At 33.6% G+C, this 288,358-nt stretch overlaps 1 protein-coding gene and 1 pseudogene across 1 annotated transcript; both read left to right on the top strand.

Annotated features, from left to right (window-relative positions):
• The first annotated feature begins 2,508 nt into the window (after positions 1-2,508).
• Positions 2,509-185,923, top strand: LOC147825339 (uncharacterized). The gene is made up of 5 exons (XM_087185983.1): positions 2,509-2,512; positions 4,950-5,125; positions 13,492-13,608; positions 114,998-115,060; positions 183,377-185,923. Exons 1-4 carry the CDS (start codon positions 2,509-2,511, stop codon positions 115,052-115,054), a joined length of 354 nt encoding a protein of 117 aa, XP_087042109.1. The 3' UTR covers positions 115,055-115,060; positions 183,377-185,923.
• Positions 50,865-79,629, top strand: LOC147825340 (adenylosuccinate synthetase isozyme 2 pseudogene; annotated as a pseudogene).
• Positions 185,924-288,358: the final 102,435 nt, after the last annotated feature.

Raw genomic sequence — 288,358 nt, forward strand, 5'->3', positions numbered from 1 at the left:
TTTATCCTTTTAATAATTTTTATGGATATTTTTGGGCACACCAAGTATAAAAATGTTATTCTGTGACACCATCAACCAAAAAAAAAAGGGACTAAGTTTTAAAGGAACAGGATTTTATATGTAATTAAAGTTAAACTGGCATAAATTTACATAAACATGTCATAATTTTAGGATGTTAAATGTAATCCCCATTGTAACCACAAAGAAATTAGCTATAGAATATATGCAAAGAAATGAGAAGGAATGTAAATGTTTTGCTGCAAACAATCACAAAAATACAAAAGATATATTATAGGAAGTGAAAGACAAAATCTTTAAGGAATATAGAGAACAAAATAACAAAACGACAGTAGTCCTTCCACACAAGGAATACATTAAATGTAAATGAATTAAATTCTTAATCGAAAGACAGATTGGCAGAATATATTAAAAATAAAAACAAAATCCAAATATATGTAATCTACTAGAGATTCATTTGTGATCTGAAGACATAAATATAGTCATATACTGGATAACATTATTTTGGTCACTGATAGACTGCATGTACGGCAGTAGTCCCATAAGATGATATCACCTAGTGATACTGGAGCATCTTGATCTGTGTAAGTACATTCTATGATGTTCACATAATGACAAAATCACCAAACTACACGTATTTCAGAATTTTATCCTTATCAGTAAGCAATAAATGACTACAGACTGAAAGTGAAAGGATGCAAAAAGATATTCTATGCTCTAATAATAATCAAAAGAGAGCAGAGGAGGCTTATACTAATATCAGATGAGATAGATTTTGTATCAAAAAGTTTTATTTTATTTTTTTTATTTTTTGGTACTGGGCATCGAACTTGGCACCTTGTGCTTGTGAGGCAGATGGCAGAACCACTGAGCTAAATCCCGGGTCCATGCATCAAAAAGTTTTAAAAGATAAAAGATATATAATAAAAGTTCAATGTAAGATCTGACAATAAACATTGTTACCTAAGAATGATCAGCCCAGCTAGACAGCAAAAACTGTCAGAATTGAGGAGAGAAATAGCTCTATAACAATAGTTAGATACTTCAATACAGAACTCAATACAGAACTCTCAATAGTGGATAGTATAGCTAGGTAGAATAAGACAAAGGAGAATTTAATGTAACAAATTGGTCTAACAGTCACGTACTTAAGACTTTATCTAATATGACCAAAATACATACTCTTTTCAAGTGCATGTAGGGTATTTTCTAGGTTAGAAGATATGTTAGGCCACCAATTGTCTCAAAAGACTTAAAAAGTTAATATGAGGTAAAAGTACAAAATATTTTCTCTAATCACAACAAGATGAAGTTAGAAATTAACAGAAAAGAAATGGAAAAATTCACAAATATTTGGAAATGTAACAAACTCTTAAACCAATGGATCAAAGAAGAAGTCACCTAGAAAATTAGAAAAACATAAAGACAAATGAAAATGAAAATCCTTCATCAAAATAGGAAATGCAGTAGAATAAATATTTTAGAGGGAAACATATATACTTACATAAAAACCAAAAGAGATCTCAAATTAACACAATTTAAATACCAATACAATTTAAGAAACTAGAAGAAAACTAAATTTGCAATGCTAGCAGAAAACAGCAAATAATAAAGATTAGAGTACAGATCAACAACATAGAGAATGGAAATATAGTGGATTTAATGGAACCAAAAATTAATTCTTTGAATAGATCAATAGAATTGAGGTACTTAGAATAGTCAAAAATCTTAGAGACAGAAAATAGAATGGTGATTGCTACAGGCTGGAGGAAGGTGAGAAGGGAGTGTGTGAATACAGAGTTTCAGTTTTACAGAATGAAAGGAGTTCTAGTGATGGTTGGCGGTGATGTATGCACAATAATTATGACTGGATTTAACACCATGAACCTGCACACTTAAAAATTAAGATCATAAATTTTATATTAAATTTATTTTATCACAACTGGATAGAAAAGGATTTGCAGAAAAGAGGATTTACAATAGAATACATTTTAGTAAAAAAATTAAATTATCCAGAATTTCTAGTTTTTTCAAAAATTAAAATCATAAAGTGACCATTCTTTAACCTAACCTAAATGATTTGAATAGTTTCAATTATACCTCTTTAAAAATACATACAACAAATTCTCTAAGTAGGTATATGTATTGACAGGAGAGAATAAGAATCTATACCTTTGGATTGGAGAGTTCAGTGGTGGAGCCCTTGCCTAGAAAGCACGAAGCTCCGAGTTCCATCTCTAGCAGGGCAAGCAAGCAAGCAAGCAAGCTGTATCTTTAAGGTTGCCCTTATTGAGCTAGATTACTAGATTATTAGATTATCTACCAATCTTGGAACACACTCTTCTCAAAGTTCAAATTTGTCTTGACAATAATACTTGAGCTTTGATACAGTCTTTAGTGGCATTCCTGAAATTAGTTTCCAAAAACTATAAATCTGTTGATGCTATTTGGCTGTTGAACTATTCCTTCTTTCTATGTAGTGATTTAGCAATGGGTAATGCTGTAACAGTATTTGGAATATGGCACTGAATCCTCTTTTTAAATTAGAAAGAATCTTTTCCCAATATAATGTTTTACAAAATGTTTATTGAAAATTGTATTAGCATCCTAAGGTTAAATTCAATGATATAAAAGGGATTTGTAAATCATCAAATTGATATGATTTAATTATAATTGATATTCTATTTATATAACACATTGCAGTCTTTGCATTATTAATATTAATTAATGATGAGTATAACACTTTTCAAAGCAAACACCTGTGAAAATTCACTTTTAGATAAATTAAAAACATGCTAAAAAATCTGAGTCAAGCTTCAGATTAAAGAATGCCAAAGTCTAACTAAAAAGTAGATGCAAGGTGATTAAGGGAATCAGGTACTGTGTTATTGACTCAGTTTACAAATGAGTGGTGCTTTCTTCTCAGCCAAAAGCTGTTCAGGATTGGTAAACCTCTTATCTAATCTGACCGGATTTTCTTGATTCCTAGCTTTAGTTTGTGTTACCTATTCCTTTAAAATAAATGACAGGCATTCATTTTATTGCCAGAAGTTCAAAGGTTCCTCCAGAAAAGCTTCCTAATCTCTTTCTCTGGCCTTAGTTTGTTTTCTTGCTCCTTTTTAAGTTATAGGCTTCCCACCATTTTAAGGTTTTATCTCTTTGCTTCATACTAATAATGGCCAAATGATGATCTGTATGCCCCCGCCCCAAAGGTTTAGCAAAATGGAAATAAAAGGAATGGGATTCTTACCTTTTTTTTGTTTTGTTTTTGGTTCTGCAAAAATTATTCCACAAAAGGTGTAGAAAGAGGTACCTTTAGGCCTTTTATCATACAAGAGAGCTCTTAGAGAAATGCAAATCATTTCAAAAATCTGACTGAGGATTTGGGGCTTTTGTTTTTTCCCTCTTTTTATTTGAAAGGCTGAGTGGCTGCCATAGGCACTCATTTTTCTCTCTGAAAGAAAACTTCCCCGTAAGTCTTGGTTCTTACAATAATTACAGTATAGAATTGTTTCTGGTTTCTATTCCATTTTCTTTCACTTCAGTCTTATTTTGTTGGTCTAAAAAAAAATTCGTATCTGGCAACTTTCATTCTCATTAAAACTTCAGCAAAAAACCTTTAAAAAAGTTTTGCCTTACGTATAGGTCTAGCAAAAATTCCTTCCATTCTTTCATATTAATTAAAACCACCTTTACCTAGGCAGTTTCACTGTTTAAAAAAATACAATAACAGTAGATAAAATAAAGGGGAGAAAAAATGAAAGTGGAGGAAGTGGTAACTTGTTTTGGAATGGAATCTTCCCTGGAAGCTCATTGTGGGCGGATACTCAAATATTAAGTAACTAGTTTGGCTTTTATGTTTATGTTCTTTCCTCAAATCTTTATTCAGACTCCTTTATTCTAAAATTGACAGAAACACAAAACAGAACATTATACAGTTAATAAAACTAACCAGAATGCCTCCATCTGGTTAAGCGTTTCAGGAATTCAGCCTACTAATTTTTGCTACGGTTTGATGACTCAACTCCTAAAGATGCAGCACAACAAGGAAGAATTTCTTCATTTTGCAGAACTGCCAAATCTCATTCATTAGAGCAAAGGCTCATTTGGGGCTCAGTTTTAGACAGTTATCTGTTTACATATGTAAAATATCTCCGGGTCTGTAATGTGGCTCAGTGGCACTGGGCTTGCTTAGCAGGCCCAAGGTCCGGAGTTGGATCCCCGGTGCAGGAAAAAAAATCTCCCTCAGTAGATGGAGTTTATCATTAATTTCTAAATAGAGGGCTCTGCTCTATGGCTACTGGGACTGAACCTAGTTATAGTTGCCTTTCTCCCCTTCCACCTTCCTGTCTTTCCCCCCTCTCTCCTTTCCTCTTGCCCCTTCCCAGTGTCATTTTCTTCTCTTCTTCTTCCCTTTACTTCCTTAGTTCCCTTCCTTTCGTTAACTTGGCCTAATTTGTTACTTGAAGGTCCTATTTTTTGCTTTCCCATTGTAACATTTATCTAATTTACCTTCTTTGAAAAGAAAAAAATCCTTGCTTCACATTTTTTGCCTTCTTTCTTTTAAAACTGTTCATTGAGGCTTATCTTCACTATCTCCCTCCCCATTTAAAAGATAATAAATGTTCGGGAAAGAAAGGCACAGAATTCAAATAACTAGCCTGACGAGGCTAGCCTCAGTAATTTGGCCCCTGAAGCAACACATTAAAAAAAAACAACTTTTCTAAGTTTTATCAGATAGAAAGAATATTTGCAAAATGGATGCAAATTATAAATCAAATGCGTATTTTTGCATGGGACAGGATTCCAGTTTTGACCACTCTTTAAAATAAATTCCCTCCCCTGATTTTGATCCTCTTGGCACTTAACACGACTCCTCAAGGCCCCTCTTCCCACTTGGCTCAGCAAACGTGTCTTTTATTATGTCTCAGCCCAGCTCGGCGTAACTCTCCCCTCCAGGCGCCTGACGCTCAGGCGGAGGCGCCCGGGCTGCACTGGGAGAGAGAGCTCGCCCCGGGGCTCGCGCCCGCTTCCCCGCTTTACGGCTGCTGAAAACCCGGCGCGGCCCGCTCGGCCGCCGTACCGCAGACGCGCCCGCGCCGCTCAGGTAATCCAAGTCCTTCTCGTTTCAAAGTTTTGTCAAAGCCCGCAGGGCACTCCGAGGCGGGGCGGCCGCATCCGATCCCTCGGGGCTCTCCTCCCTCCCTTCCTTCCCACCCGGCCAGCGCTGCAGGGGTGTCGGCCTCAGCCCTGCGCAGGTCCCTGGCGCCCTTCGGGCGTGAAGTGCTGGGACCAAGGGTGCCTGGCGACGGCAGAGCGCGAGCGACCCCGCGGGTGGCGCGCGGGGTACCTCGCTTCGCAGCCCCTGGGCCCACGGGAGGCCCCCGGCCACCTCCGACGCTGGTCGTCTTCGGAGCGGAGCCCAGTAGCTGCCGGAGTGCCCGCTTCTGACACTTTGACACACACGTGCACTCCGCCCCGCCGGGCTGCCCGTGCGGGCCCCAGGCGGCCCGCAGGTAAACCGGAGCGGCGCTGCAGACCTGGGCTTGGGGACAGCTGGCCGGGCGTGACGCCCCCGCTTTGGAACGCAGCTCCGGAGGAAGCGCTGCCTGGCTCTAGCGCAAAGTTTATGAGAGGCTCTTGAAAGAGCAGTCTGTGATTAGAACTACGCTGGTTTTTACCCAGTGTCGGGCTTACTGCCGTATTTGCCCCGTGGAGTTTCTTTGTACCACTAATGGTTTCCTCTCTTTCTACCACGGTTTTTACTTTTATTTTTTCCCCTCACCTTTTTATGGGATATTTCATCTTTTAGCATCTTGTTTTTTTGTCCCTCCTTTTTATGGGATATTTCATCTTTTAGCATCTTGTTTTTTTGTCCCTCACTGTTAGAATAGCAAATACACCTAACGTATCTTTTATGGTTCTGACATCCTTAAGTCTCTTTGCTTGCTTACGGTTTGCAGCCTGAGGAATGTAGTCAACTGTGGACTAAGTTAATGGATTAAAGGTAGCCCTGCAGAACAGAGAAGAATTGTTTAAAACTGCCTCAGAAACATAGGTAACGATGTTTTCTGTTTCAGTTAAGTAATAGATTCCCGAAGTATTTACTCCATTGAACACAGTTCAGCAACAGTTCTTTGTCAGTTATGAGCTAGATACTATGTTAATTGGTGACAGATTAAAGAGATTTCATTCTTGTTCTTTGCATTCTCCATATCCAGAAGGGACCACATTGACCATTGGGATACTGGGGAGGATAGAGGAGGAAAGGATTTAAGAAAGGATTAAGTTTAAAATTAGTAATTCAGTAGGGTTTTCCACATTTCTTCTCCCACCACATCCTAAGAATTTTAATGGAACGGGAGTTCTTTTAGCAATACTTTAATCTTGAAACTATTCAAAAATTTTTCTCTTTTCAATCAGCACTAATTGCTGACCTCAAAATTTCTGGGAAATAGAATCATAACTGACTTGTCTTCATAAAGCTGATAGCACATGGAGAATACTATAGACTTGCTATAGAACCAAGAGTGAAAGGATATCATTTGTTAGTTGCTTACATAACACGTTAACAAATCGACACAGGCAATACTTAGAGCTCAATGACTCAGTAAATAGCCAGTGCTTACTATGTGTCAAGCATTGTTCTTGGCAGTGGACTGAAGCAGGGAACAAATCTCTGCCTTCCTGGAATATACATTAAAGTGAAGGGAGATAGAACTTAGAAAAAAAACCAGGAAAAATGTACAGTATAGTGATACAGTTATAAACACTATGAGAAAACATAAAGGAAAAAAATTGTGTTTAGCAATATAAAATATGATTGTCAGGGAAGTCCTCAAAGCAGCATTTCTATAGACTCAAAGCAGGTGAAGAAATGAGCCAGGTGATACACAGGGCAAGAGCTTTCTAGACACAGAATAGCAAATGTGGAGAGGCTGTTATATTGGTACATTAAAGGATTACCAAAGAAGTCTGTCTGGACTGGAATGGAGGAGGGAGCAGTAGGATATATGATCTTAAACATCATAGGGGCTAGATAGTACAATATAGTCTATTAAATTATTGTAGTGATAGGCATTACAATGTTTTGACTGTAGGAATGGTACCATCCATCATGTTTAACGCCATTATCTGGCCGCTGTGATGAGAGCAGACTAAAGGAAAACAAAGGCAACTGAAGATAGAGTTTCCATTAACTGAGTTGGAAAAGGTGGCAGAAGGAAGATGTGATGGTCGGATTAAGAATTTTAATTTGAATATATTAAGTGTTAGTTGCATTTAGATACTGAAGTGGAGATGTCAAGCAGGCAGTTAGTTGGAAGGTCAGACTGACAATATGCATTTATACATCATATTGCTAGTTTTTAAAGTAAGTAGATTGGATGAATTCATCAGAAGTGTTTGGATTTAGAAAATTAAAGAGGTCTAAGGATGAGTTTTAGGCACCCCAGCATTATAAGAAGGAACCAGCAAAGGAGTCTGAAAAAAAGGTTGCATGTAAAGTAAGGAAAAACAGAGAGTAGAACCTTAGAAGTCAAGGAAGTAATTTTAGAAATAGATGACTGATCATCTTTTTTAAAGATGAAGATTGAGAATGGATTTAGCAAAGAAAGTTATGAACTTGGTGATAGCAGTTTTAGTGGAATGATAGCAGTGGAATTTTGTTAGGAATGTGACCAAGTAGAAGGGATAATAGTATGCATAGCTTGATGATGATTTTTATTTAGAAAAGGAAGGAGAGAAATGTAGTACTAGTTGTAGAACCATATTATAGTGGTGTAATCTGGATCAGTGTCTCACAAAGTTGAAGATTGAATTTCAGAACAAAGGAGATAGGAGGAATGATTATTGAGAGGAGAGAAATAGCTCTGAATAGTTGAGAAGTGAACTGAAAGTCAATTGCCAAGGGGACTTTCTGTGTAGGAGTTTTGATACCAAAAAATACCTAGGGCTCAGACCATGATAAGTCAAATAAGGTCAACCTGTGGGACTAAATTAAGCTTAAACTAGAAATGGGCCTAAGAGTCAAGGCACATAACGAGTTTATGTCTGCAGGTTCCTCTTGGCTACCAACTTATCCAAGTGGTTTATTAAAAGAACAAAGTGAGAAGGAAAAAATGTTTTCCAGATAAGTAGTAGTGTTATGGGATTTTGGGGTGCTGTAATCTCCTTTTGGAGGTGGTTTTTAGGTTCTATCCTGAGCAAAGAATTGGTTAAGATAAGCACAAATGGTAGCAAAGCTTTATTAAGATAGGAAAAGAAACAGCCTCTGCATAGTGAGTTTGGGCCAAGTAAAAGTAGAAAAAGAAGTATATCCTACAGTGTAAGGGTGGGCCACCATGCAACAGAGAATGCAGTGGCAAAAACTCAATGTGGATCGTGCTTTTTGTATCACCCACTCCTCAGGCTGACATCAGATCTAGGTCATTATATCGGAAACTTGCTCAAATTCTCATGAGAAGTCCACATGCAGGATTTTGGGAACAGCTCTGTGTATGTGTCCTGGGATTTTGTAATTAACAGGTCATGCCTACTTCCCCAGATAGTTCTGCCTTTGTCATAGTGGTCATTTGTCACATTGCTTGTTACTTTGGTTGTTACATCCTTATACTTAATTGTTCACTTGGTTCTTACTAATTCTTGACCTCAGCCTCCTGGTTACCTGACCAGGACCTGGTCATCATGACTCTACATTGGGCCCAGTGCCTCTCTAGCTGCCTGCTAGCTTCTACCTAATGTGCCTGTCTATAATAATATGGTATAAAGAAAAGGTTAAAGATATGCAAAACAGTGGCATATTGCAGTGGGGGTGAACTTTTTGGAGCTGTCAATGATGCATACAGCCCACTGCAGCATGCGTGCCGTAGATTCACCACCACAGGCATATTGCATGCTGATGAGAAAGCCAATAGGTACGGAGAAATCGATGCTGCAGGAGAGAAGAGAGCAGTGTTTTTAAGTAAATCAGAGTGGATACATGTCTACAATAGGAGAAAGTATCTATTGCTAGGATTATGAGCTATTTACCCAGAGTAATAAGAGAAAAAGAAAAGGATGTGGACACATGCAAGTGGGTGATGTACATGGTATGTTTGGATCATTTTTCTCATGTGACAGACACAGATGGTTGTACTACATGAGAAATTTCTTGCAATTGTCTTCTTTTTTTTTTTTTTTTTTTCCTATTTGGTTAGAAGTATTTGATGAAGAATGCTTTGAGATTCTTAGAACTGCTTGAAACAAAGAACTCTATTTTGCCAAGGAATGAAGAGGGAATTTTTACCTTGTGTTCTGCTCAGGAAGTGATTTGGAAAGAAAGTTGAACTTACAAGAAGATAAAAGTTGACTAGGAGAAGAGAAAGGAATAAGGCAAGCTGAATGGTATGGTGAAATCTGGGAAAATCTGGGATGAGAAGGATAAGAATGTTGAGTCTACTTCCTGTGCAGTGAATAAGTACTGTATAGCAATTTTCTAAGAATATTACTATTGTTAAGGAAGAGACCCTCAGTTTTTAAACTACCAAGTGTGATGAAATGGAGAAAGGAATTGTTGCTTGTAGTAAGTCTAATTATTGACATATGTTATATCAGGGAAGAGATATTAGCTTGGATTCTATTTTAGATTGGATTTTGAAAATTATATAAAAATACTGAGTATTTTAAAGCTGATGGGTTAAAAAAACTTTTATTTATGGAAATTGTCAGACACTCAAAAATACAGAGAATAGTAGAATGAACCCTGTTGTACTCATTGCCCTTCACAATCCATCAGTTGTCTGCTGATCTTGTGTGTTGTAGAAGGGTAGATAAGGAACAGACAGATTGTTTGTGTTGTTTGTTGTTCCTGTCAGGATAGGAAGACTTAATGAAACTTCTCCTATATGGAGAAATGGACAGAATGTTAAGCTGAGTTGTAGATTTCTTGGTTCTAGTTCTATCAGTGGCTTGCTGGTTAACTTTGTTTATTTATTATTCACTTTTGTTCTTTGAAGATTGAGGTAGTTGTGTCAACTGCTATGGCCCACAGACCAAACAAACTGTGTCACCTGTCTTATAAAGTTTTATTAGAAACAATTCATATTCACTAGTTTATTGTTTGTCTTTGCATTTGCCGCAGAATAGAGTTGGATAATTCCAACAGAGACTTTGTGAACTTGGAAGCCTAAAATATTTACTTTGTTGCCCATTACAATATTTTACCAATCCTTTCTCCATGTGATGTGTGAGATTTCATTAACTCCATTGTATAAGCTAGTGTTTTAGCTGACTAAAAACTTAAAGTAGCTAATTTTTTTTTAGCATTTACCAAGACTTAGTATTCTTCATTTGCTTCATATGTAATAATTCATTTAATACTCACCAAAGCCCTATTAGTTTTTGACATTTTTTAAAAAAATGAAACTAAGATATAATGGGTGAACAATTTCCCCAAAGTTACATACTCAGTAATGGAGCTAGGCATTCTTGTTTTACTATCCATAGCCTTGATCATAATGCTACATTACCGTTGGGTATATAGAAAAATATTTATGAAAAAATTTTAGCAAATCAGAAAATGAACAGTAATTCAGAGAATGAGCAGTAATTTATATGCCAGTGATTTGCATTCAGATAAGGTCCATCCTGTATTGTGATTCGAAGATGCTGACTAATCCTAAATGTCATTATAGTTGAATAGTTGAAATCTAAATATGCCTTTACAGAAGAGTCTAGTAAATCATAATTTTCTCATGAAGTCAGTGGATGTTTGAAAGCAAGATGTTTTATTTAAAAATATTTAAATATGAGATAATAAAAATAGAAGCCCATTTTGTTTCTACTAACAATATTTGTCAACTTTCAGTTCTTCATATCTTTAATACAAGATATGACTTATAAGAGATTAGTAGTTAGGACGCTAGCATTGTAGTCCCAATTCTACCTCCATCTAGTTTTTGTATTTATGTTTTTCCTGGCTTTCAGTTGTTTAACTGAAAAGAGTGGAAGAAGCTCAAGATCTAACAGCTCAAAAATATTGTAATTGTGTGATTACATGGTAGTTTAAAAAATAGAATAGTTACGTGAGAGAAGTAGACTTTCAAAATAAAAATTTAATCTTTTCTCTCTTTACACATAAACATATAAAGACATTTATACAAATAATTATAAGCATATACCTTTGATATATTTATAAAATCAGTGTGATTTATTAGAATCTATAACTATATTTTGTGTATGGATAATTTTTTCCTTCTGAGCCAAAGGCTACAGTTGTATGGGAAGTCAGTCTACTCAAATTCCTTGACCCTTGTGATCTGGCAGGATGTCACTTGTCTTCTTTAGCAAAATTTGATTCATTACTCAGTTTGTCTGCCAGTTAAAAGCAAGCATTATGCCTGAAATCTGGGTTATCTGTTTTCCACTGTTGCATGGGGTATTGATGTCAGACAAAATTATAATTTAATTGTTTTGACATTTTGATCTGAGCATTTCAGATAAGAAAAGTGATTCATCTTGCATAGAAACCTAGTATTTTGAGCTCAGCATGATTTTTCCTTCTAACTGCTTGCTTATAAATATGGTATAATTTTTTAAAAAATTAGATTTTAATCATAATGGGAATTTATGCTGTCAGTATTAGCTACCAAAGTATGATTTGACGGAAATATATTACAGATATTTTAAGTTTTAGATGTGTAGTCATTAAAATCCTTAGAAACAGATCATTAAGATTATTTTTAAAAAGTTTTCATTAGTTATAATTTCATGTTTTGTGTGCTACAACTGGTTTGTTATAATCTTTGCATATAAAATTATTCATGAATGTCTTCAGTTTTAAAACTTTTGGGCCTGGATGTACCTATTGATGAATTTGTAACTTTGTATATGGTGTCTTATCTTTGTCCTGTGCATCATGTACAATTACCACTGGTGATAAAATAACCTCAATGTATTCCTAAATGTATTTTGGGCTGCTTTATCTTTTCGTGCTTAGAAATTGGACAAAAACAGGATTTAGCTCAGTGGTTTCGCCACCTGCTACGCAAAGGCAAGGACCCGAGTTTGATCCTCAGTACCAAAAACAAACAAACAAACAAAGAGATTTGGAGCCAGGGATTTAGCTCAGTGGTTTCACCGCCTGCTGCGCAAGTGCAAGGACCCGAGTTCGATCCTCGGTACCAAAAAAAGAAAGAAATTGGAGAAAAACAAAGAAAAAGCACGTTTAAACAAATTATGCTGTCTCTGTAGAGTATATGAGTGTGTGTGTATGTGTGTGTGTGTGTTTGTGTTGTGTGTGTTTTCCTTTCAGTTGAAGATACTACTTAGTGATTTGACAATTTCTTGGGCCATCTGGTTCTACAAAGAACTTGTATTCTAATCAGCTCTGGGAGAGTGGTTTCAGGTTTTTTAAAACATTGAAATAAATCCGAAAACAGTTTCTGCTAAGAATTTGAACTCTTAGAGCACTCAGGAAAAAGTAGACATCTCTGGGACACTAAAACACTTTATGAAATGCTGGTCATAGAAATCAACTTGAAATTTTTAATCACATTTAGATGATAAAAGCCTCTTTTATCCAACCTCCTCAAGTAAAGAAGAGATGTGATTGAAAAGATGAAGATTAAGACAAACTTAAGAAACCTTGTGGTCTTACATCCTTCACCTAAATTTAATTTTGATAGAATCTCAAATAACTAAGAACTGGGTATTTTCAAGCAAAATGAGTAATTATTCAGGAAATCTACTCTGGTATGTATATGTTTATGAAAATGCCTCAAAATTTAGTTGGCCTTTTTTTCCCCCTTTTTTTGAGACAAGGTCTCCTGAACTCACTATGTAGCCCAGCCTGGCCTCCAACTCATGGCAATCCTGCTAACCTCACGAGTGCTAGGATTACAGGTGTATACCACCATGCCCAGCCTGTTGGCTCTTTTTGAGATGAGAGAATGTGTAGTTTCCCATGAAATCTTTATTTACAGGCGTTACATGGTACTAGGAGAAACCTTTTTTAGTTACTCATAGCTTGAATTGTAGAATGCTAGACTTCGTCCATTTTCTAAGAATTCCCCCAGAAAGAGTGCAGAGGACCATAATATTGATTATGCCCAAAGAAGGCTGTAAAGAGTTAACCTCACAATTGGCTTGTTTTGAGAAGTGAGTCTGGCCAGAGCCTATGTGCCAAGGTCAGAGTAACTCGCACCCAAATTCCATTCCCACAACTAAAACCTTCTGATTAGAAGGACAGTGTTCTAATTACAACCATATATTTTGTCTGTTCTGTTCCTGATTTGAGCATGCTTTGTCTTGTCCTTTATGAGCCTTGTTTACATTAATTTCCATAGAAACTGAACTTAGCTTGCCTTTACCCCAGTTGCTTGCCAATAAAAAGTACCTGGGACTGGCCAGGGCCTTTGTCGGTTGCACCAGCATTTGTCCTCCTATCACCCTGCTTTTTCTCTCAGTTCTGACTCTTAGTGTATTTTTTCTCAGGCCTGTGTCGTGTACTGGGCAGTTAGGTGCTGGAACCTAACTGCAGGGGTCTCCAGCAAAGAGCCTAGTCTTCAGAGGATTAGAGGCTTCCTCAGAATGGAGCAGTCGGAATTATTTGTAAGTGACCACCTAGGAGCTAGAAAATAAGATGATGCTTTTCTGAATGCTCCAGGCCACTGTGATATAAATATGTCTGTGTCTTGGAGTGTTACTAAAACTTTTTTTTTTGAAAAAGTAGTTAAATAATTTATTTAGTAAATTATATGTTTAAAAACATAAGTGAATATGAATATGATATCCAATGCAAAATACATGGGTTTGAAAATAAAATTCAAAATAGTTTTTAACTTGCAGTAGGTCATCATAGATAGAGCTCAGGAAAGGATATGGTTAGCATAAATATGGGTAGTTTGGTTGTTATATTCATTGTTTCTAGCTTTATTAAGCTTATTATATACCACCAAATATTCAGATTACTACTGTTATCTGTCTGTTTACTTTGCTTTCCTGGTATATATCCATACTCCTGTGTGACATTTATAGGAGTCATTTCCTTCTTTACTCTGTTTTGCTCTGGCAAAAGGTAGGATTTCTGTGAAGTGTTCCATTCTTTCTCTGTACTTTTTAGTTTGAAAATTTACCGGAATTTTCTGAGATAGTATGAAGAAATACTGTGCACCCTTTACCCAGTTCCCCCTGCTGATTGTATATTACACAACTATAGTACAATATCAAAACCAGGAAGTTGGTATAAGTGTATAGTTCTGTTATTTTAATCTTTTGTAGATTCATGTAATCACCATCATAATCAGAAAACAGAAATATCCCATCACCACAGAGATCCTTTTACAACACCCTCCAAAGGAAATACTAGAAGAATCATGGGTGTTTAATTGAGCAAAGGAATTACTCACTTTCTTCTAATTTTTGAAGTTTTTATGGAAATGCTAGATCATTTTATATTTTGAGCCATGAAAGAGAAAGTTGAAATAGCCAGGGATGTAGCTCAGTGGCACTGTGTCTGCCTTGCAAGCCCAAGGTCCTGAGTTCAATCCCTGATATCGCAAAAAAAAAAAAAAAAAAAAAAAAAAAAGTTGAGATATGTTTATAATGCAGGATAACTGGAATAGTTATAACTGATGAAGTCATATGTGAAGGATGTTTTTGAATGCTCAGTTTTAATTTATTGTTAAGAATCTTTATTTTGGAAGATTAGGCATTCTTATACATGAAGAATGGAACCAGGTGAGAGTATGTGCTCTTGTCTATGTCTATGTCTATGACTAATCTTTATATATATACCAGAATTACCCAGACAAAAATTAAGAGAGAAGATGGGGAACATATAGAAAGAGGAGTCTTGTTGAAAACTTTTAAGAATCTATAGGGCCTTGTATGTTCCTATGGAACTGAAAGCTGGAGGAGTGTAAAACATTTCAGCATTATCAAAAGCACTATTAATGACATTGTAACACATTTAATTTTATAGCTATTAATGTCCACAACAGCTATGTTAGAATCACTCAGATTCTTATTTTATTTAGGTAGTGTTGATTAGGATAGTTATTCTATTACTGGTGTCTGAAAAGTCCTTCTTGATAGATGTTCTTAGAGATATTTTCAGGCAATCATGGCCGAGATTTTAGTCTCATGTATTATCATATGAACACTAAAAATATTGTTAAATTAAGGTTTACATGTATCTAAGTTTTAATAGCTTACAAGGTATTATTTTCAGCAGTTCACTTGAAAATTTATGGTATTTAATATTGAAATAGCTGTCTTCTGCCTGGTTTTCAGCTGTCCAGCAAAATAATTCTGTTTGGAGGTTTGGAGATACTATTGAAACTTTGACCTGTAATAGTAGCAGCTCAGGGGCGGAGAAGGGTGGAGAGTCCCCTCAGTCCTGGGACCAGACTTTCCCGTTGACATGGAGGGTTGTGGAAGAATCAGATAGAGATCGAAAGCATAAAAGCAAAGTTGTACTTTTATTCAGCAAGCATGCAAGAGTACAGCTGTCTTCTCTCAGCAAGACAGGCAGGGGGGCCCAAAACGGAGCCACCATTGAAGGGGGGCTCAAGGGGTTCATTTTATAGTGTCCGAGAGCCCACCCTGTCTCTGGGCTGAGGGGGCCCCTACTTGATTGGCTAATTGGTTGATATGGCTCCTTACTAGGGAAGGATCCTGGGGTCTTTCACACCTTTAGGGTTAAATTTCCTTTTTCTCGTTTTGATCTTAGCAAACCAAGCTTTGCAGGGTACACCATAAAGAGGAAGTGTGACTGCAGGCTGTCAGCCTGTTTTGCCACCTATCTAAAACTCCTTCGGAGGTGGGGGCATCCCTCATCTTTCCCTTCCTATTCGTCTCTATCCCTACACTATCAATTTTTTGAAGGTTAAAGGAGAAATATATATGATTAAGTGTATAGTTTTCTTCATTTGCTTTGCTAATGTTAGGTGGATGCATAGGTAAGGCAAGGCAGAGTTAGCCTATTCATCTTTTCAAATAGATTCAAAAATTTTGAAGAAAACGATAGAATTTTTTCTTCAAAATTCTTAGAGTGAAAAAATACATTTATTTTAATGATTATTAAATCTTGAAGTTTTTGAAGTAAAACCTCCCTGGAATTATGTATATAGAGAAAGGGTAACTTGTTACTTTTGCCATGGATAAAATGATATGCAGACATCTGTCCCTAAGCTCTGTATTAGCTTCAGTTTGGAATTTGCTGTGGATTCTGGTAGCAATGTTTAATTTACTTCTGAGATTAGAGACAGTGATATTGGTGAGATTCAAGTGAGTCACCATTACCACTTCTTCCCTTGAATGGTAAATGTTACTCTTGACTATATTGCTGCCTAGTATATATCTTTTAAAAAGCAGCTGTTCTTTTATTTGTTCAATATCAAATATAAAAATCTAATTGTGTGATTTTTCCTATCATTGTTAGCAAGAATTCGATTTTAAAGCAAGCAGAAAAGTGCATAATAGAAGCTTGATGTGTTTGTATTATAATCTAGACATTTTCTTAGTATGTATCCAATTTGAACTCCTCTAAGCATTTTTATGATAAAAAGACCATCACATTGTGTTTAGGACAAATAGTTACAAAACCTGTAAATTAGTGTTGCATGAAAAAGTCTTGCTAGTATAGTAGTCTGTATCTCTGACATTGCTGTATCTCATAATGCTTTCTTTTTTGAATTACATATTCTTGGAAATATAAAAAGAAACCTGTACCCATTTTTATGTACATAGCTTATGCTTCACTTTAATATGAAGATATAAAAAGCATTGAAACTAATAAAACATTCATTAATGCAGTACTAAGGATAGTGAAAGGGTTACAGAAAACAAGTTGACACATACCTATCAGTTTGGGGTCTATATTGTGGTATTCACTCTTAAGGATTTGTAAACCCTACTGGGATGTCTGCTTTGTCTTTGTCTTGCATCTCATCTCTTCCAGCCCACTTGTAATATGTATGGTAAGAATTTTAATTTATTAATTTACAGTCATATTACATAGTACATCATATAAAATTATTGTAAGATTAAAGTGGCCTATGGGAAACTATGTGATCCTGTATATATGCGTATCATTAACATTAGATCTGGTTTTATGTCTCAGTTTCTCATCAGTGTTCTATTTCTCTGTGATTCTTGACAACTTGGTTCACCTGTATTGCATCCTCTTTAAAATGTGAATTTTTTTTCCTACCTCAAAAGGTGGTTTTAAAGTTAAATTGCCATTCCCTGTCATCTAATACTTAGTAGATGTTATTTCTTATTAATTTCCTTGTGCCTTTTCACCATTTTCTCATTCTCTGGCATCATAGATAGGGAAAGGATCTTCAATAAGATGGATATGAGATAGGATGAAACCAGTTTTTGTTCCTATTTTTTGTCCAGCTCTAAAGGATGGACAAAGGGATGGGTAAGCTAGGATTGAAAAGTCTTTGTCCATGTTAGTGAGGATGTTTCCTTGTGGGTGAAAGATTAGGAAAACTTTAGAAGTTGTGTGATACCTAATTATCTACTACCGTCATGCCTCCATTTAATAATGTGTGGTTGCTGTTTCAGCACCTTCTGGATGAAGCCCTGTTTCATTACCTACTTCTGAGCCCTTCAAGTAAAGTTGGTTAGAGTCTGGCCTCTAGTAGACTCCAGCCTCATTTCTGGATCCTAAATATACTTTAATTTTTCCATCCCAACCACATATATAATCCTTTTATTCTCAAGCCTTTGGACACCTGATCTCTTTGCCTGGAATTCCTTTCTCCTTTCTTTAAATGATGAATGTCTGTGTAGCTAGCAGGACTCAGTTGGAGAAAATCTTCTTTGTTTGTGTTTCCCTTCCTCAGAGCTTGTCACACTCCCTCCACTACAGTCCTGTCTTCATAAATATTATACTATATATTCTTCATATATATTATATATATTATTAGGTAATATGCATATTCTATATATTTGCTTTCTTTAGTAGCACAACTTTCAGTTTTCCCCCATTTTGCATTTGCTGCATGGCAGAGATGGTGTCTTAATTTTTGCTTCTTTACTTATCTAGCACCTACTGGGTGCCCAGAGTGTTTATTAAATGAATTTATCTTCATGACAAAACATATCATGTTGTATAACATAGCAGCCCAAGCTAAAACTACTCCCTAACCTCTGCTCCTTTTGTAAAATATACTTCCAAAAGTATATTATATCCTCTTAATTATACTCTCTACTTAGCTTTGCTAGGCTCACAGAGATGCCTAGGCCAACATCAGATAGGACTGATGGCTGAAGATACAACTTTATCTCATCATTTCATCACTTTTTTTCTGCTTAAAGTTGGTGTACTTGAAGAAGGAGATGAATTAATGTTGAGGAAGTGAAAATTTCTTTTACCTGAAAGAATTTCTTTTATCCTACTCTACTTGGTAGAGCAAAGTTTTGATTCTTTATAAGCTTATGAGGGAAGATAGCACACATACTGTTATGTGAGGATGGAATGAGGATGTAGGGAGGAGAGGAGTAAGGAGGATCATGAATCCAAAGGTCATATAACGAGACATCTGTTTTTAGATAGGGCCTAGAAACTTGAAATAAGGAGGTAAAGAGAATTTGGAAAGGGACAAGAAGCTTGAGAGTATGAACACTGTTCAAGTGGTTTTATTAAACAGTTGGAAGTAAATAAACAGGATTGAGTGAGGGTCAATAACAGAATTGGAATTGAATTTAGTTACAAGTAGGTCATTTTTAGGTCCTGGATCATCATCTAATCCTCTCCTTTTCATTTAAAAAGATTATTAAATGATCTGCTCAGATTCACATAGATCCAACCATTTAAGAATGTTATTTTTTAGGACTGTGTTTGCCTCTTGGGATACTTAATAATATCAAGTTATAATGCATGGTAGGGTTGACATGAGAAAAGTAGAAAAATGGAAAGATTAAATCAGCTGGTTATGTTTTCCTCAAAGTAAACATTGGAATATGTGATCTGAAACTTGGTCTATGGACAGATACAGGAAAACAAGGAATTATTTTATTGGTTATAAATAACTGGAGACCATTTGGGTTAGAAGTCAATTCAGTTCAGTTAAATTTATAAATGGTGAGTAGCTACTCTTTGCTGGGAAATACAAAAAAAATTAAGATGAATTCTGATTTGGCTCTCATAGAGCTTATGGTATAGTTGGCGAGTCAGAAAAAACAATTACTAAAAAGAAATGAGATTAGGAAGATAAGATTTTTTAAAGTTTACAAAGTTATATTTTACTCTGAGCCTCTATTTTTTATAATAGACGAGATGATAGTTCGATATTCTTAGATATTGGTAACATGTTTTTAGGATTTGATTTTCAATAGTTTATGCCTCTACTGATTTGCAGTTTTTTCTTTATTTGTTCTATTGATATTGGACATAGGAATATGGAAAGTGAGGCTGGTAATTGTGAAGTGTCACATGTTTTAAACATCAGCCCTTTGTTATAGCAGCTTGTTGTTTCACATTTTTGGAAACCTACAACTATTATTTAAATGAGAACTAGTAAGTACAAGTGTCAGGATGTAAAAATCAACACAATCTTTGCATTTGATTAATTTCATTAGTTTCTAGATGTTCGGAATCTTACATTTTTACAGGTTAAAAGTAACTTATTTTTTTCTGTCAGTGTTAGGGATTATCCAACCCAAGACCCCACACACGCTAAGCATTTGCTGAGCTTGACTCCCAGCCTCTTATAAGTAACTTAAAGAGATCATCTAGTCCACTCCTTTTCATTTAAAAAGACTATTAAGTGATCTGCTGTTGATTCACAGAGATGCAACTCAAATAATGCCAACCTGGAAATAAAAATTGGTTTTCTGACTCGTAGTCCAGTCTCTGCCACTATCCAAATCCATGCATTGGTTAAAAAAATTAAAAATTAATTTTTAAAAATGACTTGTTATAAGTAATAGCCTTTAATTTTTTCCCAATAAAATGTACAGATGCACTTTAGTATTTCACATTAATCTGATAGAGCTACTAAACTAACTCAGGCTTTCTTTCTAAGTTAATATTTCTTCAAGCCTGTTATTTCTTGGATATATAAAGATGGTCAGAGTAGCAACCTAGCACTTTTCTGGGGCAAAGAAGAACTTGAAGGAGTGAAAGGATAAGTGGGGGAGGGAAAAGTAGATTGAAAGGAATGGATGGTTGTGGTGGATTGACTAATGGTCAACGTGTAACATCCAGCTGAACTGAATCAGCCTGGTCTGGGCTTGATATATCCACCTGAGGATTGTTGCCAGTGGCCATAGAGGGAGAACTGGAGGGGAAGATCTTGGCCTGTTGATTTGCTAGGAGAAGCTTGTTGTGGATGGTTTTCCTGATGCAAACTAGAATGCTTTCATCGGAGGAGGAGCTCGGGGCCTCGCTGTTGCTGGGAATGGCTGCTGTTTTCCTCAGGGGAGCTCTGATGTTCGCTGTGAGCATCACTTCCTGGCTTGAATGTGGATCCCTCAGCTTGGTGGCAGAAATCCTTCATCTCACCAGCGTAGGTTTTCTGGCTTCCACCACTGGCCTTTGGACCTTCCAGGTGCAGATCCTCAATACAGACAAGCATGAGACATTGCTTTGGGCTCTAGGCCGCTGGCTGGACTACAGGAGGACATTGCCTTGGACTCTAGGCCTTCAGCTGGACTTCTGTGGGAAACTGCTGGGATCTAGGCCCTCAGTTGAATCCATGGGGCTTCTAGTGTATGGATAATTTCTAGCACTCCTTTGCATTTGACTCTTTGGATAATTATCATAAAATAACCTTGTAAGTTATGTGTCCTGTATTTAATGTATTCCCTCGCCCAATCCTGCTGACTACAACAATGGTCCAGATGAGTGCTTCCCAAGGTTTTTAGGAAATTTTCTCTCCTTTATTATGTGATTATGCCTCTTCTCTTTCTTTTTTTAAAAAATAACATTATTGACAATACCTGGTAAGTCTCTGTTCCCTCCCTCCTCTCTCTACTTCTCCCCATCCCTCTTTTGCTTTGTTTTTAAGTGTGAGTCCTTTTAGTTCAAGATACTCATCTAGAACCACCAACACTGTTTAGAGATAAAGAGCACAGGTGGCACCTGTGAACGGAAGGGTGGGAGGAAATAAGGACTAGCTACCTGGCATGAGACATGCTGAGACCAGAATTTTTTTTTTTGTTTTGCTTAAATTCTTTTATTGGTACATTTTAGGTATACAATACATTTACATTTATCATTGGGTGCTTGTACCTGTGTATGATGTATCTTGGTTCTTAATTTTTCCCCATTACCTATGCGCCCTTCACCCCTCCGCCCTTCCCTATTTACATAGACTTCATTTCCATTTTTTTTTTCTTTTCTCATAATTTTTCCTTTCCTTTCTTTCCTTTCCCCATCTCCTCCCACTACCCCTACCCTTTTGGACCTTTTCCTGTTTCAAAGTATCAGTTATTTGTTATTAATCCTTTTAATCCTTATTTACACTTTCGTTTTCTCACACTAGAGAAACTATTTGGTATTCACACATGTGTGTCCTATTTATTTCACTTAAGATTATGGCCTCAGTATGCATCCATTTAGCTATAAATGACTCTAGTTTCTCATTTTTTATGGCTGAGTAGTACTCCATTTTATAAACCACATCTTCTTTATCCAGTTTCCAGTTGATGGGCACTTGGGCTGTTTCCAAGCTTTAGCTATTACAAACTGTGCCGGTATGAACATGGTGCACATATATCGTTGTGGTATGATTCTTTTAATTCTTTGGGGAAGATCCCCAGCAGGGGAATAGCTGGGTCAAATGGGACCTCCAGTCCTAGTTCTTTGAGGTATCTCCACACTGATTTCCATAGTGGTTGCAACAGTCTGCACACCCACCAACCATGGAGAAATGTTCCTTTCTCTCCACACCCCTGCCAGCATTTGTTATTGGTTGATTTCTTGACAGTAGCCACTTCTTATAGGGTGAGGTGGAATCTCAGTGCTATTTTCATCTGCATCTCTCGAATGACCAGTGATGTTGAACATTTTTTCATATGTTTCTTTGCTGCTTTTTCTTCTTTGTCTGAGAAATGTCTGTTCATTTCAGATGCCCATTTTTGAATTGGGTCTTTGAATTTGGGGGGTCTAATTTTTTTCAGTTCTTTATATATTCTAGATAGTAGTCCTTTGCCTGAAGTATAGCTGCTAAAAATTTTTTTCCCATATTGTACGTTGTCAGCTCTGTTGGTGGTTTCTCTTGCAGTGGAGAAGCTTTTTAATAAGATGAAATCCCAGTTGTTGCTTCTTTCTGCTAGTTCCTGTGCTATTGAGGTTTTGTTCATAAAGTCTTTTCCTATGCCAATGTCTTCAAGAGTTTTACCTAACTTATCTTCCAGCAAGTTTAGTGTTTCTGTCTTAATATTTAGATCTTTAATCCACTTTGATCTTAGTTTAGTGCATGGTGATAGGTATGGGTCTAGTTTTAATCTCTGGCAGGTTGAAATACAGTTTTTCCAACACCATTTCTTAAATAGGCTATCTTTCCTCCAATGAGGGTGGTTGGCTCCTTTGTCAAAGCTGAGGTGGCTGAGTATGTGAAACCAGAATATTTTAAAGTGGTGGCAATATTGGCTGTGAACCTAGTGGGGGAGTGGGGAAGGTGAAGACTGCATTTCAATGTCTGTGAGGTTTTCATGTGAAGATCATGAAAAGACAGTGGCTTGTAGGAATGCTTATTTGGAATTCTAGGAGTTTGCACTGGATTCACTTAGTAATCTTATAGGATCACTGAGTATTTTACTCTCAAAATGAAAATTACAAATGTTGATTTTTAGATTACTTTAAGAATCTGAAATATACTATATCATTCATTGTAAGCTTCAAAGCCTTTTTACTTGGATACAGTCTTTGAAATAGTATTCAAGCAAAGCTTTTGAAAGTAGAATTAGAGCTCCCAATAACAGAATGCAATCTTGCCTTTTTTTCATGTTTGCAAAACCACTTGCATGTTTTTTTATACATACTCTGTAATTATGAAGTGATACAAAAATACATAATTTTTTTAAAAGTTGTTTTAACAAGTTAATGGGATACTGGAAACATTACTTAGATTAAAAATAAAATCTGATTTATTGATGATTTCACTGCATAGGAACATAAATGTATATCGCTTAAAAAAATGAAAAAATTAAACCAAACTACAACCAGTCTTTCCTCCCTCAGTAAAACTTATAATTTCCAACAAATAAGAATCATATGGAATCAAACACATAGACCAAGAATAATTATTAAAATGTTTTTCTTTTCATATCATGCAGGCTTTAAGTGTTTTCCTCTTGAATAAGAATGCAAAAGAATTCTAAGATCAATTTTATATTTGGTTTGCTTTTCTGTTCTTACATAAAAAAGTATGAAAATGGGAACATTTACGATTTATTCTAACATTTAGAATATGGGAACATTTAGCATTTATTTGTTTTTGGTACCGGAGATCAAACTCAGGACCTTGCACTTGTGAGGCAGGCACCACTTTCAGCAAGGACTGGACTTTCTATCTCCTAGTGCATGCCAACTTCACCCCCAGTGACAACAATGAATATCCCTGCAGGGTTCTACATGTCACTTTGGAGGAACCCAAGATAGTTAAGTGGGATTGAAACAAATAACCAGCATCATGAAGATTTGAAGACCACCTCATTTGGACAATTCCAAATTGTTTCTTTGCTTTTTAATATTGATAAGCATGTATACTTTATGCACTCAGTAAGGAAATTATAATAACATTAATGTAGACATTATCTTTATAATTCTGCTTTGAGCACTGTCTTCAGATTTGTCTTTCCCTGGAATCTAGACTTTCAGGAAAAAAAAAAAAAACCCTGAATATTAACAATTGGATCCTAATTATCTTAAAAGAAACAATAAAACCTTTGATTGGAAACTTTATGTATTAAAAAAGACCCTAATTATTATGTTGTTATTTTTGTGATGCAGAGGATTGAACCTAGGGCCTCACAAATGCTGAACACATACTCTACCAATGAGCTGCACCCTTACCCCTATTTATTGTACTCTAGCTGAGGATGTAGGTCAGTGGTATAGCACTTGTATAGTATGTTCAGGGCTCTGGGTTTTAATCCTCAGTATCAAAAAACCCATAAAAATTCATGAAACAAACAGCATCTTTTCCCTATTCTGAGTATACTAAACATATATGTTAAGGATATTTAAGTATTTATTAAAATTCTCTTGCATAACATTCAGATAGTAGCTTTTAAGATCACCTTTTTCCTTGTGCACTGTGAATTGGCACCCTAAGTTTAAAATAGTTGCAAGTGCTGTACAAGACTATTTGTAAATATTCTCAACATATTATCTTTAAATATTCAATGTTATAAAAAAGGTAGGCACCACTGAACTAAAGATTACATTTCCTTTTACTTCTTTTGTCCTCCCAATTACATATTAGCTAATTCTTGGAATCCTCCCTCCCATTGTTTGTATTCTGAAAAACCCCTTGTTTTGTACTACTGGTATGACAGCTTCAGTTTGTTTGTAATGAATATTTTGCCGTTATACATAGGCAAAGTATATATGGCTCTTTTCATCAAGTTACCATGAATCTTAACAGGAGGTCCTTGTGCAGCTTGAGAGCCATAAATACACTTTGAGATAATACATGCAAAGTTCTAAATAGAATGTAGGCAGTGAAATAGTACTTATTCACAGTACAGTTAAATTTTCTCTCATATGAAGCATTTTCAGTTATATGCAAAATGAAACATTTTATGCCAGTATTAATAGTGATGGCTGTATGAATTAAGTATTGATTTTTTTATGAATAAATTTTTATTGATCTCAAGAGTATGACAGTTTCTCAGTAGTATATTATAAATGTCCTATTATCAGAGTCATATCTGAGTTTTATAATTCTTTTCAATAAAATTTATCATTTTGTAGGAAAAAATGGATAGTGCTTTAGACAAGACTTAAAAAATATTTGGTCTTCACCCCTTTTGCAGGGTATGTGTTTTATGATTGTTTTATTTATATTGGAATAAATACTATTCATGAAAAAGTAGATTACTATTCAAAATGACCTACAAATTTTTGAATAATGTCTCAACATTCTGTTTCCTAGACTATGGTAATTTATTTTAAAAATAAATGCAAATAAAATTTAATTGAAGGTTGAAATTAGTTCTGGAAACTCACAACATATGAGTATTAATTAAGTACACTAATAGAATGCTTTTCCAATAGCATTTGAATTTCTATATTGGTTCTGTTATATACTTAAAAGAACTTCTTTCTGTCCCTAACCCTATACCCAATGCCATGTATGGGTGTGTGTATTAATGCATTCATGCTTGAGTTTATTGTACCTCAAGTACATCAGATTACCTTAAAGCATAAGTACCTTATCAGTTATCTTTATACTGTGAATATTTCATATATCATTAAAATAATAATTTGAGGTGGAAATAATTGTTATTATGGTCACTCTCTAGTTGAACTATCTTAGGATTTGTCATATATTAAAGTATGATTTATTCTCCTGAAGATTTGCATTGCAGAAATATCTCTAATTTTAATAATGTATTCATTTAATGCCATTGTTTTATATAAAGTATAAGAAAAGTAGGAGGTTACTTAAGAATTGATTTATGTTTTTGAATATTTTTTTCTTAAATATTTCTTCTTAAATGTTATTTCTTATTTCCAAATAGGATTGGATGTTATCAAAGCATTTGTCCTTGGTTGTTATGAAGTCTTTCAGAAGAAACACAGAATGGCTTATTGAATACTTGAAAAATATAATGCAGCCACTATCTTTCAAATGGAAATCAATTCAGAACACATACAATTTGTTTTCACAAATCTGTTGAAATCAGAAGTAAAATTTCTTATAGTTTTTAAAGTTGAATAACAGCAATTCTCAAAACATTTAAGAAATAGAGAATATTATGGGTTTTTAAAAATTAAGCACAAAAATATGGAAGTACTATGATAGCTAATTAAAATTTGCTAAAATAGAAAAAATTTTAGTACTGTAGATATTTTTCTACATAATGTTGCTCCTCTGAAAATATAGAATTTCAATTGAAAATTGACAAGAATTAGAGAATTAACTCAGTGTGGTAGAGAGGTGTCAGTATATCTGTCTTTGAGTTACAAAATAATAGCTCTCATAGTCCTGTCTTCCAGTGAAAATAGAAGAAGGCCCAAGGATCATTTAGAACAAGTATTAGCACAAAACAAAGTTATCAAAAGATACACTATTACAGAATTAAGATAGGAAAGGTCTTTCTAAAATTAAGATCTTGTTTGTTTCTAAATTGATTCATTATAGAATATAGGTGCTAGTAGACTTTAGTTTTATAAAAATGATAACTCATTAGTCCCGTTTGCTTTACTGTCAGTGTTCTGTCATATCATTATAAAGCCATTTACAAACAGCCTATTTATCTTTGGGCTTTAATTGGCCTTGGGAACATGCAGATTTTAAAAGTAAAAGTCATTGCTCAGCTTTGGATAACTTGTGTGCAGTGAATCGCCATTTCTGGAAGAGTGCTACATAAACCATTGTATAGACTAGGAGATAGTTAAGAAAGCAGTTCTGTTGCTGGGTCTGCAGGGAGGGATTTGTAGATTTTGGCAGACCTTGCATAGAGTCAAGTGAAATCTGTATTAGAGCAGTTATCTCCTGTGAGGAAGAAGCCACAGGATGCTCCTGGTTCTCAACGGTCTCTGCTCAGTATGCTTTTGTGCATCCAAGTAGAAAGACTTTTGTTTGTTGGAAAACAGTAACAATGTTGAAACCCTGAAAGAAAAGGATAAAAGAATAATGACCAATATCGGCATGAGAAGGACTTTGTATTCAAGCTTGACAGGAAGCCTTAGAGTCAATTTGAAGAGTGGTTAAATAAACTAATAGGATTTATTTAAATTATCAGATTGAAAGGGGGAAGCCATTACTCTGAATGAAGGCTTATCTCAAGTACTTTTTGTGAGAGTCCTAAAAAAAAATGTAATGCTATACTTTATTATCTTTCTATGTTTTGTTTTATTCAGATTTAAGATTTTCTTTCTTAAGGCCCATTTAAAAGGAAGTGATTGAAAAATGAGTAAGAAGTAAACAAGGTAGAATCATATTTGGAAATTAGAAATCTGATTTCATGTATTATATATAAAGGAAATATATAATGAAGTATATTTTAAGGATATAAGGAATTCAGAAAATCTCATATTTTTGAAATACAATATTTCTTGGCTGTAGCCTTTATTATTTTCTTGAAATAGATTAGTTGTCTTTAGTTTTAAGGCTGATTCCACAAAATAATGTTTAAGTCCTTTTAAAGTGTTTTATATGTATAGAAATAATATATATGAGATTGTAGTATAGTATTCTAATCTTATTGTAACATGTATCTATGATAATTTTCTTAGTTTAAAAAGTAATACTTTTTATAGTACAACCATGCCCGAGTTAAACTCTGTAGTGATGATTTTACAGTTAGTTTTTTTTTATTCATTTTTTTGTGTAATATTGCCCCAGCTTTTTAAAAAAGTAGTATAATTTCTGGCACATAGTAACTTTGTAAGGGAGCTGGAGAAAAAGATTTATCATTAAGACATTTCCAATGATGTAAATAAGATAGAAAGTTATTCCTATTTCACATAACAATGATAGGGTAGTTCCATGGTAGTTTCTGTCTCAGTTATTTTAAATGAATAAAATTTTCGCAATTACTGTATGTTTTCATTTGGCAGAATTTGTCTAGTGTAATAGCTAGTTAGGATTATAATGCATTAAACTTAGAACAAAGAAATGAGTTAGACAAAACTGTAAAGAAATAGTAAATTACAGTAATATATGTAGACTTTTTATTGGGTTAAGAATTTGTCATTTTCAGGTAGATAGCATTTTATAGTTTTCTATTAGGATTCATTCTTCAAGTAAAAATGTTAAATAAAATAAAAGTATCAAAGTGTTAGGCAATATTGTTCTTTCTATAATAATTTAAAAAACTCATTTAGAGCAGAAATTAAGAAGCTAATAGGAATACTGTTACTTTTAAGCATTTTATCATTTTTTTTCCCAGGATTGGGGACTGATCTTAGGGCCTTTGCACTGAGCTACATCCCCTTTTCTCTTCTCATTTTGAAATAAGGTCTAATAGTAACTAAGTTGCCCAGACTGGACTGGAACTTGTGGTCTTTCTCCCTCAGCCTCCCAGAATGCTGAGATTATGGGCATGTGCCACCAAACCTAGATGTACTTTACTGTTTTTGTTGAGATATTTTATTTATAAGGGCCTAAAAACTTTAAGGCCTTACTTCAGAAAAAATGTTTTAATGACTAAAATATGATAGGAATTTTAAAGTATATGTAAAATAAGAACTCTTTATATTATCTTTTTATTTTGAAACATTTTGATGCACACTAAAACCTTTTTTTCTTAAAATATCCTTGGATTAAAGAGACTGGGTGTGTAGGACTCTACATTTACGGTTTAGCTTTCCTTAGGTTCAGTTATCTGTGGTCACTGTAGTCTGAAAATATTCAGTAGAAAATAAAGAAATAATTTATATATTTTAAATAATTTTATAGCAGTATATTATAACTTCTTTGTTAGTTACATTTCCATTGCTGGGACAAAATACTTGACACCAACAATTCAGAAGAGAAGAGGTTTATTAGACTTAGTGTTTCAGAAGGTTTAGTCCATGGTCATCTGTCTCCAAGGCAGAAATGGCATGGCAGAAGGGCCTTGAGGAAGGGCCTGGTGCAGTGCTCCACCCATGGAAATCAGGGAGGAGAGAGACAGAGACAGAGATAAGACATCATGGACAAAAATACATCACTGACAAGAACACATCCTTCCAGATCATGTCCCCAGAAATCCATCTCCTCCAATCAGACTCTACCGCCTAACAGCAAATTTAGCTATGAACTCATCAGTAGATTTATTTACTGATAAGTATAGCACCCCCATGATCACCTTCCAAAAGCCCCACCTCTGAACACATGAAATATTTGGGAGACATTTTAGATCTAATCCCTAGTGACTTCTATTTTATTATTACTTACTGTTGATCTGCTGTGCTTATTTTTATAAATTAAACTTTATGATTTCAGGCATCAAGAGTGTCTTGGCATGTATCTACCACAGATAAGGGGGACTATTGTGTATGTGTGATTATGTATATATTTTTTTTCTGGTGCTGGGGATTGAACCCAGGGCTTTGTGTATGCTGGGCAAGCCCTCTACCATCGAGCTACATCACCAGCCTCTTGTATTTGTATTTTTTAACATAAAGCTTTACATAATTTTGAAATAATAATTTTGACACAACTAAATGGAAAGTCATTTATACACATTGGCACATTTTAAAAATTAAATTTGTTAATGATCTCTTTTATAGGGAGAGGTTTTAATCATTTTTATATCCCTGAGTTTTAGCCCAGTATCTGTGCCATACAAAGTCATGTTCTATAATGTGTACTGAGTTTCAGTGTCTTTTCTCATAAAGACTTGTCACTGTTTAATTCAAAACAGTATTCCACATTTGTTATATAAACTATTAAAAGTTTAAATGAATTTGAATTTTTCCAAACAGAGTTGTTAATTATATTTGAATTGTTATGCTATTCTGCTGTGAGGAGTAATCTTTTGAATGAAAGTCAAGGTTCTGAACTAAAGTTGTTTTTTTTTCTCTAATGCTTTTACAATGCTATGTAACTTTCTGAGCATAGGAAATATGCATATCTTACATCAGTTTGCTTTAGTTTTTTAATAATTTCTCTTTATTTTTCCTTATTGTTTTTCTTATAGTCTTATATGCTAATGTCTAAATATACACACATTCTTAGTTTTTCTTTTTATATCACCATTGCCCACTCTTTAGTGTATGTATACATGTTTGTGTGTTTATGTTTGTGTTCACAGAGAGAAAATTGCTATAACAGAGTCTTAGTATTTACATTGACTTAAATAGGATAGGGGCTTATTTCTGATGCACACATGGTGATATAGCAGTCTAGTTTGTCAAAGTATTTAGTTTTACAAGATTACAAATATCAAGTCCTTACTGGTATGTAGTCTCCTGGGATGTTGTACTTGTCTCCAAGGTTAAATTTGGGTCATTGCTATAGTAGCATTCTAATTTGAGCAAAGGAAGGTAAGCAATTTCCTTTTGAGCAAGTCAAAAGTTTCACATTCAATTGGTTAGACTTTCTCACATGGTAGTAATGGCTGAAAAGGAAGCTGGGAGATGCTGTTTCTGTGTGGGTGTCCACTTATTTAGTAAAACTCTGTTATTATGAAGAAGGAAAATAGATTTTCAGTGAACTCTACTAGTTGCCCCAATGCGCTTAAATTGTATCATGCTGTTTTGTAGTTTTGTTTCATTTGTACTATGAGGCAGTTAAGGAAAGGATCAAGGGAAGGATGGAGTATTGTTTTTTAGAATATGCCTGCTGTGACCCAGCAGCATGATGTTTCAACCCTAAATAGTAGGACTCCCAGTGAGAAAATTAAATCTTAGGAAATAGCAGTTGTGCTTAAGGCCCAGGTGACTCCTTCCCATGTGTAACTTTCCCTTAATTATCAAACTTAACAGAATTTGAGTTTCAGGGGTTTTATTACAAGAGATTGGATTTAATATACAGGGCATTTATGTATACCCGTCAGTATTTGTTTATTTTTGCAGTGCTGAGGATTGAACCTAAGGCCTTGCAAATTTAGGCAAGAGTCTGCCACTGAGCTACAGTCCTAGAGCTGTACAGGTACTTCTCTATATCTGTCTTAAAATATGAGGCTTTTTGGGTTTAAAACATTGGAATTTTTCATTGGTGAAGCTGAAAAATTCAACGACTTTCATATATTGCTAGTGGGAATATAAAATGTCAGTTTTTTTATAGATCTATGTATTAACATTTATAAAAATTACCAACATATATGTCTTTTAACAGTATTTTTTTCAGATATTGTTACACTTAACATTAAATATTTATACAATTGTTACAATATTGTCTATAATAGCAGAGATTGGAAATAAACAAAATAATCATTGATTAAGGACTGATTAAATAAAGAGTGGTATTTCCATCAAACAAATTACTGTGTAACTGTATGAAATAATGATTATATTTAAATACTGAAATGTAATACTCTTAAGATTTATTCCTATGTGAAAAAATAGAGCAGAATATGTGATAAGATGCTCTCTGTCTAGAAAGAGAGAATACAACTATGTATATATATATATTTCTACATTCATAAAATATCCCCAACAGAATTATAAATTGATATAGTGACAGCAAAAATTTATTTAGTAATTGCATTGTAAATTTCCTCTTACAAATCCTAACTTTATCCTTGTAAAATAATGCATATTTTGTTACAGTAAAGAAGCTTTTTCTTTACTAAAGCAAAAATCATGACTTTTTTAGACAATCTGGTATTGGTTAGTTAGCCCTGTTTATGATGCAGAAGTTTTGTGTTTTGTGTTTTTGTGTTCTTGATAGTTGGTTATTCCTCACATGTGTAAACATTGTTACTAATAAGGACTTTATTAGTCTACAGAGATAGCAGGGTCTGTTCATTTAGCTACATTAGAAACATCTGTCTAGGGTAGGACAGCGATCTGAGAACTCTCTTACTGGCCTGGAGGTACATAGGATTCAAATTGCTTCTTTGGAGTGAGGGTCAAATTATCATAAGAAAAATTGACATGGAGAGGGTCCACTGTTCCTACTTGAGGCAGTGCGTACCATTGCTAAAAAGTGTTAGAATTCATTTCTTTATGGGGCCAAAATCTATCCGTACTTACCTTTCCTGACATCTACATTGGTTCTTAACTCTGTTCTACAACCATTTTTTAATATTTATTTATTTATTTATTTTTATTAAATTCTTTTATTGATACATTTTAGGTACACAACACAATTACATTTCTCATTGGGAATTGTACCTTTACATAATGCATCTTGGTTCTTACTTTTTTCCCCATTCGTAGTGCTCCCTTCACCCCCTCCACCCTTCCCTATTTACAAAGACTTTATTTCCATTTTTTCCATTTCTCAGCATTTTTCCTTTCCCTTCTTTCCTTTCCCCTGCCCCTCCCACTACCCCTACCCCTTTGGACCTTTTCTTCCTATTTTGCATTATCGATTATTCATTCTAATCATTGGTACATTTTAGGTATACAGTATAATGACATTCATCATTGAAAATTTGCACCTTTACATAGTCTCTCTTGGTTCTTATTTTTCACCCTTGCCCAGCCCTCCCTTCAACCCCTCCATTCCTCCCTATTTACAAAGATTTTGTTCCTCTTTTTCCATTTTCTCATATTAATCCCATTCCCTTCTATCCTTTCCCCTAGCCGTCCCACTTCCTTCCCCTTTGCACCTTTTCTTCCTATTTCACATTACCTATTATACATTTTAGTCCTTATTTACACTTTCAGATTCTCACACCAGAGAAGCTATTCAGTATTTATATATGTGTGTCCTATTTATTTCACTTAAGAGTATTGCCTCAATGTGCATCCACTTAGCTATAAATGTCTCTAATTTCTCATTTTTTATGGCTGAGTAGTACTCCATTTTATAAAAAAACCCACATTTTCTTTATCCAGTCTCCAGTTGATGGGCATTTGGGCTGTTTCCAAGTTTTAGCTATCACAAACTGTGCTGCTATGAACATGCGTGCACATATATCACTGTGGTATGATTCTTTTAATTCTTTGGGGAAGATCCCCAGCAGTGGAATAGCGGGGTCAAATGGGACTTCCAGTCCTAGTTCTTTGAGGTATCTCCATACTGATTTCCACAGTGTTACAACCATTATTTAAATAAAAGCCTTTCAGTTATTTGAGAAGAGATCTGACCAAAGTTCCTTTGTTCCTTTGCCTTTCCTTCACATGATATAGTTTCTAGACTTTATCATATTGCTTCTGCTCTGGACATTCATCATGGAAAATGTGGTTTGCAGAAGTGAGTACAAGTCCCTAAAGGCAAGATATGAATACACAAAAGAGTGGAATTCTCACCTGCCTTGGCTTGTATGGTGTGTGGCTCTCATGTTTTTTTCTTTTGGTACTGGGGATTGAACTCGGGTCCTTGCGCTTGCGCAACAGGAGGCGAAACCACACCCTAGCATATGTTTTAATTCTAAGATTATATTAGTTCTTTTGGCATCTGAGGCACACTATATTATGTCATTTTGACTTTAAGGACAAAGAAAGGAAATTCCAAATTGTACTCAGTTACAGGCTGTATGAATACTTCATTATACATCTTTACAGGCATTTACAGGTTGTCTCTTTGTAATGGGCTGTGAAGTCGACATAGGGAGTTGAACTAACTTTTAGAAAAAAATAGAATGATATAAAATGGAAAATCTTATATAGCATTGCACATGAAGCAAGTATTGGTCACTGAAAAATTTTAAAGTACTTTTATGTGTGTATGTGTGTAGTGGATCAATGGGTACATTGTATTTTTTAAAGTAATCACAGTGAAAAAAGTTCAATATGGATACACTCTCCTAATTTTTTCTTTTCTTTGACCCTCTATATCTTCCTCTTTTACTTCCTCTTTCCCTTCCTTTTCCTTCCTCCTATTTTCTTTCTTTCATGAAAATGCATTCCTATTTTGCATGCTTTTTGTGGTTCTCATTTAACTATGCATGTTTCTCTAGAGTCTAGAGGCATTTTAAATAAAGAGTATTCTGCTGTACAGATGTCTCATCATTTACTGATTCTGTAATTTGTTTGAATGCATCCATTTTATTGAACATTTGCCTTATTTCTAATTTGAGCTATTATAAATAAATTAGCTGAATTCTTTCATATATCCTTATTATTTTCTGATGAATCACTCCTAAAAATAGGATTGGTGAATCAAAGCATATTTTAAAATCTTTTCATAAAAACATTCTCAAGTACCTACTAGTTGTGTTCTTACTTGTACTGCCTACTAATTTGATGGTTTAAATATGACATGTTAATTGTCTTTAATTTGTATTTTCAAAATTAACTTTTATAAGACCTTACATTTATTTTATATTTCGATATGTAAATATGTGCTTTTAAAACCCTTGGGACCTTTTAAATTACTCTTTCTTCTAAAAGATATCACAACCCTAAGATTTATGCTATTTGTGAAATTATTATTTATAAACCTATTGTATCTTCTTGCAGTTAACTAAAAACAGTATTATAAAAACTTTGGGTCCAAATGTAGAAGAATCATGGGGCATGATGTTAGAATCATGAAGCATAATACTAGAATCATTCTTGTCACACTAATGATAATTTACTAATCAAAGTCTTGGGCATGTATAGCCAATTTTGAAATTATCTTATTGAAAAGTCATCCAATCTATTGTTTTCCTTTTTTTTCCATAAGAATTTAATGAAACTTTTTTTTCAAGTAGCTTATGTGAAGTGATTGTAGGAATAAGACCTCTGCAAGTAAGGAGGTCTAGGTTTGAATCTTAGCCCAGCAGTTGGCTAGCTTTACTTGGATAGGTTGCTTTAATCTCTTTTTGCTTCAGTTTACTAATTTTAAAATGGCAATAATAAGACAGGTGTGATGGTACATGACTGTTATCCCAGCTACATGAGAGGCTGAGGTGGGAGGATTCTAAGTTTGAAGTTAACCTGTGCAATTTGATGAGACACTGTCTCAAAAAATAAAAGGTCTGAGATGTACCTCAATGGTAGATTGCCCCTAGGTTCAATCTGCAGTACTACAATAACTAGTCAATGATAGGTTCCTTTATGGGGATTAAATGGGATGTAATACTTAACACTTGGCATAAAGTAAGATTTCAGTAGGTGTTAGCTATTACTGTTATTAACTTTGATGTGTCTGTAATTTTCCAGGTCAGTAATTCTAGTAAGTATGACGAGGCCATGACCTCATAATAAACTTATGATAGCTCTTGGTGACTAGGTACTTCCTTTTACAGAAGTTCAAAAAAAATCATTTAATTTTAAAAGAATGTTTGCTAAAGGTTTTCTAGGGATTACATAAGTCTCCATTCTCTATAGATTCCGTCCTACATACTTTTGAAAGTCGAAATTTGTTTTCCAATCTCTACCCCTTGACAGAATCAGTGATTATATCTGTACTTCATGAGAAAATTCTGGGTTAGAATTTTTCTGAGATTGAAGAGTTGGAATCATTCATGTAAGACAGGTATTCTCATTGTCTAAGGTTTCAGTAAGCTTTTAACCATGTTTATTATACCTTTTCCATTTGAAGATCCTGCTACTTGATAGAACTAAATAGGAACCGAATAGCTTCACTTTTTCTCATCTGTTTCTATTTATTCAGCGAAGTATTTATTGGACAGCTAAGTCCATTGCAGTACCCTGGGTGCTTAAAGAAATAAGACTTATCTCCAGGTAGCACCACTATATGTGTGTGTGTGTGTGTGTGTGTGTGTGAGAGAGAGAGAGAGAGAGAGAGAGAGAGAGAGAGAGACAGAGAGAGAGAGAGAGGGAGAGAGAGAAGGGGGATTGATGAGTACTGGCAAAAAGGGAAGGATCACAGCGTTTCATTTATAATATTTCTCTTGATTTTGCTTTAAAGTTTCAAGATCACATCATTTCTTTGTTTTACTATATTTGTTATCTTCTTAAACCTGAGGACAAAATCATTGTTTTGAAACTTATTTCCTAATAAGTACTGTTACCAGTAATTGTATTGTTCTTTTTTCTTATACATATTTTTTTCCCAACTGGATTTTAAATTTGAGGTTTAGAATGTTATGTTAGTGTTTTGCCAACCATGATATTTCACTCTGTGTCACTTGGTTAAGTTGCATCTCCTAGTGGAAATAATCCTCTATGTTTTTCATAGCCAGAAATTACTGTTTATGAAACATCTACAAAGCAGTTATTCCTTTTTGATATTTGTGTTTATTTTCTAATATCACTACCTTCAGTAGGAAGGGGATATGAAAATATTACCTAGGTTTAAATATCATTTGTCTACATAGGATGTTATAAGTTTCTTCCAGCAGAATCACATGGTTGTGATACAGTAGAAAGGGCAGTGCCTTGAATAAGAGAAACTTGTATTCAAGCTCTGACATCTCATCTAGTTAGCACTGTTATGTTTCAAGATAGAAGATTGTCAAGGTTTGAAAGCTTCTCTGACAATCTTAGATGATCTGCTCTAAGAAAATACTAAGCCAACTGTGTAAGGGTATAAGGGTATTTTCCATTCTAACTTTCATTGTCAGGAGAAACCCTCAAGTCTCTTCCTGTTCTAACAATAGGCATCACCTAACTTTCTGAACTAAATCTTTTCCATTCCATGAACTTTATTTTTTTGTCAGTGGAATTTGGTTTCAAAGTTGGAATGTGTAGATCCTTTCCTTTTCATGATGGCTTTACCTGCCAACAAGTTATTCTTATTGAAAAGACATATGTACCTAGACATATTTAAGAACCTTATAATTATGTTAATTGCACAATTGCCCAACCTAATAAAAAGAATATAAAATTTGGCAGGTTTTTTTTTCAGAGGGGGATGAAGAGGAGTAGGACAGCAGTTATAATAGTTTTATAATTCACTAGTTAGGTATTATTTAAAATTAAGAATGTTTTCCTGATACTTTCATACCTTGTGGCTAGTGTAAAAATAGCATCTCATCTTTTTATAACTCAGTGTATTGGAAATTATATAGTGTTCTTTAAATAATACCTAACTGAATTTAAGATATTTCTAGTGAAAATTTCCTCAGGCTATTACTTCAAAAATTTTAATTTACAAAGTCAAAGTGAAGATTTCCTTAAAAACACTGAATATAGTCATGAAGTTTTAAAGTTTTAAATTTGGGTTCACAAGTTTCCACTTACAAATGAAACCTCAAGTCATGTTGGCAATGAGACTATTTGAGTGAAGGATTAGTATGTAATAATAAGAAAGGAGAATTAAAATATTTTTTGCCAAAGCAGTTTTTATCCTTACTAAAATTGTGATCTAACCTAACTTTTAAAAAGAGTTGAAAATCTGTAGTATTTACATAGTAATTGGTGTGAGTAGAAATCTGATAAATCTACTTTTTTAGTTTTTTGTTTCTTGTAAAATTCTGCTGCTGCCATTTCTTTCCTTACTGGGAAGAGTCTTCCATCTTTAGTTTAAACCATCTCTCTTCTCATAGGATTCAAAGTGTTGCCACAATTCTCTGTTCACTTTAGCCAAAGGTTGTCTTTATTCCAGGCACTATGTTACCATATGATATGTGAAAATAAGCCAGACAGGTTGATTTGCTTTCAGGAATCTTCTGATGTACCATAGGAGAACATATGTATTTCCAATGATATTATATTTAAATCTCAGAGCAGGTAAAGCAGTTGAGAATTTTGTTACAAAACATTTGTTAAGGCTTAACACTTATCCCATTGTGTTGCTTGCAGCACACAGTGTTAACATAGGCAAACTCTATTGTTTTCAGTCTGATGTAGACATTTCTTTTAGAAAGACAACAAGCATCAATAAAGGGGACTTGGAGGAGGGAGAGTAGTGGGAGGAATGGGAAAGGGGATGAAAAAAAGAAACAAGTTGTATTATATATTATGCCCCGTACCCACTCCCTAAGATGAATGTAAACTGCACATAATGCAAACATGTATTAATAAAAAACCAAAATAGAAAAGAACATAATATATAAGAATATAAGGTATTATCAAAGAAACAACTTGGATTTGTGAGGAAAAAATATTTAATGATATTTAATAGGTGATGTGTGGAATTTTTCTTAGTATATAGGATAACATTTAAATTCTGGGTCAGCTTATCAGTTAAATAAATTCCAACTGGATAACATCAAATTTTCAAAAATCAAGCTGTTGATAAATTAGAAAAAGTAAAATTTTATAAATTATCAAATATCTGGATATTAAAGGAATTTCAAACTAAAAACATTGGAACAAGACATTTAGGAAAAGAGAGACATACTTGTTTAAAAACATTTCTCTACAAAAAATAAAGAATGAGCTATCTGTGGACACAAAGTGAAAAATACTGATTCTGTAGCATACGCTACATGTATTTCAGAGAAAATAGATTACTGAATGCATAAAATATATGACGACTATAAAAATTATTCTTATGTTTTACATAATTGTGAAATTAATCTTTTAGTTTCAAAGAAATGTATTTAAGGGGCTAATGTTAAAACATAAGAGTAATTTGTTTATTAAAAGATTGAGTTAATTTCTAATTAATGATCAAACTGTCACACATCATGTAAGAATCACGTACTCTCTAAATTTCCAACATAAATCAAGCACTCATTCATTCTGCCGACATTATTTGAAGATTTAATATGTACCAGACAGCATAGTAACTGCTAAAATGATAAATGTGAATAGTAAAAGATTTCCTCCATAAGGAATTAACTACCTAAGGATGAAATACTTCTTTCCTTTTCTCTTTATCAAGTTTAGTTTACAAAACCATCCAACACATTGAATGAATGAATCCCTAAAATGTTTGGGCTTTGTGGTAGTTATAGGAAGATTAAGAGAAAAACACGGGACTGTTATTAAGGTGGTTAGTCAAGGAGATAAGCAGAGGAAATTGTGGTTAAGAGATACAAGGATAAATGCCATTTTAGACAATGGCTATCTTTAGTTTTATGAGAGGAAAACATACTATTTTGTTGGAGAACCTTAAAAATTAACACTAAAATATTAATGCATTTTAGTTATTAAATTTTATCCTCTCAACACAATTAAAATGTTACTGTTCTTTTCATAAATAATATTTAATTAGTGGAATAATCAGGTATTGTGAGAATAACATCATTGCTTGTGAGAGACCCTATACTAGTTTGTTAAAATAAAACTGGATTTTACTAAATATTTGTCCATGTGATTTGATAGTAGTTACTCAAAAAGCTCAAAATAGTAGAAAAGTGAGCTGGGGATTTAGCTCAGTGGTTCCGCCACCAGCCTCTTAAGTGCAAGGTCCTGAGTTCAATCCCTGGTACCAAAAAACAAAAAAAGTAGAAAAGTCTTGTCTTTGGAATAAAGGACAGAGCTGTTACTGGTACCATAGAATGAAGTATGGAAAAGGAGCAACCTTTGTAAGTACTTTATAGAGATTAGTTACGATGTATTTCCTGTGTTTTACTATTACTTTATTTGATACTTGCTTTTTCTTTCTTCTGTGGTACTTTTGCTCTTCTTTTTTGGCCTTCCTTATTTTTGTTTAGTTTTCTGTCTTGTAGTTAATTTGATCTTTCCCTAATATTTCATTATAATATTCTAATCTTCTCATAGTTTGGTCCATTCATTGTTATACTTTAAAAAATATTTTCCTATGTATATAAATGCTCAGAAATTGCTACAATTCTTCAAACATGCTGTGTACTATGCAGACTTTGAAATGAATTATGTATCTTTTATATAAATGCTAATCTCAATATTTTAATAATAGTAAATAATTAAATTCTTGTAAGCAAATCAATCATTACCTGCTTTTCTATGTTGATATTTAACTGTTACATTATTTTTCCTCCTGATCACTGGATTCATGTTTATGCATTGTCTGAAATAATTTAGTGAATTATATTCAACTGAAGTTTGACTCAGTGAACCTAAGTGTTAAATGAGAATTACTATAGAGGAAACACTTAGATAAACATATAGGAAAAATATGAAAGACTCGGGCACTAGATGTCTAAGCTATGTCTTTAAATGTTGTCTTTTGAATTTGACACATAATGGCTTATAAAGAGGACTAAAGTCTGTGAAAATACAAGGACAAAACAGAAAAATCATCTACACACATTAACTTCTTGAATTTATAAAATAGTCTTTCTTATGGCCATTCTATCACATAACTGGAGTTTGGGCCAAATATTGTCTCCTTTCTATTGAGATGGAAATCAGTATTGAGATTCTGGGATTTAGCTCAGTGGTTCTGCTGCTTGCCTCGCAAGCGCAAGGTCCCAAGTTCTATCCCTGGTACCAAAAAAAAAAAAAAAATAAACATTCTGTTTGACCAGCTATGCCCCTTCTAAGGATCTTCCTGAAAGAATTAATGAAATTGTATTACAGTGATCCATGGTACCCATGTTTATATCACCACAACTCGTAATAGCTTATATTGGAAGCAGTCTATATCTTCATCAACAGATGAATGAATAATCTGTGACATTTATACACAATAGAGTACTACTGTGTTATAAAGAAGGATAATCTTGACTCATTTGTAGGAAAATGGATGCACTTTGTGACCAAAATAGTAAGTGAAGTAAATCAAACAGACAAGCTTAAGTATTGCTTGATTTCTCTTAAATGAGGAACCTTAAGTATAAGTAAATTAAATAGCAGAATAGAAGGTACATAACAAGAAACAGGGAGATAGAGCTTTTGTAAAAGGGAAGAGGAGCAAAAAGTGGAGGGAGGAGAGGGGAAGGGGATGAAAAAAGAATTGAGATGTGATTTGTGCATGTATTAACTCCATGATTGTAATCATGTACTACAAATGTACTAATAAAAATAAAAATTTTAAAAAATCTCATTCCTAGCTCTTTGCTCTTTCTACACATTTTTCTAACTGTGTTTTTAATGGGATTAAATGAATAAAACCACATGTAATTAAACTACAGGTGAAGGGTAGGAATTTAAAATAAATAACCCATACTTAACATATGTGTCCTAGTGGAATGCTTGTATAGGAATTTTGAGTCACTTTGAACAATCACTTGCTTTAGATGTATGCTTGGATTCTGACATTTTAGAATCACAAAACATCATGTTGGGTGAAAGTGAGGGGCATTGATTTGCACTAAGTTGCTGCCTAAATTGGTTAATTGGCTTTCTATAGAACTCCCTTGTTTAATTTGTTTTTGAAATAATAACAGTTACAGCATTAAGAATTATCTTACAAGTGAGAATTTACATGCTGTAGCTTAGCTGCTCAGTTCTTATCAGGAACAAATCTAGGCAAGTACTCTACACATACATTTCCTTTGGGGAAGGATTAAAACTGGAAAATCAGTAAGCTAAACAAATTTAGCTTCTTGGTTTATGAACATCATGAAATAGGTGGGTAAGTGTTCTAAGGAACTTTACAAGTATTATTTCACTGTTATCCACGAGTATTTCTTTTGGAACTGATAAGGAACTGAGTGTACGAAAGTGATGAAACCAAAAATGGATTTCATAAACTAATGGAGAAAAATCATTGGCTATTTGTATGCAGGAAGAATATAATATACAATTGAGTGATTACTGCATTTAGCTAAAAAGAAAAATAACATTTGCCTCAGTTATTTTTTACTTGAAGTAAAATATAACTTACCTTTTACTGTTTTACGTGAGTTCTATTTATGATGCAAAATTTAAAATTACCTTTAGTAATATATATTACAAACATTGGTTGTGTTTCAGGAACTTACCACTGATATAGAATGGGAAGTATTTGTCTTACATGTTAATCTTGTGATATATTTCAGCTTAGAGAAATGTGCAGTTGTAAGGTTTGTGGTAATTTATATTTAGCCTCTGGATAGCAAGACTTCCCCCTAGTGACAGCCTTTAACAAAGTTTCTAAAAATCTAAGCATTAGAAAAACAGTGCTATCTTTTGTATTGTGTAATATGCAAATACCTAAAGACCATTTAGATTGCCACTTAACACTCCTTGGTATATATAGGAAGAATAATGTTTATGATATCATTAACTTAAATTATAGTAACTGATTATCAGAAATCAGATTTAATATTGGGATATGTTTTCCCCCTAATTATATAAAAATATAATATTCATTGGTAGCATCATTAAAATATAGCAGCAATTATATATTAGACATTTGTTTAAAGATTTTTAGTAGTATTAGTAATGGGTGATTATAATATTTGTTGTATTTTGTATGCTTTCATGTTTTTAATGTATTTTCATCATTTTTACTTTAATACTATGGTGTGTGTGGTTCAGATCTTTTAACTGCTTTTGAAAAAAATCTTAACATCTTATTATAATGATTTTATTTCCTTTTAAGCTTGTTTTACCTTAATACAGCATTATTTAACACAGATTAATAGATTTCAGCTTTACTTCTGGCTTTAATTTTCTCTATTTTCTGAGAATTTATATGAAAGCTTCATACCTTGGACTTTCATTCTCATAGTAGTATTTATTGAAAGATGATTTTATTATTGCATATTTCCCTTTTTAGTTTATTTACAACTCATGTGAAATTACTGATTTTGCCCAAAGACTTAAATTCTTTATTAGACCAAGTTTATTTTGAATGTTGCAATACTTTATGTGTCCCCCAGGCTTTGCTGTTTACATGCTTTTTACACTCATAATGAAAAAATATTCGATAAAAATATATAGACCAAAATAAAATTAATTTATTGATACATTCAGTTATTCATGTCATAGTCATTTTTGAGTGATAATACATTTAGAATGATGGTAGAAATATTTAGATTGTGCAAAGTTGACTAAGATTTAATTGAAATTTAGTGTATTCCTTCTGAATCCTATTCACAATTGAATGATAGTTGTCATATGTTTTGACGATAATAGGAGCATTTATTGAGTACTAAGGATGGAGCAAGTAATATGCCAAATATTACCCTATTATTAAGATAGGTATATGAGAACATTATTATTGTTATTGATTGTCCTAGGGATCCATCCCAGGGCCTCACACATGTCAGTGTTCTCCACTGAGCCATGCCCCAGCCCTATAGGACAACATTATTTTCTCTTTTTTGTATAAGTAAAGTTAGGCTTGGAAGGGTTCAGTAAATTTACTGAAGATCTCATAATAAGTACGGTTGATTAACCTATACTTCATCCATTACTCAAAAAAAGTTTAAAAAAATGTATTAAGGGTAGGTAGAAGGGCATGCACTGGGAGTGACAAGGGTCTATCAATTTCTAAAATGTCTTATAAAGTCTACTACCTAATACATTATATGTGACTATGCTTTCTCTGTGCTTTCAGAAAGCACTCTTAGCCAAATACAGATAAGCTTGCAACTTGGCTTCTATCCAGCTTCATAGATCATGATCATCCAGAATTTTAAAATTAACTACATACTGTGTATATATTTCTATATTATTATTTATTTTGGAAGATATATGCAGGTAGAGGAAGCAGATTCTTTTTTCAAGTTACATGTAAAGTTAAATTTATGAAACATGACACTATATTGTTGAATCAGCTTGGGGGTAGTTTTAAAATTTAAAGAAACGATAAATTTTTTTTTAAATGAAATATTAATAGTGAGATTAGACATAGTACATATGGTTTCAAATGTAAATCCATTCGTTAAAGAAGCTATTTTTTTTTATAGTGAGTTAGTCGTAAACTGAGTCTAAATTGAAGTAGGAAAAACCTTGTTACTTTCCTTTGATATTTTTGAGTCTATTATTTCTTCTACTGTTTATATAATCACCTGAAGAATAGTAAGTGTTCAAGAGGGGTTGAGGTCCAAGGTAAGGGAGAAACAAGCATGCACTAATTGGATCCTTTGCCATTGAAAGTACATTTGTATGTCTAAGCATGTTAAGTGATAGCTGGAAAGGTTTCTTGGTGATAGGAATTTGCTGTGCAACTGCCTCGGTGTACACTTCTTAAAGCTGGGTGCAGGCATAGATTGTAGTATTCATAGCCTTAGTCATGGTCCTAGCTATTTTCTACCCTTGATAGGTCCTATCCTGCCTCTTCGTTTCAAAGGCCCACTCTTTCTATTGTTTCTCTTTTCTCATGTCCTTGGCTTTATAATTGGTTTTATTTAATCCTATACAGAATGATAGAGGCATACGTAACTCTCCAACCATGCGTTTAAACTTAGAATATCTATTATGTCTGAATCCACCATCACACTTCATGTTTTTTGACTTCCATCTCCTCTGTCACCTTACATTTTCATTTATCACATACATTCTTAGTATTATTTTTTAAGAGTAGTTTACACAACTAATAATCAAAGTCTAAAATCTGTGTACCCTTAATTTTTTATGAGGAATTCCCTGGAAAAAACAAAGGATTTACTTTTTTTTTTTTTAAGAGAACATGTTTCATGTTGGTATTTGAAAAAATGTGGATTATTGATAGTAAAAGTAAGAAGAGCAAGCAATATTTTTAAAATGGATCTTTATTTGCTGAGAAGATAGTTATTATTGTGAAGAGTGGAAATGTGTATATCCTAACATCAGGACAAAGTAATAGAGCAGTACAAATTGAGATCCCAAAGAAATTAGAACATAGTTCTCTATCATAAAATAAAGTACCATTTTATATCTAAGGAATAAAAATTATGACATTTGGAATCAAATTGTCATGATTCGAATAACTATGTTATTTTGGTTGGGCTATGTTCTTTCTGACTTGTTTCTTCACTTATATATTGGGAATATTATCACTTTATAGAATTTTAAAATTAATTTTATTGGTACATTGTAGGTATACAATATAATGACATTCATCATTGGAAATTTATACCTTTACATAATATATCTTGGTTCTTATTTTTTCCCCATCCCCTGCCCTCCTTTCAACCCCTCCACCCCTTCATATTTACAAAGATTTTGTTTCCATTTTTTCCTTTTCTTATATTCCATTCCCTTTCCTTTACCCAACCCCTCCAACTTCCCTTTCCCCTTTGCCCTTTTTTTTTCCTATTTCACATTATCTACTATACCTTTTGATCCTTATTTACACTTTTAGTTTCAATAGAGAAACTATTCGGTATTTACAGATGTGTGTCTTATTTATTTCACTTAAGAGTATCACCTCAATTTGCATCCATTCAGCTATAAATGTCTCTAATTTCTCATTCTTTGTGGCTGAGTAGTATTCCAGTTTTTGGGGCATCTGAAATGAACAGACATTTCTCAGACGAAGTAGAAATAGCAAATAAACGTGAGAAAATGTTCAACATCACTGGTCATTTGAGAGATGCAAACGAAAACAACACTGAGATTCCACCTCACTCCAGAAAGAATGCCTGCCATCATGAAATCAACCAATTACAAATGCTGGCACGGCTGTGGGGAAAAAGGAACCCTTTTCCACTGTTGGTGGGAGTGCAGACTGGTGCAACCACTGTGGAAATCAATATGGAGATAGCTCAAAAAACTAGGACTAGAGGTCCCATTTGACCCAGCTATTCCCCTCCTGGATATCTTCCCCAAAGAATTAAAAGAATCATACCACAGTGATATATATGCACCCATGTTCATAGCGGCACAATTTGTAATAGCTAAAACTTGGAAATTACTCAATTGCCCATCAACTGGACACTGGATAAAATAATGTGTTTTTTTAATATATAAAATGGAGTACTACTCAGCCATATAGAACTTTTTATATATTAGTGCAATGTATATAAAGCAAGTGAAATAGTACATACTCATCCATTCAATCTTACAATTATTAGAGGACCTCAGTAAGTATATTGTACACTGACAGCATGACAGTAGTAATCTTACTTTCTGAAGAACAAGCTTACTTGGATAGACTCCTGAAATGCCCTATGGAAGACCTGCTAATCAGTATAATAAAATAGTATGTGAGACCCTGAACTTTAGTACAGTATAGTGTAGTGACTTTCCTGGATTGTTGCCTCCAAAGTCCTCTGATTCCTACAGCTAAAACCAGTTGCAGCTTTCTCTTCCTGTAACCTCCTAAACTTGAACACATTGACTTGTCAAAACCAACTCACTGTTTCCTCTCTGACCTTGTTCTTTAGCACTAATGTCTGCCTCTTGGCCTATTTCTTAATAGGAGGTAGCTGTGATTATGTTCCTTCCTTAGTTTTTCTACCACAGGGATTCTTCTTTATTCTCTCCCAATCATTCTGTGCACTGGACTTCTGTCCTGGAATTCTAGTTCTCAAGCAGAATATCTGTTACCAGCTTAATGAGACATCCTGATATTGACCCTTTGCTTGCTTGGACTTCTGTCGTAGCACTTCCAAGTGTATTTGATGCTTGCTTTGATTGTTTAAAAAGGAAATAAAAACAGTGACACATGCTAAGTAGCTGTTTGTGTAGGTTGCTGAATCTTACATCAAGGACAAGGGTATCTCTTTGATCTCAACAGATACTTGGGAAATTGTTGGATTTTTCTTTACTCCATTAGTAACTCCTGAAGCTGAGTGTTCAATGACCATAATCTTTTTAGTAGATCTTTCTTTTCTCTTGCATTTTCTATATTTTATTTGCTCATTTTATTTTTCCTTTAGGTTTCAATCTTCCTTTGCATTCTCTAAGTTGGGCATAGGCCAGAGTTATCTGCTTTGTTCTGGTGAGCCTACTCGTTTACAAACTTCTGCTAGATTTTCTTACTATCTGTGGTATTTTGTTTGTTTATTCTTTTCTTAAAAATAAAACTAAAAGCTTACAGACATAATTGCTTTCCCATATAATTTCTCATAAGTTCTTAAAGGTAGCTCTCAAACTTATGTTACTATCACTGTGTATTTTTTTTTAAGTAGGCTTTATTGTGTAGAACAGACTTAGATTCCCAGCCAAATAGAGTGGAAAGTACAAGAGGTTGCCTGTAAATCCCCTACCCTACACATGCATAGCTTTCCCATTCTCAGTGTCTTCTAGGAGAGTGGTACATTTGTTAGGCTTGATGAGCCTGTACTGACACATCATATCACTCGAAGTCCATAGTTAACATTAGAGTACACTCATAGAATGATTTATGTTTTATGGGTTTGGGTAAATGTATAATAACATCAATCCAAAGTCATGATATTTTACAAAGTATTCTCATTACCCTAAAGCCCCTCTTATGTCTGCCTGTTCTTTACCTCTTCCCTTGTAACTTCTTGGAATCATAGATATTTTTACACCTCTGTCATTTTTTCTTTTTTAGAATCTCATATACAGTATGACATTTTTAGATTGACTTCTTTCATTTACTGATATGTTTATGTCTCCTCCATGTCTTCTCATACTTGATAGCTCGTGCCTTTTAGTACTGAATAATATTCCATTGTTTGTGTGGTTGCAGTTTATTGGTTCACATACTGAAGGGCATCTCAATTGCTTGTGAATTTTGTTAAGTATGAATAAGATTGCTGTAAACAATTATATGCAAGTTTTTGTCTGAATATGTTTTCAATTACTTTGAGTAAATACCAAGTAGCATGATTCCTGGATGCTATGGTAAGAGTATGTTTAGTTTTATAAGAAGATGCCAAACTGTTCTCCAAAGTGGCTGTAACATTTTGCATTCATGTATAATGTTAATATTCATTGTGAGGAGTTGTTACATTTACGTAACACATCTTTATTCTTTTTTCATCCCTTTTTCTTCCCTCCTTTCCTCTGCCTCCCTCCTTGATCCCCTTCCTTTTTACAAAAGATCTATCATTTTGCATTCTTACCAGCTAAGAATGAGAATTCTTTATTCTCCCTATCTTGCTCCTATTTGGTGTTGCCTGTGTTCTGGATTTTGGCCATTTTATTAGATGTGTTGTGATATCATATTATTGTTTCAACTGGCATTTCCTTCTTGACATAAAATGTAGAACATATTTTTATATGCCTATTTTCAATCTCTATGTCTTATTCAGTGAGATGCCTATGACCACACCTGTCTTTAGTTCATTTTTTTTTAACTTGGATTTTTTTGTTTTCCCTTTTTTGAGTTTTAAGAGTTCATTTTGTGTTTTAGATTGCAGTCCTCTCTCAGACATCTTTTCCAAGCCTGTGGTTTATCTTTTCACTCCGTTGACATATCTTTCACAGAGCAGACATTTTAAAATTTTAATGATAAGTAACTCATCAATTCTATCATAAATTTTGATTTTGGTGTCATTTTAAAATGTAACCTACATTTCCTCCTGTGTTATGTTCCTTATGATTTGGTGCTCTATGTTGTATCTTTGGCCCATTTTGAATTAATTATTTTGAAGAGATGAGGTCTGTGCCTAGATGAATTTGTAAAAACAGTTGCTCTCCAGTTGTTCCAGGTCTTGTTGAAAAGATCAGCATTTCCATTGTATCACTTTTGCTCCTTTATCAAAGACGAGTTAACTTCATTTATTTATGGATCTAGTTCTTGGGTTTTTATTCTTTTTTATTGATTCATTTGTGTATTCTTTAACCAATATGATACTGTCTCGATTACTACAGTTTTATAGTAAGTCTTAAAATTGGATAGTGTCATACCTTTAGTTTTATTCTTTTTAATATTAGCTAATCTGGTCTTTTGCCTCTACATATATACTTTAAATATTTTGTCTTCACAAAATGAAACATTGGGATTTTAATTAGGATTGTATTTGAACCTATGGATCAAGAAGAACTGATGTGGGAAGAGCTGATATGTTGGTTGAGAAGAACTGATAGTCAACATGGACTCTTCCTATCCATAAGTATGGAATGCTCCTTCATTTATTTAGTTCTTCTTGGTTTCTTTCATCCGATTTTTGTAGTTTACTTCTTATGGATATATTATTTTGTGGGGATTTAAACTTAAGTATTTTATTGTTTTGAATGCTGGTGTAAATTATGTGTTTTCAGTTTCAAATTCTATGTTTTCTTTGCTTATATATAGGAACATGATTGACTTTTGTATATTAACCATGTGTCCTGCAACCTCTCTGTAATAATTTATCAGTTTTAGTTTTGTCAGTTCTTTAAATTTTAAACATAGACAATCAATCATGTTATGTTTGTCGGTGGCACACATGTCTAAAGACAGTTTTATTTCTTTTTCCAGGTAAGTTTACCTTTTCTTATTACATTACTTAGGATTCCAGTACAAAGTGAAAAAGCTGTACTGAGAGGCATCCTTGAATTTTCTTGATCTTAGTGGGAAAACTTCATATTTCTTACCCTTTATTATGTTGCTAGCTGTAGTTCTTGAAAAAGTATTCTTTATCAAAGTAAGGAAGTGTTCCTCTATTTCCAATTCACAGAGAGTCTTTTTTAAGTAAGTGGTTGTTGCCTTTTCTCAAGTGATTTTTCTGTATCTGTTGATATAATCATGGGATTTTCCTATTTATGTAATTGATATAATGGATTTTTAAACTGATTTTTGAATATTGGACCAGCCCTGTATACTTCAGATAAAGCTTACTTGGCCATACTTTTAATTGTCTGTATACAATTAAATCCACATTGTTGGATTTGACTTGCTATATTTTGTTGAGAAGTTTTGCAAGTAGGTTTATGTGAGATACTGATCTGTAGTTTTCTTGAAAGTTTTTTTTCTATAATATTTTGGTATTAGAGTAATACTGATCTCATAGAATGAGTAAGCATTCTCTCTGCTTCTGTTTTCTGGAAGAGATTATAGAGTATTAATACAGTTGCCAAAGTGTCTGGTACAGTTACCAGCATATCTATTTGGACCTGCTACTTTTCTCTTTTGCGTGGTTATTAATTATTGATTCATTCCTTTAACAGATATAGGCCAATTCAGATTATCTGTTTCTTCTTATTGTGCTTTGGTAGAAGATTCAGGACATCAGGGCAGCCATGACAGCACATAAAGACATGAAAGGACTTCAGAACTGCTTCAGAATATGTCAAGAACAATGGGATAAGTGTGTTGGAAGCAACAAGGGTATTTTGGAGAGGGGACTAATGGCAATGTATCTTTTAGTGTAAGACTTTTTTAAAAAAATTAAACATTCACTGTTGTTTTCAAGCATACCTCATATAGTTGAGTAATGTTATTTTGGTTCAATCTGACAATGTCTGTCTTTTAATTAATGTGTGTAAATCATTCACTTTCATAGTGATTTTTGATATAATTTGATTAATATATACCATAGCTGTTACTGTTTTGTATTTGTTGCGTTTATGTTGTATTTATGTTGTATTTGTTGCTTTATGTCTTACATTTTTTTCTCTCTTTTTGATTTTATTTGAACAGTTTATGATTTCATTTTCTCTCTCTGACATCAATCATACTTTTTTAACCTTTTAAAGTGAGTGCCCTAGAGTTTGCAATATATATTTACAATGAATCAAATCCACTTTAAAATAACATTATACTCTTTCATTGTAGTGCTACTCTTTTGTAATAAAATATCCTTATTTCTCTCTCCTGTCACTTGTACAATTGCTGTTATTAATGTGTAAGAATATACTTGTATGTATAGAGGTCCATTATCAAATATACTTATTTTGGATAAACTTCTGTCTGTTGGCTAAATTAAGAAAAACCATGAAAGTTAAATTTTACCTTCACTTAACAGTTTCCCCAGTGATCTTCTTTATGTCGATCTAAATTTCACATACATGTAGTTTTCGTTCTTTCCGAAGAACTTTTAAAAACATTTCTTGGAATGCAGTCTAGTGGAAATACATTCATAAGCTTTTGCCTGTCTGTGAATGATTGCATTTACTCTTCACCTTTAAAGGACAATTTTCCATAATATAGAACTCTAGGTTGTTGGGCTTGGTGTTGTTTTTTCCTCTCAACACTCAATCTTTTTCTCTACTCTTTTCTGCATGTCTTTTGAAGACAAGCAGTTTGTAATTCTTATCTATTTCTCTATAAGTGCTTCCCCCCACCACATCATAGGTTCTTGCATTTTTTTTTTTTTTTTTATTTCTGCAGTTTGAAAGTGTTATGCCTGGGTGTAGTTTTGGCATTCATCTTGCAATTTGTTCTCTGAAATCCCTGGATTTTTGGTTTGTGTCTGACATTAGTTTGTGTAAATTCTCAGTCATTATTGTTTCACATATTTCTGTTTCCTTCCTTTATTCTAATCCTTGTAATATTCGTATTGTTCATTCTTCTTATAGTTGTCCCACAGTTCTTGGATATTCTTTGTGATTCTTTCTCTCTCTCCCCCCCTCCCCCCCTCCCCCCCTCCCCCCCTCCCCCCCTCCCCCCTCTCCCCCCTCTCTCCCCTCTTTCCTCCTCTCTCATCATGGAGACTTCTAATGGGATGTCCTCCAGTGCACCAATTCTTTCCTCATCTGTGTGCAGTCTACTAATGAGCTGATCAAAGACATGCTTTTTGTATTACAGTGATTTTTATCTCTAGCAATTCTTTTTGGGTACATCTTCTAATTTCCGTCTCTCTATTTTACACTGTTGATTTGTTTTTGCATGGTATCACTTTATCTGTTGGAATGCTTAGCATATTAATTATAGTTAATTCCAACATCTGTGCCATATCTGTGTGTGGTTCTGATGGTTGTTAATGTCTCTTCAGCCTATGTTTTAGTGTTTCTTAAGAACTTTTCCTCATAGCTGGGCAGGATATACTGAGTAAGATAAGCTGCTATAAATAGGCCTTTGACAATGTGGTAATAAGGGATAGAACAACAAGAAGCAGTCGGTATTCCTATGGTAGGTCTAGTTATTTAAAGAGCCTCTGCTTCTGGAGTATGAGCTTTCTAAGTGCTTCCTTAGTTTTTCCCACACTTCCTTTATGTGGGACAGGATTGCTTTTAGGAAGCTGCAATTAAATATTTCCCCACTCTCAACTTACAAAGCAAGAAGGGTGTTAAAATGGGGTTGTTTCCCTTCTATTATGTGTTAAGGTAAAGTTAAGTAGAGTTAAGATCTTTTCCTTCCTCCATGTCCGTTTGGCAGTGATAAAACCCCAGAGATTAGGCTCTGAGCAAGTAGTTTCTTCTGGAGGAAGAAGAATAGAATGGGCCAATTTTAGGATGATTCCTTTTCTGTTGTTTTGGTACATGAGATTTTTTATTCTGAGAAGCTGATAAAGTACCAGAAGGTAAAACTCATGAAGGTGGGGAGGCCTCTGATGACTGTATCTTGGGTTTTTTTTTTTTTTAATACTCAGACTTTTCCAAATGGAGCTATTTGCTGTATGTCAGTTGCACTTTAGGTTTTCTACCACACACTATGCAAGTTTTTACACTAAATTGTGACTTTCTCTATCCTCCTGCCTCTCTCCCAACCTTTAGGGGCAGAAATTTATCTGTGACCCCATATTTTACATATCTCAGAAGAGTTGTTGATGCATAGTCTAACTTTTGACTTGTCAGGATGGAGTGATGACTTTTGAGCTTCTTAAATGCTGGGCCAGAAATCAGAAATTCCTTTTCTTGTCCTTCTCTTCTTTCTCTTTATCCTCTTCCTCTTCTTCCTCTTTATCCTCTTCCTCTTCTTCTCCCTTCTCTTTCCTTGACTATACAGTGATTAATTAGTTATTACTGGTAAAAGTTTTAGCCACTTTTAGTAGATATTATACTCTATAATAGACCTGTATCCTCATTTTCTGAGAAAATGAGAAAAAGTCCTCCAGAAATCCCACACATATGAATACCTCAGTTTACTTCTACAGCCTGAAAAGTAAGCTCAACTTTTAGTCCCAATCATTAATTCAGTTATACAAGCTGAGCCTAATATATTTTATTTATTTATTTATATATTTATCTATGTTTGCACTTTAAAACAGGTGCTAGGGAAGGGCTGAATTTTGTGGTAGATTTCTTTTTTGTCTAATTCTGCTGCTTACAGGGTAGAAGTTGGGAAACTTCTGATGGCTTTGTCTCTGGTAGCACAGACAAAGTCAGTTTGTAATAGGTGGGAACAATGCCAATTTCATGGAGAAGCATAGCTATTTTGATACAAACTCTTAGCAGTGTTTGTATTGTTCTGGAGGCAAGATTTCTTATTTGATTTCCATAGTTTATTCATATGAACAAAAACCAGTTTTTCTTTTTTATGAGCCAAATGCATCGTATGCCATTTGCAACCAAGATAGTTCTGATAAGTGTATCCCTGTATTTATTTGACTTCAAAAATTTAGTCCAGTGATAACCTTTTAATGCCTATAATTTTAGAGAATCTTCTAAGTGTTCATGGAGTTCAAAAGAGAATGATATATGGGCTTTGCTTTACTAGAACTTGAATTCTAGAAAGGAGATTAGGTAAGCCCCAAAAGCTAGAATAATTAGAGCCCTATGAGAGATACAAAAAATTTTAAAGAGGCTGAAAGAGGGAGCATTAGATATAAGAAATTAGCATGATTTTTCTGGAAGAGATGGTATTTGAGGTAGATTGAATTTCATTTGGAAGACAGGAGAAGATATTCCATGTTCAGAGCAAACAAAAAATAAAGGCATTAATCTGTAAATATGAAATACTTTTCATGGATGCAGTGAGGTGAAATTGTCTAGGCTGGAATGGACATTAATGCCTATATTGTGGAGGGCCTAAAATGCAAAGGGAAATTAAATGTATTTGATTTGATGAACATGAGAGGAGAGAATTAAATATTTTTAGCATGAAGATGCCACGATCAGGTTGGATTTCAGGACAGTTTTGTATTAGCCAGTCATCTGGATTTCTGTAGTCAGAGCCAAGATGCAAAATGATTTCTTTGGAAGATTTAAAAATTGTCATATTTAAAGATATGATGACTTAAAATATATTTGTGAATGCATAGGAGAGGCCAGTAGACATAATATGTTGAAGGAAGAAGAAATCAGATGTAACTCAGAAGTTTCTAATATGGGTGAGTAGTTTGATGGTAATATTAATATTCACTGAAAATTAGAAACTCTCATCAACTTCTAGCCTTTGGCACTTCAGTCACCACTTTAACAGTATATTACTTTAACTAAAAATTTTCCTTTGTCTTTACTACTATAATGAAAGACCATCTAATTTTAAGTCAGGTAGATCTGGCTTTAAATATAAATTCAGCTGTTTCATAGCAGTGAAACTTGAATACGACCTTTGACCTTCTTAAATCACAGATTTTTACTCTAGAAGGAGTAGCCCTTATGAAACTTATGAGAATTATATCAGAATATAAGTAAATCAATGAGATAGTGCCTGAGATAGAAAGTGCCTGGATACAAGGTCTCAATAAATTAGTATGTAATAGTCATTAATGCTTTCATTGTGCTGCTAAAACCTCGGTAAGTCAGTGCTTACCAAGAATGCAGTATGTGAAAACTTTTTCTAACCAGAGTAAAGATGTCTAAATTGCTTACCTTGGATTAACTAAAATAAATTCTTTGTAGTCTCATGTCATTCTCCAAACCTTTGTTGTATATGTATTGTCTGAATGACTTTGATCCCACCTTCATTTCTTGATTCATATCATCTGCTGTGTCCAAGCCTTATATTGAACTAGCCTAATAAGCAAGTGGTTCTCATATCCTTCTTAATTCTTGGTATTCACACCCTGCCTCATCCATGGCATCTGCTCCTCTTACATCTCCACAGCCACCTAACTCCTTGATCTTTGGTCATTACTATGACTTAAAAACATGTAATACTATTGCCCAACTGTGAAATTACGGCATTCTTCCTAACCCCATTTTCAGTTTTGGTATCTATATTGACGTTGACAGAGTCTGCAGTTCACTGCTGTTATTATATCTGTATTCTGTATGTTAGCCAGCTATTTCTCTAACTTATTACTGGTTACTGGCTAAATCTCACTGAATTATGATAATAAGATATCTTTGAAAAATTTCACATCATGTTTTTCCTTAAATTCTATATTAATAATTGCTAATTTATGGTGAGTTGCTTTGTGGCAAGGCTGCCAAACCAAAACAATTCAATGCAAAAAAGAAGAATCATTTTAACAAATGATGCTGAAGCAACTAGATTTCTACATGTAAAGTTGAGTCTTTACCTCACACTATATAAAAAATTTAACTAAAAATGGATCATAATGCTAAATGTGATAGATAAAAATCATAAAACTCTTAGGAGAACATTTATATGTAAATATGATTTTAGGCTCTGGAAAGGTTTCTTAGATATGACAGCAAAAGCCCATATAACAAAAGAAAGAATATATAAATCAGGGCACATCAAAATAAAAACATTTGTACCACAAATTGTCATCAAAAAAGTGAAAAGATATCTGATAGCACAATGGAAAATGTTTACAAATCATATATTTCATAAGACTTGTATCTAGATCACATCAAGAACTCTCATAACTCAGAGCTAAAATGAAATCAGAATGGGAAAAGAATCTAAATGTCCAAAGAAGACATATGAATGACTAATTGGCACATGAAAAGATGCTCACTCTATCAATGAACTTTTCATTGCTGTGAACTAATACATGAGAAAAGCATTTTAAAGACGGAAAGACTTATTTTGCCTCACAAGTTTAGAGGTTTCAGTTCATGGTCAGCTGGTGCCATTGTTTCTGGACTTGTAGTGAGGCAGAGCCTCATGGCATCTGGATATAACAGGACAAAGCTGTATCACCTCATATCACCCAGGAAACAAAAAGAGAATGAGCAGTTGAGGCAGGGGCTAGGGACAAGATATACCCTGCCCAGGGACAGCCCTGTGGACCTACTTCCTCCAACTGGATTCTACCCCTTAACAACCCTTTCAGGTACGAACTCATCAATGTATAATCCTTCATAATCCAATCACCTCTCTTTTCACCACCTCTGAACATGGCCACATTGGAGATCAAACCTCTGAGAAATACTTCATATTTAAACCATAATGCTGCTGTAATAAATACATCAGGAAATTGCAAATCATCATCACAATTATATACCACTTCATACCCATGAGAATCACAAAATGTTCCATAATAGAAAGTATAGTGAGGAAGGAAACTCCATACATTGATGAAGGTGATGTAAACTTGTTCAGTTGTTTTGGAAAGTAGTTTCCATCTCCTTAACTCCTTAAACCTAGATGTACTTTATAACCCAGCAATCCCATTAATAGGTATATATCTAAAAGAAATAATGTGTGTTCACAGATTTTTACAGGTTCATATAAGTTTTGTTCATAATAACTGAAAGTAGGAGCAATTTAATTATTCATCAGCTGCTGAATAGATAAAATGTGGTATCTGTACACTGGAATATTATTGGCAGTAAAAAGCATTGCTACACATTAACATGGATGAAGCTTTAAGAAGTGATAGCGAAAGAAGCCAGTCACCAAAAACCACATATTATGTGATTCCCACTTATATGAAATGTCTAGAATTGGCAAATATACAGAGACAGAAACTAGATTATTGGTTATCTAGTGTTGGGAGATGGGGAAATAGGAGGGACTGCTAATAAGTATAGGATTTTTTTTAGAAAGATGAAAATATTCTAAAACTGATGTGGGTATTTTAAAAAAGATCTGCAAAATATATGAAAAACCATTGAAGAATGTGTTTCAAGTATGTGAATTTTATTCTTTGTGAATTATATCTCAATAAATATATAAATATGTATATATATATATATATTTTTGTTACCGGGAATTGAACTTGGGACCTTGCGCTTGCAAGGCAGCCAGTGGAACCACTGAGCTAAATCCCTGGTCCCTCAATAAATATTTTTGAAAGGGTCAAGAAGTTATGGTTTAAATTTTAGAGGAAAGTGACAGCCTGCAGTGAGGGAGCTTAGAAGAGATGAATCGTCAGTAAATTAAAAATAATAGAGTGAGCTAAGACGAAGGAAAGACAACTTCAGCCATTTTCCTTTCGGTGGAAGAATCTTTCCATTTAAAAAACCCTCCTTTCAAAGACTTTTTGAGGGTACAGGGGAAGAATCTTACTGGGTTACATGAAAGTTGATGGGTTTCTATTTCATTACTAGCATAATAAGTCTAGTTAACCTCCTCATACTTTAGAGTCACACATATAAAATACTCTCTCCAGTTTTAATGAAAATTTTCAATGGAGTTTGCTTTATAGAAGGAAAGGGAGATGGATATATTTTAAGAATATTTTATGGATATGTAAAGTACTTCTATCAGCCAGAGCTATTGCCAGCAAGAATGGGCAAGCCATCCTCTGAAAGCACTTAGCCACAAGCCAAAAGAAGTGTATCAACTATGTAAGAACATTGGGACACTATCCTGCAATAAATTAATTGCAGAATGGGTTACTACTAAAATAGAAGAATTACTTCATCAGTTTTCCGTTATCATTAATTATTCTTTCAGAAAGTACACTATGAACCTCAAATGACCATAACTTGGATAAATATTGCTGGTGTTTTATATTCCATCTTAGAACATTTTCTATCTTTATCAGTTATTGAATGTTATAATTACATGCCATGGCTTACACATTTACCTATACCATGTTTCACAGTGTATTTTGACTAGAAGAGAAAGAGTCTCAGCAAAATTGATAGTCAAAACTCACTCTCAGACTCAAGCATTAAACAGCTATGAAAAAACATGTGTTCTTATATTCTCCTTTAATGTTTCAGATTGATAGTACTCTGAATAACTTATCATCATCATTGGCAAGTGTTGAATGTTGAGGCCATTACTTTGTGTGTATGTATGTGTGTTGCTGGAAAATGAACCCAGAGACTCACATGTGCCAGGCAAACGTTCTACCATTAGCTATGCTCCAGACCTGATGTCATTACTTTTTGATGTGAACTCATTTGTTCTCTAATATTGACTATATGATTAGATAAATTAGTGTTTGTTATATAACAATCCCCAGAAATTAATCTTAGCTGGTAATTTAACACAGATGATCATTTTGAGGAATTCTTTGTGTTCTAACAGTCTTCTGAAGTATTGGCATTTTTTTTTCAGCATTGATGTTACTTTTTCCTAACATAGTGCCATTCTGTGATTATTTCTTATAGGACAGGCTTATATGAGCCATTTAAAAAAAATACTTTCTAAAAACTTCCAATTATGTTCGATATCTAAGTGATAAAAATATTTTTGTCTAGAAAAATAAATTCTTTTTCACAGGCATATATATCTTTCCTTTATCAATAAAGATACTGTTACTGTCCCAATTCTGTTGTTATTTGGTTTGTTTAAAAATAGGTATAGTAGCCAGGCATGATTGCTCATTCCTATAATCCTGGCAATCAGAAGGCCGAGGCAGGAGAACTGCCATGAGTTTGAGGCCAGCCTGGGCTACGTAGTAAGTACAAGGCCAGCCTGAACTACATAGTGAGACTCTGTCTCAAAAAAATATACAGTAACGTGACTTTTTAAATTTACTAGTTTAGAGTACCTGGGCATTGTTTAATAGGTGAACAGTTAAGTGATTTTAATATTATCATAGAGTCCAATGAGTTTTAAAACATAAATTGACATATAACTTAAGTCCTATAACATGTGATAGGTTCTATTTTTGTGGAACTAACCTTTGAGAAAATGAATACTGCTAGAATATTCAACCTTGATGAACCTAACTTTGAAGTAGCATAAGGCACTGCCATGAGGAATACCTACACTTACATGTGTGCTGAAAGCAACATCATGTGCATTTTAATTCCAAAAGCAGTATGTCCTCAAAGAGAATGGTTGAAATTTATCTTAAGAAGTTTGGAGAGTTTAGATAGATCTTTAGCTGTGTAAATACTTCCAAACTCAACTATTAACCTCTTCTTTTAAATAAATGGGTTTTTTTTTTTTGTTATTTCTAGGTCACCTGCAATGGTAACAGTTGTTAGGGCAAAATAAAACAAGGTAGGATCAGCATTTTGGTCTTGTAGAAGTACAGAGGAAATCAGTCCAACTACTTTCCTTTTGTGCTAGTCAGCTTTCTGTTGCTATAACAAATACTTGAGATAATCAACTTATAAAAGGTATATTTTATACAGTTTTGGAAGTTCTGGTTCATAATTAGTTCTGGTTCACAGTGCTTGTGGCACTGTGATGAGGCAGCACTTAGGCTTGGCAGAGGAAAACTGCTTATGTCATGAGTTGGGGAACAAAAGAGGGACTGGGATTCCATAATCCCCTTGAAAGCATGCCTCAATGCCCTAAAGACCTTCCATCTAACCCCATCTTTAAAAGTTTCCATGGACTCCTGATAGTGGAAACCTGAGGAGCAAGCGTTTCGCGCGCGTGCATGCACACACACACACACACACACACACTTTTGAGGGACACTTAATATCCAAACTGTAGCATTCTGCTCTGAGCTCCCAAAGGTTCATGTTCATCTCCAAAGTCTTAACTATTTCATTATTGCTCACAATCCAAGTCCAAAGTCTCCAAGGCTCATGGCAAACTCAACTATGCCATCCTGTAAAAATCAAAACAAGTTATATTCCTCTAAGGTACAACGGAGAGACCCGAACAGGATAAACATTCTTATTCAAAAAAGGGTGATAAGAGGCAGAGGCATGTGGCTGGTGATGGCGGAGCACTTGAGTTGGAGCACTCTTCTCCGCTGCCTCTCCTTCGGACTCTTGGGGCCTTGCTGGAGCCATGTCGGTTGCCTAGATCAACCCAGAGACGACATCTTCCCTGCCCATTGGCAATTGGGGCTGCCCCAGGGCGCCACCGGGAGGGAACCGGGTGACGGTGGTGCTGGGCGCGCAGTGGGGCGACGAAGGCAAAGGGAAGGTGGTGGATCTGCAGGCGTAGGACACAGACATCGTGTGCCGCTGCCAGGGAGGAAATAACGTTGGCCATACAGTTGTAGATTCTGTGGAATATGATTTTCATCTTCTACCCCGTGGAATAATTGATCCAAATGTTACTGCATTCGTTGGAAATGGTGTGGTAATTCACCTACCTGGATTGTTTGAAGAAGCAGAAAAAAAGGTTCAAAAAGGAAAAGGTCTGGAAGGCTGGGAAAAAAGGCTTATATATGAAAGAGCTCATATTGTATTTGATTTTCCTCAAGCAGCTGATGGTATCCAAGAACATCAGAGACAAGAACAAGCAGGAAAAAACATGGGTACCACAAAAAAGGGTATTAGCCCAGTTTATTCTTCTAAAGCTGCTCGGAGTGGCCTTCGGATGTGTGATTTTGTTTCTGACTTTGATGGCTTCTCTGAGAGGTTCAGAGTCCTAGCTAAGCAGTACAAATCTATATATCCTACTTTGGAAATAGACATTGAAGGTGAATTACAAAAACTCAAGGGTTATATGGAAAAGATTAAGCCATTGGTGAGAGATGGAGTTTATTTCCTATATGAGGCTCTACATGGACCACCAAAGAAAATCTTGGTAGAAGGTACAAATGCAGCATTACTAGGTATTGATTTTGGGACTTACCCTTTTGTAACCTCCAAGAACTGTACTGTTGGAGGTGTCTGTACAGGTTTGGGTATGCCCCCTCAAAATGATGGAGAAGTATATGGAGTTGTGAAAGTGTATACCACTAGAGTTGGTATTGGTGGCTTTCTGACAGACAAGACAATGAAATTGGAGAATTATTACAAACAAGGGGTAGAGAATATGGTGTAACTACTGGAAAGAAAAGGAGATGTGGCTGGCTGGACCTTGTTTTACTCCAATATGTTCATATGATTAATGGATTTACTGCGTTGGCGCTTACCAAGTTGGGTATTTTGGACATGATTACAGAAATCAAAGTTGGTATTGCCTACAAGTTGGACGGTGAAATCATACCTCATTTCCCAGCAAACTAAGAAGTCTTAAATTAAGTTGAAGTTCAATATAAGACACTCCCAGGATGGAACAGAGACATATCACATGCAAGGATGTTTAAAGAGCTACCTGTTATTCCACAAAATTATGTTTGAGTCAATGAAGACAAACTTCAAATTCCAGTTAAATGGATTGGTGTAGGTAAATCCAGAGAATCCATGATTCATCTCTTTTAAGGATTACCAGTAAGACAAGAAACACTCCATGGGAGGGAGGGAAAAGACTTTCTTAAATATTTCTTTATGACCTGCAAGTTCAGAAATAAAGACAGTGAGTTGAGTGGAAGCCCTGCAGGTGTTCCAGGTGTGAGCTGGATGGCTGGTGCAGAGCCAGCTGTGGACAAGTCCTGGTTGGTTCCTCAGTGGGCATCGTCACCCAGTTATTTTTTGCTTCTGCTACTCATGATGCCATGTTTTCTTTCAGTGTTTAGTAATAGCTTAATCTCTGTCGTTTGAAACCTAAAGTTGTTATTTTTGGTGCCATTTTTCTTCATTGTTGTTATTGTGTGTCTTAGGTTTTACCCCTATTAGATGGTAAGAAAGGTTAATGCAGTTTTGCACAAATATTTTTACAGTCTGATCATTTCAATTCTCATTGTAATCTTTGCTGTTAGAAAAAGAGAGATGAAAAGATAGGGGTTCTGTAAACTTTTGTAATGCTGTAAATTGTTTAAATTGGGAATTGTTTATTTTCTGCTAAGACCATTGGAAAATTGAGCTTTGGTGGGGGGAGAGGATATACTCATGGGTCCTTTATGTTTACAGAACACAGAACTTAGTCTGTCTATAAATTATTTAATACATTAAACATTTAATTAAATGCTCAAAAAGAAAAGATGGTCCCCTAAATAAACTTAATGTTTAAAAAAATTAGTCATTAAAAGATCTGTTGTGATATTTGGTGGATTTTTTTTTTTAGTTTCAGACATGAATTGCAATGTGTATCTTTCCTTTTTAAAATTTGTATTATACCATTATTTCTAAGTCTAATGGATTGATTTTTCAACACTGTGCCTGCCTGCCAGTATACCTACAAAATTACCTGTAAGTGTCCAAATGAACTTAAATTGCTGACCATAATTTTGATCATGACTTCTTTTCTCATTCCTTGAACAAAAAGTGTTATTTTGACAGTTAGGGTTAACATATTATGTTGTAGATTATTCATTGAAATATTATATGTTTAGGTGCCACTTAAATTTATTTTATTATACCATCAATAGCTGATTAAAAAGAACCAAATATTTCTAGTGAACAAAATAATAAGAAAATAATGGATCAATCCAAAGCAAGACTGAAACCTAGCAGAGCAAGCATTTAATCCTATAGCTCCATGTTCACCTTCTGGTACATATTTAAGTATGATAGAGGCTCCAAAGGACTTGAGCGCCTACTCTTGTGGCTTTGCTGGGTGCAGCCCACATGGCCCCTCTCTGAGCTGGATTTGCATGCTGCCCATTCCCTTGGCATGCATTTTGTGTTGCTGGCACCTGTTTTCTGGGATCTCCATTTCAACTTCAGCTTTATACTCACAGCGCCACACTGCACGCTGTTAGGCGCTGCTAAACTATTTTACCTCCCAGCCTTCCATCTGAATCCTTGGTAGGAGCCTTCAGAGTCACATGACTCTTGCATTCTGCATGCATGAAAAGCCACCATTGCATGGACAGTGCCAGCGTCTGCCAGTGAAATGTATCTGGGCCTGCTTGAACCATGTGTAGTGACCTCTGAGTGCCTTGTCGTCTGAACATGAAAAAATGAATCCCTCTGAGGTGCTTTTGGCATGTGGGAAACCCTGTGACTGTTTCCCAAAATGAAAGTTTTTGAAGATAATATGTATTTGTATTGTGCCTGTGATGTGTGGGGTGGCTTTCCAGATTCCTGAGATGCCTTCAAGGCATCTTTCTTCTTGTCTGGTATAAGCATTTGGCTTTTTAAAAAATTACCATTAATGATTGTTTCCTTCTTGGATGTACCTTCATACATGCTCCTCTTTTCACCAAGGTACATATTCTCCAAATTTTTCTGCTCTGCCCATTTGCATTCCTGATTCTTACTCTATGTTTGCCTAAAGGCAACTATGAATTTGTACTTCCTTGAAATTTCTTCCACAAGATAAACTCACCACCTTTTAAGCTTTGTCTCACACAGAGTCTCAGAGCATGGATAAGATACATTCAGATTATTTGCCAGGGTGTAACAAGGATGACCTCTTGTCCAGTTCTCAAGAGAATCTTAATTTTCTTCTGAAACCTCTTTAGCCCAGCCTTTACTGTACACATCTTCTCAGCATTCTGGTGTTCTGAACCCTCACCCTAATTGCCTGTTAAGCTCCACTTGTGGCATTCTGTATCCTTTTTTATGGGGGGGGGGCGGTACCGGGGATCAAACTTGGGTCCTTGCGCTTGCGCAGCAGGCAATGAAACCACTGAGCTAAATCCCTGGCCCCAACTTGTGGCATTCTGGACTTTCTCTAATTTTCTCCTTCAAAAATTTCCAGATTTTTTGTAATCCAGTTCAAAAGGCTTTTCCATGTTAATAGGTGTAGGCTCAGTACCAATGCTTTGTCTTGGCTTTCTGATACTTTAGCAAATATTCAAGACAAAAAGAGAAAGATTTTTTTTGCCTTGTAGTTTTGGAACTTCTAGACCATGATCAATTGTCTCCATTGCTTTTGGGCCAGTGATGAGGTATCACTTCATGGTGGGTATTCATGGTGAAGCAAAATAGTTCACTTTGTCGTAAAACTGGCAGGAAAAGTGAAGGAAAGGGGCTGGGTCCTACAATCTCAAAGAGCATGCCCGCAGTAATGTAAAAAAATCTACTGGACTCTATCTTCTGAAGTTTCTGTTACCTTCCAATAGCTTGACCCTCAAGAGCAGGCCTTTACCAGGTGGAACTTTAGGGACACTGAAGTGTCAAACTATAGCACTTTCCGTGTAAGGAATTGAAGTTCAGACTATCTTCTGTGTCCAGGATAAATTCAGTATTGAATGCCTAAACCTGGACAAAAGTGGCTGCTATTATTCTTCCTGTAACTGTATCTGCAGTGCTGACTTCGAAGAAAAGATTGGATTTCAAAACTACTGTTAGAAATGTTAAGGATTTTTTCTCAAATTGAGTTTTTTTTTTGAATAATAAGCATCCCTTTATTTGCTAACTGCCATTACAAAAACTGATTACATTAGCAACGAAAGTGTCTTGAGTTGATGTCAGAGGCAGTTACTCCCCCAAAGTGTTAAGTAAAACAGTGTACAACATCAGCATTAAAATGTTAAATTTTGCATTGTTGTTATCACTTTGATCTTCTGAACAGTTGAACAAGATAAAATATTACACGTTTATCTTCAGTCAAATTGGGTTTAAAGATAAAAATATTTTGAAAAATTTGGCTCATTATTTTAAAATGTTCTGAAAAGTTTGAAAAACATAACCAGAACACAGGTGTTTTTGTTTTGTTTTTTGAGTGGTGGTAGGCATTATGGGCTGAATTGTGTGCCCCCCCCCCCAAATCATATTACAATCCTAATCCTCAGGCCTTCAGAATGTGATCTTATGTAGGGATAATTTCTTTACAGAAGTGCTTAGGTTAAAATGGGATTGTTAGGGTGGGCCTTAACCCAATATGACTTGCATACTTATAAATAGAGGCAACTTGATCATGGATATGGAGACAGGGAAGCATGTAAACATACAGTGAGAAGATAGCTGTATGTAAGCCAAGAACAGAAACTTTCCTCAGAGATCTCTGAAGGAACTGACTAGGACCTTGGGCTTCTAGCTTCCAGAACTACAAGAAAATACATTTCTGTTGTTATGCTACTTAGTCTGTAATATTTTGTTGTGGCAGCCATCAACAAACACAGTGAGTTTTATTTCATTGGATTAAAATATGTAGTAACAGACATCTGAAAGACCTAGAATGTAAAAAGAAAAATGTGATTAAACCAATCATATAAACAAAAGAACTTAGTTCTTCCATATTTTGTTCTTCATTCACTTATTTCCACCAGCAAAATTATGCTTATTGTGTGCTAAGCATTTTGTTAGATGCTGTGGGCATAAAAACGAATTTAGTATAATCTATTTTTTGAAAAGATCAGACTCTAATGGTGATGTTAAATAACTAAAATCATTTAAATATTGTTTGAAAAATTCTGAAATAGAAATAGAGACAGGATGTGCCAGATTGGAGAGCACACCGTAAGTTCATACAGCACAGACAAAATAGTTTTTGCAGGGTTTGACTAAACTTTGAAAGAAGGTCACTTCCATGCCATGTGGAGCGTGTCGGGGCAGTACGGCATGGAGTGGGTGCAGTACATGGTATAGTTATGGGGAAAAAAGCAACAAAAGAAAAAATCAGGCAGAACATGGGCACTCTTGACATGTTCTTTAAGGAACTGTGAGAAATATGGGTGCAGGAGATGTGGAGATAGGAATGAAATACAGTATGTGTATTTTAAGATAAAAATCTGAGTTCACTGAAATACAGTTGGAAATCATAGATGGATTTTAAGTAGAAGTGAGAAATGATCAGATTGACTTCATAAAACACTAATTGATGTCATATGACGAAAAGACTGGAATAGGAAGCACTTAGAAATAGGGAGAGCTGTGAGTTCAGGCACAAGGTAATGAGGGTAACATGGTAATGGCCATAGGGATAAGAGGAAGGCATTCATTTGATAGCTTCTTTTTGAGACACAGTATTTGATTGGATATTCTCATCAATTAGACATTTTAAGTGAAGGAGAGGAAAGTTTAACAATCTTTTTAGATTGAAAAATATTTATATTATGATGCTGCTCATTACAATAGGGAATAAAGGAAAAGAAGCAGGCTTTACAATAGAAATAATTTATTTAAATTTGGGCATAATGAGTTTGAGGCAGTCAAAGAATTTTCCCATGGAGAACATGCCTAGTAGAGATTCATATTCAGTCCAGTGGCAGTTTGCCCAAGTCAGCAATATGATATTAGGCCCTAAAGACCACTGTTAAACCATTTGAAAGTGAATCTAATGATGTTATTAATTTGATGAGAGATTCTTATTCATTAGCCAAAATAGCTTACTGGAGAGATATTAATTTTATAACAACACTGTGAGAAAGTCCTACATTAATTTATTGAGCTTATAAAAGTCTGGCATCTATTTGTAAATTCAAAGCCATTTTGGTATAACTGAAAGACTGATCAATTATGTGGAGTTGCTTTAATAATTAGTATTAAAAAGTAGCCTCTCTGCATTCATAAGGAAGGCAATTTTTGCGCAAGAGTACTGTTAGATAGTTTATATGCTAATTCAGTTCTGTTCAACAAACATTTGATGAACACCAACTACTGACACTGTAAGTAACTACATAGCCCTGTCTTTGCATTATTCTCAAAACGCACGAGCTACTTATGTCACATATTGTTTCAGTTGTAAGTGCTGGCAGAATACAAATACTACATACAGGTTATATTTGGTGCTTCCTTTGACAAGGAAGGATGGTATAAAGAGACTTACAGAGATCTTATTAAGTGGTTCCACAGATAATTATGATTTTTTTAGAATCAGAGATTAGGGATTTTATTGAAGCAATTACACAGAGAATACTGAATCTTTTAGAATCAAGGATTAGATATCTCAACTGTATATCTTTTTTCTGCTATAGCTAGTATTTTTTAATAGGTAATAGGAGATTGATTGATGTGATGGCGAAGACAAACAGCTGGGACTCAAGGGATCCTACTTGCTATTCAGTATTTGTGAGCAGTGAGTTATTCAATATCAATGGAATTGTTTTCCCATCCCATTGAATGAGTAATTGAACTAGATCAGTAATTCTTATGCATGTATTCACAAAATTTCCATGATTTTAGAAAGTTCATGCTGCTGAAATGCAGCAGCAGCCTATACATTTGTGCACATTGGGCTCCATGACCTCTTCGTTTCTAGTTTTAAAAATTTCTGATTGTCTAATGTTTATACTCTTGATCTCTAGTGGTTCTTTTGTTTAGCAGTTGTTCCAGGTGGGCACCTCTGGCTTATATAGGGTGACTAATGAGCAGTCAGCAGGCCAGCTGTGTTGATTTGTTCCATGATCTCATTAGACAACCCTTAGTATTTTCCAGCTCAGGGTATGCACTGTCTCTACTATTCTGAGGTTCTCTTTTTGACGTATATGAAAACATTGGACATACCTCAAAATCCTGAAAATGTCAAAAGGAAAATATAACTTACATTAATGCTTTTCTGTATCTGTGTTGGCATTCAATGTTCATTGATTTTTACTGCTTGAACTTAGAACCCTCTTTAGAAAGTTTTCACTACAATAGCCTCCATTCAGTTTCTTGATCTTAACTCCATAGGTATTCCTTCTCCTTAGGCATATTATACCTTGGATACACAACTATGAATCTGTGTTTTACACATTCTATATCATGAATTGATAATTAAAATTATCTTCATAAATGTTTATCTTGCCTTATATAGCAAGGCCTCTTTGGTCATGGGACTCAGTCTTATCTTTTTATTTTTAAACCTAACACAGACTGTAAGCCAATAATTTTTTAATGAGTAAATGAAAGTTCCATTTTTTATTGATTGCTAATGATGATTTTCGAGTTAAAAGATACAGATTAAAGTATGTGACATTACAAACTGTGCCGCTATAAACATGAGTGCACATATATCCTTGTGGTATGATGCTTTTAATTCTTTTGGGAAGATATCCAGTAGAGGAATATCTGGGTCAAATGGGAACTCTAGTCCTAGTTTTTTGAGGTATCTCTATACTGATTTCCACAGTGGTTGCACCAGTCTGTACTCCCACCAAAAATGGAGACGGGTTCCTTTTTCTCTACAACCCCACAAGCCAGCATTTGTTATTCATTGATTTCTTGATAGCAGCCATTCTTTCTAGATTAAAGTGGAATCTCAGTGTTGTTTTCATTTGCATCTCTCCAATGACCAGTGATGTTGAACATTTTTTCATATGTTTATTTGCTGCTTTTATTTCTTTGTCTGAGAAATGTCTGTTCATTTCAGATGCCCATTTTTGGATTGGGACTTTAAATTTGGGAGGTCTGTTTTTTTAAAGTTTTTTTATACATTCTAGATAGCAGACCTTTCTTTGTCAGAGGAACAGCTGGTAAACATTTTTTCCCACCTTGTGAGTTGTCTCTTCACTCTGTTAGGATTTCTCTTGCTGTGCAAAACAGCCAATCAATTGCCCATCAACTGGTGACTGGATAAAGAAGATGTGGTCTTTTTATAAGATGGAGTACTATTCAGCCATAAAGAATGGGAAACTAGAGACATTTATAGCTAAATGGATGCACATTGAGGCTATACTCTTAAGTGAAATAAATAGGACACTCGTGCAAATACTGAACAGTTTCTCTGATGTGAGAAATTGAAAGTGTAAATAAGGATTAAAATGTATAATAGATAATGTGAAATGGGAAGATAAGGCCCAAAGGGGAAATGGAAGTGGGAGGAGTAGGGGAAAGGAAAGAAGGGAAAGGAATAAATATGAGAAAAGGATAAAATGGAAACAAAGTCTTTGTAAACAAGGAGGGGTGGAGGGGTAGAAGGGAGGGCAGGGGAATGGGGAAAAAATAAGAAAAAAAATATGTGCCAATGTTTTTAATTCTAACATTTTTAGTGTTAGAGCCTTTAATATAAAAACTGAGAGATAAACTTGTAAGTAATATCTTTGGAATAAAAATTACAGTATTTTCAGCCTAAACATGTCAAAATGAAAATCAGCAAATGCTAGTATTTTAGCAGCCTCATTTCTTTTTTCTTAACAGCTTTATTGAAATATAAGCGACATATAATAAAACACATACGAAGTATACAATCTCTGAAGTTCTCACATAGGTATTCTCCCATGAAACCATCACCACAATCAATACAATAAACTTGTACGTTTAGCGCCCCCCCACCCAGTTTTCTGATGGCTCTTTATAATCTGTCCCTCTTAGCCCTGCCTCTAGTTTCTAGGCAACCACTCTTCTTTCTTTTTATATTAGTTTTCATTTTATATGATTTTATATAATTGGAATCATATAGCATATAGTTTTTATGGCTTCTATAATAGTTTTAAGATTGATACCAGTTGTGTGTATTAAGAATTTTTTTTTTTGTAGGTTAGTATTCACTTGTCTGTATAAGCTCCAGTCTGTGTATTCTTTTGTTAATAAACATCTAGTTGGGTACACACACACAAAGCTGCTATAAAAATTCATGTCAACAATTGTATATGAACCTATTCTTTCATTTCTCTTGAAAAATTACCTAGGAGTAGAATGACTGGATTACATACTATGCATATATTTAACTTGTGAAGAATACTGCCAGACACTTTTCCAAAGTTGTTCTATTATTTACATTGTAAAGTGAATTCCAAGTCCTCCACAGTGTTTCTAACACTTCCTGGTGTGTCTAATTTTAGGAATCATAACAGTGGTGTAGTAGTTTCAATATGCATTTTTTTAATGATTGATGTTGTTGAGGACTTTTTCATTTGCTTGTATCCCATCTATGTATCCTTTTTGGTGAAATACTTGAACATTGTTAGCAAATTCTTAGTTGAGTTTTTGTTGTTTTGAGAGTTCTTTTTATTATTGAGATATAAAGATTCTTCATATACCCTAGATAAAAATTCTTTATTAGATATATGGTTTGCAAATATATTCTCCTAGTTCTCCTAGTTTCATTTTCTTAATAATATCTTTTGATTCAGAAAAGTTTTCATTTTGATGCAGTTCATTTTGTCATTTTTTTTATGGATTGTGTTTTATAACATCCCACTAAGAAAGCTTTGTCCCAATCTTGCAAAGGTTTTCTTCTGTGTGTTATCCTAAAATTTTTATTATTTTAACTTTTAAATTTAAGTTTCTGATTAATTTTGAGAAAATTTTATGTATTTATTAAAATAGGGATCACGTTTTTTGTTGGCATGTGGATTTTCAATTAATCCAGCATCAGTTGTAGAAAAGACTTATCTTTCTTCACTGAACTGTTTGGCATTTTTGTTGTTGTTAAAACATGAGATGTCTGTATATGTGTGGGTCTGTTTTTGGAATCTCTGTTTTAGTCCATTGATCTATTTGGTTATTTCTGAACTGCCTCTATAATTTATTGAATATTTTTATATAAGCCTCTTAAACATGTATATTTAGCCCTACAGCTTTGTTCATCTTTTCAAAATTGTTTTGACTATTCTAGGTCCTTTGGATTTCTCCATGAGCTTTTACATTTCTAAAAAGAAATATTGAATTTTTTTTTCATATGTTGAATCTGTCCATTGCCTTGAAAAGAATATGAGAATTGGTATCTTAGTGCTCTTGAGTCTAGTGACCTAAAAACAAGGCATGCCTTTCTATTTACTTATGTCTTCTTTATTTAGTAATATCCTGTACTTTTTACTTCACAAACCTTATTTACTTTTATCAGATGTATCACCAAACATTTCATATCTTTGATGTGATTTTAAATGGTATTTTGTCTAAATTTGAATTTCTGATATTTTGTTGCTAGACTATAGACAATTAATACTTTTGTATTGTATTAATCTTTGATCCTGTAATCTTGCTAAACTCATTTATTTCTAGTCACTTCTTTTGTAAATTCCATTAGACTATCTGCCCAATAAATGTTGTGCCCTGTGTCATCATTTATAATGACTATTTTAATTTTTCCTTAACAATCTGAATGTCTTCTCAAAAATCCTGTGTTCCCACGCCTCCAGAAATCCACACAATATTCTGGCAAGAACTTCCAGGGTCATGTTGAATAAAAGATTTAAGCCCAGACATCTTTTTGATGTTCTTGATCTGAAGAAGAAAACATTCATTCTTTCACCATTAAAAGTGATGGTAAAATGGAGATTTTAGTAAAATGGAGATTTTTTAAAAAAAATAAATGCCCTTCATCAGGTTGAGAATGTTCTGTTTCTTCTGTGCTGAGAATTTTTTATCATGAGGGGATATGAAATGATTTTTTTGCATCCATTGATGCGATCACATGATTTATAGTCTGTTAATATGATGAATTATATTGATTACTTTTTGAATGCTAAGGTAAACTTGTATTCCAAGGATAAATCTTTGATCATTATTTAATGTTGGATTATATTGGCTAAATTTTTTTGAAGTTTCGACTTTATTTGCAGGAGGCATATAAGCCTCAATTGTTTTTCTTGTATTATAATGGTAGTAGGGTAATCCTGGTATCATAGAATAAATTAGGAAATATTCTCTCATCTTTAGTTATCTGGAAAAGTTTTATTTTGTTTTGTGAGGCTAGGGATTAAACCCAGAGCCTCAAGAATGCTAGGTGAGTACACTACCATTGGCCTACATCCCAAGCTCCTGGAAGAGTTTTGAGATTTTTGGGATTTGGGATTACTTCTTTAATGGTTTAGGAGAATTTTTCAGTAAAGCCATCTTGATCTGTGTGTGTGTGTGTGTGTGTGTGTGTGTGTGTGTGTGTGTTTTGTATGTGCAAATATAAATTTCTTTAAAAGATTATAGGCATATAAATGTCTTTTTTAGTTTTGGCAGTTTGTGCTTTGGAAGGGTTTTATTTCCATTTCATATAAGTTATAGGATTTATCAGCATACATTTTAGAATATTTTCTTAATATCGTATTAATAAATGTAGAATTTGAAGTGATATCTTATGTCTGATTCTGGTTATATGTGTTTTCACAATTTTTTTTTATCAGTCTGCTTAGAGTTCATCATTTTCTCCTTCATCCTTTCAAAAGCTTTTGCCGGGGATTTAGCTCAGTAGTTCCGCCGCCTGCCTTGCAAGCGCAAGGTCCCTAGTTTGATCCCCGGTACCAAAAATCAAAACAAAACAAAACATTAGCTTTTGATACTGAATTTTTTTTATTGTTTCCTATTTTCTGCTTGATTGGTTTCTGCTATATTCTCTCATTTACTTAATTTTGTTTTAATTTTCTATTCTTTTATCCCTATATTAAAACAAGCATTTATAAAACTTTTGAATTAAAGGTTACTCACATGAGATTTGAATTCTTTGTTATACTGAGTTTAATTTTTTCTTTGTGTAGTGTCATACTTTGTAGCCTAGGAAGAAAAATAGAAAAGCTTAAGAGAATGTTACTATTTTATCCTCTGGAGATGAATTTTATGTTTGAACATCAGTGTGTTTCCTTCTTTCACTTTCCCATGCTAGTCTGAAAGCAGCCGTCCGTTAAATAGGTACAATGTCTGATTTGTGAAGTATATATTCTCTTTGTTTCAAATTAACTATGCTAAAAGAGCATTGATCTAATTGAATATCATTTTTGGTATAACATATAGTAAGTATAGTTGACGTCAAAATTACATTATTGTGGTTCTTTATTTTTTTTTTTAACTGAACAAAATTTCTCATGCTATCTTGTCTACCTGGAGTACTTCTACTTCAGTAATATCATATTCTCATTCAATAAATACTATATGATGACTTAATCTACAGTGAGATAACTATTTTATTTACTTATATTGATTGCGGTATTGGGGATTGAACCTTGTTGGGCAAGTACTCTACGTCTAAGACACATTTCCAGCTCATTTCATTTTATATTTTGAGCTAAGATCTGACTAAGTAACTCAGGCTGGCCTCAATCTTTCAATCCTCTTGCCTCAGCCTCCCAAATTACAGTATTATACGTATACGCCACTGTGCCTGGCTCTGATAAACATTTTTGATAACACATCATTTATGACCATTAAAAGACCCCACATCTTTTCTTTGCGTAAAGTGTGTTTTTCATTAGTTATTTTCATTCTGAATATTTATTGTCGGGATAGTAAGCTCCTCTGTTTTGGATAGGAGAGTGTATTAATAAGAGAGATTGATATTTTTTTCCAGTTTCTCATTGACATTGTGCTTTTTGAGATACTATGTTTCTAAGGATGAGGCATACTTTACAGACTTGAAGTGAATAAAAAATTATCTTGGTATCTTTAATCCTCTTATGTTTAGGAAATTGACAGTTTAAGCAAGAAAGGGTGGTGAATTCAGAAACAAGGCAAAATAGAAAGGAATTATTTGACCATTCAGTCAGATTTCTGAAAGCTGAAGATAAAAGTTTCAGGACAGTGAGGTCATATAGACCATGAGGCAGTGTTTTGGACCTCCCAGATACTATGTCTCAACACTAAAATATAGAAGATGTTTGCCATGTATATGCATTACCTAATAATTTTTAGATGCTATAAGAAATCATTAATACTTGTATTTCTTAAGAAAACCTAACCATCGCTGAATGATATATGTTGTTCATCTTATTAATCCAGCTAATAATAAAAATAAAACAAAAAGGAAACAGGAGTTTATAAAAATAATGTATCTTAAGTTTCAGATAATTTTTATTTTTGATGATTTGATTCAGCTTACCTTACAAATTTGAAAAATGTATTTGTCCAAACTCGTTTTTATGACAGCACCTATCTTTTCACAGTATTTTTTGAAATTTTAATTTAATAACTTAGTACTTACAACTAAAATGCTTATTACAGTTAATACTAGAAATTCTGTTTTTGAAAAGATGCGGATTTTATAATGAATGAAAGTATTTATAAATGGCAAGAATTTTACTGGAATGTCTTCTAATACAAAAACAGAAAGATAGACTTCCTCTAAAAATTTAACAATTTTGTAAAAATAAAATATTTCTAAGTTTTGGCTCAGAATTTTCCTTTCTTAGCATGTAGTTAGACCTTCTTGCTATGATTCTTATCACTCAGTATACAGATTAACAGAGAAGATATTAATTGTAATGAGTAATCACTCAAAGATCTTAATTTACAATTATTCTGTCAGATTACTTGTATTACCACTGATTGAACAAATAATGATCAGTTAAAAATTACATATATACCAAAATTTTGTTATGAGATAATCATAATATTCTATTTTGAAATTGTTGTTTTAGAGGAACAAGGTATTTCATTCTACAGTTAGATTCAAGATCCCAAATGCAAATGCTCTGGAGGGAGAATAGCAATTTTATTTTCCTTTTCCAGAATATAGGGATGATACACTGGAGATACTTAGTGTTTTTTCTGGCAAGCAGTTTCCATAGTTTGTTATTCAAACCCAACATTACCCTGCATTAACCTGGATACTGTTGATGAAATCATGATAAGTTAGGGGAATTGGAGACTCAAGAGGCCATTTCTTAGTTTCTTTAGACTAAAGAGACTGATATCTAGGTTTCCATCATAACAAGGTATTTCAGCATTATATTCTGTTTCAGGGAATCATTTTTGAACTTTTCACATCTATTTTTCCATTCTTCAACTTATGATACCTTTCATTATAATGTTCTTAATATGAGTTTTCTATTGTTTCTTAAATAAGTGACCATTTACAGTTATTTAATGCCCATTATATATTAGTAAGTAGAATGCCAAAAGGAGATTCTGAAATAATAATTGTCTAAATGGACATGCCTAGAGAGTAATACTGGCATTGGAACTGGTTTTACAGAGGTAAAGAAAAAAGAGGATGCTCTGAAAGTTGTTGTGCCTAAGACTAACTCTTCTTTCATTATTAGTAGTTTGGGATTATTTCCAGTCCATATTACTGGACATCTTTGGGTAGAAAAGTGTTTTCTGTTTTCATAGACATTTTTTTTAAATCCCAGCAAACTGTCACATGAAGGCATGAAGTTGTCAAAAGGAGAATAAGCCCAAATCATCCCCACTAATGAAAATTCCAAGGACCTAAACTGATCATAACATCAACTCTGTATACAGAAGGCAGCACTTTGAAAAACTTAAAATATGGTTACTGTCAACAGTCTGGTCATGTACGTTAAGGTGATAGGTTGTCTCAAATAGAGATCCATTTTGTATCATAATATTATGGAGTGAGGGGGGAAATCCCTTTGTAAAAATTCTTCACCACTATCTCCATGATCTCTACTTCACTGAGTTTCATCCAAGTGCGAAAATGAAAAATTATAACCTGCCAAGCATCAGTGGCAAAGTGAAATGAAAAAATTGCAAGTTAATAATAGTGATGCCTTGAAAAAATTTCCTGGCCAATTTAACATTGCTTCACCCAAGGTCACTTCTGAGAGCTGATTATTTTTAGTAATTTGCAGATGAGACTATTCTACCTTGGTCATGGTTAGTGAAGATCAAGAAAATGCCACAGAAGTTTTAGGATTCAAGGTTACTGTCTTTCTCTAATAAGACACAAACTAAAGTTTCATTTTATTTTCCCAAAATCTAGCAGAGAGATGATTTTCAAAACATGAAACTTAAAATCTGTGCTACATTTTATTGGAGATATAAAGTCATCTTAATGTAAAACATTAGGAGTAAGGTACATAGATGTACTTTGATTAGGAGAATAAGTATCATTTCAAGTGGAAAGGAAAAATCTTCAATGGATTTTCTTAGTATTTAATTCTGATGCTTTAAAAAAATCATAAATATTGACTATGATGATTGATAGCTGATTTTTTAGCTTATATAAATTACCTAGATTTACTTTATTTTACCCATTTTGAGATTAAATTATGAGCAGTCCTTTGGATATCTATTATATATATAATTTAGATAATATAGATAAATATAAAGCAAAAACCAAAGCTGTACCTTAATTTTACTCCTTATGGATGACTTGTATTAATCTTTTTCTGTGTTCCTTCCAGATTCGTGTGTGTGTGTGTAGAAGAGAGATAAGCAGGAAGATAAATTTTTTAAAATGAGTTGATACTGGAGACATAGTGATATTTCATCTAGCACATCTTTTTATGTTAATAATTATTGGTTTGCATCTTCATTTTTAATGGCTTCATAATGTGTCTGTAGCATCTGAAATTGATGTACATTTCAAATACTTAGTTTTACACCATATAATCAATTCTAAAATAAATACAACTGTCAGTATCTATCAGATTATATAACAACATACATGCATTTATTTATTTATTTATTTATTTATTTATTTATTTATTTATAAATGATGTACCATATGGTATCTCTCATTTGAGTAAGGCAAAGTACAAAGAGAATAATAAAGGATGAATAGAAAGGGACAAAGGGATGGATCTCTTGCACTAGGGAAGGTATCCAAAGGAACAAGGGCGAGAGCTGAGAAGGGGGAAAGGGGAAATATGTAGAATAAAGATGAGCCATCTACAGAACCATAAGAACCTCTGTGAATGTAAACATCATATGCTATAAAGATAAGCTAAGATAAATAATTAATAGCTAGATGATGGAAAGAGGCATTTAATGCCTTTTGCAAAATATTCTAAGATGTCAGTTTATACTTCCATCAGCAATATTTTAAAGTGAACTTTTATTACATTCTTGCAGGAAAAATATTTAGATAGGTGCCTTGCTTTATTTGTTGGTAATACAGTGTTGAATACATTTTCAAATATTCAGTGGATATGTTTTATGGTTATCTTAATGTATTTTGCCCATATTTCCTATTTGTGTCATCTTTTTTCTCATTTCTATTTAATGAGCTTTATATTTTTATTTTTATTTTTTTAGTACCGGGGATTGACTCAGGACCTTGTGCTTGCATAGCAGGCGGCGGCACCACTGAGCTAAATCCCTGGCCCTATATTTTTAAAAGAATATTAATCACTTGTCATGCTTGTTTTAATTTTATTTCCTAAGTTTTCAATTCTTTCAATTTATTTATATTTTCTCAATATCTTAATGTTTTATTTACTTCTGGCTGTGAGTTGCTTGCAAAAGCTTTCCCCACAGAAAGTTATATGACTGTTTAATTTTTTTCTCTACTTTTCAATGTTTAATGTTTTAGCCATAAGAAATTTATTTTTTGCATGATTTAAGGCAAAAATATAACATTTTATATTAAAAGTTCCCTTTAATGACTAGCCTATCCTTCTTTATTGATTTTGAAATACCTTGGTTGTTAATACATATTCAAATTGTGTTCTGAAGAGGTTCAGGTATTCTGTGATGTGCCTAAGTGCATGTTGTTCAAAAAATAAATTTTCTTTTTAATTTCCTTATGTTTCTCTTGAAGTATGTGTGGTGATTGAACTTTTACATAAATTTTTCTTGATTTTTCCATCAGGTTTATTGAAATACAATTCATTTACATAAATCAATAGTTAAATAGCTGATACTATATTCAAAATAGAGAGCATTTACATCACTTCAAAACCTCTCATATATGCTTTTACAGTCATTCTTCCTGTATTCCTGGCCTCTGGCAATTATTTTTTACACTGTAGTTTAGATTTCACTACAAGTTTATATTTTTGAAATAACACAGTAGTATTTTGTGTGTGGCTTTTTTCACTCAGCATAATGCTGGTGAGATTCATCCAGAATTGTCCCTTTTTATTGCTTAGTAGTGTTCAATTACAATGATATACCAGTTTGTTTTATCTATTCAGTTACTTCACGTAGAAATATTTTTCATTTGTATTTAGCTGAAGTTTTTACTATTATCAATATAGGTGCTAGAAACATTCTCATATAGTTCCATATGTAGACATATGTCTCACTTCTCTAGAGCAAATAAATAAAATTATTGAATTGAATGATGTCTGTGTTTGCATGTGACTTTAAAAGAAACTGTCAACTGGTATTCTTAAGTGTCTGTACCATTTTATGTCCCCATTAGCACTGTATGAGAATTCTTATTGTTTCACGCACTTGCCAATACTGAGTATGGTTGGTTTCTTTAATTTAGCCAGTCTAGTAGATGTATAGTGGTTCTTCTTCCTGGTTTTTAACTTGCATTTCCTTAATTATTAATGTCCTTTACATTAACATACCAATTATAGAAGCCATATAGTTTTTAAAAACTGATGAAATTGAAATTTTGATTCTGTTCAATCAATACAACAATTTAAGGAGAGTTGACATTATAATAATATTGAGTCCTTTATGAATATAGTATATTTTTCATTTAGGTCATTTTAAAATTTTCTGAAAAATTTGGCAGGGTTTGAGACTTGCATATTAAGTTATTCTTAAATGTTTCATATTGTCTGCCGTTTGAAATGTTACTTTTAAGCATTTTAATTTCTAATTTTTTTGTTGCATGTAGAAATACAATTTTTGAATATTGGCTTTGTATCTATCATGCTTATTAAACTTACTGATTATTCTCATAGCTGTGTGTAGATTCCTGTGGTCTCTGCGTGGACATTTTTTTCTGAGTGTAAAGTTTTTCCTACAAATTCTATGCTTCTCTTTTTCTTCCTTTATTTCTTACCTTATTGTTTTGCTTTTTTCATGGCTTAAATAGGCAGTACAATGTTAAATATAGAACAGAAAGCATTTAGTATTTTAAGTATTTTATGATCTAGGAATGCTAGCTGTAGGTTTTTCAGAAATGCTTTGTTAATCTTCATCTGCTTTTATAGAATACCATGGAAAATATGACTTTACTAAGGTAAATTTTCTCACAGTTCTTCTGGGTAGGGAGTCTAAGATCAAAGTGCCATCAAGTTTGGTATCTGGTGAGGCCTTTCTTCCTGTCATGTAGAAAAATCACCTCACTGTATCCAAACATGTCCTTTTCTCTGGCCACATGTGGGTAAGGGGGAGAGGTCTCTAGTGTCTCTTTCTTTTCTTATAAGTATACTGGGTCTACTGATTTGGGCCCCACTTCTATGACCTCATTTAACAATAATTATCTCCTTAACGTCCTCTGTCTTGAAATAAAGTCAGATTGGGGATTAGTGATGAAACATAGGAACTTCGGAGAGACAAAAATCAGTCCACAACAGATGCCTTAATTTCTTAAAATATATATTATGAATACATGTCAAATTATGTGGCAACTATTGAGAAGATCATAGGTTTTTTCTTTTCTTTTATAGTATGTACTATAGAGAATTACTCAATCTATTATTTTTTTGGTACCGAGGATCAAACTCAGGACCTTACGCTTGCGAGGCAGGTGACAGAACCACTAAGATAAATCCCCGGTCCCCACAATCTATTTTTTGAATGCTAAACCTACCTTGCATCTACTTGATCAGGTTTTAGTGTGCATTTGAAAAATGTGGGTATGTATATGTATAATTTATTATTTCCTTTACATATTGGTGAATTAAGTGTGCTAAAATTTTGTTGGTGACTTCATGTCTGTGATCATAAGAGAGATTGACCTATAGTTTTTTTTCTTGTAATATTTTGGTTATGGTTCAGTATAAACTTTTGTTTTCTCATGAGTTGGAAAATGTTTCTTTCTCTTCTCTTTTCTGAAAGAGTTCATGTAAACTTGACACTAAATTAAACCTTCGATATGGTTCTCCAGTGATTCTATGGTTCTGTCTTTGCTTGAAATTTCTTTTGCATATGTTTTAAACTTGAGTTTCACATCTTTTGTCGATAAGGGTTTCATTATTGTTATTCATTAACATAGAAATTTAACAAAAACTATTTAAGAGTTTCCTTCTTCTAACATGAAATTTTAATGCTGTGAAATTTTTCCTAGAATCTTTTAGTTGTTTCACATACATGGTTTTCATTTTCCTTCAATCAAAATATTTTCTATTTTTTATTATGATTCTTCCTTTTATCTGTGTATTATTTAGGAGGGTATTGGGGTATTCATCAACTTTTCTCTTGTTTTAACAAAATAGTTGTTACCCACAATTTAAGGGAGTGGTTATTTTCATTCATGAAGCTGTCATTCAGTCCATTGTTGGCTGAATTCAAGGCAGAAGGATCTTAGTAGCAGAGCATAGTGTAGGAAAGCTGCTCATCTCATGGCCTCAGGAAAGAAAAGAGCAGGAAAGAACCAAAGAGGAAGGAGTCAGGAACTAGATAAATTCCACCAAGGTCATGCCCCCATGACCTACTTTTTATAACTAGGCCCAACCTTCTATAGACCATTCAGCTATGTACTCCTTAGTGGATTATTTATGCTCTCAGAATCTAATCACCTCTCCATGAGTCTCTTAATCTTGTCAAATTGGAAATCGAGATTAACTGGCACAGTTGGGATTCTAACATTTGGAATTTTTAAATATATTTCTGTTATTGATTTCTCATGTAATTTCATTGTGCTAAGAAAACTTTTTCTGATCTTAATCTTTTAAATTCGTTAAGATTTGTTTTATACCCCAGAAGGTTATAAATCATCCTGGCAATTGTTCCACATACACTTGAAAAAATATGAAATTCTCTATGCATATTAATTACATTGAAATTATTAATAAGTCTTCTGTATATTTATTAGGTTTTCTACTTATTTTTATCAGAAGAAATTTTGAAATCTTCAACAATATTTCCGTATTTTTCTAGTTCACGTTAAGTTCTGTGAGTGTTATGTATTTTAGAGATCTTTCATTAAATATATGAACCTTAAGGATTTTCTGGTATTAATATAATCATTTTAATTTTCTTTTTTTAAAAATTATTTTTATATATATATTTATTTATTTATTTGGTACTGGAGATCGAACTCAGGACCTTGCAATTGCGAGGCAGGCGCCAGAACCAGTGAGCTAAATCCCTGGCTTAATTTTCTTTTGATTGGTGTTTGATTATTTTTAATGTTGCTTTCATGAATAAAATTGTATTGCTGTTAGATTTTATAATTTTTAAAATTCAGTTTGCCTGTGTCTGCTATTCTCTTTGTATTTGTTTTCTATTTTTTTGTTACTCTCATTCTGATTATTTTGTTCTTTCAGATCAAGTGATATATATATATATATATATATATATATATATATATATATATAATTTTTTTTTTTTACTGGGGATTGAACCCAGGGCCTTTGGCTTGAGCTACATCCCAGGCTGGGCTTGAATTTGCTATGCTATCATCCTGCCCAGAATGCTGGTATTATAAGCATGTGCCTCAGAGTTGGGCAAGTAAATAAATTTTATGGTTCTTTTTGTAAATTTTCTTATCATTTATACTTTTTGTTTTGTTTAGTGGTGGCTCCGGTTAAAAACATGATTTTAATTTACCAGTACATCACCAAATAAAGTGGTACCTTTGTTCACAAACTTAATGCATTCCATGATTTTGGGGAAGACTGCTAAAGTTGTGTTTGTCACCTGATGTAGAATTCCCAAATGAAAGCAAAAATTTTCTGGGCACTTCTGTTTGCCAATCTCATTGTTTGCGAACAGAAATGTTTGTGAACCAAGGTATTACTGTATTCTTGTAAAAGTGTAAGGATCTTATAAAAGAATATTTCCATATCTCATTCCCTTCCTTTTTTTCACTTTTGTGACTTTACTTCTATATATGTTATAAATTGCACAGTTATACATGGCTATTTTTCATATAAAATGTATTTTTAAAATGGAAAATACTTTATCTTGTGCTTACTTATGTATTTACCATTTTTTGTAGCTCTACTCTTTTGTGTATATGCAAAATTCTGTTTATATCATTTTAATTGTACTTCAATAATTTAATGTAGTATTTTTCCCATTCTAAAAAAGACTTTTTTCAGTGTATGTTTGTCTAGAAAGTATTTTAATTAGTAAAGGATTTTTGTTGGGCTTAGATTTCTAAATTGGTGGTTTTATTGTTTTGTTTTAGTGCTTTGAAGGGCCATAATCCATTTTCTATGTATTTCATAGTTTCTGAAGAGAGGTTGGCTGTCATTATCCTCTTACTTCTTTTGTAGATACCTTTTTCCTGTGGTTGCTTTTACTATGATATGACTCTGGAATCATTTCTGAACATCTCAGGTGTTCTTCAGTGTCTTTCCATTCTAAATATAGTGCCCAAACTACTGTGAACTCTGAAAATAGTTTGTCCTATTGTTTTCCAATAAGTTTTTTTCACTAGTCTTATGTGATTCTACTCAGATATGGACATACCAATCTAATTAATACTTGAAATGGACCTTCCTGCATATTTTTAAAGATACTATTTTAAAAATATTACTGATTTGTGCAACTTTTGTATCATTTCTATTGTTTCCCATAAATTCTAGCTTCCTTGGTCTCCACAAATCCTAATCTCTATTTCCTCACATGATAGAGACACAAAAGCTTTGGCTTCTCCTTTCCCATACTACCTCTCTAAAACTGCCTCCAGGCACAAAAGTAGGGCAATAAAAGGGATTCATCTTTTTTACCTTGAATACAGTGTTACCTGTTTAATGTTTAAAAATAATGTTTTCATGTAATTTTCTTATTTATTCTTTAAGATGGAAATGTAAGTCTGGTATCCTTTTTCAGTCTTTTTTTTTTTTGTTAAATTTTTTTATTGGTACATTTTAGGTATACAACACAATTATATTTCTCATTGGGAATTGTACCTTTACATAATGCATCTTGGTTCCTATTTTTTCCCCATTCCTAGCCCTCCCTTCACCCCCTCCACCCTTCCCTATTTACAAAGACTTTATTTCCATTTTTTCCATTTCTCAGCATTTTTCCTTTCCCTTCTTTCCTTTCCCCTGCCCCTCCCACTACCCCTACCCCTTTGGACATTTTCTTCCTATTTTGCATTGTCAATTATTCATTCTAATAATTGGTACATTTTAGGTATATAATATAATGACATTCATCATTGGAAATTTGCACCTTTATATAATCTCTCTTGGTTCTTATTTTTCAGCCTTGCCTAGCCCTCCTTGCAACTCCTCCATTCCTCCCTATTTACAAAGATTTTGTTCCTATTTTTCCATTTTCTCATATTAATCCCATTCCCTTCTGTGCTTTCCTCTAGCCCTCCCACTTCCTTCCTCTTTGCTCCTTTTCTTCGTATTTCACATTACCTATTATACATTTTAGTCCTTATTTACACTTTCAGCTTGTCACACTAGAGAAACTATTCAGGAGTTATACACATGTGTCCTATTTATTTCACTTAAGAGTATTGCCTCAATGTGCATCCACTTAGCTATAAATGTCTCTACTTTCTCATTTTTTATGGCTGAGTAGTACTCCATTTTATAAAAAAACCACATTTTCTATATCCAGTTTCCAGTTGATGGGGATTTGGGCTGTTTCCAAGTTTTAGCTATCACAAACTGTGCTGCTATGAACATGGGCACACATATATCACTGTGGTATGATTCTTTTAATTCTTTGGGGAATATCCCCAGCAGTGGAATAGCGGGGTCAAATGGGACTTCCAGTCCTAGTTCTTTGAGGTATCTCCATACTGATTTCCACAGTGGTTGCACCAGTTTATACTCCCACCAGCAGTGGAGCAGGGTTCCTCTTTGCACACAGCCCAGCCAGCATTTGTTATTGGTTGATTTCATGATAGCAGCCATTCTTTCTGGAGTGAGGTGGAATCTCAGGGTTGTTTTCATTTGCATCTCTTGAGTGACCAGTGATGTTGAACATTTTTTCATGTATTTATTTGCTAGTTCTACTTCTTTGTGTGAGAAATGTCTGTTCATTTCAGATGCCCATTTTTGGATTGGGTCTTTAAATTTGGGAGGTCTGATCTTTTTAAGTTCTTTATAGATTCCAGATAGTAGACCTTTGTCTGAGGAAGAGCAGGTGAAGATTTTTTCTGAGTTGTCTCTTCACACTGCTGGTGGTTTCTCTTCCTGTGCAGAAGCTTTTTAATAAGAAGAGATCCCACTTGTTGATTGTTTGTGCTAGTTCATGGGCAACTGAGGTTTGTTCATAAAATCTTTTCCTACACCAGTGTCTTCAAGAGTTCTACCTAACCTCTGTTCCAACTGGTACAGTGCTTTTATTTTAATATTTAGATCTTTAATCCATTTTGATTTTAGTTTAGTGCATGGAAAGAGATATAGGTCTAGTTTTATTCTTTGGCAAATTGAAGCCCAATTTTTCTAGCACCATTTATTAAAGAGGCTATCTTTCCTCCAGTGAGGGTGTTTGGCTCCTTTATCAGAGATGAGATGGCTGAATGTGTCTGGTGCTGTTTCTGCATCTTCTAATCTGTTCCATTGGTCCTCAGGTCTGTTTCTTTGGCAGTACCATGCTGTTTTTATCACAGTAGCTTTGTAGTAGAGTTGCAGGTTGGGGATTGTGATAGCCCCTGCCATGTCTCTGTTACCTAGAATTGCTTTTGCTATTCTGGGTCTCTTCTTGTTCCAAATGAATTTTTGGATTGTTTTGTCAAGGTCCATGAAGTATGTTGCTGGGATCTCAATTGGAATTGCATTAAATCTATATAGCAGTTTTGGAAGTATGGCCATTTTCACTATATTAATCCTTCCTACCCAGGAGCAGGGGATGTCTGTCCATTTTCTGATATCCTCTTCAATCTCTCTTTTCAGAGTGCCATAGTTTTCAGAGAAGAGTTCTTTGATTTCTTTCATTAAGTTGATTCCTAGGTATTTCAGTTTTTTGGATGCTTTTGTGAAAGGAATTATTTGCCCTATTTGTCTCTCAGTGAGTCTGTCATTCGTGTAGAGGAAAGCTATCAAATTTTGTCTGTTGACCTTGTAACCAGCTACTTGACTGAATTTGGTTATGAAGTCTAGAAGACTTTTGGTGGAGTTCTTGGGGTCTTCTATATAGAGTATCATGTCATCTGCAAATAATGACAATTTGACTTCTTCATTACCTATCTTTATTCCTTTTATTTCTTTCTCTGGTCTAATTGCCATGACTAATGTTTCCAGAACTATATTGAACAAGAGTGGAGATAGTGGGCATCCTTGTCTTGTTCCTGATTTTAGTGTGAAGGATTTCAGTTTTTGAAAATTTAGTATGATATTTGCTGTTGGTTTTTCATAGATGGGTTTTATCATTTTGAGGTAGAGACCATCTATTCCAATTTTTTTGTAGGGTTTTTGTCATAAATGCATGTTGGATTTTGTCAAATGCTTTTTCTGCGTCTATTGAGATAATCATATGGTTTTTGTCCTTGGGTCTATTGATATAGTGTATTACATTGATTGATTTGCATATGTTGAACCATCCTTGCATCCCCGGGATGAATCCCACTTGATCAGGATGTATGATCTTCTTGATGATCTTCTGCATTCTGTTTGCCAGTATCTTATTAAGGATTTTTGCATCTATGTTCATTAGTGAGATTGGCCTGTAGTTCTCCTTTTTGGTTGGGTCTTTCTCTGCTTTGGGGATCAAGGTGATGCTTGCTTCCAGGAATGAATTTGGGAGTATTGCTTCCCTTTCAATTTCATTGAAGAGTTTAAACAGTAGTGGCAGCAGTTCCTCTCTAAATGTCTTGTAGAATTCAGCAGTGAAGCCATCAGGGCCCAGGCTTTTCTTAGTTGATAAGTTTTTAATTACATTTTCAATTTCATTGGTTGATATTGGGTTGTTCAGAATTTTTAGGACTTCTTCGTTCAACTTTGGTAATTCATATGTATCTAGGAATCTGTCCATTTCTTCTGTGTTGTCCATCTTACTGGCATATAGGTTCTGGAAGTAGGTATTGATGATCCTCTGGATTTCTGGTGGGTCTGTTGTAATTTCACCCTTTTCATTCCTAATTGCATGGATTTGGGCCTTTTCTTTCCTTTTTCTGACAAGGTTGGTTAAGGGTTTGTGACTTTTGTTGATTCTTTTGAAGAACCAACTCCCGGCTTCATTGATTTTTTGTATCGTTCTCTTAGTCTCCATTGCATTGATTTCTCCTCTGATCTTTATAATTTCCTCCCTTCTATGAGCTCTGGGGTTGTCCTGCTCTTCTTTTTCTAGAAGCTTGAGGTTCAGCATCAGGTTGTTTAATTGGGCTTGTTCTGTTTTCCTAATATGCATATTCACTGCTATGAAATTCCCTTGTAAGACTGCTTTCATTGTGTCCCATAGATTCTGATATGTTGTATTGTCATTGTCGTTTAATGGAAGGAACAGTCTGATTTCTTTTTTAATTTCCTCTGTGACCCACTGGTTATTCAGAAGTGTTTTGTTCAATTTCCACGTGTTTATGAAATTTTTTGAGTTTCTTTTGCTATGGATCTCCAAATTCATCACACTATGGTCTGATAATATACAGAGGATAACTTCAATTCCTTTTCACTTACTTAAACATGTTCTATGTGTGAGTATGTGGTCTATTTTGGAGAATGACCCATGTGCAACTGATAAGAATGTGTATTCTGATTTTGTGGTGTGGAAGACTCTTTAAACATCTGTTAAGTTCATTTGTTCAAGAGTTCGATTGAGTTCTAGTATTTCATTACTTATTTTTTCGTCTAGTTGATCTATCTATTTGTGACAGTGGGGTGTTGAAGTCCCCCTCTACAATTGTATTAGTTCATTTATGACTTTTCATGTCTGTTAGTATTTGTTTTATATAGTTGGGTGCACTAGTGTTTGGTGCATAGATATTTATGATTGTCATCTCTTCCTCTTGGATTGGTCCCTTTATAAGGATGTAGTGTCTTTCTTTGTCTCTCTTCATCTTTGTTGGTTTGAAGTCTACTTGATCTGCCAAGAGGATAGCTACTCCTGCTTTTTTTCAGGTTTCCGTCGCATGGAGTATTGTTTTCCACCCTTTAACTTTCAGTCTGTGAGTTTCCTTTTGAATTAAGTGTGTTTCTTGTATGCAGCATATTTTTGGATTTTGCTTCTTGAGCCATTCTACCAGTCTGTTTCTTTTGATTGGTGAATTGAGACCATTAACGTTGATGGTTATAACTGAAACATATTGACTTGTCATTACCATGACCTTTTCTTTTTGTTGAGTTCTCCCCCTTTACATTTAATTTCTTGTCATGCCAGATGGGTTCACTCTGCTTTGCTTCTTGGGGTTGTGATCCTCAATGTCTGTTCCTAGCATATTGTGTAAAATTCTTTGGAGTGCTGGTTTGGTATTCACAAAGTTCCTAAGGTGCTCTTTGTCATGATAGTATCTTATTTCTCCATCCATTTTGAAAGATAGTTTTGCAGGGTACATCAATCTGGGTTGGAGGCTGTTTTCTTTTAGGGCTTGGAATATGTCACTCCAAGCTCTTCTTGCCTTGATGGTTTGTGTTGAGAAGTCTGCTATGATTCTGATGGGCTTTCGTTTGTGTGTCTGATTTGTTTCTTTTCTCTAACTGCTTGTAGAACTTTGTTCTTCTGTTGTGTTTCTGCAATCTTAACAATTATATGCCTATGTGTAGATTTTTTTTTGTAACAAGGCTATTTGGAGTCCTATATGCCTCACTTATGTGTATGTCAAGCTCTTTTCCCCTGCTTGGGAAGTTTTCTGCCATTATTTTTGTGAAGAGTTTTTTTTGTCATCTGCACTCTCTCCTGTTTCTTCATTGAGCCCAATCAGTCTTATGTTATTCTTGTTTGCATTGTCTAGCACCTGCTGGGTTGATTTTTCATGTTCTCTTATAATTTTGAAGCAATTTTTCTTTTCCTGGTCATTAATTGCAATCTTATCTTCTATATCTGAAATTCTGTCCTCACATTGACTCATTCTGCTGTGTAGACTTTCAGTGGAGTTTTTCATGTCCTGGAAATCTATTTACATCTATTTTATGGATTCCATATATTTCCTATGTTGTGATTCCATCATGTTCCTGAGCTCCTCTCTAGATTTATTAATCATGTCTTGCACTAGGAGCACAATTTCTCCTGTTATCTGAGAAATTATTTCTGATTTCATTTTTTGCAGATCCCCTTTTGTTGCCAGTTCAGTGGGTCCAGGTAGTTGAGTATCAGAATTTTCCATCTCATTTCCCTTTGGGGTTGCTGTAGGTGATCTGGAAGTCTGGTTTTGAGAGTAATTTACATGTTTTCTCATTTTGTTTGGTGGGGGGGCTCTTGGCGCCTGCACAGATTACCTTCTCTGAGCTGGGAGAGATGGGACAGAGGCCGGGAGCAGCGCTAGGGATGGTGGCCCAAAAGCCCTTTCCTCTGGGCTGGGAGCAGCGGGAGGAATGGTGGCCGGGAAGCCCCTTCCTCCTGACCAGGTGCAGTGGGGTGGCTGCTCAGAAGCCCCTACCTCTGGGCTGGGAGAGGCAGGACTCAGTACTGTGGTCTGGTGGTCTGGTGTCCTCTGCGTCTTTGTAGTGTGGAACCAGGTGGGTGTACAGAGGAGCGGGGGGTGTGGGGGGGTGTTCAGTCTCCTTTTTCAATGTTATTGAAGTGGAAGCTTATAGTGCCAAAAATAAGCTTGAATTTCACTAGTGTGCACATGGTGTCTGCACATGATGTCTTTCATCATCTGTTTGTAGATAATTTATTGTAAGTATCTACTTCATTCTTTATTGTTCACATAAATTACCTATTTTAATCTATCAATATTTTAATTATGATTATATAATAATTGGCATTGTTCTTATTTCATGCACATTTCAAATATCCTTTAGAAGTGCATCATTTTAAAAAAAATACTGACAAGAGCAACTTTAACCCAAATCATGGTTTTGGATTTTAAAACCTCCTGTGGAGATGGGAGTGAAAGAGATGTTTCATATTGTCAGTATTGTAATTTTTGAGTCAGGTTCTGCTTTTCTGCATAAATTCAGTTTAGACATGCCTTTATCATCCTGTGCTTGTACAGTGTTTTTGCCATTATGTTGTCCTAGGTTTGAAACTCATCTCTATTTATAAAATCCACTGACAAAAAGCATATCAAATTATACCTTATGAAATATCTAGGTCTGGAGGTATTACATTACAGTGTAGTAATACCAACAGTTTTATATCATATATGAAACACTTCTGTTTTTCAAAGTCCTTTCTTTCCCTGACATCTGATTTTTATTTTACCATTTCTTTCACTATCATGCGCTGGCTTTGCCTGTTTCATTATTGCAAATATCTTTTTTCTCTAACTCTCTTTTCCCCTTCTTGGTCTTCTATCTTCTCACCTACCCACTCTTTAATTTTTTGATTCATTGATATTTAACTATCTCTTTGGTGATATAGGACCCTACCATGCCAGGCCCTCTGGTCCTATTTTCACCCCACGTGAATTATCAATTACTTTTTTTTCTATATTAATTCTCTTTGTAAAAATGATCCTATTGCCCAGTGTTAACAGATTTTTTTTTTACTCCACTATCTTTGTAAAAAAGTGATCCGTATTTTGCCTTTTAATTTTCTATGCCTTAAATTGCAAGGTATGTATCATTTCTAGGATATTTAGTGGCTGTTTTGGCACTCCAGAAGCTGCTGATTTTAAACATAGTCTTGGCCAAGAACAAAAATAAAATCCCAAGATATACATTTAATAGGAATAAAGCAATCATGTAAAGAGCCATATGGAAAATATCAGCATTGTAGAACTAATTGTTACATAAAATTTGAAATTCAAGACAAATATTATATTCTTTTACTCATTTATTCTGATGACTCAAATTGAGGATATCTACATTGCTACTTGTTTCACTGTTAGAAGAATTGACTAGTCATTAAGTAGTTATTAAGTTTTCTTTAGGGAAATTAAAACTAGGTGTGTTCATAGATTAAATTAGCTATATATTATTGATCCTATTTCAAAATTGAATTATTTTTAATAGTTGTAATTTGTTTTCATATAACTGCTTATCTTTTCTTTCAGATTTTATAAATGTTCCTATATTTTTCTTTGATCATATGTATCTGATAAGTTTTATTATCAATCTCTACAAAGAATAAAGACAATTTTGAAAATAGCATCATTGCTTTGTACTCAATATTCTTACATTGCTTTTGCTCCCAAAAGAATTAATTGCATATAACCATTAGTACATTGCTATAATAAGTACCCAAAGTTAGTGAAAAGAAATATTGACCTACTGTCTGCTTCTATGTTTCTTAATATCTCATAACATCATAGAATATTCACATGTGAAGTTACTTAAAAGTATGCAGATATGTCAAATATCCTAAAAGATTTTAGAAATGAAAATAACATTCTAAGTGAGAAATCATAGTGAAGCAGTATTAACTGGGAAGCTTCTTTGAAGTGAGTTTGGAATAAATTCTAAATGAGACAGAATTCTTCAGAAAAGACACTCATGTGGGATGAATGAAAGTACATAGGCAGATGTGAACACAGTATGCGCAAATGACAGCCCCTTTTTGTTAGGCTTATACTCATTATTTATTTAATAATAACTTGTTACATAAAAAACTAGTTTTGGAGTCAAATCCTTTTTCACATTCTTTACCACATATTAGCACTGGGTATGTGACCTTGAGCAAACATTTTTGTCATTTTACAAACAAAGACAAAATTACCTACTTTTAGAATAAAACGGTTCATCTAAAGTTTTTAACAGTGGAGCTGGGCAAACAGTAAGTTAATTATATTACAACTCTTAGTATGTGTTTTCATTATAAATAGTATAAGGTATAGGATATATAATATCCTATACATATATATATAATATAATACATATACATATATAATATATATAGGGCATTCATTAGTGCTTATTGTCTCTCTGGAAGACTATCTGTCTTTGAAGGGGCAGCTTTTTTTTTTTTTTTTTGGTACTGGGGATCGAACTTGGGACCTTGTGCTTGTGAGGCAGGCGGCTGAACCACTGAGCTAAATCCCTGACCCAAGGGGCAGCTTTTAGTATATATGCTGCTGAAGCAAGCACATGGGGCAGCTTTTATATCAAGCACTGTGTTGATAAATATATGTGGGCAACAAATATTTATAGAATGAATAATTGGCAGAACACAAACTTTTTGGAAGAGTATCAGGTTGAAGTCAGGAAAATGACAACATGGTGAAGATAATCTTAAAGGTAGTAGATTTTAAGTAGTATACACTTGGATTGAATAATGGAATTTTATTTGTGGACAACACTGAATCTGTGGATTCATGTTATCTTAGAATTTGGAAATTGTCTCAGTAAAATGTTTGAAGAGTTCAAGGCCAGCCTAACCCACATACGAAGACCCTGTCTAAGTACAAAATAACTGATCTTCTGTTTGTAGAAACTTTGATTGTACTTGACTGTTCTATGTTACTAACCCGGAGCTGTTTTGGGAAGGGCTCCAGAACCTTTAGGATTTGACTAGAATGGTTAACTCATTTCTAACAGGTGCCTTAGGAAAATCACCTCATTGAATATATCTCTCAGTAGAGTTAATTCGAATTAGCTGGAAAGGCTATGAGAATATTCATTGAACAAAGATGATTAAAATTAATCTATAGACTGCCGTCAAAATGTGTTTTATTTTCATATCATCTTTGTTTAAAATGGCAGATATGTATAGATTTAGCAATAAATGTATAATACAGAGTGCTGCTATTGCTAAATTTCTTTTTATTTTTTGGTACCGGGGATCGAACTTGGGATTTTGCACTTGTGAGGCAGGTGCTGGAACCACTGAGCTAAATGCTCAGACCAAACTAAATTTTTAATATTTTTTGACTCTATGAAAATTAGGAGACAATCACAAGACAGGTTTTTATATTTATGAGAATAAAATTCAAATTTAAATCATTTCTGTAAATGATGTTATATACTCAAAGAATAATTATTTTTTGAAATTTGAAACTCAAGACATTTGAAAAAGAAAAAAGAAATGATTTTGAATGACTAATATTTGAATATATTTATGGCAAATTTTAAATTATCAAGCTTTTAAAACATTTCAAAATGGAATTATTTTCTAGGAATTGCATAGCATTCTCACTATAAATATTTTGAAATTAATTTTTCATTGAAAGACATCATCAAGTAAATATGTTTTCAGTTTAGATTTTGATGGGGAGATTGCTTTTTATTTTCTGTGTTATTAGAGAAAATAAAGTTTCATACTATGAAATTTATATCATTTTTGTTTGTTTTGGTTGATGCTAGTTACATTTTATCTACTGATAAGTTATGTTACATAAAGAACTACTAGTTGCATTTCATTGTTGAGTGTGTGCAGATCCCGCGGAGCAGCTGTGTGGCCCAGACATCCTTGGCTGCAGGCAGATCCCAGCCTGGGGTCTGTCCCAACACCAGAGGCTCTGGTACCGCCCCCCAGGACAGGAGCCTGCCCAGAGAGGGGCTGCACCAGCACATGGGCTCCTGCTAGAGGCCTGCCATTCCATCCCTAAGTACAGGGAGATCCCAGGGAGCAGCTGGTGGCCCAGACCTGCTCAGCTGCAGGAAGATCCAAGCCTGAGCTCTGCCCTGACCCCAGAAAGCTTGGGCACAACCACCCAAGCCAAATGCCTGCTCAGAAAGGAGCTGCACCAGGGCTTCAGCCAGAGACTTGCCATACCATTGGCCACAGCCAGGGACCCGCCTGGAAAAGAGCTGTACAGGCACACAAGCAATACCCAGAGGCTCACCCCGATACCATTGATAAGTGCAAAGAGACCCTAGCCAAAGCCTGTGCAGACAACAGAAACTGGGGTGCACAGACCCCAACCAAAGGCCCTCCCAGACAATAGCTACATAGGGGCCCCAGCGAGAGGCACGCCTAGTTACCATTCTAAATATGCTCAGGCCCCAGCCAGAAGCCAGCCCACACAACAGGTCAGCTCAGGGATCTAGAAGACCACCACTCTGAACCTAGGAATTGGTATACTGGTGAGCAGCAAAATAAAGGCTGCTTGGTGGCTTGCTGAGAATTCAAGATGACTGGGTGAGCAAAAAGTCACCTCAACCAAGACACAGCAGGCTGAATCTGCTGAGGTGAGAAGACATGTAAATAAGTCACCAAACCAGACTTCCAGATCAACTAAGAGAACCCCAAAGGGCAATGAGATGGAACAATCTGATAACCACTTGGACTCCCTGAACTAGCAATGAAAGGGGACCTGGCAAAAGTGAAATCAGAAATAAATTTTCAGATAACAGCAGAGATTGTCCCCATAGTGCAAGACATGATTAATAAATCTAGAATGGACACAGATAAAAAAATAGAGGAGCTGAGGAACATGATGGAATCCCAACATAGGAAACAAATAGAATCCATAAAACAATGCAAATAGATTTCCAAGAGATTAAAAACTCCATTGAAAGTCTATTCAGCAGAATTAGCCAATGCTAGGATAGAATTTCAGATATAGAAGATAAGACTGCAATTAGTGACTGGGAAAACAAAAATTTCTTAAAGATAGTAAGGGACCATGAGAAATCAATCTAGCAGCTGCTAGAAATGCAAAGAAGTATAACATCAGAGTGACTGGAGTCAAGGAAGAAACAGGAGAGTGTGCAGATGACAAAACTGTTCACAGAAGTAATGGCAGACAACTTCGCAAATAGGGGAAAAGAACTTGACATAGAGATAAGTGAGTCATATAGTGTTGCAACTAGTCTTGATCAAAAAAATCTACATATAGGCAAGCAATAGTTAAGATTTCAGAAACTCAAGAACAAAATTCTACAAGCAGTTAAGAGAAAAGAAACAAATCACATACAAAGGAAAGCCCATCAGAATCACAGCTAACTTCTCAACACAAACCCACAAGGCAAGAAGAGCGTGGAACAACGTATTTCTAGCTCTAAAGAAAAACAACCTACAACCCAGATTGATGTATCCTGCAAAACTATCTTTCAAAATTGATGGAGAAATAAGATATGTTCACGACAAAGAACACCTTAGGAACTTCATGAATACCAAACCAGCACTCGAAAAAATTTTAATGTCCTAGGAAAAGGCAACGAGGATTACAGCCTCAGGAAGCTGAGCAGAATGAATCCATCCATCAGGATAAGAAATTAAATGCAAAGGGAGAGAATCCAACAAAAAGGAAAAGTCAGGAGGACAAGTCGATGCAAATCAGTTATAACTGTCAATGTTAATGCTCTCAATTCACCAATCAAAAGAAATAGACTGGCAGAATGGATCAAGAAGCAAGATCCAACAATATGCTGCATACAAGAAACACACTTCATTCAAAAACAAACTCTGAAAGTTAAAGTGTGGAAAACAATACTCCATGAGACAGAAACCTGAAGAAAAGCAAGAGTAGCTATCCTCTTTGCAGATGAAGTGGATTTCAAACCAACACTGATTAAGAGAGACAAAGAAGGACACTACATCCTTGTAAAGGGAACAATCCAAGAGGAAGAGATGACAATCATAAACATATATGCACCAAACACTAGTGTGCCCAACTATGTAAAACAAATACTAATGGACATGAAAAATCAAATAAATGCTAATACAGTAATAGTGGGGGACGTCAATATCTCACTCTCGCAAATAGATAGATCAACCAGACAAACAACAAAATACTGGACCTCAATCAAACTCTTGAACAAAGGAACTTAACAGATGTTTACAGAGTGTTGCACTCCACAAAATCAGAAAATACATTCTTTTCAGATGCACATGAAAAGAATTTTCTCCGAAATAGACCACATACTCACTCATAGAACATGTTTCAGGAAGTGCAAAGGAGTTGAAGTTATCCCCTGGATATTGTAAGACTATAGTGAGTTGCATTTGGAGATCAATAGCAAAAGAAACTGCAAGAATTTCATAACCCATGGAAATTGAACAACACTTCTGAATCACTAATGGGTCACAGAGGAAATTAGAGATGAAATCTGACAGAGTTCCTATAGTTAAATGACAATGATAATACAACATATCAGAATCTATGGGACACAATCAAAGCAGTCTTACGAGGAAAATCCATAGCACTGAATACTCATATTAGGAAAACACAGTGAGCCCAATTAAACAACCTGATGCTGAACCTCAAGCTTCTAGAAAAAGAAGATCAGGACAAACCCAAAGCTCATATAAGGGAGGAAATTATAAAGATCAGAGCAGAAATCAATGCAATGGAGACTAAGAGAATGACAGAAAAAAAATCAATGAAGCCAAGAGTAGGTTCTTCGAAAGAATCAACAAAATTGGCAAACCCTTAGCCAACCTTATCAGAAAAAGGAAAGAAAAGGCCCAAATCCATGAAATTAGGGATGAAAAGGATGAAATTACAACAGACCCAGCAGAAATCCAGAGGTGATCAATACCTACTTCGAGAACCTATATGCCAGTAAGATGGAAAACATAGAAGAAATGGACAGATTTCTAGATTCATGTGAATTACCAAAGTTGAAGGAAGATGACCTAAAAATTCTAAACAACCCCATATCAGTCAATGAAATTGAAAATGTAATTAAAAACTTACCAACTAAGAAAAGCCCAGGTCCTGATGGCTGCACTGCCAAATTCTATGAGACATTTTGAGAGGAATTACTGCCACTAGAGTTTAAACTCTTCAATGAAATTGAAGAGAAGCACTACTCCCGAATTCATTCCTGGAAGCAAGCATCACCTTGATCCCCAATGCAGAGAAAGACGCAACGGAAAAAGAGAACTGTATAGGCCAATCTCACTCATGAGCATAGATTGGAAAATCCTTAATAAGATACTGGCAAATAGAATGCAGAAGATCATTAAGAAGATCATACACCCTGACCAAGTGGGATTTATCCCAGGGATACAGGGATAGTTCAACATACACAAATCAATAAATGAAATACACTATATTAATAGAACCAAGGACAAAAACCATATAATCATTTCAATAGAGAAAAAGCATTTGAAAAAATCCAATGTGCATTTATGATAAATACCCCACAAAAAATTGGAATAGATGGTCTCTACCTCAAAATGATAAAACCATCTATGAAAAACCAACAGCCAATATCATACTAAATGGTCAAAAACTGAAATGCTTCACACTAAAAACTGGAACAAGACAAGGATGTCCACTATCACCATTCCTGTTCAATATAGTCTTGGAAACATTAGCCACAGCAATTAGACAAGAGAAAGGAATAAAAGGAATAAAGATAGGAAATGAAGAAGTCAAATTGTCGTTATTTGCAGATGACATGATACTCTATATAGAAGACCCCAAGAACTCCATCAAGTCTTTGAGACTTAATAACCAAGTTCAGTAAAGTACCTGGATACAAGTTCAACACACAAAAGTCAGTAGATTTCCTAGATACGAACAACAGACTCCCTGAGACAGAAATACTGCAAACAATTCCTTTCACATTAGCATCGGAAAAAATAAACTACCTAGGAATCAACCTAACAAAACAAATCAAAGACCTCTTCTCTGAAAACTATAGCACTCTGAAAAGAGAGATTGAAGACAATATCAGAAAGTGGAAAGTCATCCCTTGGTTCTCGGTAGGAAGGATTAATATAGTGAAAATGGCCATGTTTCCAAAACTGCTAAACAGATTCAATGCAATCCCAATTGAAATCCCAGCAGCATCCTTCACGGACCTTGAGAAAACAATCCAAAAATTCATTTGGAACAAGAAGAGACCTAGAATAGCAAAAGCAATACTAGTCAATAAAGACAAGGTAGGAGTACCACAACCCTCAACTTGAAACTATACTACAAAGCTACTGTGATAAAAACAGTATGGTCCTGGCAAAGAAGCAGACCTGAGGACCAGTAGAACAGATTAGAAGATGCAGAAACAACTCCAGACACACTCAGCCACCTCATCTTTCTCAAAGGAGACAAACAGCCTCGCTGGAGGAAAGGTAGCCTCTTAAATAAATAGTGCTAGAAAAATTGGGTTTCGACATGCCAAAGATTAAAACTAGACTTGTATCTCTCACCATGCACTAAACTAAAATCAAAATGGACTACAGATGTAAATATTAAAACCGAAATGCTGAACCAGCTGGAACAGAGGTTAGGTAGAACTCTTAAAGACATTCTTGTAGGAAAAGATTTTATGAACAAAACCTCAGTTGCCCATGAACTAGCACAAACAATCAAAAAGTGGGATATCTTCTTATTAAAAAGCTTCTGCACAGCCAGAGCAAAAACCAGCAGTGTGAAGACATATCCTACAATGTGGGAAAAAATTTTCACCTGCTGTCCCTCAAAGGTCTACTATCTAGAATCTATAAAGAATTTAAAAATATCAGACCTCCGAAATTTAAAAACCCAGTGAAAAATGTGTATCTGAAATGAACAAAGAAGTAGACAAAGACAAAGAAGTAGAAATAGCAAATAAACATATGAAAAAATGCTCAACATCACTGGTCATTCCAAAGATGCAAATGAAAACAACACTCAGATTCTACCTCACCCCAGAAAGAATGTTTGCAATTGTGAAATCAACCACAGCTGTCGGGGCTGTGGGGAAAAAGGAACACTGCTCCACTGCTGGTGGTAGTGTAGACTGGTGCAACCACTGTTGAAATCAGTATGGAGATACCTCAAAGAAGTAGGACTGGAAGTCCCATTTGCCAGCTATTCCCCTGCTGGGTATCTTCCCTAAAGAATTAAAAGAATCATATCACAGTGATATATGTGCACCCATATTCATAGCAGTACAAATTATAATAGCTAAATCTTGTAAGCAACCCAACTGCCCATCAATTGGACACTGGATAAAGGAAATTTTGTTTTTTCATAAAAATTGAGTACTATTCAGCCATAAAAAATGAGAAATTAGAGACCTTTATAGCTAAATGGATGCACATTGAAGTGATACACTTAAGTGAAATAAATAGGACACACATGTGTAAACATCAAATACTTTCTCTAGTGTGAGAAACAAAGTGTAAATAAGGACTAAAAGCTATAAAAATGTAAGATAGGAAGAAAAGGGACAAAGGGGAATGGGAAATTGGAGGGTTAGGGGAAAGGAAAGAAGGAAATGATATTAATATGAGTTAATGAAAAAATGGAAAAAAGTCTGTAAATAGGGAGGGTTTGAAGTGAAGGCAGAGGAAGGGGGAAAAAAATAAGAACCAAGAGAGATTATGTAAAGGTGCAAATTTCCAATGATGAATGTCAGTATATTTTATACCTAAAGTGTACCAATTAAGTTAAATTTTAAAAAAAAACTAATGAAATACTAAATCAGCTTTTCATTAGCTACTTACCTCATGTAGATTTTCTTCAGATATATATTTTTAAAATGGATTAATAATAATAGAAATATTTTCCATCTTATATTACCTTATCAGAAAATTTTTGGTAATTGCAATTGAATCTAGGACCTTGGAACTGAGTCAAATCCCCAGCCCTATTTTTATTTTGAAACAATGTCTCACTGAGTTGCCCAGATCAACTTGTAATTTTCCTGCCATGGTCTCACACTGTTCTGAGATTGCAAGTATGTACCACCATGCCTGACTCTAGTAGTTCTACCAACACTATTCTCAATTAAAGCTAGCAAGCTATGGGTTGGGAGTGCAGGTCAGTGATAAATCCTTTCCTGGGATGCAAAAAAACCTGGGTATTATCTGCAGTACTGCACAAATAAAATAAAATCCATCTAAGAAATCTAAGTAACAAAAACTATGGAATAGAACTGTTAAGGTAATTATTTTGACAGTGCTATAATTATAAATGAAAATACAGAATTATTTTGGCAAAGAAAACTTGTAGCAGCACCGACCAGTAGTTCTATTTATTTATTATTAACTTTATTGGTACATTTTAGGTATACAATATAATGACATTCATCATTGGAAAATTGCACCTTTGCGTAATTCATATTGGTTCTTATTTTTCCCAGTTCCCCTGCCCTCCCTTCAACCCCTCTACCCCTCCCTATCTACAAAGACTGTTTCCATTTTTTCTTTTCCTCATAATCCATTCCCTTCTTTCCTTTACCCTACCCTTCCCACTTCCCCTTCCCCTTTGTCCCTTTTCTTCCTATTTCACATTATCTATTATAACTTTTAGTCCTTATTTACACTTTTAGTTTCTCACACTAGAGAAACTATTCAGTATTTACACATGTGTGTCCTATTTATTTCACTTAAGAGTATCGCCTAAATGTGCATCCATTTAGCTATCAATGTCTCTAGTTTCTTGTTCTTTATGGCTTAGTAATACTCCATTTTATTAAAAAAAACACGTTTTCTTTATCCAGTCTCCACTTGATGGGCAGTTGGGTTGCTTCCAAGTATTAGCTATCAAGAATTGTGCTGCTATGAACATGGGTGCACATATATCACTGTGGTATGATTCTTTTAATTCTTTGGAGAAGATACATGGCAGTAGAATACCTGGGACAAATGTGATTTCCAGTCCTAGTTCTTTGAGGTATCTCCATACTGATTTCAACAGTGGTTGCACCAGTCTACACTCCCACCAGCAGTGGAGCAGGGTTCCTCTTTCCCCACAACCCCACCAGCATTTGTTATTGGTTGATTTCATGATGGCAGCCATTCTTTCTGGAGTGAGGTGTAATCTCGTTGTTTTCATTAGCGTCTTTGGAATGACCAGTGATTTTGAGCATTTTTTCATGTGTTTATTTGCTATTTCTACTTCTTTGTCTGAGAAATGTCTGTTCATTTCAGATGCCCATTTTTGGATTGGGTCTTTAAATTTGGGAGGTCTGATTTCTTTAAGTTCTTTATAGATTCCACAGGGTAGACCTTTGAGGGACAACAGGTGAAAATATTTTACCACATTGTGGGTTGTCTCTTCACACTGTTGGTGGTTTCTCTTATTGTGCAAAAGCTTTTTAATGGGAAGAGATTCCACTTTTTGATTGTTTGTGCTAGTTCACAGACAACTGAGGTTTTGTTCATAAAATCTTTCCCTACATCAATGTCTTCAAGAGTTCTACCTAACCTCTTTTTCAGCTGGTTCAGCGTTTCTGTTTTAATATTTAGATCTGTAGTCCATTTTGATTTTAGTTTAGTGCATGGTGAGAGATATAGTTTAGATTTAATCTTTGGCAAGTTGAATCCCATTTTTCCAGCACCATTTATTAAAGAGGCTACCTTTCCTCCAGTGAGGCTGTTTGTCTCCTTTGAGAAAGATGAGGTGGCTGAGTGTGTCTGGAGTTGTTCCTGCATCTTCTAATCTGTTCTACTGGTCCTCAGGTCTGCTTCTTTGCCAGGACCATACTGTTTTTATCACAGTAGCTTTGTAGTATAGTTTCAAGTTGGGTGTTGTGAAACCCCCACCATATCTCTATTACTTAGAATTGCTTTTGCTATTCTAGGTCTCTTCTTGTTCCAAATGATTTTTTGGATTGTTTTCTCAAGGTCTGTGAAGGATGCTACTGGGATTTCAATTGGGATTGCATTGAATCTGTTTAGCAGTTTTGGAAACATGGCCATTTTCACTATGTTGATTCTTCCTACCGAGGACCAAGGGATGTCTTTCCACTTTCTGATATCATCTTCAATTTCTCTTTTCAGAGTGCTATAGTTTTCAGAGAAGAGGTCTTTGATTTGTTTTGTTAGGTTGATTCCTAGGTAGTTTATTTTTTCCGATGCTAATGTGAAAGGAATTGTTTGCAAAATTTCTGTCTCAGGGAGTCTGTTGTTTGTATCTAGGAAATCTATTGACCTTTGTGTGTTGACCTTGTATTCAGGTACTTTACTGAACTTGGTTATTAAGTCTCAAAGACTTGATGGAGTTCTTGGGGTCTTCTATATAGAGTATCACATCATCTGCAAATAATGACAATTTGACTTCTTCATTTCATCACCCCAAGCTCTTCTTGCTTTGAAGGTTTGTGTTGGGAAGTCTGCTGTGATTTTGATGGGTTTTCCTTTGTATGTGACTTTTTTTTCTCTAAGTTGTAGAATTTTGTTCTTCTGTTGGGTTTCTGGAGTCTTAACAATTATATGTCTATGTGTAGATTTTTTTTTTTGATCAAGATTACTTTTAGTCCTGTATTCCTCACTTATCTGTATGTCAATTTCTTTTCCCCTTGCTTGGGAAGTTTTCTCCCATCACTTCTGTGAATAGTTTTTTTAATGTCATTTGCACTCTCTCCTGTTTCTTCATCAACTCTGATCTCTCTTATGTTATTCTTCTTTGCATCATCTAGCAGTTGCTGTTATGATTTCTTGTGTTCCCTTACAATTTTAAAGAAATTTTTCTTTTCCTGGTCACTAATTGTAATCTTAACTTCTATATCTGAAATTCTGTCCTCACATTGGCTCATTCTGCTGTATAGAATTTCAATGAAGTTTTTGATCTCCTGGAAATCTTTTTGTATCTGTTTCATGGATTCCATTTGTTTCCTATGTTGGGATTCTATCATGTTCCTGAGCTTCTCTATTTTTTAATCTGTGTACTCTCTAGATTTATTAATCATGTCTTGCACTATTGGCACAATCTCTGCTGTTATTTGAGAAATTATTTCTGATTTCATTTTTTTGAGGTTCCCTTTTGTTACCAGTTAAAGGAGTCCAGGTTGTTGAGTATCAGATTGTTTCATTTAGTTGCTCTTTGGTATTCTCTTACATGATCTGGAAGTCTGCTTTTGAGGCTTGTTTACCTGTCTTCTAATTTGAAGTGGGGGTGGGGGGTTCTGGTGGTGCCCACGTGGCTCATGTCCTCTGTGTGGTGAGCAGTGGTTCGTTGCCCCAGAAACCTCTTTCTCTTTTCTGGGAGAGGTGGTAAGGCTGCCCGCAAGCCTTCTCTGAGCTTGGAGTGGTGCTATGGCACCCAGGAAGCCTCCTCCGCTGAGGTGGGAGTGGTGATATGGTGGCCCTGAAGCCTCCTCTGAGCTGGTAGTGGTGGTCAGTATTTGATTAGTTTTTAGAAGTTTTAAATCCTAGTTAAACTTTCTTAAACTTCTTTTATTTTAATTTTTTTTTTTTTTTTTTTTTTTTTTTTTTGGTACCAGGGATCAAAGTCTGGTCTTTGTGCTTGCAAGGCAAGTGGCAGAACCACTGAACTAAATCCCCGGCCCTTTTTAATATTTTTTTGATAGAAGGCATTTGCTTTCATTATAAGGATAAGGTAGCACTAAATGTTATGTAGCACAAAGCTAAATGAAATCCTTGTAATTATCTCTTAATAGATTATACAAATGGTATAATGGATTATTGTTATATTAACTTTCTCATATCCTTGTGTTTTTTTTCAAAACTCTCTAGTGTCTTTTATCTATGTCACTCCCTTATTTCCTCTTGAAACCAGAATATCATTTTTGACAATTAAGCAAAATAGTGACCTGTCCTTTTATACACAAGTATCAAACTCAAGTGCTTGTCGAGGTCATGAAAGCAAAATAGATGAAGTAAGTACAAAGATTTTCATGGTAGCAAAAAGAAGTGAGCAAAGTGACTTAATATATATATTTTCACCGTCAGCAGGTATCTTTAGTAAATTTTTGCTCTGTGAGTGTGATGTCCCAGAGTTGCCATACCTTCCAGTGATGTAGAAAAGTTAGAAATCTGGGTGTATATATGTGTGATTTCCTAATTTTTAAAGTTTGGCAAACTTACAAAATATTTTTAGATCCCCACTTATAGTATATGTACCGACGAAGTGAGCACTAGGTCTCCACTTATAGGTAAGTTGTAATATCAACTACTGAGAAAATGACTTAAGAATTTTTCATTTGAAGATTTTTCTTTAAAATGAGACTTTCCACCTAGTTAAGATGCAGATTTGTATGCAAAATTGTTTTACATATCTTTATCTGTTCCTTAGCTTTTAGAAGCCATCTTTCATGTAATTAATGCCACTTTTTCCTAGTTGGTCTCTTTGTTTGTTTTCCTTATGTCTAATCTAAACAATTCAGCAAAGGTAAAACCTAATCAAAAAGTAAATCCCAGCTCTTTAGATGTTTCAAGGATTATTCATGAACCTTAGAATAAAATCTCATCACCTTAACATGACTTGCAAAGCACCTTATTGTCTAGCCTTTGGTTACATGTCTTAACTTCATATCTTGCTATTCCTCTTCATGTTTCATGCTTTAGGTGCATCAAATTCCTTGAACGGTTTTGTTTTTTCCTGTTGGTGGACCCTTATAAATGTGGTCCTACTAGTCAGGTTTCTTCTCCTACCCATTCTGCCTCATGTTCATGTATGAAGGATTCTTATCCACAAAATAGTTTAGATCTCCTCTAATAGTAATGAGCACATAGTTAAGAAGCCTAGTTTACTCCTCGTTGGCATGGTGCTGGGGTTTGATCTCGGAAAGCTGAGAATGCTGGACACACTCTAACACTAAATTTTATCTCTAATGATCCTGGGCTGCTTTTTTAAGAAAGCTGAAATATCTGTCCTCATACCGTGAGTCTTTGTATTCATTGCTTTTTTCTTTAAGGCAAAAGTTCTGTGCTTTGAATTATCCATAATAGGAAACCTCATAACATTATAAAGATACATCCCATTTCTTTGAGTCAGCAAAGTATCCCTTTGTTTCTATTTTATGTCTATGTCTGTGTCTCTGTGTCACCTACCCTCTATAAGACATACATATCAAACAAATACAAAATATTAATGAGATATTTATGAAAAGTAATGATTATGACTTGAGCAAATATTTGGCAAGTATACTCAATATACAGATTTTATGTTCTTAAACAAGGGGTAACATTTTCAAAGAAAATTATTTTCTTATAGGTCTTTGAAATACAAGATAATTAAAAATGTAAACCGTAACATCAAAGTTAGAGCTCACGAAGTTGTTGAAGTAAATGAATGAATAAAGACTTTTTAAAAAAATATCTACTTTGTTTTTTCCATTGCCCTTCTCTTATCCTCCTATTTTTAATATCTTTTCAAAAAATGCCATGTATAATGACAAAAAATGCCATAATTAAATATATGTATCTTTTTCAAAAAATGCCACGTCCAACACAGTACAGTAGCATAATTATCTTTTGTCTTCTCTGCTTTGTTCAAATAAGTTGAATTAAGTGGAATAAGGCACTGAATGTTCTGTCTGTCCAACATTTATATGTTGAAATCCTAGCCCCCTGGGTAGTGGTATTAAGGGATGAAATCTTTTGGAGGTGAATGAGTCATGAGGTTAGAGGTCTCAGGAATGGGATTGATGCCCTTATAAAGAGACTGCAGAGAGATTCCTGACCCATTTTACTATGTTAGAGCACAGCAAGAGAATATCTCCTCTGTACTGGAAACTAGGTGCCCACCAGAAACTAAGTCTTCTGAAAAATTGCCCTTGTATTTCTCAGCTCCAGAACTGTGAGAAACAAGTTTCTGTTGTTTATGAGCCATCTAGCTTTTGGTATTTTATTGTAGTACACAGACAGATTAAGATAACTGTTTTGATAGTGATATCCCACTGATAATTAGAGACAATTAACTTTGTTAATTTAACAAATTCATTTTATTATGAATGATTATATAGTAGTAGTATCCTTTGAACAAATGTAGAGGCTCCTATAAGAAAAACACATCATTTGTATTCATAAATTATGGTTATGTTCTAATTTTTATATTAATGTTTTCCCATCATTTCCATGAAATTTTGGATTAATTTACAGAAAAATAACCCTCATAAAACCAGTGATCTATGCTAGTTGAACAATGAAATATTTAGAAAATTTTTCTCCATATCTTTTATACAAATGTGCTTTAAGCTTTCCTGTAACAAAGATATATAATAGGCTAATATAAATTTGAAAACAGTGCCTAATGAGTTCCTCATCGAATAGTACAGTAATATGTCAGATAGTATCCAGTAATTTAGTTCTGGTGTATCAAATCACACATAGAAAGTGATTAACTGATAGTATTTCTATAAAGTGGTAACATTTAAATGACATATTGGGGAAAATGGATGAAGGATGTTTAAACTTAAAGTGAACAAATAGGGAGGAGGTAGGGATGGTTAGCCTGTCCTAAATTTTCTTGCCACTGTTTGAAGTATTTATGGAAATCTTCTTTTGTGAATATCTTTAGTTGCAGTTATGGCTGCCTTGATGTTCTGAATTCATTTAAAATATTCATCTTTCATGGTCATTTTGACTTTGGGAAAGACCTAGAAGTGGCAAGGTGCCAGATTCAATGACTAATGTGAGAAAGGCATTTTTATAAGCCTGCCTTTCTGTTGGTTGTCACTTCTCAGTTGCATTCAACATATTTTTGGTCATTCTTTGTAAAGATAGTCTAGAAAGATGACATCCAGAACTGTCTCCGAAAGTGGCAAGAATGATAGAAGCAGTGTGCTGCAAGATAGGGGGAAGTATTTTGAGAGGGATTAATGGCAATGTATCTTTTACTGTAATCCTTTTTAAAAAATTAAGCATATCATATTTTTAATTTTTTCTTTTTATCTTTTGGTGCCAGGAATAGAACTCAGGACCTTGCACTTGCAAGGCAGGTGTGGTGCCACTGAGCTAAGTCTCCGGCCCCATGTGTCATATTTTTTGATCATAACTTTTAGTGTAGACAAAGACAAGGGAGGAAGCTCTATCAGTTGAAATAGTGCCTTAATAGTTGTATATGTATAATGGCTTCAGATGAAGATGAGAAATTTAATCATGTAGTGAGTTAGTCTTTGTGACTAATCACAACTGATTGTTTTGTTTTCAAATGGGTGTTCTGGCATATAATAGATAAATCAATAAATTTTGAGACGACTAAAACTATATGGACTACTTATTTAATGGTTGGATATATTTTTAATGTTGATTGAGATGGATGGCATCTCTTCAACTTGTTAGCACAGTGAATATTTGTCATTTCTGTAATTAAAAACAAAACCCTGAATAGTAATAGCAGCCTCCATTTGGGGTTACCTACTATATCCCAGACTCTTATGAGCTCATTTATTATGTATTTATTATTTGTATGAATTGTTATTTTCAGGAGTCTGAATTTTATAAGTGTTAAGTAAATAGTCAAAAGACTAGCTATTAGCTAGTCAGCCTAGGATTAAACATAGGATGATCTGATGCAAAGCCTGAAATAAATGTATTTGTCATGTATGTGAGCAGAACTTACCAGTAACATTTGTTAAATAAATGATTTTTGGATCTTTCAGTATATTGTTTTCAAGAGCTTATCCCTCCCTCATTACCTATAAGTTGTACCTTATACATTTTTGCATTCACATCCAGCCCTTGTCACCCTGTTTGCCAGTGGTGACATTCACCCGGTGTGACATAGGGCATGCTTTTTTGCCAGGAGATAGTATTCCTTGGCCTTAATTACATTTGGAGCCTGCAGAACAAACTCTACAGTCCTAGCTCTGTTGCTTACTAGCTGGATGGCACTGGATATGCTGGATAACCTCTCTGTGACCAACTTTCCTCTTCTTTGTATAATGAGTAATAATAATACTTAGCAATTGCATTTTATAACACTAAAATTTGTATTGATGATTTACTGCTGAAATAACTGAGAGATATATTGCAATTACTTACATTCTCTGTTCAAAATGTTGAATGTTTTGTGATCTATTACATGACAGAAGGTGAGAAAACAAGTTGTCAGGATGCATAAATTGTTGTCAGGATGACTTTCTACAGTTTTGTTTTACTTTGCTTTCTGATGTAATAAAATATTTGAATTTCTAGGAAAAAGTTAAAAAAACTGGGGCATGTATGAATAATAGTGACCTTTTATGTTTTAAATTGATTAAACTTTTTATTACTAATATTTGATCTGTGCATTATTTTGTAAGAGGTATCACAATTGCCAAAGAAATTTAATGAGAAAAAGCCTTGCCTAGTTAATAATTTGTAAACAATTCACCAAATAAAGGGAGGAAATTGCATGGATAATGTAAAGGAGTAGACAATAAAAAAATTCTTCACATTTGCTTGAAATTATATTTAAATGTGTGTTTGACATTCTCAAACTTCAGGATGTATCTATAAAAATTCTCCCTTTCAGTCTCTTTTCTGCTATTTCATATTGAAAATAGGATATATCACTTCTTAAACTGATGAACTAGACCAGGAATTGGAAAATTATGGCCCGCAGGCCAAATCTAGTATACCAGCTGTTTTTGTAGATAAAGTTTTACTGGAACACAGCCATGTTTATTTATTTACATATTGTTTGTGGCAATTTTACATTTCAAAGATAAAACTGAATACTTGGAATAAAGACCATATGGTTATTGAAGGCCAAAATATTTATTATGTGAAGCTTTACAGAAAGATTTTCCATTCCTGAGTAGAGAAATCAAGATTCACACATGAGGGATTATACAGCTCAATGTTTTCTATTTTCTTTGTAGCAAGTATTCCTTCTCCCTGTAACTGTACATACAGCTTCAGTAGTACTGATTAAAATTGGTGCACAGTTGCATGTGTGTTAATCTTTTCCATTTCTCTTGGATTGTAAGTACCTAAAGTGTGTCTAATATTGTAAAAATATCCTTCTCATATAAAATATGGACTATTACAAATATAGAATATAGGACATGTGGCTTAAACTATTGAAATAAACATTCATCTCTTGCATTATGGTATTGTGAAAATGCAAACAAATTTGTTTGTCTATTATGGCATAACACACTGACTTTCATAATTCATGTGACTTGAGAATACAAAATTATAAGTATCAATAGCATCAAAAATAAGCAGGCTATCATCATCTACTTAGTTCCCAAAGGAAACTGGGAGCTAGATCTTTTTTTTTTTTTTTTTTTGTACCAGAGATCGAACTTGGGTCCTTGCCCTTGGGAGGCAGGCAGTGGAACCACTGAGCTAAATCCCTGGCAAGGGAGCTAGATCTTTTGCAAATGGGAAGGGGACAAAGAGATGGAGGCTGGGGAAGGGGAGAAGGGGATGTAAAAATAATTAAGAGCTGTCGTATACGTACAGGTACCAACTACCTCCAATGAACATAATAATTATGTATTGCAAACATATACTAATATAAAAAAGAGAGAAAACTTTATTGATGTTTGAGTATATCTGGCCCTATTCATTTGACCCTGCATAGTATGTTTTTCCTTAGTATTCTTTGCTAGTTTTCGACACATTTTTTTCATATTTGCCCTATTTTAAATCATAATTCCCATGGCTCTATCCACAGTTTTTGGATTCTTTTAGTTATCTTTTAGTTGGTAGTCCAGACTGAGATAAGCACTCATAATGAGCTCTCATCAGATCAATAGTGGGATTAGCTTTTCAGTTAGGCAATCTTGTGAAGAGGCACTATGTATCATCATTATAGGTAGCAAATAAAATCCATGTGAAGGCCACCTCCCTAAAGCCTGCTTTCTCTTTTACAAATAAATTTGAATAAATATTGAGATTAGAATTTACTAGGAGCAGAATTCATTGAGGATTAGTTCTTTTTAAGGATTGGAGCATTTCCTGCAGTTTATTTGCTAGTAAGTATAATGTAGCTACTCTGAGGAGATGATATTTATTATTTAAAAATCAGAAATGAAAGAAGAAACCTGACAGTAAGATGATTTATTTGCTTTTTGGTACACTTCATTCTGTTTTGTAACCTTTGAAACATAAATTTCATGAGTGATACCATTAAAATGTATACTTCCTCTACAGCATGTTGTTAATTGTTATTGCTATTCTGGGTCTCTGAATTACCTGTCTGTATTGTAATGCACATTCCTTAATATTTACAATTGAAATACAGTGGTTCCTAAGATATCTCATATATTTCTATGAATGAGATGGGATTCAGAAAAAATAAGGTCTTGTCTCCAGAAATACATTTCAAAATATTAAATTCCTCTTAAAAATCCAAAACTTTAAAAATTAGGGTTGGTTTAAAATATTTCAATCAGTGTTGAAATAAAATACCCAACTTTGATAGTTGTACTTTGATGCTCCAAAGGTAGAAGTAGTCATGATAAGGGTAGTTTTTGTAAAAGTAGAAAGAGAGATTAATAGGTACTTTATAATTTAGTTTAGTGCCCTGGGTATTTATTAAGCCTCAGTTCAACTTTGGGGGAAGATGTATTCAGAGATGATGTCAGGTTCCTGTCTTTAGGACAGGACCATTGAAGTCAGATATGAGCACTTACAATGTCTCAAATTATGCAGATCCACTTCTGTGTCATAAGGCTTCCCAACTACTGTGGAGAGAAAAAGATACCAGATCTTCCAGTGTAGTTCAGGAAAACATATTTGAATACTTCCAGTTCTGTAGAGTCATTTTTTGTCTTGCTAATAGGAATATCAGAAACTATTTTAGCAAGATACTGAGATTGGGTTGCTATCCTGAGGCCCTCTGCATGGTAATACATGATCCAGAAGTACAGAGATGATCCCAAACCAAATTCCGCCCATGAGACTTCCAGCGCTTCCAACTCCTTGTCATTATTGAGAAATCAGTTATCAGTTATTTAAGTAGAAAAGTTAAAGTAGTATAGGGTTTGCCTAACTTTAGGCAGAGCTACAGAGATAAATGAACAGAGATTGACAACTCTCTTGAAATTAATCAGAGTATACTCATTTACATTTCCATGAAAGTTGTACAAGGGTTCCCTCTTATCCACGTCTTCACCAGCACTTAAGTGTCTTAATTTTTAATGGTACATTAAAACAAAATTATACACTTTAATAGAGTGCAATGTTCTGTTTTGTATCATGTGTACATTGCATAATGTTTAAATTAGGTTAAAGATATCTCCTCAAATATTTATTTCTCGTCTTCCTTCTTCTTTAAAAAATTTTATTTTTTATTTTTCGGGACCAGAATTTGAAGCCAGGGAGTGTTAACCTTCACCCTCAGCTCTTTTCTTTTCTCTTTTCTTTTCTTTTCCTTTCTTTCTTTTCTATTTTTGAGACTGTCTTGCTAATTTGCACAGGCTGACCTCAAACTTGCAATTGTCTTGCCTCAACCCTGAAGCAGTTGGAATTACAGGCATGCACCAACATGCCCATTCATTTCAATTATGTCTTTATGGTAAAAATGTTCAAGATCCTTTCTAGCTTTTGGAAGTGTATATTACAATTATCTTTAGTCACCTTACTGTGTAATAGATTCACAGAAATTCTTGCTAATATTTAACTGTAGCTCAGTACCCATTGATCAATATTTCTCCATACTCCTTCTCACCCCTTCCCCAAACTTCTGGTAATCTCTTTTAAATCCTACACAAAAATGGAGTCAGGTGATATTTACCTCATTTCATTTTACATAATTATCTTCAGTTCCATCCATGTTGTTGCAAATGACAATATTTCATTTTTTTTTTACAGCTGAATAATATTCGATTGTGTATATATGTACCATTTTTCTTTATCCATTCATCAGTTGATGGATATTTAGCTTGTTTCCATTTTTGGAAATAGATATAGGAATACAGATATCTCTTTGATAGATTGATTTCATTTCTTTTGGATATATACCTAGTAGTGGATTTGCTGGATCACATGGTATTTCTATTTTATTTTATTTTTTTCAATGTGCATAGTGTTTTCTATAATGGCTATACAAATTTAAATAATCTCCAACAGTTTGCAGGGGTCTCCTTTTTTCCACTTCCTCACCAGAACTTGTTATCTTTGGTCTTTTTATAATAGCTATTTTTTACTGAGGTTATATCTCATTGAGGTTTTCACATTTTCCAGGTAATAAGTGATATTGAGTATTTTTTCATGTTTTGTTAGCTATCTGGATGTCTCCTTTTCAGAAATATCATTTAGTTCTGTTGATCATTTTTAATTCTTTTATTTTTTGCTATTGAGTTTTTGGAGTATCTTCTATATTTTGGATATTAACTTCTTGTCAGATGTATTTTGGAAAGATTATATCCTTTTCTCCAGGTTATCTTTGTGCTTAGTTGAGTGTTTGGCTATGTAGAAGGTTTTTTATCTTGATGTGATTACATTTGTCTATTTTTGTTTTCATTGTCTGTGCTTTTGTGTTCTTTTCCAAAAAGACTTTGCTCATTCCAATGTCCTGAAGTGTTTCTGCTCTGTTTTTTTCAAGTAGTTTTATAGTTTTAGGTGCTACATGTAAGATTTTAATTCATTTTAACTGATTTTCATAACTGTTGAGAGATAGGGATAGGGGTCTAGTTTCATTTTTCTGATATGTATATCAATTTTTCTAGCATCATTTATTGAAAATACTACCCTTTCTCCAATGTATGTTCTTAGCACCTTTGTTGAAAGTCAGTTGGTTGTAAGCACATGGGATTACTTCCGGGCAATTCTTGTCCTATGCATCTATATATCTATTTTCAAGGGAATACCATGCTCTTTTGATTAGGACTACTTTGTAGTATGTTTTGAGGTCAGGTAGTATAATGCTTCCTGCTTTGTTCTTTTGGCTCTCAATATCTATAGCTATTTAGAGTTCTATGTTATTCCATATACATTTTAGAAGTTTTTTTTCTAGTTCTGTGAAGAATATAATTAATGGAGCTTGCATTAGATGCATAAATTGCTCTTGGTAATATGGATATTTTAACAATATTATTTATTCCAATCCATGGATATGGGCTGTCTTTCCATTTTTTTTGTCCTCTTCGATTTCTTTCATCAGTACTTTTTAATTTTCACTGTAGAAATCTTTCACTTCTTTTAAATTTTATTTATTTATTTACTTATACATGTTTGCAATACATAACGTTTACATTCCTTGTGGAGATCTTTCACTTCTTTGATTTTTGAATTAATTTATTTGTTCTGAGTTTTTTTAGTGTAGTTTTAAAGGTTTTTCTATTAGTGACATCACATCATTGGTAAACAGTCTGATTTCTGATTTCTAATTTGGACATCTTTTTTTTATCCTCTCTGATTTCTCTGGATAGTATGTGGAGATCATTGTTGAAAAAAAGTGGTGAAAGGTTGAATCTTTGTCTTGTTCCGGATTTAGAAATAAAGTTTTCAGCTTTTCCCTGTTTAGTATAACTTTAGCTATTGACTTATTAAAATGATCATTGTTATGGTCAGGTAAATTCCTTCTGTATTTAGATATATTCAATATTTTTACTTTGAATGTTGTTGTGGTAGTTGTTGTGGTTTTTGCATGGTCCCGGGAATGAAATTCATGGCCTTGTACATGTTAGGAAAATGTACTACTGGTGAAATACACCCTTAGCCCTGGGATGTCAAATTTTAATAAATGCCTTTTCTGCATCTATTGAAATTATCTCCTATGGTTTTTGTCCCTCGTTTTGTTGATACACTATACCATGTTTATAGACGTGGGTTTATTTCATCCCTGGTGTGAATCCCATATGATCATGGTAAATAATGTTAAAAATATGCTGTTTAATTCATTTTGGTAATATTTTCTGAAGAGTTTTACATGTATTTGTAAAGGATATTGGCTTGTAGTTTTTAGTTTTCTTTTTCTCTTAGGCCCTTTTCTGGTCCTTGTAAGTGGGCAACCCAGGCTTTGTAGAATGCATTTGAAAGAAATCCTTTCTTTTTTGTTTTTTGGAATACAGTAATTTAAATAGAAGTGGTATTAGTACTTCAGCAGTGAAACCATCTGTTCCTGAGCTCTTCTGTGATGGGATGCTTTTTATTACTGATTCATTCTTGTTATTTCTTATTGATTTGTTTTTTTAATGTTTTCATAATTAATTTTTGATAAGGTATGTATGTCTAGGAATTCATGCATTGTTTCTAGTTTATTGAATATGTTGGCATATACTTATTTATAATAATCTCCAATGATTATGTTTCTGTGCTGTCACATATAATATCTTCCTTTTCATCTCTAATTTTGTCTCTTTCTTAATCTAGTTAAAATTTTGTCTAGAGTGTTTATCTTTGCAAAAAAACCAATTATGTATAATTGCAAAAACAAGCTCTTCTCTCTCCATTTATTTCTATTGAGATCTTTATTGTTTCTTTCCTTCTACTAATTTTAGTTCAGTTTGTTTGTTTTTCTGTTTCCTTCAGATGCTGTGATAGGTTGTTTGAAATCTTTCTGCTTTTTTGATGTGGACACTGATTTCTATGAACTTCTCTCTTAATAATGCTTTTGCTGTTTCTGCAGGTTTTGGTTTGTTGTCTCTATTTTCATTTGTTTCAAGAAATTTGACTTTCTTCTTGATTTCTTTAATCCATTGGTGGTTTTGCAAAAGTAAGTTGCTTAATTTCCATGTATTTGCATATTTTTCAATATTTTTCTTGATGCTGATTTCTATTTTTATTGAATTGTGCTCAGAAAAAATACTCCGTACGATTTAATCTTTAAAAGTTTTTTTGAGACTTGTTTTTTGGCCTAAAACAGTGGTGGCAAAACCTTTTAGAGACCAAATGCCCACACTGCAACCCCAAACTCACTTACCTGTTGAAAGTACCAACACTGCAATTAATCCTGAATACTGAGGTTTTAGTTTGGAAAAAACAGCTGTTATCTGGTGCCCAGCTGCTAGGGTGACTTGGCTCATGTGCCCACTATGGCATGTGTACTATATGTTTGCCAACACTGACCTATCATATTATCTATACTGGGGAATTTCCATGTGATGATGAAAAAATTGTGTATTGAGCAAGTATTTGATGAAAAGTTCTATAGATGTCTGTTTTTTATTTGGGCCATGGTGCAATAACTATGCTGTTTGTTGATTTTCTGCCTGAATGATTAGTCCATTGCTGAAAGTGGTATATTAATGTTTCTAACTACTATTGGATTGGAGTCTCTTTCTTAGGTGTATTAATAGTTGCTTTATATTTTTTGGTGTCTGATTGGATACACATATATTTAGAATTATTTCTTTCTCTTGGTGAATTTAATCTTTTATCATTATACAATGAACATTCTTATATTTTTCTTTTTTCTGCTTTTGATTTAAATTCGATTGATCTATTGTAAGTATGGCTACTCCTACTTTCTTTTGGATTCTCTTTTCATGGAATATTTTCTAATAGCCTTTTAGTTCTCTGTATTCTTAGAGTTTTTATAAGCAACTTATAGTTGTGTCTTTTTTTTTTTTTTTTTTTGGTACCGGGGATCGAACTTTGGTCCTTGCGCTTGAGAGGCAGGCAGCAGAACCACTGAGCTAAATCTCCGGCCCAAGTTGTGCCTTTTTTATTAAATCTATTCATCCACTCAACTTTCTGATTGGGCAATTTTTGTTTGTTTGTTTGTTTGTTTTTTGGTACTGGGGATTGAACTCAGTACCTTGTGCTTTCGAGGCAGGCAAGGTGCCACTGAGCTAAATCCCTGGCCCTGATTGGACAATTTAATACATTCACATTCAAAGTATTTATTGGTCAGTAAAATGTTCCTACAGCCATTTTGTGACTTCTTGGTTAATTCTCTTTTGTTGTAATTTCTTTATTTCTCCCTCTCTTAGAGTCTTCCTTTGAGATTAAGGGATTTATTCTGGCATTGTTGGTTTAATTCCTTACTGTTTGCTTTTGGTTTTCCTATTATATATATTTGCTTTGTGGTTCCTATGAGACTTACCAAAAACAAAAACAAAAACAAAAAAAACAACCCAACAAAAAAGCAACAAACATCTTTTGATTGTAACAGGGTGTTTTGAAATAATAACAGCTTCACATGATGCTAATAGTGAGAAGAGAAACAGAGAAAGAAGAGAATATATACTAAGAAAATTCTTTACTTATTGTCCTCCTCCTACATTTAGAATTTTTACTACCTCATGTTACACATTTTGAAATTTCCTCTCCACATATTAAAACAGTTATTATTTTCTTTTGTTTTTAATCTTCATCCTAAAGTTATATATGGTTTCTGCTTATACTATCACAGCATTCTGAATTTATTGGTATAATTGCTCTTACCAATGAATTATATCTTCCTGTGTTTTCTTTATATTTGTAAACATCTCTTTCTTTCAGTTTGAGGAGCTTCTTTTAGCATTTCTTGTAAATCAGGTTTGTTCAAGATATATTGTCTCTGTTTATCTGGCAATATTTTAATCTTCTTTATTTTTAAAGGACAGCTTCACAGGATACAGTATTGGCTGACAGCTTTTGGGTTTTTTTCTTTCTTTTAGTACTGTGAAAATTTCATTTTACTTTCTCCTGTCTTGTATGATTTCTGCTGAGAAGTCTCCTGTCACCCCTGTGTGTTGTTCGTTTTCTCTTCCAGCCTACGTAATCTTTTTGTCATTCACCTTTGAGATCTTGATTATTAGATATGTAGGGCATGGTTTTTTGGATCAAAGAATGGTTCATAAGTATAATATGTAGTGTTTATTAATCTTTACTATGAGCCAGAAACTGTACTAAGCACTTTACTGTTGCTTAAACTTATACTTACATATTTCATAGTAAATATTGCTAACTATTTTGTACATAAGAAAATTGGAATCCAGAGGGTTTCTTACTTCTCCAAAGTCTCTCAATTAATTTTTCTAGGATTGAGATTTTGAAATCATAATACTATGAGTTACATTGTTAATATAGTTTTTGTAGTTTATGGGCTCAGCAAATATCTATTGATTGCCTAGTATATAGTTGCTGGGCCATGCTTTGAATGGATTGTATTTGATGGCACATTATAATTTAAATTTTTTTCAGATGGAGTTTTCACCTGTTTCTTTACAACTCTGATGAACACTTAGCATATGATCAAAGAACAATTGAATATATAGATGAAATGGGATCTTTATACTGCTTTAATTTAACATTGATCAAATTAAAAAGACTATAGACATTTTATCTTGCCAATAATTCCCTTTTCTTAGGAACATAAGTATAAAAAGTAAATTTTAAAAGTGTAGCTTAAATTGCATCCCCAGATATCTCCAAGCAAATATTGTATTCCTGGAGAGTATATCTTGAGTTGTTTAGTCATATTCCATATTACTGTTCTCAATAACAAGTTGTCTTCAAAAGGGAAGGGGTAATTGGTTTGTATGGCTGACGTTCATTTAGATACTTGTTTTAGAATGTTTTCTGCTAATTGAGAGATATAGGAAAAATAAACTAGGTGATCTCTATTAAGGACTAGCTGGTGTAGTTTTTCATGGAGATAACATTCTTAAATTACTGAGTTATGGTATTGAAAATGAAGTGCAAGCTCTATGTTGGGTGAATGTGTTAGAATAGCCCTAATGCAGAATCTCATTAAAGCAAGTGTCAGAATTTCTCTATTTTACTCTTACCTTCCTTATTCTATAAGAAGCAACTGTCATTTTGAGTGAGTGTACTGCCAAAGAGGCATTTACAAATAAATGAAAAATGTCACAATTGATTTCACTTCTTCCAGAATACTATGTGTCAGCTTTGTCACAAACTGTCTTTGTTATTCTGTTTTAGATCACCCAGCGGACATTACAAATAGCATTTGATGATACAAGGCCTTTTTTCATGTGACCCCAGGTAAGGCCTCTATTGGTGACCTTTTATAAATATTTGTAAAGCCATTTGAACAGTTAGGAAAAATGAAAACCCTTTTTCCTCTTTTTCTGTGGCTGCTGTTATTATGAAAAAATTCAGATGTTAATTATTTCCTTACATATTTCGTTATTTAGGAGAATTAGTGCATGCATTACAAAGCATTTGAAAATTATACATTACATTTCACGTTATTTTCCCTAGTACAGTTATTATACTTTCCTAGAAAAGAATATTACTTGTAAAGAAGACATTTGACCATGCTTGTCCTATATTTTGAAATAAACAAATATCTAAATTTATCTCAAATGTGTGCTCTTCATATAATTTATATATAACATCACTGATACCACTTCATTATTACCATCACTGTAAAATAAGCAATACTACTATCTACTACTACTAATACTACCAGCAATACTACTATCATACTAATATTGAAGGCTTATTTTAGCCATACACCATGCTAAGCATTTATATAAATTAGTTTATGTAAATGCATTTCAGTGATGTTTGGATCCTAAGTTAATATGGATTTTGATAAAGACAACTAATTAGAAATTGCTAGCAGTGGTATTTTTATTATAGATATTAAACTAAAGGAAAGTAAATCATCCCATAATTATACATAAAGAGATTTTAATCATTATAATTAGTTATAGATTGTGCTATCATTTGTGATTATTTAGCTTACTATTATTATTATTATTATTATTTTTTAGCTTACTATTATTGACTGGAAAGATCAAGGGATGGACCATTTAACATCATTGTGTTTTTCTTAAAAAGTAGAATTTAAGCAATTCACTCATTCATTGAACAGATATTTATTGAGCACTATTAAGTGCCACATACTTTGCACTGAGGACATGATGGTGAAAAATTTGTATGTTTCCCATACATTCACAGTATATTTGGACTCACTCAAAAAATGAGGCAAGTGCAACATAGTACAGAATTAGGAATACAAAAGTATGAAGAGTATTGGTTACAATAGAGGAATGAGGTGGGTACATAAGCCAGTTAGGGATCACTGCTTAGGGACGGATGTGACAATAAGAGGTAGAAGAATATTAAATTTTGGTTATAAAGTAGTTTAGGATGTTTAAAATATAGTGTTATGATAAGGAGCTGTATATAAATATTTAAAGAAAGATCTTGTTCTCATGAGTCATAGCTTAGGAATTCAGATATGGTTGTGAAGAGTGGTAATCAAACTGGAAAGACTTCAAGACAATCTGGTAGAATTCTCACAGTGCCAGTTTAATGTATATAGTAACTAGAAAAAGCAGGTCATTCTTCCTCCTTCACACCAATATAAGTAGAATGTATTTCCTAGAATATAAGCTCTTTGTGAGCAAGGACATTGTTTAATTCATCTTGATTTCCCAGGATCTATTACAGTATTTTGCACATAGCAGGCCACTAATTGCTTATAGCCTGGGACCATAAAATTCAATGTAAAAATCTAGAAAATAGGGTAACCCAAGAGAGGCTCCTCAAAGTTTGACTTTTTGTGATCAGTACTCTTTCTGTGGTTAGTTGTAAAAAATGGTTAAGTTCCTTTCTATTTTTCCTCCTTTCTTTTAGATTTACAATGAAAATCTTCTCCAAAGAAAATCAATATAAAATATAATTTTTAAAATAAAGAAATTTGAAATATACAATTATATGTGAATAAGATCTCCTTAAACAAACTGAAAGTGATTTGAAGGAAAATAAAAATATGTGAAAAATTATTTTTAGTGGAAGAAGTAATATCTCTAATTTTATTCAACTCTAGAAGATATATAGTAAAGTACATTATAAAAACTTTCTTCTATAGAGAAATGAAATAACTATCATTAGATTAATCAATATTATAAGGTAGCTTTCTAAGGAGACAAATTTGACTTTTTTTCCCTAAAATAACATTTTGTGATGAACCCTTAAAAATGTTACTTATAACTCACAGTTTAAAAAATGATTTTAATACTGTATGTTGTTACATAGTATGGACACTTCAGGTTTAGTTAAACCCAATTTGAATCTTATCTTTTGTTCCATTGTAAAGTTCTCCATTATGAAGAAATTTCTATGACATGTCTTTTTGGGATTATTTTTTCAAAATGTACTATCTTATGGCCACCTAACTGCTAGATTCTTCTTGAAACCTATGGAGTATTTCTTTGTCTTTGTGTGTGTTTTTGTGGGCACATCAAGTTCTGGAAGACAATGAACACTCATCCAAGGCTGCATAGCGAAGGATATCAATTTTCATGTTGATTTATTGGCTTAAGGGTAAAGAGTCACAGAGGATGAGTTTAGCCTAAACATTTTGATGGATCATTTAAAATATTTTTCCAAGTGAAAATAACTTTTAAAATTATAAAACCAAGGCATATAGAATATTTAAGTAGTAAAGAATATATGAGCAAGTGATCATTGCCCTGCTCTCCACAGGGTAATCATAATGCTTGCCAAGTAAGAGGAGGCAGTACTTAAAGACATGCTGCCTGGTATTTTGGGATAATGGACATTTATCTGGCTTCTTCAGTTAAAATACACACAAAGAATGGTCACATTTTCAAACTCTAATGAAAACTGGAAAGGTGGTAGTAACAAGAGTAACAGAACTGGGGAGTGGTGCTGCCTAGTGTTACAGAACACATAATCTCACTGACCACTGAGAATTTGTTAAGAAAGTTTAGTATAAAAAAAAGAAAATTGAGTATAGGAGATTGCCAACCCAAACCTACAAGATCAACACTTGGCCTGAACTAACTCACGTTATCTGATCCCTTAACCGCTGTGCATTTCTGGTTTATAGTTGGTCCAGATGTAATAATTTATAAATGAGATCAAATTTGAACCATAAAGCCATTGTAAACATTTAAAAAAATTCCTCCCAAAATATGTTTTTAGCAAAAACATGTTCCTCTGTCTTCAAAAGTATGAATTTCTAATAACTAAACTTTTTCCTTTAATGCATAAATGAGCCAAAAGAAATCACTCAAAATCTGTAACTCCTCATTAGATATGACACCTTTAATAACAATTTTTAATAAATAAGACCAAAATGATAAATCAGAAAATAAATCACAATTCCCATATGCATTTTGTGTGGGAAATCAAATCAAAGGTTCACAAAATAGAGTGTATTCTAGTAAGAATAAAAAAGAAGAAGAAGAAGAAAAAGGAGAAAAAAAAATAAGTATGATGATGTGGCAAGGCCTGCTGGGCCTCCATAACACCTGCACAGTGGGCTTTGGTTGAGTGCTGGCCCCAGGCTGGGCCAGGTGGTGGTAATGGTGTGAGGCACAGGCTCCCTTGCTTCAGGGTCATTTTCTATGCTTATTCTGTCTGCTCCTTTCCTTCTTTTGCTTCTATCTTCTGAGTCTTAAAGCACCTATTCTATAGCATTGCCTTGGCACGAAGCCTTCATGTACATTTTAACAAACTCTCTGTGCCAAATTTTCTCTTTACGTTACTAAAGGTAATTGTTTAAAAATTTTGCAGAGAAGCGAGACAAAACAAACTTCTATTAAAGCTATAAAGTCAAGTATACTACTAGCAGGGAGAGTTCTTGTGAACTCCATGCAACATTAAAAGCTGACTTGTTGACAAGGAACACTTTAATTGTATTTAATTGTCTCTTCAAAGTGGTATAAATCTCTACCACTCTATTCATGCTAACATGCACACTTTGGCATCTTAGTTTTCCTTTAATATAGCCATGCAGATTTCCAGGAACTGAAACAAAAGCAATTCTTTTGCTCTTAGGACAAAGCCTCTTACCAGTAAGACACTGTGACTCTTGACAACCTGTTGCCTGGAGACTAGAGACTTTCCCTGTGTGTTACATGATAGATATTTTTAATTTATCTAAAGTAAATTAAGCAGCTGCAATGCATCTATGTACCTTTTGCCATATGGTGATAGAAGGGGGAAAAATATCCCTTCAAAACTGGAATGAGAGTTTCTGATTAAGACACATAATTATTGCACTAGATTAAGATTTTGCACCCGATAGAACCAAAGCATTTCTCACATTTCTTACTCTTAGCAGAGTATTCTTCAAGTCTCAATGTATAGTGATATCTATTCCTAAAATATTAAAAGTCAACTAACATGAATTTCAAAGAATCTTTTCTAAAGCCCCTTTCTCTCAGTAGCTGTTATGCTACATTCCAAATTCCACTTATTTTTAATTCTATGTAATTGGGGATAAAGTAAGATAAAAATCATGAAAAAGATTTATTGATTAATTGTTATCAGATAATTTTTACATTAATATATATGTAGTGATCTTTTAAAAATGTTTATATATGATTTATTTTCTTATAAATTATAAGTTAGGAAGAGGGAACAGTTTAATTTGAAATGTGCTAAACAACACATTCATGTCAGAAAGATGAAAAATGATAGTTAACCTGAAAGTTAATAGTCAAGGGATTTGATGGTTCTGTAAGCATAATGTTTATGTAGTAAGTTTAAAACTGTGTTAATATAATAATCATTCAACAAACCCTTGTGCGTGGTATGTGGAATAAAATGCATTGTATTCTGTGAAACATTTTTTTAAAAGGAGTTTATCAAACGTCATTAACTGAGCTCTAGTTATGATTTTAATTATATGGATTATAGAGAATTTTGGTGTATTTCCTGCTACACACAATAGTTTACAATTAAAAAAAAATAAAATAGGAAGTGAAAAAGTGATCCAAAATCAGATAATAAAAACATGTTTAAGTTGATGCTGTCAGTCAGTAAGTAGAGAAGGGCTCAATATGTGTGCTGTGTAATTTAAGAGAGGGCATTTTAGAGTGACAGTTTGAGCTGGACTATGACAAGGAGAATTTAAATACAGTGGGCCCTAGAGTTATATCCAGTCTGACATACAAACAACTTCTGTTACGACCGGAATTTTAGTTTTAACTTAGGACCAAAATCTTGAGTTATGACACAAATGCTGGCTACTAGTGCTTCCAGATGGTCTCAGAGACAGATTTACCCTTTAAAGAGTTCTGGAAAGAACATTACAGCATCCTTTCCCATGTAGGGCTGAGAAATACTGGACTGATGTCTCTCTAAGAACACTGAGATTTGCTTCAGTGAAGGAAAGTGTAGCCTAAAATTATACAGAGAGAGATTTTGAAGGCTGTATAAAGGAACCTGAGCCTTCAATTGACCAACTTAAGTTACAACCAGCCCTTGGGAATGAATTGAGTTCTTAAATCCAGGGTCCACTGTAGATTACAGTGGAAAATAGAAAACTTTTTGGGAAGACAAAAGAGCGCGAATCATGGAAGCAGTCGTTTAATAGGTTATGTAGAGATGTCAGTACAAGAGGATGTCAGTGTTTGGAACAGAAGTTTTGTCCTGGGAAGTTATTGGATGTGAGGAGAACTGGGTGGAGTCAAGGCCTTCAATGCCAGCTAGTGTACTCTAAACCTGTGCAATGGACTCTTGCCAGGGCTTGAGCTGGGAGTTCCATTATGATAATAAGGTTTTCCAATAAATCAGCCTGAGCTGGGCTTAGAGGCAGGATGCTTGGCTGGGAGGGAGCTGTGGACATTATGCATGAGATGAAGTAGGCTGAATTAGGATGGTGATAGGAGTGAATGAAGAAATACAGTCTAGGTAATTAAGCTATATTTTACTGATACTTATTTCTTATTTACAAATATAGTACAACAATTAACTCATTCTAGAGACAGTAATTAGCAATCAGGTTAAATTACTTTGATTACCTCTTTTACATTTAATTAAAAACATTTTAAGAAAGTAGCTTTCTGAGATGTTTTATAGACTATATAGTTTCTTTTTTGCTTTTTTCCCTTCTTTCCATCCCCTTCTACCTCCCTTAGCCCATTTTCTCTAAATACCTTCCCAGTTTATCTGACAAAAGAACACAGTTTTAGGGTAAGCTTTATTACATTTTTAATTAGTTATTTTATGGAAGCATTTTATAAACATGTTTTTAAAATCATACAGGCTTAAAATGAAAAAATATTGAAAATTCTTTTGTCTTTTTTCCTTCTAATATCCAATCCAGTCCTGTTCCTGAGTAACCATTTTCAGCTGCTGCTCTTTTCTACTGATAGCTCTGTACTTGCAGAATTATTTCAGTTTTAAATTGTTTATATTTTCTACTGATGACTTTTTTTATTTATTAAGTTTATTCTTCCAAGAACTCACATTGAGAGACCCCAAATATTCTCCCTTCATTTTAATTACAAGGTTATAACACAGCAGTTTTTTTTAAATCAACTTCTAGGTTTTTACTGCTATTATCACTATGGGAAAATTGTTTGAACAAGGACTTTATTTAGTTTATAGTTTTTATTAGTACATGTTTTCAGTACATAATGATCCCATTCCTTATGAGGAGTTGGTGTGTGTGCCTTACACATCTCAGTTCTCCTTTCATCCTTTTCCCCTCCCTTCCCTCCAGTGTCCTTCCATCTCTTGTTCCCCTTCCTATTTGAAAAGATGTGTCTTCCTACTTGGTACTGTTCTTGGGAATGGAAAAAACGGATAGAATCTAAAGCTGAGACACAGGAGCAAATGAGATTCCCACAATTCAATATGAGACTTCACTTAATCCTTTGTTTTAACTTTGTGCCTGGTGTTCCCAAGTTTGAGACATACTTGGTCAATTTTTCTAGGTCAGGAATCTACATTCTCTTTTGGGGAAGTGGGATGCAGGATGGGAATAAACTTCCTATCTCTGATTGTAATGTCAGAAGGGGATCTTATTCACACATTCAACTAGTCTCTCTTATTTTTAACCTCTAGGTTCTCTCCTGAGTTCTGTAACGTCTGCTACTTCAAGTGCTGAAGCTCTTACAGGTCCTGTGGTGACAACTGACTTATTTCTCATTGATGATTTCTTCTGCAGACTTACAGTGTACCTTGTGCTCTGTTGGTTCAGATACTATGATCCTGTCCTTTTTCTGTCTTGTGAAATCTCTTGATTATTGCCTCTTTCCTATTCTCTTTAAATTCATCTTCCTTAGTAGTTTCTTAAAATAAAAACCTCAATTTTAGTCAAATTTGGTAATGAAGAAGACATGAAGATGTTTTTAACTATTGCTTTTTCTTTATTTTCAAAGAAAAGTGAGCTGGAAATTTAGGTCCTGAGTTTGATCTCCAGTACCAAAAAAACAAAAAACAAACAAACAGAAAAACAAAACTGCCTCCTGCCTCAAAGATAAGTGAGACTTATATCATTAATCAGATTTATTAGCTGTTGTTGGTTCATTAATTTTATTATATTATATTCAGAAGTATATATTCTTTCCCTATAGGGTTGGCTCTTGATCACTTTTATTCAATTAGAATAGCAGTCATGTAATCATAAAACAATAATAGTTATTTTTAGAGATTACCAAATATGTGGCACTCATTGTCACTGTCATTGAAGACATGTATATATATAAATAACATATAAATACATAAATAATATAAATAAATGAAAGTAAATAATATAAGTATATATAAATAATATATAAATTTCTATATTTTATATAAACTTAAAAAGGGACATATTTCTTCTATTTTAGTAATGAAGAAAACGCATAAAAATGGGGATACTTTTCCAAGGTCATGAACTCATTAGGTGTGATACACTACCTTTCCCTCAGGTCTATATGACTCTTGTATACTTTCTTTGTGAAAGCTCAGTAATTGAATATGAAGACCCAAACTGGAAAACAAGCAAGATTAACTAGTGTAAAAGCATACAAATTTATAAATGTGCATAAGTTCATGGGAGTCATGCAAAATACAAAACTCACTGAAGGGCCACATAACTGAAGCTTAAATATCCTTTTCAGGAGGCAAGGGAAGTGGGAGATGTAGGTAACTTCCGAAGGGCAGAAAAATGGTTTAAGCAAAGTGAGTGCATCCAAATTACAGGAAGTCCCCAATTAACTGGGTTCCATTCCCAAGAACATTGGTAAGTCAATCGGTACCTAAGTCCAACAAAGTGAATCTTACATACCTTTGACACAAATATGCAATATAAAGCATAAAAAAATACTAATGTGAGGTCCCATTTATGTGTGTGAAAGTTTGCAACTCCAGTGTTCCTAAGTCAGGGACTTACTGTACAAGCAAGGGCCTGGAATAGCATTCCTCTGGGCTCTGGTACTGTGTTCAGTTTGCAGTCTGTTTCAGACTCTTTGGATAAATGTAATTTTCCTTGGTTAATGAAATTGTGTCATTGGTGAATCAGAGAAAGGAATTTATAAAGTCATTCCCTGTAATTGGTGCTGCTTATGTATTCTTAATTTGAAGTCCAGAGTGGCATCTTTGTAGTAATTGTTTTTTGAGTCCCAACATTCCAAATATTCATCATTTCTTCCTTCCCTCCCTCCTTCTGTACTTTCTCCCTCCCTCTTTCCCTCCATTCCTCCATCCCTCCATCCCTCCATCCCTCTGTCCCTCCATCCCTCCATCCCTCTGTCCCTCCATCCCTCTCTCCCATTTTTCCTCCTCCTCCCCACTCCTCCTCCTCCTCCCTTTGCCTTCCTCTCTCCCTCAGGATTGGACCCAGGGTTGCTGAGATAGGCCTTGATAATTTCTTGAGGAGAGCCATTCTTTCTGAAGTAAAATAGAATCTCAGTGTTGTTTTAATTTACATTTCTCTAATGACCAGTACTGTTGAACATTTATTGACCATTTGCACTTCTGAGAAGTGTCTACACATTTCACTTTCCCATTTTTTAATTGGGTCTTTTATTTTGGGGGTTCTATTTTTTAGTATTTTATCTTCTTACATTGTGTGTTAGTCCTCTGAGGAATAGATGGGACAATTTTTTTTCCTTCTGTAGGTTGTATTTTCAATCTCTTGATTGTTTCTTTTGCTATGCAGATTTGATTTAATGTGCTCCTTTGTACTATTTCTTGTGCCATTGGTGTTCTGTTCAGAAAGTCCTTGTCTATGCCTATGTCTTCCAGAGTTGTACCTATTTTATATTCCAAAAGATTAAGTGTTTATATTTTCACATTTAGATCTTCCTTCATTTTGATTTTACTGTAGTTTAGTTCATGGTAAAAATATATGAGTCTAGACTCAATCTTCTGCATGTGGATAGCCGGTTTTCAGCACCATTTATTAAAGGGGCTATCTTTCCTCTAGTGTACTAGATTATAGGCACTTTCATTGTTTTCATCAATGTTTTCTATAATTTTCAAGTTTTATAAAAAAACTATATGTTACTTTCATAATAGGAAATGTATATTTTCTTTGAATACACTTAAAAGAAAAATGTCTGGTCTTTTTGCCAGTGGAATTTAGTAAGGCTAAAGTTTTTGGCTGTTGTTATTGTTGTGCTTTTTTGTTGCTTAATATTATTATTTGGGGATAGTGGTAATGGAAAAAGACTGAGAACTTTACTGTCCTGGATAATTACTAACAGCTTCTTAGGAAACTATACTAACTTAGGAATTGTACTAAGTAAATCATACTACCTTTTCCTTAGGAAAAGGTACTAACATCATTTTTATCACCTCTTATTTTTTCATTTCCTGATTCTGATCTTGGAACTTTTATATCTTAAACATTCATCATTGAATTGTCATAGATTTCATTTGTTTTACAACTGTAGTCTTAACGCACATACTAGTTGGAATTTGTTTCTGAAATATTTTATAAAAGGGCAACTTAGTGACTTAGGGAAAACTTATCTCAAAAACAACAACAACAAGAACAACAACAAAAATGGGGGAGGTAGCCTCTGGGTTCAATCCCAGTAACAAGTGTGTTATTATTTATGTATATATATGCATATATGGATATGGATATATATATATTTCCTAGTAACTGCTGTTATGTATAAGAAAGGTGAAAAGTGAGTAAGTGGGTTTTATGAATAAAATGAAAGAGAAAAATCATCCTAATTTTCTGTAATTAATATTGATCCAATTTTGAGATATTGTCCTAGAAAAATAGTCATTTTTATGTAATTTAGTTACTAATTGCACTGATTTTAAATAAACACCTGGGTTCTCTTTACACTATCTATAAAAGTCTTTAGAAAATAAGAATTAATGAATGCATGATATTGAAATGGAATGAAAAGGATTCTGATATTAATTTATACTTATATGACTTTCACCTACACTGAATTCTTCTAGAATAGAAATTATACAAGCCATATTACCAGTTCTTTGAATACAAATTTAATTATAGAGAATTTTCAAATGAATATTTAAAAATACATGTATTTTAAAATTCAAAGAACAGATAATTTGGTCAAATTAAATATTTAGTTTTTGTAAAAGGGCAATAGATACTATATTTATGAATATTTAAAAGATTCAACTATGTATAGTTATTTTTCCTGTAATCACTGTGTAAATATTTTTTTAAGCATCTAGGAGCCAAAGTCTTACTCCATTAAAAAAAATATAAAACATATTGGCTGGTATTTTATATTATTACAATGAAATTTTAGAAACTGCTATCAGGTAAACAGCAGTGTTAAAATAGTGCTTAAGGGGCCAGGGATTTAACTCAATGGTTCTGCTGCCTGCCTCCCAAGCGCAAAGTCCTGACTTGGTTCGATCCCTGGCCAAAAAAAAAAAAAAAAAAAGATAGTACTTAAGATCAGATGCAAAAGATTATATTTGACATAACTTCATTTATGAGATATGGTAAATTAAAGAATATAGTCAGACATTTCTAATTCTGGTGCTTTCAATAGATTAAAAAACCTTACACGTAATCTAATTGAGTTAATAATTATTATATGTGTTAATTTATAATTTTGGAAAGGGGCTATTAACTTTAATGCTTTATATTTGATTTAGACAACATTGTGTTTTCATCTGCTCAAATGAGAAGGGTCAAATAAATGGCTTCATTTATTTTTTTAAAATTAATTTTATTGGTATATTTTAGGTATACAGTATAATGACATTCATCATTGGAAATTTGAGCCTTTACATAATCTCTTTGTTCTTATTTTTTCCCCATTCCCCTGACCTCCCTTCAACCCCTCCGTCCCTCCTTATTTAAAAGACTTTGTTTCCATTTTTTCATTTTCTCATATTAATTCTATTCTCTTCTTTTCTTTCCCCTACCCCTCCCACTTCACCTTCCCCTTTGCCCCTTTTCTTCCTATTTCACATTATCTATTATAACGTTTAGTCTTTATTTACAATTTCAGTCTCTCACACAGGAGAAACTATTCAGTATTTACACATGTGTGTCCTATTTATTTCACTTAAGAGTATTGCCTCAATGTGGATCCATTTAGCTATAAATGTCTCTAATTTCTCATTTTTTATGGCTGAGTAGTACTCTGCTTTATTAAAAAAATCACATTTTCTTTATCCAGTCTCCAGTTGATGGGTAATTGGTCTGCTTGCAAGTTTTAGCTATTACAAATTGTGCTGCTGTGAACGTGGCTGCACATATATCATTGTGGGATGATACTTTTAACTCTTGGGGAACATACCCAGCAGGGGAATAGCTGGGCCAAATGGGACTTCCAGTCCTAGTTCTTTGAAGTATCTCCATACTGATTTCCATAGTGCTTGCACCAGTCTACACTCCCACCAGCAGTGGAGCAGCCTTCCTCTTTCCCCACAGCCCCGCCAGCATTTGTTATTGATTTCATGATAGCAGCCATTCTTTCTGGGGTGAGGTGGAATCTCAGTGTTGTTTTGATTTGCATCTCCCGAATGACCAGTGAAGTTGAACAGTTTTTCATATGTTTATTTCCTATTTCTACCTTGTCTGAGAAATGTCTGTTCAATTCAGATGCCCATTTTTGGATTGAGTCTTTAAATTTGGGAGGTTTGATTTTTTTAAATTCTTTATAGATTCTAGATAGTAGACCTTTGTCTGAGGAACAGCAGGTAAAAATTTTTTCCCACATTGTGGGTTGTCTCTTTACACTGTTGGTCATTTCTCTTACTGTGCAGAAGCTTTTTTTAAAAAAAATTCTTTTATTGGTACATTTTAGGTATACAACACAATTACATTTCTCCTTGGGAACTTGTACCTTTACATGATGCATCTTGGTTCTTATTTTTTCCCCATTCCTAGCCCTCCCTTCACCCCCTCCACCCTTCCCTATTTACAAAGACTTTATTTCCATTTTTTCCATTTCTCATCATTTTTCCTTTCCCTTCTTTCCTTTCCCCTGCCCCTCCCACTACCCCTACCCCTTTGGACCTTTTCTTCCTATTTTGCATTATCGATTATTCATTCTAATCATTGGTACATTTTAGGTATACAATATAATGACATTCATCATTGGAAATTTGCACCTTTACATAGTCTCTCTTGGTTCTTATTTTTCACCATTGCCCAGCCCTCCCTTCAACCCCTCCATTCCTCCCTACTTACAAAGATTTGGTTCCTGTTTTTTCCATTTTCTCATATTAATTCCATACCGTTCGTTCCCTTCCCTAGCCCTCCCACTTCCTTCCCCTTTGCCCCTTTTTTTCCTATTTCACATTACCTATTATACATGTTAGTCCTTATTTACACTTTCAGTTTCTCACACCAGAGAAACTATTTGGGATTTGTACTCATGTATCCTATTTATTTCACTTAAGAGTGTTGCCTCCATGTGCATCCACTTTGCTATAAATGTCTCTAGTTTCTCATTTTTTATGGCTGAGCAGTACTCTATTTTATAAAAAAACCACATTTTCTTGATCCAGACTTCAGTTGATGGGCATTTGGACTCTTTCCAAGTTTTAGCTATCAAAAACTATGCTGCTATGAACATGGGCACACATATATCACTGTGGTATGATTCTTTTAATTCTTTGGGAAAGCTCCCCAGCAGTGGAATAGCAGGGTCAAATGGAGCTTCCAGTCCTAGCTCTTTGAGGTATCTCCGTACTGATTTCCACAGTGGTTGCACCAGTTTACACTCCCACCAGCAGTGGAGCACAGTTCCTCTTTGCCCACAGGCCCGCCAGCATTTGTTATTGGTTGATTTCATGAGAACAGCCATTCTTTCTGGTGTGAGGTGGAATCTCAGCATTGTTTTCATTTGTATCTCTTGAATGACCAGTGATGTTGAACGTTTTCTCATGTATTTATTTGCTATTTCTATTTCTTTGTCTGAGAAATGTCTGTTCATTTCAGATGCCCATTTTCCGACTGGGTCTTTAAATTTGGGAGGTCTGATCTTTTTAAGTTCTTTATAGATTCGAGATAATAGACTTTTGTTTGAGGAAAAGCAGGTGAAGATTTTTCCCACATTGTGGGTTGTCTCTTCACGTTTCTGGTGGTTTCTCTTGCTGTGCAGAAGCTTTTTATAAGAAGAGATCCCACTTGTTGATTGTTTGTGCTAGTTCATGGGCAACTGAGGTTTTGTTCATAAAATCTTTTCCTACACTGTTGTCTTCAAGAGTTCTACCTAACTTCTGTTCCAACTGGTTCAGCATTTCTATTTTAATATTTAGATCTTTAATCCATTTTGATTTTATTTTAGTGCATAGTGAGAGATATAGGTCTAGTTTTAATCTTTGGCAAGTTGAAACCCAATATTTCCAGCACCATTTATTAAAGCGGCTATCTTTCCTCTAGTGAGGGTGTTTGGCTCCTTTATTGAAGATGAGATGGCTGAGTGTGTCTGGCATTGTTTCTGCATCTTCTAATCTGTTCCACTGGTCCTCAGGTCTGTTTCTTTTCAGTACCATGCTGGTAGTAGAGTTGCAGGTTGGGGATTGTGATCGCCCCTGCCATGTTTCTGTTACCTAGAATTGCTTTTGCTATTCTGGGTCTCTTCTTGTTCCAAATGAATTTTTGGATTGTTTTCTCAAGGTCCATGAAGTATGCTGCTGGGATCTCAATTGGAATTGCATTAAATCTATATAGCAGTTTTGGAAGTATGGCCATTTTCACTATATTAATCCTTCCTACCCAGGAGCAGGGGATGTCTGTCCATTTTCTGATATCATCTTCAATCTCTCTTTTCAGAGTGCTATAGTTTTCAGAGAAGAGGTCTTTGATTTCTTTAGTTAGGTTGATTCCTAGGTATTTCAGGGTTTTAAATGCTATTGTGAAAGGAATTATTTGCCCTATTTCTCTCTCAGTGAGTCTGTCATTGGTGTAGAGGAAAGCTATCAATTTTTGTGTGTTGACCTTGTAACCAGCTACTTGACTGAATTTGGTTATGAAGTCTAGAAGACTTTTGGTGGAGTTCTTGGGGTCTTCTATATAGAGTATCATGTCATCTGCAAATAATGACAATTTGACTTCTTCATTACCTATCTTTATTCCTTTTATTTCTTTCTCTTGTCTAATTGCCATGGCTAATGTTTCCAGAACTGTATTGAACAAAAGTGGTGATAGTGGAGATCTTTGTCTTGTTCCTGATTTTAGTGTGAAGGATTTCAGTTTTTGACCATTTAGTATGATATTTGCTGTTGGTTTTTCATAGATGGGTTTTATCATTTTGAGGTAGAGACCATCTATTCCAATTTTTTTGTAGGGTTTTTGTCATAAATGCATGTTGGATTTTGTCAAATGCTTTTTCTGCGTCTATTGAGATAATCATATGGTTTTTGTCCTTGGGTCTATTGATATAGTGTATTACATTGATTGATTTGCATATGTTGAACCATCCTTGCATCCCTGGGATGAATCCCACTTGATCAGGATGTATGATCTTCTTGATGATCTTCTGCATTCTGTTTGCCAGTATCTTATTAAGGATTTTTGCATCTATGTTCATTAGTGAGATTGGCCTGTAGTTCTCCTTTTTGGTTGGGTCTTTCTCTGCTTTGGGGATCAAGGTGATGCTTGCTTCCAGGAATGAATTTGGGAGTATTGCTTCCCTTTCAATTTCATTGAAGAGTTTAAACAGTAGTGGCAGTAGTTCCTCTCTAAATGTCTTGTAGAATTCAGCAGTGAAGCCATCAGGGCCCAGGTTTTTCTTAGTTGATAAGTTTTTAATTATGTTTTCAATTTCATTAGTTGATATTGGGTTGTTTGGAATTTTTAGGTCTTCTTCGTTCAACTTTGGTAATTCATATGTATCTCGGAATCTGTCCATTTCTTCTGTGTTGTCCATCTTTTTGGCGTATAGGTTCTGGAAGTAGGTATTGATGATCCTCTGGATTTCTGGTGGGTCTGTTGTAATTTCACCCTTTTCATTCCTAATTGCATGGATTTGGGCCTTTTCTTTCCTTTTTCTGACAAGGTTGGTTAAAGGTTTGTGACTTTTGTTGATTCTTTCGAAGAACCAACTCTTGGCTTCATTGATTTTTTGTATCATTCTCTTAGTGTGCATTGCATTGATTTGTCCTCTGATCTTTATAATTTCCTTGCTTGTATGAGCTTTGGGGTTGTCCTGCTCTTCTTTTTCTAGAAGCTTGAGGTTCAGCATCAGGTTGTTTCATTGGGCTAGTTCTGTTTTTCTAATATGAGTATTCACTGCAATGAAATTCCCTTGTAAGACTGCTTTCATTGTGTCCCATAGATTCCAATATGTTGTATTGTCATTGTCATTTAATTGAAGGAACTGTCTGATTTCTTCTTTAATTTCCTCTGTGACCCATTGGTTATTCAGAAGTGTTTTGTTCAGTTTCCCTGTGTTTATGAAATTTTTTGAATTTGTTTTGCTATGGATCTCCAATATCATCACACTATTTTCTGATAATATACAGGGGATAACTTCAATTCCTTTGTACTTACCTAAACATGTTCTATGTGTGAGTATGTGGTCTATTTTGGAGAATGACCCATGTGCAGCTGAGAAGAATGTGTATTCTGATTTTGTGGTGTGGAAGACTCTTTAAACATCTGTTAAGTTCTTTTGTTCAAGAGTTCGATTGAGTTCTAGTACTTCATTACTTATTTTTTGTCTAGTTGATCTATCTCTTTGTGACAGTGGGGTGTTGAGGTCCCCCACTACAATTGTATTAGTGCATATATGATTTTTCGTGTCCTTTAGTAATTGTTTCATATAATTGGGCACACTAGTCTTTGGTGCATAGATATTTATGATTGTCATCTCTTCCTCTTGGATTCTTCCCTTTACAAGGATGTAGTGTCCTTCTTCATCTCTCTTAATCAGCATTGGTTTGAAATCTACTTGATCTGCAAAGAGGATAGCTACTCCTGCTTTTTTTCGGGTTCCTGTTGCATGGAGTATTGTTTTCTACCCTTTAACTTTCAGGCTATGAGTTTCCTTTTGAATTAAGTGTGTTTCTTGTATGCAGCATATTGTTGGATTTTGCTTCTTGAGCCAATCTGCCAGTCTATTTCTTTTGATTGGTGAATTGAGACCATTAACGTTGATGGTTATAACTGAAACGTATTGACTTGTCATTGCCATGACTTTTTCTTTTTGTTCGGTTCTCCCCCTTTACATTTAATTTCTTGTCATGCCAGATGGGTTCATTCTGCTTTGATTCCTGGGGTTGTGATCCTCAGTGTCTGTTCCTAGGATATTGTGTAAAATTCTTTGGAGTGCTGGTTTGGTATTCATGAAGTTCCTAAGGTGCTCTTTGTCATGAAAGTATCTTATTTCTCCATCCATTTTGAAAGATAATTTTGCAGGGTACATCCATCTGGGTTGGAGGCTGTTTTCTTTTAGGGCTTGGAATATGTCACTTCAAGCTCTTCTTGCTTTGATGGTTTGTGTTGAGAAGTCTGCTGTGATTCTGATGGGCTTTCCTTTGTGTATGTGATTTGTTTCTTTTCTCTCACTGCTTGGAGAACTTTGTTCTTCTGTTGTGTTTCTGGAATCTTAACAATTATATGTCTATGTGTAGATCTTTTTTAATCGAGGCTATTTGGAGTCCTATATGCCTCACTTATCTGTGTGTCAAGTTCTTTTCCCCTGCTTGGGAAGTTTTCTTCCATTACTTCTGTGAAGAGTTTTTTTCTGTCATCTGCACTCTATCCTGTTTCTTCATTGACTCTGATCAGTCTTATGTTATTCTTCTTCGCATCATCTAGCAGCTGTTGGATTGATTTCTCATGTTCCCTTTCAATTTTGAAACAATGTTTCTTTTCCTGGTCATTAATTGCAATCTTATCTTCTATATCTGAAATTCTTTCCTCACATTGGCTCATTCTTCTGTGTAGACTTTCAATGGAGTTTTTCATCTCCTGGAAATCTATTTGCATCTGTTTTATGGATTTCATTTGTTTCTTATATTGGGATTCCATCATGTTCCTGAGCTCCTCTCTAGATTTATTAATCATGTCTTTCCCTAGGAGCACAATTTCTCCTATTATCTGAGAAATTATTTCTGATTTCATCTTTTCCAGATCCCCTTTTGTTGCCAAATCAGTGGGTCCAGGTTGTTGAGTATCAGAGTGTTACATCTCATTTCCCTTTGGGATTGCTGTAGGTGATCTGGAAGCCTGGTTGTGAGAATTATTTATGTGTTTTCTCATTTTGACTGGGGGAGCAGGGTGGGTGCTGTTGGCATCCACGTGGCTCACCTCCTGTGAGCTGGGTGATGTGGGCTAGGGGTCAGGATCGGTGATAGGGATGGTGGCCCAAAAGCCCCTTCCTCTGGGCCAGGAGCGGCAGGACATTTGATGGCCCAGAAGCCCCTTCCTCTGGACCTTGAGCAGTGGGACGGTGGCTCAGAAGCCCCTACCTCTGTGCAGGAATTCTTTTAATGCTGAGAACTTGATTAGCTTCAGTACAGTGGTCTGGTGGTCTGGTGTCCTCTGCGTCTTTGTAGTCTGGTACCAGGTGGCTGTACAGAGAAGAAGCCAAAGGAGTGGCGGGAGGGGGTTCTAGTGGATTGGTGTGAGAGTGCGGGCTGTTTCAGTGTTTCCAGCACAACTGGCAACCACTGGACCACGTCAGCCGACTTGCCTGTCTGCAGCGGGCTGATACGGTGTTTTCCGTGGGACTCCAAAAGCTTTTTAATAAGAAAAGATCCCACTTGTTGATTGCTTGTGCTAGTTCACAGGCAAGTGAGGTTTTGTTCATAAAATCTTTTCCTACACCAGTGTCTTCAAGAGTTCTACCTAACCTCTGTCCCAGCCGGTTCAGTGTTTCTGTATGACTATTCAGATCTTTAGTCCATTTGAATTTTAGTTTAGTGTGTGGTGCAAGATATAGGTCTAGTTTTAATCTTTGGCAAGTTGAAACCCAATTTTTCTAGCCCCATTTATTAAAGAGGCTATCTTTTGTCCAGTGAGGGTGTTTGGTTCCTTTGTTAAAGATGTGATGGCTGAGTGTGTCTGGAGTTGTTTTGGTATCTTCTAATCTGTTCCACTGGTCCTTGGGTCTGTTTCTTTGCCAGTATCATGCTGTTTTTAATCACAGTAGATTTATAGTACAGTTTCAAGTTGGGGATTGTGAAACCCCCGCCATATCTCTGTTACCTAAAATTGTTTTTCTAGGTCTCTTCTTGTTCCAGATGAATTTTTGAATTGTTTTCTCAAGGTCTGTGAAGTATCCTACTGGGATTTCAATTGGGATTGCATTGAATCTATTTAGCAGTTTTGGAAGTATGGCCATTTTCACTATGTTGATTCTTCCTACCCAGGAGCAAGGGATGTCTTTCCACTTTCTGATATCATCTTCAAACTCTTTTTTTCAGAGTGCTATAGTTTTCAGAGCAGAGGTCTTTGATTTCTTTTGTTAGGTTGATTCCTAGGTAGTTCAGTATCTTGGATGATATTGTGAAAGCAATTGTTTGCCCTGTTTCTGTCTCAATGAATCTGTTGTTTGTGTTGATGAAAGCTATTGATTTTTGTGTGTGTTGACCTTGTGTCCAGCTACTTTACTGAACTTGCTTATTAAGCCTAGAATACTTTTGGTGGATTTCTTGAAGTCTTCTATATAGAGTATCATGCCATGTGCAAATAATGACAGTTTGACTTCTTCATTTCCTGTCTTTGTTCCTTTTATTTCTTTCTCTTGTCTAATTGCTCTGGCTGATGTTTCTTAGACTATATTGTACAGGAGTCATGATAGTGGACATCCTTGTCTTGTTCTTGATTTTAGTGTGAAGCATTTCAGTTTTTGACCATTTAGTATGATACTCGGTATTGTTTTTTCATTGATGGCCTTTTTCAATTCCAGTTGTAGGGTTTTCATCATAAATACGTGTTGGATTTTGTCAAATCCTTTTTCTGCATCTGTTGAGATAATCATATGGCTTTTGTCATTAGTTAAATTGATACAGTGTATTACATTGATTGATTTGCATATGTTGAACCATCCCTGCATATCTGGGATAAATCCCTCTTTGTCAGGATGTATGATCTTGATGATCTTCTGCATTCTATTTACCAGTATCTTATTAAGGATTTATCAATCTATGTTCATGAGTGAGATTGGCCTATATCGTTCTCTTTTTCAGTTGTGTCTTTCTCTGCTTTGGGCATCAAGGTAATACTTGCTTCCAGGAATGAATTTGGGAGTATTGCTTCCCTTTCAATTTCACTGAAGAATTTAAACATTAGTGGCAGTAGTTCCTCTCTAAATTTCTTGGAGAATTCAGCTTTGAAGCTACTGGGACCCAGGATTTTCATAGTTGGTTTGTTTTTAATTACATTTTCAATTTCATTGATTGATATTTGGGCAGTTAGAATTTTTAGTTCTTCTTCGTTCAACTTTGGCAATTCATACATGTCTAGGAATCTGTCCATTTCTTCTGTGTTTTCCATATTATTGGCATATAGGTTGTCAAAGTAGGTATTGATGATCCTCTGGATTTCTGCTGGGTACATTGTAACTTCATCCTTTTCATTCCTACTTGCATGGATTTGGGACTTTTGTTTCCTTTTCCTGATAAGGTTGGCTAAGGGTTTGTCAATTTTGTTTATTATTTCAAAGAACCATCTCTTGGCTTCATTGATTTTTTTGTATCATTCTTTTAGTCTCCATTGCATTGACTACTGCTCTGATCTTTATAATTTCCTACCTTTTATGGGCTATGTGTTTGTCCTGCTCTTCTTTTTCTAGAAGCTTGAGGTTCAGCTTCTGGTTGTGTAATTGAGCTTGATCTGTTTTCCTAATGTGAGTATTCATTGCTATGAATTTCCCTTATGAGACTTCTTTGATTGTGTCTGATAGATTCTGATATGTTGTATTGTCATTGTCATTTAATTGTATGAACTGTCTGATTATTTCTTTAATTTCCTCTGTGATCCATTGGGGATTCAGAAGTGTGTTGTTCAATATCCATGTGTTTATGAAATTCTTGTAGTTTCTTTTGTTATTGATCTCCAATTTCATTGCACTATGGTCTGACAATATACAGAGGATAACTTCAACTCCTTTGCCCTTCCTTAAACATGTTTTATGAGTGAGCATGTGGTCCATTTTGGAGAGCGACTCATGTGCAGCTGAAAAGAATGTGTAATCTGCCTTTGTGGGGTGGAACACTCTGTAAATATCTGCTAATTTCATTTATTCATGAGTCTGATTGAGTTCTAGTATCTTGTTGCTTATTTTTTGTCTAGTTGATCTATCTATTTGTGACAGTGGGGTATTGAGATCCCCCTCTACTATTGTATTAGTGCTCATTGATTTTTCATGTCTGATAGTATTTATTTTATATAGTTGGTTGCACTAGGGTTTGGTGCATATATGTTTATGATTGTCATCTCTATTTCTCTTGGATTGTTCCTTTTACAAGAATGTAGTATCCTTCTTTATCTCTCCTAATAATTGTTGGTTTGAAATGCACTAGATCTGCAAAGAGGATAACTACTCCTGCTTTTATTGCATTCCTGTCCCATGGAGTATTGTTTTCCACCCTTTAATTTTCATTCCATGAGTTTCTTTCTGAATTAAGTGTGTTTCTTGTATGCAGCATATTGTTGGATCTTGCTTCTTGACCCATTCTTCCAGCGAAATTCTTTTGATTGTTGAATTGAGATCATTGTCATTGATGTTTGTAACTGATACTTATTGACTTATCCTTGTCATAACTTTTTCTTTTTGTTGGAATCTCCCCCTTTGCATTTAATTTCTTTTTATGCCCAATGGATTCATTTTTCTGGGCTTCCTGTGCTTGTGATCCTCATTGTCTTTTCCTTGGATGTTGTCAAAAAGTTTTTGGAGTGCTTGTTTGGTATTCATGAAGTTCCTAAGGTGCTCTTTGACATGAAAGTATCTTATTTCTCCATCAATTTTGAAAGACAGTTTTGGAGGGTACATCAATCTGGGTTGTAGGTTGTTTTCCTTTAGGGCATGAAATACATCATTCCAATCTCTTCTTGCCTTCAGGGTTTGTGTTAAGAAATCAGCTGTGATTCTGATGGGCTTTCCTTTGTATGCGATTTGTTTCTTTTCTCTAACTGCTTGTAGAATTTTGTTCTTCTGTTGGATTTCTAGAATCTTAACTATTATATTCCTATGTGTAGATTTTTTTGATCCAGGCTGTTTGGAGTCCTATATGCCTCACTTATGTGTATGTCAAGTTCTTTTCCTTGCTTGGGAATTTGTCTGCCATTACTTCTGTGAACAGTTTTTTTATGTCATCTGGACTCTCTCCTGTTTCTTCATTAACTCTGATAAGTCTTTTGTAATTCTTCTTTGCATCATCTAGCAGCTGCTGGATTGATTTCTAATGGCCCCTCACTGTTTTAAAGAAATTTTTGTTTCCTGGTCACTAATTGCAATCTTATCTTTTATATCTGAAATTCTGTCCTCACCTTGACACATTCTGTTGTATAAATTTTCAGTGGAGTTTTTAATTGCCTGGAAATCTGTTTGCATCTGTTTCATGGATTCCATTTGTTTCCTGTGTTGGGATTCCATCATGTTTCTCAGCTCCTCTATTTTTTTGTCTGTGTGCTCCCTAGATTTATTAATCATGTCTTGTACTGTGGATACCATTTTTGTTGACATCTGAGAAATTATTTCTGATTTCATTTTTTCCAAATCCTCTTTTGTTGCCAGTTTAGGGAGTCCAGGTGGTTGAATATCATATGGTTCCATCTCGTTGCCCTTTCAGGTTACTTTAGGTGATCTAGAAGTCTGGTTTTAGGCTTCTTTATGTGTCTTCTCATCACAAGGGTGTGGGAGGATGTGTGCTGCTGGAGCCCAGTGGCTCACCCCCTCAGCACTCAGGGCAGTGGTATGGCACCCAGAAGGTTTACCTCCTCTGTGCTCTGCTCAGCTCTGGTCCTCTGCTCTCAGGGCAGTGGTACTGTGGCCTGGCAGGTTCACCTCCTCTGCACCAGGGGTAGCTCTGCTCCTCTGCACTTGGGGTGGTGGTATGGCTGTTTGGAAGGTTCACTTCCCAGATTTTTTTTTTATATATATATCACTTTGGCTATAGAATGGGAGATAACTGGAAAGGAAAGAGCCTGGAGTTTTCCTCTCACTCTGAGTCTGGAAGGCAATGTCAGGTGCTGTGCAAACTTCACTCTGTGGTCCTCTCAGCCATCTCTTACACTCCAGCCTTAGAAAAGCAGTGTCTCTCCTTAGTGGCTTCACTTTCATCAGCTACAGATTTCTATTCTCAATTGCAGCTGCTGATCCACCTCAAAATTATATATTTTTTGGTTCCTGCTGAATGTAAATCCTTCATGTAACTATTTTCCCATTTGTTGATCTTATCAAAGCTCTCAGTTTATCCCGTTTGTTTATTTACATTGTTGAAGCAAAAAAATCAAAGATTATAAAAAGAAAAGATCTCTTCCTGCAACATAGTCAAAAGGAAGGATTAAATTAATACAAATGACTTAAAATGAGTTAAATATACTTTTTGAAATCTATTGCATATGGCATTAGTATGTATAACATACCTATGTTTTCCATTTAATGCAGCAGGAAATAGCCTAGTAGCTTTTTTCTCTCTGATTTTAGAAGGTATATTACTTACATTAAATATTAGATGCTTCAACTGTAGTTTGAAAATCTTGTGGGATGAAAAGAATGCAGGCTTTAGCATCCATTGTCCTTTGTTCAATTTTGTAATTTATGTACACTTAGTTCAGTTTTAACCCATGTAAAACAAGAGCAAATATTTAGTCCTTGAAATTGTTTTGAAGGTTCATAAAATATGCATAATACATTCTAATCCTTTGTATATAGTAGTCACTATATTAAAGACCATCATAATTTCTGATAATCTATAATAATAACCTATATAAAAATTAACAATAATTTTTCTTGTCTTCTAATTGGTGGGGTACTTTTATATGTATCAAGTTTAATCTTCCCCAAAGTTCTGTAATCATCTAATTTTTCTTAGCATCTCCCATATACAGTGAGGAAGGTAACACTCAGGGTGATTAGCAGACATGACTAGTACATTTTAAAGTAAAAATATAAGGCTGTCTTATTTTAGAATCTTTGATAGAATCACATTTTTATTTCTCATTAATAATTAGTAATTTCACATTCTGGATGACAAATATATTTAATTATCCAGAAAGTTTTAGTTAGATAAAGAAATCCCTAGCAGAATTAGATATTAGTTTCATTTTTACTAAAAATTAGTAAAGTATAAAGCTGTTAGCACTGAATAATTCCTGGTCATGGTATAGTGATTTATATTTCTTGACTGTTTTTATGTGACTTTAATGTAGCTGAGGAAATGATAAGGGAAGGATGACTAACTTCATATGTAAGTTACAGATGATGGACTTGAGGTTCAGAGAGCTTATGTTTGGTGAAGGGATGCAGTTAGTAAACATCAGACTTGTAGTCTCCAAGTCTAATTTTTTTTCACACTCACGTTCCATAATAAGATTTTATAAGTGTGACCTAAATTCTCTCTCAATCAGCATTTATGAGTAAATTTTATCTTTAAGAGTAAATGTTATGAATGAAAAGTGCACAAGACACATCCCTTGTCTTTATAGAATATAAACTTGGTGGTGGTGGTAGAAATACAGTTAAATCATCATAACAAAAGGTGCAATCTGCCCAACTATTATAACTACTAGAAATGTAAATACAATGAGATATAGAAGAAAACAAAACAAAATAAAAACATCTAGATTGCATATTTGGTCCTTGAATCTCCTTAAAGGTATTATGATTTATGTGAAGAAAACTGGAAGTTACTGTAATTTTCTTATAATTTAAAGATATGAAAAACTGGGCTTTTGCTCTTGAAAGGATTACGTACTATAATGACTACACTCTATAAAATTCCAGACCTTATTATAAAAATAATTAAACAAGATAATACAGCTGCATATATTGAGCTTTAATGGAAAGGCATATATTTGCATTCATTACATTTAGAGAGTAGAAAACATAGCTCTGTGTCTTAATTCATTCTACTTATGTTTAGGTGGAAATTAGTTTTAATGAGTTTTAATATTCTTTAACATGTAATGTATTTATCTTCATCTAGGACACTTAGCTTCATACTATTTTAAGTAGCACATTAAGAATAAGATAAATTATTTGCTTGCTTTTATGTGTTCTTGAAAAAAATTGAGTTTATTTGGTTGAGAGTTAGAGTCATTTTCCATTTCTTGCACGTAATCTAGGAAATGAATACTCTGGGCTTTCCACTGAACTATATTCCCTGCCCTCACAAACCTTTCTATTATCTCTCTATCTCTCTATCTCTATCTATCTCTCTGTCCATCTATCTATCTATAACCTATCAATCAACATATACTTGTTTTCTCTGGAAAACAAAAGAAAAACAATTACTTATTTTTCCATCCTTTATCAATTTTTTTAGCCTTTCTCTCTACAAATAAAATGCTATCATGTCTTAGATGGTTTTGTGCCTTAGTTATTAAATTAACAATATATTGTGAATATTTTTCAATGTTATTACATATTCTAAGATATAAATTAATGATTGCAATTTAGTAAATATATTATGGAATACATCATGCAAAAAAGATCTCATCATTTATCGTGGAACATTGGAGGTCTCTACTTCCTTCCTTCTTTCCTTCCAGCACTCCTTCCTTTCTTCCTTGTAACTCTCCTTCCATTAAAATGTGACAAAATTTCTTTTCAGTGAAATCTATGAGCATGCTTTTCATTATTTGTTTAAAATAAGCTCATAGAAGTGATACTGATATCAAAGTACATGCATTTCAAGGGTGTTTGAAATTATTGTTGCATTTTCCTCCAAAAAGATACTTTTGTATGTATTATGCTTTTTATAATTCAATATTTTTATGTAGTCATATCTAACTTTTTATGATGTAGGAGTGTGTTTTAAATCTGTTCAGGCTACAGTAACACAATATTTTAGGCTAGCTAATTTAAAAACAATATAAATTTATTGTTCACAGTTCTAGATTCTTGGAAGTCCAAGATCAAGGTCGTTGATTTTATATCTGGTGAGGACACATTTCTCTACATGGGTATCTTCTATGTTTCTTCACATATCAGAAAGCATAAACAAGCTCCTTTGGACTTCTTTTATAAGGGCATTATTCCATTCATGAGGACTCTGACCATATAACCTTAATATCTTCTAAAAGTCCTACTTCTTTATGCTATTATAGTGGATATTAATTTTCTACATATGGGGCCAGGGATGTAGCTCAGTGGCATCACACCTGCCTGCAAAGCACAAGGTACTGAGTTTGATCTCTGGTACTGGAAAAATTTTTTTTTCTGCATTGGGATTTTGGACAGATACAAAGATTCAGACCCTATCAGGTAGAAAATTAATATCTTTTCCTCACCTATTGCTAGGTTCATGGCTAAGAACACTGTAAGAAAAGACAGATTAAAAACAGAAAACATAATATATTTAATATAAGTTTTATATTACATAGTAACTTCATAAATAAAATCTCAAAGATCCAGAGAAAATTGTGTTTTTTTATGGACAATTGTGCAGAAGTATGGTTGGAGGTCAAAAGGGTACGTTCTAGTAGTAATAAACTGGGAGAAACTTATTGAGGCCTATCTGTTCAGATCCTTCTTGTACTCTCTTTATAACATTCCTTCCCCTGGGGTATAGGGAAAGACCCTTTTGGAAGGAGGGTCTCATGACTTATTTTCAGTGAATTCTTTCATGGCCAGCTCTCAGAGTACAAAGGTAGATGGTCAGACTGTGAACTTTCCTGTTTTAACAATAACTTACATCCCTTTTTCTGCTGTTTTTTCCATTTCCAAGGTGCCATGCTTTGGGTAGCATTTTTTCTGTATCCATCACTGTTGTCTGATTTTGGTATCATGCTTAGAGAGGCTATGTGCTCCCAAATATGTGGGTTGTGTGTTTGTGTGTGTGTCTGTGTGTGTTCATCTAGCATAATGGTTTCTCTTACTTTCCTTGTTGCCAAGATAAAATACCCAACACCCAAAATTAAAGGAGGAAAGGTTTATTTGGCTGACAGTTTGTAGAGGTTTCATTTCATATTTGGTTGGCTCCATTTCTGGGTGGCATGGCAGAAGAGCATCACAGAGGAGAAACAGTTAATGGCAAACAGAAAGCAGAAGGCAGGAAAGCAGCAAGTAGCTCTCTTTTTGTCCCTTATACACACAGGGTGGAGCACCCTTAATCCTACCCAGAACTATGCCAAACCAATCAGTGGACTAATTTAGCAATCACACACCCTTGATCCCAGCATCACAGACTCTAGATCCAGCCACCTCTGAAAAGGGTGCTGTGACACTGTGAGGCTTTCAGGGGACATCTAGACACATGCCATAGAGACTCCATCTAAAGATAGTCCCAAGTTTAGGATGGTTTTACTTTTTTTTTTTTTTTTTTTTTTTACAGTAGTACAAAAGTGATACATATTCAGTGCAAATCATAGTTTGAATTTTGAGTTTTGATCTTTTCCCACACTAGTGTGCTGCACAATATTCTCTCATGATGCTGGAAAGTAACATTGCTCTGCTGTGCCCATTGGACCACATAATCACCAGGATAAACAAGCCATAGTCTTAATCATCCTGTGTTGCTGAGCTCTGATGTTCAGTAGGTTAAATGTACTAAATGCATTTTTGGCTTATGATATTTGTCAGTAGGATTTAATGCTAGGTATCTGTGGCTTCAAATTTAAAGTTCTATCTTAATGAAATACAAATTTAAAATGATGGATGATTGCATTTTATTTGGAATGATGAGCAGTTTCAGTTTAGGAGACAGTGAAAGGAATCTGTGGGATTTTAGGTTAATGGGCCCATGGCTGGGAATAGAATGCTCCACCATGTAAATGAGTTTTCTATTTTTTCTTGTTTTAACTTTATATGAATAAATATTCTTAGTATTTGGAAAATTAATGCTTCATTTTCTCACACTTTTAGAAAATATGTGTAGTGATTATATTCTTTTTCCTTCAATTTCACTGTTTATGTTTCCTATTTAAATATTTAATAGCAGAAAATAAGTAACTTTTTTCTTTTACTTGCTTCATTTAATTATGAAAAAAATTCTGTTTTTTCAGTAAAAACGTATACATTCTCTTGATTAAAAAATAATTTTGGAATAAACTGAACTGGTTTTCAAATCTGGCATAGATCTTAATATAAAACAAATCACTATAAAATTGTGTACATGTTTTTCTCCCAGGATATAATTTATATTAAGGAGAGTGTGATATCTACGAATTTTACTTTTTAAGGATATTTGTTTGTGAAGTGAAAAGATCCATAAATTAGATAATTTTACAGATTTTAAAGCATATTTTATAGAAATATATTTTGGTTATACAGTACTTTATAATGACATATAAAATCAACTTTGAAAATGTTTTTTTATATGTTAAAAATTAATGATGATTAAAACATGTTAAAATTACACATTCCATTTTAGCTTTTTTATCCTAATAGTAGAAAACTTGTTTCTTTTAGTCATTGACTTTTGTGAAATCATTTACCTATAAGTATCACAAAACCGGTACATTGATTTTTTAAAAATGCGACTTTATTTTTAAACTACTGTCAGTAGAAACCGAGATGGTTTTTTTCAGGAATTTTGTCTCATGTAATATCCCTTGAACTTTTTTCAGTATCTCAGAGGTCTCTTTCACTTTTGATATGTGTGATTAGCATCATAAGTAAAATGTCTGTAATTTCAGCTATTTTAAAAATCTCTGAGGATCATTTCCTTGAATGATGCAAAATTTTAATAAAATAGAATCTTTTAAGAGGTATATCTTCTTTAGATTTTCAGGAAATATGCCACTACTTTTTCCTATTTGCTGCATTTGCTCATGGAGAAATGTTTTCCTCCAGTTACCAGCTGATTTTTAACCTCATGGGGTGGTAGACTGGAGGAGCCTATACCACTAGCATTGCGTGTGTGTGTGTGTGTGTGTGTGTGTGTGTGTGTGTGTGTGTGTGATTCCTCTTTAAATGTTTCTGCTGAGAGGATCCTACTTTACCCCTGGGTTTGATGATTTGTTAAGAGGACTCACAAGACTCATCAGACAGTCATAGTTGTGACCTATTGTATCTAAAAAAAAGTGGATAGGAAATGTCTAGGAGCAACAAGGCGTAAGCTTCCCAGAGTCTTCTCTTAGTGGAGCCATGCAGTAAGCACCTTCTTCCAGCAATGCATTGTGATAAGCTGTGAAATATTACTAACTAATGATGCTTCTTAGAGGCTCAGCACCCAGGTGTGTTTTGAGGGGTAGACATGTAAGCATTCTCTCTGTCTGTACCAAATTCCAGACTCCCAGAAGAAAGGCAGTATTCAGAATAAATTGTATTGTTTATGTAAACCAATACAGTGGGCCCTCTCTTATAAGTTTTGAGAGTGGTGGGAGCTCTACTGATATCCAGGTTTCCAGATGCCAGCCAAGGGCAAACCCATGAGCACAGCTTTCACAGCGTCATAATCAGGCCTGTCAATGACTTCATCTGCATGCTTTCCAATGTTCGTTATGTGGTGCTCACTTCTAGCATTTTTTTCTTAGTCTTATGAAACATTTTGACAGCAATTACTCTTGAACAGTTACCTTCTTGAAAAAGGGTCAGTTTTGGAGGATGTACTCAAAGAAGTAACTGTTTCCTCTTCACTTGGCTACAGTCCTGTAGACAGCCGTGTGCTGTTAAACAGTGGGCTGTGTTCTGAAAAATAGACTAGACAATTTTTGTCATTGTGTGAATGTAAGATAGTATGCAGACCTAGATGATATAGCTTATACACACCATACAGATATGTATATTTAACAGTCTGTTTTTTCTAGGAACAGGATGATCAAGACAACTTGAAAATAAATCAACCACAAGAGGAAATGATATAGTCAAGAGACACAGTAAACACAATATGTCTGCCTGCATAACATAGAATGCTGCTTTTTAGTAAACTATTTTAAAATAAGGAATATATTCTAAAATACTGATACAAACTACAGTATAGTAAATACATTAACTAGTAACACAATTGTTTGCTATCATTATCAAATATGTATTATATATAATTGTATATCATGTTTTATATGACTAGCAGAATAGTTCTGTTTATATTAACATCACCACAAATATGTAATGTGTAGTTCTATAATGTTATGATGGCTGCAGTCTATGACTTAATTTGTTCCTCTAGATTTTCAACATATAAGACACAAATTTATATTTGGACATGAAATTTATAAAAGTTATAAAAGAAGGAAAAATCAAATAAATGTAACTTAAGGGATTTTAGAATAATTTTGTCTGCTTTGTAATCTTATGAGACCACCATCATGTATGAAGTTTGTAGTTGACCACGATGTCATTATGAAGCACATGATTTTAAGTACATATAACATAAAACCAAGTTGCCTTTCAAGTCTGCTCAATTAGAAGTGGCTCCCTGGAACATTCAGTTGAGAAAGATTATTAACTACTGCTTGGGTTCAGTGGGAAAAATTAGTGACTTTTACATTGGATTTATAAGGGGCTATGACAGCCATTTACCTGGAAATCCAAAAGCAGGGTGCCAACATGTTTAGGTTCTAGTGAGGACCTTTTTCTGGGTTGTAAACTTCCATCTCCTTGTATCCTTGTTGGGCAGAGGGAGAGAGCTCTGTAGGTTCTCTCTTTTAAGGGTGCTAAACCATTCATGGGGACTTCACTCTTATGTCCTCATTACCTCTCCAAGACCTTGCATCTGAATACTATCAAATGGAGATTTGTATTTCAACCACAAACATTGTTTCCATTGTATTGCACATTGTGTAGCTCCAACTCTACCATTAACATATTGAGTCCTTGAACAAATTACTTTTATCTTTCCAAATCTGAATTTTTTTCTTAAAATTTAAATAGCAAGATGTGCTAATTTCAAAATTAACCTCTAATTCTCTAGTACTTAGAGTCTAAGATGTATATAGATTTGTCTCCTGGTATATGTAGATTAATGGGTTTTGTAAAAATTACTTCCTTTAGCCTCTGTCTTTGTTACTTGCTTGTTGATGGGACAAAACACCTAACACCTACTAATTAAACGAGGAAAGGTTTATTTTAGCTCACTGTTTGTAGAGGTTTCAGTCCATAGTCCATTGGCTCAAAGGCAAGGAGCATGGCAGATGTGGATGGCAAGCAGGGGAAACAGTGTAGGGTCAAGGGAGGAGGAAGGATACATACATACACTCTTCTAGGCCATGCGGGTATGACCCACCTCTTCTCGGCTGGTTTACTTCCAACATCACATCCAGCTATAAACTCTTTAGTGGACTAACTCATTGTCACACACCCATCATCCAGTATCACATACCCAGGATCCAGTCACCTTCCAAAAACCCATCTGTGAGCACATGAGGCTTTGGAGAGATATTTAGATATAAGCCACAATAGCTCCCAACGACAATTTATTACCAGCGAGTCTTAGAGCCTTCTATTGCCCTTAACTCACATTTGTTTTGATTTTTCCTTCTTTTGTAAAGTTCACTTCCAAATATAAAATTGTGCCTTATATTTTAAAAATCCAGCAGAAGTTAATTCATAGACTGTTCAGCTTCATGACAGTAGGTATGAGAGATGAGAGGGCAAGTACTTAACAGATAATCCCATTTAATCACACTTAACAGATAAGGGCATGATAGCTTAGATAAGAGAATAAGTAGTTCATAAATAACTTCATAACTAGTGCAAAATCAATCTTAATTCGGTATACTTCTAACCATTTTGTAGAAGACTTTTGAGGGCAGATACTGATACTTTTCATGTTGTATTTTCAGTGACTGGGACATAAAAATGGCTGGATAAATGTTACATGGATAATAGATTTATAAACTCAAAACAATTCACTCATCCAACAGAATTTTTTAGGGAAACTATCTCTTACACTCACAGAAAACAAAAACAAAAAACTTAGTTCTAGCATTGTTTTTTATTGATATTTTATGTAATTATAATTTTCCTTTGTGCTTCCATTTAACCTGGAAGTTGGCTTTGGCTGTTGGAGACTTTATCTCTTCTCTTTAGAACTTTAGATTCTGCTTTTATTCTAGAAGTGTCTGTCCCCTCTTTTTCTGTAATGGAGGCTATCTTGAAATTATGCTCTTTTCTTTGGCCTCCTGGTCTGTTTTCAGGTACCATTCTGATCTAGAACACAAATATCTCTCTTTGTCCCTGCTCAGCCATCATTGTGAAAAAAGGCTATCAAACAGTGCCATTTCACAGAAAATCTTTTGATAGACTAAGATTAAGCAATTTTTCTATTTTCAGTGAAGATCAGTGGTCACCCTGGTGGAAAATGTGTTCAATTGTTCTTATCAATCAAAGAGAATTACGATGCTATTCTATTATTTCTTATAATGTTTTATATATCTTTTGCTGAAAATTTCTTTTTAGTAAGTTAGACTGAAAATACAGCCCTTCAAATGTAGTTAGGGACTTTTATTTTTGTCTAAAAATTATTTGACAATTTTGGAAAATTATTCCTTAATAATTTTATTTTCAAAATATTTTTGTAGAGCTATATACAAAGGAGTGACTATAACTAAATTGTTGATATTTAAAAGATACCTATTGTATTTTTTTATATAGTCTTTTTTTTTTTCTGATATCGGGGATCGAACTCAAGACCTTGCGCTTGTGAGGCAGGCACGGTGCCAATGAGCTAAATCTTCGGCCCCCTATTATATTATTTTAAAAATGGTATTTATTTGTAGATAGAAACATTTTTTCATACTTAAAATTTTGTTTGTTGGCTGTAAGACTATCATTTTGAATCATATCCTTGTGACTTTAGTACTATATTTAAAAAATTGCACTCAATTCTTTACTTCATTTGTACAAGTTCGATGCTTTAAAATTGTGAAAGAAAATTTTAATTAGTTTTTAATTTAAAATACCAATGGGCTTGAAGATGTGCTGTTGATATTATAGTATTTTTGGATCACTTACAGAGATTTTGAAGTAGTAATTTAAAACTAAAGGAATGAAAAAATGGTAATATGTGAAACAGAAGAAATGTTTTCCACTGGAGCTATACCCATGAAACAGTGGTGATATAAGAGATCTGGACTTCGATAGAGTTATACTTTTAATTTATGCTTATGGTCTGTATGCTTCAATTTTGCTAATAATTTTGAAACAATGAAGAGAAGAGAGGAGAGGGGAAGGAGGGGAAGGGAGGGGTTGGGAGGGTGGGGTGGACCAGGGAAAGAAGATTAGAGAAGAGAGAAGAGAGGCAAGGGAAGGAGAGGAGAGGAGCTGAGAGGAGAGGGCAGGGGTGGGAAGAAGAGGGAAAGGGCAGATTGATCAATATTTCATTTAAATTATTTATTAGATCATTTTACTTTTTAAAATTAAAGTATTAATATAATCTTGTAATCTTTATAGCCTCTGTCAAATAATGTGAATGAGCATATATATAAACCCATACAAAACAAGCTAGGGGATTCAAAGTAGATGTTAGCTTTTAAATAAATGTATAGGTGAAGTACATAATTCTTTCAGAGTTTTGGAACTTCTACCTTTAGAGTCACAATTTCAAGATGGATTCTTTACATATTCCTTGTCTTTGTTTATAATATATCTATTCAATCCTGCTATAAAGATATCTTTTAAGCCCTGATTCTAATAAACCATATTTGTATTTTTTATGTCAACATGGTGATCTTAAAGTTTTTATTTTTTGTAGAATATTAATTTTGTAGAAGTCCTCCCCCCATATTAGGTGCCTGGAAAGCACCATAGTAAAGAAAAAATGTAACATAATGATCTATAACAGCATTTCTCAAAATTTAATTAGCAAATAAAGTACTTGTTGATTTTGTTAAATGCAGAGTATGATTCAGTGGGCCTGGTCCATGACCTTACATATTCCATTTCTGGTAGGCTTTCAGATGATATTTATGTCCCTAGTTTGCACACTTCTCCTTGAATAACAGCAAGATCTGTACAGTACTTCAGGGGAAATATTGATGTCTTTTGTACATGGCCCAAAATGCACTTGGAAGAAGTGGAACAGTTTGATAATATCTATTGCCAGATTGAAATGTAGGGTAAGGTAAACTGGAGAAAACTTATCAGTCTCTCATGAGAGTGTTTTAACATTAATAGCAAAACTGGGTAAGGACAGTAGTATAAATAAGAATATAGGCTAAATTCATTAAGGAATATGGAGAATTCTACACATTGTTATATTAATGTATATCATTATCCTCAAAATCTTCCCTGGCAGATGAAGATAGGTAGAAATGGCTGTTCCTCAGACAAAGGTCTACTCTCTAGAATATATAAATAAATAAAAAATATCAGACCTCCCAAATTTAAAGCGCCAATCCAAAAATGGGCATCTGAAATGAACAGACATTAGACAAAGAAGTAGAAACAGCAAATAAACGTATGAAAAATGTTCAGCATCACTGGTGATTTGAGAGATGCAGATGAAAACAACACTGAGATTCCATCTTACTCCAAAAAGAATGGCTGCTATCAAGAAATCGACCAATAACAAACGCTGGTGGGGTTGTGGGGGGAAAAAGGAACCTTTCTCCATTCTTGGTGGGAGCGTAGACTGGTGCAACCACTGTGGAAATCAGTATGGAGATACCTAAAAAAACTAGGATTAGAGGTCCCATTTGACCCAGCTATTCCCCTGCCGAGTATCTTCCCAAAATAATTAAAAGAATCATACCACAGTGATATATGTGCACCCATGTTTATAGCTGTGCAGTTTAAAATAGCTGAAACTTGGGAACAGCCCAATTGCCCATCAATGGTGACTGGATAAAGAAAATGTGTGTGTGTTTTAAAAAATAAAATGGAGTACTACTCACCCTTAAAGAATGAGAAATTAGAAACATTTATAGCTAAAAGGATGCACATTGAAACCATACTCTTAAGTGAAATAAATTAAAATGGTTCTTTATGAACTTTTAAAAGGGGAAACTCATTATTAAACTGAACATGAACCATAGCTCTATTTACTTAGCAATCAAGTAGCAGAGATAAAGCCATAGTAGCACAATTAAAACACCTCATATAGGATAGTTCTGGGTGAGCAGGAGATGATTTAATAAAAGATACCTCTGAATTGGCACAGAAACATTAATAAAATTTAACTATCAAAAATTATATGAATTATCAGGTCTTACTAATTTTATGTTTAGTTTTACCAAACCTTCAAAGAAAAGATAACCTCATTGTAGATAATTTTCTAAAAATAAAAATAGGAAAAGTTTCTTTATGTTACAAGTATAACCTTGATTTAAAAATTGGACAAAGTAAAGATTAGAGATCAAATTTACTAATGAACATAGATGAAATGTTAAGATTGATATATATCCAACATACCTAATATTCTAGCATTGCCTTTATTTTAGCTTAATCATTTAAAATGTATTAATATAGTTTTTCACATCAACATATGCAAAGAGAATAGAAGAAACATTTTGTAATTTCAATGGATGTTGAAAAGAGCGGTAGGATTATATAGCATTTTACCACAAAAAACTCTTGGTAAATTATGATAGAAGACAAGTCTCAATTTTGTAAAGGGTATTTTCCAGTCTTCCAGTAAGAATCACAGTTAATCAAGAAGTAAAGAAGCTCAGAGAAGTTAAGTAAATTGATCAAGATCACACTTCAGTAAGTGCAGAAATAGAAGTAAAATTTATATATTATGGATATAGTATCCCCTCCTGGAACAAATAGCTTATCACAGATTATCATTGCATGTCTATATTATATTAGATACCACATGACCTCTTAAACATTATGTTCCATTATTTAAATCCAAGTTATTTTAACTTCTCTTCAAGTTGTGTCGACACTGATGTGCTAGAAAATATTTAAAATATGGCACTTTGGAGAAAAAAGCTGTCAATTATGATATTTGCTAATTTTCATGTTGTAAATATTCTCACTCTGGTGAATTTCAAACTACTGATATGCCATCAGTGAGTATGGAGCTGGGAAGAAATGTGTGGGATAATTCTTGTGACCCAGTGCAAGCTGGCCTTAATGTAGCACCGCTTTTATAATTTCTGACAGTAATTTCTTTGGGAAATATAGTTACCTTTTACAGAATGTGTATTAACTTATGGACTGTATTATAAATATTTTAAAAATTTTGTTAGTGCATTTCTGCAGTAAATGATGATTACATTTCTCTTAGGGAGTTGGTACATACATATAACATGTATTAATACTTTTTTCATTCTCTTATCTTCCTCTTCATCCCCCTTCCCTCCATCTCTTTGTCTCCTTCCTTTTTGCAAAAGATCTATGTCCCTGTTCCCTATTTGTATCTTTTATTTTGCTGTTTAAGTTATTTATATATTAGGTTTCTCATATAAGAGAAGCCATGCAATGCTTATATCGTGAGTCATTTGGAGGGACATGAAGGTACCTCAAGAGATCATAATGATAAGTGGGGTTTGAATTTTGAATGTTTTTCTAAATTTTCTTAGGTAGCACCTGCTATAACTTTTATCACCTTGAAACTAACTTGGGTCAAATGTTATAATTTCTTTAGTTTCACCACGTATCTTTTAAAGAGCTTCTTAAAATCAAAGAAAAGAAAAGTGAATTTTGAATAATTTTATATGAAATTTGATAAAATTTTGTTAAATATTATAGATATGCTTTTGGATTAGATCAGTGCAAGTGGAAAATGGAAGTATTTTATATATGATCAAGTGTTACTTATAACATTCTAACATATACAGTGTTGTCATGAACATTATATTTTTGAGCCTGTAAACATTTCAACATCACTCCAGCTGAGCTTTCTGGAAAATGATGTTTAGATGCTTCTGATTCTTTGAAGGTGGAATAAGCAGTAATGAATACTTTTTTCTTTTCTAACTATAACTGTAATGTAGATAAAAAGTATGTTTGAGCATTACTTTTAATCATGATAACTTAATTATATCTTATGTTTAATGTCACGATTAACCATATTTCTCATCACAAAATAATGGTGTTAATCCATGCAATTATCTGGATACATTTTAAAATTAAAATATAATTCACATACAGTGAAATACTCAGATGTTATATATCCCCAATAATCAAACTTGATTAATTCTAATCAAGATATGAATATTTCCATTACTTCACTAAGTTTCCTTGTGTCCCTTTTCAGTCACTGATCCCCAGAAGAAAATATAAGTTGGATTTCTTCTAGATTCCAAATAATGGAATTACATGTTATATACCATTCGGCTACTTGCACTCAGACCAATTTTGTTGACATCTATAATATTGTTTCTATTAGTAAATTGTTACATTTTAATTTCCTAATAATATTTATAAAAGCAAATCAAGTTTATCTATTTTAATATACATGTATTACTTCTGGTTTTGGTTACTATGAATACCTTTTTGTATGTAGGGCTTTTTACAGACATATTACCATTTAGTTACTTTTTAAAGAAAATATTTAAGTAAAAGTTATTAAAAATATTCATTTTTCTCCTAATTAACTACACAATTTTAGAGTATAATGGATGAATGAGAATTAAGTTGTATTTTATGATTAGTTACTAATGTTATATGAATTAAGAGGACAAAATTATATCACTGACAAAATTATGTAATAAACACCAAATGATTTTTACCTAATATACAAATCACTTAGCTTTTCCTTAGTCATTCAACCTCTTCAGTGGAGTTGGTACTTGGTTGTCAATTCTTCACCATTTGCCTATGTGACTATTAGGTTTGAAATACAATGATTTTCTAGGTGAGAATGAGTTAGCCTAAAAATTCTTATGATACCAGTGATTATAATTATTAATATATGTAATTTCCTAGTATAATGTGGAAATATTCATCAGTATTATAATGAGATATATAAATTAGTGACTTTGTACAAGAGTAACCAAAATTACAGGAAAAATTTGATTACAAATTTTAACATACTCTATATTGTGAAAATGTTAAGCTTAGATATGATCAATACACATTTTTATGATCAAAGTTATTCAGTAAGTTTATTTGGAAGGGAGATATGTAAGAAAAAAGTATGTATGCATTTTAGTGATGTTTGTATTTATTTGATAATTTCTTTGGTCATTCAATGCATATTTATTAGATGCCAATTATACACTGCAGAGTGAGCAAGGCATTAGTTATAGTGTTGAACAAATACATAGAGTCCCTGAACTCCAGGAGCTATACAGAGAATAGAATGAATGGAAATTGAAGAGACAGACAGAAATAAAAAAATCATTAGTCCTATGAAAATGGATGCATATCGAGGCCATACTCTTAAGTGAAATAAATAGGACACACATGTGTAAATGCCGAATAGTTTCTCTAGTGTGATAAACTGATAGTGTAAACAAGGGTTAAAATGATTATAATGAATAATTGATAATTTGAAATAGGAAAAAAGGTCCAAAGATGGAGTGAAGGGAGGGAAGGGGAAAGGAAAAGAGGGAAAGGAAAAACTATGAGAAAAGAAAAAAAATGGAAATGAAATCTATGTAAATAGGGAAGGGTGGAGGGGGTGAAGGGCACAGAGGTAATGGGGAAATAAATAAGAACCAAGATATATCATGTTTAGGTACAAACACCCAATGATAAATGTAAATGAATTGTATACTTAAAATGTACCAATAAAAGAACAACAAAAAAGAAAATTATTTGATAGTACTGTAGGCAGGATGTACTTTTGATTTATATGATATATTTTAGATATTTTAGATCAGATCAGTGCAAGTGGAATATGTAAGTATTTTATTCATGTGAGTGTAAAATATGTTCTTTTAACTAATAGAATTATTTTGAGTTCTGTAAGGATTAAAATACAGATATGTAAAATGAACAAAATACTTAATATTTTAAATATTAACTATACACAATTTATATGCAAATTTTAAATAACTGTATTTGTGTGTATTTACTGCTCAATGCATAATTATTATACTGAGTATTTTTATTTGATTGTATTATACTTATTTACTGTTTAATCTACTTTTAAACTTAAATGAACCCTCTAGTAGTATAGCCATTCTGTATTTGATTTAATAGTTTAATAAATTTGCTGCCATATTCTCCACAGATTTTGTTAAATGTAACACTGAGGTAACGTTTAAATGATAGCCTAGGTCATATACTATGAGTAGTAAAAAACTTATGCTAACTTCACTGGTATGTCATTTTCTTCACTGTGGTAGTCAACTGCATTTTTCAGTGTGAGAGAGTAAAATACAGAGCTTCTTAATCTGGAAAGACATTCTTTTTCAACTAGAGATATGCCTTTCATAAAGAAACAATAAAAACATTTGTGTAGATAATAAACATTAAAGATAGCTTCAGGATATATGCTTGAGTTCCTCTTGGGAACTTTTGCATAAGTTTATCTATGATTAGACATTCAATTCCTGAAAAGTAAAAAAAAAAATAAAATGTTCAAGTGCTTAAGTGTACACTTAAGTGTATATAGTATAACACATTTGATTAGAAAAATCTGAATAATGGGACATTTTAAAATGTATTTTTCTCCTTAGCTTATTGTGTTCTTGCTAAAAGAAAATCAAGAAGTTTTACTGTTAATAGGAAGATGGTACTGATCAGACTGCTTTTAGATGTCAAATGTCAATAAAAATAAATATTGGAAAGACTGAATAATCATCAAAGTATAGAAAATCCATTATATGATTTGCCACCTAAGGACTCATTGTTCAGGATGACTGGAATCTAGGAAGGAAATTGTTTGTATAAATTGTGCCAAATCTTTGACTTCTAAGGTATACCTGTTACGCTACCTCTTTAGAGCTGAGGAACAATAATACCTGAAGGAGTAAAAAGACTTTTCAGAGATTTTATCTAAATTCTCAAGTGTAAGCAAGAGCTTTCATCTCGTCAAGTTAGTTATCTTCTAGAATGCAAATCAGCCTCTACAGAGGATGATAATAGAATCTGGAATTTCTACAATGTATCCTAAACAATTTCCTTTTACAATGAACCTTTACTCCACATGTAAAATATTAAGAGATTATTAGGAAAAATATTAAGAGGTATTTAAGAAAAATATCAATGAATATTCACTCTTAGAGGACCAGATCTTGGACTTAAATGACAAGAATTTTAATACAGTGCTTTTCAGTACAGGATATATAAACAAATAAAATGTAGTTGTAATTAATAAAAAGAAAAGAATCATTGCAGAGAAATAGAAACTGTATTTTAAAAATGGAAACTTTAGAATTAGAAAGTATAAAATATGAAACTAAAAATTTACAGGATGGCTTAAAAGTAGGTTAGAAATGGCAGAAGAAATGGTTAGTGAACATGGATACCAGTAGGAAGTATCCAATCTGAAGGACAGAAAAATAATAGGTTAAAAACTATAACCAGATTATCAGTGACCTGTGTATCAATATTAAGGGCCTACTATATTTTATATATATATATATATATATATATATATATATATATATATGTATTTGCTGTCTGAGTAAAAAGGAAAGCAATAATTGGACAGAAAAAAATATTTGAAAATGTTGTTACCAAAAGCTCCCAATATTTGTGAAAACTATTTTCATATTTCAATTGCTCAGGAAACCCCAACAAGTTAAATATAAAGAATTACCACATCTAAGCACAATGTAGACTAATTCCTGAAAATCAAATATAAAGAGAAAATATACATATATAAGTGAATAAATGGGTTATGAGAAAAATAAGAATTAAATCATAGGCAAATTATACCCAACTTGAATGACAGAAATGAAAAATGGCAACACCAAATGTTGGTTGCTGATGCAAGCGTAATATTCTACAATTATTTTCAGAAAAATGTTAGCATTTTCCTACAAAGTATATTACTTTATGAAATGACAATCCCTAGGCTGTTACTTGAGAAAAAAGTATGTTTATGAAAATACTTGTATATAGATATTCATGATAGTTTTCTTAGTAATTATCCTAAAATGGAACCAACACAAATATCTATAAACAGTAGAACAGATGATCAATTTGTGGAATATTCATTTATTAAATTACACTTCAGAAATAAAGATAAAAATAACCCTATAAAAGCAACATGTACATGAATTTGAGAAATATGAGGTTGAAGAAAAGAAACTGGACGTCTGAGACTACATACTGTATTATTTTATTCATATCATGTTCAAGAATTTGCAAAACTAATCTGTGGTAAACTCTACAAATAAATGTTTGTGCAGAGGAATGAGAGTGAAGAATACATAGGGGTGGGCATGAGGGAACTTCATGTGTGATGAATATGTTCCTATCTTGATAGGTGTGTGGATTTCCCTGATACTTGAGCTCATCAGAATTTATATACTGTATTCCAAGTGAATATATTATCCATATAATTGCATCATATATCTTTCATGAATTGTGTATTTGTGATTTTTGTGTTTCACTGTAAATTTTACATGAAGGAAGAGATACAAATGAAGAGAATGTCAAAAAACATATTAAATATAGTATTGTAAAATTGTGATAGCTTCAAAAAATTGTTGCAGTGGCTAGTTATCCACTTATGACCATTTTAAATTTAGTTGTCTAGTGAAAGATAGTTATATCTCAGATAATCAGATGGCTGCATTAACTGTTTTTTAAGTAGGGATAATATGGTGGTATTAACTGTTTATGAGTAGATATAGCACTTTGTGTGAGGGCTAGAGAGCCATTGCTCCTTATTCTATTTTTTGATAATATGTCCTCTAAGAATAAAAAATAATAAATTCCAATTTTACCTCAAAAAGGATGAACATTCCCATGTTAATGTTTTTTGCTGTAGTGATGAATGTTGTTTTTTCTATATTTTACTAAAATTAATTAAGAGTAAGTTCCTAATTCTAAGGTGATATTTTACCTTGGAGTTTGATTCTGAGACAACTAACTAATATATATTTATCCTTTAAGCAAATAAAATTCAAAGAATCAGAAAGTAAAATTCTAGATATTAAATATAATTTCTGTACATTTATTTATATTTACTGAAATGATTATGTAGTTCTTTCTGAAGCCATTAAATAAATGAAAACATTAACTTTTACATTAATGGGAATCTAAAGTTTTCTTGTTTTAAGTCAATGATTGTTCTTTGTATTTTCATGCAAAAAAGTAAGGAGAAATGTGTAAGGATATGAATGCAACAAGCATTTAGTTTTGCAGAAATACATAATAATAGAAAAGAACCATTTAACAAAAAAGCATTTCAAGAGCTGCTGAGTAGTCATGGTAACAAAAAGTCATACACTAAGCATTTGTAAGTTTTTTCATGTGGAAAGGGTTTTAGTTTTCACTAATTTCATTTTTTCTCTAAAATTATGTTAAAAATATTTCCAAGATGAGAAAAACATTTATGATTAAGTTTAATATTTTACATAGGATACATACTTAAAACACAAATTTATTGAGAGATACTTGGCATATTATGAATGCTACATATTTAAAATGTAGAATTATATAATTCTGACTCATGTATACACCCATGAAATCATCACTACAGTGCAGACGATAATGACCATTACTCCTTTTAATCTTTATCTTATTATTTAATCTAATTGTTAAATTTCATTATTTTCTTTATTATTGATCTTTGAGGATTCTTCATGTGAGAATAAAGTATCTTTTGAGATAAATTCTTTGCAAGTATTTTATCTTGGTCTGTAGCTTTTCAATTTCTTAATATCAACGAGCAGAGATCTTTCATTTTTTTTTCTTAAATTTTTTTATTGGTACACTTGAGGTATACAATATGTTTACACTTATCATTGGGTGCTTGTACCTGTATACAATGTATCTTGGTTCTTAGTTTTTCAACATTCCCTGTGCTCTCTTCACCCCCTCCACCTTTCCCTATTTATAAAGACTTTGTTTCCATTTTTTCTTTTTCTCGTAGTTTTTCCTTTCTATTCTTTCCTTTCCCCTTCCCCTTCCACTTCCCCTACCCTTTTGGAGCCTTTCTTCCTATTTCAAATTATGAATTATTTGTTTTAATCATTTTAATCCTTATTTACACTTTCAGTTTCTCACACTAGAGAAACTTTTTGGTATTTACACATGTGTGTCCTATTTATTTCACTTAAGAGTATGGCCTCAATATGCATCCATTTAGCTATAAATGTCTCTAGTTTCTTCTTCTTTATGTCTGAGTAGTACTCCATTTTATAAAAAAAAAAACCACATCTTCTTTATCCAGTTTCCAGTTGATGGGCACTTGGGCTGTTTCTAAGCTTTAGTTATTACAAACTGTGCCTCCATAAACATGGGTGCACATATATTTCTGTGATATGATTCTTTTAATTTTGGGGGGGAAATTCCCCAGAAGGGGAGTATCTGGGTCAAATGGGACCTCTAGCCCTAGTTCTTTGAGGTATCTCCACACTGATTTACACAGTGGTTGCACCAGTCTGCACTCCCACCACCAATGAAGAAAGGTTCCTTTCTCCCCACACCCCTGCCAGCATTGTTTATTGGTTGATTTCTTAGCGAGGTAGAATCTCAGTGTTGTTTTCATCTGTATCTCTCGAATAACCAGTGATGTTGAACATTTTTTCATATGTTTATTTGCTGCTTTTACTTCTTTGTCTGAGAAATGACTGTTCATTTCAAATGCCCAGTTTTGAATTGGGTCTTTGAAGTTGAGGGGGGTCTGATTTTTTTCAATTCTTTATATATTCTAGATAGTAGTCTTTTATCTGAGGAACAGCAGGTGAAAATTTTTTCCCACACACTAGGTTGTCTCTTAGTCTGTTGGTGGTTTCTCTTGCAGTGCAGAAGCTTTATAATAAGATGAGATCCCAGTTGTTGATTCTTTCTGCTAGTTCCTGAGCTACTGAGGTTTTGTTCATAAAGTGTTCCTATGCCAATGTCTTCTAGAGTTCTACCTAACTTATCTTCCAGTAAATTTAGTGTTTCTGTTTTAATATTTATATCTTTAATCCACTTTGATCTTAGTTTAGTGCATGGTGATAGATATGAGTCTAGTTTTAATCTTTGACAGGTTGAAATCCAAGTTTTTTGAGCACTGTTTATTAAATAGGCTATCTTTCATCCAATGATGGTGGTTGACTCCTTTGTCAAAGATTAGGTGGCTGAATATGTGTGGAATTGTTTCTGTATCTTCTAATCTATTCCACTGATCCTCAGGTCTTTTCTTTTGCCAATACCATGCTATTCTTATCACAGTAGCTTTTTAGTATAGTTTCAAGGGGATTGTGATACCCCCTGCCATGTCTCTGTTGCCTAGAATTACTTTTGCTATTCTAGGTCTCTTCTGGTTCCAAATGACTTTTTGGATTGTTTTCTCTAGTTCTGTGAAATATATTGTTGGAATTTCAATCGGCATTGCATTAAATATACAGCAGTTTTGGAAGTATGGCCATTTTCACTATATTTGTTCTTTCTAACCAGGAACAAGGGACATCTTTCCATTTTTTTATATCCTCTTCAATCTCTTTTTTAGAGTGCTGTAGTTTTCAGCAGTAGTTGTAGTTCAGTTGTAGTTGGAAGTCTTTTGCTTCCTTTATTAGATTGATTCCTAGGTATTTCATTTTTTTTGGATGCTATTGTAAAAGGAATTGTTTCCCTAATTTCTCTCTCAGTGAGTCTGTTATTTGTGTACCAGAAGGCTATTGAGTGGTATTTGAGTGTTAACCTTTTATCCAGCTACTCTACTGAATGTGTCAGTTAAGTCTAGAGTCTTTTGGCAGAGCTTTTTGGGCTTCTATGTAAAGTATCATATCATCAGCAAATAATGGCAGTTTAACTTCTTCCTTTCCTATCTTTATTCCTTTTATTCTTTCTCTTTTCTAATTGCTGTGGCTAATGTTTCCAGAACTATATTGAACAGGAGTGGTGATAGTGGGCATCCTTGCCTTGTTCCTGATTTTAGCATGAAAGTTTTCAGTTTTTGACCATTTAGTATGATGTTGGCTATTGGTTTTTCGTAGATAGCCTTAATCAAGTTGAGATAAAGACTTTGTATTCCAATTTTCTGTAGGGTTTTTATCATGAGTGGGTGCTGGATTTTATCAAATACTTTTTCACATCTATTGAGATGATCATATGGTTTTTGTCCTTGGCTCTGTTAATATAATGTATTACATTTATTGATTTAAGTATGGTGAACCATCCTTGCATCCCTGGGATAAATCCGACTAAGTCAGGGTGTATGATTTTCTTGATGACCCTCTATATTCTGTTTGCCAGTATCTTGTTGAGGATTTTGGCATGTTATGTTCATTATGGAGATTGGCCTGTAGTTCCCTTTTTGGGTCAGGTCTTTCCGTGGTTTTGGAATCAAAGTAACACTTGCTTCCAGGAATGAATTTGGAAGTATTGCTTCCCTTTCAATTTCCTTGATGAGTTTAAAGAGTAATGGGGATAGTTCTTCTTTAAATGTCTCGCACAATTCAGCATTGAAGCCATTAGGACCTGGGCTTTTCTTTGTTGGTAAATTTTTATTTCATTTTAAAATTTACTTCATTGTAATTGGGGTGTTTAGAATTTCTATATCTTCTTCATTTAACTTTGGCAACTCTTTGATTCATTGATTTTTTCATATTGTTCTCTTACTCTTCATTGCATTGATTTCTGCTCTGATCATTATAATTTCCTATTTTGAATGAACTTTGTGTTTGTTATGCTCTTTCTGTGAGCTTGAAGTTCTGCATTAGGTTGTTTATTTGAGTTCTCTCTGTTTTTTTAATATTGGTGCTCACTGCTATGAATTTTCCTCATAGAACTGCTTTCATTGTGTCCCATAGATTCCTGTATGTTGTACTGGCACTATTATTTACTTGTAGAAACTGTCTAATTTCTTCTTTAATTTCCTCTATGAACCATTGATTGTTCAGGAGGGTGTTATTCAATATCCATGTGTTTGTGGGGGTTTTGTGGTTTCTTTAGTTATTGATCTCCAATTTTATTGCACTATGGTCTGATAATATACGGGGGTAACTTCAATTCTTTTACATTTACTTAGGCATGTCCTATGCGCTAGCATGTGGTCTATTTTGAAGAATGACCTGGGTGCAGCCGAAAATAATGTGTATTCTGATTTTGTGGGGTGGAACACTCTGTAAACATCTGTTAAGTCCATTTGTTCAATAATTGGTTCAGTTCTAGAATTTCATTGTTAACTTTTTGTCTAGATGATCTGTCTATTTGTGATAGTGGGGTATTGAGGTCCCCCACTACAGTTGCTTTAGTGCTTATTTTTTTCATCTTCATTAATATTTGTTTTGTATAGTTGGGGGCATCCGTACTTGGTGCATATATATTTATGATTGTCATCTCTTCCACTTGGATTGTTCCCTTCACAAGGATGTAGTGACCATCTTTGTCTCTCTTAATTAGTTTTGGTTTGAAATCTACTTTGTCTCGAAATAAGATTGCTACCCCTGCTTTTTTCTGGGTTCCTGTCGTGTGGTGAACTGTTTTCCATCCTTTTACTTTCAGTCTATGAATTTCTTTTTGAGTTAGGTGTGTTTCTTGTATACAGCATGTTGTTTGATTTTGCTTCTTATTCCATTCTGTCAGTCTATTTCTTTTGATTGGTGAATTAAGGCCATTAACATTGATGGTTATAATTCATAGATAATGACTCATCCTTGTCATGATATTTTACTGTTGTTGGTTCTTTTATTTTTTACTTTTCCCCCTTTCCCTTTAATGTTTTACCTTGCCTGAAGTCTTCTCTCTGTTGGTCCTCATGGAGTTGTGAGCTTCATTGTCTTTTTCTAGAATATTGTTTAGAATTGTTTGAAATTTCTTGGGTGTTTTTTTTTTTGTGTGTGTGGAAGTATCTAATTTCCCCATGGAGTTTGAAAGGTAATTTTGCAGGATACAGCAGTCTAGGTTGAAAGTTATTTTCTTTTAGGGCTTGAAATACTTCACTCCAGGCTCTCCTTGACTTGAGGGTTTGTATCGAGAAGTCTTCTGTGATTCTTAGGGGCTTTCCTTTGTAAGTGACTTGTTTCTTTTCTCTGACTGCTTGTAGGATTTTTGTCCTGTTGGATTTCTGGGATCTTGACTATTGTATGTTTAGGTTTGGATTTTTTTTTTTTTTGATAGTGGCCAGTTGGAGTTCTGTTTGGCTCACTTAACTGTATGTCCAATTCTCTACCTCTCTCTGGGAAGTTTTATACTATTAATTCTGTGAACAGTTTTTTTTTATGTCAGTTGTACTTTCTCCTGCTTTTTTGTGGACTCCTATCAGTCTTATGTTATTCTTCTTAGCATCATCTAGCAGTTGTTGGATTGATTTCTTGTGGTCTGTTTCTATTTTGAAGAAATCTGTGTTTTCATGGTCTTTAACCACAATCCTGTCATCTATATCTGATATTCTATCTTCACATTCCCTTAATCCACTGTGCATACTTTCAATGGAATTTTTAATCTCCTGGATATCTGTTTGAATTTGTTTCATGGATTCTATTTCTTTCTTATGTTGGGTGATCATGGTTTCCAGCATGTTTCTGAGCTCATCTTTTTTTTTTTTATCTGTTTTTGTTCTAAAGCCTCTAATCATGTCTTTCATTCTGCTCACCATCTCTGTACGTATCTGGGATATTATTTCTGTTTTGAATTTTTCTAGAGCCTCATTCATCGGTTTTGTTACTTCCTGTGCTATCAGTTCAGGGTGTCCAGGTGATTGATTATCAGACTTTTCCACCTTGTTTCCCCCAGAATTTACCTTTGGTGGGGTGGATGTCTGAGTTTGTACCTTGCTTAAATGTCTTCTCATTTTTGTTTTTGGTTCTGTCCTTGTTTTAATTCCTAGGTTGATACTTCAGAATTGCTTATTGTAAGTATCTTTGTTGCTTGTATTTAGAACCGTTATGCAATGATTGCTTCTCAGAGGTGTCTTCCAGATAAAGCTGGTCTTTAGGTTTTGAGTCTCTAATGGCTCTGAGACTGTTGGATTTTCATTATACCAGGAAAGACAACTGATTAGATCAATCAGAACACTTTAGCCCAAGTGATACAATCAGCAACACCATAGAATCAATTACCTCTTAGAAAATGACAATTTGTGGTAGGTATTAATCTATCACCTTTAACTATGTGAATTAAATCAAAGTCAATGACCGACCCAACATATGTTTATAGTGAATAAACTCTTCAATATATCAACTTTACCCTTCGGGAATGAGAATTAGAAGGAGTTGGGGAGGAGGGATATGTAGATAGAAGGATAGGGGAAAGTTATCAGTGAGGCCAGAGGACACATGTGAGAGAAGGAGAAAGAGAAGTAAAGAAAAATAAAGAAGAAATCTGAATTAGGGCCAGAACAGGTACACAAAGGGGGATGAAGAACAATGTGGGACGGGGGGGGGGGGAGAAAAGAGAGAGAGAAAAGAGAAAAGAAAGAGTAAAAGACAAGAAAATAAAAATTTCAAAAGCAGAGAAAAAGAAAAAAGTAAAAATTAAAAGAAGAGCAAAAAATAATAATTTTTAAAATAACAAATAACAAATAAAAATAAAGGGCCTCCTTCATGGTATTTCTCTGTTGTCATAATAGACAACATGGGCAGCAGTGTGCAGATGTAAGTCAATGAGTCTCAGCAAGCCAGTCTCAGACCCATGCAATTCAGGCAGATTTCTGTCTGCAAGTCCCAAGTTGAGCTCCCTGTCCTCCTGCAGGGTTGAACTCTGGAATGTTCTACTGCATTTTCCAGCTGCCCTTCCCCTGAAGATAATCCAGGTTCCAATGAGAGGTGATGTTCCCTCCAATTTAATAAGTACGGTGGTCTTTTGTGCCTTTATTGCAGAGATTCTCTTCACTTTTCCAGTGGGCTTCTGTTTTCATCAAGGAGCCTGAGAGACACCTTCTATCTGTTCTTCACTTGTGTTCTATTTTCTGGAGCTTAGGGCAATGCACTTTATGTCCCCCTGTGCCGCCTTTGTAGAGTGGATCCAGGTAGCAGCACAGGCAGGAGGCCAGAGGTGCAGGGAGGAAATGGGGGCAGGCTATAGGCATCCACGCAGCTAAGCTGGTCACTGTGGGAGTGGCGAATGGTGAAGGGTCCTCACCATCCGGCTGGTCGCTGGTGGACATGGTGCGGGTTGGATGGAGTGGGGCTCCAGGCGGCCAGGGACCTCTGTCTCCACCTGCCTAGCTAAGCTGGTTGCTAAACTGGTCGCTAAGCTCAGATCTTTCATTTTTAAGAATTTCAAATTATAAATTTTGTGTTTTTAAAATCATTTTTGATGTCGTATGTGTAAGACATCTTTGCCTAAGCCAAAACAACAAAGCTTTCTTTTTTATTACCTTTAGTCTTGGATTTATTTGAATTAATTTTTACACAAGATGTAAGTTATAAATAAAGTTTAATATTTGTGTATTAAATTGCTGTCTGTATGAGAAAAGTCTTATTTCTCCACTGAATTGTATTTATACCTTTGTCAGAAATAACTTGTCCAAGAATTTTTAGGTAAACTTTTGACTCCTTTTCTCTTTTTTGCATTATTTTTCAATCTTGATGACAATACAGATTCTTGATTAGTTTTATAGCAATTCTTAAAATCATGGATTGTTTAATTTGTTCATTTTTGAAGTTGTTTTGACTATGGTAGGTCTTACATTTCATATGAAATTTAGAATGAGTTCATCAAGTTTTACAAGGTATCTCATGGGATTTTATTGGCATTACTGTATATTTAAACTGTGTATCAGTTTGAAATAATTGACATTGTAACAGTAATGATTGTTCTAAGCCCTACACACAGTATCTTTCTTCATTTCTTAAAATCATCATTACTTTTTGCAATGTTTTGCACTTTTTAATATGATATTTCACATTTTTGTCAGTTCTATCCCTAAATATTTTACATTTTGATGCTATTTTAAATATTTTATTTCAACTTTGATTATTTCAAGTAAAAAGAAATACACTTTATATTGCTCTTGTATTCCATAACCTTACATCCTGTAACATATTTATTAGATCACACAATTATTTTTAAAAATAGACTTACTTTTTAGAATACTATTACTTTCACACCAAAGGACAAAGAAACTACAATGTGTTTGCAGGGACTCCATTCCCCTATACCTGCTCAGACTCCTCATTTCCCTCTCTTGTCCACATTCACATTTTCATAGCTTTTTGATAGGTTTATTTTTCCCTATATGTTTCTTGTATTTGAATTTCTTAAGCTTCTTAAATTTGTGGGTTTATACTGTAGGTTTCAAGAAAAGTTTGGAGGAACTTAAGCCACTCTTTCTTCAAAACTTTTTTTTCAAATCATTAAGTCTCTATATCTCTCTCTCCTATCCATGTATCAACCCACTTGAAGTTATCTCACAGTTTAAAGATGTGCTTTCATTATTTTAAAAACTTTTTTTAAGTGTTGAAGTTTTAGTATTGCTGTGTTTTTAATTTTATTAATCCTTGTCAATGCCTGATATGTCATTAATTTCATCAGTTGTATTTATACCTCAGACTTTGAACTTTTCATCTCTAAAAGTTTCATTTGGGTCTTTTTATATGCTTTCTATATCCCTTTAACTTTGGAACACACAGAGTAATATTATAAATTTTAATGTAATACAGAATATTGAATTTGAACCATGTGTAAGAATTTAGCTCTCTTATATTAAGTCCGATATTATAGAAATTTCCAAAATTGTAAATAAGTACCATTGGAGTTACTTTTATAAAAATGTATAATTTATTTTTATATGTGTGGGATTTGTTGTTATCTTAAAATGATAAAGTAATTTTAAAGTTTTGCAGATTTAATTTCTAATATAGTATATGACAAAATGTGTAACCTACATCAATAAAACTCTTTGGGATCCTCAATACTTTTTAAAAGTACACAGTGTTCCCAGAAACAAAGGTTTGCAAAGTACTTATTGATTATTTGCACATCTCTGTGTTACCATGATTGGATGGGGTCAGTGAAATTGAGAAGTTTCCAGAAAGTTGTATTCTGAGAGTAGCCTGAAAGTCCATGTGATCTTAAATTTCATAGTAATCGAAACTGCTAAATAGATTTACAGATAAACTACAAGAAGTTATTACTTCATAAACTTCAAAACTCTAAATTCTAATGAATCAAATGTTTTTAACAGACTGTAATACCAACTTGGTGCAATGGCATGCACTTTGTTGCCCCAGCTTATAGGCCAGCCTAGGCTACACAATGTTTTTGAAGGGAGGGAAGGAGGAAGGGAAGGGGAAAGAAGGAGGGCAAGGAGAACAATTATGAAGTAATCTGTAAATGTTCTTTAAAAAAAATAGAAAGTTAGAATAGATACTATGAAATTTGAAAGTGTTAGGCTTTACCTCTTAAGATCACACCTTATCACTTAATTTGCCCATGAACTAGGGCACACATCACATTTGTTTACTTATTTGTACTTATTTTTCAAATACATGAAATTGATTTAACACCATAGGACTGTTTAGAGGATGAAAATGTACTGTGTAGATATCTGTAGCATTTATACATAGGTCAAAGATTATTCCTTGTGCTATTTTAACTTGTGCAATTCTGACTTCAGATAAAACTATGACCTAAGAAAAACGTCCCATTAGTATTGCAGGATTTGAGATCTGACCCTTCTGAATTACTTTTGATGTTTTGTGTTTATTTCACACAAATATGACCATTAAACAAAAACTCAAATTATAAATTTACCTATTAGATCAAGTAAGTATATATGGTGGCAGGCAAAGGCTTTGTGGGTGGAAATTTCTGCTATAGTTACCTGAGAATTTAACATAATTACACGTAGTACTGTTTATTTTGTACTGTTGTTATTAGTATTTTTTTTTCTTTTACAATTTTAGAAGTAGGGCATTTAGTGATGTTTTAAAATGTGATATGAGTAAATTAATATATAATTTACCTTTTTTTTGAAAATTTTTTTATTGCAATACTTTAGAGATAGTAAAATTTTGTATATATTTTTCCTAAAATAATTTGCTCATGCTTCCTTGGAGTATACTTTTTGTTTTTAAATTATTTTTGAGTAATTTATTTTGAAAAATATTGTATTTGAAAACATGATTGTAGATTTCATTAATGACTTTGTTTTGTTGCTTTTGGAAAAAAAATCCTGAACATTATATTTTAGAAGAAAAATAAGATTGCTTTTATGATGATTAACCTTAATCATGTCAATTTGATTCTCTTGAGACCCACCCAGGGGATTGTTAGAAAATATTTCTGCATGTGTCTGGGCAGGTCTTAGAGCCATGATATTGGGTACAATATCTGTCTAGCCCTTTCCTCTCTAGTGCTGTCCCCCTTCCCTGCTTCCTGGCTGCCATGAACCAAGCAGCTTTGTTTCACTACACCCTTCCATCATGATGTTCCTACAATGGAGTGTGCTGACCACTACCATGTACTGAATCCCTTGAAACCAGAAGATAAATTAAACTTCCCCTTTATGTTGTGGGTGTTGGTTATTGTGTAACAGCAGAAGGAAAGCTTTTAACTAAAATACCTGTACTTTTAAATTGCAGTAATATTCTTTTTAGCAAAAATACAAAGGCTTTTGGCAAGGTCAAAGGAATTACTTTTGGTGGATTTAAGATATTTTAATGAAAACATTAAGAATTACAACGATAAAATATATTTGATTTTGATAGAAAAGTTTAGCTAGAAGTATTGTAGGTAAGAACTATTTATAAAAACTAGAACAAATTATGGTAATTCTTATCTATTCCTATTTTTGTTATTTTTCTCTTTTTGTTTATATGTTTCTTTAGTATATTTGCACACAGTTTAGATATCTGATGGAAGAATTGATTAGAGTTGTAAGAGATTGGAAAACAATGCTACTATTTTCTAAGTGTTTTTGTGCTCAAAATTCATACATTGTAATGTAGACCCTCTCCCCATCCCCAAGGTATATTAGATGGAGCTTTTGGATGATGACATTAGTACTCTTATAAAAAATACCTGAGAGCTTGCGTGCCACTTCTGCTATGTAAGGACCCAGGGAGATAGCACCATCTGTGAAGCAGATAGCAATTCCTCACTAGACTTCAAATCTGCTGATAACTTCATTTGGTCTTCACAGCCTTTAAAACTGTAAGGGATAAATTTCTATGGTTTATAAGCCACCCAGTTTATGGCACTTTTTTTGTAGCAGCTCATATAGATTAAAAGTTTCTTATTACAATCAGCAAGTAATAGATTTCCACTTATTTTATCTCTTTGTTGTAGTTCTTTTTCTATCATTTGGAAGATACTTAGGGAAGGATGGAGGGGGTGAAAGGAGGGCAGGGGAATGGGGAAAAAATAAGAACCAAGGTACATCATGTAAAGGTACAAGATCCCAATGATGAATGTAACTGTATTGTATGCCTATAATGTACCAATAAACTTAATGAAAAAAAGAATTAATGAAATGAATAATACATCAGAATAATATGGACACAGATACGATAAATGAGATACATTAAAAATGAAAGCTCCTTAGAACTTTGAATAACTAAAAATGGCTCAGCTTCATTATATGGGAGAGTAATTATTATTTTATTTAAAAAATTTTATTAGTACATGTTTGCAGTACATTCCTCATGGAAACTTGGTACATGTGCATAGCACACAATTCTTTTTATATTCCCCTCCCCTTTCTCCTTTCACCTGCAAGTTTGACCTGCCTAGACCTATAAGTTGTACTTAATAAGAGCCCTTGTCTTCCTCCTTTTGCAAAAAATCTCACTAGTTCCTCTTATCTATCTTTTGTTTTGCTCTTTTTTATATTTTGAGTTTCTTATACAAGAAACCAAACAATATTTAATCTTGTGTCTGATTTATTTCACTTAACATTATTTTCTTAAGGTGCTTCCATTTTCTTACAAGTGACTAAAGTTTATCTTTCCTTATGGCAGAGTATTACTTCACTGTGTAAAAATACCATGCTTTCTTTTAACCTGTTGAGGGACATACAAGCCACTTCTAAGATTTAGGTGTTATAAACTGTGCTGCTATAAATATGGGGCTGCGTGTATCACGAAACTCAGTTTTCAGTGATAATTGCTAATTCTTTAAAAAAATTATTATTAGCACATTTTTTCAGTACATACAGTTTACCTTCCTTGTGTGGAGTTGGTACATGTACATAACACATCTTAATTCATTTTTTCATCCCCTTGGAAAATCTATGGTTAAGTCATTTTATAGGAATCATGATAATAGTGCATATGGGTCTTATGTTTGTGGATTATGATACAAGTAAGTAAGGGGGGAGCATAGATGTGTGAATGAGCTAAATCATATGTAATTCTAGCAGTGAAGAAATTGAAAGTATGGGGAGGTCCAGGCAGAAATATCATAAATTCAAGCCCAGCCTTGGAAGTTTAGTGACTTAGCTTGTCCCAGTCTCAAAAAAAAAACTAAAATAAGGATAGGGATATATGTCAGTGTGAAGGTCCTGAGTTCAATCCTCAGTATAGGAAAACAAATCAAAACAAAAAATGTAATATATGTGAGTGCGGTGCTGCACACCTGTAGTCCCAGCTACTCGGGAGGGTGACAAAGGAGGACCATGCAGGTCCAAGAAATAAATATCAACCTGCCAAAGGTAGCAAGATCCTATCTTCTTAAAAAGTGCTAATACAGCTTACAGTCAGATCTGAAGGGGCATAAGTGTTCAAGAATAGTGGTATAAAAATACTAATAAATTAGTCATACTATGAGTTATTGTAGACTTTGGAAGGAATACTTTTTCTAGTTTGAGATGTTGAAAATTTGCATAATTTCTTCTACCAATTTATGACAATAAGTAATTTTATTATTTTAGCCCCATTAATTTGACAATTTTGACAGTTTAATTATAGTATTAGTGAAAATTACTTTAAAAGGTGAGTTTTTGTAATGTTTTTCACTCAACTTTGCCTTATATTACAATTCCTAAAACCTAATTAATATTTTAGCTTTCTTCCAGTAAATACAGTTTTATACTAACTCTTTTTCAGAAGCAATGTAGATACATTGTAAAGTTTATGATCTAAAAAATCATGTTGTTTCCCCCAGCCCTACCCCCTCCTTCTTTCTACCTCTGTGCTGCTTGGTTAGAAGAGAGAGAAACAAACAAAAACAGAGAAGATAAAAACAATTTTTATTTTTCCAGTTACGTAGAGTAGGCACACATTAAGAAACTAAAAGTAGGATTTGTTAATAAAAACTAGAAAAAAAAAGTAAGGATAAAAGGATTAGGCTTCTGAGGGAAGTTCAGACTTCACATGAACTCATGGTCAAATATTTTTTATTTTGAATTATTTATGGAGAAGGCAGCATTTTGTTTTTTGCTGAGAAGTAATGAAGGAAAGTGATGAAGATCTATCAGCCTTTTGCCTTTGCTCTTTGCAGTGCTTAGTATTGATAAAGAAAAAATCTCCACTGTGAAAAACCAGAATGGGCTAAGAAGCCTGTACCCTTCCTGGAGGGTATTCTCATAGAATTCAAAGCCAGCAGATGAGATTAGAAGGTGTCCAATACTGACAAACTTCTTTCCTGGTTTTGTTTGGTGTATTCAGAGATATAAGAGCCCTTATCTCTCATGGATCATAAAAGAATTGGTTTATATCAGGGATGCATCTTTTCCTCCCACACCTCTAAACTGATATTATAAAATATAGAACAGGCATTTTCACTTAGAAAGTGGTAATGACCTAATAAAGTTTAATCACATTTTATAATTGTCAGAATTTCATTTGCTATAAATTGGAATTTTTTCCCTACTTAAGCTGTCTAATGACTAGATCTGAAAGTTGTAGTAATTAGTATTAATAACTAGCTGCAGTTATATGTGTGCTTCTTATTTAATTATTTACCGGAGAAATATTTTTTGCGGTGTTGTAAAGAATCAAGAAAACAAATTTCTCTAACTTACTGTAAATGAGAGACAATAGACTGCAAATATAATGAAACTGAAGCTTAGATTTCATGTAAAGGGCAAAGAAAAGGAAAGAACTTTGAGGGCTCCAAAACAATTGGTAATATAAAAAAAAGTCAAACTTTGTAAAATTTAAGTGTAAAGTCTTGTGTTTATACTCTTAGATTTCTCTGCACTGAAGTGGAAGCAAAATTTTGGTTTGTTTGTTTTTGTGGTGCTGACAATTGAACCTGCAGCCTTGCGCATGAGAGACAGGCATGGTACTACTGAGGTATAACCCCAGCTAGAGTAAGCATTTTTAAGTGCAGAATCTACTTAAGTTTACAGCTGTATTACAAGTAGTTCATTATTTAGAATGTAAAAATGTTTTATTTTCATTCAATTTATGAAGTACTACTTCTCCTTATAAAATTAATTCTGTGTTTTGAGTGATAACAGGTTCAATCTAAATGGCTATTTACTCAAAAACCTCAAAGGCTCAGTTTGTCTTGATGAAAATACCATACTTATAGCTCTGGATTATAACTCGGCATCCCAATGTTAATTAGTATCTTAGAGTTATGCCAATCAAATGCATAAGTTCACACATATGAGGCAAACTTTTAATTTGTTTACTGTGTTAAAATGGAGTATTCATCTTCCTTGGGAACCTAAATTCTTGGTATTAAGTCATGCAGAAAGCCCAGCGATTATTCAGAAGGTTCCATGAAAAGTAAAGAATTTGGACAAAAGTATGAAAGTTTTGTTTTGGTGGGGTTTTCTTTGGTCTTAGTTTAATTTTATTGTTTATGCTTTCAGTTTTTAAATAGATAAAATGTTTTCACGCTTCCAAAATCAAACAGTATCAAGAAGCATAAAATAGAATACTATCTGTTTTCATCCATCTCTCATGCATCCAGACTTCTTTCACTACCAGGGTAGCACTTGTATTAGATCTTTATTCTAGTTTCTCTGTGCATTTTCAAGCAAATACAAATGTACATTACCTTTACCTGCATTATATACAAAAGGTAATGTACTAAAAAGCTGTATCAATTCTTTGTATTTTTCTTTTACCAATAAGTATTGAATACATTTTATATTGCTAAATATATATTGTCTCTTTTAGAGCCACATAATATTCTACTGAACTGACATATCTACATTATAGTTATTTTGATCAGTACTTATTTCCAGATATTTGGGTTGTGTACAGTCTTTTTGTCATTAGAAACAATTTTGCAATTCATTCATTATTTAGGACATGCCAAATATAATAAGACAAATTCTTAGGATTATTGAGTCAAAGTGTATTACAGTTTTGATAGATATACCCACATTGCTTCACATTTGTACCAGTTTACATCATTCCAACCAGTGCTTCAGATTACCTTTTTCATCGTGGTCAAACCATTAATGTTTATTTTCAAAGTTTGTTTCAGTCAATTAGTAGATTAGAACATAATACTTTAGTATAGTTTTGAACTGTATTTCCTTAAGTGAAATTAAGCATCTTTATTTTGGTACCTTTCCATGCAGTTTAGAGATATTTAATTTTCCTTAAAATCCTTCTGTAAATAGTTTTGTTAGTATTTCATGTAGATTGAATGAGGCATGTAGATTTATCCCTACTGGCAAATGAGTGGATATCTTTTACAATATAAATATAAGTTTCCCATTGAGAAAGCAATTAAGAAAACATCTCCATTCACGATAACTTAAAAAAAATACTTAGCAATTAACCTAACCAAGGATGTGAAAGATCTCTATAATGAAAACTATAGTATCCTGAAAAAAGAGATTTAAGAGGACATCAGAAAATATTAAAGCATCCACTATTCCTAGGTAGGCAGAAAAATATTGTCAAAATGGTTATATTACCAAAATTGATACGTAGATTTAATGCAATCCAATAAAAATGTAACCTGGCTGAGTAGTACTCCAATGTATTTAAAAAAAATTTCTTTATCCATTCATCACTTAGGTTTAGGGCCCAGCAACTACTGAATGGATAAAAAATGTGGTGCATAGGGCCGGGGATTTAGCTCAGTGGTTTCGCTGCCTGCCTCACAAGTGTACGATCCCAAGTTTGATCCCCAGTACCAAAAAAAAAAAGCTAATTAAATTAAAATCAGATATTGTATACATATTTTTTCATTGACTTTATTTCTAAATTTCTCATCGCTAGTCTCATCATTACATCTAGCTTTTAATACTTTTAACTCTTACAAAACAAATTTATTTTCTTTAAAACCAAGCTATTGACAGAAAAGGAACAATTTCATTATTGCTCCCAGATATTGCAAACGTTTATGTGAAAGCATCTTATTTTTTCATCTTTTAGTTTGAAATATATTTTTCATTCTTTTCTTAAAAATGTAAGTAGGGCCAGAGATTTAGCTCAGTGGTTCCAGTGCCTGCCCCACAAGCGCAAGGTCCCGAGTTCGATTCCAAGTACAGAAAAAAAAAGAGTAAGGTAAAATATAATCATGTTTTAAATTCTATTGTGAATTACCAGGTCACTTTGTTGATATTGCTACTCTACCTTCCTTTGGGTTTGTCATCTCGCATAATTGTCTTTGGGTTAATTAATTAGAATTAAGAAAAAAAAGCATGTAAAACAGTCTCTGTTCTAATTTCTTACCCTTTTTTTTTTTCAATTTTGTTTTGGAGACAGAATTTACTATGTGGCCAAGGCTGGCCTCCAACTCACAGTGACACTCCAGCTTCAGCCTCCTGAGTGCTGGGGTTCACAGAGGTGGCCCACCACACCTGGCATATCTACTTTATTTTTAAAGTAGTTGAATGATCGTACATTTTATATAATCTTCTAATTCTTGCTAATTATTAAGTTTACTTCAGGAGAATTGCTTTCTTACATCAATTCTTGTATTTTTGTAGCTCACTCTCCACCCCTCATTAAAATGTACTTACGTATTGAGCATTTTCTCTGAGACAGACATGTAAGCTAAGTATTCTTTCAAGAAATTTCATTGAGCAAGGAACTTTTGAACTGTTTTGTGAAGAATAAGTAGGAATTTGCCAGGCACAGACAAAGGATGGGACATGTTACACATGAGAAGGAATGGAGAATTAAAAGGATATCTTTATTGGCCCATAAGTCATTTGGATTGTGCAGATCTGGAGGTGCTGGCACCCAGATAGATGTAGTCTTGGCCATATGGAAGCCTAAAAGTACAAGGTAAAGTTATTGATGGATTTCAAATAGATGAGTGATGGAATCATCATGTTATTTAAGAATTCTTATTGCAAAGGATAGAAAGATGGTAAAACTGAAAGTAAAAGATATATAAGGAGAGAAAAAGGTAAGATAAGAAACAATAGAGTCCTGGAAGTAAGAAATATCAGACCTAGAGTTAATGAGATACTTAACAATAATATAGCATTATTTGTTCACTTATAGAGTGGGAGATGAAACAGAAAAGATGGAAAGGATGAATTCTTCCAGCCTTTTAAATAAACACTGAATTTAGGAAGGTGGCTTTTAGGGAAATGGGTAGAACTATAAATGAAATGACATGTACCATAACAGGGGACATGTTTTCAGAAAACATCTTTAACACATTATAAATAGGTTAAGTGATAGAAACATCAGGTACAATTCAGTTATCACACATGCTTTTGAGTTTATCTCAGGAGCCAGAACCTAAATTTGATACAATGTACTCTCTGGATACATAGTTTATATTTTAGTGGGTAGAGAAGTGCAAATAGTTCGAAACATTTCTTTTAATGAAGTAACATATGTACAAAAGGGAAGATATCCATGGGATCAGGGAACAATTCAGAGGGAAGTATATTTTGAGGTAGAACTGAAAGAATGTTTTCTAATACCAGAGAACCAGATGAAATAATATGTAGAAAATCATGCACACATGCAAGAACATGTCATCGCCTACAAAATACATACAAATGTGCAAGTAACTCAGCATCATTGGAATACAAAATATAAGTGCTGGGAGTGGAGAGAATTAAGAGAGAAAGATCAGACAGAGAGAGAGACAGAGACAGAGACAGAGACAGAGACAGAGACAGAGAGGGAAGGAGAGAGGGATGGAGGGAGGGGGAGATAGATATGGGGGAGAGACAGAGAGGAGAATTGATGAATAGGATAAAAGATTTGATTTTGTCATAATAAGAACCTTTGAAAAATTTTGAGCAGTACCATATGCCAAATATCTACCAAGCCTCCATCCCCCACACTCCCTTTCCAGGCACATAAGAGCATTGTACGTCCCGAGCTTTGCAGTTTAGTGGAGTCATATTTCTAGTTTTGGTCAATGGATTGTATGGAGACTGATGCTTGTTATTTCTGTTTCAAAGCCTTGCATACTGCTGCAAGATATTTCAGAGTTTCTGTTCCTTCTGGCATGGTGATAAGCAATAGTCCATATGGTAAATACAGCCCTTGGTTCACCAAATAACTATTCTCTCATTGCGGTAAGCCATGATGATTTGGAAGTTTTTTTTCTTTTGTTTTTGCAGCATAACTATATCTGTTATGGCTGAGTAGATGGAATTACAGATAGTAAATCAGAAGAATCAGTAAGATTTTAAAACATAACATGGGGTAAAAAGGAGAGAGATACACTTATGTTAAGGAGTTGCATAAAAGATTTTCCATTGAGCTTAGTACTTAGGTTGCCACTTGTGATCTTCAATAGAGATACTGAAGATTTAGGAAGAATAATGGAGAAAAAAGGACACCAATGCATGATAGAATAAATAGGATATAAAATGTGGAGACAACTAGTGTTAAAATCAATAGCATGAATTAGTAGACTAGTTGACTATGAAATATTTGATGTTGAAAATTACAAACATATCTGATTCTGTTTTAAAGAAATTGTACATACTATATTATCAGGAAGTGAAATTGATGTAGTATAATAAACAAGCACACAAAAAATCTATGACTACATTTAATATTTAGAGTATACTAACTTATGGCTATATTTACTCCGTAGAGTATACAAACAGCCTTAGGATGTGAAGGATTCTTACTGGATAATAGGAGCTATAGCTATTGCTGTTTTCTTTTGCAAATTTCATGGTTAGTTTGTGTGGCAGCAATTTCTCCTTTATTTTTAAGTTTTCTGTAAGTTTATTCTAACTTTATTTTTAGTCATAAAACCGGAATTATCTATGTTTCTTTTCACTAACAATACAAATATAACTCAAACAGCAAGATAGACACATTGCTCATTATGATTCCACTCTAAAGGTAAGAATAACTGTATTTGTAACTTTTTGACACACACATGTAAGTGAAATATAATGACTTAAAATAAAATTATTAAATAACAAACAGCTAAGATAATAGCAATGCAAAATGATGGCGAAGTCCAGTTAAATCTATAATAACTGCTGATAGTTATATTTTGCTTTCTGAATCATATATAACCTGTCAAACTGAACCTGTATTCAATTTTAAATATGATACTACAGGAATAATTACTTGCATTAAATCATTTAAACCTTGAATAATCCTGAAATTATCATGATATTCTTATTTCAGAGTATACATGAAGTCTTAATAAATATTCTTAAAAGTAAATACACTTGTAAGGAGGAAAATATGTATTTCACATAACCAAAAATGTAACATGGGATGGTTTAGTGTGGCTTATTTATTAAATATATTGTGATAGTGGTCTAAATAGCTATTGTGGAATTGTGGTAACATAGAATCTATTCAAGGTTAAGCATTTACAATAAGTGTTTTATTACAGCAAATACTGAGGTGTACTTCTTAGGGTTCAATCTATAGACATTTAATTTCAGCAATTGCCATAACAGAGGCATTATAATAATGCTGCAGACTTTTGTGTAGACATAATATTGAATGCTGTTATATATTTCCTTTTATCCTCTTTTAAAGCTTTGTCTGTAATTCATATATTATTTGGAAAAGAATTTCTACTCCTCTTTATTTGAATATTTAGAACTTAGTTTCAAAAGTCAAAATGAACATAGTCTGAGAGGAAAAGTATAGGGAATATTTCAGAAAGGAGAATAATCTTCCATATGTTTAGCTCTTTGAACACAGGAGATTGCAAGGACCACATGTACTTCTTCTGAGTCCCAAATTCAAAATTAAGGAGCGGAAAAATACTTTATATTTTCCACAGTAAAGCTTCATCTCAGTTATTCTGTCACACTATTTTAATCATGTATTTCTTATCATTTTTAAAACAGTATATTTTAAGAAAGTTATTATCTTGGTTTTTTTATTAAGTTTATTGGTACATTTTAGGTATATAATATGATGACATTCATCATTAGGAATTTGTACGTTTACATGATATACCTTGATTCTTATTTTTTTCCCCATTCCCCTGTCCTCCCTTCAACCCCTCCATCCCTCCTTATTTACAAAGATTTTATTCCCATTTTTCCTTTTCTCATACTTACTCCCTTCCCTTCTTTCCTTTTCCCAACTCCTCCTACTTCCCCTTTTCCTTCCCCTTCAGACGTTTTTTCTCTTTCACATTATCTATTGTACATTTTGATCCTCATTTACACTTTCAGTTTCTCACACCAGAGGAACTATTTGGTATTTACACATGTGTGTCCTAGTTATTTCACTTAAGAGTATGGCCTCAATGTGCATTGATTGAGCTATAAATGTCTCCAGTTTCTCATACTTTATGGCTGAGTAGTACTCCATTTTATATTTAAAAAAAACCCCAAAATACATCTTCTTTATCCAGTCACCAGTTGATGGGCAATTGGGCTGTTTCCAAGCTTTAGCTATTACAAACTGTGCCGCTATAAACATGGGTGCACATATATCACTGTGGTATGATTCTTTGAATTCTTTTGGGAAGATACTCAGCAGGGGAATAGCTGGGTCAAATGAGACCTCTAATCCTACTTTTTTGAGGTATCTCTATATTGATTTCCACAGTGGTTGCACCAGTCTGCAATGGAAAAGGATTCCATTCCAACGGAGAAGGTTTCTTTCTCCTCACAACCCCTCCAGCATTTGTTATTGGTTAATTTATTGATAGCAACCATTCTTTTTGGAGTAAAATAGAATCTCAGTGTTGTTTTCATCTGCATCTCTTAAATGAACAGTGATGTTGTACATTTTTTCATATGTTTATTTGCTGCCTCTACTTCTTTGAGAAATGTCTGTTCATTTCACATGCCCATTTTTGAATTAGGTCTTTTTATTTGGGAGGTCTGATTTTTTTAAAGTTCTTTATATATTCTAGACAGTAATCCTTTGTCTGAGGAACAGCTGGTAAAAATTTTTTCCCACATGAACAAGGCTCCAGAAAAATTCAAACCAAATAATTTCCCAGATAAGTACAGAGATGGTGAACAGTATGAAAGACATGATTAGAGACTAGAACAGAAACAGATTAAAAAAAAAAAAATGAGCTCAGGACCATGATGGAAGCCATGAATGCCCAGCATAGGAAATAAATGGAAACCATGAATGCCCAGCATAGGAAAGCAATGGAATCCATGAAACAGGTTCAAATGGATATTCAGGAAATTAAAAACTCCTTCAAAAGTATTCACACCAGGATGAGCCAATGTGAAGACAGAATATCAGATATAGAAGACAGGTTTGTGGCTAGTGACCTTGAAAAGAGAGATTTCTTAAAAATAGTAAGGGACCATGAGAAATAGCTCTATCCCCTGCTAGAAGATGCAAAGAATAACATAAGACTGATTGAAGTTCACAAAAAAGGAGAAATTACAAATGATATAAAAAAACTGTTCACAGAAGTAATGGCAGAAAACTTCCCAAGCAAAGGAAAAGAATTTGACATACAGATAAGTGAGCCATATGGTACTCCAACTAGCCATGATCAAAAAAATCTACACATAAACATATAATAGTCAAGATTTCAGGAACCCAACAGAAGAGGAAAATACTACAAGCAATAGAGAAAAGAAGCAACATACAAATCAAAGCCCATCAGAATTACAGCAGACTTTTCAACACAAATCTTCAAGTCAAGGAGAGCCTGGAGTGAAGTATTTCAAGCCCTAAAATAAAACGAGCTCCAACCTAGATTGATGTATCCTGCAAAACTATGTTTCAAAATCCATGGAGAAATAAGATACTTCCGTTACAAAGAACACCTGAGGAACTTCATGAATACCAAACCAGCACTCCAAAACAATTCTAAACATTATCCTAGAAAGAGACAATGAGGGTCACAACTCCATGAGGCCCAAAAGATCTAAGCCATCAGGCAAGGCAAGAAATTAAATGGAAAGAGAGGAAAAATAAAAAATAAAAGAGCCAACAATAGGAAAATATCATTACAAGGATAAGTCAATACATATCAGTTATAACCTTCAATGTTAATGGCCTCAATTCACCAATCAAAAGAAATAGACTGGCAGAATGGATTATGAAGCAGTATTCAACAATATGCTGTATACAAGAAACTTAATTCAAAATGAAATTCATATACTGAAAGTGAAAGGATGGAGAACAATTCTGCATGTGACAGGGACCTGGAAAAAGGCAGGGGTAGCTTTCTTATTTGCATACAAAGTAGATTTCAAACCAAAACTAATTAAGAGAGACAAAGAAGGTCACTCCATCCTTGTAAAGGGAACAACCCAAGAGAAAGAGATGACAATCATCAATATATACGCACCAAATACTAAAGCCCCCAACTATACAAAACAAATATTAATGGACATGAAAAACCAAATAAGCACTAAAACAATTGTAGTGGAGGACCTCAATACCCCACTGTCACAAATAGACAGATCATCTAGACAAAAAAATCAACAACAAAATATTATAACTGAACCAAGCTTTTGAACACAAGGACTTAATAGATGTCTATAGAGTGTTCCACCTCACAATATCTTGTTATCAGATAAGAGACATAATTACTTTCAGCAGTATGTTTATAGGCTAAAATATAAAGTACTTCAGAGAGAATGAGAAAGAGCAGGAAGTAAATGGGTTGAAGAACTAGGTATGTGTGGGCTTACCAAAAAGGATATGTGTGAGAAGAAAGAAATCAGAAAAACAAATAAATTTATTAAAGTATGTATGCCCAAGTGAAAGAATAAAAAGGTGATAATACACACATACTTATGCACATACTCAAAAAATATAAGGTCACTGGATGTAGGTAGAAGAACAAATACTAGCATACACTGTGTTTTGAAGTTTAGTATGTATGTTAATCACTTATTTGTTCCTGGAACATATGTATTATCTGACATCCACAACTTAAAGGAGAGGTTTATTTTAGCTCTCTTGCCTAATTACTATGGCTAGAAAAAAATTGTTTCAAAATTTTCTTGTTAAGACTTAAGTTTTTTTAAATTTTGCTTTTATTTTAATGTTTATTGTTATAAGCAATAATGACTAAGTGAAACTAACTCTAAGTGCAGATTTTTAACTTGTATAATAATTGTTTATTGTGAGGAAGGATATCATAAATCTTTATTTCATAACACCTCAAATATTTGTTCTTTGCTACTGAATATTGTTGTTCCTTTTGTTATTTTTTCATTGTTTATCAAGCCAAAATCCTTTCAGTCAAAATACAGTTTCAGTTTGTTAAATTAAGTTTTTATTATCCACTGGGAACGCATTCTCCTGGTAAACTTAAGAAATTTCCCTTCTCTCAAGTTTTCAGTTTTGTACTTAGGCTTACCCTCATGTTCCTTTATAAATCCCATATTTCAATAAGAAATATTGACATATTTAAAAGTGAATTTCTTTCACTTTAATTGAAATTATAAGCATTAACTTGGATACATAATATGCAAAACATATATCTAAGATTGTCAGTTGGCAGTTTCATTTATTAATGCCATTGTTCTGATCACTGTAATACCACAAGAGTGTGACAGCTGTGTTGTGCTGTATATTTTACAAAATTCTCATCCCAGGTTGCATCAGAGTCAATTGTGGAATTCATAAAAAAAATCTGGTCACTAGGATTGAGAAGTAGTCCATTAGACTCTATTGTAGGAGTACGAACTGAGCTTACTAGATCCTAGAAACTTCCTGAAATATTGATTCTTATATTTTAGTAGCAAAAGGCAGAGGAGAAATATAAAAACTTTGTGTTAAAAATAGAAATCAGTGACATCAGTAACATTACTTCACATGGGAACAGCAGGAGAACAGTGTTCCTCGTTTAGAACAATATTGTCCTACCCTGATTAATGTCAAGATTCAGAAGGAGCTGTTGTCTGGATTCATTGTCAATTTTGAAGCATCTAAGAATGTGAGGTTGTGTGATATTAGAATCCCTAGCTTGGATCTGTATTAGTGTTTCTAAGTTCCAAACTTTATAATGCTCTTATCTCTTGCTCATTGTGCAATAAAAAGACATTTTTTCATTTAAAAACAATTTTTAATTTGCATCATATTTGTTATAGAAAATATTGATAAACAAATTATAATAACAATGGTCTGACTACAAGAAATAGACCCATTATTCTCATATTGAATAGATTTCTGAACAGGTATGTTTTCTAGTTAAGAGCACAGACTCAGGAGACAAATTGCCTACTTTAGAATCCTGACCTTGCCACTGACTAGTTCTATCACTTTGGACAATTTATGCACCCTCCCTCTACTTCTGTTTTCCAGCTGGTAAATGAGGATAATGATAATATATCTCCTATGGGACTATAATAAGAGTAAAAGCATTAATATATGTAAAGCTCTTAGAATAGTGTCTTGCACATAGAAAGCCCTCCTTAGGTGTTAGGTATATTATATTTACAAATAAACATGTAATCCACAAATATGGGGTAAAGCCACTTCAGGGAACTTCAAATATCATTTCAAATTTTAATGGGTATTTATTAATCTAAGGATTAGATATTTGTTTAGTACTGATGGTGGATTGGGTACTTTGCACTTAATTGACTTTATATGAACGTAGAGTTGCCTCTTGTCCAGATATATTACATTTTATTTGTCCAGCTCCTTATATGTAGATATTAGGAAGTTTTTCACTTTTTTCATTACTGGGAATTGAATCTAGGGGTACTCTACCACTGAGCTACATACCTAGCCCTTGTTATTTTGTTTGAAGACAAGAGTCTTGCTAAATTGTCCAGGCTGACCTTGGACTTGAGATTCTTCTGCCTGAGGCTCCTTAGTAGCTGGGAATATAGGAGTGCCACTGTATCCTTTAATTTTTAAAATATAATAAATAAGATCACAATGCTAAGTTTTGAAGCTAATTATGTGTACACACCCATGACACTTTTCTAGAAATGTCTGGGTTGAAAAGGATGCAGATTTCAAAGTGTTTTTCATCTATGGAAAAATTAACATTCAGGAAGTTTATGTCATTTTGGTTATACTAAAAGTGAATGAGAATGAAAAAAATAAGATCTTGAGCAAGTGTAGTTGGCTGAACCATAAATAGTTGCAAGGTAACTGACGTTAAAGAGATAGAAAGATCTAATGAAAAGTAATCAGAAAATCAAACTGCTTTTGAAAATTTTAATTTCTGAGTTAATGATTTTTGGTGAGCATGCAGCAAATACAATATTAGATAATTAAATATAAGTACCCATGTTGGCTATTTTAAAACTCTTGTTAGTATTGCCTCATAGAATGTTTTTAGGGAACTATCTACATATTTTAAAATGTCACAAATGAAAAATTCTGTTATTTGGTTTAGAGGTTTCGGCTTTACTTGTTTCCATTCAGATTAGTTATCAAAGACCAAAATTGTTTAGTTGTTTTAGGTTTTTTATGGATTACCTCACTTTACATGATGAAGTAGCAATGAGAAAATCATAAAGAAAAGCATAATTCCTTTCTTGGAAAGTAGGTATATTTTATGAAGCTTCATCATGCTTATAAGACTGATCCTGCCTTCCTCTCTCTTTTGGTTCTCCTCAGTTAATCAGAATCATAGTTATATTTTTTTCCATGCAAAGTTTTAAAGGGCTGTCTTAATAATCAACCACTGGTTCCTTCTTGTCTTATGTTAAACATGAAAAGATAATGCAGTTAGGGCATTGTTTGGGCCGAGTGGAAGCACACAGTTATAACCCACCTTTGGAATGTAAACGAGTACAACCTCTATAGAAGTCGCTGTGGAGACTCTTCAAAAAACTAGCACTAGAAATTCTACTAGACTCAGCTATTCCCCTTCTGGGTACCTCCCCAAAAGAGTTAAAGACATCATATCACAGATATACGTGCAAAGCCATGTTTATAGCAGCATAATTCATTAATAGCTAAATCTTGGAAGCAGCCTATGTATCCATCAGCAAATGAAAGGATAAAGAAAATATGGAGTACTGCTCTGCCATAAAGAAAGATAAACTCAAGTCATCTGTAGGAGAATGGATGTACCTTGAGATCATAATATTAAGTGAAATAAATCAGACACACGATCTTAAATAAGTATGCGATTTCTCTTAATGAGAAACCCAAATTATAAATGCAAAGCAAAATAAAAGATAGATAATAGGAAATAGGCAAATAGATATTTCTCAAATAGGAAAGAAATCAAGAGATGAAGGGACAGAGAGGTAGGTAAAAGAAAATGGATGAAAAATGGAATTAAGACTATGTACATGTACCAACTCAACATGAGAAATGTAAACATAATACACTGCAAACATTACTAATAAAAAATATAATGTAGCATTTAGCATCTATGTAATAGGTCAGTTTTAAAAAGGTGCTATGTAAGGCTTTTCTTGCTTGGATTATTTTAATTCAGAGTAAAGTTATGAATTTAAATATAAAGAAAAGTTATCCAGATGTTTTAAATTACTTTAAAAAGATAAGGTTTATTTTTCTACTCATTGTATCTATTTTATCAATATTAAATTAGCAAACTAGTATTTGTGGCTTATCACATGTCAACAAAACAATACTCACAATTACCTAGGTGAGTAGAATAATGACTGTACTCCTTTTAGTAATATAATATATTGATTAGATTCTTGGTTCTGGATTTAGTCTTCTAGGGTCCAACTTTAATATGACTATTTCCTTGGACAAGCTATGTAACCTCTCCGAACCTCAATTTCTTCATCAGTAGAATAGGCAGAGTAATATAGTTTTTCAGAATTTGTTTTATTTCTGTTGTTTTTCTTGGTGTGAGAATTGAGTTATTGCATGGAAACTTCTAGCACTATTTGACAGGAAATAGTCATTCAATAAATGTTAGCTCTTGCAGTAAAATGAGAGAAAAAATTTAAGTGCAGGTTTCCATTAGTATCATATGTTTCCTTTCTCCACAGTTGCTGCTGATACCGAATCCAGAGAGGTGAACAGATTTCCCCTTCCTAATAATACAACCACAGCAACAGCAGCTGTGACTGAGGAGAAAGCAGAATAACATCTCTTCAAGTGGGGACTCCCTGATCCAAAAGGCATTATTCTTGATCTGAAGGCTATGAAAGAGATTGCTAGACTAAGAACCTTGCTGATTCTTTGGAGATAAACATACAGAAAGATACTCACTAATACTTTTGTTCATTCATCTTAACATAGACAAGGCTCCATGAGCCAACCAATAGTCTTCTCACAATAGGGCCTGGAATTATATTCTTTTTCAACCTGGCCCTTTTTCTGTGTTTTCTAGGCCCTTAAGAGAGGTAAGGTCAAATAGGGAATTGGCTTAAAAAATAGAAAAAATAGTCCATAACAAAAACAAACAAAAACCACCACATAATTAGTATAAAAGCTCTTCCCAACTCATAGTTTTGTAATGCTATTAAGGAAAACAATCAAACCTATGTGAATTATTTTTTAAAAATGAGATTTTAGCATGCAATAAGTATAATAATGAGTCGTCCTAAAATCATTATTATGTAAATTGACAGAGAGGTGTTATTCAGCAATTTATTGTGAGGAAAGTTTGCCTAAAGTTTTATGTCTTAGAAAGTGATGGAATTTTAATTTATCAATGGAATATTTCTCTTTTGAACATGGGCTAGAAGGGTGTACTATTAAGCCATCCTGAAGGAGATATTTCTGGGAAAGTAATTAGAATCCGTAGTGGAGCAAGGATTGAGAGCCATGCTCAAGAATGACCTACATAATTCTGATATGAGATTGTCCCTTGGGAGATTTTTCTTCTTTAGGTGATTAATCAGATATTTAAGTGAATACATTTACTTAATCCTACCTAGAGAGAGAGAGAACTTCTGAAATTTTAACTTATGAGGAAATCATTTTAGAACTGCAGACTTACCTGATTTGGCTCCTCACTAACAAAGACCTTTGCTTTTGCTTCTTAACATTATTAATCTAGATGACAGTGTCCTAAAACAACAGATTTCTTATGGCCTGATAGTTAAGTCTAAATCAGATCCCTGTAGGATCTCTTATATCATAGTTTACCTTTTGACAAGGATAATTTGTTTAAAAATTTTTATATTTTAATGTGTTTAAGTGTCATATTATTTTATGATGTGCGTGCGTGTGTGTGTGTGTGTGTGTACAAGACAGAAAGAGACAGAATGAGATAGTGATAGAGAAAAGATAGAGAAAGAGGAGGGAAAGAAAGATATTTTTCATTTTCCTGGAGGTTAGTTCTTCTAGCTCTAACCAAGTAATGAGATGATGTATGGTCAGGCTGTAGAATCCAGGTTTTCACATTCTCTTGTAGGACAATCTGAATAGTTAAATATATTCCTTAGATCTTGAAAGTTAACAGTATAGGAAGAGTTTCCCTTGTTCCAAATGCTTAGGACAGAAATGTTTCAGATTTTGATTTTTTTTCTGATTTTGGAGTATTTGCATATATATAATGATGTGGGGATTCAAACCATGATAAACATAAAAGTCATTTATGTTTCATATACACTTTATACATATTTTAAAAGTATTTTAAATTATTTTATGCATGAAACAAAGCTTGTGCACATTGAACCATCAGAAAACACAGGTGTCAGTATCTCAGTCGTTCAGCTGGAGTATTTGTAGTCCACATGTGGCAACATCATTTCTTATTCTGAATTTATATGCAACTAATAAGCAATCATATTTCTTTCACTTATTCACACATAAGTACTTAGCAGTAAAATATGTGACAGATCATTAATGAATTGAAAAACTATGTGTAGCCAAGCAGGACAGTAGCATGATGTGTGGGAGAATCTCAGTGTGCACACAGAAAACATGTCACAGCAAAAGGGGTACAAGAGTCTCTTTTTTTCCCTTGAAGACATGAAATTGTGCATTTTGTGCCTGCAATTTGACTGTCATCTATCAAATGAGGTCAGGTGTGGGTGGAATTTTCCACCCACTTGTGAGGTCATGCCCTTTTTCAAAAAGTTTCATTTTTCAGGCATTTTGGAATATTTCAGAATTTGGACTTTCACATATGGATGTTCAACCTGTATATTCTGGAGAATTTCTTTTATTAATCTTCTAAATGAATTATTTTAACTGAAAATTTCTAAATAACTTATTTTTACTATCAGTATAGATTTTCTGACCCATATATGGTATAATTAGGTTCAGGGACAGAATTTGAAATTGTAACAGAGTAACTACATCAGCATACTCTTTCTTTGTGGTTAATACATCTCAGACACATATTCCCAGTGCTTTATGAGTTTTAGCTAGTTCAGTCTTCACTTTTGACAAAGATGTTGCTATTAACATATTTTATGAGGAAATTGAGGCACAAAGAGCTTTTGTGTATTGCCCAACATCCCATAGCTATTAAATGATGTGCCTGAAATCCAAAATTAAACAGTCAGCATTCAGAGTCCACATTCTTAACCATTTTGCCTTCATTGCTTTCCCGAAAAAAGGGAGCAAGCTGATTTTAAATGGTAAGTAGTGCTGGCTTCTTGATTAGAGATGATGTTAAAGTGACCACTGATTTTACTCTCAGACTGTTACATTATTCTTTAACAATGTGACTCAGACTCATGAATCTGAAATCCTTGGTGCATGTCAAACTTAGAATAGTTCATTTTCTTATGATTTGACTTTTATGCCTGTGAATTCAGTCTGCCTCTTCAGATGACACATTTTTCTGTCTTGTTGAAGGATAGATCTCCAATTGTTGTAAGACACTATCACAGGCAGCATGTTAGTATATTAAGTAGTACTGATGGGTGAGCAGTATTTGAGAGTAACATGGATACTTGATGAAAATTGCCAGCAGATGCCGGCAAAGCCCTGAGAGCACCAGCATGCTAAATACTCATTGTTATTGTCTTTTCTGAAGTAGTTTACTGATTTCTTGATTTTAGTGTGATATATATATGCTTCTAAGAATGACGTCTAAATTAAATTGATTCACCAGTTTTAGATTGTAAAAAACTAATAAGATCTATGAGGATTTTAAAAAATTTAATTAACTACCTTAGATTGTAGCTTAAAGAGAAATAAAATCTGTATCATTTTATTTTCTATAGATGATTTTTTACATGATCATTATTAATATTGATATTTGTTTCCTAAAACTTCAATCCATGGGAAGATGCAAAAAAAAAAAAAAGAAAAAAGAAAAAGAAAAATCCTGGTGAAGTGGTTGGAGCACAGGACCATTCAGTATAAATTCTGTCTTCATTATTTACCCTTCATGTTCCTCTAAGTAAGTTTCATAACTCCTTCTAAGTCTCTTTTTCTTAACAGTAAAACAGAAATTATTTCATGGACATTATTGGAAGGATTTGTAAGGCTTGGTGCCTCTGACAAAGGAAGATGTTGAGAATGATCCCTAATTTGGGTGATTTTTCAAGACACTTGTAGGCTCTGTTTCCTCCTTGTAATTTAAGTATGTTATTTCACAGAGGACTAAAACATATGTGACTACCCACTGCCCTGCACTTATTCCTGAATTGGGCCATGACTCTGGATGCTATTTTACGCTAGTGACTAAGTCTAGTGAGCCAAAGATATGCCTGGAGAGTCTGAAACATAAGGCAGTATTTTCCAGATTTGCCTGCTAAGAATCATGTAGTCATAGAGATTTCTAAGTCTTTTTCTTGGAGGTTATAACGTAATAGAGTGGAGCAAAGAAATATATATTTTAACCAGAAATCCAGATGATTTAGATGATAAAGCAACCACAGTAAAATGTAAATAACTTTAAGGATTTCAGTTAAAATCCCAGTGCCACTTAACAGCTATGTCATTATTTAACTTTCTGAGTCCTGATTTATAGATATCTAACTCAGTTTTCAGTTTTTTTTTCTTACAGTTTTGCTGACAAGAGTCCAGAGTAAGCAGATATTAAGTGGCTTGCTTCATTTTCTTCCCTTCTCTTACTACTGCTCATTAATAATGTGCTGCTAAGTTTTAAGAACTGGCTGTCCAGAATAGTAAGCCCCGTTTTTGCTTATTTCTGTGGTGTACTATCATGGCCGTTTTCAAGGTACCATATTCTGTCACTCAGTGTATTGCTGAGTAGCAATGCATGTATCTGGTCAGATGAACAACAAAGATGAAAAATAATGTAACTCAGGGGAAAAACTTAGTTTACACTTTTAGGTTAACTTTCTAGCACTTCCTATTAATCCTTCCCTCCCGCCAGCTCCTCTTTCTGCACACTCTCATTCTGTTTTGCAGTTTGTTCTAGGGCTTATCCTTCTTTTCGCTTTATATTTTAGCTTTTTCCTCTCTACTGTTTTGCTATAATATATGCTTAAACCTTCTCTAATAAAAATAAAACAATAAAAGCAATATCCACAATAAAACTGGCATGATTCTCTTAGCTTTCTATTGAAGTATTTCACATTTAAAATTCTTGCAAGAGTAGTTGGCTGTGTCCTTGTGGCCTCATCACTTATTCTTTTATCTTTTTCCCTCCACCATTTGACTTCTATTCTTACTACTTCAGAGAAATTTTTTTTTTTTGGTAAAATCAAGCTTCCCAACACAGTGACCATACTCTGATTTATTCTAATTTATTCATCTTGTATTCAAGGTTCTCGAACATGTGCACACATGAGAACCACCTAAAGCCTGGATCCCCAACATTTTGGGTTCCCTTGGCCTCAGTAAGTGAAGAGGAGTTGCCTTGGACTGTGTGTAAAACATAGTATATATATATATATATAATACAATCAAAATACTACAAAAATAACATAATAATGTTAACAGTTTATAGTCTTGTGGGGCCACATCAGTAGCCATCCAGGGCTGCATGTGCTTCACAGGTTGTGGATTGGTTTATAAAGCTCAGATCTGCTAGGCCTCAGATTTTCTGATTCCATGGGACTTGGGTAGGTAATGGATTTGGTTTTTGAACAAGTTTCTAAGTGGTCCTCCTAATCTAGGAATCACATATTTTTAAGAATCCTTCTTGTAAATCCATCTTGGTTGCTGTTCTACTTCTAGCTTGGTCTATGATTTAGGTCTGGTTTTATTCATCTCAGTAAATACATTCTTTCTAGGTGAACCCATTTCTTTTCATGATTTCAATGGCTTATAATTCTGACTTTAAAAAAATGTTTGTCTTTTTTGACCTCATGAACAGCTTTAGATTAAGATAAACTATTATAGGGTAGATATCTTCTATTAAATGTTCTAGAGGAATCCCTTGTTTATGACATCAGTGGTGGAGATAAAATTTGAATCCTGGCTGTTTGATTTAAATGCCAAATGTTTATAATCATTTCTTATAATTGGCCACTCATCCCTTTTGTGATTTCTCATTTGTACTTTATCATAAAAGAAGATGAAGTCTTCTGTTACAGCATCCTCCAATAATGTCCCCAGATCCAGTTTTCTAGGAGGAATCATAGGATGCAGCATATAGGTACATTTGTGGCCATGATTTATTGCAGTGAAATAATAACAAACAAAATCCGTGAAGAGAAAAGGTGCACTGCACAGTGTCTAGAAGAAACTAGGCATAAGATTGGATGAATATACCACCCGTAGATTCCCAGAACTTCTACCATGTAAGTTCATTAGAGCCTCAATACCCCAGGTTTTAATCGGAAGCTGATCACGTAAGAGGTCTAACATAGACCAAAATTCTAGTCTCCCAAAGAGAAACCTAGGTGTTCGGCATAAATAATATTGTTTGTACAGTCTGTTTAGGCACACTAAACTATTCTTTTGCAGAAATGCTAGAAATTGTCTTGAAATTTAGGTTTCTTGATATCAGCTAAGGGCCAACCATACCAACAAGCCTTTAGAAGGACAGCAGTCTCAGGCCTGTTATGTTAAATCTTTTCTACACACTTTCTAATGAGCTTTTCTATATACATCTTTTCTCATTTCAGTCTTCACATTTTAAAAGAGTAAGACATTTAAAATGTAAATCTGTCCTTTGACTGGAAACTCTCTGGAATACATCTTTTCTAGTTCTTGATAAGTGAGACAAAAGGGGTTTACTGGGCAATGTCATAGAAATTATAATTGTTATTGTAATTAATTTTCTCTGATTTTATAATGTGAGATATCCACTCATTTTAACTTTAGGACTCAGGAGTTTTCCACTGAATGTTATATTTGGGAACCTCCCCTCCTACCACTGCTCATATTCTGGACAGAGTTTATCTCTCATGACTGAACTGTATTAACATTTAAGTTTTCTTCTTAAAGCACTTATCACTTTCTCTTTTCCATTATATCTTTTTGTATGAGTATCTCATCTCTACATTATAAGCTCTTTGAAGAAACAGCGTAGAGCTCATTGTCTTTATTCTTCAAATTAAAATAGTTCAATATTTAGCGTTTAGCTTTCAATAAATATGTTGAATGAAAGAATAAGCTTAATTAAAACTCAAAGATAATGGTCTATTTTATTATGAAAATATGAATATCTAATTTTCTGAGTAGTCAATTTTAAGTAACTTTTGGCACAAAGCTTTAAAAACTAAAAAAATTTTTTAAAGAATCTAAGTGGAAATTAATTACAAATACTCATGTTTAAAAAGTCTAGTCATATACTTTGAGTTAGTAAACTAGATCTAAGTGCCTTTGTTTTTACTCTGCATCAGTTTTTAAGTAGACATTTTTGCTTGCTTTTTTCTCCATAAACTACATTTCAGTAGAAACTGTTGTTCATTTAATGCCACGTGCTAAATTATATACACAGAAGTTATTTTTAAGATAAAGTAAAAATGGTGGATTTTTGCTTAGCCCAAGAATTTGTGTTTTGTTTTTTTGGGTTTTTTTGGTACCGAGGATCAAACTCGGGTCCTTGCGCTTGTGCAGCAGGTGGCGAAACCACTGAGCTAAATCCCCAGCTCAGTTTGTTATTTTTTGATACTAGAAACCAAATTAGTTCTCTGAAGTGGTATTTTGATTTTTAAATCACTTAAGAAAAGATATATATTCTCAGTGTCCTAATAAAGAGTCCCATAAGAATGTATAATTTATTCATGATACAGGGTTCTTAGTGTCTATTAAGTCTTCAGTAATAACTTGTATGTAGATTCCAAATTATAGTAAAATCAGAGGCTTTATTTGGACAGTAAAATTAAAGAGAAGTCAACTAACAGATATTGCTAGGCTATGTGTGCATATGTAAAAAAAATATGTATGGTCTAATTGATGTCCATAAGTATAAAATATATAGAGTGTTTAGCACATATATACACTTAAGAAGATATTATCATGCCTTCATATGGTGTTGAAATTTTTGAAATGCCAAGTAAGGGTGGAATATCTATTAGATCATGAGAAATCTTTTGGGTACATACCATTTTCATATGTCTGTGACAACCATGAGCATGTTGTCACGGGCTAAAATATGGAGATGTATGGTAGTAGCACCATGCACTCCTTTAATGGTATCTTATCTAGTCTACTGTGACAAATAATTCCACTCAGCTTGTCAGTGAAGACAGCCGAGACTTTTTGCTTAGATGCCTTGACAGTGCTTGTATTAAACAGCCAGAGCCGTACACTCCATTAAGTTTCTGTAAAATGAACTGTCTGCTTCTTGCTGTTTTGCTCATAGTGGCAGCAGTTGTAGGCTAATCCTCTCCAGTTGTGGATTGCACGACTGAATGCTTTCACTCATCAACAGTTAGTAGATCCCATAGTTTTAGTAGAGTGGCTAGAAGGTTGACAGCTATGATAGGTAGACACAATTTATTTCAAAGCAGATTTTAAAAAGTATGTACTCTAAATTAGGCTACCAGTATATTCCTAGATAGGAAAAAACTAATGGTTTAGGTGAAGCAAATGTTTTTTCCTCGAGTTTGTCATTATAGGCTCTTGGTACAATAAATATAAACATCACAGAGTAACTGTAAAAAATGTTTTCATGTATGTATATGTGTGTCTGCACTAATGAAAGTTATGTGTTCCTTTATATGTGGAAGTACATTTAAGGGAAAGTAAATGAATATTCCTCAATTTTAAAGTAAAACCAGTAAAAAGTTAATGCTGATACATGATTGTTTTCAAATATATGGAGAAAATATAACTGAATTATTTTTCCTTTATGTGAATGGTAACTCCTTTAGGCTATTTCATATTACATTTATACATCATATTAAAGTCCTATACTTTATTCCCCTCTCCCTACCCTAAACAAAAAGGTGTGTGGTAATCCTTATCGAATTGTGACAAAGACCATGTTTTGTCAACATTTACCTTGAATTTCACTTGAAAAGTCAATAAAAACGTTGATACTTCTTTTGTAGGTCAGTTTTATATTCCAGTTGTTATCATTGGGCATTATCAGTGATGAAATCTTTGAAAATGACAAATAAGAACAGAAGTGTTTACAAGGTTGAACTTCAATCTTGATAGAAATTTTAGAATTCAGTGCTAGCTAAAAGAAATGGCCCATAGGAGAGCATTATTTATAGTATTGTATATTATTTTCCATAGATAGCATTCCTTGTGTCATGTTTTTTAATAAAAAATAATCCATCCCTTATATGATAAACACAATGAATGACCTATTGGATATCTTATGCCAAACCACACTCCAGTAACATAAGAAAGTTTAAGAATGGGTTGGCATGCATCTTTTGGAGCTGTTACTGATACAAATTTGGAAATTAAGTTTTACTATTGTTCCCCAAGCTTTTCAATCTTTAGCATTGGAATGAGGTACATCTTTCAAATGTAGATGAGGAATCCTCAGAGTACTATTACTTTTGTCCTAGAGAACATATGGTCATTTTGAGCTAATGTTGTAAAGATAAGGAAGATGTTATTCAATGGGTTAGGTTAGGGAAATTTTATGGTATTACAGACTGTTCAAAAGTAGAGTTCATTAACTCTTTAAACTCTTTAAACAGTTAGAAAACTGAAAATTATAATTTTGCAAATAATTTAGTGTTCTGCAATAGTGGATTTACCTCATATTTTTCTTTCTGTAGGTCATTATTCAGGCTAAATTTCTGGAGATAGAGGAAATATCTTTACTATTGTGTGAGAGTAGGTTTTGATGAGTTAGCAATTGAATCTGGAAAAGAATTACCCATAGATCCAGTTACACTTTAGTTGAGAAGAAGCTAATAGAAGACATTGAAAAATGAAATATGTATCCTTACTTTTAAAAGGAACAGCTGGATCTGATATCTACCTACTCTAGAAAGCCATCCCTAATGATAGTTTGTACAGTATTTCACAAATCTTTCTGTCTCAGATTTTTCTGCTGATGGCTGACTTTGAATTGTTGTTGGCAATATCAATTGACATGTTTTATTTTTCTGCCATACTCTTTTTGTTAACTAAAATAAATTAGAATAATGAGGGAATGCAGAGAACAACCACAAAATCAGTAACACCATCATTGTGCTGGGGATTTAGCTCAGTGGTTCTACTACCTGCTCCCAAGCGAAAGGTTCCGAGTTTGATCCCTGGTAAAAAAATTTTAAAAAAGGAAGAGAATTTTTTGAAAGAGTGGTCCCCAACCTTTTTTTGGTACCAGGAATTTGTATCATTAAAGACAAATGTTCCTCAGACTGGTGGTAGGGTGGTTATGGTTTCTGAATGATTCAAGCTCATTACATTTATTGTGTACTTTGTTTCTATTCTTACATTATGCATATTGTTATTGTTATTATCATTAATATTATTAAATTTGGTTCTCATAAGAAATAGGCAGCCTAGATCCCTCACATGCACAGATCACAGTAGGGTTACTGCTGCTACTATATGAATCTATTGTTGCTACTGATCTGACAAAAGGTCGAGTTCAAGTGGTAATTCAGGTGTTGGCCAGCGTTTGTAAATACGGATGAAGTTCTGTTTTACTTGCTGCCTTCACCTCCTGCCGTTTAATCAGGTTACTGACAGGCCATGCACCTACCAGTCCATGGGAGGTGTTGTGAACTCCTGTTTTAAAGTGTAAAAACAACTTTTTACCTTTTTCTTATAACCCTAGGGAAAGTATAAGAGAGTCTGGCTTGCTCTTTTTAGAGTATAATTGATTACTTTAACAAATATTGTATAAGCTGACAGTGACTTTTGCATATAATCCATTTTCTCTATCTCTTCTAGTTTTCCTATTGCCTCTCTTCCTCCCTCTGCTTCCCTCCATCCATCTCTGTCTTTATTGGTGCCTGTCTTTTTTTTCCTCTTCCCTGTCTCTCTTTTTCTTTTTCTCATCTGATATCAGTGCTAGGAGGTTCCCCTCCTTTTAACTTAAATAAGTCAATTTTAATAGGGTAGCATGATATTTAAATGCATGCATATTTTGTGTAATGTTTACATCAGGTTAAAGTATCTCCTCATTTATCATTTATTTATGGTGAAAACCTTAAAAACCATTTCTTCTGTCTTGTTGAAGTATATGGTATGCAATTTTTATCTATAGCACACTTGAGCTTTTTGCTGTTTTCTATGTCAATATCCGTGATCAAACTTTCCCAATACTTCTTTCATTCCTATACTTCTTAGCCTCTGATGAACATGTCAGTACTAGGGAACCACATTCTATTCAAAGAATACTTAATTTGCTTTCCTGTATCCAGTTATCATTCTCAAAGTGTTTTATGAAATACCTATAGGGTGTATAACACAGCACTTAATGTTGTAAGTATATGGGAGAACATGTTTTGTTAAAGTTCTAATAGGTCAGATGGGAAATATAAAATGATCATTAACTTTATCACTCCTTTTTACTAAGAAATTTATCCAAGTTATTTAGATTACGCTTAAGAAAAAATAAAACATATATAAACAGTGAATTAAGGAGCACATTGAAGACCTTTATAACATTGTACCTTATTGTATATTCTTTAATCAGGAATAGCAATGTACATGTTTGGTATTTTGTTTATACATCAATCTAGAGTTTTTCAGTTGGGCTTTAGGAACATTCATTCAGAGCCACTCTAAATCAAACTGACATTACAAAGAGGTGTATGTACATACCTTAATAGAATAAAATAGGAAAGCCTCTTCTGCAGCAATAATCTCCAGAGTACATGCTGGTTGCATATTAAATTTTGTCTTGTCTATGGCCATACCACCCTGAACGTGCCCGATCTCGTCTAAATTTTGTCTTAGTCACACTCTTGATGCTGTGATATAATACTGGGCACCCATAAATTAAAGGAGAAGAACTGTATTTTGGGTCACAGTTTTAGAGGATTCAGTCCATAGTCTGCTGGTTCCAAGACACAAGCAGTATAATAGAAGGGCATGGTGGAAGAAAATGTGCTCAAATAATGGCAGTTAGGAAGCAGAGTGAGAAAGGAAGGAGCCATGGAAGGAAATACACCATACCAGGTCATACCCTCAGTGAACTGCCTCTTCCCACCAGTTTCTACTTCCTAATAGCACATTTTGCTCTTGAACTCATCAGTAGATGAAGGCACAGATGATTATTGCATCCCCATAATCCAGTCACCTTCCACACACATGGTAATTTGAGGGAACATTTTAGATCTAAATCATAACAAATTTGATGTCAAAATCATGTAAGTTGCCTTACTGTATCACTTTGGAGACTGCCAAAAGTGTAAGTACTAGTAAGTATTCTATTAGCAAAGCCACTGCTGTAGGGGCAGCTGCTCTAAGGCAGGGAAGTGAATTCCAGAGATTTGAGTATCTATGACAATTATATATTGCCATAATAGAAATACATCTGGTTTCTATTTTTGGTATTTTGCTATTCTTTATTACTTCTATAGAAGTTAAAACTTTGATGTGCACATCATTGTATGTTTAATTACACATACTTATATAAACCTGTGTGATATATTTTGTACTCACATTTTAATACTTACTATGAAAAATTTGGTCTCAATTTCAAAATTAAGGAAGTGACAAAAAATAGCTTTGCATTTTTCATGAATCTCATGCAGTTAGCTTTTGGGGTTATCAGGTATTGTGCTAAAACCAAGTAATATGAAGATTATGAGGATATAGCTCCTGCTTTAGTGTGGTGAATCTAGTGGGGAACAAAGTTTTTTGTTAACAATATTAACTTGTTGAGCAGAGAATTTCATTGATAATATGTGGTCCAAATTTTATCTAACTCAGAATATTTTTGCCTACTTACAGAACTAATTCACTGAACATATTAAAAACAATGTATTCTAAGATATTTGCTACCTATATATCTTTAAAAGCACAAAAATAAAGAAAATAAATCTTCAGTAATACCTGATGAGTCCCACCTCCACTCTTTTTTTGAGGCAGGGTCTCGCTATATAGTTCAGGTTGGCCTTAAACTCATTAGGGAGTCCAGACTGGTCTCGAACTCACAGCATTCCTCTTGCCTCAGCCTCCCCAGTGCTGGGATTGCAGGCATGCACCATCAGGCCCAGCAGTCCCTTTTTAATTTAGATTATATTGAGATAGGAAAAAAAACTTGGACATTTGCAAAAAAATGATATAACTTAATATACAAAAGTATGTGATAATAAAATATATTCCTTTACTGGAAAGAATTTCTATATAGTATTGGATTGATTTGATCTTTCAATTCAGTTTTTGGATATAATAAAAACAAAATCTATGTACATAATGAAATTGATCAAGGCACCAAAAAAGATCATTTTTACCTTAGTTAGAACTGTATCTACAGAGTAATTTTTCTTCACTGGTAGTTAGCAATAAAGCCTGTTGTTCATTTAGGGATTAAATAGGCATCTATGGTGCTCCATAAAAAATGAACTTATTTGTCAGGAGCAAAAATTAGGGATGATTGCCTAAGGATAATTTATAAATTGGACAGAAATGAGTATATTTTCTTCTTTTCAAATACAGTTTTTTTTTTGGTACCGGGGATCGAACCCAGGACCTTGCACTTGCGAGTCAGGTGGCAGCACCACTGAGCTAAATCCCTGGCCCTTGAAATACAGTTTTTAAAATGCACTTTTTAGAAATATGTTTATAAAATTTAAAGTCTGATCTAGTTTATATTATAAAAATTTTAAAATAGGATGATATATGAACTTACCCTTTAAAAAGGATTATAACAAAATATTATACATCTTCAATGTTAAAGAGAACATCTTAAATTATAGGAGGAATAAACTAGTTTAGACATGAAGATAGAAATCTTATCAGCCTTAAATCCAAAACTGGCTATCTAAAGAGGTTTTAAATATTTCTAGCTTGTTGCCTTTTAAAAATGTATTGGATAGTAACTCAACACGGATGGTTTAGGAATAGCCATTTCTTGAAGGGTATCTACAAAATGATTTCCAGAGGTCAGTCCTGCTTCATAATTCTGTGCTTTCATTACTCACTTAAAAATTTGTTCCATAAATTGCTTGTCCACTGTTAGTAAATTGCTATTTTTCCTTGGAAGCTGAATAAAGATTCCCATAAATTCAGCTATACTCAACCATGGCAAGAAAGTACAAGTAAAGTATCAAAATACCAAATTCTATCAATTCTGCATGATTTTCATATCCATTGGATCTTTAAATATTTTATTCACCATGCATAATAAAATATTGGAGAAATAAATAAGATTTTATTTACTATAACACAGCACCACCTAGAACAGTGATGGCAAACCTTTTAGAGCTTTCAAAGATACAAACTGTGGCACGTGTGCTATAGGTTCACCACCAATGGCCTAGAATAAAAGGCTTTTTACTTATTTTCTGCCTTAAAGACCAAATGAACCGACAAACTCAAAACCCAAACTCATATTGATTCACTGAAAGGTACCAAGAAGTAGTTGAATGTTGCTGCCAAAGAGAAGTGATATTGTTAAATTTTTTGGTGAGCCCAAATGGTAAAGTCCTCTTTATGATTTCTATTTTATTTGGTTAGTATAACCAAATATAAGTTCAAAGCTCCTTGAATGGCTCAGTGTAATTCTTAAAAACTGAAAACCAAAACTCTTCTCCTCCTTTCTACACTGATGCTTGCTAAGTGTTATTTCAGTTATAAGATCAACTCTTAAATGTGCACTTTGGTTTAAGAAATTGTAACAACCTCTTGTACTAATCAGTTTTAAAAGATAACAATCAATTTTAATAAAACCAAAGTCAAAATAAAGGTTTCTAAGAGACTGAAATAGGTACACTAGCCATTCTGTGATAGAAAGCTTCCAAATAAAAGTTTCTGAGTCTAACTCTTAAAACAAAAAAAAACTTAATGCAGAGTTAATTCAAAGGGTTGAAGCAGAAGCAGTCTCTCATTGTTACTGAGATTAGATTTATGACAACTTTTATTAGTGGGAGACAGATGGGTACGTTATACTCCTTCTACTGTCTTATTACATATGTTTGGTGAAATCCTTTAAATTCAAATATGTATTTTATCTTTAAGTCCTCTGAGCAGGGTTTTCATTTTTGCATTACATTTGAAATTAGCTTGAACCACCTTTCCAATCCTTGCTCCATGGGTTTTCTTGACTTTTTATAGTTGGCTTTCTATCTTTTTGTATTTACAGTTGAAAAGTTGATGCCAAATTTTGTAAAACATGTTCTCTTCCATGCTGAGATCTTGTATGCCAACAATCTCCCTAGAGTGTATGCTTTAGTAATAAGCCCTGAAAATGTGAACTGATAATGGAAATACTGGCAGCCCCTTATACAACAGGGGTGCTGGCCAGTGTTTCTGTAATTAGGAATGTGATTAGAAATAAAAGATGCTTTTGGTCTTAAATTTCAAGCTTAAAATGAAAGGATTTTAGCTTGTCTCACTTTTGGGGACAGCAAATTTCAATAACAATGTAGCTTCCTGAGTCTGGCCACAAAGAGCCTGTTGTTTGAATGTGTTTTCCATGCATTGTAACTGTTTTCTTATTGTGTGTAACCACAATTTAATTTTCAAAAGTAATTATTTTCCTTATTGTCTTCTTAATGTTTTCATGTTTTAGTGTATTTCTACTCACTATCCCAAGAGTTGACTGTCTCTCCATCTGTGGTACAGATGATTAAATCAGAATGTAGTAACAGCAGACGTATTTACCAAATATGATGTAATATACACTAGGTATAGCATTATTCATCTTATTCTCTTGTCAGTCTGATGAAGTAGATGCTACTATTATCCATATTTTATGAATGAGCAAAGCACAGTCTTGTATCTAAAAAGTGGTAGAGTTCACATCTTTTATCACTGTGTTATCATATCCTGTATTATGAAGTAACCCATCTTCAAATAACTATTTTACTTAAGTCAGCATTAATCCCACAGTTATTCCTTTATTCCATTATCTTTCATTTGGCAAATGTTCAATGATATCTACTCTATGGGTGTCACACAAGGATTGGTGATGCAAACATGAATAAGTCTAGTCTTTGACCTTGAGATGCTTACAGGTAAATTAAATATTAACAGTGTCTTATACTCTGAATGTCAAAATGTGCACCAAGTTACTCAAGGCACTGCAGCCAATGTGCAGAGATACTGGAAATTTTGCCAAAGTTTTACATATGTATCATATGTATTTCAAAAGACTACCAAGTTAAAAAGACTACAACTTTCAAGTTATTTAAATCTGATAACTTAATAAATAGAAGTTTTATGTACTTCTTTTGGCCTAGAAAAAATTTGTAAGGATACCATGAACAGAGAATGTTTGAGAATCTCTGGCCTATGAAGGCAATTTGATATTTTTATCAGGGAAATTTAAGTAACCCCCAAAGAAAACTAAACTGGGAAACTCTTACAGAATGTTAGGGTCCAGAAGAACTCTAGGGAGCTGTGATATTGGTTATGAAAGGAATGTCCAATTTAGTACAGAGAAATATTTATGTGTTTTACTTACAAACATATTTAAATAAATCTCAGTTAAATGAGCTTGAGTCACTGCAGGATATAGTTAATTTGTATTCAAATTATAAAAGACTTTCAGGAAATAGATCAAAATACTTTTTTTTACAGAACTAATTACATGATTTGGCTTATGTCTAAATAATAAAAACATAATAAGCTGTCAATCTAATTTAAAGATGATGTTTTTTGACATTTCATTCTTCTGCATTTAATCTTAGGCAAACTGAATATATTGAATAGGAAGAGCATATTATCCTGTCACCTTAAGAATATATGATTATAGCATTTCAGTGTATAGTTAGACATCTCATAGAAAAATAACTGTAAATCTGAGGGAGAGATATAGTTGACAGTTGAATGTCTACACTTGTAGTTTCTATCAGCTCCGAATTGCCAGAAGCTTCTCTAGTAATTTGAGGCCTCGAGCATGTTGAAATTGCTAGCAATGTTCCCCTAGCTACTTTTTCATGAAAAGATGATTATGCCACGCTAAGAGGATTTGTTGATAAGAAGGAGAATTTTTATTGCACAAGTCTAGTCTCAAGGAAAGAAGAGAGTGTAAATGGAAAACAGTTGGATCATTTTCTGGACTACTAAAGAGATTAGCACTGGGACTTGCTCCCTTTATCTCAGAGCTAAGATTTATCTATAATTTTCATATAACCAAGTGAAGAAGTAAAGCATAAGAAAATATGAAAGATTGATCAAGGAGATATATATAGGAGAAAATATTCATGAAATTAATAGAATGCAAACATGAATAGCATGGTGGGATTATGGGAAACATCGTTTTGATGAAAAATATTTGGATTTAACCCCTGTTAGATTGGACCTTCAGCTTGTTCTTCATTTTGTTGAGTCTCTGTTTCCATGACTAGAAAAGAAAACTGCAGGCTGAGGTTGCAAGATTACAAGTTTGTGTTTCACCTGGGCAACTTAGGAGACCTTGTCTCAAAATAAAAAATTGAAAAAACAACAACAACAAAGAGGGCAGAGGATATAGCTCTGTGCAGAGGCTCTGGATTCAATCCCCACTACTGCATAAATAAATATATGGATGAATGAATGATTGAGTAATGTAGGCAAAATCCTTAGGTCAGAGCTTTGTATGTTATATTTATTTAAATATATATTTGATTGCTGATAAAAGTCATTACTAATATATACAAAATAGAAATTTGATTTTGTAAAAACCAACCAACCAAATAAACAGGAACAAAAATGTCTGGAAAATTACAGCCTTCTTCTGGTAAGGTGGTTTCATGATTTTGTTAGCATTCACATTTCTACTTTACAACTTGTTCTTTGTGTAAGACTCTCAAGACCTGATCTTGAGTCAAGAGGTAGTCATCAATGCAGACTGGAAGGCCCCAAAGAAAATGAGAGCATGTGACAAATGTTCTTAGGTGAAGTTTCCTGAGAATTCCAGCCAAATACATTTCTTTAATTGTAACTTAATGACTTGATCATACCTGGTGAGTTTAGAAAATGTCTCTTTGGTGGGCACATGAAGTTCTGTAATAAAATCATATAGAGCCCTATTAGAACATCCTCTTAGAATGATGAGCCTCCTCAACTCATGAGCAATTCATGTATCACACTTATGCTCTTTATATTACTTATTTAATGCAAGCCTTATTTCTTCCCCACTAAACTGAATACAGTATCTGTTTTCTTGGATAGTGAGAGGATTAAGTGAGGTTATTGTGCTTATATTACAGCATCATCTGTTGAATAAATAGAAAATAATTAATATTTATATTCTACTGTTTTGTTTAGCATCTGAATGTCTATCAGTTACTGATTGCTAAGTCCACAGGAACCTGGAGTATTTTTTTGCTTTTGTTATCCAAAACTAATAGTGTTTTCATTTTTTGCCATTATGTCAATTTTTATAACTGATTGAGGAATGTTATTAATGGGTTTTTGTAGAAAATAATTGAAAACTCCTCCTACCATGTAAATAAGAGGTAATTATGCAAAACTTCATTCAGTACAACCCTTCAAAATTTATATGGAGAGTAGAATGATCTGTTGTATAATTGAGTTAGCATTATGTTTAATGCAAAATAATTAAAAGAAGAATAAAGTTCACTTATACCAATATAGTTTGAAGTACTCAAAAATGCTTATCTCAAGACGTTTTTTTATTTTATGAAAAAATAAAACAAAATTTCATAACAAAATAATAAGAGAATAACGATAGTAAATGCACTGTCATTATCTTCAAAGTACTCAGAAATGATTCTCTCTTACAAAGGAAAAACAGATATAGCACAAAAGTTTTTCAATGAGCTAAGAGAAACATATAGCATAAATGAAATGTAATTGTTTTCCTGTATCAAGATTTTAAGGGCCGGGGATTTAGCTCAGTGGTTTCGTCACCTGCTGCGCAAGCGCAAGGACCCAAGTTCGATCCCTGGTACCAAAAATTTTAAAAATGTTTTATTTATATTTATTTAAAACTTTACAATTCACGAGCACTTCTACATACTCATCATCGGTTCTCCTTCATCATAGTAATAATAATAATGATTTTATGGTTTTATAAAATTTTTTAAAATTGAAGAGAAGTAAGAAGAAATGTTCAAGGAACCATAGGTCATTTTAGAAATACTATAATTCTAGTTTATTAAGTCCACTATATGTTTAATTCCAAGATAGTCTTTCCAATTTGAACATCAGATATATAAACATCAGTACATGGAGATTGGAGTACTCTGATCCTACATCATAAGCCTAAGCTCTTAATTTCAAAATAACTAAGATACCTGGATTGTAAACTCTATAATGGGATCATAATTCTTATATGTAACTTTCAAAGTGTCTTGTTAAGTCACACAAAACATTTTTGAGTGATAGGTAACTGCTTTTTCAGGTCATTAGTCAATAAGTAGGGTTATTTGAAATTAAGTAGTTTATTTGAAGCAGTGTTATATATTGATGTTCACTGTGGTCTTCATTCCCTTTATCGAGATTAAATTATCTAGATAACATCTTTAGAAATGTATTGATATGTTTCTTTGATATAATGATTATAAATTGAAAATTCAACTCTTTAGTATTTTACTCTTTGATAGTCACATCATGACTACGAACAAAAAATTCATAAACTATTGAAAAATAGGTATTTTCTTTTCCTTGGAAGGATTTCTTTTTTAGGGGGGGAGACAGGGTCTCCCTCTGTAATTCAAGCTGGCCTTAAACTCACTATGTAGCCCCAACTGGTCTTGATCATAGGGCAATCCTTCTGCCTCAGCCTCCCTGAAATTACAGGTGTTCCCCATCACACATGACAGAAAATTTCTTTTGATTAAAAAAACTAATTTTAAAAAATCCATCTCTTAGAAAAATTAGTCATATTTGAAATAAAATATTTTAAACACTGGAAATGAATTTTTTATCCTTATTCATCAGATACATAGACAAAGATGCTTACATATTGTTGAGTGAAGTATATTTATACTTAGAAAAAGTCCAAAATATAGCTAAATAATTGATAGTAAAACCATATGATTAAGATTACTAGACTTTTGAAAATATCATTTGTAAAGACTATTTTATGACAATGATTTTTTTGGAAAATGATACAGAGCTATATGTACACCTAATTGCAATTGTGATTTATATAAATACAGTCACATGGCACATAAAGATTTTTAGGTCAATGATAGACTACATCTCACATGGTAATGCTAAAAGATTTTAATGAAGTTGAAATTTTTCTTGTTTACCTAGTGACATACTTGCCATCATAATATCCTGGAGCAATGAACTCACTCACATGTTTGTATGGATGATAGTATAAACAGTGTTATTACTCTGCCTGTCCTATGCAAGCATAGCAAATATAACTATGTATGTATGGTCCACAATACTTGATAATGATACTAAATGAATGTTACCAGTTTATATATTTACTATAGTATATTTTTATTGATCCTTTAGGCTAAATGTTTACATAAATGTTTACTCTATGCCATGATACATTAGTAGCGACTTCAATATTTCACACTTTATGTGAATACCTTTAATGAAATTGCTTAAATTGACCTGTCTCAAAACACATTTCTGTCATTAATACATGATGTACTCACAGCTGTGCACACACACTTTATTTGAAAAATGCTACAAGACTATTTCTGACAATGTTAATATTCTTAAAAGGTGGACCAGATGTTGGATTATTACATGTTTTGCACATTTTCTATAACTGAAATGCATGAAGGCAAACAATTTAAAAATAAAAAAAAATTTGGTTAATTCAAGCATATTGACTGTGCATTACTAGATATCTGCAAGATATGTACACCTATACTTTTTGTTTTGTTTTGAGTAATTAATAAAAATGTGAATCATGTTCTGAATCATGCTTATTATTGTCCTTTGATAGGCATTCTATTTGTGATATTATGTTCTTAAGTTATTTTGTAATAGAATTTGGGATCAGACTGCCAATGTTGATTTTAAATTTGAACATACTATACAGTATTGCAGAAAATTATACCAATTCCACATGATTTTTCCATGCTCTCAATAAATATCACACCTTCTATATTTATGTCTGGTATTAACCCCATTTTTAATTCCATTTCTTTGTATATAACAAAGTTCAACTATATTTACTTAATTGACCAGATTTTTTGATGTATTACCTATTTGTGTCTTTCCCTATTTTCTTTTACTATGTTGATTTTTTAATCTATTAATTTAGAAAAACATTGTGGATTTTGTTTTTGTTCTATAGTGAGAAAACCTTTCAATTGTGGGCTCATTTTTACCCTTTTTACTTTTAAAGCATTATTCACAATAACATTTTTTTCATATAGAAATTACAAAATTTTTAGTTACATGTGTTGATGTATTTAATGGTTGTAAAACATCTCAAGGCACCTGCCTTTATCACCAGAGTATGCATAAAAATATTTGCTAACATCCTAATAATTTTAGGTTTTATTTATAACAATAATATTTTTGGTCTCTCTGGAATTCAGTTGGGTGATAGTTACCTTTATTTTCCAACTGATATTCAGGAGTCTTACTACTAATTTTTGGATAATAGTCTTAACCCTTAAATTTGAAATACAAATATATCATATGTAATTTTCTCATATACATGATAATTAGAAAATTATTTCAGATCACCAAAATGTACATAGTAAAGAAAAATGATTTATTTGTTCACAGAATTATTAGTGCTCATCTTCTTTTACTTTGAATACTAATTTATTAAGCACTCTGCCCAGTACTAGATATTCATGGTTCACAAGTCACTAACCAGAAGAATCTGAAAATTGAAGCCATTTATATTTATCTGCAAATTCATGTCTATTAGGTAGATATTTATAGTATGACACTCTGTATGGAATAATGGAGAAACAATATCAATTTAAAAATTATAAAGAGAGTTTTTGTCCTTATGAAACATTTTTGTTAAAATTTCCAAAAGACTATGTTTCTACCTCTCATTTTACATGTAGAAAAATTTTGACTCAAAGAGATTAAATATTTTTAAATTATATTTCAAGTTAATTGCATAGGTTCAATTAAAATCTTCATTGATGGATTCTCAAGTAATTCTTGCATTTTGTTCTACCATATTCTTTGAATTTTGCTTTATCAGAATATTACAATCGTATGAAAGAAGATTCGTGGTGACAGGGTTTTTATTAGTAGCTTTTCTTCTAAACATTTGCAGTGCTATTGCATCATTTCTGAAAGTTAACAACATCATTTGTTCATTGTGCAGAACTGTTAGTGCCCATCCGTCTGTTGTTATTCAGTGATTTTTTTTCTTTAAGCATATTGGTTCTCTGAAATGCCAAATTAATTCTTCTGACTTATGTGTACCCTGACCTTGGAATATTTTTAGGGATATGAGCAGGGAGAAATGGATCATTGTTTTCTTGTTTTTATGTTTTTATGGGCCTTCATAGGATTTCTGACAGCGTTTTAAAATATATACAAAATCTACACACAAAAATCTATAGTGTTCTTATATACTAATAAATCACTGAGGTAAATTATTAAAAGCATTCCCAGTAGCACCATGCATAATTAAATACTTAGAAATTAACCTAACTAATAAAGTAAAAGAACTCTACAATGAAAACTACAGGACTCTGAAAAAGGAAATTGAAGAGGACACGAGAAAATGGAAACCCCCTGTTTCTGGATAGGCAGAGCCAACGTAATCAAAATGGCCGTATTTTCAGAACGGATATACAAATTTAATGCATTTCTTATTAAAATTCCAACAATATTTCTCAAGAATTGGAGAAAACAGTCCTAAAATCCGTGAGGAATGAAAAGAGACCCAGAATAGTAAAAGCAATCATTAGTAAAAACAGAAAAGCAGGAGGCATCACAATCTTAGACTTGAAGTTATATTACAAAGCTATTGTGATTAAGAACAGAATGGTACTGGCCCAGAAACACATGGATAACAGTTAAATAGAATAGAGAACACAGAAACAACCCCAAGCACATTCAACTATATGATCTTTGACAAAAGGACCAAAAACATACACTGGGTGAAAGATAGCCTCTTTAATAAGTAGATTTCAGAAAATTCGCTATTCACATACAAAAGATTAAATCTAGACTTTTATTGCTCATTGTGTACTAAGTTAAAAATCAATCGCTGCCTGCTGTGCAAGCGCAAGGACACGAGTTCAATCCCCGGTACCAAACCCCCCCCCCCAAATCAAAATGGGTCGAAGAACTAAATGTTATAACAGAAACACTTAACCTACCGAGTGACAAAACAAGTAAAAATCTTGGAAGTAGTTGGTGTAGGCAAGGACTTTCTGAACAGAACCCAGGTTTCCAAGAAAATAGTACCGAGAATGAACAAATGAGATTATGTCAAATTAAAAAATGTCTGTACAGCAAAAGATACAGCCAACAGAGTGAAAAGATATCCTACAGCGTGGGAAAAAATCTTTTGCCTGGTATTCCTTAGACAAAGGACTAATATCTAGAATATTTAAAGAACTCAAAAATCTTAGACACTCAGAATATAAGATCCAGCCAAAACTGGGCAAGCGAAATGAATAGAGAGTTCACGAAAATACAAATGGCGAATTAATACATAAAGAAATATTCAACATTACTGGCCATTGGAGAAATGTAAATTAAAACAACACTGAGATTCCATCTTATCCCAGAAAGAGTGGTCATCATCAAGGAAACAAATCATAACAAATGCTGGCAAGGCTGTGGGGTAAAAGGAACCCTTCTACATTGTTAGTGGGAATGTAAACTTGTACAACCAGTATGAAAATCAGTATGGAGGCTGCTCAGAACACTGAAATTAGAAATTCTGTTTGAGTCAGCTATTGCCCTTATAGATATGTTCTCAAAAGAGTTAAACACATCATATTATAGTGATACTTGCATAGTCATATTGATAGCACAATTCATAACAGCTAAATCTTGGAGGTGGCCTATATGTTCATCAATTGATGAATGAATAAATAAAAGGTGGTATTTACACACAACAGAGTACTACTCTGCCATAAAAAAAGAAGAATTTGAGTCATTCTTAGGAAAATGGGTACACTTTGAGACCATAATATTAAACTAAATAAATCAGACACACACGCTTAAATATCATATGGTGTCTCCTATGTAAGAAATCCGAATTATAAATAAAGAGCAAAATAGAAAACAGATAATAAGAAGTAGGGAGATAAATATTTCTCAAATGGGAAGGGAATCGACACGGAGGGAAGAGGTGGAGGAGAGGGAAATTAAGATGTGTTGTTTACATATATCAACTTCACACAACTAATGTAAACATTATGTCCTGCAAATATGTACAAAAAAGGAAAGGGACCAAAAGATGCATGGAAGTGCAGGGAGGGAAGGGAAAGGGGATGAAAAAGAATTAAGATGTATTATGTACCTGTACTAACTCCCTACAAAGAAGATAAATATTATGTTCTACAAACATAAAGAAAATATCCTGAAAAAAATGTTTTATAACTGATGTAGAGAGAAAATAAACAAGATACATGGTTACAAATTTAATTATTGTTAAGCTTGTATTTAATTTTACTAAATATAAATATTAAATAAAGAACTTCTCAAAATGGAACCTTCTCTATTGAATCACTGGAGATCACTCATGCTCTGTATATTATTATTCTTGCTATCACATGAATAAATGAATATACAGGTGATGTAGTGAGATTACTTAAGGCAGTTATATTTAATAAGTTCACCTTTCTTGCTATTGAAATGAAGACTAGAGACATAGAAGTGTTATTTTAGGGTCCTAAATGAGTCCACGGTTAATTAATTTGGGAAATATAACTTTTAGTTACCATGCCCTTAAGATGAAAGCTGAACAAGTACTAAATGTAGTTTGTCTGTCAAAGACAGCAGCAATGTTTTAGTATAGAGAAAAAATAAATAGCTTGATTTTGCTTTAAGCATTTTTTTTAACTTTGGAGTTTTTTTCTATTTGTCTTTCCAGTAATTCTTAGGCACATTGATAGAAAGACTCTTTTAATTTTCACATGATATATAAAAAGTGTGAAATGAATTCCATAATCATAATTTTGAATTTGTGATTTTATAGTTGTATATTTATAATTAAAATAAAAGATAATCATTAAAATTAGTCATCTTTCAGGAAGGCGTGTGCTCTCAGATCCTACAGATCCTAAATCTTACACCACTGTATCTTTCTATACTAGTATTGAGTACGATGGCAGTAAATTCCCTTGTACAAGGGCCATCCTTCATCTCAACCGTAAGCTTTTATTGAGGGTCTTAGCATTCCTTTCCTTCACCCATTCATACCTATTCACATATGTATGTTTCAGAGGCTATGTGTGTCCTATACCTGCAAAACCAATTTTTCAAATAAGCATCTAGTTCCTGATAAGTGGACACAATGCAATTTCATCCTACCATAAGTGACTTGTTAGCTCTGAGATTTCAAAATTGAAGGGGTAGTTATTAGCATAATGCTGTGCATTAGGGATATGGTCGATGTCTTTCTAAAACAGTCAACATAATGTATTATTTGGAGCAGTTTTTAAATATATATGGTATATTGGTTATTTTCAAACTATCTTTTTTTGTTGCATAAATGAAAGGTAACGTATTATATCTATAATGCTTATTCATTTTAAAACTAAGTTACATATTTCTGAAACACTAACATTATTTTACACTTTCATTTTGTTAGCTGAAATATTTAGAATAATATTACAGTATGACTTTTATTATTTATTATCTAAGACTTTATTGAAGTCACTGTGTAAATATTTTGTAAAAATTTGGCCTTTTTGAACAAATGCAAAAGACAATTCTTAGTTGGATTTATTTGGTTCTTCCTTTTGAGAAAACTTGGTCATACTTTTTTAAACCATCACTCATATAATATTATGAAATTAAATTTTAGAAGGTCATTTAAAAGCTAACATAATTCATATATAATTTTATGATAGATTTTTTGCCTCCAAGATTTATCCTAAATTTTCTTGATATTTTCCCAGTTTGAAAGACAGAAGTAGAAAACATATTCATACATTTTCATCATGATTTGCTTTTTCCTTTTCAGCTTGTATTTCTTTTTAATGTTCTTAACCACCTTTGTCAAAGATTTTACTTGCTCTAAATTTAATGTTAAAGAAACAGGTTAGTTGCGAGAGTGGGTAAGAGACATAAATGTTTATGTTTAGCACTTTAATAGTTGTGTTTGTGTTCACTAAATAATTTATCAAACAGAAAAAATTGAGTTAAATTACATCAATTATTGAACGTGTAATCTATTTCTATCATTTCTTTCCATTATACAATTTACAATTAGGTCTCTGTGCTTCAGGTACGATCTGCAAGCTCATAGAGCCACGTGGGAGTCTTGTGGTAGAACCTCTCTGGAGCTTGTTAAATAATTCCAGTTTCCCTGTGTAATGAATTTACTCAACTTACTTTCACCTTCAGGAGGGAGTTTGGTTTTATATTTAGCTCTTCCTATGCTAACCACTGTAGAAGAGGAGCTTATCGGGGCATGATACTCCCTTGTGTGGCTAGTAAAGTCTCGGGAGTAATCATCTCCCTTCTCATAGATCTCTGACGTATGGTTAAAGTTTTTTGTTGTCCAGATTCTACTCCTTATGCTTACATATCATTGTTGCATCTGGTCAGTTCTTTCTTCTTATTCATGTGGTAGATCATAAAGAACAAAAGAAGCATGTATGTATAAAAGAATAGACAAATTATTTCAATCTTTTTCTAGTTATTCAACTACATTAATTTTAAAATTCCCATCTAAAATCTCTACCAATATTACCAAAACCTGTCCCTCTATTTCATGGACATGTGTAGAAAAAAAGCCATGAGTAAAAAAATCAGGAGCAGCTAATTATTTACTCTTCCACTCACTGCAATTGTTAAAATATTAACGGTAAGCTAGGTGCTCTCAGAGTACAGCCATCTCATTTTGTCCCGGCTGAAATACGGCTCCTCACTGAGTTCCTCAGTGCAGACTACACTTTGTGTGTGGCTCTGATTTTGTTTATTTGAAAGCAATGAAAGTAACGAAACAAATAAAAGTGTGTATATGTATTATGCGTAAAGGGAAACAGAATTATTTGATTTTATTTTCAAAATAGGCCAGGAAAAGAAAGTAGAAAATAAAATAAACAAGACTTAAATATATGTTGCAGAATGAATGTACTGTATTATGTACATATTGCGTAAGGTTTGACTACTTCAGAGATCTATTTTTTTTTCCACTAGTTTTCTTTTAGGTAAGGTCCTTACGTATTTAAATATCATATATAATTTATTTTGTCTCAACAAATGTTTTGTGACACTCAGGCTACTAGGTATGAGGGAATACTGGCTGTGGCATCTGTCAACACATTAATTTCCAGGGTTGGTGCAGATGGTCTAAGCTGATCCCGGCTCTGCCTTCCCACTCCAGTGATGTCCCTTCCAGAGCTCTGTGCTCATCCAAAGCGACTGACCTTCTGAAATAGAATCAGTCATGAAGGACATTTGAAAGGACATCCCCTTCCTTAAAATTTAGAGATGTTCCTATTTATTCAAAGATTTATGTCTGTAGAACAGATAGAAAAACTTTGGGGTAACTTTTTTATAACACTATAGCAAATAGGATTGATGTTATGGTTTCAAAGACCTGAGTAGTTAATTGCTTCTGAACTTTACTAAATTATTTTTTCAGCCTGAGTTTTGTTAACAAAACAAATTAATGCTATCTCAAAGAGTTGTTTGTAGAGGCTAGCAATGGCCATTAAACCAGGCACTATTGTAAGTATTGGGGCAACAATACTAATACATTATAAATAGTAATCAAACAAATTATCCTTGTCCTCTTTGTGATTTCATTGAAGTTAGGGGAGATAGCCATTAAGCAAATACTTCTCTAAAATATACACTGTGCTCGATGATGTTACATGCTATAAAAATGAAAAAGAAAAGAAAGACGAGAAATATTGGAAAAGAGGGAATGCAAATTTAAGTCACAGGTGATAAGGAAGAGCTTTACTGAGGCAGTGATTTTAAGTAAAGACCTAAAACAGGTGAGAGAAGGCAGAGAAAAATATTGTACTAAATGTAATAATTTATTTGAAAAGAAACAGCATAATTCCTGGCTCAAATGTCAGCAAGTGCTTAATGAATGGTCTTTTTATAGAGCCATCTTGATTTAAAGAAGACAATTTTGTTATGAAACTTTGTGGCTTTACTTTGTAATTATAGAATTGGCATGTGGCTGATATATTAGTACCAATTTTTGGTTGCTTCTTTTATTGTTTGGCATGTGAAAAAAAATCCAAAGAGTAAAATATATTCTCAAAATATTGTGGTCAAAAAGACAACCTAATTATTTTAGATACATTTATTTCTTTTCCAAGAGAAAAATATATCTCTTATAATATCAAATTAGAAAATATTCTTTAAAATAGTGTCTAAATGGAAACTGATAAAGCCAGGTTTTCTTTTTTACCAGAGCAATCAAGCTTGTTTTTACCTTATTATAAGAAGAAAGCTAAAATTAGATGAGCCTGAAACATTGACTTTTATCCGTTTTGAATTTCATGGAACATCCAGAATGATGCATCTTTCCCTTCAAATATTTATCCATCACTTCTAGACAAGTAGTGTATGAGACAGTAAATAACAGATAGCGAGAACAGGAGAAAACAGTTTTTTAATGCCTTGTGCTTAAACTGTCACTCTGGCAGGAAGTAATAACTGCATTATTTAAGGCAAGGTAATAGACTACTTCCTTTTAGAGGCAAATTACTTTGGGATCTGCTGCCTTACTCTCAGAAGCCAGCATTTTCTTGGTGAAAGACTAGAGTTGTGAGATTTGATCTAATGTGATTGGCTACTTAATCCTTTGAAGTTTCTGACCATCATTCATCATAAAATGAAGTATCTTGCCAACTGTGATCTTTTCTATATGGGAGACAGTAGCGTCATTTATAAAGAACATAGACTTGAAGCTAGAAGAATCTGTATTTGACTCTACTGCTTATCAGTTGTGTGATTCTGGATAAATTACCTAATGTCCAGGGATTCAGATTTCTTACCTGTGAAAATAGAAGTAGTAATACTAACTTAATTGAGTTGCTCAGAGGATTAAATGTATGTAAAGAGCTGGAGCTCATTTTTTTAGTGTCAACAAGCAAATGTTTACTACTTATGAGATGAGTTAAGTATCTCAAGTTACAAAGTAAACATGCTGGTATTTAGGGGTTAAGATTCAAGCAGAGGTGTTGCAATTTCTGTGTCAGTTGTAGAAGCCACTCAAGAAATATTCGTACAGTTTTCAGTTTCCTCTTTTCCTTAGAACGTAATTTTTTTCATAAATAGCTTGTGATTCTGGAAGATTGTATATTAAGCTTCTACTTATATAAACACTATGTAAGATGTCTGTCCAATTTTAAAAATCATTTGATAAACATACAAGAGCAAATTGTACCTAGACACTACTGTGCAGAGTAATAGTTGTTTGACAGTTAGGGTCTGCCCAAGGGCCACTATTTAAAGATATATGCGTATACATTATGCATATTTCAGGATTTTATAAAGGTAAATTTTCCTCTGCTACTACTTTTTATTTTTTCAAATCAAGTTAACCTACCCATAATATCACTTTGTTGGGTTTGGGTTTGTATGGGTTTTTTTATGTGTGGGATGAGAGAAATAATATAAATGAGCATTTTACCCTGAAATTACTAAATATATAAAGTGCTCATATTTGTTTAAAATAAAGACATACATAATGAAATACATAAATAGTACCATTTTTAAATAATTCATAGTAACCAGGTGACAGTTGAATTTCACACCTTCAAACAGGCTGCCTATTATTGGTAAAAAAAGATGAAGTATAAATAAAAATATTTGCTGTGTTTTCTGCTTATTAAATTGCATAATATGAACTTATTGCATTATTTTTGTCACAATGGTTTGAAAAAGATTTTAAAGTATCTGCATGGCCTTCATTTATGAGGCAGTTATGAAGTTTCTTTAATATCATGCCTTTGGGTAGGTAATAAAGATAAAAGGAATAAGAAATGTTTTCTATTGTTAAAAAATGAAATTTAATGTAGACTAATTATAAAATATATTATTTCATTATTAACATAATTGAAGTACATGTAGTGAGCTGTGAGACACATTTCCTACCTCTGGTTGTGGTTCTCAAGAAACACTACATGGAGTGATGGATCTGAGCTGAAATGGAAATATAAATCAAGGATGAAGAAGAAGGTAAAGGATGTCTTCCCTAAAAAAAGCATGAGCCAAAGTATAATTGGCACTAGGTGATGTTAGAGAAGAAAGCTCGAATTTAAAGTAACTGATAATATTGGTAAATCCTACAAGTGCAAGCAATTAAGGAGAGGGTAAGTTGAGGAATAGCAGGTGGAAGACACAATCAAGGCAACTGCAGCAGTCCTTCCATTCCTTTAGTTTCATTTTCCACACTTCCATTACCTGTGGTCAGCTGTGACCCACATCACTGTGTCTTGACTCTGTCGAGAGAGAGAAGGAGACCATATTCACATAACATTTAATATTGAATATGTTCAATTGTTTTATTTTACTATTATTTATTATTAAACTCTTATTGTGCCTAGCTTATGAGCTAGAATTTATCATAGTTTATATGTATAGAATAAAACAGTACAGAAAGGGTTTTGTTCGATCTTTGATTTCAGGCATCCACTGGAGGCTTTTGGTTATATCCCTTGTAGATAAAGGGGAACTATGATACAAAAATACGCTTTTGCATATTAACAGTATTCAGAAATTTTGGTGAAGAAATTTTTCAGCATGAATGAATTTTCTAATAAATGCTGAGGGAGAGACATTTTAATTTATTCGTTCTTGGTAAAAATGTGTTTCACTATTTCTTTGCTTCATTAAACAAAGTATAAAGAACATGCTCTCTCCCCCTTTGTCTGTTTTGCTTCTTTACAAGATTTTGCATAATTATCAAATATATATTTTCCCCTCTGCTATAACGTACTATATCTTCCTGGACTATTTGGATTAGCTAGATCGCTTTGCCTTTTCTTTTTAATGACCTGGATTGCATTGATTTTTGTAGTGCTTTTGATTGAGACCCCTTTTTGCCATTTCTTGTATTTTCCTGGCAAAGAGACTTCTACTTGTTTCTAGAAGCTTTTCTTTCATGTAGAACCTTTGACTTAATTAACTTTGTAATGTTTGACAACTCTTTTGGCTAGGTAAAAATCTTGTAATTTATTTTCTTTTATCTTAATGTGTGACATTATCTCTTAAACTAATTATAGACAACTATAATGTCTTCTCAATATATTTTAGCCACCTGTATTAGTTTGTGTATTATTGAGTTACTCCATATGATGGAACTTTCTATATCATGAAGCAAAAAAGAAATAAATCTAGAGTCTAGGAGTGTATGAGTGCCATTTAGTACCAAGTGCTTAAACCTTATTGTGTGAGCCATTTCCCAACTTTTCACAGAATGACTTTGTGTTCAGTGACATCATATTGTCAGTTTGAAACTAGCCTTGGCAACAGTAATTAGAGGCTACATTTATAAAAAAGCATGACAGGAGCCCTGGGATAAGTTGTTACTGAATGCCATGATAGGACTACTTTCTTGGCCATTAGGAAAATACTGAAAGAAATGTCTTCTCTCTCACTCTGCCGCATTCACAGGGGCTGAAATATAAAACAAGGGGTAGCCTAGGCCATTCCTCATTGCACAGAGCAGCTCCAGCGCTGGGGCCAGGTTCCTACAAAGTAAAAAGAGTGCTACAAAAGCCTGGGTAACACTGGATCCACAATAAGGAAAGGTTAAATGGATGGTAGAACGCACCTCAGCATTTTATGTCTTGTAATTTCAACTATGATGTAAAAAACAGTTGAAATACTGTGTGGCCATATATATTCCTCAGCTTTTCTATTGCTGAGACTAAATACCTGACATCTGTAATGTAAAGGAGGAGAAGCTTGCATTTGGCTTAAATTTTCAGAGGCTTCATTCCATGGTTGGTGTACTGTAAGGCACAGATGTGGCAGAAGGAAATGATGGAAGAAAGCTGCTTGGCTAATGGCTTCTGGGATGCAGAAAGACAGGGAAAGATGCCAGAGAGGAAAGGGTCAGGGACCAGATATAGTCCACAAGATCACATGGCTACGACCCCACACACTCATCCAGAAGCCTGCTTTACTAATCTAGGTATCTCTCAAGACAACCCAGTTGACAGTCAAGAATAAGCATTTTAGCCCCACAGTCCCTAGTATAGCTGGAGTCAGATTTTATCAAATTTACATGCTAGATTTATTAGTGTAGGCTTTATTTTAACAGATAAAATGCCTGAGGAATTAGAACTTCCTGTTCATGCTGTTATTTCAATTATAAGAATGATTTTCTCACAATTTTGTATATTAAGAAAATTTGATATTTATGTGAAAAATAATTTAAAGAGAAGAAAGATCAGGGGTTATGCCCATGTAATTGGTAATGTTTTCCCCTTAGAAAGAGAAAATATTTACCTAGAGAAAGACAATTTTCTAATGTCTAGAACTTTTAAAGATAATTTGTACCCAAGCATGGTGGGTAATTACAGCACACCTGTAATCCCAGCCCTTGGGAGGCTGAGGCAGGAGGATCCCTATGTAGCCAAGGCTACATGGTGAGTTCAAGGACAGCCTGAACTACATAGCAAGACCCTGTATCAAAAAAAAAGAGAAAAATAACAATTTGTATTTTATAATTTTTCTATACACATACACACAAATTTACATATATGTAAACACTTTAGATCTTGGATCAATTTAAACATTTTTCTGGTAAGGCTTTCATAAATTAAATAGGTATATTTTTCAATGTCAGACTGACTAAGATAATTCAATCTTATGTATAGTTAATTCAACCTTATTTATATATGTCTGGAATATATAACTTACATATATTAGTGGGAATTAGAATTTAGAATGGAATCATAATGATAATGCCATCAAATTTTATGGATCAGTGGAGATTATTAGACTTTCTGTAACCATGTTGTTCTTATAAAGGCCTTAGTTATAAAATGAATATGTTATTTTCTTTTGTTAACCACAAGGGTCTAGATAGTAAATAGCAGACAATGCAAGCTTCCATATTATATTACTCAGTGTAGAAAGGAATCTTAGAAGCTTTTCTTATTCCTGAACGTGTTTATTTTTAATCAGTAAGTTAGACTGTGGTATTTTAACTGCTCTGACAAATCAGTTTATCAGCATTCACCTGAGACCACATACCAAATAAAATACTAAAGTAGCTCCCAATAAAATTTATACCCAGAACTTCTGGGCAGTTTAAAAGAAAAATTGTGATCAAAACCATTCTGATTCTGTAGTTATCATGTGGCCTTGAACTGTATATTTTTAAAAATAAAACCAGTTTGGGAGTCACTACTATATTAGATTATGGAGGATTATTCAATAGAAATAGAAATGCAACAAAAAATAGATACAAGAGCTTTCCTTTTCCTTTTCCTTTCTAGTTTGGCCAAAGGAACATATAAAAATGTTAAATGATACTTTCAAAGCTAGCAAATAATTAATAAAAATTAATATAGACAGAAAAGAAAGTGATATGCTTTATAAGACTCAATCAAGTATTCTTTTTGGTCTGTTAGAGTTTTTCAAAAGTTGAGAGATTGGAGGTGGAGTATAATGACAGCTGAATAAGATCCTCTTGTGATCTTTCCCGTAGACACACAAGCTGAAAATCTGTTCACTCACCAATCTACCAGCACATGTGCCAAGGAAATCAAGTGAGAGTTCAGCTGGTGCTTGCATCACAGTACCTGTCTTTAATGAATTCCAAAAAGAGGCATTGAAGAAGTCTGGATTTAATGAATTGCTTTCATCATCCCACTCCTGCAACTCCAAGCCCAACCCAGAGATAATATTTTTCCTACTTGTATGAAGATAGAGAATTAAATCCAGTCCTTAAACTTGAATCGTAGTACCAGGCTTGCCATAGTAAAACCCAGTGCAAAGCCCCAGGATTCCTCCTGCCATCCTAACACAGACTGAGTCACTGGAAATGCACTCGTGAGGTGGCAAAAGAGGCAGAATCCACTGCCTCACCTCCAATTTCAGATGGCAGACCAGGGAGCCAATTTCCACCTACCAGGGTCATAAAGCAGGTCATAAAGGCTTTGTCTCAGAGACAAAGAACATTGTCTAAGAGCCCAGTTCCAGGCCTGCCATAGTAGGAATAAGTACCCAGTAGATACTGAAGGCCTCATGCACAGATCAGAGCTTACAGGGCCCTTAGACTAGCTAGCTCCGGCACCATGCAGAGACTTGTGTGCCTGTGTTCAGACCTGAGTCATTGATATACCAATACAAGCTTTGGAGTAGGTCTGGGGAGGACATGCTTCATTCTGTAATTGTATGGGACCCTGCAGCTGTGAGTGACAGGAATGGCATAGTTTAGAACTAGCTTTGGTAACCAAGAGTCTGTCTTTACGTTCCATACCCCAGTCTTCAGCAACACAGCTATCACCTCAGGCCAGTGCCCACAGATGAGGATTTAGAATTTCCCCAGCACTAGGCAGACACCTGTGCAAGAGTGGAACAGAATTGTCTTTCAGCCTGCATCAACCCTATTTACTATGTTGGCTTCAGTGTACCTCACAGATGTTGTAGGTTAGTTCAGCTGTGAGACTCAGGCATCATCCAGCTTAGCAGTAGCCCAGTGACCAAGCCTGTGCTACATACAGTGCCACCTTAACCACAGACAGCACAGAATGGTACAAGACTCTAATCACTAGGGATAGGACAGGTAGTAAGCTCTGGAACTTTATTTTGGTTGGTAAACCTAACACTGAGAAGATCATAATGATCCGTATTCATAGGCCTTCCTATGGATTAAGCCTCAGAAACAGCTCTTCAGCACTCAGGAAAGAAATACTTCCACAGTCTATTGGACTTCTATTCCAGCTATTGTCACCTGTAGCTGGTTACAGTGGTCTTGGGTATGAGTCTACCACAGCAACAGCAACCCCTAAAAAATGTGGTTCTTGGTCCTAACCCAGTGCTCTCCAGGTCTTGGTGAATTGTAGATTTCAAGATGTGACACAGTTTGGTGGCTTTAATGGCCATAGATGTGACATAGGAGCCTGGGGCTGGTCCATGCAAGGTGAATCTACCCAGAGCCAGGCAGAATCCGGTAGTATCTAACCATGGACCAGTACCTGTGAACAAAGCATCCAGGCCTACCCTGTCACCAGGAAGAGGCTTGTGGGAGCAAACTACTCCAGTATCTCTAGGTGCTGTCTTGTTTCCTTTTGAATAAACTTAACCACAAATGTTAGAACTAATAAATGAATTCTGCAATTTCGGAATACAAAAACCAACAAACAAAAACCAGTAGCATTTCTATATGCCAATAACAAATTATTTGAAGTAGAAATCAAGAAAGCAATCCTATTCACAATAGCTATAAAAATGAATAAATGTAATCAAAGGGAAGTATGTTTACAATAAGTTATAAAATATTAATAAAATTGAAGAGGATACAAAAGAGGTGGAAACATACTCATCTTCATGGATTGGTGTAGTCAATATTTGAAAATATTTATGTTTTTAAAAATATAGATACATTGCCATAAACTACCATCTAAGACTGTTTTTGCTCTAGGCCATAAGATTTGGTATGTTCCATTTTCATTTTCATTTCATTGTTGAAACTTTTTAGTTTCTTTTTGAGTTCTTCAATGGTAACACTTTGTTCAAAAGTGTGTTGTTCACTCTGTTTGTCTAATTTTTAATATTATTGACTTCTGGTTTTATTTCATTGTGATATGAGAATATTCATGATAGGATGACAGTATTTTTTGGGATTTGTTACAACTTGTTTTTTGACCTAATCTTGACCTATTTTAGAAAAAATTTTCATATGTTGATGAAAATAATCTGTACCTGAAGTTATTACGAGTATTCTGTAAATGTTTAGACTGTTTGACATGGAGTGCAGTTTATCCATGATGTTTCTTTGCAGATTATTTATCTGAGTAATCTATCTATTGATTCAAGTGGGATGTTGGAGCCTTTCTCCCCATTATTATTGTAATTTGCCTCCTCCTTTAGATCTAACAGTGTTTATAGAATTGGATCCAAAGTAAGGTACATATTAATTTATAATTATATCTTCTTGTTGAATTGATCTTTTAATCATTGGATAGTGACCTTCTTAATCTTTTTTTAAGTTTTTGTCTTAAGTTCTGTTTTGTAAGATGTAAGTACAGCTGCTCCTGCTCACTGTAGGTTTTTACTTTCCTGAGATATCTTTTTCTCTTTTTTTATTGGTGAAGTAAGTTTCTTATGGCAGCTTACTGTTGACTTTTGGATATTATGCATTCAGCTAGTTTGTCTTTTAATTGAATAATTTATTTATATTTGAGGTTATTACTGTTAGGGTCATAGCCATATTTATTTATTTGTTTATTTTTAACTCATTACTACATGTTTGCAATATATAATGATTATACTCATTGTAGGGAATTAAAACATATACATAATACATTTTAATTCTTTTATTCCCTTCTGTCCACCGCCTTTTATTTTGCCAGCATCAGATTCATTCACTTATCTTATAAGGCCTTATAAAGTTAATTATTATATACATGGATTAAAAACCAGACTAGTAGGCCAAAACATATCAAATACTAAGTCATACTAAGGCAAGGTAAACTTTTATATATAATGTCCACATAGGATTATAATTACCTTTTCCTCTCTCTTTTTCCTAGTATCTTTTATTTCACACTTTATATATAAGGTTTTTCATATAAGTCAAACCACAAGATATTTAAGTTGTGTGTTTGATTTACTTCACATTCCTATTATTTTGTTAAATTTTTTAGTTATTTGGACTATTATTTTCTACTTCTCTTGTTCATCTTTGTGAAATAATTGTTTATTGTATTGATATTGTTTCATTTCTTGATTCTTTTCTGTTTCTATTTTCTGTATATACCCTTCAAGTGGAATATATACTTTCACATGATTTTATGATGGTAGTTGCTTTCACTTCTGGTAGTAGGACCCCTTTAAGCATCTTTTGTATGGCTGGTCTAGTGCACATGAATTTTCTCGGTTTTGCCTTGTCCTAAAATGACTTTATTTTTCCTTCATTTCTGAAGTATAGTTTTGCTGGGTATAGTAATCTTAGTTGGCAGTTATTTTGTTTCTGTATGTGAACTACATTGTATCAATTCTTCCTGGCCTGTATGTTTCTGTTGAGATATCTGCTGTTAACGTAATTAGGGTTACCTTAAATGTGACTTGTCACTTTTTGTTACAGATTTCAGAAGTTTTTCTTTGTCTCATACATTTACAGTTTGATTAAGGTAAAGTTGTTTTGTGGTCCGGTGTCCTAGGGTTCCTAAAAGCTTCTTGTTCATGGATGATCATATCTTTTTCAACATTAAGGAAGTTTTCTGCTATTACTTTATATAGTAGTTTTTCTATGACATTAACTTTTTCTGTTTGCCATTATATATTCCAAAAATGCAAATATTGTTCATTTAATGTTGTTCAAAGGTTTTTCATTCTTTCCCCCTTCCTCCTCCACTCACTGGAATATTTCAAAAGACTACTATTCACATTCAGATAAATTTCTTTCTCCTGATCTAGATTGTTGTTAAGTTGTTCAACTATATATATATATATATATATATATATATATATATATATATATTTATTTATTTATTTATTAAATTCTTTTATTGGTACAGTGTAGGTATACAACACAATTACATTTCTCATTGGGAATTGTACCTTTATATAATGCATCTTGGTTCTTATTTTTTCCTCATTCCTAGCCCTCCCTTCACACCCTCCACCCTTTCCTATTTACAAAGACTTTATTTCCATTTTTTCCATTTCTCATCATTTTTCCTTTCCCTTCTATCCTTTCCCCTGCCCCTCCCACTACCCCTACCCCTTTGGACCTTTTTTTTCTATTTTGCATTATCGATTATTCATTCTAATCATTGGTACATTTTAGATATACAATATAATGGCATTCATCATTGGAAATTTGCACCTCTACATAGTCTCTCTTGGTTCTTATTTTTCACCCTTGTCCAGCCCTCCCTTCAACCCCTCCATTCATCCCTATTTACGAAGATTTTGTTTCTATTTTTCCATTTTCTCATATTAATCCCATTCCCTTCTATCCTTTCCCCTAGCCCTCCCACTTCCTTCCCCTTTGCCCCTTTGCTTCCTATTTCACATTACCTATTATACATTTAGTCCTTATTTACACTTTCAGTTTCTCACACCAGAGAAACTATTTGGTATTTATTCATGTATATTATTTATTTCACTTAAGAGTATCGCCTCAATGTGCATCCACTTAGCTATAAATGTCTCTAATTTCTCATTTTTTATGGCTGAGTAGTACTCCATTTTATTAAAAAAACACATTTTCTTTATCCACTCTCCAGTTGATGGGCATTTGGGCTGTTTCCAAGTTTTAGCTCTCACAAACTGTGCTGCTATGAACATGGGCGCACATATATCACTGTGGTATGATTCTTTTAATTCTTTGGAGAAGATACATGGCAGGAGAATACCTGGGACAAATGGGATTTACAGTCCTAGTTCTTTGAGGTATCTCCATACTGATTTCCACAGTGCTTGCACCAGTCTACACTCCCACCAGCAGTGGAGCAGGCTTCCTCTTTCCCCACAGCCCTGCCAACATTTGTTATTGGTTGATTTCATGAAAGCAGCCACTCTTTCTGGAGTGAAGTGGAATCTCAGCATTGTTTTCATTTGCATCTCTCGAATGACCAGTGATGTTGAACATTTCTTCATGTATTTATTTGCTATTTCTACTTCTTTGTCTGAGAAATGTCTGTTCACTTCAGATACCCATTTTCAGATTGGGTCTTTAAATTTGGGAGGTCTGATCTTTTTAAGTTCTTTATAGATTCGAGAGAGTAGACCTTGGTCTGAGGAAGAGGAGGTGAAGATTTTTTCCCACATTGTGGGTTGTCTCTTCGCACTGCTGGTGGTTTCTCTTGCTGTGCAGAAGCTTTTTAATAAGAAGAGATCCCACTTGTTGATTGTTTGTGCTAGTTCATGGGCAACTGAGGTTTTGTTCATAAAATCTTTTCCTACACTGTTGTCTTCAAGAGTTCTACCTAACCTCTGTTCCAACTGGTTCAGAGTTTCTATTTTAATATTTAGATCTTTAATGCATTTTGATTTTAGTTTAGTGCATGGTGAGAGATATAGGTCTAGTTTTAATCTTTGGCAAGTTGAAGCCCAATTTTTCCAACACCATTTATTAAAGAGGCTATCTTTCCTCCAGTGAGAGTGTTTGGCTCTTTTACCAAAGATGAGATGGCTGAGTGTGTCTGGCATTGTTTCTGCATCTTCTAATCTGTTCCATTGGTCCTCAGGTCTGTTTCTTTGCCAGTGCCATGCTGTATTTATCACAGTAGCTTTGTAGTAGAGTTGCAAGTTGGGGATTGTGATAGCCCCTGCCGTGTCTCTGTTACCTAGAATTGCTTTTGCTATTCTGGGTCTCTTCTTGTTCCAAATGAATTTTTTGATTGTTTTCTCAAGGTCTATGAAGTATGCTGCTGGGATCTCAATTGGAATTGCATTAAATCTATATAGCAGTTTTGGAAGTGTGGCCATTTTCACTATATTAATCCTTCCTACCCAGGAGCAGGGGATGTCTGCCATTTTCTGATATCATCTTCAATCTCTCTTTTCAGAGTGCCACAGTTTTCGGAGAAGTGGTCTTTGATTTCTTTCATTAGGATGATTCCTAGGTATTTCAGTTTTTTGGATGCTATTGTGAAAGGAATTATTTGCGCTATTTCTCTCTCAGTGAGTCTGTCATTTGTGTAGAGGAAAGGTATTGATTTTTGTGTGTTGACCTTGTAACCAGCTACTTGACTGAATTTGGTTATGAAGTCTAGAAGACTTTTGGTGGAGTTCTTGGGGTCTTCTATATACAATATCATGTCATCTGCAAATAATGACAATTTGACTTCTTTATTTCCTATCTTTATTCCTTTATTTCTTTCTCTTGTCTAATTGCCGTGGTTAATGTTTCCAGAACTATATTGAACAAGAGTCATCTTGTTCCTGATTTTAGTGTGGAGGATTTTAGTTTTTGACCATTTAGTATGATATTGGCTGTTGGTTTTTCATAGATGGCTTCTATCAGTTTGAGGTAGAGACCATCTATTCCAATTTTTTGTAGGGTTTTTATCATGAATGCATGTTGAATTTTGTCAAATGCTTTTTCTGCGTCTATGGAGTTAATCATATGGTTTTTGTCCTTGGGTATATTGATATAGTGCATTACATTGATTGATTTGCATATATCGAACCATCCCTGCATCCCTGGGATGAATCCCACTTGATCAGGGTGTATGATCTTCTTGATGATCTTCTGCATTCTGTTTGCCATTATCTTATTAAGGATTTTTGCATCTATCTTCATTAATGAGATTGGCCTATAGTTCTCTTTTTCAGTAGGGTCTTTCTCTGCTTTGGGGATCAAGGTGATGCTTGCTTCCAGGACTGAATTTGGGAGTATTGCTTCCCTTTCAATTTCATTGAAGAGTTTAAACAGTAGTGGCAGCAGTTCCTCTCTAAATGTCTTGTAGAATTCAGCAGTGAAGCCATCAGGGCCCGGGCTTTTCTTAGTTGATAAGTTTTTAATTGCATTTTCAATTTCATTGGTTGATATTGGGTTGTTCAGAATTTTTAGGTCCTCTTCGTTCAACTTTGGTAATTCATATGTATCTAGGAATCTGTCCATTTCTTTTGTGTTGTCCATCTTATTGGCATATAGGTTCTGGAAGTAGGTATTGATGATCCTCTGGATTTCTGCTGGGTCTTCAACTATATATTTTTTGATTTATTGAGCCTTTCATTGCCAAGATTTCTATTTGATTATTTTTGAAAAATCTGCATGCCTTGGCTGAATTTCTCATTCATATCCTGCATTTTCATCTTAATTTCATAAAGTGCTAATCTGTATTCCCTTGAATCTCATTGAAATTTTTTATAATCATTACTTTAAATTTTTTGGCATTTCATCCATATCAATTTCTGTAAAATCTATTGCTAGAGTTATTGTTGTTCGACCTCAGTGGGAAAGGGGTCAAGAGTAGGGGGCCGCAAAGAAATAGAAGCAGGACACAGGGGATCCTGAAAAGAAACAGGACGTTTATTCTTAGCTTACACATTGCTTATATAGTACTTACAAAGGTTATTCAAGGTAAATGCATAAACAGCAGGTGTTGTTTAATGTTCTTTTCTCTTTGAATATGATCTGGTCACTAATCTACTTCAAGCAAGAACAAACCGAGACATTCTTCAGGATGTTCCCAGCCCAAAGCGATCCTCGCATGAGACCCAAGACATAACAAACAGGATTTCAACTATGGGAAGCATGACAAGTGGTATGACCTCGGTCTTGGCTGAAAATCAGCTGCATAAGCAAACCATCTTGGGAATGACCTTTCATACCCTTCAGCCTCAGCCTGCTGGGCTTGTAAGATTAGTAAGCTTGAATGCATGACTCTTTACCAAGTGCCATGTCCCTAAATGCCATGTCAAGTTATTATATTCTTTTTGAGGCATCATATTACCTTATATTTCATGTTTCTTGTGCTTTTATATTTATATTGGTGCATCTGGTGGGTCAGATATCTCTAGCACTTCTTAGTAAGAGAGTTTCTCCTGAAGATATCTTTGACTGTTGATTTGTTACAAAACATTGGCTTTATTTCTACTTGGGAAGCACAGTGTGGTCTCTGCATGACTTCTTTAGCATAAGAACAGGCAGTAGTGGAAACTATTTGGTCAGAGGCAACAATAACTGGTATTACTTTATTTCAGTGGCAGTGCAAACCCTGAAATAGGAGTGTAGCTGGTAGCAACCAAAGTTCTTCTTGGCCCTATTTGTCCTAGCTTAGCTAAGGAGTTGGGCAATAATTAGATATGGGGTTTTACTCTTCCTTCCCCTTCTTCATCAGTAGAGCATACCAAGAGATCTGGCAACAGCCAGAACCATGGAATTACTCAAGCCCCTTTCCACTCACCTCAATAAGAAGTAATGGAGCCTGAGTGGTAGTGAAAACTATGGTGTTCCTTCTCTGCTACCTGTAACAAATATTTGAGCATGTCAGATAGGGAGCATCCATAAGAGATGCATAAGCATCTTCCACCAGTCTTGACACCGGTGCAAGTCAACGCTCAGCTGCCTTGGTTTGATCTTAGGCAAACTCACTGATCTCCTGACGGCTAAAAATACTCTTCTGTGTTCCTCTCTGTGTCAGAACACAAGTACTCTAAAATGTAGGGAAAATAACAGAGTTAGGGCATAGTCATTCTTCTGGGCCATACTGGGCTCAAAAACTACTGCCCACAAAGACAATACAGTGGAATGTCTGTGGAGTCCCAGAGATGGGAATATGGAAGAGTTTCTAACCATTAGGACAGTCCAAATTCAGAAAATAGGTCCCTTGTCAGAATGGTATAGAGTATAGTACCATGGGTGCTTGCTGGGAGACAATGTGAGATCCTTCTCGAAAGCAGCAGAGGTTACTATGCAGGTTTGATCATACCTAAAGTAGGCTGAGAGCATCTGAAGACTGTAAAACTTTCCAATAGTAAGATCACCATTGTCTACATTCATAGAGGTCACTGAGCTTTTGTCTTTCACACTTACCCTCGCAAAGAAGAGGTTCCCTCTCCCTCAGTTGTATAGTCTGGATGCCATCTGGTGAGGTATCTTATTTCTCTTACCATACTATTGCCCCTCTGAATCTTACAAAGTTATATTCTTTCTCTTGCTGTCTTTCAACGTTCCTTCAAATACACTCAACTCAGAATCAGCTATATCCTTGACTCCCTGGTTCTTCTTTGTGGAGGAAGGGGTGCACGCTGGGCACTTCTATTTAGCCTTCTTGGATTTCCCAGATTGTGCATCTCTAACAAACTCCCACATGGCACTGATGCTCTCATTTTCTGTAATTTTTCTTATAGAATCATTTTAATTGAGCACAGTTACTTTATTTATGATCCTTTAATATTAAATATACTTTGATTACTAATAATTTATGCTGAAAGCAAATATATACTTTTGGGCAAGCTGGAAATAAATGAATGAAAATATTTACATGTTCACCTGCTCAATATTTTGTATTTTGATAAAATAATGTGCACTTATTTTTCCTTAAGTAACATGATATTTGATTAACTTACTTTTTAGGATAAATGGCTTACACAAAAATAAGCCTAAGCCTAATAACATGTTTTTTTCTTTAATTTTAATATTTACAATTTTTAAGGGTGTGACTAAATCTTTGTTAATATTTATACTATCTTTTCCTACCTATTGATCTAAGGATTTTAAATTTTGTTTAGAAATATATTATACTTTACAGATAATCAATCTTTGACTTATTTGGGAGTTAATCAAAACAATTTTATATATATATATATATATATATATATATATATATATATATATATGGGATTTAGAGTTCACAAAACCTTTCATAAAGAATCTCATTTACTTCTCACAGCCACCCTATGACATGGTAGAGGCTTTGCTTCACACTTTTGTAAATGGCAAAATTAGACTCCACGAGGGCAACTACCTCGTTCAAGATTGCATTATTTGTACTTTTCAAAACTGTGATTTGGTATCACTGTTAGAACTGGTTTTGCACATATGAGAAGTTATAAAATCAGATGCCTACAATATCTCAGGAGTAAATGCAACTGGGTGAAGCTGAGTGAGCTCTCGGCATTTGAGAGTGATGTGGTAAAATGGAAAACACACCTTGTCTGAAGGGAGCAACAGGGTTTCGATGTAAATTTATGTTGTCCTTAGCAAATCTTGGCATAGGTTTGCCGGGCTTGAATTTTTTAAGAGAAGATCACAATCCAAATTTTATGTGGTATGCATTTGTTTTAAATGTTAACAACTAATTCAAAAATTGAAAAAAAAAAGTTCTAAGCAAGACATCTGAGGACTGATGCTAGCAGCAATTTACAACTTGTGTATGTTCATTTTAGGCGAATATGTATGGGGAATCTAGCCATTCATTTGGCTAGTGTGAAATGCCAGAGATCTAAATCCCATTCTCTACACTTAATGCAGCATTTCTGGACTAAGTTGGTGCTTAATGACAACCATTTCCCCTTGAATGTCTTGAATGACTTTATTAATTCATGTTTTTACATATATTACATTCTAACCATGTTCCCAGACCTGTGATTCAAATAGTAGTGTACAGTGTTTGCCCTCAGTTTTCATTGCAATACATTTAGTAGTCAAGACAGTTCTGTAAACAGGCATTAAAAATTGTAAAGATTCATAGTGAGGGTGGCATTTTAAAATACATGTTTCATATGGAAACCAATGCCCCTTTAAGCAGATGTCAAAGAGTTCTATGTGGATATATATATACACACACATAAATAAACAAAAGTATAACCAAAACATATATTTCATGGTTCCATAGATCTCTTTCTTAAGAAAACTCTTAAAATGTTACTTTTTAAAATAAATAGTTTCCACTGTAGTATTACCATTTTCCTTGATAATTAGAATAATGCTAGCTTGCCTGTTTAACATATGATCACCGTCTTGATTTTCTGAACCTATTTATTTTCTAATTATACTTTAAAAAATTATTTGAAACAGTCCAAGTGCCCATCAACTGGAAACTGGATAAAGAAGATGCAGGTTTTTTAATAAAATGGAGTACTACTCAACCATAAAGAACAAGAAACTAGAGTCATTTATAGCTAAATGGATGCATATTGAGGCCATACTCTGAAGTGAAATAAATAAGACACACATGTGTAAATACCAAATAGTTCCTCTGGTGTGAGAAACTGAGAGTGTAAATAAGGATTAAAAGGATTAATAACTAATAATTGATGGTTTGAAATAGGAAAAGGTCCAAAGGGGTAGGGGTGGTGGGAAGAGATGGGGAAAGGGAAGAATGGAAATGAAAAATTATGAGAAAAGAAAAAAAATGGAAATGAAGTATGTAAATAGGGAAGGGTGGAGGGGTGAAGGGTGCACAGGTGATGAGGAAAAAATAAGAACCAAGATACATCATGTACAGGTACAAGCACCCAATGATGAATGTCAATGTATTGTATACCTAAAATGTACCAATAAAATAATTTAAGCAAAAAAAATTATTTGATGCCAGAAAGGACTTCCATACAGAAATTGTACCAAATGATATATCCACACTTTGAAAATATGGGGATATGAAATATAGTAGAAATTAAAATTGAAATTGTATTTAACTCTTGCATATTTGTATCTATATAGATATTATGTGGGTGTGTATGAGTGTATGTGTGGGGAGGGAGGAAAGGGAGGGAGGGAGAGAGAGAGAGAGAGAGAGAGATTTGTTTTATATCATTTGATTATTTGCACTGGGTCCAATAATGAAACCATGGTATAACTGATTATATTTTTCCTTTGCTTTTTTGTCACAGAGGTTGACATATCTTTATAATATATACCTTTCCATTACATATTTATGCAAACTATACATATAAAAGTCTTTCCTCCTCATAGTTTTTAATTACTTTGATTATTTGGGGTTTTTTTTTCCAGCACTCAGAGAAGTTGTATACACCTTTGTTTTAAGCTCCATTACATTCTTAGTGAAAATAGACTAGAAGGAGAAAGAGTAATTCAAACAGAAATATACCTTCCTCAAACATACTTTTGCACACATACACAGAGTTTAGTGGATTATAAATTAGTTATATTTTCTTGAAGTGGTAGAACAATTTCACATGTCTGCTAAAAGTAAGACCGAAGGTCTCCATTAATGTGTCTCATTTGATCATAAATAATACATTGTTTTAGACTGAATATTAAACACCTTTATTCTCTCTAGGAAGACATTGTTCATCTCATATACAACCAAATGTTTCTTGCCCATTTTCTGATATTAAATATGTTGTAAAGCACACAGATGAAGGAAGATCTGTAAAAGCCACAGTGATAAATTAATTTCAGTAAAAGTTCTTTGTCAGTAATTATAAATCAGTAATAATAGCTACGGTGTAAAGAATTTAAAATTCTCTTTATGCACCATGTACAGTTAACTGAATCTCCTGAAGGTGGTTGAATGTGGTCCAGGGAATGGGTTTTAATGTTAATCCCAAGTTTCCTTCCACTGACAAGAATCTATTTATGTGTGTGTATCCTTATGATTGAAATTGCTGTGAAGGTCATTGAATATATATAAAATATTGTTTCTCAAATAAAACTCTTCAAGATGCCCCAGTAAAAAATTGATGAAATAAGTATGGAATAAAATATATCTATTTCTGTTCTTAGAAATGTACAGCTTATGGGAATAAGACCTCTCGGAAAACTACCAGGATTTGAAGAAGCTATTGAATTTATCTCAGTATTTCCCCACATTTATTGACCATTGGCCACATATTTTATAAGAGCCATGTTAATATCTCTAAAACTATTTGCTAAAACTCAGGTTAAAAGGTATATAATTTCTGTTGAAATGCTTTTCCTTCTTAGTATTTTCTAACATAAATGGATTGTCATAGTCGTAATTGCCAACTGTTTCTGAGAAACAAGTTCATATTATAGAAATGTGAGTAGAAAAAAAAATCCCAGTTATCTGTAGAACAAATGCAAAAATAGAGTGAAATGTGAGAAGACATAGACAGAAATGCTTTAACCTGCTAGATTTCAATGACATTGTATTTTCCTCTACAGACATATCCTTTGATTCATTATGATGCCTTGTACCAGTAACTCCAAATGAAAATAACTTGTTGTAGTTAGCCTAACTCTTTTTCCTCTATATTTGGCCCTATTTACTTAGTACATTTTTAACAGGAGAAAACTGATCAATCAGGTTCTTTAATAAAGCCTTTGCTGTTTTATTGTACCTTTACTTTCTTGAGGGAAAAAAAAGAAGCCCTTACTTTATGTAATTTATCTCCTATATCCTCTTCTTTTCATTTTTATATATCTCTTAAAAATCACTTTTGAATTGTGCTATTTTTAGAACATAATATAAGAACTACTATTGATGAAATTTAATGATATAGTCTTATGTTATTGTTGAGCCAAAAATTCTCTGCTACACTGTTATCAGTGCTTATAAAGTTTTTTTTGGTAATTGACAAATTGTTGCCTAACATCTATTTTCATTTCATCGAGTTATTAATATTCAGAATATTAACAATTAGGCAGAGCAAAATTGTCTATTTTTAGGGTAAACTAAACACTTGGATGGATATCTGCAGTCTATAGTAAGTTGATATTGCACATGGACAAATAATGATAGGAAAAGAGACTGAAATAAAGTTGAAAATACTTTTTGAGCATTGTATACTAATAGTTCTTTGCATTTATGTAGCATTCTTTAAAACCTAGTTACATAAAACATTTTATTTCTTTTGTAAAAATTAAAGCAATAAATTAGGCCTTATTACTCTTATTGTTTGAAAGGAAAAACATGGACATTGATAATTTTAAGTGATTACTAAATAGGCAGTTAATAAAGGGCCAGAGCTCAGACTGAAACATTTTTTTCTAACATTCTTCTTTTACTACTTGCAAATGTCAGGCTTCCTTGTCATTCAAATCATATGTAAATAGCATATTTTATAGGAAATATCTTTCCATTTCCTGATGACCTCTTCAATCTCTCTTTTCAGGGTACTGTAGTTTCCATGATAGAGATTTTCACTTGCTTGAGTAGGTAAATTTATAGGTATTTAATTTTTTTAAGCTACTGTGGATGGGATTGTTTTCCTTATTTCTTTATCAGTGGGTTAATTCTTGGTGGACAGGTAAACTATTTTCTTTGGTGTGTGTACTCATTTTGTATCCTGCTACTTCCAGAATTTCTTAGTTCTAAGTGATTTTGGTGGAGTTTTTGTTGTTGTTTTTGGGGATTATTTTGATCTTCTATTTAAAGGGTTATGTTATTCTTTCTTTTGTGTAAGTATCCCTTTTTTTTCTTTCTCTTGCATGATTGCTGTGGCTAAAATTATGGTACAGTATTGAGCAGGAATGAAGAGAGTAGACACCTTTGTCTTGATGATTTTAGAGGAACTGCTTTTAGTGTTTGCCTATTTAGTAGGAGTTCGGCAGGGGGTTTGAGATAAGGTTCGTCTATATATGTTTTTATCAGGGTTTATCATAAATGAATGTTAGATTTTTGTCAAAAGCTTTTTGTTCCCTTTAAATAATCTTGTTATTTTTGTTCTTGCTTCTGTTTATGTGATGTGCTACACTTACTGATTTATGTATGTTGAACCATCCTTAAATCCCTGGTGTCTTTTTTGTCATTCCTGGTTACTTTTTTGTCACTGAGACACAATATCCAACACCCACAATTTAAAAGAGGAGAGATTTATTTTGGCTCTTGGTTTGTAGAGGTTTGAGTCCATAGTCAGCTGGCTCCAAGGCAGAGCAGCATGCAGAGTTTGGCAGAGGAGTTTGGCAGAGGAGAATTGCTCATGGCATGGCAATGGGAAGCAGAGAGCACTCAAGGGAGAAGGGAGGGACATATACCCTTTAATATCACAGCCACAGTGTCTGATCGCCTCCTAAAAGTCCCACCTATGAGTGCATGAGGTTTTGGGGGGACATCTAAATATAAACCACAGCACTTGGAATGAAGTCAACTTTGTCATGATGTAAGATCTTCTTCATGATTTGTTGCATTCTGTTTACAAGTATCTTGTTAAGGACATTTTTTAATTTATGTTCATTGAAGAGATAAAATTATCATATTCTTTTTTGTTAACTACTTATTCAGTTTTGGTATCATGGTAATGCTAGCCTCTGGAATGAGTTTGGCAGGGCTCCTTGCCTTTCAGTTTTATGGAAGAATTTCAGTTCATGAAAATAATTTTTTCCAAGATTCTGGGTAAGATGGCCGCTGTTTCTGTGGGGAAGATGGCCGCAGTCATGTTCATCACCTGATGTGGAGTTCATGAAATGAAACAAAAGTTTCAGAGTGCTTCTATTCAACATATGGTTGGGTCTTGTTTTCTGATGAATTCTACCAATCTGTGTCTTTTGATTGGGGAGTTAAAACCATTGTCATTGAGAGTTATTATTGTAAGTAATTTACGAAATTTTGTCATTGCATTATTTTTCCAGTACTGATTCCTTTGTTTTTTCCTTATGTATAATTATTCTTCTATATACTTTCCTTTAGGCTCTTTCTTGCTTGCGTCCTCTGTGATTGTGTAGGATTCCCTCAAATATCTTCTACAATGATGGTGTACGTGATCATGTATTTCTTTAAGATTTCCTTGTCATCCAGGGTCTTTACTTTTCAGTCAATTTTTAATACTAATTTTGCAGGATGTAGAAGTCTGGGCTGACGATTGTTTTCTTTTAAGGCTTAAAAAATTTCACACCAAGATTTCCATGTCTTTAAGATTTGTATTGAGAATTCTATTGTGATTCTGATAGGCTGGCCTTTATAGGTTACTTGATGTTCTTCTCTAGTAGCTTTTAGTATTCTTTTTGTTCATTTTCTGTAATTTTGATTATAATGTGTGGTAGAGAAATTTTTTTCTGGTCATGCTATTTCGGGTTCTATATGCCTCTTGTACTTCAATACTGAAATTGTTGGTTTTTCTTAAGTCAGTAGATCAGGAAGTAAAGTTAATATATGCAGGTATTACTGTCCTTTGTGAGAGAAAAACAGGTAAAAGACATACTTTAATATCAAATACCCTATGTTAGGATCTGCGAGAAAAACTAGCACTTATGCTCTGTGATTCAGGGTAGAAATTAATTTTCCTTGTTGGCACCAAGTAGGGTTTCAAGGGAGAGGTAGAATGAGTTGATTCTTGAATTAACAACAATATTTGTATGTATAGACAAAAGCAGAGTAGCTAGTATATAATGAATTGTTCAACAAAAAGCTTGATAAATATATAGCAAGATACTAAAAGGCCTTTAATGTCATCAGCTAAAAACTCAATAACTTACAGAAATTGAGGTATTAATATTGAGCAAATACTAATTTATAACTTTAAGGCCTGTGAATAAAATGTTTTATTTTTTCTTCCTAGTTCTTCTATGTTGATGCATTAGACTAGAGTTTTTAAGTTTCCTAAATCTGAGAAATGCATTGAATACATACAAGCATTTTCTTTTTTCTTTTTTTTTTTGAAAAAATTCTTTTATTGGTACATTTTAGGTATACAACACAATTACATTTCTCATTGGGAATTGTACCTTTACATAATGCATCTTGGTTCTTACTTTTTCCTCATTCCTAGCCCTCCCTTCACACCCTCCACCCTTCCCTATTTACAAAGACTTTATTTCCATTTTTTCCATTTCTCATCATTTTTCCTTTCCCTTCTTTCCTTTCCCTAGCCCCTCCCACTACCCCTACCCCTTTAGACCTTTTATTCCTATTTTACATTATCAATTATTCATTGTAATCATTGGTACATTTTAGGTATACAATATAATGACATTCATCATTGGAAATTTGCACCTTTATATAGTCTCTCTTGGTTCTTATTTTTCACCCTTGCCTAGCCCTCCCTTCAACCCCTCCATTCCTCCCTATTTACAAAGATTTTGATCCTATTTTTCCATTTTCTCATATTAATCCCATTCCCTTCTATCCTTTCCCCCAGCCCTCCCACTTCCTCCCCCATTGGCCCTTTTCTTCCTATTTCACATTACCTATTATACATTTTAGTCCTTATTTACACTTTCAGTTTCTCATACCAGAGAAACTATTCGGGATTTATACATTTATGTCCTATTTATTTCACTTAAGAGTGTTGCCTCAATGTGCATCCACTTAGGTATAAATGTCTCTACTTTCTCATTTTTTATGGCTGAGTAGTACTCCATTTTTTTAAAAAAACACATTTTCTTTATCCACTCTCCAGTTGATGGGCATTTGGGCTGTTTCCAAGTTTTAGCTATCACAAACTGTGCTGCTATGAACATGGGCGCACATATATCACTGTGGTATGATTCTTTCAATTCTTTGGGGCAGATCCCCAGCAGTGGAATAGCAGGGCCAAATGAGACTTCCAGTCCTAGTTCTTTGAGGTATCTCCATACTGATTTCCACAGTGGTTGCACCAGTCTGCACTCCCACCAGGAGTGGAGCAGGGTTCCTCTTTCCCCACAGCCCCGCCAGCATTTGTTATTGGTTGATTTCATGATAGCAGCCATTCTTTCTGGAGTGAGGTGAAATCTCAGCTTTGTTGTTTTCATTTGCATCTCTCGAATGACCAGTGATGTTGAACATTTTTTCACGTATTTATTTGCAGTTTCTACCTCTTTGTCTGAGAAATGTCTGTTCACTTCAGATGCCCATTTTCAGATTGGGTCTTTAAATTTGGGAGATCTGATCTTTTTAAACTCTTTATAGATTCGAGATAGTACACCTTTGTCTGAGGAAGAGCAGGTGAAGATTTTTTCCCACTTTGTGGGTTGTCTCTTCATACTGCTGGTGGTTTCTCTTGCTGTGCAGAAGCCTTTTAATAAGAAGAGATCCCACTTGTTGATTGTTTATGCTAGTTCACCGGCAACTGAGATTTTGTTCAAAAAATCTTTTCCTACACTGTTGTCTTCAAGAGTTCTACCTAACTTCTGTTCCAATTGGTTCAGCATTTCTATTTTAATATTTAGATCTTCAATCCATTTGATTTTAGTTTAGTGCATAGTGAGAGATATAGGTCTAGTTTTAATCTTTGGCAAGTTGAAACCCAATTTTTTCAGCACCATTTATTGAAGCGGCTATCTTTCCTCTAGTGAGGGTGTTTGGCTCCTTTATCGAAGATGAGATGGCTGAGTGTGTCTGGCATTGTTTCTGCATCTTCTAATCTGTTCCACTGGTCCTCAGGTCTGTTTCTTTGCCAGTACCATGCTGGTAGTAGAGTTGCAGGTTGGGGATTGTGATCGCCCCTGCCATGTTTCTGTTACCTAGAATTGCTTTTGCTATTCTGGGTCTCTTCTTGTTCCAAATGAATTTTTGGATTGTTTTCTCAAGGTCCATGAAGTATGCTGCTGGGATCTCAATTGGAATTGCATTAAATCTATATAGCAGTTTTGGAAGTATGGCCATTTTCACTATATTAATCCTTCCTACCCAGGAGCAGGGGATGTCTGTCCATTTTCTGATATCATCTTCAATCTCTCTTTTCAGAGTGCTATAGTTTTCAGAGAAGAGGTCTTTGATTTCTTTAGTTAGGTTGATTCCTAGGTATTTCAGGGTTTTAAATGCTATTGTGAAAGGAATTATTTGCCCTATTTCTCTCTCAGTGAGTCTGTCATTGGTGTAGAGGAAAGCTATCAATTTTTGTGTGTGTTGACCTTGTAACCAGCTACTTGACTGAATTTGGTTATGAAGTCTAGAAGACTTTTGGTGGAGTTCTTGGGGTCTTCTATATAGAGAATCATGTCATCTGCAAGTAATGACAATTTGACTTCTTCATTTCCTATCTTTATTCCTTTTATTTCTTTCTCTAGCCTAATTGCCATGGCTAATGTTTCCAGAACTATATTGAACAAGAGTGGTGATAGTGGAGATCCTTGTCTTGTTCCTGATTTTAGTGTGAAGGATTTCAGTTTTTGACCATTTAGTATGATATTTGCTGTTGGTTTTTCATAGATGGGTTTTATCATTTTGAGGTAGAGACCATCTATTCCCATTTTTGTAGGGTTTTTATCATAAATGCATGTTGAATTTTGTCAAATGCTTTTTCTGTGTCTATTGAGATAATCATATGGTTTTTGTCCTTGGGTCTATTGATATAGTGTATTACATTGATTGATTTGCATATGTTGAACCATCCCTGAATCTCTGGGATGAATCCCACGTGATCAGAGTGTGTGATCTTGATGATCTTCTGCATTCTATTTGCCAGTATCTTATTAAGGATTTTTGCATCTATGTTCATTAGTGAGATTGGCCTATGGTTCTCCTTTTCGGTTGGATCTTTCTCTGCTTTGGGGATCAAGGTGATGCTTGCTTCCAGGAATGAATTTGGAAGTATTGCTTCCTTTTCAATTTCACTGAAGAGTTTAAACAGTAATGGCAGCAGTTCCTCTCTAAATGTCTTGTAGAATTCAGCAGTGAAGCCATCAAGGCCTGGGCTTTTCTTAGTTGATAAGTTTTTAATTGCATTTTCAATTTCATTGGTTGATATTGGGTTGTTTAGAATTTTTAGGTCTTCTTCATTCAACTTTGGTAATTCATATGTATCTAGGAATTTGTCCATGTCTTCTGTGTTTTCCATCTTATTGGCGTATGAGTTCTGGAAGTAGGTATTGATGATCCTCTGGATTTCTGCTGGGTCTGTTGTACTTTCACCCTTTTCACTCCTAATTGCATGGATTTGGGCCTTTTCTTTCCTTTTGCTGACAAGGTTGGCTAAAGGTTTGTCAATTTTGTTGATTCTTTCAAAGAGCCAACTCTTGGCTTCATTGATTTTTTTGTATCATTCTCTTAGTCTCCATTGCATTGATTTCTCCTCTGATCTTTATAATTTCCTCCCTTGTATGAGCTCTGGGGTTGTCTTGATCTTCTTTTTGTAGAAGCTTGAGGTGCAGTCACAGGTTGTTTAATTGGGCTCGTTCAGTTTTCCTAATATGCGTATTCACTGCTATGAATTTCCTTCATAAAACTGCTTTCATTGTGCCCCATAGATTCTGATATGTGTTATTGTCATTGTCATTTATTTGAAGGAACTGTCTGATTTCTTTAATTTCCTCTGTGACCCATTGGTTATTCAGAAGTGTGTTGTTCAATTTCCACATGTTTATGAAATTTTTTGAGTTTCTTTTGCTATGGATCTCTAATTTCATCACACTATTGTCTGATAATATACAGGGAATAACTTCAATTCTTTTGCACTTACTTAAACATGTTCTATGGGTGAGTATGTGATCCATTTTGGAGAATGACCCATGTGCAACTGATAAGAATGTGTATTCTGATTTTGTGGTGTGGAAGACTCTTTAAACATCTGTTAAGTTCATTTGTTCAAGAGTTTGATTGAGTTCTAGTATTTCATTACTTATTTTTAGTCTAGTTGATCTATCTATTTTTGACAGTGGGGTGTTGAGGTCCCCCACTACAGTTGTATTGGTGCATATATGACTTTTCATGTCCATTAGTATTTGTTTTATATAGTTGGGTGCACTAGTGTTTGGTGCATAGATATTTATGATTGTCATCTCTTCCTCTTGGATTGTTCCCTTTACAAGGATGTAGTGTCCTTCTTTGTCTCTCTTAATCAGTGTGGGTTTGAAATCTACTTGATCTACAAAGAGGATAGTTCCTCCTGCTTTGTTCAGGTTTCTGTCACATGGAATATTGTTTTCCACCCTTTCAGTCTATGAGTTTCCTTTTGAATTAAGTGTGTTTCTTGTATGCAGCATATTGTTGGATTTTGCTTCTTGACCCATTCTGCCAGTCTATTTTTTTTGATTGGTGACTTGAGACCATTAACATTGATGGTTATAACTGAATCATATTGACTTGTCATTGCCATGACTTTTTCTTTTTTGTTGGGTTCTCCCCCTTTACATTTAATTTCTTGTCATGCCAGATGGGTTCATTCTGCTTTGCTTCCTGGGGTTGTGATCCCCAATGTCTGTTCCTAGGATATTGTGTAAAATTCTTTGGAATGCTGCTTTGGTATTCATGAAGTTCCTAAGGTGCTCTTTGTCATGAAAGTATCTCATTTCTCCATCCATTTTGAAAGATAGTTTTGGAGGGTAAATCAGTCTGGGTTGGAGGCTGTTTTCTTTTAGGGCTTGGAAAATGTCCCTCCAAGCTCTTCTTGCCTTGATGGTTTGTGTTGAGAAGTCTGCTGTGATTCTGATGGGCTTTCCTTTGTATGTGATTTGTTTCTTTTCTCTCACTGCTTGGAGAACTTTGTTTTTCTGTTGAGTTTCTGGAATCTTAACAATTATATGCCTATGTGTAGATTTTTTTTGATCAAGGCTATTTGGAGTCCTATATGCCTCACTTATCTGTATGTCAAGCTCTTTTCCCCTGCTTGGGAAGTTTTCTGCCATTATTTTTGTGAAGAGATTTTTTTGTCATCTGCACTCTCTTCTGTTTCTTCATTGAGCCCAATCAGTCTTATGTTATTCTTGTTTGCATTGTCTAGCACCTGCTGGGTTGATTTTTCATGTTCTCTTATAATTTTGAAACAATTTTTCTTTTCCTGGTCATTAATTGCAATCTTATCTTCTATATCTGAAATTCTGTCCTCACATTGGCTCATTCTGCTGTGTAGACTTTCAATGGAGTTTTTCATGTCCTGGAAATCTATTTGCATCTGTTTTATGGATTCCATATGTTTCCTATGTTGGGATTCCATCATGTTCCTCAGCTCCTCTCTAGATTTATTAATCATGTCTTGCACTAGGAGTATAATCTCTCCTGTTATCTGAGAAATTATTTCTGATTTCATTTTTTCCAGATCCCCTTTTGTTGCCAGTTCAGTGGGTCCAGGTAGTTGAGTATCTGAGTTTTCCATCTCATTTCCCTTTGGGGTTGCTGTAGGTGATCTGGAAGTCTGGTTTTGAGATTTATTTATGTGTTTTCTCATTTCCAATGGGGGGCGGAGGGTGCTGTTGGCGCCCGTGAGGATCACCTCCTCTGAGCTGGGTGAGGTGGGACAGGGGCCAGGAGCAGTGGTAGGGATGGTGGCCCAGAAGCCCCTTCCTCTGGGCTGGGAGCAGTGGGAGGGATGGTGGCCAGGAAGCCCCTTCCTCTGCACCAGGAGCAGTAGGATGGCTGCTCAGAAGCCCCTACCTCTGGGCTGGGAGTGGCGGGACCCAGTACCATGGTCTGGTGGTCTGGTGTCCTCTGTTTCTTTGTAGTGTGGAACCAGGTGTCTGTCTGCAGCAGCCTGACCCGGCATGTTTTGAGTGACTCGCGACCTCGTTAGGGCTTCCACAGACCTCCATACAAGCATTTTCTATTCACTACTTTCAAGGACAGAAGCTGTGGTTTCATCTCAGGCTTTAAATTTTTCTAGCCTTTGTCTCTTGGTGTATGATAATAATTTTAATGGGATTTTTGTTGTATAGTGTAAATGTAGTTTATATCATTCCTCTGCTTGGCTAACTTCCTCTTGGGATATGACAAATGAGAAAGTGGTCATATCCTTTCATATGCCTTATATTCTGCTATGTGTTTGATAAATCGTAAAACTATATCAAGGTCCCAGTGTTTGCCACAGTTTCTAAGTTAGTAAAGTTTCTTTGTATGTGGAATTAATGTTATCACAGTGAAATAAATTTACTAGCAGACATAAAAAATTAACTTTAAAAATCTATCATTTCTTCATTTTAAAAATCAAGATTAATCAGATATTATAATGATGAAACTCATCATAAAATTAAAAATCTTTTCCAGGGGCCAGGGATTTAGCTCAGTGGAGCTGCGCCTGCTTCACAAGTGCAAGGTCCTGAGTTCAGTCCCGGGACCAAAAAAAAAACAAAAAACCTTCTCTGGTTTTTAATTGGAACTGGAAAACTTGGTACTACTTAGTTTTCTTTTTCTACAAATGTTATAATTATTCCTCTGAAATGTCTAGCAAACACTTGACAAATATAGGTAATCTTTCCAAAAAGAGAGAGAAGTGATTCTGAAATTTTAGTAAGCATATGAAAAGCGTACACCTAAGCAACAGCTATCTTTCCAAAAATTATATTGAGAAGCTGCTCTTTTATTCCACTATGTTCAGGTGCCTCAAATCTTTTGGAATACCCTTTTGAATTGATTTTAGGATCAGCTTATGAACTTTGTAATAAAGTGATTCATTTTATGTGTTAATCATTAATTTTTTACAAATTTAGTGATATACTGATTGCATGCATATTATTTTCCATTCAAACTTGATGGAATTTAAATTTAAAGGAATTCATTGGTATCTGTGACAGTATGAAACACTAAATCACAAGGGGTACGTTCTTAGATTCCTTGATAAATATTTAGAAAAATAACAACAGTCATTGAAATGGTACCATTGTTGTTGTTGTTAGTAATCACTCTCATTATTGTTTTAGAATGCTACCTAAGACTAGATAAACTTCAATAGGTGTCCTCTCAAAGATGATTTTGAATTTTTTATATGCTACTAAAGAAGATTCTGTAAGTAATACATGGTGAATGTAAAGACGTGGTACTCTGATAAATACCAAGTGGTAGAGGTCAAATGTTAACTTACAAATCCCTTTGAATAGTTTTCAAATTACATTCTCAAAGCTCTATAATTTTAATTAAAAATTAACCACACATAACCTGAATTTAAAATAGAAAAATAGAATAATTCTGATAGTTTAACATAATGTGCTATATATTGGAAGCATATTATATATGTTTACCTGCTGAACTTATAATATTAATTAAGAAAGAGAATTTATGCTTCCTTAATTAATCAGTTTTAACTCATTTTGAAAACACATTTTGAATCTCTAAACCAGGATACTTTCAGCTATCAAGAGAATCTTAAAATCTCTAGCATCCAGGCAGAGGTGGTAATGCAGTTATTGCCTATGTGTGAACAAATTGGTCATGACTGATCGTAGTATCATCACTTCAGTGGTGTTATGTATATATTAATGGTACTTTTCATATGTTGATTTGAATTGTTTAAAATGTCTAGAAATAATTAATTATGATTTGACATTGAAATGAAATGTTGTTGGCCATATAGAAAGATATGGAAGAAACTAACTCAGCAAATATATCAAGGAACCAAATATGCATTTGTTAGAGAAGGAACTAAAATTTTATATTTTTTCTGCAAAACATTAGTTGAGTTATTTACATGGACCAGGAAAGAAAAACACCCTGAAGGAGGCTAATCTTGTTACATTGTGTTACCATGATTTACTCAAAAGAATAGCCCACATGCACAGAGAAACAGAAGAAGGAAAAGGAAATTGCTACATTCCTCAGAATACATAAAATAAATTTCAAAGCAGATAGTGTAACATGATTGGTTCATACATTTTGCATGTTATTGAACTTACCTTAACAAACTTCCTAAAGACATTGAAGAAGCTGCTTATTTCCCACAAGAGAAAATTTGATTGAGAATAAATGCAGACATGCATACTGTCCAAAAAAAGCATTAGAATCAAAATTGTTTTTAACATAATTGAAACACCTTGGAAGAAAATTCTAGAGAGAAAAGAAAAGCGTTCTTTTTTTTTTTGGTACCAGGGATTGAACTCGGGTCATTGCGCTTGCTCAGCAAGCGGCAAAACCACTGAGCTAAATCCCTGACCCCTTGAAGCATTCTTTTTAGAAAAACTTTTCTTTGATTTTTGAAGATTACAAATTTAAAAAGCCGTTTAGCTTTTTAAGGACATGAAAATGAGTCAACCTCATCTTCTCTAAAATTATTTTATAAAATACTTGTCTGCTGTTTGCATTTTCTCTTTGTGTTCTCCCCTTCTTAAAATTTTTAAAAATTTTATTATGGAAAATTTCAACTCAAAGGTAGAATAATTTAGTAAATTGCTATGTATGGATCCCCCAGGCTCAATAATTATCAACATAAATGAAAACAATCTGGTTCTTCTAATCTCTCCACCCTACCTTTGCTTAATTTGGTGACTCCGGTGTTGAATTAAAATAGATCTCAAATGCCATATCTTTTCATGCACCCATTCTTCACATGTAACTGTTTAGAGATAAAGACTCTTTAACATAATTGTAGTACCATAATAAACATTTCCTTAAATAAAATATCATTATTGTTCAATGCTACTTAATATTCTTAAAATGAATGTTTTAGAAATACAGTTAGTTTTTAGAGTAATTCTAGGTTCCCAGAAAAATTGACAGGAACTTAAGAGATGTCCTGCAGTATATTCTTTCTTCTCTCACATATCCATAGTTTCCCCCAAATGAAAATGCCTGAACAGTGGTATGCTGGTTATAGTTCGCAAATCTACACTGACACATCAATATCACCCAAATTCCATCATTTTCAATGTAATTATACTTTGTAAATGTTCAAATTTATAATTTCATGTATCCATCATTATATTATCATACAGAATATTTGCACAGCCTTGATAATCCTCTGTGCTCTACATATTTATTCTTTATTTCCTTCAAACCCTAGCAACTACTGGTATTTTTACTATTTCCATAGTTTTCTTTTTCCATGTAAGATAGCTGGAATCATACAATTTATAGCCTTTTCAGATTGGCTTCTTTCACTTAGTAAAGTGCATTGTGTTTTCTTCATATTTTTCATGTTTTGATAATTAATTACTTTTTAGATTATTTCATTTATAAGATATACTATAGTTAATTTATCCAGATTACTTACTGAAGGACATCTTGGTTGTTACCAAGTTATGAGAGTGATGGATAAAGCTGCTGTAAACATCCATATGTAGATTTTTGTGTGGACATGTTTGTAACTCTTTTTCATAAATATCAGGGAGTGGTGGCTAGATTGTTTAATTTTGGAAGAAACCATTAAAATGTCTTCCAAAGTGGCTATATCTTTTTTCAGTCTCATCAACAATGAATGAGATCTCTTGCTGCTCCACATCCTCACCAATATCTGCTAATGTTAATATTCCCAATTTTTACCATTATAATAGATTTGAAGTGATATATGTCTTCAGCTTTTTATTTTGTACTTTTCTTTTTTTTTTTTTTTCTGTACTGGGGATCGAACTCAGGTCCTTGCGCTTGCCAGGCAGGTGGTGGAACCACTGAGCTAAATTCCTGGCCTATTTTGTACTTTTCTAATGACATATGTTACAGATTATCATTTCATATGTTTATTCATCATCTGTGTTTCTTCTTTAGTGAAATGATTATTAAAATCTTTGGCATTTTTAATCTCATTATTTTTTATTGTTCAGTTTTAAGAGTTGTTCATTTTGACAAATGTTATCAGATTTATCTTCTGTCAATCAATGTTACTTTTGATAACGTAAAATATTGTGTGGAAAATTAGAGATATTTACAACTCTGAGGCAAAAGAGATTTGAAAAACTTGAATTTTCAAAGTGAGAAATTTTAGGCATGCATTATCAACTTTACCTAGCTTATACTTTATTTTTTATGTCTGGTTAGACATAACTATGCCTAATCAGTAGTCCCTAAGATACACATAAAATAAAAATTCCAAGTGATGAGAAATTATAATGGTTTGATGCTCAATTGTTATTCTTGTACAGGTACATAAGAAAATAGTGCATCCTGGGACCGGGGATTTAGCTCAGTGTTTCTGTCACCTGCCTTGAAACCACAAGGTCCTGAGTTCGATCCCTGGTACCAAAAAAAAAAAAAGAAAGAAACAAAGAAACAAAGAAAGAAAGAAAAAGTGCATCTATAACTGATGGCATCTGTGAGTCAGTGAAACGTAGTGTTAACAATAATAAAAAATTATAAGTGCAATTTTTCAGGAAAATATCACCTTTTTATAAGACTCTACTACTTTTCTCAATATGCATTTAAATTTCCTGGCTCTCTATTGTGTTGACGTTACAATAGTCAATGTTTTCAATTTTTTCTCATTTCCTAGTAAGTTTGAGTGTGTGTGCTTGTTTGTATATAGTTGTTAAAGTACAGTGCATTTGTTAAATTCAGTGAATCATTTGGACTGTAGCATCACTATATTCTTAGATGGTTCATTTATAATGAATGCCAAATTGTAAGCATATATTTGCTCTTATGGACAAAGTCTCTAAAGTTTTAATCATATTCTCAAAAGGATGTTATCTAAAAGTTTAAGATCAATTTTAAAGTAATATAACTTTAAAGGAATATAATCTGTAACAGAAATCCTTTAGATCTCTGCACTTAAATTTTAAATTTCAAATTGATCTACTCCATAGATCATAGGTTTAGGTATAATTTAAAAATAAATAAATCTGATAGAGGAGTATTAAAGGGCAAAGGAGGGGATTCTTTTTAGGGGATTCTTTTTGCCTTTTTGTTTAAACGATTTCATTTTAGTAGATATATGCCCTATATTTTTTCAGATTTATATTCTTTTGTTATTAGTTTTTGTTTGTATGGGGAAAAGATGCTTACTGTTGACTTTTGATGCTATAATTTCCTAAAAATGACATTTTCTGAATGTCTATTATGTAGAATTAAAGACATTCATTCATCCAAATAAATCAGTTTTTTATTGGCAATAATTGAAATTTAAATTACAGCATGTATCATTTTGACCTGAAATCACAACTATATGCTATCATTAGATTGGGCTGCTTTTAAATTTATATCATTTTCATTAATTTAAGAGAAAAACTAAGACAAGTATAAACTCTTCTGAATTTTCAAAGATAAATATATTGTATATTTATAATATACTATATATTATATAATATATTTGTTTTCAATTTGAGAGCTGATTCATATACTTTAATATATATTATATATATTTGAAAGATTAAAAAATTGTACAAGGCTGAATGGCTGAAAGGTAGGCTAGTAACAGGGTCATCTTTATAACCCCAGGTCTGCCTTACTGGATGTCACAGAGTAAGTAAGGGTGATAGTTCTTCTGTTTGTGTCTTTAGATTCATTCTCCTTATTTCTGCCCTGCTGAATGCTCTGGAATGTTGATGTCACTAACCTACATCATCTAAACTTACTAGCTTTCTAATGCTCTCTTATGTTCTGTTATTGGGACACACAAACCATTGTTCAGAGGATGGGAGGAGAGCAAGTTGAGGCTGTATATCACTGTCTCCAAGGGGTTATATTTAACAGATGGAACCAAACCCATCAACCCACAGTCATCTGTCCTGCTCCATTGCCCTTTTCAACAGCTCTTGCTGTTATTAGGTTTCTATGACACTGTCCCATAACTTTATTCCTTCTATTTCCTAGGAGCTTCCTACTATTATTAGTTCCCATGTGATTTATTGTTGCTTACCTTAAATATTACTCATCTCTCTTTAATGTCCTCTTTTTACTTCTAAGAGCCTCTTGAAAAAATTAATATTCTGTTTAAGTTCCCTGAGACAATATTTTGAAATGAATGTAAGAATCTGAATATATAGTATACAATAAACACTTTCTTTTAAGAAAAAATATGATAGGATGCATTCCATGCATTATAAGGCATTAGAAATTTGATATGTACTTCCTGTTCTAGAATATTTCCCAATTTTATATTCACAAATCCAAGGTTACAATAGGAAAATGTTTATTTTTTAAAAAATAGGGTTAGAAGGAAAGTTTAGTATCACATTTCTGTATTTAGTTAAGTCATCAAATGTTTCCATTACTCCATTTTTTGCTGTGTTTTTTGACTTACAAAAGCAACTTTCAATAAATAAAGTTAATTTACTCAGTGCTTTACACATTAATTTTTTTTCTTTAAAAAATTTCATATTTGTATTATTGGTCGTTTCTTTCCATAAAGTTGGTTTATTATTAATTAGCAAAACAGATGATAACAAAATTAAAAAATAAATATTACACAGGGTTAAAAATTAGTTTAGGCATGGAAATTGAACATCCACACTAACATTAACAATAATAAACCTTTTCAGAATGATACTTTAAAAAATTTACAAAAAAGTATATTAAAATAGCAATGTGCCTTACACCATAATTTTTGATATATTAATGACATGAAATAAATGCATAATTGTACATAATTCCCACTCAGATTTATAGATACTCCTTCTTTACATTAAAATAACTTCACTGTTGGTATTCATTGAATATAAATAATTGAGTCACCAAAATATAAAATGATGGTTCAAAATCATAATATTTATTAAACTTTATAGGTTAGTTTTGAAATTCAGTTTTGAAAACTCTAGATTTTTACTTTACTGTAATAGCAATAAGCTGTATTTCTGAGGACATGAAGGAATGATTTATCAAAAATGTCATATATGATTTTAGAAGTTAATTATTGGAAATTTTTTGTTCTTTCTGCCTCATAATGACAAATTCACCTGAAATGAATAATAATTTCCTTTGGACAGTTCTGTTTAAAAAGAAATTACATTGCCTTTTTTAATAAACTAGAAAACATAACTTGCATTATGAAAGCTAAGAAAAATACATTCATTTTTGAAGCATGGACAATAATATTCTGGATTAAATAAAAAATCATTGACCTAAAGACTTTTATAAATATAATTAATTTATCTTAAAAAGAAACTTTGTGCTTGAATCTCTAATTTCTTTCAATGATATTAAGGGAAAGCATTATTTAAAATTGTCAAGGAGATCAATATTAAAACACTTATGAACAGTATAAAATTAGTATCTTATATTGATGGTTATGTGATAGAAAAAAAGTATGGACATACATATATAGAGGTCTTAGTCTCAATTAACTGTGCTTAAATTAAAAGATACAACTTAAAGGTCATTGATAACCAAAATGTTCATTTATGCTTAGAATCCACTGATATTTATTTTCTAAGGAAAGTCTTAGCCTCATCAAGAGTTATTTACACAGGTAGTATTACTTCAAGGTAGATTTCCATTAAAAGATTTTAATGTCTGTCCCCAGTGTCTATCTACTTGATCTTTCATCAGTAACATAGGATATAGCATTACATTCTTGGAATATATTATTACTCGACTCAGAACTGCTTATCTTTTGTGAATGGATTAGTTTTGTTAAAAAAAGTAAAGGATGATTTTGAAGGACATAGTTTAGTCATTCTTCAGAGTTCTTGGTATTAAAACTTTTTTTGCCTGAATTATGTGAGGTGTGATGGTTAAACTTGTTTGTGTTAACTTTGTTGGCTTGGGAACCACTCGGCATTTTTAGAGTACACTTTTGGGTGTGTCTGGGTGAGTCATGGAGGTGTGACTGGGTACTATATCTAGTACCTTACCCCTTCTGTGACCTTGTTTACCTGCTGTGCTTCACCTCTGCCATGAACTAAGTATCTGCTCTGCCATTCCCTTTTGTCATGATGTTTTTGGTTTATAGTCAGCCAAGCATGGAATGAATCCTCTGAAAATGTGAAAAAATTAAATCTCTCCTCCTTTAAGTGGTGAGTGTCAGGTATTGTGTCCCAGCAATGGGAAAGCTGACTAAAACAGAAAATTGGTATCACAGAAGTGTGGACCTTTCTTTGACAAACAAAAGCAATGTGATTTAGAAGCCTTTGGAGCTAGTTTACATGAGGAATTTGGAAAGGTTTCAAGATGCAGGCCAGTGAAGCCTTAGCATCCTGTAAAGAGAACTGGATGAGTGATTCTGGTGAGAGCTCAGATATCCAAAGTTCTGAAATGAATATAGACAATAAAAGTCAAGTGCAGGGGGTTCATATAGGACTGCAGACCATACTGGAAATTAGAGTAGGTGCCATTTGTGTAACATTTTGGAAAAGAACTTGTCTTCATTTTGCCCATATCCTGAGACATTGTGTGAGGCTGAATTTAAAGGTGGCAGAATAATTTATCTCACAGAGGAAACAGCCCAGCATTCAGGCTACAGTATGATTAGTACTGGCTGTTTTTACCCAGATTTATAGAGAAAACTGGGGACAAAAAGCAGAGCATAACAATTTGAAAAACTTAAATTTGTGTACAAAGTGAATAATATTTAATAGTGGATCAAAAGGAAATATGATTACTGAAGAGTTACAGCCATTAAATAGAAACTGAGTTCCTTGTACAGGATTAAGAAGACAGATGCCTTGAAGGCACCCATTGCAGGCTCAAAAAAGGTGCAAAATTTTAAAGCTTCCATTTGAGAAGAGAATCCCTTAGCCCCATGCTCAAGAAGAATTAGGTAGGGGCCGGGGATTTAGCTCAGTCGTTCTGGCACCTGCCTCACAACTGCAAGGTCCCGAGTTCGATCCCCAGTACCAAAAAAAACCAAACCAAAAAGCAAAAAAACAAGAAGGATTAGGTAGGCAATTGCTTTACTAGAATTCATTTCTCTATGTTCAGTCACCAAGGGACTCAGAGGCCACTGCAGCTATGATCCAAGGGGTCTGGCAACTGGCAGCACTGGCAACAGACCTTGGCATCACCCTCTGATGCTGGTTTTATTGATATGCTTAATTTAAGAGTTGTGGAGTTAGAGAGTCTTCCATCAAGACTTCAGAGGAAGACCTGGGAGGCCAAGCAAGAAAGCCTTCAGTGAATAATATGTGAAGCTTTGGGAATGAATCCTAAGTTACAGTGGTGACTTCAGAAAGTCAGAGATGTCAAGAATGTGGAACATCAGCTGATGAAACCTGCAGGCAGTGACCGGTAACATCCCAAGAAAGAATCCATTACAATCTGGTGGATTACAACTGGCAAGGATATTGCAGTGGGAATGCCGAAACCCTCTGGAACTCACACCTAACCACCATGTGCCCTGAATGCCATATATGGAGCTACAGGACTTAATGTTTACCGTGATAGATTTTTGCTTGGTTTGGTATAATTCTTTTATATCTCTAATTCTCATTCCTCCATTTTGGAATGAGAATATTTACCCTATTGAATTACACCTTTGGATTATGTAATTTGTTTTTGATTTTTACAGAGCTGCAAAGCTAAGAGTTTGCCTTGAGTCTTAGAAGAGACTTTACTTGGACTTTTAAAAAATGTTAGAACTATTGAGATGTTGCAGAAGGCTTACTTCAGTTGTACCAACAATAACTGAATCGTGCTAAGATTCAGTTTTGTTTGAATTATGATCTTGTGTTTATTTGGGGATTAAGTATGGTTTAAAGAAATGTGTTTGAGTGTCAAGTTGACAAAGGGTGGCATGTTATGGTTAAGCTTGATTGTGTCAACTTGATTGCCTTGGGAGCTGCCCAGGGAATTTTTGGAATACTTTCCTGGGTTGTGTCCAGGTGGGTCATGAGTGCATGACTTGGGTACCATAATGTGGCTTTTAGCCCTTTCCTTTTTGGTATTCTTCCTCTTCTGTGTTTCCCCATTGCTGTAAACTAAGCATCTTTGCTTTGTCATCTTCTTCTACCATGATCCTTCTGCTTTGGAGGCAGCCAATATGGAATGGATCACTGGCAAGTGTGAATCAAATAAAGCTCTTCTTTTTTAAGCTGTGGGTTTTGGATAATTTTTTTTTCCAGTGATGGGAAGGTTGGCTAACATATGTAGGATAGAACATTCTGCAATTGCTCTTTACTATAGTCACTTATAATCAAGAGTAACCCCAGGTTGATAGGACATAGTTAATTGTTGGGAGCATGTGTATTTCTTGCAAGTGGCCTTGCTGCCTCTTGGTGGCCTTTGTACTTCACCAAGTTGTGAAATAATGAACATATAGTAATAGAGTGTCATAAGCCATGATTCAACCTCAGAGAAAGCCACAGTTCAATCATTTTAAAGCAAAACTTAAGAGTTATTTTGAAGATTAGTTAATTTATCTGAATCTTCTAGCCCAGTAGCTTACATTAGTAAGCAATATATGCCATTAGTTATCACACTTCTACTGAACCCTGGGTGTTATCATCTTAACTTATAATGAAAAGTTAAAGAAGAATGAAATTTACTTCTATTTGTATTTCTTTTGTTTTTGGTACAAGGGATTGAACTCGGGGCCTTATCCTTGCGAGGCAGGCAGTGGAACCACTGAGCTAAATCCCCGACCCTTCTATTTGTATTTTAAAACAGTTATTAAATATGTATTCAAAATGATAGTTTCTCCTCCATGAGGATTCATAGGAGAAACATGGAACAATTCAATGAAAAACTTTTTTTTGTGAGATGTGCTGGTGCATACCTCTAACCCAGCCTTGTAAAATCGGAAGTTTGAGGTCAGCCTGCACAATTTAGCATCTCCCTATTTAAATATGTGTAAAGGGCCCCAAATAAAAATAAAAGGCAAAATAAAAAGATAGATAATAGGAATTGCTGAGATAGATCTTTCCTAAATGAAAAGGGCATCAAGAAGTACAGGGGGGCAGAAAAGGAGAAGAAAAAATAATTTAGATGTGTTATGCATGCATACCAATTTCCCATAAGGAATGTAATAATTGTATACTGCAAACATATGTTAATAAAAAAAGAAGCAGGGCTTGAAATATAACTTAACCCTTCCTGGCTTAGAGCCCCGGTACTAAAAAAAGTTATCTAATTATTCATAAAATGTAAAGCTTAATTTAACCTTTTCTTAATTAAACCTTTTCAAACTCATTATTATTAACAATGTCAATTATTTTACTGAAATGTAGTTGTGTCCTAAGGCTTGCTGAGATGCAAAGGAATATTCACCTCAATAGGTTGATGGGCAAGGAAAGAAAACTTGACTGGAGTTAACAAAACATTTCTGTTGAAAGAAAATTTAGGAGTAAATGAAAACCTAAAGTGATAAGTAGTTAAGAAACAGTTTCACGTTTACTAACATTTTATTAAAACATAAATTATGAATTATGATATTTTTATGGGGTTTTTAATGCATTGCATTTCATACCAGTATGTAGTTAATTATTTTTAATAATTAATTTCAAATGCTAGCATCAGTTGATGGAGTCATAAATATTTTATTCTCCAACATTATGATAAAAGTGTTGTTTTTAGTAGCCTCAGTTAAATACCATATGTGCTTTTAAAAGTATATACTTAATGTGTCTTAGAAGTTATCTATTCAGTTTATCAGAATGAGCAGTTTCATGGTCTGAACGTTAAGTTTCTGATGGTGTGTTTGACTGAAATTCTGTTTGACTCTCTTGTCTCTGGCAGGTGCTGTGTTACTGAATTTATTGCCTTGTCTCATAATTTAAGGGAATATTGATTTACTCTCTCACTGCTTGAATGTGTCTGGCATTATACATGCCAAATGATGCAAATTTTGTGCATTCTTGAAGTTATTTGATAAATCACTAGAGCCAACAAAGTACCCTAGGTCTTCATTTTGTATTTCAGAGCTTAAGGTAGAAGAATTTATAGAACACCAAGAAACTTTTACCATGGTGGAATATTCAGTTGCTCAGCCACAAGGCTACTTGACTATTTTTCATTTTTCTAAATATCAGCACCATTTCTCATTTCAAGGTAACTGTAAACTCAGTATTGTGAAAATTGTGTCCATGTCTCAAACATTTATGTAAGAAAGAAGAGGAAATTATATCTGGTTAATCCACAGATTAAAGTAAAAACAGTTTCCTTGGAGTTGTTATTATCATTATGTTGAAATTTTATAATGACACTAGGAAAAATATTAACAAAATCCTGTTGTTTTGGAAGGAAAATCCTGGATTTTTATGTTAGAAGGATCTTATTAGCTATGGAGTCAGTTACCTTGGTTCAGGCCATGCCCTGTATCTATCCACCTATATAGATATAGCTACATTGTGCTTCAGTTTATTTTCTTTATCTATTTTCCTGGCCCCTCTCCTGGATTTGAGGGAGATAATTTCTATGGCTCCTTTAGACTCTAAGATTTCGTATTTCTTTAAGGACAATTTGCATGGAATAAGCATTCTTTTGCTAAACTCTTTTGTTGATTAGATGAATAGGTACAGAAATCATTTTCTAAAATTCTCCAAATATTTAAATTTCATGGTTAGAAAAATATCTTTTAAAGACATTTTTGTTAAATGTAATCTATATGTAGATTGTGCCAATGAATAGTCTTAAGCTTGGTGATCTTTCAGATTAAATATTGTACTCATATTACCTTCACTTATTAGAAAATAAATATACCATCATTCCAAAAATTCTTCCTTCCCAATGATAACCATTATCTTCTAACATGGCAGATTATGTTTGTCTTTTATTGAACTGTGTCATAATGGAATCATGCAATATGTATTTTTGAATCTGTCTTTTCTATATAAAGTTATATTTCTGAGATTCTTATATTATTTCTTAAGAGTTAGTAGACTGTTTATTTCATAGGTATATATTATTATGCTGAAAGACTACATAAGTTTATCATATTGATGACCATTTGATTGTTTACCTGATTTCTGTTCTGAATATCTGTGTGTGTATTTTCTCGTGTACATTTGCATGCATGTTAGGGTGTATATATATATGTATATATATATATATATATATATATACACACACACACACACACACACACTATAGAATTGTTAAGTTATATGGTATCTATATTTTTAGCTTTAGTAGATATCAGGGAATTTTCCAAAATGGTAACCCAATTTTCAAACCAAGTAGCAATATAAAATAGTTCCATTTACATCACTTCTTTATCAGCAGTTTTATTAGAATTTTTAAAGTTAGCCTTTCTAGTAGATTATCAATGGTTTCTTTTCCTTGACCAAATTTTCATATGTCTATTGGATATCTTTGAAATTTCACTTTGAAGTCTCAGAAGCCAAATTTTGTCTATGTATTTGAAATATTAAATTAACTGCAAAATGAAGCTTTTCCTACCTAAAATAGTCATGAAATCATGGAATTTAGAACTTTTCATAAGTCAGTCATATAATATCCTTGGCAGATGAGTCATCCTTTATCTGTACTGTTTTTTGGCAGCTCATTCCATTAGGGGACAGCTCAAATTGTTATAAACCTGTTTACTACATTGATTCAGAATCTGCCTTCATATAATTTGAATCTGATGAACCAAACATTGCTATTTAAGCAACATCATTTTCCATATGTCACACTTTTACATATTTGAATAGTGCTAATCTTTTAGTGACCTTTAGACTCTGTGTGTAAAGGCTAACCCTTTTCCTCCCAAGCAGTGAGTACTTATCTTGTTTGGTATATCATTCACTCTTTTAAGTTTCTATGGACATACTTCAATTGACATTGACTTTGAAAACCTCTAATGTGTACAACTGCATTTAATTTTTCACATATCATCCTAAAATACTGAACTGCAAGCATTATTATCTGTATGGTATTTTTAAGGATAAATTAAGTATTAAAATTAATATAAAGCCACTCTGCTCTCACAAGAAGACTATTCTATAAAATATGTTATGTTTGTACATTAAAATGATAGTTTTTGAAAATGGAATACCATCCAATGCAATAAGCAGGAAGGTCCAGTTGTGGAGGCAAGTACAAGTATAATGTACTCAAAATTCTGAAATAAACTTTTCTATTGGATATTATTTTACTAGCTATGTCCCTTGTATCACTTGTATTAGTTATGCTATCAAGTGTTTATACACTAATGTTGGAGAAGTACAAACTAGTATCTAGCATAGACAACTCCCTGAGTTAAAAAGGGACACTAGATTAAAATTAGAATCAAGAATCTCTGGTGGGTTTTTGGACAATAGGGACATTACAGATGATTATAATGTACTGTACATTTCAAAAAGCTAGAAAAAGATTTTAAAAGATTTTACTATAAATAAATGATAAATATTAAAGGAGATGGTTATATGTACTCTGATTTAAACATCACACAATGTATATATGTATTACACAGTATCCTTTAAATATGTACAATTATTATATTTTATATATCAGTTAAAACATTACCTTAGAAAAGAGGTGGGCATTCCAAACACTGAGAACAGCAAGTGCAAGAGTCCTGACTTGAGAGAAGCTTAATGTGCTTGAGAAATGGTGCAGAGGTCTTTCTTACTCAAATGGAGGAAGAGAGGAAGAGAGGAAAAGAGAAAATGAAGAAAGTCAGCAACGTCATGGAACTCTTAGATCATTGTCAGGCTCATACTCTCAATGAAATGGGAAACTGGTTGTGAGCAGAGGAGTGACACACTGATGTATATTTTCACAAAATTATTCTGGCTGCTTTATTGATTTGAGCTACCTTAAGAGAAGTTCACTCTAAGTTTATGATGTGTATGTCATTTGAAAGAAAAAGAAAAAAGACATATTTTCAATTATGAGAATTAAGAATTAAGGCAACAGAATGCTTTGTGTTAGAGCAGTTTGAACATATTCAAAACATATTCTTTGAATACCTTTAAGAAATCAATTTCATGGAAGATGTTTTATAAAGTGCTAGAGCTAATAGTTAATTGAAATCATCTTCTTTCAAGGCTCTTTCAAGGCACTTACAATTGATGTATTGTATAAATTAGTTGGAACGTAGAAGAAAAACTCAGATTAACTGTTGTTATTGTGAAATTGAGCTCCTTTTGCTTTTTAAGGTACACTGTCTCATTTTAACCTAACCTGCTTTCTTTTTTCCCTCATCTATCCTCACATAACCTTTGTATTTCTAAAAGTTTTCCTATTTTGTATGGAAAATATTTGATGGATATAAGTTTGTAAAGAAACTCAAATATTTCCCTGTAAGTATTTTATCTGCCTTTCTCTTGAGCTGAGAGTGGATATTGGAGGAGGTAAATGATAGGGAGTTAATTTTTAAACTATTATTTCTCTTCCATTTCTACTTTTCTCCATCCTCTTTCTTAGTCTCCTCATTTAATTCTCCCGGATTTTACCCTTGAATTTATTTGATGCCCTGAATATGATACTTAAATATGTTATTATTTATGTATATCTGTTTATTCCTTTTTAACAATGAAAGTAATCTACAAATTCTCTACAAATATTTTCATTATTTTTGTTTATATGACCTGCAATCCTGGAATTAAAAAAATTTCTTGTGGAAAAGAAACCTTCATACATTGTTGGAGGAAATGTAAACTAGTATAACTATTATAGAAATAAATACAGAGATTCTTCAAAACCTGGAAGTTCCATTTGATCCAACTATTCCTCTCCTAGATATTTTTCCAAAAGAGTTAAAAACACCATATTACAGTGATATATGTATACTCATGTTTATAGGAGCACAATTCATAATAGCTACATCTTGGAAGGAGTCTATATGCCTATTGGTTTAATGTTTTCTTCTCTTAATGATTTCTGCTATGAATTCATACAAATGCTATAAATCTGCCTGCTCTTTATTGAGCTGTAGTTCTTCAGTATATAGCATGATTTCAATAGATAGTTTGTTCATTTAGAGACTTTCAAAAATAATTATTCTATTTTAAATTTACTGATTTGTGGGAATGAAACACCTAAGGAGATTTTGAGATTATTCTCAGTTATGAAGAGAGACTATTTGGGCATGACATTTGGACTTGAGAGCTGCTGAACAAAGGAGTTCATCCAGGTAACCTTCCTCCAAATTGCCACCTTCTACTTTATCCCATGAAACAACTGGAGAAGGAGAAAATGTTAATTAGGAAGCTTTTCAAGATTAATTTTTTTCATTTTCAGAAAGTGAAGTGTTCATCACTTTCCATGTTAAATAAGGTTCTCATTTGGCAACATAGGCTTTGCTGCTGTAATTGTATGCTCATAGCAAATACTTGATGGTAGAGAAGACAAGTGCAGAAAGCAATTTTTGCAATAGCCAACCAGAACAGCCTGTTGTGTTCCCAGTAAATGAATGGATTTAACCTTGCAGCTGTAGCGGTGTTATTATGCAAATATTCTGAGTATTATGAAAGCCAACGGATTCTCTGTAGAGAAAGTAGTTTCTCTCTTCTTGAGAATTCTAAGTAACTAGATAATTGACACATTGTATAACCATGTTAAGTGAAGGAAAAAATATTTTCAGTAGAATTTCATTTTATGTTACAGTATTTTCGACAATTTACTTAGGCTTTTACATAGAACAATACTGTTTAGCTAAGTAAATTCCAGTGTCCACAGACAACCTCCTAGAAAAGGAAGGAATAGAAAATATTGGATGATTCTTTCTGCTATGTTTGTTTTAATTCTGAAAGAAAAATTTCTGTCTTTGTTACTCAGGTATAGTGGTCTGCTCATGTTTATTGTATTCAGCACAGTGTGTTTGCATTCTGATTCATGAGAAACTAGAGAACTGTGATCTACTTATTTGATCAAGTCGATAGCCACTTTCGTTTTTGAAGCCAATCATACATTTATATCATATATAAAACACTCACATTTGAAGATTCACTCTGGGTAATTGACCAATTGTGAATATCACTCAAATTCCTCTTCACTGGATTGAAGTTCCAATCGGAATAAAATTTTCAATGATTTAAAAATATTTTAAACAGAAAGTGAAAGACTTGGAATGTTGGTGGCTTCAGTGTGGTAAGGCTTGCTCAATAAATGAGACCGTTATCTTTGGAATTAGTTCAACCATTTCATATGAATAAATTGCAAATGTTATCTCTAGTTTTTGTTGTAGCCTGTTTTATATTATTAGGTCACATAATTTCTTCTAAATGCATGACAAAGAATTTTATAAATAATTACACACACATGCATATATATAATTGTAATAGTTGCAGCTTTTTAATTGAAAAAGCACAGATTTAAAAAAAATTAATTTTATCGGTACATTTTGAGTATACAATATAATGACATTCATCATTGGAGATTTGTACTTTTACATAATATATCTTGATTCTTGTTTTTCCCCATTCCTCTGCCCTCCTTTCAACCCCTCCAACCCTCTCTATTTACAAAGACTTTGTTTCCATTTTTTCATTTTCTCATAATAATTCCATTCCCTTTTTCCTTTCCCCTAACCCTACTACTTCCCCTTCCCCTTTTCCCTTTTTCATCCTGTTTCACCTTATTATACCTTTTAGTCCTCATTTACACTTTCAGTTTCTCACACCAGAGAAACTATTTGGTATTTACGTGTGTGTCCTATTTATTTCATTTAAGAATATCACCTCAATGTGCATCCATTTAGCTATAAATGTCTCTAATTTCTCATTCTTTATGGCTGAGTAGTACTCCATTTTATTAAAGAGGAACACATTTTCTTTATTCAGTCTCCAGTTGATGTGAAATTGGGCTGTTTCCATGTTTTAGCTATTAAAAACTGTGCCACTATGAGCATGGGTGCACATATATCACTGTGGTAAGATTCTTTCAATTATTTTGGGAGGACTCCCAGCAGAGCAATAGCTGGGTCAAATGGAACCTCTAATCCTATCTCTTTGAGGTATCTCCATACTGATTTCCACAGTGGTTGCACCAGTCTACACTCCCACCTACAGTGGAGAAGTGTTCCTTGTCCACCACAGGTCTCCCAGCATTTGTTATTGGTTCATTTCATGATATCAGACATTCTTTCTGGGGTGAGGAGGGATCTCAGCATTGTTTTCATTTGTATCTCTCAAATGACCAGCGTTGTTGAACATTTTTTCATATGTTTATTTACTATTTCTACTTCTTTGTCTGGGAAATGTCTGTTCATTTCAGTTGCCCATTTTTGGATTGGGTCTTTAAGTTGGCAGGTCTGATTTTTAAAAAAGTTTTTAAAATAGATTTTAGATAGTACACCTTTCTTTGACTAAGGAACAGCAGGTGAAAATTTTTTCCCACATTGTAGGTTGTCTCTTCACACTGTTGGTGGTTTCTCTTGCTGTGCAGAAGCTTTTTAGTAAGAAGAGATCCCACTTGTTGATTGTCTGTGCTAGTTCAAGGGGAACTGAGGTTTTGTTCATAAAATCTTTTCCTATGCCAATGTCTTCAAGAGTTCTACCTAACCTCTGTTCCAGGTGATTCAGCATTTCTATTTTAATATTTAGATCCTTAATCCATTTCAATTTTAGTTTAGTGCATGGTGAGAGATATAGGTCTAGTTTCAATCTTTAACAAGTTGGCACACAATTTTTGGAGCACCATTTATTAAAGAGGCTATCTTTCCTCCAGTGAGGGTGTTTGACTCCTTTGTCAAAGATGAGGTGGATGAGTATGTCTGGAGTTGTTTCTGTAGCTTCTAATCTAATTTGTTAAACTGATCCTTGGGTCTGTTTCTTTGCCAGTACCATGCTGTTTTTAATCACACTAGCTTTGTAGTATAGTTTCAATTTGGAGATTATGATACTCCCTACCTTTTCTTTGTTGCTTAGAATTGCTTTTTCTATTCTAGGTCTCTTCTTGTTCCAAATGAAGTTTTGGATTCTTTTCTCAAGGTCTGTGAAGTATGCTTCTGAAATTTAAACTGGGATTGCAACGAATCTCTATAGCAGTTTTGGAAGTATGGCCATTTTCAGTATATTGGTTTTAACTACCCAGGAGCAAGGGATGTCTTTGCATTTTCTGATATCTTCTTTTTTCAGAGTGCTATAGTTTCCAGAGTAGAGGTTTTTTATTTCTTTCATTAGGTTGATTCCTAGGTATTTAATTTTGGATGCTATTGTGAAGGGAGTTGTTTCACCACTTCCTTGTTCAGTGAGTCTGTTGTACATGTACAGGGAAGCTATTGATTTTTGTGTGTTGACCTTGTATCCAGCTATTCTACTGAATTTGGTTATTAAGTCTAGAAGACTTTTGGTGGCATTCTTGGGGTCTTCTATATACAGTATCATGTCATCTATAAATAGTGACAATTTAACTTCTATGTTTCCTATATTTATTCCTTTTCTTTCTTTTGTTTAATTGCTGTGGCTAATGTTTCCAAAACTATATTGAACAAGAGTAGTGATAGTGGACATCCTTGTCTTGTTCCTGATTTTAGTGTGAAGGATTTCAGTTTTTGGCTATTTAGTGTGATATTGGCTATTTGTTTTTCATATATGGCTTTTATCAGATTAAGGTAAAGACCATCTATCTATTCCAATTTTTTGTATGGTTTTTATAATGAATGTGTGTTGGATTTTGTCAAATGCAATGCTTTTTCTGCATCTATTGAGATGGTCATATGGTTTTTGTCCTTGACTCTGTTATTGTAGTGTATTACATTTATTGATTTGCATATGTTGAACCATCCCTGCGTTTCAGGCATAAATCTCACTTCATCAGGGTGTATGATCTTCTTGATGATCTTCTGCATTCAATTTGCCAGTATTTTAGAAAGGATTTTGCATCTATGTTCATTAGTGAGATTGACCTATAGTTCTCTTTTGTGGTTAGGTCTTTTTCTGCTGTGGGGATCAAGGTGATGCTTGCCTCCAGGAATGAATTTGAGAGTATTGCTTCCCTTTCAATTTTATTGAAGAGTTTAAACAGTAATGACAATAGTTTCTCTCAAAATGTCTTGTAGAATTAAGCAGTGAATTCATCATGGCCCGGGCTTTTATTAGTTGGTAAGGTTTTAATTACATTTTCAATTTCATTGATTGATATTGGGTTGTTTAGAATTTTTAGGTCTTCTTCATTCAAATTTGGTAGTTCATACATATCTAGGAATCTGTCTATTTCTTCTGTGTTTTCCATCTTATTGGCACATAGGTTCTCAAAGTAGGTATTGATGATCCTCTGGATTTCTGCTGGGTCCATTGTAGTTTTACTCTTTTCATTTGTAATTGCATGGATTTGGGCTTTTTCTTTCCTTTTTTTTGATAAGGTTGGCTAAGGGTTTGTCAATTTTGTTTATTCTTTTGAAGAACCAAATCTTGGTTTCATTGATTTTTGCCATCATCCCTTAGTCTCCATTGGATTGATTTCTGCTCTGATCTTTACAATTTCCTCCCTTGTATGAGCTTTGAATTTGTCCTGCTGTTCTCATTCTAGAAACTTGAGGTTCAGCATCAGGTTGTTTAATTGGGCATGCTCTGTTTTCCTAATATGATTATTCACTGCTATGAATTTCCCTCGTAAGACTGCTTTCATTGCGTCCCACAGATTCCGATATGTTGTATTGTCATTATCATTTAATTAAAGGAACTGTCTGATTTCTTCTTTAATTTCCTCTGTGACCCATGGGTTATTCAGAAGTGTGTTGTTCAATTTCCATGTGTTTATGAAGTTTTTGCAGTTTCTTTTGCTATTGATCTCCAATTTCATCTCACTATTGTCTGATAAGATACAGGGGATAACTTAAATTCCTTTGCACTTACCCGAATATGTTCTATGAGCGAGTATGAGGGCTAGTTTGGAGAATGACCCGTGTGCAGCCAAAAAGAATATGTATTCTGATTTTGTGGGGTGAAACACTCTGTAAACATCTGTTAGGTTCATATCTTCAATAGTTTGATTGAGTTCTAGTATTTCATTGCTTGTTTTTTGTCTAGTTGATCTATCTATTTGTGACAATGGGGTATTGAGGTCCCCCACTACAATTGTATTAGTGCTTATATGGTTTTTCATGTCCATTAGTATTTGTTTTATATAGTGGGGTGCACTAGTGTTTGGTGCATAGATATTTATGATTGTCATCTCTTCCTCTTGGATTGTTCCCTTTACAAGGATATAGTGTCCTTCTTCATCTCTCTTAATCAGTGTGGGTTTGAAATCCACTTGATCTTCAAAGAGCATAGCTACTCCTGCTTTTTTTCGGGTTCTGGTCTCATGGAGTATTGTTTTCAATCCTTTAACTTTCAATCTATGAGTTTCTTTTTGAATTAAGTGTGTTTCTTGTATGCAACATATTTTTGGATCTTGCTTCTTGAGCCATTCTACCAGTCTGTTTCTTTTGATTCATGAGTTGAGACCATTAACATTGATGGTTATAACTGATAAGTAGTGAGTTATCATTGTCACTATTTTTTCTTTTTGTTTGATTCTCCCCCTTTTCACTTAATTTCTTGTCATGCCTGATGGATTCATTCTGCTGGGCTTCCTGGGAATGTGACCCTCATTTTCTTTTCCTGGGATATTGTTTAAAATTTTGGAGTGCTGGTTTGGTATTCATGAAGTTCCTCAGGTGCTCTTTGTCATGAAAGTGTCTTATTTCTCCAACAATTTTGAATGATAGTTTTGTAGGGTGCATCCATCTGGGTTAGAGGTTGTTTTTCTTTAGGGCTTGAAATATATCACTCCAAGCTCTTTTTGCCTTGAGGTTTTGTATTGAGAAGTCTGCTGTGATTCAGATGGACTTTCCTTTGTATGTGATTTGTTTCATTTGTCTAACTGCTTGTAGAATTTTGTTCTTCTGTTGAGTTTCTCGAATCTTAACTATTATATGCCTATATGTACACTTTTTTTTCATCACAGCTAGTTGGGGTCCTAATTGCCTCACTTACCTGTATGTCACGTTCTTTCCCCCTACTTGGGAAGTTTTCTCCCCTTACTTCTGTGAACAATCTTTTTTTTTTTTTTTTTTATGTCATCTGCACTCTCTTCTGTTTCTTCATTGACTCTGATTAGTCTTATGTTATTTTTCTTTGCATCATCTAGCAACTGCTGGATTGATTTCTAATGATCCCTTACTATTTTTAAGAAATTTTTCTTTTCTTGGTCATTAATTACAATCTTATTTTCTATATCTGAAATTTTGTCCTCACATTGGCTCATTCTGTTGCATAAAATTTCAATGGAGTTATTAATGTTTTGGAAATCTGTTTGCTTCTGTTTTATGAATTCCATGTGTTTTCTATGTTGGGATTTCATCTTGTTCCTTAGTTCTTCTATTTTTTTTTTTATCTGCGTCCACTCTAGATTTATTAGTTATGTGTTGCACTAAGGGCACAATCTCTGTTGTTATCTGGGAAATTATTTCTGATTTCACTTTTTCCAGATCCTCTTTTGTTGCCAGTTTAGGGAGTCGAGGTGGTTGAGTATCAGATTGTTCCATGTTGTTGCCCTTTGGGGTTGCCTTAGGTGATCTGTTGTCTGGTTTTGAGACTTGTTTACATGCCTTCTCATTTCAACAGATGCAGCCTGGTTTGCCTTTGTTGAGGGAACTTTTTGCTCACCCAGTGGTCTTCAATTCTCAGCAATCCACCAAGCGGCCTTTTCTCTGCTGCTCACCAGTTGTACCAATTCTTGGTTTTAGAATAGATACTTTCTGGATCCCTAAGCTTCACAGTTGTCTGGGTGGGCTTCTGGCTTAGGCCTGTGCACACTTGGGATGGTATCTAGGTGTGCTTTGGCTGGGACCTGCCCTTCTATGTAGCTGTTGTCTGAGAGGGTGTTTGGCTGGTGGCTGTGAACCCCAATCGCTGGTGTCTGAGTGGGCTTCTGGTTGGGATCTTTTTGCACTCATGGGTGGAATCAGGGCAGGCCTCTTCCTGTTGCTTGTGTGCCTGTGCAGCTCTTTTCAAAAAAACCCAAAAAAACTCAGATCTTTGAATCAGAATTTCTACCTCTTTGTAATTTGGTTTTTTAACCTCTTAAAGATATTTTATTTATCTATAAACATATATGATAATAGGTTTGTAAGACAGTATATATGGATGAATTTTATAAATTTCAAATACAAAGATAAATGCATTCATAGTCTTTACCTTTCAGCAAACCTTTATAAACTAACATTTACCTCATGTTAATAATTCTCACATTTGTCCTTGAAATACGTTTTGAAATTTTCTTCTTATTTTAAAATTTTTCATCTGGTAGTGAGTCAATTAGAAAAATAGTTTTATAAACTAGTGAGGACTTGACATTAGTAAATATACCATCTTTAAAACTCTGGCATATGTAATTAGATTTATCAAGATTCTTTCATTTAATTAATTTTATTGGTGCATTTAAGGTATAAAATATAATGATATACATTATTTGAAATTTGCACCTTTACATAATACATCTTGGCTCTTATTTTTTCCCCAGTCCCCTGCACTCCCTTCGATTCCTCCACCTCTCCCTATCTACAAAGACTTTGTTTCCATTTTTTCTTTTTCTCATATTAATTCCATTCCATTCTTTCTTTTCCCGTACTACTCCTACTTCCCCCTCCACTTTGCACTTTCTCTAGGATTGGAAGTCCCATTTGACCCAGCTATATCCCTGCTGGGTATCTTCCCCAAAGAATTAAAAGAATCTTACCACAGTGATATATGTGTACCCATGTTCTTAGCAGCACAATTCATGATAGCTAAAACTTGGAAGCAACCCAATTGCCCATCAACTGGAGACTGGATAAAGAAAATCTGTTTTTTTTAATAAAATGGAGTATTACTCAGCCATAAAAATGAGACACTAGAGGCATTTATAGGTAAATGGATGCACATTAAGACAATACTCTTAAGTGAAATAAATCAGATGCACATGTGTAAATACTGAATAGTTTTTCTAGTGTGAGAAACTGAAAGTTTTGATTGTCATCATTTCTCATGTACATTCTTTATCTAACTAGACATCCATCCATTCTGTTTTTTTTTTAATTAAGTTGATCAGTACATTTTAGGTGTACAATATGATGACATTCCTTGTTGGGACTTTGTACCTTTACATGGTATATCTTGTTTGTAATTTGTTCCCCATTACCCTGTCTTTCCATCAACTCCTTCACCCCTCCCTATTTACAAAGACTTTCTTTCCATTTTTTACTTTTCTCATATTTTTTCCTTTCCCTTCTTTCCTTTCCTGTACCCCTCCCACTTCCCCTTTGTGTTTGGACCTTTTCTTCCTATTTTACATTACTGTTTTTTATCTTAGTAATTTCCTGAATTGCTCTGCACTCCTGTTCCCTCAGGTCTGTGTAAATTCTTCTCCTTAGTCACATCTCTCTGCTTTCTCCAGTCCTGCAGTGATTCTTTCTTGAATATGGTATTCATCAGTTCTTTGCTTTTAAACCTCTGGTGGGATATATAAATTTTTGTCTTTAAACAATAGATGGTTTAGCTTTATATGCTTTTATGTTTTATAATCATATTTTCTGACATTCACTTGTTTTTTACACTCAAGATTGTATCCCTATGTAATTTGTATCACTTAAGCTGACTGTTATAGCTATATTATATTCTAAATGTGAATATACCAATATTAACTTACTTTTTCCCTTTTCCATTGTATTTTTTTCATTTTTTTGTGTCTCATAGAGCCAGTGATTCTATAAACAATATTGTATAATCTCTTTTTATTATTCATGGCAGCTATGAAATATATAACTATAAGAACACTGAATAAGTGAATGCTAAATCATTTCCCCTAGAGAAAATTCAAGGTTAAGTTCATATGATTTTCCAATCAAAACAAATTTTCATCAACTAGTTAATATATATCCTTGTTTTATAGTGTTTCTGGTTAAAGACACCATATATATGTGTGTGTGTGTGTATATATATATATATATATACACACACATACACACACACATACATATATGGCAATATATAACAAATATCTATATCAAATATATAAAATCAAATATATATTGGATTTATTACCAATAAATAAAATCAAATACATATATATTTAAAATCAAATAAGTCAAACATATCAAAATTAACTATACATATTTGATTTATTACCATTGAATTTGTGACCAAGAGCCCTGTAGCTCTTTGCAGAACAAAGCTTTTCTAAAATATATACAATATTTTGTCCATAAAGTATATTCTAGCCTTCTTGTACTTAGCAACACTAGACCATTTTAAGCAGTAAAATCATGCAATATAAACAAGGAATGAAACAAAAACAAAACCACACAAAAATGAAAACTGACACTGATTAGACATTCAAAATGGCACTTGTTTATAATATAACAGCTAATCCAAGAAAATAGAGCATATCTGTTTTCAACCTTACCTGAAAATATTGGATAATTTCATGCACATGTCTACATAAGAGCATAAGTGCAGTAAATATTGGTTTTGACATTTACTTGTAAATGTTAGTGAGTAGGTGAATTCACATATATGGCTTACAGAAAATGATCAGTTGTATGACTTCAGACTTGTTCTTTTCAAATATTAGATTGATAAATGTCTCTCTCTTTTTTTTTTTTTGGTACCGGGGATCGAATTCGGGTTCTTGCACTTGTGCAGCAGGCGACGAAACCACTGAGCTAAATCCTTGGCCCAAGATTGATAAATATCACTTGGAGAACTATTTAAAATTTGGATTCCTGGTCATATCCCCCGAGATTCGGATTTAGATGGTCTGTGGTGGTGCCTGAAGTTTTGCATTTCTTTTTGGTTTTTTTATGTGTTGTGTTGTATTGTTGTTATTGTTATCTTTGTGATGCAAGAAATCAAACTCGGGGCCCTCACCTTGCATAAAAGACAGGCACTCTACCACTGAGCTACATTCCCAGCCTAATAATTGGTATTTTCAACTAGCTTTTGGGTTATGCTGATAATGCCAATTTATGAATTACATTTGCAGAGCCCTTTCTCTGTTAATAGTCATAGCAATTGTTAAGGTACATATTTTTCCCTGGAATTACCATTTCAAATATTGTGCAAATTGCTAGATTATAGTTTATGCTTACCTTGAACTTCATATGTAGGACGCCAGAATTTTTTCAAAGTGTTCGTACTAATTTGTATTCTACTTCAAAAATATTTTCATTTTTCCATATCATTCCCAACACTTGACAGAGTCAGAGCTCTTTATTTATGACAGTCATTTTGTTTATATTGAGATTTTACTAGTCACCAAGAAGGTTGAACACATTTCCATTATGTTTATTTGTTTTACACATTTCTCTTGTGCAGTGTTCCTTGCAGATCTTTTGCCCATTTACAATTATTGGTATTCTGTTACATTAGAAATGCATACAAGTTTAGGATTGTTATATCTTGTCAATCTATTATATCTTTGTTATTGTTTACTGGCACTCTTAAGTAAATTTTGTTTGTCATATATTCCAAGCTCACAGTTATTTTTGCTTATTACATCAGAGTCATTTAACTTTTCTTGTTCTTGAAAAGTCAGCTGTCATTTTAACTATTTATTCAAAGTGTATTTACTTTTCACATTGGTTGTTTTTAAATACAGGTTGAGTGTTTCTAATCCAAAAATACAAAATGTAAAATTCAAAGTACTATAAAACCTGTAACTTTTTGAGAGCTGACATGATGCCACAAGTGGAAAATTACACATTTGGCCTCATGTGATGGGTCACTTTCAAAATTTATGCAGCCTAAATACGTAGTATAAAGTTGTACTTAGGCTGTGTCTATATGACATAGGTGAAACAAATGAATTTCATGCTTAGACATGTTCATGCCATCTCTGAAATATCTCATTTTCTATATGCAAATATTCTAATTTTTAAAAATTCCCAAATCTGAAACAGTTTTGGTCAAGCATTTTAAGTAACAAATACTCAATATATAATTTATTTCTCTTTGTTGTACTGAAGTTTTATAGTGCTCTGTCTAGATGTGAATTCCTGTTATACTGTTTAGGCTTTATTTTGCATCCAAGCTTTTTCATTAGTATCTTAACAATTTTGAAAACTTCTCATTCTCTATCTGTTCTAAAAGTATCTTTCTCCCATTGTCTCTTATTTTCCTTCTTTCATTCCACTAGAACTTTGATTTTCCTTCCCAACCCGTATGTCTTAACTGCTAATCCCATATACTCCATCTCCTGTTCTCTACAATTCTGAATTGTAAGAGTTTCTGAGGAAAAATTGTGGAAGTAATTATTTGAACTAAAAAATAGAAAAACTATTGCCCCATAATTCCACAATAAGTCTCAATAACATAGGGAAAATGTATTAATTATATTAATATGTATTACATATGCACATTGATGATTATAGTTGTGGAATTTTTAGTAGTAAATGTTTACAAAAATGTAAATATCTACCAGTGGAATTGAATGGCAGACTAAATGAATACACTACACTATGCAATATTATACAACCATAAAAACATGTAATATACCAAGAATTATTGATATGGGAAGCTTGTGTGTGACAAATTTAAATGAGGAAATTAAGATGTAGAAGACTGCATATTACTATCATATTTTTAGAAAACTAAACAATAAATGCCTAAAAATGAGTGTCATAAATTTTAAAATATGTCATTACTGTGAAACATATGAACACTATATATTGGCTTAAGGTCATGAATCACTGGTGGTGAAATTAATTCAGATTAACTGTTATACTTGTGATATTTATAAATCTTAATTATATTATTTCTGCCTTTATAATGTGTAGTCATACGAAATAATTTTCTATTTTAAATTCTATATTTTGTTATTGTAAAAACAATATTAAAGATACATTAAAATTAAATTTAAATTATTTTGTATATTTCACTCTCTGTGATAAGGCTTCTTTATGCTAGATTTAGAAAGAAGCCAAAACTTCCACTTAAATAAAAAATGTAAAATAAATGGAAATGTTACCAGAGGTAAGAATGCCACAAGTGAATCTGTTGTGTTATTTTCTCTGGATTTATTATACTTTATTAAAATATATATATAGAATTAAAATATAGGGATAATTTAATAAGAAAATGAGATAAAACTACAAAAAAGTAACAAATATTATAAAACACTCATATTCATAAGAAGATGAAGACAGGATCTAGTGTGTGTGTATGTCTGTGTGTGTGTGTTTACAGTTAAATATATTTATTTTTTGGGGGGTGGGGACCCATGAACTCTCCCCTCATAACATAAAAGAATAAGAACATAAGTAACTTTTCAATGAATATGGTAATGTATCTTGACAATTTTTAATCTTTCCTTAATATGAGAAACTATTATTCATCACACTGTGTATGTAATTTGAAGTGAAAATATGGATTTTCCTCCCAGAGCTATAGATTGTACAATATCCAGGCTTTTAAAAATAGCTTCGATTTTTAAAGATTATATTAGGGAGATTTTTATAAGAAACATTGAGATTCATTTCACTTTTAATATAACTTTTATTGGGCTTCAATGCATTAGATTTAAGAAATATATAGGATTCTTTTTTTTTTTTTCTTGTTCTCTCAGGAGCAGGCACTTTTTAAAAGTTACATAGCATTTCAGCCTATATTTTTGCATTCTAAAATCATTTCTTGTTTCATTTATATATCAGATTCACACTTTTCTCTCTAATAATAATATCCTAAAGTTAAAATAGCATTTCTTACACAATTATAGAATGCATATACTTAATATTTTTAGAATTTATAGCCATTCAAGGTAGTATTACTAATACATATTTCCTTTATTTTATCAATAGAAATTACAAATCAACTTTTTTAAAAAAACTAAATACATTTTCAGAAATTTTAACAGAATTACTTGCCACAAATCCTTCCAAAATATGTACTTAGATGTCATTTATAAGTTAATTTTTTAGAGGTGTCTATTAAACTTTTTATAAAATTGAACTTAAGTTTTATAAGCTAGTTTGAGTATTTGGGTACAGTTGAAATAAATACAATTGAATTTCTTCAAAGTGTTCAGACTTTTCAGTCATTCCAAACATCATGCCTAGATACCTGACAGTTCTCGGTACTTAAGTAAATAGTAATCAAATTAGGCAATCTTTTAAAAATATTTTTTAGGACTGATATGGCAGCTGATTGAAGATAACTTGTCTTTATGACTATGTTCTATAGTTTGAGAATGCTAGCTAGGCCTTGTTAGGTGTTTGTTGACTAAATATGTGGCTCTTTTAAAATTCAGTTTATATTTTTGATAAAAATTCTTCTAAAATGTTGAATGGAAGATGACTTCCTTGCCATAGTAAGGAGCCCAACTCAAAGCAATAAACAATACACTGTAATATTTAAAAATGAGGCACAAAGTAAAGTTCTTATATAATCAGTAAAAAAATACAAAGATTTTCTTGTCACCTATCCTCTGTGCTAAAGTAGAACTTAGAACAAAGTGATCTCTTACTTCTGTATCATTACTAAGTTTTCCTCCTTCATGATTAGTTTCTAATATTCTTTTTTTTTTTTTTCTTGTACTGGGGATCGAACTTGGGTCCTTCTGCTTTTGAGGCAGGCAGAGGAAACACTGAGCTAAATTCCCGGCCCTCTGTCTAATATTCTTGACCAATTCCTCTAATCTTTACCTTTTACATTATTGGGAGTGACTCAAGGTGTATTTTGAGGACCTTTTCTTATGTACACTCACTCCTTGTGAGCTTGGCCAGTGTCATAATTTAAAAACAATGCAGCAATAGACTGAATAATCCCAAATGTAAATCTCAGGCTTCATTTTTTTCATTTTCTTTCATGAACAGATACTTTTAAAAGAATACCTTGGGTCCTTGAGTCATTGTGTCTAAACAGTAGTTGATTCCAAATTTGTCTCTTATCTTCTGTCTTTGCCCCTTTTCAGTTTACTTACACATAGTAGTTGAAAAAAAATTTTTAGAAGGTGTAAGTCAGAACATTTCACCACTCTGCTTCCATCTGTCCAATGACTTCTAATGCTCCTGATAATAAAACTCATATTCCTCACAGTGGCCTACAGTGTTACACAATGGAATCCCTGTTATTCTGTTCACCTTGTTTCCTAATTCTATCCAATGCCTTCTCTCAATTATATCTTCTCACTTCATCAGTGTTGCTAATCCTAGAACTCCCCAGCACCCTCCCTTCTCAGAGCCTTTTATAATTGTGAGTACTTGTGCCTAAAATGCACTCCCTTATATTTTTATAGATTGCATTCTTGCCTTACCATTATCCATTTTTCCTTTTAAGCCTTCCATTAAAAAGAAGCCCATACTTCTACCCAATACTCAATATTAGCCCTTATGCTAATCTGTTTTTTCCATAAAATTTGATACATTGACATAGCAGATGCTTACTTGCTTATTTAAAATATACTGTCTCTTACTGGATTTATAGTTGTGCTTATAAAATATTGGAGGGTCTGATATGGGAAAAATATAACTCCTGACCTATTAGATGTCAAATTTGCAGAGTTTGTGTTCTCACAACACTGAGGAATGAAGTCGTGAACCAAGAGGAACTTAGGAGAGTTTTATTGGAAATAAAGGGAAGAATAGCTCCTGGATTTCCAGGAGGGATATCAAGTGGGTAGCCACCAAGGCCCTTTTTCAGGGGTAATTTGTATACCAAAATCATAATGGAGGTACAACATGGGTCAAACTATAATCAACCTATAAGATTACAAGTAGAGCCACTTAGCTAATAGGGAAATGAGTCACATAGCAAGGGTAAATGGAAAGAACTGAGTTTTGGGGGAGAGAGGGTAGTATGGGTCTGGATGCTTGCTCACCCACCTATATGCCTGATGCCTGTCTCGGCCCACTGGACCACATGGTGCTGATTACAGTATAATTTCAAGTTGCTGTTTATCTTGCAGGCCTGGCTTCTGTGTCTCCATCCTGAGGCCTGGCTTTCTTCAGATTTCCCTCTAGCCACAATTCTGATGTCTCTGGTGTTTTTGCTACTTTCTTGAGGACCCAGTTCCTCTCTGTTTGCATATCAATGTTAATCTAACTTAGCTGCTTATCATAGATCTACTGAAAAATATGTACAACTAGTAAGTTAGAATTAGGTAGCCATTTGTAGTTGTGTTCTGTTAAATGATCACAATTGGCTTTCTGGTAAGGATGGAGTGAGCACAGACAGAAACATGAAATAAAATATTTAGGAAGTGATGTTTGAGTCTTTACTACCTTTGCTCTCAATATAATTTCTTTAATTCTATCTATATTAATGTAATTTTGAGTTTATATAATTTCAGTAATGGATGTGTAAAATATTGTATTGATGCAACTTTACAGTCTTCTTTTAATTTAAAGAGCAGTGTTGGGAGATTTGCCTCGGTGGTTGTTAAAACATGTCTTTTTCTTCATAAATGGTCACTGAAGATAGGGTTTTGTTGGTAGATTCATTCCTGACTGGCTGTTTGACCTTGGTGAAAACACTGAACATTTTATCTTCAAAATCTTCAGGTGTTAAGTTTACTATATGAACAGCAACAAAAATTCGTGTATTACAGTTGTTATAATAACACTCTAATAATGGGTATCAAAATGCTTTATAAATGGCAAGGCATTAATAGATATGATGTGATTATTAATAAGAATAATAAAAACAGTAAGGATAATATTTAAATTATTTTTTAAAATTTGGTAAATTAGCCTGTTTTTTCTCATAAAATGGATATTCTACTAATAAGCATTTAGCTACTTTTCTCATTGCTGAGACAAAATACCTGACACCCAGAGTTAAAGGAGGAAAAGTTTATTTGGCTTATGGTTCGTAGAGGTTTTAGTCCATAGTTGGCTGGCTCCAAGGCAGAGTGGCACTTTGCAGAGGGTCATCACAGAGGAGAAACAGTTCATTGCAGGAAGAAGACAGCAAAAGCAAGCAAGCAAGGGATGACCACAGCTCTTTCTATCCCTTCTATTTTATCCAGGCTACTTAGGGCAGGTAGCACTCACACCTTTAATCCTAGTGCCCTTGATCCTAGCACTGCGCCATGAATCAATTCCAGTGACATACACTCTAGATCCAGCCACCTCTGAGAAAGCCCCACCTATGGCTGCATGAAGCTTTGGGGGACATCTAGACACAAGCCATAACAGTACCTCAAACATTCTGAATTTTATGCCAATTCTGCCTTGATTTTTTTTTTTTCAGTTTTGTTCCCCATGACTGGATTGCCTTTTTTCTATAATCTTCATTAATTAAAAGAGCCTTCACCCTTTAAGATCTGTAAGAATAGCAATTATTCCATAAATTATTGTTTAAATTCTCCATGGCTACATTTTTCTTTTTCTTTTTTTTTGTGGGAGAGGCAGGTACTGGGGATTGAACTCAAGACCTTGCATATGCCAGGCAGGTGCTGTGCTGCTGAGGGACATATCTGGCCCCTGTCCACACCTGCATTCTTTAACCTGTTTGAGCCATCTTGCCCTTTTCTGCCTGTTGTGAAGCTCTCCCATCTTCCTTCTTGATAATTCCATTCAGCCTCCTTCATCCCTTGCCTCTCTAGGGTGATCTGTGAGTCAGCAGTGTGAACTTCATCAGGGAACCTGCTAGAGATGTACAGTCCCAGGTACATCCCAGACCAAGATCCCTAGTCAATTCTTATTCATATTACAGTTTACTAAGTCATTTACTAAGTCGTGCGCTCTAATTAGTCATAAATGCCTTGAGGGTGAGGGCACGGGTGAAGAGAGAATTATTCCATCTTATCTTAGTGCCTTCTACAGGGCCCTGAATCATCAAATGCTTTGCTCATGATAGATGTTCAGTTAATTCTGCTGAATTGAATTGAATTTCACTTTTGGTATTTAGAAGTCAGAAATATCCAGTTTAGGAAAACTCAACTGTTAAACAAGAATGTTCTGAAGTCAGAGTAAGAAGAAAGCTCTTTATTATTGATGTTATCACATCAACCAATCAATATTTCTTCGTCTTCAGCTACTACTGTACTTTTTCATGCATAAAATATTAGTATAGATCCTTGATATTGTAAAAAGAAAGATTTTGAGTCTAACCTTCACCTTCAAAGAATTCATTTAGATAACTGAATCAAAATGTGATTCTTTGTCATCCTTGTAAATATTTAATATATGGTATTAGAAGTCATGACAGAAATTTAAGGAATTGTTCATCCAAAAATGACTGGTAAATATCAAGGTATGATTTCATTAAATTATTTAAACAGATTAATTTATCATGTATCTTGATTTTCTAGAAAATGGTTAGCAATATACCACAAAGAATTTCTTATTCATAATTTAAGATGATTATATACTATATTTTCTCTTAAATGAATTATGCTATTTTTCTTATGTAGTTAATTTACAAAAATTCTATCAAAATCAAATTATATCAAAAAATTGAAAGTATTATTAAGAGCATTAAATTCACATTTATTTGTATGTACACAGTGTTGTTATCTATTAAATTAAGCACATTGTTAATTGTGGGAGGTGTCATACCTAGAAAGTTTTCTAGCCTCTGCTATCAACTGATAAGTGCTTAGGGAACAGAAACTAATTTTAGAATCAGCCTAAGCAAAATGTAATTAGAAAGGCTAATCTGCTGAAAAATACCCCCAGCAAAATCCCATTTTTATGTAATGCCATTTTAATGGAGATGGAATTTTTATGAAATGCAAGTGACTAAGACTTGAATGATGCCTGTGAGCCTTTTATTTAATCTTGCGTTACTTAATTTTTATTCCTAATTTTTTAATACAGGGATAGAGTAGGAACACTCTACTCCTATCATTTTGGATATGGAATAAACTTTTAAAAAAGAATTGTTAACATAAATGTTCAATTTTACTTAACATAATTTTTTCAATAACAAATCTAGGCCCCAATTGAGCCTCTAAATGGGGAACGTGTGAATGTGTGTGCACATAGGCATGCTTATGGGTATGGTGTGACAATAATAAGTAGAAGGATGGGTATTATCTCATGATTCTCATTACTGCTTCTTACATGAACATGGATAATTGAAGTTGACATTGTATGACTTTCCTTTTCTCATAAGCCTGGGTATTCTAAATTTAGGAATTGAGGACTAATAGAAATCTAAAGGATTGATCATTCTCTTAAAATAATATCTATTATTATTATTTCCATAATTTATTCATTCTTAGTTTATGCCAGAAACTACACTAGATTTTTTAAAAAGTTTCTCTAACAATAATGTAAGAATTAGTCTATTGTCGCCATTTCATAGTTTATGAGACTTACACTCAAGAAAGTTGAGTAAATTAGTAAACAGACCAGTTGGGATCTGGTTGTTTACCACTATAAAGCCAGTTGAAGAATCTGTAACCAATATTTTTTAATTTCTCACTGAAAATACTTGCTTCTCTATTTCATGCTAGAAATTACCATAGCAGTAAACTATGTATGTGTCATTGTTTTTCCTTTGAATTGTTTGGAAATGAAGTTTGCACTTTAATTTAGTATCATTAGAATGTGATTTCAATTTGAGATACCAACTTTGAAACCCAAAATTAAAAAATGTTTAAAGCTCTCTTTGAAATACATGAATAATAACTCAGCTTTTCTCCTGCACACTTATGTTTAGATGAGTACAGGCAATTGCATAAATTGTCTTTAGGAAGGAAATGCTAGTAATTTACCTAATTCTTTATCAAAAGTTAAATTTTTAGAGAAAAAAATCCTCTTTCTAATTTTCACCACTGTTTTTTCTATTTTGCCAACCTAGGCTGATTTTTCCTTTTGACTTTAATTTGAATATGATCCAGAAATTTGACATCAGCATTAATTTTGGAGAGTAAGTCATTTTGATTAAGAACAAAACTCTTTGGTTTCCTGAGCCAAGTGAAGAACATGTGCAAGATGAGGCATATGAATTCCTATTCTGCTACTTTACAAGTGTATATTCTAGGGCCACTACTTTCAAAGTGACATACAACAGCAAAACTCATTTGAGAGTCTCAAAGGAACATCACTGGTTATTTTCAATTTTTCCAGGAAAACATAAGATTCTCAACATCTTAGTATACTTTTTAGACATGCAAACCCCTCTACTAACTCAAAATACTTCAAGTTTAATAACTTGATCATGCTGTATTCCTTTCAGTAATAACATATCTATACAAAGTTAGGTTTTTAAAGCCCATTTGTTACAAATAGCAATATGGAGTAGAAAATAAGGCTTGGGGTTTCCAGTATCATTTCAAAGTTGAAGAATTGACATCCAAGTAATGAGATTGGCACAAATCTCACTAGTAAGTAATTGGGGTTATTGAACAATTAAACAAAAACATCATGTGTTCTTTATATATATACATATATATCATATGTATAATTTTTCAAAGATCTACTAATGTAATTAGAATATAAATTCTTGCATATTAGTTTAGCTGTATCTAAAATACGGAACGGTTACCTATTTAATGTATATTAAATAAGCTATAATGAAGCATACCTCCCATCCTATATAATTTTCCCATTTAAAATGTACAGTTCAATAGGATTTATTACAGCCACAGATTTGTACAACAATCATTATAACCAGTTTTATAAGATTCTCTTACTCTTAAAGCATTACATACCCAATAACTCACAATACCAGAGAATTCTAAGGTATATTTTTTTGTCTTGTATAAATTTGCTTTCTCTGGAAATTCCATCTAAGTGGAATCATAGGATATGTGGCTGGCTCTTGTGTTTAATATAATGTTTTCAGGGACCATTCATGTTATATTATGTATCACTATTTCATTATTATTTTGTTGCTTTGTAATATTACTGTTAGATACATTTAGTTTATTCATTCATCATTTGATGAGCATTTGGTTTGTTTCAGATTTTTGCCTATTAGTAATAAAAATGCTATGGATATTTGTGTGCCAGTTAAATGCAGACATATGTTCTCACTTCTCTTGAGTTTATAGGTAGGAGGAAAATTTCTGGGTCGTGTGGTAATTCTGTATTTGATCATTTGACAAACTACTAGATTGTTTCCCAAAAGATTGCATCATTTAAAACACTCTCCAGCAATATATCAAGGTTCCACTTTCTCTACATCTTATTCTGTCTTCTTATTATATGTTGTGACTGTAGCCATCGAAGTGGGTATGCATGCTATCTCATTTTGAATTTACTTTGAATTTCTGTAATGGTTAATGCTTTTTAATAGGTTTATTGACCATTTGTATTGTCTTCAGAGAAGTATTTATTTGGATCGTTTACTCATTTGTTCCATTTATTGAGATACAGGGCTTAGAGGATGTTTATATATAATCTGGTACAAGTCCCACATCAGATCTCTGATTTGGAAATGCTTTCTTCTATTCTGTAAAATGTCTTCAATTTTGTGATGATGTCCATCGAAACACAAATGTTTTTAATTTTAATGAAGTCATATTTATCTATGTTTTCTTTCATTACTTTTCTTTTAATGTCACATTTAAAAATGGTTTGGAGTTAGTAGTGTAGTGAAGTGGGAGAGCATTTGCAGAGCATGTGTGAGGCAATGAGTTCAATGTCCAGTACTGAAAATATATAAAATAATATAATACAAAAATAAAAGTATTTGTAAGGTCATGGCAACAGATTCATATATTTTTTAACATTTTGTTGTTTAAACTCTTATGTTGATAAAATGTGATAAAATTTTAGCTAATATTTCTGTCATGTGAGGAAAGAGTTTAAATATTCTTTTGAATATGTATCTCTAATTTTGCTAAGATAATGGCTCCTTTGTTGAAAATCATTTGACTAATAATGTAAGAGTTTCTATATGTACTCAATTTTATTCCATGAAGCTATCTCTTCATTTATCCTTTACCAGTTCCACATAGTCTTGCTTATTGTAGTTTTGTATTAAGTTTTAAAATCAGGAAGTTCATGTTTGTTCTTTTTAGATTGCTTTGCCTATATTGGTTTCTTGAGTTTTTATGTAAATTTTAGGATTGCTTTTTCAATTTGTACAAATAGAACTGGAGTTTTGAAAGGAATTGTATCTCATGTGTAAATTAATTTTGGATTATTGCCTCAATAATTTATGAAATGATCATGAATGTGAATGTCATTACATTTATTTAGGCCTTCTTTAATTTCTTTCAAAATAATTGTATAGTTTTCAAAGTTTGAGTGTGTACTGGTTCTGTTAAATTTATTCCTGAATATATTAAATTTGATACAGTTGTAAATGTAACTATTTTCTTAATTTCATTTTCAGAATATTACCTGCTAATATCTAGAAATATAACTGATTTTTTATTTTTACTTTCTTTGCTATACCATTGCTTAATACATTCATTTTTTTCTAATATTTTACTGGATTATAATTTTATATTAAACATACCACCAGCAAATAGAGATAATTTGACCCCTTCCTGTCAAATCTAAATGTATTTATTTCATTTAGTTGCCTAATATCCCTGGCTAGAACTATAGCATAATTTAAGAATGGACAACTTTGTATCATTCTTAATCTTAGAGGAAAAACAATCAATCTTTCACCTTTAAATATGATTTTAGGTGTGGATGTCTTATTGATGCCTTTATCAGTTTAGGAGAAGTTCCTCTCTATTCATAATTTCTTTAGTATTTGGTATTAGCGTTATTAGGTTTGTCCATATTGGATATTTTGTGTTTTTTACTGTAGGTATATTATATTAATTGGGTTTGGGATTTTAAATCATTCTTGCATTTCTGGGATAAATTTCATTGATTTTTCGGATCATCATTATTGCAGTAAAATAAGAATAAAAGAGTTATGAAAGGTGTATATATGTAATAGCATAAAATGATTCTTAATCTATGTATACATTGTGAAATGATTACCACAATCAAGCTAATTATTGTATCCATCTCATCTCCTCACATATTTTCCATAATGTGTGTGTGTGCATTTTGTGTAAGATCTTTCTTAGAAATTTCAGGTATACAAAATAGTATTAATTAGTTAACATGCTATACATTTGATCTTCAGAACTCATTCATCATCTAACTAAAATTTTGTGTCCTACGACCAAATTTTCCTAATTTTTCCCACCCCAGTCCTTGTTAACCCTTATTCTACTCTCTGCTTATGTAAGTCTGACTTTTGAATTGCTCATAAAATGATATTATACAATATTTGTCTTACTGTATCCACTTTAGTTCACTTAATACTGTCTAGGTCCACCCATGTAGCAAAGAATTATATATATATTGTTTGTTATTTTAAAGTGAATAAATTTCAATGCCTGTGTTTGTGTATGCATAAATGAGAATGTAAATGAATAAGAAAATGTGATATATATGTGTATTTTTCTCTTCTTGATGGATACTTAGGTAGACTTCATTTCCTAGCAATTGCAAATAATTCTGCAATGAACATAGAAGTGCACATTTCTTTTATATATACCCAGGAGTGGGAACTCCAGATCACATAGTAGTTATATTTTTTTGAAGAACCTCTGTAATGTTTTCTATACTGGCTATACCAACTTCTGTTCTTATAAAAAATGTATAAGAGGTTACTTTTTTCTGCATGTTTCTCATTTTTTTGTCTTTTTTATAATAGTTCTCCTTACAAGTTTAAGGTGATGTTTTATTGTGTTTTTAATTGCACTTCTCTGATGGTTAGTTTTGGGAATTTTTTCATATACCTTTGGTCATTTGTATGCTTTCTTTTAAAATAATTATTCAGGTTCTTTGTCCTGAATTAACATTTTGTAACTTGAATTGTTTGTTTTTTTATTGAATTGAATTTCTTATGTATTTTGGCTACTAAAGCCTAACCAGATGGATAGTTAACAAATATTTTTTCCTATTCCTCGAGTTGTCTCTTCATTATGCTGTTTCCTTTCCAGTGCAGAGCCTTTTTATTTTGATGCAATCCTATTTACTCTTTTTTCTTTTGTCACCTATGTATGTGGATTCATAGCCAAATGACCATTAACAAGAGCAATGTCAAGAAGTCTTTCCCCCATGTTTTTACTAGTAGTTTTACAGTTTTAGTTCTTATAGCAAAATATTTAATTTGGAGTTACTTTTTATATAATGTGATATAAGGGTCTTTTGCATCTGCATGTGCAGTTTTTCCAACACTATTTATTGGAGAGATTTCCCTTTATCCATACTGTGATAATTAAATCAAGCTAATTGACATATTAATCACTGAAAATATTTACTGTTTTTGTGATAAGAACATTGAAATTTACTTAGCAAAATTTAAATGTACCAAAGTCAGTTAGTAGCTACGTATACCATGCTGTGTAAATGTTCTAAATGTTTTTAATTAAAAAATTAAAAATAAAACTTATTTCTCCTGTCTATCTGAGGCTTTGTATCCCTTGAGTATCATTTTTGAACCTCACCCCATCATATGGTAACCACCTTTCTACTCTGCTTTTATGAGATCAGCAGTTGTAGATTTCACATGTAAGTGATAACATGTGGCTTTTGTGTTTCTGTGTTTGGCTTATTTCTCTTAGAGTAATGTTCTCCAACTCCATCTATTTTGTCTCAGATAACAAAATTGCTTCCTTTATTAAGACCAAATAGTATTTCATTGTGTATATATACCGAATCTCTTTACTCAATCCAACCCTTGATGAACACTTTGGTTAATTCCATTATTTGCTTATTGTGTAGTGCTACAATGAATGTGGAAGATCAGCATGTTTCAAAATTTAAATCTTTGAAAGAGAAATAATGATATATACCTCATATGATCATTTTAGAGTGAAATTAAATACATCCTGATATCTAAGAGATAATAAACAAACTTGACTATTTTTTATTTATGTTCTATATTTTGAGAATATTGCAAATAGTATACGTAAAAGTGATATGTGAAAAACTCTGTTATTATGGATTTTACATAACTTTTCAAAGTTATACCATCTTGTTAATCTAATAATCTGGTGACACATTTATTGGTGTAGATGGTCCTGTGCACAGGGACACATGAAAACTCATCCCTTGCTTGACGTTTTAACACATAAATTTTAAGTAAAATCCAGTAAAAGAGCTGAATGTGGTGGCATGCAGCTATAATCCAGCACTTAGGAGGCTGAGATAGAAGGACTGCCATGAGTTCAAGGCCAGCCTGTGCTACATAGTGAGTTCCAAGCCAGCCTGAACTACATAGAGAAACCCTATGTCAGGAACAAAACAAAACAGAACAAAACAAGAAAAGACAAAACTTCAGTAAAAGAATAAATGAAAATCAATGCCTCTTCATCCCTTTTTTGGTACCAAAATACCAATTGCTTTTTCCACAGAACTAGAAATCCTAAAATTCATATGAAATCACAAAAAACTCCTAATTGCTAAAGCAGTCCTAAGAAGAATAAAATATGATGCATTAGACTCCATGATTTTAGTCCTTTTTTGTGGTGGATATCACAAAGCCAACTTTTGCTTTGGAACAGTGCTTAATCTTTCCTGGAAGGTGAATTTCTTTGAGAACATATTGAAAATAATTCCCCATATGAGAATGGAGATCATCTACCCATTTTTTTTTTTTTTTTGAGACAACATCTCTTTATACAGTTCAGGCTGGTCTTTAACTCACTGTGTAGCCCAGGCTGGGCTTGAACCTCTGCCAATCCTCCTGCCTTAGCCCCCTGAGTGCTGGGATTGAAGGTGTGTGCCACCATGCCTGGTCACCTATTTTAATAGACAGATGATTCGCAAACTATTTTAGTAGTGTCTTTGTGCTTTTTACACAGAACACAAGTAATTAAAATATGTAAACAGTAAAGTGTATGTTTATAGCAGGTGTAAGAGGCCAAGTGCTGCTCATTAAACTTCTTTCTTTCATTTTTTCCTCTGAGCTTTTTCTCAGTCTTGGAGGCACCATTGTACAAACCCAGGAGCTCTAGAGATCGTGATATTTTTGCCATTGCTTTTAGATTCATAGATGCAAGGAACTAAATACCTAACTTGGTTTATATTTGAAAATATTTATACTTTTTTTTTTTGGTACCAGGGATCAAACTCAGGTCCTTTTGCTTGCGAGGCAGGCGCCGGAACCACTGAGCTAAATCCCTGGCCCCAAAATATTTATACTTTTAAGTTTTAAGTACATATAAAGGTGGTAACAGATCATTTTGTTAAGTCATTGAAAGGTATTTTTTGTCTATTTCTTCCCATTGAAGCAAGTTTTTTAGATATAAATTTCAAAGGTAGAAATTTACATATTCAAGGTAAATCATTAAGCATTTTTTCTGTAGTCTATGCTTGGGATAAAAATGCAAGTTAGGACCTGTGCTATTATATGCTAGTAATCTATATATGAATTGCATGTAATGAATGCATTTTTAATTCATTGTATGTACTACAAAATGGATAATATACTTAGAGCCACCAATTGAAATGAACTAGTAGATAATGCAGGGTAAGTTCAGGAATTCAAATTCTTCTACTCTCATTTTTCTCCTGAACACAGACATGAAACCATAACCACTGGTCTTCTTGTTTCTGTTGTAGTTTCTCCCCCATAATTTAAGATATTTTATTCTCAGATTTCCTAAGAAAAAATATAGAAGAAAAGCATCTCGGGATAGGTTGGACACCAGAAAATAATAGAGAGTCTTGATTACAAATATGTTACAAATTTAGTACAACCTAAAACTCCTGTCTGTCAATATGTTTTATAACCATCAGAAAAATTAGATATAAACAAAAATATAACATTTTAATCTATATGTTTGCAAGTTGTTTTATCATTATATCCTTGTAGATCTCATTAATGAGAAGACAAGAGTCATAACAACTGTGTCAATTGTTGAAGTTTAAGAAAAAGGGGAATGTGTCCTCTGTGTACCAAGCAGTCTTTTCTGCATCAGTCAAGGCTTATCTTCCCAAATATTCTCCCTTTTAAATGTATGAAATGTGAAGGATTTTTACCAAAAATTCTATTATTGTAAACTAAATTTTTTTACTGCACAGAGCTATAAATGTTTTTCAGTGAGTTATGTCTCTTGACTTTTTTATCTCCTCTTGTGGGGTGTAAATAGACAATCCCTGTCATTATCATTCTGTTCCTTGCTTTTTTCAACCTGTCATGTTCTTTCTTCTCTACATTTTATTTTAAAGAAACACAGGCACTAGAAGACACTAACTTCTGTGAATTTTACAACAGACCTGAAATTTTCTCAGTATTTTGGGGGAATATTTGTTCTATTAAGTCAAATGTACTTTACAGCTTTTAGAGGGAAGTACAAGAATATTAAATTGGTGAGATTCAAAATTTTATAAAATTTGTAATATAAATTAACAAATTATACTTGTGTATATTTATGATATATGAAATGATATTATGATTTATGACCACAATGTGGAATAATTAAACCAGTTATCTACCATATATATATATATATATATATATATATATATATAGCACCTCAAATATTTGTCTTTTTGTGATAACAGTGATTTTTTTCTCTTCCTCAATATGGATATGAAACATTCATTTCTCTCTAAAATGAAATATTACAATTTACACGACTAGATTATTTTCTCAATGTAGTACTGAAACTAAAGAAATTAAATGTCCATATTTGTATTGAAAATGTATATTATAGGATTATTTGGTTGTGAAAAGGCAGTGGTGATATATAAAAACATTTTAAAAGCTAATGGGTTTGTTTAAGCTTAAAGTATCATCATTGAACTCTAGACATTAGAACTGAAAACAAAAAGACTGCATTGTAAGCACTGAGATTGTCAACCATTAATCTCTTCTTAATTTGCAACAGGATTTCTATTACGTGCATGGTGGGAGACGTGCCCAGTTTTAGCAGTGTGCCCAGTTTCCCTGGATCTTAGCCAGGGAAAGTACCATCCTTCTCTGGGGTATTTAGAAATATCTGAGCAAATTTTGGAGTGCCAAAAGGACTAAGGAATAATATTGACATTCAATTCCTTTGAGTTGTGAATGTGAAATGTTCTGGAATACGTAGAACTTGGCTGCTTAACAAAGAATTTTCCAGCCTAAAACCCTCATGAATCTCTAATAAGAAACTTATTTGACCGAGGGTTGATCTGTTGTCTAGCTTATTGTGGATTTAGGACTTAATTTTGGATAATGGAATGGAAGGGGGATTATTGTAGAGAATGAATGTATTGGGAAGCTTTATTAAAATATAATGTTTCTTTTTGGGATAAAACAAACAGACATATCTTGCTAGTTTCTTGAGAATAGATAAGACATGGAGCTACAGCAGCTATTTTGAAATAAGAAGAGCCAAAAGCCATCAGCTGTATTTGGAGCAGTAAACATATGGCAGCATTTAAGTACTTGTTCATCAATATAGTTAGTATTTCTTGTTGTGTTGTGTGAGTGACAGATTTCTTATGTAAGAAAAAATTAAACCTTTAGTTCCTTAATCCATTATTAGTTGGGTTTTCTGATACTTATGACTAAAAATATTCTTGACTGATAAAGCTATCATTCAATAAAAGGAGCTTTGCACTTCCAATCTAATTATCTTTGAAAAAATTTAGGTTTCAGACAGGTATAATTAAATGAAAAAAAAGTTACCTAATGCTTAAATTACAAATATATTTTCTCCATTACTAAATCTGGGGTTACTAATCTATGTATCGTGGGCTTTTTCCCTTACCCTACTTTCTTAAAGAAAAAAATTATGTTTTATAAATGATTTCATTTGAAATCTAGGCATACCTGATGAAAAATAATAAATATTCTATGACATTATAAAACACCATTTCAATGTATGTTATAATTTAATTGTTCAACATGGTTGTTCTCCTCCCTGATATGCAAGGGTAATAAGAATAGCCTTTTTTACCAAGTCTGTATTAATTATTTTTTGTCAGGTGCAAGAGAATTCAAAGCAGCTATTTTCAAGCAGAAGAACAAAGTAGATCTTTTGATCCATTAGACTCTTACAAAACCATATACCATAAAATTTTAAATATTTTAAAATATGAAAACCTTATCTCTCAATTGCCCATCAATATTGTAATTGAATACCTTCATAACATTATATGATTTTAATTTAAGAGTAAAAAATGCGCATGAAAACATAAAGCCCTTGTTGATAGCCAAGCCATTATTTTACCATCTACTATTTGAGTTCATCCTAACAGAGCAGTCATTGTATCTTTCAGGGCCAATAGCACAGAAAAAAATGGGAAAAAGTACTTTCCTGGAAAGATGACAAGTTTCCTACTCTTTATACTATGTAACAGATGTAATCATTTAAATGTTTCCTGTGTCTAAAATTATATTAAAAGTAAATTTTGTGTTTGTGTAACTATACATCCATTAGAAGGTTTAAAGAAAATTTATTTGAAGGCCTCCAATTAGTCATATTAGTTCAGATTCTAGAAAGTTGAAGGATTTTTTTCACATCTAATAAACAGACTAATGACAGTAAGATACAAGAGCAAGTCAAAGCTGATATGGTAGTAACAAATAATATGGTTTATATCCTATACAGAAGGGAAATAACATGATTTTAGAGCTGAAAGAGATATTAGAAATTCTGGAGTTTGGTGTCTGTCATATTTAAATAGTTTCAGTAATTCGATGAAATACCAACAATATATTGTGGACTTGAGTTTACATTTTCTTATTAAAGATCACTGAAATATTTATAAATTTGAAACTCCATATATATGTCCTAAGCTTATAGATGCTTTTTTCTTGTTAGTTTTTTTCTGTGTTTTAGTTTGAACTCAGGACCCCAGGCATAATAGACAGGCATTCTACAACGAGCTATACCCTTAACCCAACTTATAGCTTTTATATAATGAGAGAAGAAATAAATATTAGTTAAAACTAAATTTATCATGCAATGTATACTATTCTATTCCTGTAAAGAAATAATTAACCTTGAATTTAATACTTCAAAATACATTCTTTAGCAAAGGTATTTGCTAATCTGCTTTAAAAAAACTCAGACAGCCATGTTTATAATTTCATTTACCTAATAAACTTTCATAATTTATGTTTTCTGATGAGGGTTTAATTTTTCGCTCATTCTTGAAAGGTCATTTTACTGGTTTGGTTTAATGATTCTTGGTAGATAGTTGTTTCCTTTGAGGTTTTTGAAAACATTATTCTACTCTCATTTGTGTTTCATAATGCCAGAGAGGTAAGTAGAGGAGGGAGAAAAAATCAAAAAGGAATTAAGATGTTTTATGTACATATAACAACTCTCTACAAGAAATGTAACCATTATTAATGCAAACATGTATTAATAAAAAGCAAAAATTTAAAAAATGCCTTCCCTCATACTCTTATCATATGACTCTACTTAGATGAATGATAGACCTTTACACTTCACTGTGCAAATATTTGAATTCTTTAAACTCTTTGTTATGTTTACTTTCTTTGTTGCAGATTGATTTGTAACTTGATTTGTTTTAATTCTTCCTGGTAATTTTTGATAATATTTTGCTATTTCTCTTTTATAATGCCATAAAATATTTTGCATATACATGCATACATAGTGTTATTGGTTCTAGTAGTAATTTCCTTGCTAGTATAAATCATTTTTTGTTATTTCTGACAAATGTCGTTTATGTAATACTATTTTTGGTGTTGTTATGAGCTTCATTTATGAAGCTAATTTCAAACTTTGAAAAGTCTGAGGCTCTAAGTGGAAGATACTTTCCTTTGAGAAGATTGCATTTGTTTCTTCGGAGACTTTGTAGGAATTGCTGGACTTAAGAAAAATTAGTTTCCTTAGAGTCCCCAGTAAGATCTGAGAGTGTCAGATGTAATTCTCTTTGCAGACGAACTGCTGGTCATTTCCAGCTCAACACTCTTTCATCTTTGGATACTCCTTACTGTGCTTGTTCACTTAGTTATTGGTTTATGGAGGCAGTTGAGTTTTTCTCTTGTCCTGAAACCGTCAATGAGACAAATGTTACAGGGGGCCAAGATCTAGTTGTTCTGTTGTGAAAGTGGCCCTAAGCTACAAAATAACTGAAAGTATAAGATCCCTAGATTGAAAGTTTTGTCACCAATTTCTATTTTTAGCAAATAATTTAATGTATAACTATAGAAGTAAATTCAAATTTGAAGAATAGCATTGTTGAAAATAACTAAAATTCAACGTATCTATCACACTTAAAATATAACATCTTTTGACATCTAGTCATTATAATCTTAATGTCAGTCTACATAAATGACCAAAATATGCTTCCAAAAATAACCATTTAGAATCGGTTTATTGCTTTCTGTGGGACAGCCATAAGAATACCACCTGTGTGTTGGTGACTGGGCTTGCTTAGTCACACTAAAAACACACTAAAAAACACGGTGATATTTGACCTTTCTTTACTATAAACTATTCATGAATATCTTCCTGTGTTCTAGGCCTGCTCTAACCCAGTGGGGATGACCCTATGGCATGCAGGCTGCAGCAGAGTGTTTATATCAGTTGAAAGCTCTAAAAGGCTTGCCATTACTGCTCTAAGCTCTGTCAATAACAAAGTTAATAACCACACTCCTTTTATAGTCTAGTGACAGAGGACAGACAATAGCCAGTAAATAAATAAACAATAAATTTTAAATATAAATAAAATAAAACAGGATAATGTGATAGTGAGAAAGGGTATACTATTTGGATAGTATTACCAGTGATGAGGTCTTTGATGGGTTAGTTGAGATGATGACCTCAAGGAGGTTTCTAATAAAGGTTTCATCAAGTGCAATGGCCTCATTGGAGAACTTAAAATATTAAGGAAAGAAAAAGTAAATCAGTATGGCTGTAGTATACTGATTTTTGTTGTTGTTGTTGTTGTTGTTTTTAAATTCTTTTATTGGTATATTGTAGGTACACAACACAATTACATTTCTTACTGGGAATTGTACCTTTACGTAATGCATCTTGGTTCTTATTTTTTCCCCATTCCTAGGCCTCCCTTCACCCCCTCCATCCTTCCCTATTTACAAAGACATTATTTCCATTTTTTCCATTTCTCATCATTTTTCCTTTCCCTTCTTTCCTTTCCCCTGCCCCTCCCACTTCCTTCCCCTTTGCCCCTTTTCTTCCTATTTCACATTACCTATTATACATTTTAGTAGTTATTTACACTTTCAATTTCTCACACCAGAGAAACTATTCAGTATTTATACATGTGTGTCCTATTTATTTCACTTAAGAGTATCACCTCAGTGTGCATCCACTTAGCTATAAATGTCTCTAATTTCTCATTTTTTATGGCTGAGTAGTACTCCATTTTATTTAAAAAACCACATTTTCTTTATCCAGTCTACAGTTGATAGGCATTTGGGCTGTTTCCAAGTTTTAGCTATTACAAACTGTGCTGCTGTGAACATGAGCGCACATATATCACTGTGGTATGATTCTTTTAATTCTTTGGGGGAAGATCCCCAGCAGTGGAATAGTGGGGTCAAATGGGACTTCCAGTCCTAGTTCTTTGAGGTATCTCCATACTGATTTCCACAGTGGTTGCACCAGTCTACACTCCCACCAGCAGTGGAGCAGGGTTCCTCTTTCCCCACAGCCACACCAGCATTTGTTATTGGTTGATTTCATGAAAGCAGCCATTCTTTCTGGAGTGAAGTGGAATCTCAGCGTTGTTTCCATTTGCATCTCTCGAATGACCAGTGATGTTGAACATTTTTTCATGTATTTATTTGCTATTTCTACTTCTTTGTGTGAGAAATGTCTGTTCATTTCAGATGCCCATTTTTGGATTGGGTCTTTAAATTTGGGAGGTCTCATCTTTTAAAATTCTTTATAGATTCGAGATAGTAGACCTTTGTCTCAGGAACAACAGGTGAAAATTTTTTCCCACATTGTGGGTTGTCTCTTTACACTGCTGGTAGTTTCTCTTGCTGTGCAGAAACCTTTTAATAAGAAGAGATCCCACTTGTTGATTGTTTGTGCTAGTTCACGGGCAACTGAGGTTTTGTTCATAAAATCTTTTCCTACACCGATGTCTTCAAGGGTTCTACCTAACTTCTGTTCCAACTGGTTCAGAGTTTCTATTTTAATATTTAGATCTTCAATCCATTTTGATGTTAGTTTAGTGCATGGTGAGAGATATAGATCTAATTTTAATCTTTGGCAAGTTGAAGCCCAATTTTTCCAGCACCATTTATTAAAGAGGCTATCTTTCCTCCAGTGAGGGTGTTTGGCTCCTTTATCAAAGATGTGATGGCTGAGTGTGTCTGGCATTGTTTCTGCATCTTCTAATCTGTTCCACTGGTCCTCAGGTCTGTTTCTTTGCCAGTACCATGCTGTTTTTATCACAGTATCTTTGTAGTAGATTTTCAGGTTGGGGATCATGATAACCCCTGCCATGTCTCTGTTACCTAGAATTGCTTTTGCTCTTCTGGGTCTCTTCTTGCTCCAAATGAATTTTTGGATTGTTTTCTCAAGGTCCATGAAGTATGCTGCTGGGATCTCAATTGGAATTGCATTAAATCTATATAGCAGTTTTGGAAGTATGGCCATTTTCACTATATTAATCCTTCCTACCCAGGAGCAGGGGATGTCTGTCCATTTTCTGATATCATCTTCAATCTCTCTTTCAGAGTGCTATAGTTTTCAGAGAAGAGGTCTTTGATTTCTTTCATTAGGATGATTCCTAGATATTTCAGTTTTTTGGATGCTATTGTGAAAGGAATTATTTGCCCTATTTCTCTCTCAGTGAGTCTGTCATTGGTGTAGAGGAAAGCTATTGATTTTTGTGTGTTGACCTTGTAACCAGCTACTTGGCTGATTTGGTTATTAAGTCTAGAAGACTTTTGGTGGAGTTCTTGGGGTCTTCTATATAGAGTATCATGTCATCTGCAAATAATGACAATTTGACTTCTTCATTTCCTATCTTTATTCCTTTATTTCTTTCTCTTGTCTAATTGCCGTGGCTAATGTTTCCAGAACTATATTGAACAAGAGTCATCTTGTTCCTGATTTTAGTGTGGAGGATTTTAGTTTTTGACCATTTAGTATGATATTGGCTGTTGGTTTTTCATAGATGGCTTCTATCAGTTTGAGGTAGAGACCATCTATTCCAATTTTTTGTAGGGTTTTTATCATGAATGCATGTTGGATTTTGTCAAATTATTTTTCTGCATCTATGGAGACAATCATATGGTTTTTGTCCTTGGCTCTATTGATATAGTGTATTACATTGATTGATTTGTGTATATTGAACCATCCCTGCATCCCTGGGATGAATCCCACTTGATCAGGGTGTATGAACTTCTTGATGATCTTCTGCTTTGTGTTTGCCATTATCTTATTAAGGATTTTTGCATCTATGTTCATTAATGAGATTGGCCTATAGTTCTCTTTTTCTGTTGGGTCTTTCTCTGCTTTGAGGATCAAGGTGCTGCTTTATTCCAGGAATGAATTTGGGAGTATTGCTTCCCTTTCAGTTTCATTGAAGAGTTTAAACAGTAGTGGCAGCAGTTCCTGTCTAAATGTCTTGTACAATTCAGCAGTGATGCCATCAGGGCCTGGGCTTTTCTTAGTTGATAAGTTTTTAATTACATTTTCAATTTCATTGGTTGATATCAAGTTGTTCAGAACTTTTAGGTCTTCTCCGTTCTACTTTGGTAATTCCTATGTATCTAGGAATCTGTCCATTTCTTCTGTGTTGTCCATCTTATTGGCGTATAGGTTCTGGTTGTAGGTATTGATGATCCTCTGGATTTCTGGTGGGTCTGTTGTAATTTCACCCTTTTCATTCCTAATTGCATGGATTTGGGCCTTTTC

Source organism: Heterocephalus glaber, unplaced genomic scaffold (assembly GCF_053883595.1).
Source record: "Heterocephalus glaber isolate CG9 unplaced genomic scaffold, H.glaber_assembly_v1.0 deba00001504, whole genome shotgun sequence".
NCBI lineage: Eukaryota > Metazoa > Chordata > Mammalia > Rodentia > Bathyergidae > Heterocephalus > Heterocephalus glaber.

Bases quoted from the DNA above. Each gene is read 5' to 3' on its own strand.
- LOC147825339 (XM_087185983.1), top strand. The intron at 5,126-13,491 runs GTAATCCAAGTC...ATTTTTTCTCAG, and splicing joins GACGCGCCCGCGCCGCTCAG to GCCTGTGTCGTGTACTGGGC. The intron at 13,609-114,997 runs GTAAGTGACCAC...ATTCTGTTTTAG, and splicing joins TGGAGCAGTCGGAATTATTT to ATCACCCAGCGGACATTACA.